Raw genomic sequence first — 288,358 nt, forward strand, 5'->3', positions numbered from 1 at the left:
AGGAAGCAAAATACCTTTCCGGACTCCTACCCTACAGTTCATATCCAGTACACTGCCTGGCCAAAAATAACAAACAAAAAGAGAGGATGTACCAATCTTTTATATTTGGAGGAACAAAGAGAAGAAATAAAAAGAGTATGAAAGGAACTGTTAATTCTTCCAGCCCTTTTGGCAGCCAAAATACATAGTAAATGTTGGGAGGGCATGCTTCAGAAGTCTTGTCTTTTTTATGGTAATATGGAATTTACTGTTAAGACTAGATTGACTGGTCTGAATTAATAAAATACAAAACCTGAACATTTATTCAAAATTCAGGCCAAACTTGAAGCTGCTTTGAGGTTCGCAAACAAAACTAAAGGCTTGTACTACCTCCCCTTTATTTTTTGTTTTTCCCAACTCTGAAACACTTCAGCACCTGGGGTCTGTCTAAGCAAAACCCAGTCATGCTGGAATGTCACAAGAAAATCCTCATGCATCCATCCAAATTTTGCACTCTTGAGAGATTCAGGTAAATGGGATAAGCTTGCAGATTCTTTCACCTTTCAGAAGCTTTCTTGTCTTCAGTAATTTTTCATTTTCTGAATATCTTTCTACTTCCTCACAGAGAGCAAATGCTAAGGATGTGCCATACATATTAACTACTAGTGAAACTAGGTTGAAAGAGAAAGCTTGTATTGATTAAGTTGCAAGGGGCTTTAAGAGAAGACAGTTCCTTTTAATCAGGGAAAGGAAGGGAGATTGTCTTTCCTTCCTGAACATCAGTATTTTAATACCGAGAGTAAACTTCCCAAGACGATGGAGAATTACTAGCCTATAGCACTCATCAGCCAATGGTATCTTTCTTGGTCTTAGAAGAGTGAAATAGGTTCGTAGTATTCTCTTTTTCCAAAGACTATTAATACAATGTCTTATAGCAAACAATCAGGCTACCACCACCTATTTACAAAGATTCCTTCCCTTGCAACAACTTTTCCTTTTTTATATGTACTCTCCCACGGGAAAAGAAAGCAAACCCATTTTTAACCCATCTTTAGTCCCCACCAGAACCAGCAGCAGGAGAAATGCATGTTTTTGCATGTACACTGAGAGTCGGGGTACTGGATGTGAGTGAATGAGAAGGAAGAAATCACAGAGAATTCTCTATTTAAATATAATACTACTGTTATACTAACATTTACATTCCCCTACATGGATCACAATTAAAATGCTGTTTTGGTTAATGAGTGGTGATGTTTAGTAATTTTACTTTTAAAAAAAGTCTAATACATGGGACTTTTGAGATCAATTGAAAGCCAGAGAGTGAGAACTTAAAATAGTGTCTTTACTTTTCTAAATGAGACTGACAGTGGCTCACAACAGTGAGATTTGTTACAGTATCTGACTGTGGAGGAGAATTTGTGACTGTGGTATGAGAAAATGTAAATATTATCCATTAAGTCACAATTTACCCTCAATGCTTTAATTTTAAAATACATCAGGAGATAAAGTAAACTAAAACATAAAATACCGGCTACCATATCTCTTTCTTGTGTGGCATAGATGATAAATGTTTCATCTTGTGTTAAGGATTTTCAGCAATGAACAGCTTTATCTCAGCTCTTGTCACCTCCTCCACCCTTTCGTTTCACCCCCCAGAATATCCTAACACCTCTGTTAATGACACAGGTCTTCTTGCATTTGCCACTCTAAACCTGTCCATGAAGGCTGTATGAACCAGAAGCCACTTTATGCTGGCTACAATTAAATTAAAGGAGTGTCAGGAAGTCTCAAAGAAATTTCCAATAATGGCAGTTCTGAGTATCTGTCACACCTCATTCCTCAAAGATCTCAGAGTCTTTTGGGGATATATAAGTTTAATATCTTATTGTACAGACAGGGATCAGTGATTTGCCCATGGTAACATCAGAATCTCTTTTGGAAGTGGACTATAATTTCAGCGTCTCACGATCATTTCCGTATCTAAATCTAAAATCACCTTATTTTTATAAAAGAAAGAATTAGCATTTCAGCTGGACCAAATTAACAGAGACTGAAAACTGCCAAATTTACGGTTCTTGGTGCAGATCTGTTATTGTTCTCTAAAACGTCACTACAATTTTGATGGTCAGAAGAGGGAAGTCAAAGCTGAAAATTAGGAGAACTGTCTTGCACCAGAAACAGGGCTGAATCACTCCAGAGAGGATTACAATAAAGTACTTGGTACTATAGCAGCTCTACCATAATGCCCAGTTTTAAGGCACATCAATGCAAAAGTTGTCATCCCAATTTACAGTAAGAGCTGTGATGTCCATAATCTGATGTGCTAATGTATGCATGCAGACAGCTAATCCTGACTTGCAGTGCTGTTAACAAGGCAAGAAAATGAGGAACTGCAGGATGCTATGGTAAAAAAAAAAGGGGGTTAATATATGTGTAGATGTCCCACCCTGACCTGGGCAAGTACTAACAGGGCAGCATATATAAAACTGTAGGACACTATATCCAACAACTGGGAGGTGCAAGCTTGGCAGAATTGACAACCAAAGTAGGAATTATTAGCACAGCCCTATCATAAATACTAATTAAATATGTATAGACAACACAACCAGTGTTAGAGGGGAAAGAGTAATCAGGGTTATGCTTCTTTGGGGAGGGAATAAGAGGAAGGACTTGGCAGTGAGCAGGTGGAGAAGAAGGGAATACAAAGTGAAGCCACTGAAAAGACCTTCTGCTTTGTTCAGGGCATAGGAGGTGATCATTCCAGTATTGACCAAGGAATCTCCAGAGGGCAGGGACCACATACTGACTTGTCATTTTTCTCCTTTCCTTATTTCACAGGTGCTAGTGCACTGGCATTTGAACATATACTGAAAGTAACAGTAGATGCTGTGTGTTTCAAAGCCAAGGACGTTGCACCCAAAAGGCTGTGCTAAATCAGTTTGCCTATCCTAAGAACACAGCATAAAGTCACAAGCCTCTTAGAGACTGAAAGATGCCAGTAAATTGGAAAGGACTCAGAGAAATGCAGCAACAAATGATTAAGGGACAGATGGACTCCTAAAAAAAATAATATTAAAAGAACTGAATAGTTGGGATAAAAGGAGGTCATGCAAGGCAAAGATTGTAAATAATAAGGATAAAATAAATTATTTAAGACTGTAAAAGGAAATATAATCCACTGTCACTGAATAATACTGAGCAGAGGAAAATTCAGTCAGCAAATCTGGAAAAAATGTTTCTTTTCTGGTCCAATAGGTTGAAGAATAACCTCCCAAGGGACATGATGGATAGTGTATGGCCTGAAAAGAATTTGAACTTAGAATCACAAAAATCAAGAAGAATAGATGACAGCAGGGGTGGAAAATCAGTCTGGAAATAGTAAGTGAATTATATGTGCTAACAGATTTCCCTATTTCTCATTTATCTTTTTTACAACTTTATTGTGGCAACAGTGGGGAAGATCATATATATATATGTTTTTTTGTTATTATTATTTGCTGTATGTATTAAGCAGAACTTCCTTAACCTGCTAGCTGAATATTCATCAAGAAATTATATTTCCCTCAGAAACATTTGTATTTTAATTATACTATTTCAAATGTTATCAAGAGTGGGATTTATCACAAATGTTTGGAGTTCAACCTGAATGTCATAGAAAGGTTAGTGATTCTTTTTCCTTGATTAGATAACCACTTGCAATACATATATTAGTATGTGAGGTTTTAAATTTCCAAATTTTGGAAAAATGTATGTATGTAGCTTTGAAATTTGCCTTTCAAGTTTGTGCCAGTTGCACAACAATCAGGTGGCAACACCAAGTGAATACACAAGAGAGCTTCACTTAATCTTAATAGAAATAAACTGATTAAATGTATTTATACACAGAAACTCTCTTGAAGTGTTTGCCTTGCTCTGATTTAATTATACAGTACTCTTATTCCTGCTGAACAAGAAAGATTGCTGCAATTTTTCAATAGACATACAATGAACCAGGATATTCAGCATTGATTTTGGAGGATATTCTGGTGTAGGCCCTGTAGCCACAGCTCAGAAAAACATTTAAATCTATGTCTTTTCAAGGCAACAAAAATCAAATATTTTCTCAGAACGAGAGACACTTTTAATTGTCACCTGAACAAAGGACTTAGGGAGGTAAATTGCTACACATGGGCAACTGCATCCTATAAATGCTTGATCCCAACATCATACCCTAATATAATTATTTCTCATCTGTATCCCACAGTTCTAAATAACCCAACCACCTTTCTGAAATGTGGTGTGTGCCTGTGCTAGACAGCAGCACACTCAACTGTAAAGCAACAAAAGATACAGGAACAGTTTTCTGTGAAACTCCAAAGGAGTATTTATGCTACATTTACTATATCAGCTAAAATGAGAGGGACAGCCTGATACTGGCCATTTTAACCAAAGGGTAACATTAGATTCTCATTTGAAATAATGAATTATTTTCTAAGCTCAGGCCTGAAATCCATTCTTCAGTTGTCATCTCTAAGATTATTATAGCCTACCCGGACAAGTGGTTCCACTATTTTGGGATCATATGTTTCATTTTAAGTGTAAAGCATATTACTAGGTGTAATATATAAATGACTTGTCAGCATTAGCCTCCCTGTTCCCTTAAATTAGCCTGTTTAAAGTATTCTTTAACTTTCCACTTAGGCAGCAAAAAGGCACTTTCTGTTCTCATCTGCCTCAGGGTGAAGTCAGAATTACTCCAGCAACTTTAACAGTTACTCCTGATTTCGGATTCAGATACTGTTTGCATACAAAGCAGTCTACTACCTCTACAACACTAAAGCAGAAGAGAAATTATTTATACTAGAATTAATAGCAATAACTCAATAATGAGGTATCTGTAGCTAGATTTGGTATACAGATCTTTCAATAAGAGTACCTCAAATACATACACTTAATAAAGTGCCTTTCCATCACTATTGGAGCAGGTAAGCAGGAAGAAGAAAAACTGTAACTAAATGACTTGGTTTTGTTTTCTCAGGTGAATGTCCACAGTAAAATCAATGAGAAATAGGATTATACGTTATCTCTACAAATCAGCCCACATATTTAAAACCCAAATTTATATTGTTTCAGAGTTTAGGACGCATGACTTGCCTAGGGATGTAGAAAGGATGAAAACCCCAAACAATGAAGTTCCATTTGGGGCTAATTAACTCTGTATAATCTGTTGTGTCTACAGAGCCTTGAGCATCAGAGCCCATCTTAGTCCAGGCCTGAAAGTAGTACAATCTTTTCAGCATGGCCCTTCATGCAAACTAAATCAGTTCAGATTTTCTAGTTGCTTCAAATGTGTCTGAAAACACAGGCAGGGCTGTACTGTGCTCAAGACTCACATTGGTCCATTTAGAGACAGATCAAATACCCATGCAGAGTGTCATTTTGCTCAGTGTAACCCATGGTAAGTGCCTCATCTTGGGAACTAGGAAGCTGGGAACTTAGCTGCCCTCAGTCGTAGACCAGTAGTTTAGGCATGAATAGTTTAGTTATTTCCCTCCTTTATTCAGTCAATTATTTTGAACAGTGAGCTGCTCTTTGCAAAGCTGGAAGTGGGGATAGGTAATTTCAGCACTGCAAGTCTGAAATGCCTGTAGGTTGGTATGCAGAAGGCAGAGAAATGAGAAGTGTATTCTACAGGAGCTATTTCATGGCCAAAGCAACATCATCTTCAAACAACAAAAACCTCATTTTTTCTCACTGTGCCATGATATTAGGGTAAGAACTGACTGACAAGGAAGAGAGCATCCAACTGAGTCATGAGCAGCACTCTCTGCATGAGTCTCACGAAAGCTGGGCTTCCAGAGACTGAGCAATACCTGTGTCATTCATCTCAATCATGACTGTGACAGCTCTTCCCTTCATTGATTATGGTTAACAATAGCTGAGCAAACCGGAGGAAAAGAATAACTGGTTCACAGCAGGCAGAAGATTGACCTTGTTTGGAAAGGGTAATAGTGAAATTGGTGGACACACAAAAAGGAGCCTGAAAAACACAGTATCTCCTTGAATAAAGCAAATACTATGCACAGAAAGGAGTCTCTCCAATGGAAAATGGCACATACTTGTCTCAAGCCTCCCTCCCCCTCCCATCAACCTGAATTGTTCATTTCTTTCTTCTACCTACGACCTAACATGCATACACCTGCATTTGTTGCTAATGTTTTATGGGTGGCAGAAAGGGTTCTCCAAACTTTCACCTTCCCAGAGCCTGTTAGATGATGAACTGATAGTTAGGGCACAACCTCACTTATACACCAACATTTGGGACATCAGCATAAGTCACATTAAAGCCCTCAGGACTGAGAAGCCAAGTAGATGAACAGATGAAATGATATAATTGTAAAAGAGCCAACCATTGTCTACTGTTCAATGCTCCTGGGTAGGATAAGATGTGTGAAACAATCAAGAAGGTTAGCTTTTCTTCCTAGGCCCACCTGAAAGAGTTACATCAGCATGCTACATAAATAAAAGCATTTGGGATTATTAGCTTGTTTTAATCACTGAAACAAGGATGTTTTTCATTTAAGAATTCCAAGGTCTGTTGCCCTGCCTGTTTCTCTACATAACCAACATGGCTAGAGCAGTCTCAAACACTATGGGAGAGGTCCATTTTCAGGAAAACATTCTGTGCTCAATGATTTGAGTTGCCAATTCATAGCCCTGCTAGTTACCTGTCCAAAAAGAGCTGGCCATGTTTTGCACTGCAGTCAGGAACAGCATTGCAAGAAGAAACTATCACCTACACAACAAAGGAGGTGTTATGGTGGGATGGTGGGAAAAGTGACACAGTGAAACTCCTATTTCCTCCAAATTGGCTTGGCTTTCAACTTGCTGATAAAAAGGTGGTTCCACACTTTAAAAGCCTTCTTTGTTCAACAGCTCCTTGTTGTGTTTCCTAGTGGGAAAGTGAGATTGGTTTGGCACCAAGGCACAGAAGTTAGATCCATCTCTGATGCACAGGTAAGGAGAGGGAGGTTCAACGAAGGTGTCAATCAAGCTGGAAAGTTCAGCCTCATAGGGAGATATAGAGAGCTTGAAAGTTCAAATGAGGTAATACCTCCAAAATCTAAAGATAAAACCATAAACAAAAACTATGCTTTGAAAGGGGAAGTAGAGGGGAACGAATACAAAAATCTTTTTCCAGCTAACATGATTTTAGAAGAAACTTCAGAAATAGCATTCATTTACAAGGAAGGAGTAAAAGAAGACCCAGCTTTCTGTGGTTTTGAGAGTTAATGGACTAAGAGAAGTGACAGGTAGAGTACAGTTTAGAAAGTTATATTTTACTTGATATTTTATTTAAAATTTTTTTGGAATGTGAAACATCTATCTATGGAATGCCCTTTTGTATAAGGGCATGCTAGTCTGCCAGATAAAGCAGCATGCAGGACAGAGAAAAATGCTTCAAAGCCTCCTAGGAGAAAATAGTTCTACCTTAATGAAGTCCATTATGGAGCTCTGCTTTCAGTATGGAAGGCACTTTCAAAACATGTCTAGCAATGTAAATGAGACTCTATCATGAAGTGTAAAAGTTGTGACAAGCCAGCTACAGATTGAAATGACAAGGTTTTGCCTACACAGACAGTTCAGAAAACATCCCAAAATGTACTGGAGACACAAGGATTTTCTGGATTTCAATCAGGGCTCAGAGAAACCAAGTGCAACTGAAAATGCATTAGCTGTACCATGAGCGTTTTAACAATGAAGCAAGAAATAAATAAAAATGTTCTTTTCTTGGCATTATCCCTTCAAATGTAAGGGATGCAACTACCTGACTAAGGCTGGAAGGTTGCTTATGTATAATAGTTGGGATGGAGGTATAAGACTTTACAGTCCTATGCTGCCCAATTCCTGCTTGATCTTTTCCTTTCTTTTTTCTTTTTTTTTTTTGTATGCTTCAGATCCCACTCTGTAAATTGAAGACAAAACTGTGATATTTATTTATGTGCTTAGTCTTGAATAGCATGGGTTTTCTTCTTCGTACAATGGAAAATTGGCTTCATCTTGATGTTTCCAGGTTAATAAAGTGGAAAGAATAAAAATGTAATAATGTTCTGAGTTTATTCAAGATGGTGCCTCCTGCTGACTTTATTAGCTCTACTGGTGCTTGGAACAGAGTGAAATCAGACTCAGCTGAGGATTTTACTTTTGACATTTTGAAGACACAATTGTTGAAACCTGTTATAAATAAAGGAAAACCAAGCTGATCTACTTTAAATGAGATGCCCATAAAGTTGATTCCTTTAGCAGCACTAGACCTAACTAGATTTGCTAAACTATCCATCACATCTGTTATGCCCATAATATTTCTAGTTCCCAGTGGGAACAATAACCAGGGAATTTAAATCCCCCATGAGAGAACTTTCAGTCAGATGCACAAAGGGCTGGCACTTTCTCACCTGGAAGGTTATACTGATGAGATTTCAAATGCATTACTGCACAGTTTGTAGATTTGGAGCAGGTTCAAACAACCAAACCTGAACTCCAGATGGTTTTTTCCATCATGATAGAACAAATGGTGTGAACATGACGTGGAAGGGGCGGATCCTCAGGTTATTTAATCTGTCCAATGTGACTGTGCACACATCATTTTTACTCTTCTTCCATCTGTAAAAAGGTGATAGTAGTTTTTTGTTGGGTTCCTGTCAAGCTTAAATGAGTGTTTTGAGACCTTTTCTACCATCATGCCCTAGCAATGCCTTGCTTCCAGAAAATGAAATGTGCTCTGTAAATCTGCTCTATAGTGCATGCAACATTGACCTCAGATACAAATGAACAAAATGAATTTGACTTTTATCTGTGGCAAAGATCCTAACTCAAGGGGTCCCCTGAAGAGCAACTTGTGTGTCTGAAGACCAAATGTAAAGAAGAAGAAGAAAACATCATATTTCTGGCTGCTGCAGACCGATTTCTTTGGTTCATCCATAAACTCTAACCCTGACAGTGCAAAGACTGACTGATTTGGGTCATTAGAACGCTATGCTTCTAGAAATCCTTTACGTGGTAATTCATCTTTGTTTTAGCTGTCTTTGCAAGCAGAACTTAACCTTATAATTTCTATGAATTCTGTCCTTCTCTCTCTCCCATATATTATACTAATCTTCCAGACCTCTAAACCCAAGTCATTTTATTGTTGATGAACAGTATTTGTATAATGTTTGTCAAGAGATTTGATCTGAAAGATCATAAATTTAATGTCATAACTTTTTCAGCCAATACTGGTGTGCAGCTCTCTCCAGTATGTAAAGAGAGGAATGGTCTGTAGATATTTTGCAGGTTAGGGGTGAAATAAGCTTGCAACTGAAAGGAATCATGACAATTACTGCTACATAAAAATCTGATTATTTATTCAGACCCCGAGCACAGCAGTTTAACTAAAATATCCTGAGTTTTTCATAAAGTGCCAAGGACTTTTATCCAATTATAAAAATTGTATAATGCTTTTTCTGTGGACCACATGGTAGCACATTCCCGCAGCACCCAAGCAGCACATAGCACAGAGACATCCATCTGGAGGAGGGAGGGGAACTCTTCTCATCATGGCTCATGGCCAGACTGCAAGGCTTCCCTCCACAGCACCATTCCCACAACTTCAGTGGGAGGTTTGAACTAAGACAAATGCCTGAACATATCTAAACTTTCTGTCAATCTCACCGTTTGACATTGAGAAGATGACAGGGAATTTAACTGGGGAAGGAAAAGGGCATGTTTCCTACAGAGTCATTTCTCCGAGCTCCCTGCACTCATTTCTTCACCCAGATCTTCCGTGTCAAAACAACCAGCTATTGCACTTATCAGTGAGCTCTGAGGCAGAGCACCCTATTGAGTAGAAGTCCCCAGAATTTTTAGAGACAGCATGCATACAAGCACTGAGAAGAGATCCTCCTACTGAGACTCTCTAAATCATTATAGTTACTATAAGAAAGCCAAGGAGAATGTGCAGCCAATAGACTGCCATGAAATCACGCCCTGCAAGTGGTAGCATGACATCCTGAGAGGGGTTTGGCCCACTAGCTCCCTCCAAAATTATGATGAGGCATGAGTCAGGAGCTATCACAAGGACCAAGGACGGAGCATGCATCTCAGGTGATGCAGCATACCAGGTACTTTCTCCAATACTCAGTATAAAGTGTTTTGTCTCCCATTTCCCTACAAAATCTTCCAGCACTATCCCAGCCAATCTTGACCCTACCAGGGCCAAAATGTGCCTCCACTCACAGCCAAGTGTTACCAAGTATGGATGCAGGCAGTTTATGCCATTGCCCTTCGGGCCAAAAAATCGTTCCTAGAAATTATATTTAGCAGTAAAAATGTAGACTGGATTCCAGCAAGCTCCCAGTCTGGCTGGCATGGTAGTGGAGGGACTGACAACATCTTTACATTAAATTTCTTTGAATTGAGCAAGTAGAGACAGAATTCATTTTTCTTCCTTTCTGTCATGTTTGAGAGATGATCTCAGCTGAGATCTTTCACTTGAATTTAGGAGATTTACTTTTGTTGTGATAAAGGGATAATCTTACTTAAAGAGTCCCTCTCCTTATTTGCTGCTCATTCTCTTTACACAGTAAGCAGAAAATATAGAGACTAAACTTGCAAGAAAATGACAGTTCTAATAATAATAACACCAACACCACCAGACAACCTGGGGGCAGGAAGGAAGTGAAATGGCTTATGTTAAATTTTGATCTATGCACTGACAAACAACAAAAGAAAACAAGAAATGGTGGAATTATCTTAAACCATGCCTCCACGTGCAATAGAAGTTAAAAGTCACTCTGAAATCTGGGTTAATCAGACATTTATTGTGTCAGGAAATATTGGATCTAAGACCTAGTGATTATGTCAATCAATTTATTTTTTTCACATACATTGGAAAATATGCCTTTCCCAGTGTGCAATATTTAATCAGACCTTCATGAGATTTTAAAGCAGGCTCCAAGGATTTTCATAACTCCATCATCTTGCAAGTTCACATGTCAAATTTACATAAATGGAGAGAAACAGACTAAAAAAGCAAGGAATGCGATGAAAAATGCTGTCATCTAAGACCTTAGGAGGAACAAAAGGAATAAGAGGAAAAGATCCTTAAAAAAAGATATGAAAAAAGATAATTAATAAAAGAAATAGGCATTAAAAAGATATTTAAAGAAGAACCCTTATCTTATGAATGGCTAACAAAAATAATAGATCTTTTAATCTGTAGATCTACTACTTCAAAGTGTAAAGGAAAATTCATTACTGTAATTTTACTAAAAGGAGGAAGCTGAGATGTCAGTTTTGGCTGGCCTAATGAGGATTCTGATTTACTCGGTGACAAAAGCACCATGTTGGCTGTGCATTAAGAATGATCCCTCTGATGTCCCAGGTTTTGCATCTATTTCCTGCTGCCTGCACATCCATGCTGCACAGAGTTCCATCTCACTGGGATGCTGTTCTTCGTGGTTGATTACAAAAGACTCCAGGTAATGTACTTTGCATAAATACATATATAGGCTATCCAGAAATTATCTATCTCATATTTTTTTTAATCCTAAACTTAGTTTCCTTCTGAATTAAGAAATTCCTCAGAGTTAAACTCCTTCTCAGGCCAAAGCTGGGGCTGCCAAGAGATATCATACTTCTGATCTGGGCAGGTTGCTTACAAGTGACCTAACATGTTCTATCTTCAATGCTGAGTCCCACAGAAGCTAGACACCCCTTTCATTGTACAGACTCTGTAGCCTTTTCAGTACTTATACCATGAATAGTTTTAGATAGACAGTATGAGATTCCCCATTGTCTCCTACAAGAAACTTTCTTCAGGTTCTGAAGTGAGCTGAGGTGAGCTCAGCTCACTTCTGATACCCACCTCATGCAACAGCACATTAGACAGCTAGAGTCAAGCCACCTCCACATTCCTCTCTCAGTTCTAAAAAACCCCATAACTTTAGACCATTTTCTTACTCACTTCTACACATAAAAATAAGACATGCACAATGACTATAAAGCATGACATGATATTCTCATGCTTTCCCTGCCATATAGGAGTTTTTCCTCCCCTTGAACAAAGAGGTTTTCTATGGTTTTCTTTGTTCAGGAACAGCAAAGAAACATGCTTCATTTGGCTCTCTCCTCCCACTAGCTCATGCTGGGATCAAATATGTATAAAGCCAAATCCAGCTCTTCACAGAATGCTCTCACTATGCTGAGTTCTTGAAAATCATTTTATGTATCTCTTCAGGGTGCTCTCAGCAACTGAGTCATCACTGAGGAAAAAAGATGGGGGGAACAAAGGAGAGCAACCAGCAAAGAGATCACAGAATATATCATAAAATACATGTTTTTTAAAAAACAGATTTGAGAGGTAATCATTGTCATGATGTACATTGGAGGACAGAGGTTGTGTTCATGAAAGAAGGTGTGAAGCAATGTGTGAATAGTAAGAAGAGGAGTGGATGAGAGCTGGCATTTTAGCAGGGCCGTATTCTGGATATTCAGAAGGCAGAACCTGAAATGTGTTGTAACTCTAAATAATCTCCCATATTCCTGCTTCCCTTATCCCTCTCTCTTGATATCTAAGCTGTAGCAGTCTTATGTCATTGACCAACATGAAGAAGTTGTTCCTGAAGGAGAAAATGACACCAGCCAGGCTGAAAGGCAATAAGAACTGAGAGGACTGTTAACAGGTTGAAAAGAAGATTTTCAGTCATGCAATATGGAAAAGCAAGGTAAGTTTGTGACTGATGCTTGAAAAATAAAACGAAATTATGTTGATGAGAAGGAAAAAGTGTGCCTACAGACCTGTGTACCTAAATAAGATGGTACATTATGAAGTAAAAAACAGCTTTTCTTCATCCTGAGCAGACTTTGATTAACAGCACAGAAAACAGAGTGAAAGGCAGATTCAGATTTTATAACTAATGATGAAAGAATCTACTATAGCGTGTCCTCAGTGACCTTCCTAAGGTGGAGAACTGGCAGAGAAGCCATCTTTCTCCCCTAGAGGAGATGAACACAGGCAAGTTGTCAATGTATTTCTTCCAATTTTAAGAAGGTAGCAAAGAGCTATTGAGTTTCCCGGTCAGTCTGGCACTTGCTCTGACCACTGGTGAAAGGAGAAAAAAAGAGTCAGTTGGACAGAAGGAGGTCTCATCTGAACATAAGTAAAACTTTTTATATTGTGAGGGTAACTGAGCAGTGGCAGAGGTTGCCCAGAGAGATTAAGAAGTGTCCATCCCTGGAGATACTGAAAAAACATCTGGACATGGTCCTGAGAAGCCTGCTGTAGGTGGCCCTGCTTCAGCAGGAAAGGTTGGACCAGTTGACCTCCAGAGGTCCCCTCCAACCTCAGTCACTCTGTGATTCTGTGAAAAAAGTTCATGAGTGTATGGAGATTTTTTACTTATGTACCAGCTTTTGTTATGTCTCATTTTGAATTTGAGCAAGTTATTTCATCCCTTAATGCTTCCCTTTCCTCATCTGTAAAGGGGGTTTAATTATACCTGCTTCTCAGGGAGGCACACTTCATAGGAGTACAATCCAATCACATGTAGAAAACCTATGTACTGTTTAAATCCCTAAGTGGAACATAAGTGATGTCCAGACCTTGTGGCTAGTCCAAGGAGCTGGAATAAATGTAACTCTCTGTTTGCAAAGTGCCTGGGATCCTGAAATCAGAAGAACTATTAACAGTGCAAAACATTCCGCCTATTCTCTGTGTGGGCTGGGGAAAGCCACGGCTACCAACACTTTGTGATTCTGAGACATTAAAATTTGCTCTGTTGTCATAATCCGTACGCTTGGGTTGTTATTTTGTGTCGTTAAAATCCGAACATGCTTCTCCGCTGCAGCTAATTAGTGATATGCACATGGGAGATGTTACAGCTCGTAGGCTAGTCTTTGCTGTGACAGAGTTGACAGTGATGGCAATGCAGCCTGCTCCAATGAGAAGGGGAACAGTGTTGTCTGGAATTATTTTCTGTCTTCATTAAAGTCTGCTCTTATTCACTATTTTCCCCTAAGCATACCTACTACCCAGATTTATTTGAAAGTATAAAATTAACTTTTTACTGGTTGGGTTTTATTAGAGAGTTTTTAATATATTTTAATATACTCGTTACCCAAATTGAAGTCTATGTGAAAGCTAACTCTACATCCATCTTTTGATGTTGCCAGGATAAAGAGCATACAAGGAATTTAGTGTTTTCCTCTGAATACCAAAGGGTTACATATTCTAAAAGATGTGGGATTTCAGTATTCAGAATATTTGGGTTACAGCAGGTTATGAGGACAGTTAAATTAGACAGTTGTAGAAATAGTTGTCAATACCTAGTGAGCCATTCTGGTAATTTTGGGGAAAAGGAAAGTGAAGGTGTGATAAAGGGTTTTTTTCTGATGATGATGCCATTACATTGTTAATAATCTGCTCCAGCCTTTCAGTCCAGCCCTATCACTTTTTCTTTCTAAACTATCAAAAATGCAATTCATATAGGTCTTTCTTGAAGAATAACGTAGTCAAACTTCAAACCTTAAGGTCTATTCCCGACACTCTAAGACAACTATAAGAGAGTCAACTGACTTCATGAGGAACACCTTTTTTTTTATTCCTGCTACTGGATTGTGCCTACATTTTCCATATTCTGGGAGGACAAATCACAAATCAATATCAAATCCATATGGACATTTATGAAATGTTCCATGTGCCAAACAGTATTGGATGTATTTTGACTCGCAGAGGTTGATATTTGCATTGCATGTAGTTTGGTATCTGTTATAAAAATGGTACACGCATTTAGCCAGAGAAGAATATTTTTATGGTCTACTATTCACATGCACTTTCTGTCCAGCCAGCCAAGTCCATTTTATCGCTTTGCTTTGGTATGCCCACTAGTAATCACATTTGGAAGCAAAATAATAAATCTGACATGCCTGTCACATGATTGATTAAGCCACATGGAGTATTCTTATCTACAGAAGAAAAATGTGTTTGACTAACTTGCCTGTTCAAAACAAGCATCCCTTATTTCAAGGGAAGTCTAATAAATACTGCCATACCCAGTGCCCCTCTCCATGTGCTGGTAGCTAGACAGAGAAGCCTTTCTCCTCCCAATCTACCAGATCCATCACAGTTCTCATACCTTGCAATATGCCATGTACTGTACTCAGAAAACTAATGGATCCTTCTGTCCTCACTGCTTCCCCCTAGAAGTCATTATAGGCTTACTCTATTGCCAGCTCATTCCACTTTCCAGCTTCTAAAAGGATTAACCTCTGTATTTGCAGGCAAAAGCAGTGTTTCCCTTAAAATCTGAGTTTCAGTTCTTGGAATATTTGACCACTGATGTCCAGAGCCTCAACACTACAAATTACACAGCAGTGATAGTGACCCAGCTGTACATCACAGCTGTAGACCATAGGTGTGTGTCACCTATGTTTAATGACTTTGCAGAAAAGCATGTTTCTCCTCATATCTTTCCTTGGTTTTGTTGCCCAGTTTCAAATGCACCCAAAGTCTTTTGGATAATTTTTATTCCATCTCTAACTATAACTCTATTGACAAAGGTTTTCTTGTCACCTGAGTATTCAAAGCTCACTGAAATCACACTCTCTACTTGCAAAATATTTGTCCACACAGCTGAGGTCTTGGATAAATGATCAAAAGCATATCACTCATTCTTATTATTCCAGTATAGCTATCTCTGTGATATGACTGAGAAAATGAGAAACTGCTGCCCTCTTAAGCTTCACAATGTACCAACTGAAGCAATACCTTATCATACCTGAATATTATCAATGATATCCAGCCACATGATATAATTAAAACCAAAACAAAACCAACAACAACATCAAAAAATCCAAGGCCTGTAACTACTAGCAGAAGGAATGATACATTTTATGTATGTATATTAATCACAAATATTAGCCTCAAAGACTTCAGAACTAATTGCTACAAGCAGTAAGAAAAGTTGATAAGGGTATAATAGCTGTTCAGGCTCCTTTTCCTTCTCAACAGCATTAGCTGAGCAGAGCATAGCATTGTACACGACACCATGGCACAGGATCAGTGCTAGCACTAGAAAACTACCTCTTGTGTGGAGAGGCTTGACAAAACACATGGCAGGATGTATGGTACAAGTACAAATTCAGGGGGCTCAGGGATTGAAAGCAAGCTTTGGACCTTTCAGTCTAGGCATAGTCATGTAGGCACAGGCAGTATGGTTTACTAAGACCAGCACAGAACTAATATATTATTTTCCTTTCAAATATAAGTTTCTGTCCACAGCTCCTACCTCCGGATGTTGAGAGATTACACATTTCTGTGACCATTCTTTACAAGAGATCTCAGAGGATATTTTTTCTTTTTCAAAGAAAAAAAACCCAACATACTGAAGAGTCTAAGGTGCATTTTGGGAAAGGGCTACCAGTGGGAGAAAGCAAGAGAAAAGAAAGCGAGGGAGGAAGGAGATATCAAAGAATATGAGCTGAAAACCAGAAAACATATATGAAGATTTATAAAGCAGCATAGGGAAAGGGAATATTTTTGTTTAAGGCTCATGCTCATCCTTTCATTCAAACAAAGATGTACCCTCACAAGTGGGTTTTTACTTTTCCATGGACTCTGTTTTTCAAGGGAGTGAAGCCAAGAGGGAATTCAAGTATATTCACGGCAGTGGGGTTTCTTCTCTCCTGGGTAGAAGTGTCATTAACCACGTTGTGGAAAACAGCAACTCATGAGCAAAAGCAGAGACAATCATCTTGTGAAAAGACAGACTTTGAGCCTGTGTCCAGGTGAAATTTTAACTCCCAGAGTCACCAGAGTTGCGGGACAAAGTGTGAAAAAGGAGGGGAACAGACAGAAGTGAGAGCAAATTTTGCCCTTTCTAAAGTCGCACAGAAAGTCTGAACATTTCACTTGTTTCAAATGAAGCAAAAATCTCTGTCCTGAAATTATAGGGAGAGAGAGGATGTTTCCCATTCCCCTTTGAATTTGGTTCATACTAGTACCTTCAAAAACAGAGCCAGGGAACAGGGGTGAACCAGGTTTACAGTGAACTGAGGTAGAAAACAGGTGAGGATGGCTTTTTCCCTAGCTCTTCCCAGCTTTGCAATGAAAGGCTTTCAGAGCTCTAATTATAAATCAAAGCTCAAGCTCTTCTGTGAATCAGCGTTTGAAGGAGCTGCAATTTTGCCCTTTAAAGCATTTCCTCAGCCAGACAGTTAGATGGAGGAAGGGTGATTTTTCCACATTTTATAAGGTGGGCAGAGAAGGACAGTCAGCTGCAGAGAATAAGGCAGCACAGATGCCCTACATTAAAGAGGCACAAACAAGCTTGTGAATGCTCAGCCAGGTGGATTTCTTTTTCTCCTCAGCCAACAGCTGTGGTAAAACACTGAAGGTAAGAACAAGTCTCATTGCTTAAAGAAAAAAAAACAAAAACAAAAACAACAAATTATGTGTCTTTTGTCCAGTTTGTGACCCAAAAATGTTGTGTGGGGAAAGGACAGAAACATGTAAGAGGTCATTCACCTGATTCAGTGGAGTCAGCAAGTTTCTGGGTGATGTAAAGCATGTTGTGCATTCTTTCCTCAATTATGCTTTTCTAGAGAGTAGGGAGCAGAGATTGTACCAAGTTCTAGAACTGAGGTGCAGTGAAGAGAAGATCCATGGAGGTTAATGAGGCATTCAGATATTAAAGTGAAAACAGAAGCTCTTAGCTATATAGAAAAAGGAGAATCCACTCTCACCTACAACAGATTGTAAAGAATTGCTTGAATTAAATGTCTATGATACTATCGAGATGACTCCATCTCCTGTTCAAAACTCAATAAAGTCTGGTCAAAACCTGTTAGTTATATGGGACCTTTTACAAGCTTTGCCACTTATGAAAATCCTCTGTATTTACATAGTCTGTTCATTATTTTCCCATAACACCATTTTTCTCTGCATTCACTTGCAAGGACTGTAGCTTTCAGATCATCGATTATGGAACAATTACCACTTTAATTATCCTAGGATTGAAGATCCCTTGTCATTCAGCTGTTTTTCTCTACCCACAGCTTACCAGAAACTTCTCATCATCATCCCTCTGTAAAGGGAGTAGACACCCCCTGGGATCAGATTTCACTGTGTCCCAGAACAGATGTCAGTCATGAGCAACTCCACAAAAGTTAAGAAAGAAAACCAGTCCAAATGAGACAGGTAATCAAACTCCATGCAATTATAATACACAAAAGTTCAAATATTGTTGACAGTAATTAGTGTGTATACTCCAATATCAGCTATGGTGTCTTGGATTCATATAAGCATCAAGGTATGCTCCTGAGTTACCACATCTGAGAAGCTTTATGAGAAACAGAGCTGTGATTGATGTCTCTGTTTTAACTTGACAATTTCACACATTTTAACCTTTTCCCTAATCACTTTCCTAGATCTCACAAACTTTCCTCATGACAGGAGCCTTGGGAAGAACTGCCCTGAAGGGGCAGGTTTCTGCCCTCAGGATGGTATAATGTCTGTTCTCACAGCTGTGCCCAACTGTAGGTGGTCTGTCCTTACAGCAAGAAAAAAAAAGGCAACAAAACCAAAAACCAAACAAATACAGAAAAACCAAAACCAACAACAAAACCAAAACAAACAATACAAAACAAACCCACAAACTTCTTTGTCTACAACATTCGTAAGGAACCTTCAGGAAAATACTTGGGAAAAAAAACCACATTGTCATTAGTACAATTTGAGGAACAGAATGATTATATGAAAATCACACTCAGTCCTGCAATAGTGACAAGCTTTGGCAGGCTTAAAAGCCTTAACTCTAATATGTCTCTCATCTGAAAATGATAATTTAACTCAAGGGGATAAGCCAATTAAAAAAAAAAAATGATTAGAGGATAGGCAATGCATGTCTCTGCTTTTTCAGGGTTTATTTTTCTCTTAAAAAAAAATTAATACCAGAGCCTTTATTTGGACTAAATTACAAAGAGGGGGAAATTAAAAATGTGATACAACAGTTAGAAAAGCTAAACAGGAAAATTGCTTGATATGCATTGCATATTGACTGTTCATGTTTCCACTGTGAGAAATCAGTCCCGTAAGCAACAGATAACACTACAGTTCAGATGGCTTCAGATGACACAGAAGTCTCTGATTTACTTAGTTGCATAAAATGCTTTTTTTTTCCAAGATATTTTGGTCTAATCAGTACCACTGGATCCCAATGAATGTCACCACATTGTGCTGGAGGACAAAAGCAAGTTGATTTCATAACAACTGCAGACAGTAAAATAAATATTAATGAAAATTTCTTCTGATTCATAGACACTTCTTTTTAGAATACATTGTTCACACTATCTGTTTCCAGTTATTTAATATATGATTTATGTGCACTTACTCTACCCTAAGGTCAGCATGGCTTGCTTGATTTGACATCTACTGATTCTTACAGATGTGTGTATGTGTGTATTCCTGTCACATGCCACATGAGAAAGGGTTTTAAGAAGAGTGGTTGAGTGGACCTCCTCCTTGTCAGTGTAAGCTGTGCTTAAAGTAATAGGACGGAAAGACAATAGCTGATTGTCCTACAGACAACAAACTTTGTAGTCTCCTCATTACCACAGTTGGCCCTTGATTTGCAGAGAAACTATAGCCAGAAGAGACTTTTTTGTTTGTTTTGAACAGGAGGAGGAGCAGGAATACCAGTACAATAATAGCTATTAAGCTTGAGAACACGATATTGCTGTAAAAACTGCTTCCTGGAGCAAGTACATCTGAAATCTGCAGATATCAGAGTATGCGATGTCAGTAGTTTCCATAAACACTTAATAACACAAAATTGTGCTTATATTCATTTTGGCATAGAAACAGTGCTTCTGCACAGGACATTCATAGTTTCAAATTGTAAGAAGCAACTGTATAAGGAGGGGCGGCCAGCAGGGAAGATTTGTTCCGAAACACTCATATCACTTTGAGAGGTCCCATTCATCCCCAGCGTCTTCTATTACACACATGTGTTCCTAAGACGGAGGTGCTCACACACACACACAAAATTCCTACTAATTGCACTAGTGCCTTCATTAGGGCTTTGCTTTCCCCTTGCTAAAGCACAGCAAATGGTCCTGTCAAATCTCCAAAGTGGGGCACAGGAACTGCCACAAGGGCAGATGCTGGGCAACACCAGCACAAGTGTCTCTTCCCTCTTTCTGCTTTCAGCATCCACCTGCTGCGGCACAACTCCCCCACAACAAATTCGGGGCTCATCACACCGAAATGGAGGCAGCCAGTCCTCTGCCATCACTTCATGTCGGGCCAGGCTGGCAAATCTCTTTCCTGTGTTTCACTACACAAGTGTATTGCATCCCCAAGCAGTGTGAAACTGGAGCTGGTTTCTTTTCACTCACGTTTAAAGGAATGATCCTTTGTTTTTACTTATTTAAAGTAATTTTTGAAATGCATTGTCCCAGTAAGTAGTGAATTCCCCCTTCAGTAATGACCTTATTATGTGACAGGAGGTTAAAAAAATTGCTTGCAGTTATTAAGGAAATTTTAATTTCCACTTTAGAAAAAGGCCAAATTATTCATTAAAATTAAGTGCCTATAACTCCTAACTAGACAAATGTTGGGCTTAAAATCATTTATTGCCCCGGTACAATATAACAGAGTAATTGTGGAAATTGTAATACATTTCTCACTCTTGAAAGTAATTACTTTACCTGGAACAAACTGGGAGAAGAAACTTTTCCCCTACCCCTTTCAGTTCTGTAGACTCCAAGGTATAGCTCTGAAATGTGAACATATTCTCTTTCATGTTGTTTACTTTGAAGAGGAATAATAAAGTCCTAGATTTACATGACAATTTTAATCTAAAACAATATAAAAGCTTTGTATAATGATACAATGCAGATTATGACACTGTTGAGAAAGAATTGCATAGATCTGTATGATTATATAGCACAAGCATACATTTATAAATGTATCCGCATATATACATCATGTAATGTTATCCTAAAAGACAGTTATATTTGTAATAGACCTCATGCAATATGATGCTGATAGACATTTATATTTATAATAGAGTGGATAAAGGCTTTTAAAATAAATCTATATGAAGAAGTAAGACAATGAAGTAACTTCTCTTCCTTTTGCACAGGTGTGAATGTCCCCCAAATGGATGAATTTCAGTGTAGCTTAAAGGAATTAATAAACACCTGCAGGAAAGCATGATGAGAGTGAATCTGCTGTATACACCTTCACTCTGAGCACCTTTCTTCTTTCTCCCCTGTATCGTCTCCGCTCAACCTTTTCCCTTGCTCCAGTCCCCAGAGGCTCCTACAGTAGGTCTTTCCATCTTTCAGCACGTGGCCCTTCTGGCAACCTGCCGTTGGTGTATAAGACTGTACAGGGCTACGTCCTTCAAGCGAGCACCCAGCAAGTTCTCCCCTGGAGTCAGACTCTCTGTAATTGCATTAGGACATTCATACTGCTGCTGGAACTGACATTTCTATATGGTGTGTTCTCCGTACAGAACAGGCATGCCCACGCTTGCAGAGATTGCTCACAGATTGCTATAAGGGCACAGAAAGAAGTGCTTTTAAACAGTCCCACCAGGAGAGGAGGTGTTGGTCTCACCCCGCTCTCTGCCTTCCCAAACGCTGTAGGGATCCTGCTCTATCACCCCTTTCAGATTCTGCATGTTCTTCCCCAGGTCTCCAGCACACCGGAAGATTTTGCTTTTGTCTTCCCACATTTCTTACTCCTCCTCAGGGAAGCCTTCAATCCTGCAAGTGTTTTAGATCATGCTTGGCAGAAATTGGAAGACTTGCTGAAAATCAGAGATAATGAGAAGAAGCAGGAATACTGACTGTGGAGAAAGAGAGCAGGCCTGGAGGCAAGCTCATTTATGCAAATCCATTGCAAAATGTTCTCTCACAGCTGGGCTGAAGTTTCCTACCTGAGATGTCCCAGCCCTAAATAAAACTAGTTTTAGTGCCTAAAGCCAAAAATAAATAAATAAATAAACAAAAGGAAAATTAGAAGATAATTATGATTTGAAGTCCATGCTGATTAATTCATCCTTTTCAATTGCTTGTCTGTTTTTCTGAGACAAAATGAAGACTCTTAACAATACCAGAAATATGAATTTTCAATATATGAAATCTCTATTTATGAGATACAGGGAAGCTCATCACGTATGTTTGATCCTCGTGTTACTTGTCAAAGCAGCTGGGAGCAACAATATATGTAAGACGTTCTAACAGTAAGCAAAAAATTAGATCCACTATGTTTCGAAGTTACTGCTTCTCTTCCTCAAATCAATTTTTTTGTTTGATTGGTTTGCTTTTTTTTTTTTTCCACTAAATACAATCCTATTCATGAATTTTAATTCTTTCTTTTTTTAAAAAATATATTATTCTCTAGGAATTATAAAATCCAGTGGATAAAATAAAACAAAACCAAACCCACAAATGCAAGTTGAACCCAAACTTAATTGAATTTAAAAAAAACCCACTGGTTTTAACTACAGATCCAGACCTACTATGAAAAGACAAGCAGGTCCTGATGTCTTTGCTCTGTTAAATGAAAGCACATGTGTCACAAAAAGAAATCTCCGAAGTCCAAATAAGTCTATGGTCCTGACCTTCCTGTCAGATGAAACAGAGGACTGAGAGTTCCTTGATGTTGGAAACCAGCTTCATGAGCAAACCAGGGAAAAGTGCTCTTGAATGCAAAACTGCAGTCAGAATAGTTGACTCGTGATTAAAGAGAAAACGACTTTTAAGCATTACACCACAGGCATTTGGCCTGGCTTTGGTTTTATTAAAGATTTTCTTTGACTAAAACAAGGATGTTTACCGAAAAAAAAAAAAAAAAAGTGTAAAAAGCAAGCTGGACAAGATTGCAAGATTGAAAGACAGGATTGAAAATAAAATGTATTGAAAAAGTGGAAAGTCACTCTAAAATCTGTAAGATGAAATTCAACCAAGTGAACAAGTGACTATGCTGACTGCACAGAGGAGAATCAGTGAGTACAGCACACCTCAAACACATATGGTAACGTTAATAGGATGCTGTTGCAGAAAGGGGAAGTCTCATACTGGACTATATTATGCAAGATCACTGGGCAGAAGAAACCACAGTCAAGATTCCAGTTCAGCTCGTACTGGTACCAAGGCACAAATGACTGTCACCGGTTCTGGATGACACATTTTGCAAAAGATAAAAAGAAACTGATATAAAGTGAAAAGCAACAAGAAAGATAAGAAGATGAACAGACATAACCTCTGAGGAAAGGCCAAAGGAAACTCAAATGTTTAGGCTAAGAAAGAGGAGGCTAAGGAGAGATATGGTAACATTCTTCCATTTTACAATTAGTTGCTATACAAAGAAAAATCAATAGCTCTCTAGAGCCAGTAAGGATAGAAAACAAATAAAGGAGAAGTCTGTAGGAATTTTATTTGGTTTAAATAAACCCTGATTCTTCCTGTCAGATATTGAAGAAAATCTAAACCAGAGTGCAGCATGGGAATAGACTCCATAGGGATTGCCACAAGAGATATTTCCCTGGAGCTTTATAAGAATAGATTGCACAAATATCCAGTAGGTACATTCACAGTGTATTTAATGTGAGGTAGAGAGCCATTTTGGTCTCTTAAGGTCTTTTTCCATTCTACATTTCCGTAATTCACTGTTCACAATAATTTGGAAGATTACTTTTAATGAGCAAATTTCAGTTTATGGATTTGTTAAAAATGATTCATTGTTTTAAACAATATATATTGTTCTTCTCCTGTCGTACGTAAATCCTACGGTATTATTTCTGTTTCCTGACAATTCAAGATTCTCAAGTATTGCACAGTAAGCTTCTGCTAGAAATATTTTTCGGCTGTGTTTGAAATTATTTTTTTCTGAGAACTGGTCAAAGAGGTGAGTGTTATTTTATATAAATATTTATATTAGGATTTTTAAATTCTGATGAATTCAAAGCACCCCTATAAATTGTTTGAAAATGGCCATAGGTGTTCATGAAACTCTTACGTTTTTCATAAATACCTGGTGCATTATTAATGAAAAAATATCAACATGATCATACTTTTAAAATGGAAAAAATGTCAGCTCTACTTCATGTAAACATAACACTTCTCATGCAAATGTTCAAGAGAAAGTACAAATTTCTACAGGCATGGCAAAAGCAGAATATTTCTTGCTCCAGATGCTTCTAATCCATTTCTCCCCGTATTAATCCAGTTTATTTCATAGCAGAAACAAAATGAAAAAAAAAAAAAAAAAAAGGAGAAAAAAACAATAAAATGACATTTCTTGGAGGAACTAAAGTTTCCCCTACTTACAGTTTTGTAATGGCATTTCAGTAAGCTGTATCGCTATTTCAAAGCCAACCCCAAGAGTGCATTACTTTCAGCATGTGGAAGAGTGTTCCCACAAAAGCATATGTACCTTTGTAACAGCACAATCGCCTATTATGATAGAAAAAAAGCACAGGTTTTCCAGGATAGCTAGATCAATAGTGGGATGAATGTTAGTATAGCTAAATCTGCCTGGGGTTTCGCTTCTTCCCAGCCCAGATCTACACAGCTGTGCTGGCATAAGCCTGAGCTGTTGATTTGGCTTCAGACATTCTGCAGTAGGCACCTGACTCACGATCTGGAAGTACCTATTTGTCTCAATAGCCTCTGAAAGAATCCCAGTACAACTGAATCAGAGTCACAGAGCAATCTTTTAAATGTACAAATGGAACTGCACTCTTTTCCTCAGTCTAAAATGAAACAGGAATTGTTTTCAGTGAAGATTCTGAGTCCCTATCTTAACAAAAACAGCAGAAAAAGTCCTAAGGCCACCAAAAGTCCCTACGACAGTGTGCCTAATGGCCATGACATCTGTGGCTGCTGATCAGTCTTCTCTAGCACCGCAAGAGAAGACAGAATTGTCCCATTGAGTCCAAGTCCATCAAGGCACATCTGTAGAGAGGCATCTCCCCATCACACCGCAACAATAGAATATTGCACACAGAAATCGCCCATTCCATTCATTTCTACTGCACAGTGTCTTAAACTAAGCCCAGATGAAACCACTGTAGGATTCTGACTACTGATACTGACAGTCTCAAAAAACCTACCTGTCTTAAAGTGGGACCCTGAAGAGAGCATTGCATGTGGTGGTTGGGTGAAATGAGTTGTTTAACACAACATGCTTAAATGTGCTGAGAATTTGTTCTAAAAACAATACGAAAGAGCCATTCAAATACAGCCCTGGAGATCAGGGGAAAGCTGCCACTCCACACCTTCACACTCTTCATTCCTCCACACCGTAAACATCTGCTCTATCAAAAGCCTGACCTGGCCATTGTGCCTGCCAGCTTGTGTGCTTTGAGATCTCTGTCAGAAATGTTTGATCCCAGGGATTTAAATCAGAAAGCCTGTCACATTTTGTGACAGGTGAAATTGACTTATTTTGAAGCCCAGTTGATTTATCAAGTTGTTGGAATGGCAAGATTGTCACTTGCTGTTATCAATGACATACAGTTCAGAGCAAAGCTGACCATCAAGTTAACTGCAGGCAAATTCACTGGCATGTCAGCTGCAATACAAACAAAACCCATCACCCCATTAATTGAGGTATTGAAACGTGATTTCTGGCTGAAGGCATGAAAAAATTCATAAAGCTCAGGCAGCTGAGAAAGGGAAGGTGAAGGAAATTGTGACAAGCTAGTTTTAGGCAGTGTTTACTGTCCCTCTCTATCACACCTTGCACAGAAGACATGAGCTATGACAGAGGACATCAGCGCTAGATAAGGTTGTGCATTCCATTTGTGTTATGCTGCCTGTATGTCTCTTCAATACTACAGATGTCAATGAAGTTCCACCAGCACAAAGCAGTGAAGAATCAGGTCAAGCAATTTCATCTGAGTTTTGTTTTGAAGCATTTAAAAGATTAACACTTTTGAAACTTTCATAATAAAAGCAACATCATTTTCATCAGCTTTCTGCATTCACAAAATAAATGATGCCCTGTACAACCAGGTGTCTGTATACAATCAACAGGGATGCATTCATTGTGTGGTCTGTTTTTTCTGAGGGAAATGTGTCCCTGTGAATACTTCATCCATAAAATACGCGAGTCAATGGAAGATTAACTCAAAATATCCCTAGTATTTTGAAATGTAAGTTAATCTGATATTTCATGTGTCAAAGAGCACAGTTGCCTTGCTGTTAGCTTATTCCAGTCCTATGTATTAGTGACTGCTTGTGAAGGTAGGATGCCTATTGCCCCCCAGGGAAAAAAAAACATGCTTTCAAAAATGACGCTACTCTGCTTCACTTTTCTCTGGCAGACATAATAAATTACCCCCTTAAAAAAGGCTAATGAGGTTTACCCATGTATGTTTTAAGGTGCTTTCAGTTCCTTGGAGAGAAAGACAAAGCTTTGTTATTGCTGAAATGAATACAGATACATGAGAGCAGACAACCAGCTAGTTAAGCAGAGAATGTTTCCCAGTTGAAGAGGCAAAAAAAAGCAACCCTCCCTCATAAAGGTCTCAAAATACTCCATTCAGCTGAGGTCTCATTATAGAAAGCTTAATAATACTGCATTGTTAGGACTGGATAACTTATCCTTCCTTTTATGCTAGAGGTAGCATTGAAAATGATGAGGATGTTCCTGAATTATACACATAATTTTCCGGGAAGACAGAGGAGCAGGGCTACACTCGAGACAGGTGCTAGACGTGTTGCTTACTGAAGCTTTACTACAATGCCAGCTCTTGATGAGCAGAGAAATATAGCCTGACGTATGAAAAGGAGATATTTAAAATTCTTGTACACTGAACTCATCCCTCAGAAAGTGTAACCATGACAAACAAAGATAAATAGATGGTCACACTTTTTCAAATATTAATAATAATAATAATAATAATAATAAAGGTACAACATTTCTGTGCTGGATTCAAAATTAAGTCAGGATTGCTCATTTTTCTTTGTTTTTTCCCCTGCTTCACTTCTTTTCAAGTGCAACCTCATAGGAAATAAAACAGTAAGTTGCTGCAATGTATTTCAGTATTTCTCTGGGTTAGATTGTGTGAATTATATGGGAGAAAATCAGTAAGATTTTCCATCTCTACTTCTTTTTAAGACATCATTTAAAAGGCAAACTGGTGCCCAGAGGCCAGTTTGTTAAGCATTCACTCCCTCCTGCTCCTGTTGTTACCTTTCATCCTCCCATCCTCTTGACATTCTCAGCTTTTATTTTTGTTTAACACCTGCGTCAGCTTGTAAAGGCCATTACCATGCTGCTGAACTCTAATCAGAATAGACACTGTCAAGGTGAGAAGAAAAACATCAGTTTCATCAAATGTGAAAAATCACAGCCTGGTTTGCTGCAAAATCACCAGGGTCTTCCTGTACTAATGCTTGCTCTCTTTCCTTGTCCAGCTAGCACAACAGCAAGTAAACAGCTTGGAAAAGAAGAATCAGTCTGAACCCAAACAAAAGAAAAAAAAAAATAAAATTATCAGCCCTCCTTTGCTAATGTGAAATACCTGACTGACATTTTCATTAGGCTGGTGGTTTTTTGTTGGTTTTGTTTTGTTGGTTGGTTTGGGGTTTTTGGGGGGGAGAAGGGGTTGTTTTGTTTTGTTGTTTCTTCTTCACACACTTGTTGTGTATTGATAAGGATCATGGCTGAAATATTGTGGCAAAACTAGTTCCTCCAGCCCCAGGATTGTCAAAGGCTAAAAGGAATCGTGCTTCAAACATTGTAGCAGGAGATGACACATTTGACACATTCAGTATAGGGTGAACTGCGATTTACATATCAACCACAAGCTAACAAGCCACAGCCCAGGCTGGCTGGCCAATACCAGAGGTGGAGGATGAGCCGGAGGGGACATAGCTCCATCTTTTGATATGCCCAGCTTGACACACAAAGGGGAAAGGCTGAAACCCTTCAACATGGCCCGAGACTTGTCGAAACTTGTCGATCTTTCACAATCAGCCCTTCCCCCAAGACTTTCCTCTACTTGGAGGGCTATAAAAAAAGCTCACCTGAAACAGCACTGATAGGGAGCCCATCACCCTGAAGACCTTCCGCCCCCCAGCCTCACCACGGAAACTGGAGTAGACACCAGAGGACACTGCGCTGCTGCACTACAAACCCCAGCATTCTCATCATGGGACACCGGAGGCCATACATCATCATACAAGTCTTGTCATCCATGCTGCAGAGCCGTAAGAGTGGCTGAATCCCTCACCTTTCCTTCTTCCTTTCTCTCAGCTCTTTCCGTCTCTCTTTTTTCTTCTATATCTCTATTTCTTTGTCTCTCCTTATGTGGTATATTACTCTCTTTCTTTTTCTCACACATCTTAGTTTTCCTTCCCTCTCTATCACTCTCTTTCTCTCTTTTCCTTTTGAACATATAAGAGTAACATCATCTTAAGTTCTGCTGTTCGATTCTTGTTAAATTTTGTGTTATAGCTACTAATGATTGCCAATACATTGCTTGTAGAAGGACTTTTTGCTGTTGTACTTTTGCCAAGCCACTATTTACTGTAACTAGTATTCCAACATGTACTTTTAGTAAAACTCATAATTGAATTGGACTCCTGGAGTGATTGTCTGTCATTCACTTCACATAACTGTGCGGAATTAACCCAGAGTTAACTCACATCTGGTCTCATCTGTTGAGCCAGGGCGCATGTCGCATTCAAAGTTAACTCATCCCTCATCTCATTTGTTGGGACGGGATAACGCTGCATGCAATTAATTACAAAAGCCACCCAGATTAATTGCAATGTGTCATTCCCAACCCCAGGAGATTCTGTAGATGCTCATCATTAGAAGAAATCCTTGTGAAGCAGGAGAGGGAAGTGAGGAGAAGTTGAAATTCATCTTGGTATGCCATCATTTGCTAGAAAGACCTGAGGCTCTGGTTTACTCCCATTAGTTATTTGAACTGCAAGTGTTTGTGATCAGCCTGTCATGGAAATATTTCTGATAATCCTCAGCTTACGTGTTGAAAAATCCTTTTCCCACTCTCCCTACCCACTCTTGAACTCATTGTTTTCTTTTTGTGAGGAAAAGTTTTATTGAACTTCGGTGCAGACCTTACAGCATCGTTGTCCCAGACTGCCAGGGCTCCCACCTTTGGGACTAGGGAGCAGAATCCCTCTCCTCTGCCTGAATACAGCCCACCTCTAATAGAAGCCAGAGATTAACTATGCATCTCAGAAGCTTTCTTCCTGTCACTAGCCTTCAGATTGTATTGAGAACTCATCTGTTTCAGACTGCTGAAGATGCAAACATTGTTCTATGGCTATGTACTGGCAAGGAGAGGAATTGTTTTTCCTCCCTGCCTGATTGTGCAGAATTTTTGTAGAACGTGTATTTTGCTCATACTTGTCAGTGCTGCTGTCACATACTTTTTAGCAAAAAGAGAAAAATTTTAGCTGTTTACAGAACTTGGGCTCTTATGCTTAGAAGAAGGAAAAAAAAAAAATAATAATAAATCACTGACTCTTTCATACCCAAGAGTCCAGAAAGAATGTATCAGTGAAGTTAAATGTAAATTTTCAAAGGAAAATGCTTCAGTACTAGATAAGCATGGTAGCTAAGACACAGACTTGTAGATACATCAGTACAAAATATTTCCCTTTCATTATGAAAAAGCAGAGATCTCCATGGTTGATTTAAGCATGGATCACGGGTTGAAAGAAGCTCATTTATGTGCAGAGACTGGTTTTGATATAACTGCTCAAAACCAACAGCAACCACACCTGCTAACATGTGCTCTTTCTATAAGCAGAGAAGAATTACAAATCTTGGAGAAATCCTTCTTTCTTTCAAGCATCGCCATCCTAAATTATAGAGGACATATGGGCAACATTGATTTTGTAGCCCAAGGGACTATTGATTGTTAAGATTTTTCCTGGGAAAGGTAGCTGTAAATGCCTCCTGTCAAGAAGGCCAGAGGAAAGGAGAGGGACAGATTCTTCCAGTTCAGCTTCCAGTTGCTATTCTCCTGAAGCATATAAGGCAGTGCTGAGACATAATCCAGGTGTGGGTCAAGAATGACACCCAGTGGACAGACCATGTGGTAGTCCCAGAGGATTTCTATGGGTGTCCAGTCTATTCATTTTTACTGATTTAATATACTTCCAGGTAATGAGCCATATTTGGATATTAAACAGTGTCCTAATCTATAAGACTGGATCATCATCATCATGTTTGTTTGTTTTTTTCCTTCTCCAAAGTTTGAATTCACAGTCAGATATTTCAGAGGATTTTTGTCCCCCTTGTCAGTTGATTTTTATACATACAGTATGAACAGCTTCCCATGAAACCCCAAAACTTTGTAAAGCTGGACTAATTTATCAGTCATATGAAGAAACTGACCTGTTCAAAGAGAATTTTCTAACCATAATAGAGTAGGTAAATTTGTATGTGGCTTTGGTAGAATGCTTACAGGGTTTTTCTTCCTCATGAGACTAAAAAAATAGCAGGAAGGAAACCAGCCATGCATTGTTTCTGGTCTTAATCAAATCCATTTTTCTCACCCAACAAGGGTTCATTTGTACCTCATCCATCAGTGAGGTACCATGCTCGTATATGTACTGTGCTCCACTATCCAAGTGGAAGAGATCTGGCAAATAGTCTCTCTGCACTAGGGCAAGGAAAAGGGACTGGGACTAGACCCAAGTGCACAACAATGGGGAAGAGAATGAGGAGAGAGATGCGAGGAAGACAGAACTAATTTCTGAGTATGAGTTCAGATAAGTGGGAAAAAGGGTCACCTCATGAGAAACACATAGGCGATACAGGAGGGGAAGCAGGGATTTCTGGAGGCAGCTTAGAACAGTAAGTCATGATAAATTGCCTGGACAGCAGAACCCCCTGGCCTCTACCCTCACATCAACTTCATTACTCCTCCTTTAGGCAGGCTTTCTTTTCACCTATATCTTCATTGCACAAAGAGAGAGTGCAAACCGCAGTCCTTAGCCTTACTTTAAAATACCACAATATGTTAAAAAGAACTCCTTAGAGAGCAGGACACACTTACTCCTAGCCTCTGGGGACTGATGCTATGCCCTTTTTACTGTCACTGCACTGCTAATCAGAACAAACATGCCATGTTCCTTGTTATGTTATGACATGTGAACCACTTAATGCCAAGAAAGGTCTAAAGGTACCAAAGTTGGTGCTTTCCTGTGCACACAGAGAAGGATTTTCTGTAGCAGCAGTGGAACTGAATTCTTCCTGTGTCACGCCCACTCCTCCCCTCAGGGTAGTAGAGTAGCAAGCTTGGTGAAAATCAGAGCAAATGCATCTCACTCCTCCTTTGTTTGTCCTTGCTGCTCAGATAGTCCCTTTTCTGAGCAAATAATGCTTTTTCATAATATTGCCTACATCTGTTTGGGTATGTCTCCTGAGTCATTAATATCTGCAACCTGCAAAGGAAGTTAACTGCAGAATTTGCCTCTGAACTCAGTGTTAATCCCAAAAGAAGAGCTCAGACCTCCTGACCTTGTTCACCTCAGCTTCGATCATCTAATATAAAATCCTGCCTATCAGGACATTTCAGCTGGGTGGTTAATCCAGGAGATCTCTCAGGTCAAAGGCTTAGATTTAGCCAAAGCCCTACTATAGCACATCTGAAACACTGTGCCCAGGTAAAGAGCTTTGGAAAACTGCAAAAAAGGATCAGAGGCAGAAGTTATACTATCATATTTTATCAAATCTTTCTCCAGGTGCCTCTAAGCAAAGATCTATTGCACAGAGCAGCACTTCGCGCCATCCAGCCAGGCCCAGAAGGACACTTACTTATAACAAGTGCTGGTGTCAGTAAACCATCAGTTCACCTAACATGATGCCCTTCCTCAGGCTGAGGGTAGTGCTTTTCTACCACCCTCTCATCTCAGCATCCCCACACTTTCTTCTCCTAAAATCAACTCTTCCAGTGTCTAGGTTTGATGTTTGTGGTGGGGTTTTTTTGTTTTTTTAATGCACTGACGTGTCTATTTAATCACCTTCCACAGCAAATTGCTATATGTGCCGTATTTTCTACACAGCTACACCTGTACTAAAGTCTTCCTCCATTATAGAGGAAAATATTCCCTCACAGACACTGTTTTTCACTGGAGCAGTAGCAAAAAAAAGCTAGCAGACTTTCAACTTTCTTATTTCAAGATTATATTTTTTAGAAGTCTACCATAAAAGTAACTAACCCAAATCATTATTCCTTACCTCTGATTCCTCACTGTATTATTTCTTCCACTGTTGTTGATAGGAAAAGGACAGCCATGCTGCTACACATGCTTCTAAACAACCAAACCTTTTGTGCTGTTACCCACCTCTTGTAGAAGGAGCAAGGATGCTAATTAATTCTGCACACCTGATAGATATCAAATTTCTATCAGTCACAGTGGGATTATGGCTGGGGCTTGTGTTTTGTAATCTATCCTCTACCTTTTTTTTTTCTTTTTTTAATTGATAAAACTCACACATTAATAGAATCTCAAATTTAAGGATTTGGGAGTTTATCATCATTAAAGGAAAACTCTCTCTTTGCCCCATATGTCTTAAGGGATTATCTGAAATTAGAGGGGATGCTTCTTCAGTGGGAAGAGAGACTAAAAGAGGAAAGAGAATATAGTGCTAGGGAAAGCTTTTCCTTTTGAAGGTTTGGCAAGCAGTGACAGAGAGCTTAGACAGACAGAACCATTACAGAAGTTCCCTTCTGCATCATATTCTGTCTTACAACATTTTAATGAGGTTTGTTTGTAGTGAGAGGTCAAAGGTCTCCTGGTCATCAGATGAAGATGAGAAAATAACACCAAGGTGTATAAACATGCCCCGCATTAGGAAGACCAGCTTATTCATGTAATGTGAGGGGAGTCCTCAGTGACATTTAAAGGCAGCAGATTCACAATGGATAAAAAAGGCATGATTTTCCAACACAACAATTAGTAAAGTTAATCTGCTTATCACGCAACTCTCAGTTCCACAGTGTTATTTCTCTCAATAAGGCAAAAAGCTTTGTAAATTTGAAGAAAAGATTTGGAAGGTGTATGCTCAAGATTATCATCTGCTGACTGTTATCCAGGAAAATATCACCAGAGACAATATCACTGTTCTCATGCTTCAGGACACAGGACTGTCTGTCTTTGAAGGTCAAGGAGAATTCCCTTTATACTGTTACAGAGTTACATGGTATTACTAAAGTGGTTTTACATGAGGACAGTTCATATATTTTCACAATGTGCAACTTGATAAGCTGTTAACTTAAAAAAATAAGTAAACGTTGTGAAGACTGGTTTTGGTTCTTTGAACATCTGCCAAATTTATTGAGGAATGCCTATATTTCACATTTTAGAGGGTTTTATAACATTTCTGAATATCAACACAAAACCTGAACATATATCTATTATTTTCTGTATTTTGCTTTGACTAGTGAATGCCCACACAAAGCTTTGGATATAAGGAGCCCATACAGTGACTCTTTCAGGTAGGCTTCCTTATCCAGTATTTTTTGGGACTGTACCTCCCCGCCTTTAAAACTTGGCTATATACATCAAAATCTACTCGTGTATCTGCATATTCTTCAGCAAACATAGTAGTGCCAGAACTCATTTAGAGCTTGGCTTTATATATATGATGAAAGACACTAGCCTTTATCCTTAATGTATAGTTACCATTATTGCTTATATATCATTACTTTCTAATAATGAAGTGTATCTTCAGAACCTCAAAGAAAACTGAGAAAGATAAAAAGCCAATGAAAAAAACAAAAACAAACAAACAAAAAAACCACAACAAAAAAACAAACAAAAAAAAAACCCAAACAAACAAAACAAAAAAAAAACCAAACCAAAACAAAACAAATGTTACATGAGCACTTCTCCCCTTTTGTTCTGTATTCTTCCCTTGTGATTATTTCTGGTTTTGGCTACATCAGTATTTGTAATACTTCAGTTCCATATCCTGTTTGCACTGTTTTTTGACAGAGCAGGAAACAGAATGTATCAAAAATGTGGAAGAGCCAACCTATTAAAGAAAATCCTATTCTGACTTGTAATAAACTTTTTCTTCTTAGTAGACATTTGCCTGAGTAGAGGACAATAGAGGTCATGTCCTTATAACTGATGAACTGATGTGCATACAGCAGCATGTATCCAGACACTTTATTGCTAATTTCTGAACTAGTATCTTCTGTATCACATATTCCTCACATAATTATTCAGATTAAAAATGGCAAGTGGGATCGTACCTCAAAGGATGAAGTGCTTCTGGGCTTGATACAGCTGATTTCTAAAGGCAGAAGACACTAAAATTTTGCTGTGAAGGAAAATTCCACTTTTAAAAAAATATTTTCTCTATTTGTTTTCTCAAACAAAACTATTTTATAACTATATTTTTGACAGCCACACAAATTTCCAGGGCTTTTGGAACTATCAAAATGCTTCAATTTGGTAGTGTCAAATTATTTTGGTTTACTGATGCTGAAATGTTTCATTTAATTATGTCAAAATACTTTATTCTGTTAATGTGAAAACATTATGAGATAATCTTCAATCTTCAGTACAATATACCATTTAAAATCTCATATAAATTCAATATGAAAAATTAATATGTATATAACAGAACTCAATCAAAATGATGCAGTCAAAATGATATGTTTTTACTTTATCAAAACAAAATATTTTGACATTAACAAAATAAAATAAGACAGCTGAAGTGATTTGTTTCAGCCCCTTTTCAATGAAAATTTCATCAAAATTGACATATTATCCAGGAACATTTTCGTGCTCATGAAACAACATGTCACAATGAAACACGGCTCTATTTACAATGTTTTTGCTGCTCTTAATTTTAGGAAAAGGAAAAAGTACATCCAAAGGACTGGCCACAATGACACAGCAGATTTTGCAGTCATACATTTTCAAGTGCCTAGAGATACTAGCAATTAAAGTGTTTCTGGCCACTTACATCTTTAATCCTCTTTCCAAAAATAAGCCAGTAGGTTTCCTAGATTGTTCCTTAGGTGAAGATGACTCTAAAAAGGTTTGTTATTCTCCATTCTTTGTTACAGTGAAAGCACTGGAATAGCTGTAAGCATTTCATGACATCTCTCTTTTCTTGTCTTTATTTTATGATTAGGGGTGATTTTCCCTCTCACACACTTACCCTTCATGCCCCTTCTTCTCCTCATTTCCATGGTACCAAAGCTTGGGCAAGCTCCCTTTTACCTTCTCTGTGAGTATTCATAGGTCTAATTACATTAAATTCAGCTTGTCTGATTTGAGAAGTCTTATCAGGAATACTTAACCTGTGCAAATAATATGCATAGACTGAAGTATCCTTTCTGAATGCTAATTAACTGTCATACAAGACTTCATACATAATCAAATGTTCAAATGCACCAGAAGCCTTACAGGCAAGGAAAGAAAGTGTTTTAGAAAAGAAAACAAACAAAAATTTTTCCTATGCTAGCAATTCAAAGCAGTTCAATAACCCTCACAAGCACATTTTCTGATTCATATTGTGACACTGCCTTCTGATTTTAACTGGGAGAGGATGGAGATCAGCCATTTTTCCACCTGGGCTGCAGAGACTGAAAGAGGACAAAGAAGAAACAAAAATAGCTAGGAAGGTCATTCAGCATTCTTCATATTCCAGGATCATATTTTTAAACTGAATCTTGCAGAAAGTAAGTGATAATTAATTTTGTTTAGCTCTTTTTTTAAGGTGACTACATTCACATCTATGTCTTCCCTTTGGTCTTTCTTTGGCTTTTTTTCTTCCAGAGCTTCTAACCTTATGTTACGAATGTCTCAGGGCATGGCTCAATCTTTTCACAGACTAGTCCTCCTAATATTCAGAGAGGAGTCCAACCAGCCAGACCCAAGTAGGAGACTGCCATGAACCTAAAGATCACTAGGAAGATCCCCACAACTAGTCTACCTGGACAGTCTGTAGGGACACTCTGACTCTGACAGTATGATTGATCTCACTGGACCTAAACATATAAGATATACATGACAAATCTGAGCCCCTTGACCAGGTGCTGCCTACAATAAAAAAAACAAAAAACAAAAAACAAAAAACAAAAAACAAAAAAACATTTAACATCTCGATGCATAAAAACCTGCAGCACCAAGAGCTATGAAGCACTCCAATCAGTGCTCCTAAAACACCCCAAGCCGTCTTCCTAAGTGTATTTGTCATTATTGTCCAGTTTCTTCCACTGTTGAGTAGGTCGCTTCTTCCACTCAACACTCCATCTCATTCCAGTGTGTCTGTACCATAAGAATTCAATTTAAGAATCTTTTGCTGTTATCAACCTTAATTTTTCCTTTCCACGGTTTCCAACTATTTCTTATCCCTTTGTCTTCTGATACAGTGAATTAGTTTTTCCTTTCAATCTTTTATATTGCGATTATGAATGCATCAGGGTGTGATCAAATCCTTTTCACCTTCCAATCTAGTCATAATTTCTTTTGTCTAAATTTATATTTTCTCGATTTTTTCAAAACTTTTCTTCTTTCTCGAGCTCATTATAGAAGAAAATGGACTGTTTTGTAAGGCTTCTTCTCCTAGCTCAGAGAATATTCTAATATCTAACACTGTTAACCGTGGAGTATAGTTATGGTACACATTTAGGTGTAGTGTGTAAAGATAAAAGAGTTTGCTATGCATGAACACCAGTATATTAAGAGAGAGTATGTTAACTGGATAAAACATACAGAAAAAGTTGACTAGTAGAAACACTGATGGGAAGAACTTGGCTGATGGCCTTATGTGAGTGACTAATACATGGATGTGTTACATGGATGACATGGAAGGACAGATGGATGAAATAAATCAACAGACGGATTGATGAACGGAGTGTAGCTGTATTGAAGGGAAAGACAAATAAAAGGAATATTAGAGAGAGTATCCTGTGGAATTTCTTCTCCCAGAATGAGCCCTGATGGATCTCTTTGGGAATCAGCTGATTAAATGCAGCTCTCTCTTAGCAGTGAAATTGGGTTCACTCTGCAGAGGTGCAAGGAAGATTAGAACAGCCTTTGAATGGAGAGAATCCGAATTGAGAACAGAAAGTACAGAAGGATATTAATGAAAGGAACACCAAGACATGATTAAATCTTAGCAGGAGATGTAGTCAGGGATATAAGCAAGGAAAAACGTAGACTAAAGTTGCAGATAAAATGAAATCCCTTTATTTATCTATTTATTTATTTATTTGCCAGTGAAACCCACAACTTAGATATAGTTTTCATTTCATGTATTTTTTCCTAAAGCCCAGTCACAATTTTTAAAGGTCAGGATTTTGCATTTTGGACCTTAATGAAATTGAAGCTTAGCAAGAACTGGGCCTTCCATGTGCAAATGTGGCAAAGTGATCTGTTTGTAGTAACACCAAGGGATGCAGTATGATGACAGGCATTCACTCCCCCTGACACTAGCATTTGTTGCTAACTGTTTCCATTAGCAGAACTAGGTAGCTCAAGAAACAAAAACTTAACTTCTCCTCTAAGCCTCTGCTTTAATTGTCCCCAGAGAGGCAGTACTTGTAACAGCACATTTATTAATCCATCTCATTTTTTTTTCAATATGCACTTGTACAATGCTTTGTGCATGCACAATGTACAAACATTTGTGGGACTCTAGCCTCCTAGGTGACAAATTCTAAACATATACTCAAGTCAGCCACATGAAATAACTAGAAGATACCACTCCTTACGATCAGAAGCCTTACCTGTACAGGGCCCTGCTAGCAGCTTTTTAGTAGTCCACTGTCTTATTTATGCTAGATATGGCACAGCTTCAGCATTTAGTAGCCAGCTACTGCTTGAATGCTCTTTGCATATAACTTTTCAGAAGAGATCAAAATAACTGATACAAACCCACAACAGATTTTCACCTACTTGAATTAAAAATTATGCATGTGTATTCTTTGGCTTGTATTCACCAGAAAACTGGTGTAATTTGAGTTGTCTAGGCACAGCAACAGAAGTTAGAGGACAAGATTCTTTCTGCTTATATAACAAATCTTTGAGGGAATAAATATACAATTGTAGAAATAGCATTTTTCAGCTTACTTTGCTGACTTTATTATCAGTTACAGTCAGATATGATTTTTGAGTCTATTAATTTCTACATCATTTTAAAATCTGGTCAGATGTGAGAAGCAACATTGCAGAATTGAACTATGGTTCTTCCCATTATGTGCTTTCAGTATGCCTTCTGAGTAATTTCCGATTCGCTTGCTGGAAACGTTATATTGTCAACAATGCAGAGAAAGCTATCTGTGTTATGTTTTTGTCTTCTAAGCAATGCAACATCAATAATGTCCATCTGACTTCTGTTTCTTCTCTATTTTTCACTATAATAGTGAGGTGGTATGCTTTTCATGCACTTGGCTGGCTTACCTTTCTAGTGGGCTGAAGAAATTAATTTTGGGCTGGAAACAAAGATATTGAGTTCACCGAGGAAGGATCCAGACAAAGTGCCTTTTCGTTTGTTTTATTTGGTTCTGTTTTCTGTTTGTTTTGGTTTTTTGTTCAATAGTCTGGTTTTGGCTTTAACCACACAGAAAGAAAAGAAAAAAATATTCTAAATGCACTTAGGTTGTATATTAAATATAATTTTTCTCAAGATAAAGGATGTTGCAGTGATTGCTCTGACAACAGATGTCATTTTCTTATTCTTCATAAAGCAGATACAACCAAGCTTTCAGCTTTGGCAAAAGTTCCTTCATGAAAATGCCCTGTTCTTCTCTCCCTCAAAAAGAAGGCTTCATCTTCAAAATCCACAGCTTAATTTCTCTTATTTGCCTCTGTCCTGCCATGACTGGACTTCTTCCTATCCTGGAAGAATAGCTAGATCCACATATTTCTGTATTTTCTCTCAAATAGCCATTTATTTCCAGTCATATTTAGTAAATCACTTGAATACATCTGTTAACCAGGAAATAGCCCATATATACCAAGCTGATTTCTCAGTTACAAAAGAAAAGTTATTGAATATTAATAATTCCCTCCACATGGCTAATCTTAAACAATGGGAACTAAAATATTACAGAATATGGTCTTTTATTTTGTGTAGAAACTTGGAAATTTCTACTAGAAAACTCCAAAGAAAAATATTTCCATCTTGGGTGGGTATTCCTGTTCCACAGAGGATCTATGGTTGAGGAGTCTTGAGTTCCCTCATGCCATCCAGCAAACTCATTCTCATTACTGTTGTGGTCTTCCTTTTTAGTAGAAGAGGCTATCCATCATTTATTATATCATTTATTACATATTGATCTAAAACCTAAATAAAGATAATTTTATAATAACTTGTGCCTTCCCTCTCAATCTTTAATTTTTGATTTTTATAAAGAATAAGTATTGTCTTCAGGGATCAAACAACACACACATACATACACACATATATAAAAAATACCAAAAAAAAAAAAATTAAAAAATCACCTAATAAAAAATGTAATTTCTCTAGTTGTTTCAAAGACTACTACTGAGGAGAAAATGCAGGTAATTTCTAGTTTTCTAGTCTTCCTGAAAATGTCATTTCCTGCCCAGCCTGGATTAATCTGAATATTACTGTGAACTGAATGCCATCAAACTGACTGCTGAGGTTGGCAGAAGCAACAGTGGCACCTGGTCAACCTCCAGTTTTAAAAATGAATGAGTACCAGAATAATTACGCTTTATGGTACCTGCTAATTTCTCATGGAAAATACCTTGATAAATTGATTGCATGTTTCAAGCAAATCTGTAATGAGAGGATTATTTGCAAAGGCCACACAGAAGTCATTATTAAAAAACAATCAGAAGGAGAAAGAAACAATGGCAGGAGGGCTCCGTGGGTAAACCTTAATGGTGGGAGTGTTTAGGGTTTGGTTTGCATTATTTTGCTGACATTCTAATTAAAATGTATTTCTCCCATTTCATTAACCTCATATTTTATCTGAATTAATTTTCACACTTTGTTAAGGAGAAAGTAATTTTCATTGCAGGCCAGGATGAGGCAGTGCCAATCTCTTTGCTTTCGTTTCTGAGACCGAAACTTGCAAAATCCTTATGTTGAGACCTGGATTCTGCTGATGCTGGATTTGAGAGTGCTGCTTGAAAGGTTAATCTGAGGCATCTGCAGGCTGTAGGGTCCAAGAGAGAAGTGGCCCAACGGTTTGTCAAATGGAACCTATAATCCTGAAGGAAACAAAGGCTTTATCCAGAGGCTTTAGCCAGACCTTTGCAGACAGAGTTGCACCTGTTAGCTGCTTTAAGATGCTGACAGCACAGAGAAGCCAATCACATTATTGAGCCCAGTCCTGTTTCAAATGTTGAAAGCCTAAAATTTTAAAAACAAACAAAAAATTCAGAAGCTAGAGAATTTGAGGTATGAAAAATGGATTAAAGAAACGAAATATATTTAATTAGCTATAATTAATTAGTATATGTTTGCACAGCATCCAGTAAATCCAAGTGCTACATAATTGCTGTAGTCACAGGGAAGGAGATCTAAATGTTTAGGAAGGCTGGGTTTAGGATAGTGATACCAGCATCTGAAGAATGCAAAATCCAAGGAGGGAGAAGAAGCATCCAAGGTATGAGTAATGTTCCTGGGAAAAAACAGTAGAAGGGCTGGAGCCTGAACCCTGCATGGCTGCCAGGCAGGCTCAAAGTTGCTTCCCTGGGCACTGCTCTCATCTTTTCCCCCTGCAGTAATGCAGCCAGATGGGCAGTTTACTCTGGGTATAAATGTAGAAGTGACATAAAGGATTTTCTGAATTCTCAATTAGTTTTTGTAGGACTCAATAAGGAAATCCTTACAAAATAATTTTGCTTTTTTTTTTTTTTTCAGAATAGTTCCATGGGTAGGGGGGTAAAGTACCTTTCATGGAAATTTTTGGAAAAAAAACACATGACCAAACCCAGAATGTTTTCACTGGGAAGAGATGTTGCAGTATCTCAAGGGTGCTGCAGATTAGTTATGTCCTGTTTGTGCCCATGAACGAGTTTTACAGGTCAGATGTCTGGCAAGACCCCTGGATGCGCAACCACTACCTCTTTTCTCTGAGGAGGAGGACTGCAGAGCATCGCAGGAAAGATGCACAACCACACACCCCCGTTCACAGGGCTGGAAGGAACCACTGGGCCCACAGATAAACTCTGGGACATGATAACCTCCCTGTACAGTTGGTCAGCTTGTGTTAGAATCTGTCCCTAAGCAAAAGGTAAGGTGACATTATCTGAATCACTTACAAAGAGGCATTCTTTCTGTCACCACCAAAATTATTCTCAGTCCAGATCCTTTTTCCTTATCTGTTTCAAAGTTGGTGTCATGATGTTTGAGGTACTAAAAGAAAAAAATAAAAAACAGACTATGAAGCCCATAGAGTGAAGGGAAAAAACGTAGCTCTTGCTGTGTGCAATAAGACTATACAATAAAACTAATTCTGTGTAACATTCTTCAAACTAACTGTTGTCTAAAATGATCTGGGATTAAAAATTGAGAGACAGCAGTGAATATAGCATATAGGTTACATTAAACCAGGCTACACAGTGAAAAATTAACACAGCTTTCACTTATGAATCTCATTAGAGGTTTTAAAGAAAATGAGAAGCAAGTACGATGAGGCACACTCCTAGCAGAGACGGAAAACATGATAAAGACACAGGGATGTGAAGCGAGACAGGACCTTCTTCTACCTAGCAAGAATTACAAAGGAGGAGCTCACATCGAGAGCAGTGAGCCAGGAACAGATAGTGACAGAAGCTGCAGTAAAAATAAGGAGAGAGAAGCCCAGGAGGGTGGCTGCAGCAGATTTTTGGAGGACAGTTTTGTATGGGACTTCTCAACAGACCACAGTGCTACTTCCCAAGCCCATGTTCCATCTGTATTACAGCAGCAAACCTACCAGGTTCTTAGATCAAAAATGGGATCAAAATCATCTGCAGCCTTTTAGCAGCTGTTCGACAGAGTCCTGATGGATGAAGTTTGGAGATATTGGAGTCTTGGCAACAAAATCAAACCAGAGGCTGAACTAAATTATGATGACCAACTCTGGTTCCATTGATGCAGGTTTTCCTCCAGTATACCTGTGAGCATACATCTTTGTTACTTTCTTACTTTTTTGTTACGGTTTTTCTCTAAAGTGAGAACAAATGTTACTTCAAAGCAAATGTCACTGCTACTTATATGAGTTCCCTTCTCACCAACAGCACTTTTTTTTCCACCAACCTATAAATACTCAGAAGAGCTAAATGTAACAAAACCTAATATCTGGCAGTTTTCTTGTATAATGCACAAGCTTCTGGCAACTAATATAGTAAAAAATTATCATCATCATTATACTGCTTAGTTTTATGATATGTTAAACTACTGATGTACTGATTCAAGAAAAACGCCCTCAGCGCATCGCTCCATGCCAAGGCAGTATTTGATTTATGGAAAAGCTGACTGACTCCACCAAGGATGTGCAGTACCATACAATAAGCTCTAATCATGACTTATAGTAGAATCTGTCTATCTACTTCTTTACTGTGGTATCTAGGGATCTCTTATGATACTAAACATGTAGCAGTTTTTCAAATAAGCATGACCTCTAACACCCTGCACACCATGTTGTATGCAAGCCTACCAGCTGCTGTACAACATCCCCTCCCCTCAAAGCTGGGAAGAATGTGTTGTAAGGTGTTATGCCAAATCACTGTTAGTCCAAATCCCTGCCTGACACTTCAACTGAAAATCCATTTAGCGATCAGCACAGTTTGCTGAACACCGATTTAATCTGCTGGCCATGGAATATGTTATTTTTATTTTTGTGGAGTTTCTTTCCAGGCTAGAAGTTCCCAGGTAGTTTCAGGAGCACAGGAAAAGTAATGAAATGTTCCACACCTGAGATGACAAAGGTTTGGCGATCTGGGACCAGATTTTCCACTTGAAAAAGGATGCCCCAGATGGCTTCTGAGCACTGAGCAGAAACATAGATCTGATAGAACGCTGATTCCTGCCTAATAAACAGCAAATGAATTTACAGGGTCATGAGATGGATTGGGAAATGCAAGTAATCCTCTTTAGACACATTTCCTCCTTTGGAGGTGGTAGAAATACAAGTTTGCAGGTTTTCAAGTTATCAGGTAATATTGATATTATGAAATTTCACCTGAAAGAGTTGCCCTCAAAACGACCACATGTAACAACTCCCCACTACTCTCTTAAAACTGAAGAGTTAACTGCAGTCAGAGACCAGAGATCTGCTTGTCATAGACTTAAGTTGCCTTTTTTTTTTTTTTAATTTTTTTTTTTTAAAAAAAGTCCTTCATATGGCTTGTTTCAGACACCTCCAAGGGACACAGCAGCCACTGCATACAGTTTGCTGAATCCTCTGTTCACATAGAGCAGATGGTCTCTCACATGTGCACAAAGCCATGGCTGCACTCAACCACATCATAACTTCTCCTCCTCTTCCTTCAGCATGCATGTCGCTAGTGACAGGATTTACACTGAGTGCTCCTTTTTAAAATGTTAGCTGATAAAAATGGGCTGCTGAGTAGCGTGGAAACACATTTTAGGGCAAAGGTGTGTCCTGTACCCAGATCTCTTAGATAGATTAGCATCTTCACAGGGGCCTTTAATTCCTTGTAGCTGTACAGACACCAAAATAAGGCCCAGGCTGCAATTCCTCTCTCCTCTGGTCTCACCAAGCATGAGATTAGCCATTCAGGTATGTTAGAAGGATTAAAAAAATGCTAACAGCGGAGCAGGGCACATAAGACTGGAACAGGATCATGATCAATGGCACAAAGTCTAGTTGCAGACCTAGCAGTATGCCCCAGGGTCAGTGCTGGCTCCAATGCTGTTTAACATCTCCATTAATTATCTGGATGATGGGGCAGAGTGTACCTTCAGCAAGTTTGCCGATTACACAAAATCACATGGCAAGACTCTTCAAGGAGAAGAACAATTGCCCAATATTCCTTCTCATAAAGGTTTCAATCAGCCAGAGGCTTTATCAGTCCCTCTTGTCAGCTGTTGAATAAGGTGAAACTTCCAACTATATCGAGTTTGTGGAGTTTCTGTATGAGGAATCACATAAGGATTGTGAATCAACAAGTCTGTATCAATCCAATCCACTCAGTCAAGTTCTTAGAAAGTGAAAAAATGAGAATAAAGCCTAAATTTCATAATCTTCCTTGGGACAGATATAGTTATTTTGAATAAGTTGCAGTCAGTACAAGGAATTATATTTTGTGTATGCTTCCATGAATAGAAGTGACTCATCAGAAGTAGAAATACACCATCCTCCAACACCTAAATTTAGATTTTGTAGGGATTTTTAAGATAATCCTACCATTCCCCAAGCAGGCATCATTTACTAGATCATACATTCAGTGATGCCTCACTCTTTCATCTTTTAGTATAAATCAGTGCAGCTCTGCAGTTCATTTTAATTTATTTCTTGGGTCCAGGCATAATTATTCTACTGTATTATTTGTCCCTTTGCTGTAGTCTAGGAAGCTTTAAATATTTCCCTCTAGCAAATATACGCAAACTCAAATAACCACCTTCTCTTCAGTATTTAAAAACCTCACCAAGCAATCTCAAATCCTGCTGGGTATAGTTTGTGGTATGTCTTCAATCCCAACTATAACAGTGTGTGTATGAGTGCACAGCATATTTATTTGCTAAATAAAGATGAGCACACACTTGCAAATATAGGTACAGGTACCTGGATGTTGAAGTATTCACATGCTTTTTATAGCTTACATGTACACATACGTGTCCAAGCAGAAGTGTATCTGTCTACAAAGCCTAGGTTAGCAAGGTGACAAAGAGTTTGGAGTACCTTTGGTTTTAATCCTTTTTAAAGCAAGTGGTCAATGATCCTTTGAATATCTGCCCCTTTTCTGATTTTACAAGGTTGTTCTTCAAACAAATATAAATAGAAGCAATAGGTGTTTTGCTTAATGAATATTTATTCAGACACATTATACAGAGCACAATGATGTCTACGTGTATATGTCCACATACCTACATATACATATATGAATACTATTGTGTCTGTAGCTACCATGTAACGACTCAGTCTTTCAACTGGAATCCTGAAAGCTCTAGAGGAAGATGAATGCATTTTATTTCAACATAAATTATTTTCCTCATTTTAATGGTAAAACGGTTGTGACTTAAAGGGCACCTAATAAGAAAGAGAAAGGCCTTGAAATACTGCTCAGACCTCCAACATTTAAGCTGTATGTGAATCTAAATCACAGCCAGTTGGACTTACAAGTAAAATGATTGCAGATTTAATCACCATAGAGGAAACACACAGAAAGCCATGGAACTGAAATGCACAGGCATCCAACTTTGTTTAAGTTGGTAACTTGCTATAGTGTCACCACATCCCAACAGCCACGGCTACCCATATGAAGATGCCATTGCACCATTTAGGAGCAGTTTTGTTCCATTTACCCATATTGAAAGTTGCTTCTTTAGGGACACCTGCAACTTCTCTTTTGCGATAATGCATGGGCATGTGTGGTTTTGAGAGCTATTTATGTAATATTTCCATTAACAAGCTGTAATTAAAGTATCTAATTAAAAAAGCAGTAATCTATTTAACAGGGGGCTTATTTTTTTAAAGAAAGCCTAGCAGAACTGTGATTAACTTCCTCTGTTAGATGAGCATTATGGCTTTTCATAAGGCTCCTAATTACTCAACCCAAAATGTTAAATAAATTAAATTAAAGACATAATTTTATTTTTCTGAAAAGAAAAAAATAACACATGCTAGAGTAAAAAGCTGTTCCAAAATATCCATTAATATAGTAGGGGTTATTTTTAATGTGTTTTGCTCTTCAACGTACACAAAAAATGATTAGTGATGTAAAATATAGTGAACAAAATCTTGTTCTTATTAAACAAACAGATAGGTGGTCGTATTTTTTATTCCCAAGCTATGCCTCCAGTTAGAGAATGGGAACAGTCCTTTTGGGCCACAGCAGTGGTCCCTCCAACCCAGCACTCTGCTCCCTGCTGGGCTAAGGTGAGAGACTATCTAGGGAGAGCACACCAGTATGGACATTTTCCTCTGTTTCCCTTGTGTTTCCTCAGAATTCACCTTTGTTGGGTCATGATGCTAGGGAATTAATCCCTGCTTCTTCTCTTTGGTGTCCATTACAGACCTTCCACTGTGTGAAGAGCTGCTTTCTTTACCTGTTTTAAACTGTTGTCCTATTAGTTTTTGTCAAGTGCTCTTTAGTTCTATTCTTGTGAGATATATTGAATAACAATTCTGCATTCACTTTGTCTATGTTCTGCATCTATAATGAATTTATCAGAAATATTAATTTTATTTTGCCTTATTTGCAGTTTTCAGTTACTTTTCCTAAACATGATCATTCTCATAAATTTCTTCACAGCTGATTGTCTGCCCTCACTCACTCACTCACTCACTCACTCACTCACTTTCCCTAAAACAAATGTCAATCAGCAAAAAGGGGGTGCAGTTTCCAGGAATGAAATTTTGACTTCTTCTCAGGCTAAAAAAATGAACTTGTATTCTATTGAGGCATTTTGGTATCTCTGGTTTTTGTAAAGTTTGACAGGAATTAGCTGCCTTAAGGGAAAGGTATTTGACACCTGCTTAAATCTCAACAGTTATGCTCTGTCCTGACATGGTGGAGCTGAGTGCTTAAATTTACAGACGCTTAAACTTGCAGCATGTTTGAGGGGGTCCTTGGGTAGAACCCTCCCAAGAGAACCAGGCACACATTGGCCTGGGCCTGTGGGTGTTGTGATTCGGATGGGGCTTTTTGGCTGCTGCAAGGCACAGTATGGCAGCAGACACAAGGGCTGAGAGCCACCAGTCTTGCCTGCCTTTCTCAGTCTGCTCCTGCTGCTTACATACAGGCAGCATGACGGAGGAGGAGGGATCAGACAAATCTGAAAGCAAATGGGGGGGAAAGGGAGAAAATTAAGAAAGAGAAGCTACAAAAGAGAGATTAGTGGAAAAAAAACAACACATCATCCTGCAGTTCAAACATGTTTGTGGACCTGCTTGGTTTGGATCCATATCTTTTGCCATGTTAGGGATTGCCTCTCTGCCAAGCCCAACAAGAACAAACAAATTAGGGCAAAGGAAGGTGGTGTTGTTTAGTTTGAACATATAGCAGCGATATGTGAAATGAATTTCTGTATACTTAATCTTAGCCAAATGAGGCTGTCAGATGTTTGTTTCTCCAACCTGCCTCAGCACTTTATACCAAGAGGAAAATGTTCCCTGAGTATAAAGCACGAGGAAGTGAAATGAAAAACCATGAACACAAATATTTATCACTCTCTTTCTCATTAACATTACTTGCTGAAAAGTCAGAAAGTGCTGCTGTGCCTCCTGCATCTCTAAAAGTTGCCTGGCTCCCTTGTTGCTCTTAGGCAGCAACCCATAGCAGCCTGCCATTTGTGGTTGTCATTTAGGAGTGCTCCAGGGAGTGAGAGAGTAGGAAGGGGTGCATGGGTTACCCTGTGACACACACCCAAACTTCCAAGGGCTGTTGCCTATGCCTCACTCCAGGAATAGGAAGGTGAGTTGCAGGTGAAATCACCAGCTCCCCAGTGTTTTCAGTGACCTTAGGCTGACCTGAAAGGATCTGGAAGTGCATCTGGCTCCTTAGCAGGTACTAACTACCTGTCAAGGAAAACAGGACAAATGACATTTAGATACAGCTCAAACTAGGCAGTCAAGGATCAGGTTTTGATGCTGAGCTTTCAGTTGCAGAATTCGGGACTGAGGGTACAAAATGAATATGTGGCAGATCCCTATTTTCAGTTTCAACACAACAGCACCCTTTAAACAGGACTGATCCACTCACTTGGACATAAAACCTTAGGCATAGTCACATTCGCCCAACATGAGCTTTCTGGCACCAAGTGAAGGGCAGGTTAATTTGTTGTTCAGCCCAGGTTTTAATCCCTGTTGTTCCCTTCAGAGAGGCATTCTGCAAATCTCCAATACACAAGGATCACAGATCTCCCACGCCAATTGAACCAGAGAACCCACATCCAAAACTTCCCAACCCTTTTCTCTGAGCATTTACTCGCCCCTTCAGGAAATCACATTTGGGGTGTAGTGCAGAAGGTATGGCTGACCCAGCACCATCCCATGCTCTGCTCCCAGACAACACTGAAACAGTCACAGCAGTGAGTGACAGCCATCTGCTGCAGGTTTCAATCCGGTCATTGCTTGCTAACCAGAAACTCTGACAAAGTCCATTCAGAAATGACTGACGTGTAGGGATGAGGCCATTTCTACAGGCAGAGCTGTCTTAGTGGAAAAACGGAAGAGCATTTGCTTGGACTGCAAGGTCTTAGCCTCCACATTCCAGTTTGCTTTTCCAGAACAAAAGAAGAATTATGTTTTGATGGTGAAAGAAAAAAAAAAAAATAATAAAAATTAAAAAGAAAAAGGAAATGTGGTTCACACATTCCTTATCTTAATGTTTGGTCTGGGTTTTTTTTTTGTGAGACAGGGCAAGATTATTCCAGTTTTCTGGGATATCACAGGCTTCAAAAAGCCCAATCTAGGCTAGAAAACCATAATACAAGAGTATCAGTTAGTTGCAATGCTGCTAGATACCTTAAAGCCAAGAGTATGTGGTACCTGCTCATGTCAGAGACAGCTCATGCAGCTCATGTACTTAAAATGCTGCTCTCTGAAATTGCTTGCAGAAGCAGCTCCCTGTTGTGTTACTAGCCTTGTCCAAGTCCCATCACCAGATGCTCAGTGTTCAGTGAGATATTACCTCCTTTAACACTACTGGGAGGAACTTAAAAGACAATGGCTTACTCCTCACCTTGTGATGGTCTCCCACTGTTGACTTCAAACAAGTTATTGTGGTTTGAACTAAGGTGATGTGATGTGAAGCCAAAAATACTTTCCCACAAGGGCATTTAGACACAGTACAATGAAAGAAATGGAGGCTAAACACCAGGAAATAACTTTATAACAATAAAAACACTGTACAGGAATAGAGTGCCTGATGAAGGTGTGAAATGTCCAACAGTGGAGACTTTTAAGCACAGATTAGGTAAGAATTTCTCATGCATAGGATAGGCATGTGAGATCCTGCATTGGGGCAGAAGGCAAAACTGTATGCCTTCCTCAGATCCTTTCCAGCCCTATTTTCTGTGATTACTCAGTTTGGCTTAGCCATATTTAACTAAGTCAGATAACAATTTTTTGCAGTGAGTTAAATGTCATATTTGACATTTGAAATTTGATTTATTACACTTGCAGGCTGTTTTGCTCTCCCTAATTCTTCCTGCACTGTTTCCTGAGTCTAAATCTTGTAGACCTGTTTATCAATCTGATTAATTAAATTCTTTCCAGGATCCCTAGGAGCTATCATTTTAAGGCCCAGCAGTGCAACATTTGATTCACTCCATGAAACTTTTTTTTTGGTAGCAAGCAGTGAAAATATGTCAACAGAGTCTCACATCTAAGAGAATAACAAGGGGAAAAATGCCCATGCAGTCAGCTGGTTCCTTCCAAAGCTCATTCACGTACTCTGTATGTGTGTGCTTGGGGAAAAGAGAAAAGGCAAGGAGGGAAGTTTTAGATGGGAGCCAAGAGTTATGTAAACCTGGAGGAAAGATGAGAAATAATGAAGCTTTTTATCTTGCCAGACAAAGTCAGGAACCCTCATAGAAGGTGAAGGTGAATTTGGAATGGGTAATTACATCACTATGTTGCTGAATGTAAATTCTTTTAAAAATATACTAATATTAAACATACAGGAAATAGGAAATGAAAACAGTTGGATACAGCAGTTGAAATGGATTTGTTAAGTTTCATTGTGGGGAAAAAAAAAAAAAGAAATAAGAAATGAGAAAAGGTTGGAAGAAGGAGAGAAAAGGAGAGCACAAGAGAGGAGAGGAGAATGTATAACAGGAAAAAAAAAAACAACCCAAACACCATCAGCAGTTGTGGAGAAAAACAGCTTTGTGATTTAAAGGGGATTTTTTTTCTTTCTTTTTCTTCATTGATTCTCTCTTTATTCTTTTGTCTTGTTAAGACACTATAGTTTCTTACATTATAAGCTCACAATGCATAGTAACCCTATTATACACAGTTTCTGACCATTACTATACAACAGAGTGTTATTTTTAAAGACAGATTTTAAGCTATCTTATTAAATGCATGTATTGTGTTTGGCATTATCTCTTCAAAGGAAATTAAACCTTATATCTGAATTTCAGCTACTTCTTTACAAAAAGATAAAAATCAATCCAATTCTGCTTCTAGAAACCCTGGCCAGATCAAAACGCGTGTTGCCATTGCAGATTTAAGCTAACTGAAAGCTCTTTGTATGAAATGGTAAGAACCAGAATTTTGTTGCCATCAGGTATTGGGGAAAAAGACATTTGTGCATTACAAGTTGTTTTTAATCCTACCTAAAACCTTGACAGAAAGGTGCACTGAACACTGAGAGTTCTGCTTGTCTAGTGTAAGGGACAAGGGGAAGAAAAGCAAGAGGAAAAGACAAGGACTCTTTTGGGGAAGAAAGGAGGAGAAACTGTCTAGCCTGCATACTGATTTTTTTTTTTTTTTTTTTTTTTTTTTGAAAAGCACTGTTTTTACAAAGCACTACATGTATAACACCAGAGAGAGTATACAAAAATGCAGGAATCAGAGCAACATCTTTTTGCCTCTTATTTTCTCTGAGCTGCCACAACATGCAGACTCTACTAAATGAAAATCCATTTCCTCTCGGATTAATGACACAGAAAACACTTTCGGCTGGAACCTAAAACCTAAACAGGACTTTATTCTAGCTGATCTCAGGAAGTAAGAATAATCATAACAAAAGCAGTAAAGCTAATAATAGCCTGCCATACTGATGCCTTGGTCTATGCGAGATCCACTTTAGTGATTCTGCTCCCATTGCTTTTCCGGATGTGGGGTGCTGCAGAGAATGACAAAAGTGTCTTTATTTGGGTATGCTGGAGGTGCCACATGTTTCATAAGCAGATGATGTCTGGAGCAAGGAAGCTTTCAGGGCAAGAACAATTCTTTTGCAATGTCTGCAGAGGGTCTGACACAGTAGGTCTGAGGCCAAAATAGCTTGGAGCTATAGGAACACTGCACAGAGTGATACATGGTGTGAGCGACAGCCACGATATTCTTCAAATACAGTTTGATCACTAAGTTTAATTAGTTTTAATGGCTGCTACCTACAGAGAACAATTTATACACCCAATCCAAATGCCTTTCATTTAGATCATTGAAAAATAATAATGGACAGATCTGAAGTAAAATACAACATCAAGTATGTGACCCGTGTGTGTTTTCTGTCACAAAGCCTGAGCTTTTCCACACAAAATTACAACTATCTCTACTGAAGACAAATTCTTGAAAAGGAAAAAGTATGGTATGCAGAAAAAAGAAAATCAAAACACTTGCCTAGCTTCATACCTAAAAATCACATCATGCTGCATTCCAATACTTCTCCTAGGACCATAGTTGAACAATTTTTTGCTATACACAGTTACCAGAGCTGTTGCAGAAAGAGACCTGTGTTTGAACCTGAGTATTGTTATAGATGAGAAATATGTACCCAGTAATCCACTTAATAATATATATGGTTGGTGGCAAAAAGGGTCAGTATGTTCCTTTCTGTTACCTAGCCAAGGGATTCCCACACATACTGTCAATAAATTCCTTTTACTCAGCTGAGTATAGAGAAGTGGTAAAAAAATCTCCATTGAAAACATTCCTTGTAATCTTAATGAAGTAAAGGGAGATTACAAAGACTGCACTCTTATCAGAATAATACAATTAAGCAAATTTTGCTTGCAGGAGTACGCTATTTTGCATTTTGAATTATTTTTAAACAAGTTTTTCTTCTGCCTAAGGTGACTACGAGTTGATAAGTAAATGGCCATTTCACATGTATAGCATGAGAATAACAACACAATGAGTATTGGAACGATTTAGACCTTTAATTTTGTCCCAGAAAATTGCTGCCTATCTTTGACAACTTGGTGGCCTAAGAGAGATGTATTTTCCATAGCTGGACAAAATATCTGCTATAAATTGTCAGTTCTTTAGAAGGTCCTGTTGCCTTCAGAAAGCATGAAATACACTTATGAAAGGACTTTATCTGATTTTTCACTGCACTGGAGCTGAAGTGTCTCCTTGCTTGTAAACTGTTGAGCAGTTAGGCTTAATTTTTAGTGATAGACATAACTGCATCTCTCCTGATTTTCTTTTATAAAAAGAATCCCTGGAAGTTAGTTAAATGAGACTAGTATAAATCTGGGACATCAGCATCTCCCTGCATAAATTAACAAGCACTGATTCCAAAAGGTTAACAATATGGCAGATGGATGTCATGATGTGTGAGCTCTGAAAAGCCGAGAATTCAAGGTTTTGTTCCAAAAGCAGTTAGAAGCCTGAGCATTTCCCCAGTCCTCTTGAGCAGGTTTTCTTGACTGATGTAAACCACCTGCTGCTTCTGTTCAAGCCAAAAATAGTCCAAGAGCAGCACTTCTGTGTCTTTTGCATTGATTCTGCTCTTTATTTCATTGAGAACCAGAAAGCATGGAAATAGAGGAAAAAATACAGAAGCATGAGATACCCATTTAAATAAATAAATGTCAGCCTGTGGAAGAAGTTAGTCTAGTGTCCAATTCCGGGTTAAGGTCAATGGTTTTCAGTGCTCATTTTATGCTGAGATTCTTCCACTTGGAGAAACACTTTTGCAATACCAGGAAAAAATGTATTTTCTATCTTCTCTGTGCAAAAGCTATTCCTGCATCCTCATGCATCTGATTTCACACCAAGCGACTTTTCTTCCTGTGGATGCCCTCCTTTCACATGGACAGCCTGAAGCAAATGCAAAGGAGTGGGAAAACCTTAAACTAAAGAAAAAAAATATATACATTTTTCTCATATTTCTGTCCTTTTTGTGTATTATATTGCTGTGGTTTTATTTGCTCATCAGGAAGAGCAAGGATGATCTCCCATGAACATGGGTAAATAATTACTGAATATACATCCAAGCTAGGCATAAATAAATGGAAATGAATGGTGTAACCATACCCTGAGTCTCCATGTATCTTGGTCTCTAGCAGTGCATGAATCTGAACAAAATTAGCACCTCTGGCCCTATGCAGAAGGGAAGTTCCCCTGGAAGAAAGAGCTAACCCTTGTCAGGCAGATTCACCTCCTGCACAGAGTAGATTTGCCAATATGTGTGAGGTTTTCTCCTTTAAGAACGCCAAACATCTTACTCCTCCTCCTCAGCATGGTGCTGTGTCTCCCTCTGATGGCATCTGGGCCACACTTCCTGGCTGATGAACAGGCTAAAATCTTGCATAAGAGGATGACTTTTTAGCTCAGCTAATGCATATATTTAGATTAGACATCCTAGGTATCAAACCTACTATTCTATCAAAATGTGATTTGCATTGTAGCCCTCTAGTGAATCAAGCCATAGGGACAATTTTTCAGAAGGGACTAGTTCTCAGCCTTGACTGAACTGAATTCACATTTGCAGCCCTATAAAGATAGAGACATAAGGGGAGATTTATCAAACAGTACTTGCTAGAAAAGCTGTAAGGACTTGAGACATTTCAAAGTGAACTTTGTCAGGCTACTCGGAACATCCAGTTGGTCTCAAGGCTGCGAAACAACTACATAAATCCCTAATTTCCATAAGTCCCTCAGGACCTGCTAGCAGACTTGAGGTTTGAAAGACTTCCTAGCTACCTATAGCTTTTGACTGCTACCCTGAGGGCCCCAAGGAAGCTTTGCAGCCACCATGTGCTGCTTTACTATCCTTTAAACACTGCATCCTGCCGAGTGAAATAAATAACTTACGCTTTTTCTATGGATAAACAACATTTAATCCAATTACTTGTATTCCTTAAACACGTGTTTATTAGAGCATAAGCAAAACAGCGCTGGGTGCACGGGGGATTCGCTCCGCCCAACACGCACACCTTTAAACAATAAGAAGTGTGCTTAAATACAGTAAGGTATTACATATTCATAATGACCCCAGGAATGCCTATACATATTCATAACCTTTCCCCGCTTCTGATTAAAATGAGTCTCAGATAACCATTTCCATAGACCCTCCCCTGTTGTGCCTGCGTAGTGCCACTTGGTGAATTTGAGGAGGGGTCTTTGGGGGTCTTTGGATGAAGGCTCCTTCAACTTCGTCACAGTGAACTTTTTACCTTTGGCTCATTATGTTGAATTGACTGGGACCCAAGCTGCCAAGTCGATTGAGACCAGAATGGTGCCCCCTTTTGCTGTAAATCTTCGTTATCTTGTCTCCTCAAGTTTACAGCTAGGTGCAGTAAAACTTCTTATCTTGGCATTCGATGGGGTTCTATTCTTCTTAACATAAAGCTCTAAACTAAGCATTTATTGTGTGACTAAGTCTTAAAGTGTTAGTTAGTAGGCACCCATAAGTTTTAGTTAACCCTTAAAATGTTAGTTCCCTCTGTCAATATAACTTCATATAGAAGTTTCATGGAGCTTAACCACCTTTTCCTTTCTCCAGGTTCAGAGTCCGTGCCTCATTTGGTTGTATCTGCAAACATTAAACATCTTAGCACGAATCACAACTGTATTTTTCACATGAGGGACTTGGCTTTGAACCACCATTTCATCACAACTGGTTGCAAAATGTTTGTCCCACACTAGCAGCTACAGGAACTCACCAACAATAATCTCAAGACTATTACTTTGCTTAAAATGCAAGTTTTTATACTCTCTCTTTGTTCAGCCCAGCTGAAAGACTGCTGAACTAGGTAAGTTTATTAAGAAAAATTAACTGTGTGCATTTGCTGGTGACCAGAAGACTTTGCCATAAAGTGTCAGACCCTAGAATAAGGGTCTCCTCAAGGTCCACTTCAATATTCTTCTATAATCAATACTTCTAAATAGGACCCAATAGGAAATTCCCATTAGTAACTCGATTTCACTATGCTGAAAGCCAAAGGTATGCTGAGGACCAAGACTCCTCTCCTCCAGTTACATAAACAAAAACTATCTGTTTAAATAGGGTTACAAAATACTGTCTTCTTGATGTATCATGGATCAGCACTTAGCAAAATGTCTCAAGGCATTAAAAGCAATAAAACAATAACAATCCTCCTGTAATAAAAACTCTCAGTGATCTAGGTTCTGAGAATAAGGATGAAGCAAACATTTCTTATTTCAGGTCTCATCACATGTATGTCCCAGAAAAATTTTAAAAACCCACAACTGTAGCAAAAGGATGTGATTAAAATCAGCAGCACTGCCACTGATTTCAGTAAAGTCACTCTTTTTTAATATTTTATGGTTTACCACTGAGCTTCAGAAAGAACACCAACATCTTAGACCTGCTGCCTCTAGGTCTGAAACCTTTCCATCATAACTGAATCCATTTTACTTCTCAGAAACAAAACAACCAAAAAATAATGTTCTAACACAAAAGACTGATATTACTAAGAGACTGGAAGGCTAGAAAAGTCTCTGCAGGAGCTGAGACTAATGCCCTTTGATTCTGATAAAGAAATTCACAGGAAACTATCTAATCATAAGTAAATGCTCATTCTGCAGAGCATTCTTTTTGTTTCTCTAAGCCACCTGTTCACGGAAGGGTGACTACCTGGTGTTAATTATTAAACAGGGCAGGGGAGAGGGGGAGGTCCAACCTTTTAATTTCTGTGCCCATACAGATTCTTCAGAGAAAGAAGACACTCCCTTAGAAAGTCATATACAAAGAGTGCTGCAAGCATGTGTGAATCTACTTTTCTTTGTTACTCTTAACGCAGACCCTAGAGAATCAGCTAATCGATCATCTTATTGAAAAACACTCAAATGGAGGATATTTTTTATATTTTTCAGGTGAGACAAGCTTGTTTTGCCCCTGCTGTGAGGGAAAGGATTCCCTTGATCTACACGTGAACCTGTCTGGCAGCTCTGTGACTGCAGGGAGTGCAGAGCCCAGCACCAGCTGGCAAGCCACATTGAGTATCTGTGGAGCTGGGACATGTACTGTGGTTAGACATGGAGTTCTGGTTGATTCAAGGCATGAGCATATCAAGCCAATATCTGCCTGCAGAATACTGTGGTCATACACTTCTTTCATCACACCCTTTAGTTTCCAGTTTGGCTTCAGCTGGTACTGTTTTCACCTGCTTGTCAGCTGAGTCCTGCAATTAGCTGTTCCCAGCAGCCTAACCACCACTGTGTTCCTGGCATATGACACTGGTCTCTGCACAACATTGGAGGCAACTTCAGATGGAAACCTGTTCCAACTGAGGTAAGATTTATCTTTTGACTTGGTATCTCCCTCAAAAAGACTGCAGGTTCTTAATGGGAGAAACTATTTTCTTGGCAAGGGTTAGCCCAGTGAGTCCTCACCTAAGAAAATGTGGTTTAGTGCTCAAGGGATAGTAACCAAGACCTGGGTTCCCTCCCTGGCAGGGCCACCAGATTGGATGCTTCTCTAGAGATATCTGAAAGTTGTCTAATGACAGCAGCATTTCTCCTGTAGAGTCTGGGTAACTTTAGATTAAAGTCCATCTTTATTTTCCCCTTCCTAAATTAAATAAGATTATTTTTATCTTATGTAAGTCAGGTACTGGCAGGTTTGACCTGTGAATGACCACAAAGCAGTGATCAAACACTGATATTTGGTAATGTAGGACATAGAAGTGATGACAGATGCATGTAATTAACTTATCCTGCAGGGCAATAATAAAATTAATTAAAGTCTTCTAGTCATTTGCTCTGAAAAATAAAAAAATACAGGAGCCTTGTATAGGATATGGCTGAGGATTTTTTCTTTTTTCTTTCTTTTTTCTTTTTTTTTTTTTTCTAGGCTATCAGTCCCTATCTGATTAACATGCTGCATTCGAGTGACAGAACACCAAACTACACATAGAAATGAAACAAAACTCTGAAAGAAGCTATGCACCTTGGCAATTGGCATTAACCATTTTAATTTGCTTAGATACAGGAAAGGTTCTGAAAGGGCTGCTCCAGGTAGCTTTTGAGTCAAAATACAGGCAAGAAGAAGACATTGGTCAGGACCAAATTATAAGACCAATTACAAATGGTATCCTTTGGGCCAAATTCCAGGAAACACTTTTAGACAGGGAGATATACAAAATTAGGCTGCCAAACTAGAGCTCTGCTTCTGTGCTTACAGCATGCCAGTATCCTCTGATTTTCAGTGGGAACACCTTGCACCAGCACCTGAGAATACATGTCCCCATTGGAAACTGCAGGAGTTCACCATTCCCTCAGTGCAAATTCATCCTGTTTGTTTCCCTGCTCTCTTTTTCATACACACACACAAAAATACATTTTAAGTACTGCACATAATTACCTCAGCTTTTGGAAATAAACTGTATGATAACACAAGGTAAAAATGGCTTCTGATGAAGGCTGTCTTTAACAGCACAGCTGGTAAGAGCAAAGAACTGTTTTGTGTGCAGAGGCCATTAAGCCACAGGAAGGTGTCCATATGAGTGGGACTGTGCAAACTTACACATTTGGAAAGAGAAATATGCACAGGATGGCTTCAAGGAAAAAGAAAAGAAAACATGCCCTGGCAATGTAATGTGAAAACTTCTATTGATCCTTCAAGCTGCATAGCCCAGGAGACCATGGTTGCTATAGTGTAAGATGGCATTGCCGCTTTCATAGGTAACAATTTAGATGAGCTCCAATCTAGATATGAACTCTTAGGTTACTGTGTATTGTCACAGCGACAGTGCCTTAACCAGTCCTCCCACTCACGCTTTAGAGACTGTACAAGAACAGGATTGCATCAGTCTGTTTTAAACCCCTGAACAGTTAATCTAACTGAGGTTTTTAGGGTTTTACCAGGTCCTTCTAATAGCTGCCATGGTAGTGTGCAGTTAACCTTTATTGCCGTGAGGGCCCTATTAAGAATGAGTTATTTTCATTCCCTTTAAGGAAGGAAGGATTATGCTTCCAGATGTGTTGATACACTTGACATATGCCCTGTGATTGCAGGGACTCTCATGCACCAAAAGAGTGCTGTTTTCACAAAGCTGTAATTTTTGTTTATACAATATATACACATGCTTGTAATGGTAATTTGTGCATGGCACTCAGAAACCAAGTGATGAAACTACAAAGAGAGAGAGAGTGATGCAGTACAACTGCACCATGCGTAACATTGCATACTGAAAACCCGTCCTCACAAGCACAGCCTATGTAAAACCAGTTTCCTTTTGCTTGTTCCAATTAGAATATCCATAAACATTTTCAGTTGTTGCTATCATCATATTAGTTTGAACACATAGAATAGCTTGATTTGTAAGTACATGCAATTATATTTGTGAATGCAGGCATCAAATTTGGTTCATTTAAACTAGTAGATGCACATTGTGTCTTACTGTTCACCATTCAGAAAGCAGCAAGGCAATTGCATAACCGTTGATGTTGCATTTGTTACCACTAATAATTACTCATCCAGAAATCCATATCAAAGCCAAAGGATTTTTTACTCTTCTCTCTTCTAAAAACTTTCCCATCCTCTTCTCTGCTAGCAGAAGAATTATAATGGCTACATCTACACTGTAGGCAGAGTCTGGGAGTGACACTAACCCCAGAGTCCTGACAGATATTTCCGTATTTCTTAAACAGAAAATATGAACAAAATAGTCTAAAGAGAACTACCTGAATGACTATTTTTACTTTTCCGCTTTCCATCTCCCAACCCTACTATTGTTGTCTCACCACATCACTTGGGAGGATATTCACATGTCAATGCAAAATCCGTGGTTGTAACATAGGGCAAAAATCCACAACCCTAATGTGCCTAAGCTGATAGCCCCGAACAGGCAAACTGGAAAAGGCTGAATAACATAATTCACAGACAGCAAGTCCTGATTATTGTATGAACAGAAAAAGATTGTTCAAAATTTATACAAATCTCATAAACATAAAGTATCTGACTGGTACGAAGAATAGGTACTTACGCAATATGCGAATGAGCTTGAAAGAGAAGGTATCATCCAGCTTACTTGCCGAGTCAACAAGAAAAAATCCACAGCTATTTATTAATTTCACCTTCTGAAATCAATGCAAAAAGCCCTCCTGGTTCATTTTATTTCAAAGTAGCTCAAATCTGAAGGATTACAGAAGTTCCATCATCTATCATAGATTGGCATGTCTCAGGGTTATGTACCTTTGCCTGCCAGCAACCACTCTGCTCAGAGCATGTAACACTGAATGTCATTCCAGGAGGGGGCTGGAGTACTTTGAAGAGTCCAAGAAAACATTCAGATGAAAAGTCAATCAGAGGTTAATGATTTTGTAGGGCCTGTTACAAGGGGTAAGGGTTTTAAACTAAAAGAGGGGAGATACAGTCTAGATATAAGGAAGAAATAGTTTATGATGACAGTGGTGAAACACTGACACAGGTTGCCCAGAGAGGTGGTAGATGCCCTGTCTCTGAAAACATTCAAGGACAGGCTGGACAGGGCTCTGAGCAACCTGATCTAGTTGAAGATGTCCCTGCTCATTGCAGGGGGGTTGGACTAGATGATCTTTAAAGGTCCTTTTCAACCCAAACCATTCTATGATTCTATGATTCTGCAACAAATCAATGGGAAGGTCATAAGCATTTGACCATTTTATGACTGACTGATCAATGGATTATAAATACTTGTCACAAATGTTCTGAGGAATATCTCTGCTGATTACAAGACAGCTGCAAATGATGTAGAAAAGTATTAGAGAACATGAGCTCACAAATGCTATTTTTGCTTCTCTTCTACCCTAGCTCCATTTAGGATTACAACATTGAGTCATATCCTTTTCTTTATTTTAAATCTTGTGACATTTTTCTGTTTTTCCTTGTAGCCTGATGTACGAAGGACAAGGTCTGCATAAATAAAAACCCAAGCAGTCAGATTCTTAACAGGTTGTTAAACACAAAGACACCCTGTTTGCTCAAGAAGTCTCTGAGACAGAAGGGCTGTGACCCTACGGTATATTAACCCTTTTCTACATCTGTCCCAGGTACCTGAAGGTGTCTATTGATGTAGATACTTAGCTAAAGAGACTTTTGGTCTGACCAACTCCAGATGCCGGTGGGAGTTTTTGTTTGCTTGGTTTCTCTGAAAACCTAGAAGATTATTTAAGTCTTGCTGAACAGATTATGGATCCTGATTTTTAACTCTGACTTTTAATAACCTCCTCATTCTGATCTGTAGCACCACCATTGTCCCTCCCTGAACAGCGTCCACACTTCCTGCTTCTTCAGTGGTGTGTTCCAGTGAGAACGGGTTAAGGTACATGCTGATAAAAGACTTGTTTTTCTGAAGCAGCACACACATTCATACATGTATTCTCCACATTTGGCTCTAGCTGTTCCTTTTTTACAGCTTACTCTTCATTTGAAATCCTAGGACAAAGATCAACTGTCCTACATACTTGCAGTATGTGCGGCTGAACACATCAGCTACACATTTGTGACCTAATCCTGAGTGAGCACCCTGGAAAAAACAGTGACACAAATATCAAATAAATATGAACATTAATAATTTGATTAAATTTCAGTTCAAAAATTTCTCACTCTTCAACAAGTCCTGAAGTGTTAATCTTAAAATGAATGTAAGTAATTTGCTGAATAGCAATAGGTTTAAAGCATATATCCCAATGTACTGCCAAGTAATGAGCATCACAGGTATTCCAGAGGATTGCCTTGCCTCCTCTCCACTCCCCCCACCCCCAGTTTGGTTGCTGAACAAAAGAAAAAGAAGAATAATCAGTCAAATTAGGAAGTTCTTCAGAGGTTTGGGTTAATTTAAAGTATAACCCTCAGAATTTTAACTTGAATATAGTACAAATAACTTTTTCACAACAGTGTGAAATGGTTTTTTTCTATTGTTGAGTAATTTTCTCTTTCTAATAGTTTGTTTAAAATGAAAGATGGTGTTTCCGTTAAAAAGGAAAATATTACTTAGAAAATGACAAAATAATGTGTCTCACATTTCTATATTTGCTTTTTAGTTAATAAATTTGACCCATATTAGCAAAGCATTTTGGTTTCTCTGAAATCTGTCTATGAGTATTTTGGCAAATTGACAATACAACAAAGCTTTTCAAGTGTTGTTGGTTTTTTGAGGTTTGGGTTATTGGTTTTTTTTATGACTCAGTGTATTTGTTCTTCATGAACACTAACACAAGAACACTTGTGCCCATAAGAAAACTAGAGTGTCAAATGAATGTGATATTTCTGTGAGAACTGCCATTACGAACAGTGTTGGGGACTGAAACAAGTAGCATGCAGTAAAAATGCAATGTAGCTGCAGTGATCATTCACAAAACAGGGACTAGCTGGTGATAAATATGCTGCTGAAACATCTGCATGGTGACCATTGATTTGATCATTTCAAACAAAGAGAAAAGCCTGTCTGTAAACACACACTAAAAAGAGCACCTAATCCATCAAATAAATTGTTTGCTGCAGATGGTCCCACCAGCTCTATCTACAGGTGTGCAAATAAAAACAGATGACCATATAAGCATGACATGGAGATCTGTTGGTTTACCTTGTCTCCCAGTTTATCTCTAGTCAGGGAACACCAGAATGCACAAGTGAGCCAGAAATGCTTATAGATATCTGATTGTTTCTGGAGAGGTTTAACTTTCATCTTTTCTGCAGAAGCTTTTCTTATCCTGACAGGTCTAGTACTTACTTGTAGCCTCAGGATCAGGATATGCAACAGGAAATGATAAAGAGCCAGGGAAACTAAAAAGAAAGTTTTTTAAGATTGCGGTTTCAAAGAAACAAAGCAAACAAAAAGCAGGCTCTGGAAATGACAGTGTATCGCTTGCTGACAATAAACCATCAAACACTACTGTCCAGTGCTAATCTTAAAGACAGAGAGCTGAGGAATCTGAGCCAAAGAACCATTTTGGGAAGCCTTTTACATGTTGTGCTTCAGGTTATCTGTGAACACAAACCCCATGCAGGTGAGAACAGAGTATAGACCTAGGGATAAACCTTATAAGGTCTTTTGTGCTAATTCACTTGCAACTTTGTGCACCTCCTCATACCGAGGTCAAATGAAAGGTAGAAAAGAAGATGGGAGAGAAAGGAATAAGCAATATGATGGAAAGATTTAAAAGCTGACCGGTTTTGTGCTGTTACCACCTGTGCATCATTATGGTTGGTACTGAATTCAGCATCTCAAGGCCCCACTCTGCTAGCTATGCTGTGAACACCCAGGAGCCACCAAAGAAATGGCTACAGGCATCAAAAATTGTAGATGCAGGCTCACTATGCATAAGCAGTAAAAGCCCAAGACCCCCACTGTAGTCAATGAAGAGCAATAGGCATGGCCACAGGGTGCTCCAGCCTACCTAAGGTCTGAAGCATGTGCCAGAGATTCATTTCTTTCTCTGTATATAGTGAACCAGAGCAACTAGGTTCCCACTTGGGACATGCCATGAGGAAAAAAGCTGCACAAAGTCTGGAACAGACTAATCAACCTGGGTGATCAGCCTTGCTGGGTCCAGAACACAAGGCACTTGCTGCCTTGCCAACATGGGAAGAGGTGCTCCAGACAGGCTGGCCATGACTGACCAGCTGAAAAAGACTTGGAAAGAATCAGGTAGTGCAACACATCTGCCAGTGAATCAAGTGTGCAGGCTGGAAACACCATTCAAGCCGGGGCATGGTCCTAAGTGCCAAACAGCCACCATGAATGAGGGCTCCTAGTTCCATCTACACCCAGCATAATACAGACACCTTTTCCTGCCCGTTGGGACAATGCCACAATTATACAGGACAGAGGATTAGATTACTTTAATTCTCTCTCCATGTAGCTACACCTTCAAAATATTCATCCTGATGCCAGCACAGCATGCTGCAGCATGGCAGGCTGCACACTGGGAGCAATTTAGACCCTGGTCCATGCATTTCTCTGACCTCTGCTAAGCTCCCAGGTGTAATTCAAGGTGATGGATTTAACTTACAAAGCCATCGCTGCTTTGAGACCTTCTCAGGTTAGAAATCCCTTACTCTCTCCCTTTCAGATGCTGATGCTGTCTCAGGGGATCGGTACTCACGTGGCGTGTCAGACCCTTGTTTTTGTTATCATTCTGTGCAAGCCATCCATTTTCTTCTTTCTCTACAGCTGCACTGAGCAAGAGTGGATCTATTCACAGGTACACCCTTTATTTAGCCTGTGACTTCTAACTGATTGTTAAGGTGCCTGAGGCACAGAATGAGTACCTACAAGTACATTCTAAAAAGACCAAAAAATGAATAAAAGAACAGTTATCTGCTGTGTTTGCAGTTAATTATACTCAAGCTTACTTGCCTCTCCCCCTCCTCAGCACCCACTCAAGGACTGAGCTCACATGTCAGACACCAGGCATTTCTGCACAGTGTGGCACTGAGGATGTTCAGCAACACATGTTCAGCAGCACATGTTCACCATTGGACTGTACTCCCTTCACCTACTACTCATCATGCTAAAATTTAACATTAGGCATCTAACAAGGCAGAGAGACACTGAAACCTTCTACTGTCTTCTTAAATATCCCTCAGCATGCTCTTTCTGTTAATCTGCTCTCTGTATGATTTTTTGTCACTTGCCAAACTAGATCCCTGCTCAGAACTTGCTCAGAGGTTTCCTATGTGCCATACCAATTTCTTTTGGCTTCCAGAGAGTTTTCCAGTGCCTCTGTCCTCAGCCTGCCCCCAGTCTCTTAGTATGAGCAAAATGAGCTGAAGGTTACAGAGAGAAACCCCAAAAGCCAAATTGTCTGCATGCACCTTTATTTGTGGGTCTGTGCTAGGACCAGACTGCTTCAGTGTTACATGAATTGATGCCTTTTGAAAGAATGAGGAGTGGATTTAAGCCAACAATTTAAATATTAAACTGATAGCTGCTTTAGAAATGAGATATAGAAAGAATGCTCTCTTTTATAGCCATTGTAAAGCCCAGCTCTCTGGATATTTTGGGTTCTTAAGAATGACAGGTCGATAGCTCCCTTTCCATGCATTCACAAGTGCAGGCAGAGCTGGCAGATGCCTTGCCTGTACATTAGGAAACAGTGTTCTAACTTTCCTGTAGATCTTACCAGAGCAATCAGTAGCCTGGAGACCTCTAACCAGCTGGTTATGCAGATGTCTAATAACTGTCATAAGGCTTCCTGCTAGAGGATAAAGGGAACTGAGAAAGATGGAGTGAGACTAATTACAAAGGAAAATTTCGAATATGTTGCTTTTAAGTTCCCTCAGCCTGGTAATTTGACTCTCTAAATTAGTGAAAGATAATGGAAAAAGCCAGAAAGTGACTGGGGGCAATCAATGAAATGGCATCAGAAATGTATCCACTGTCCATCTCCCCCATATTTTTCTTTCCACTCATCAACATTATTATGGTATTTTCAATCTTTCATGAAGTCAGTTGTCCAAAAATAGGTGAGTGGCAGTATGAAAAATAAATAGAAAGAGCTGCTGTCCTCTCAAAGGTTCCCAAAATGCTACAAATGGTAGAGAGGAAGATTACTTTGGAGTGGAGAATGCGCCAGAGTGAAAAGAGGAACACTTTATTACCACTTCAGGTTTGGAAGGGGAGGGATTACATTTGAGGATGTGTGAGGGTGCCAAGTTTTGGAGTGTGGCTGAAATACAAAAACATTTAATGGCAACCACATTCTTTTTTTATAAGGTTGAAATTACGAGCACATTGGGGTCCAAAGTGAAAATGAAGCACTTTGAAATGCACTTGATTAAAGAGAGGCGTAGAGTCAAAAAGCGACTGAAAGGGAGGGAGTGCAGTACAGTATGGCTGCTATGCCACTGTACTTAAATGGAGTTGAGGACTCCTCTGACAATGTTCAAACCAAGGACTTTAACCAAAGACTCCTACTCACAGGAGCTTGTTTTAACCACTGAACTGAACAATAGTTGAAGACACGCCTGTCTCACTCTTGTCTTTTGAAGTGAATGTAGCAGTTCTTTTGAATATTCACTGGCACAGAGACCAGAAACCACATAAATAACTAACCTCTTGACTAGAGTCAGTTTTTCACTTTGTGTCTGTGAATATTTAAGGCAGATACAAAATGGTTCTACTATGAGCTTCAAAAGGACAGCTCAATGCAGAGTACACAATAGCTAGCAGTTAGGCCACTTTCCTGAGGGATAGAAGACTTACTTGAAGTCCCTACATTCTCAGAGAAGGAGAAAGCAGCATGAACAGCACTTAGAACCCCAACACCATACTCAGACATCTTGCAAAAGGACAAAAGAACTGTTACTCCTACCTTACTTTCATGAACGACACTTATATCTACAAAATGTTTATTTGTTCAAAATTTCATCACGAAATCTGACTAGATTTGTTACTGATTTTAAATAGCAATAAGTGCCTTTAGAAAAAAATAGAGCCTTCGTATGTGTGTGTGTGTGTGTGTGTGTGTTGATGTGCATTTGTGTGTACACACCCACACATGGTTGTTCATCTACAGTTACACTGAAATTCCCAGATCCAAATTAGATCAAAAGCAGAAAAGCCAATTCAAGAACAATTATATGCCAGGTTATCTCTTCTCAGAAGATTTCAGACTGTGAGGTAAGAACTAGACACTTAAAAACTCTATCACTAAGTATAGGAAAACAAACAAACAAACAAGCAAGCACACAAAACTCCCAACAAATAAACAAACCAACCAAAACAACTGAAAAAAAAAAAAAATTCCACACAACAATACTTCCAGGAGAGAGAAGGAAAGTGCAATTAACTTCTTTCAAAAACAGTTGATCTCAGGAAACACAGAATCATAGAATTATTTTGGTTAGAAAAGACCTTGAAGATCATCAAGTCCAACAATTACATAGCGCTTCCAAGTCCACCACTAAGCCCTGTCCATAAGCACATAGCTCCTGGGATGGTGACTCAACCCTGGGCAGCCTGTGCCAATGCCCGACAACCCTTTCAGTGAAGAATTTTTTTCCTAAGATTCAACCTAAACCTCCCCTGGCACACCTTGAGGCCATTTCCTCTTGTCCTGTCACTTGCTACTTGGGAGAAGAGACCAACACCCTCCATGCTACAACCTCCTTTCAGGTAGTAGCAGAGGGCAAGAAGGTCTCCCCTCAGCCTCCTCCAGGCTAAAGAGCCCCAGCTCCCTCAGCTGCTCCTCATAAGACCTGTGCTCCAGACACTTCCCCAGCTTCATTGTCCTCCTCTGAACTCACTCCAGCACCTCAATATCTTTCTTGTAATGAGGGGCCCAAAACTGAACACAGGATTTGAGGTGAGCCCTCACCAGCAACAAGCAGAGGGGATGATCCCCTCCCTAGTCCTGCTGGCCACACTATTTCTGCTACATGCCAAGATGCTGTTGGCCTTTTTGGCCACCTGGGCACACTACTGGCTCATATTCAGCCAGCTAGCTGTCAATCAACACCCCCAGGTCCTTTTCCGCCAGGCAGTTTTCCAGCCACTCTTCCCCAAGCCCATAGTCCTCTGTGGGGTTATTGTGACCCAAGTGGTGGGACCCAGCACTTGGCCTTGTTGAACCTCATACAATTGGCCTCAGTTCACTGATCCAGCCAGTCCAGATCCCTCTGTAGAGCCTTCCTGCCTTCCAGCAGATCAACACTCCCACCCAACTTGGTGTCTGCAAACGTACTGAGGGTGCACTCAATTCCCTCATCCAGATCACTAATAAAGAGATTAAACAGAACTGGTCCCAATACTGAGCCCTGGGGAACATCACTCATGACCAGATGCCAACTGGATTTGACTCCATTCACCACAACTGTTTGGGCCCAGCCATCCAGCTAGTTCTTTACCCAGCCAAATGTATGCCCATCCAGGCCACAAGCTTCTCCAGGAGAATGCTGTGAGAAAGAGTGTCAAAGGCTTTACTGAAGTCCAAGTAGACTACATCCACAGCCTTCTCCTCATGCACTAAGTGGGTCACCCTGTCATAGAAGGAGATTAGGTTAGTCAAGCAAGACCTGCCTTTAATAAACCCATGCTGACTGGGCCTGATGGTCTGGTTGCCCTGTAAATGCCACGTGATGGCACTCAAGATGATCTGTTCTGTAATCTTTCATGGCACTGAAGTCAGATTGACAGGCCTGTAGTTCCCCAGATCCTCCTTCTGGTCCTTCTTGTAGATGGGCATCACATTCACCAACTTCCAGCCCACTGGGACCTCCTGGGTTAGCCAGGACTATGAAAAAATGATGGAAAGTGGCTTGGTGATCACCTCTGCCAGCTCCCCTAGTACTCTTAGAGGGATCCCACCTGGCCCCATAGATTTGTGCATGTCTAAGTGGTGTAGCAGGTCACTAACCATTTCCTCTTGAATTATGGGGTCTTCATTTTGCTCCCTGTCTTCTGGCTCAGAGAACAACTGGTCTTACTATTAAAGACTGAGGTAAAGAAGGCACTGAGTACCTCAACATTTGTCACTATGTTTTCCCTCACATCCAATAAAGGATGGAGATTCTCCTTAGCCCTCTTTTTGTTGCTTATATATTTATAGAAAAATTTTTTATCTCGCAAACCCACCGCTTGTGAAAGTTTAGCAGACTAAAATCCAGCCCAAAACCTTGGTGTATTGCAACCTCAGACTCCATCTCAAGTAGAAATGTCAGTCACAGCTGAACTCTCTGTATATCCTCTTCCACACGAGACCAAGGCATGCAGGCAGCTTGTGAGGTCTCCGCATTAAGACAGCTCATTTGCCAGTTATTTGACAAGCAGAATTCAGGGCCAGAGAGAAGGTATGGAGTATAGAGAGATGACAAACAACCGTGTTCCCTTTTGAAAAATTAAAATGACTTTGTGCAGTGAATTAATGCATTTTGTGACAAAGTGAGAGACATTAAATTAATTTATCTATGGGGAAGCCCAAACATAAAGTATCATGAGTCTGGCATTTTCTTCATCCTACCAGACCTTCGAAGTAACTTGCATAACCAGCCATTGTTCCTACACTTCAATGTAAATAGCACTGAGCAAACCCATTGCAAAGCTGCTCAGAACCAAATAAAAAGTTCTGTGCTCAAAACCAGAGCAGAACATAAAGTAGAGACAGATGAAAAAACGACTTATCGCCTGTGCCGGGAAGGTGCAAGGAAGACCTCTGTTTTGGCAATTCTGGGGTCCTCAGGGATGGCGGGAGAAAGAAGTATGTCTGAAGAAAGGGTAGAGGAGCAAAAGAAGGGAATTGGCTAAGCTGAAGCCATCTTTACTTATGCTTTTCTTTTCAGGACTCTGCAGATGAAAATACTTACAGGACTTGAACATATAGGAGTTAATGCTATTCGGAGCTCTGAAAAGCAGAGTTTAAAACACTTGGCAATCCTTCAGCCCTGAGCAGTTAGGCATTATGAGTCAGGACACACAAAAGTAATAAGGTTTATTAAAAAAAAAAAAAAGGCTCTTTTCCTGTTTGTTTGTTTGTTTGTTTCCTATCTATGGGATGTACAAACTTGGGTTGCATTTTCCAGTTCTCTTCTACAAATGTGAGTTGTAAGGAATAATTTGTTGAATTATTTATTCTTAACTGAGGACTGATATTCATGCAGAACCCCACCTCTACTCCCTGCCCCGCTCCTCTTTACTATACCAGCGAATATCATGACTTTAAGATTTGCTTTTTATTTTCCAGGAAACCATTCTTCCTCAACACCAAGCCAGGGGCATTTGTTCTCCTCTGTGGGTTTGCTCCAACCTGTCGCAGCTGCCTTTCCTACGTACAATTGACTTCCTATTGCCTCCATTGCTTCAAAGACTAAATCATGACACTAGGGTTAGAAGTGTGACTATTAATAGAAAATAAAAGGAATATCAGAACAACTAGTACTTCTTGGACTGTTATTTTTCTTGCTGAGCAAGAAGTTTGTGAGATTTTTTTTTTTTTTTTCTCTGCTGGTATAAATACAAAACACAACCACTGAGAAGGAATAATAATGAAAGGCTGCCTAGGTGCCTGCAAACCTCTCTTAAATTACATCACCAAGGTCCACATTCTCCATCACAAAAGATCAACATAGTGCCTTTGAATCTGTTGATGTTACATGCACTTACACTAGCTTTGGATCCAGCTGCCTAACATTGTAGACAGGATGACCAGGCAAAGAGCCACATCTGAGTACCAGGTTAATGATGGGAATAATAATTTTAATTTAAATAATAACGTCCAAACCCACTGTTCTTCACAATTTCTTCCCTACTAACGGTAACTGTAACACCTGATTTCAGCCTGGAGATGAAAGGAAAGCTCCTTTGTGGCTTCTGTTCTTCTTCCTTGTCATTGTTTTATTTATTCCCCACCTACTCCTGTTGCAAGAATTTGCTGCTCCTTTCAGGGCACGTGACGTGGAAAGAAGCCCACAAAATCTGATACAAGAGGACCTCGGGAGAAACGTGGATGAAGAAAAACAACCAATGCAGTATACGCCTGGGTATTGAATATTTTATGAGGCTGCCTGTTCAAAAGAAGAATCAGCTTGGCTTAGTTCAGCCCATGAAAGTGCTTTAATGGGTAGAGAATAATTTGTGCTGAGATTCTTGCTCTGTGATAATGTACTACTGGGAAGAGACCTGCAGTGTCTCTTTCCTTACCCATCTCCTCACACATATATAACAGTACAATAGCTGCCATTCCTACTGCAGTACTTCTGGATTACTTAATTACATGGATTTTTAGAGTAGAGATATATTAATATATGTTAAAAAAATTCATAGGTGACTGCAGTATTTCTGTCTATAGAAGAAGGAAATACTCACTATATAATTTCTTTCCGAAAGCGAGACAGTGTCCCTCATTAATCCTATCACTGTTGGCTTCTCCACAATCTCTGGTTTCCCTAAATTTGCTGGGATGTAAAAATACCCCTTGCAAGTTAATTAGCAAGATCTAGTGGGGGATGCATGGGATCTGTTTGCAACTAACTGATAGATGCAACATTATAGGGGGCACAGCAGCTAAGGGTATAATGAACCAGTTTTTCATCTCTGTGTTAAAACAAGCTTCAGGGTTTGAGGTTTTTTCTAAGTGTTATAGAAAGACTTCAGGGCTGCTGGGGAATTTTCAAGTGTAATGTTCTCATGGCTTTTCCACAAGTGTCATTGGAAATGTCTGTGCGTGTTCATTATCTCAGCATTGTAACAGGAACATCCAGTTGCTTTACCTTCTTGTCTGGTGGTCTTCTTGGAAATTTTTGTCTGACAAAAACCCTAATAGACTTCTCCTTAGAAATTTTATGACATGATCCAAAGATGAAGAAAGAACGTATTCTAAAAAAGATGGAAAGCTTTGTTCCCAGTGGTTTACAGTTATATCCTAAATCTTGTCAGTGACAAATTCCACTTACTTTTTCTCCCCAGCAGCTCTAAGCTCTAAGCCAGTCCTTACATGAGAGACAGAAAGAACTGAAAACTACCTGACTCAGGCATCATCATCAGAATTATTACCTGAGATTCAGCTGCAATGCCAAATTTCACCCTAAGTCAGACCTGAGAAAATGAGCATTGGTAGGGGACAGAGGACAGGACTCCATGCTGGGGAGTTAGCAGAAAGCAGAATTTGTTTTGTACAATTCATATTACTAGTGAGGAAAGTGAGTAGAAAAGTTGCTTTTTCAGCTGTGAAGTAGGCAGCTTTGGGGTGAGTTTCTATTCAGGAGAATGACCATGGAGCCTCTGAATATTTCAACTAGGTTGAAATGTAAACCAAGCATCTGCTTCTCCTTTCTCTGTGGTGAATAAATGCAACAACACTGTGATCTAATTGGGCTCTCTTGCCAGGAATATCAGAGAGGGCAGTGGGTGATCCTTTCATTACTTCAGATGTCTCCATTTTCCAGGAAAAAAAATGACTAAAAAACTAACAGATCATGTGTCTTACTTTGTATTTCTCCTACTCATAATAATTCTGTCTGCCTATTCATTAACTGACAGAATTAATAACAATAGTCATACAGTAGTTATTGCTGTTGAAAGAGTAGTATAATAGCTTCTTGGTAAGGGCCTCATTGTACTTTGTTTAAACAAGAAATTACTGAAAATACTGGAATTAGGAGACAAATAATGGGACTTTACTGCATTTCTATACATTTTGCCTCCATACAATATTTGTCCCAGGCAATATAAAGGTAAGATCCTCTAAGCTGATTTCTCATTTGCAGATACTTTTACTAAAGAGGAAGGAAAGGGGAAAGGAGAAAGGGGAAAGGGGAAAGGGGAAAGGAGAAAGGGGAGAGGGAGAGGAGAGGAGAGGAGAGGAGAGGAGAGGAGAGGAGAGGAGAGGAGAGGAGAGGAGAGGAGAGGAGAGGAGAGGAGAGGAGAGGAGAGGAGAGGAGAGGAGAGGAGAGGAGAGGAGAGGAGAGATGAGGGAGAGGAGAGGAGAGGAGAGGAGAGGAGAGGAGAGGAGAGGAGAGGAGAGGAGAGGAGAGGAGAGGAGAGGAGAGGAGAGGAGAGGAGAGGAGAGGAGAGGAGAGGAGAGGAGAGGAGGAGGAACATTTAGATTGATCTGAAAGACCCTGACTGCTTCACATAGTAGAGGTGGTTGAAGAATGCCAAAGGAAACAGGGCCATACCAGCTTTGGGCCTGCTGCCAAACATGAAGAGTCAAAACACATCAGTTTTCCATAATAATTTCTGTTGCTGGGAAAAGGACACAGTTCGGGTCATTAACCCTTGAAGAGACAAGACGCAAAGAAGTCTCAGAGGAACTGTTGAGAGGGGACTGGCTGAAAGTAGAAGTTAGTCAGCACACATCCTTCTTTGAAAGAGCTACATGAGGCTGACGATCAGAGCCAATGATGAAGCCCTACAGGGAAGCACGTGGACCTCAAGCAGGTGCAGGCATGCAAAGAAAGAGGTGCACTGGCAGCGGCTGTTAAAGGATAGACTGTGCAGTGTTTGTCAGCCCAGCAGTAAGAACATATGCAACTATTTTATAAACAGAGCAAGCCATTAAAAATTATAACTTCCCATGAGGATTGTCCTGGTTCTTGTATTCACCGTATGGTACCTTCTGTTTTGCAGTTTGTATCCTGGGCTTAACGAGGAAGTCACCCTAGCATGAGATAGTACTTAACAAGTCAATATAGGCAGTATAGTAATAAGAGTAATTAAAACACCTTGTGTTGGTACATATGTTTCTTGAACAAAAGCCATGTCTGAGTACCGAGGCTGCTGGTGGAACAGAGGAAAAAATCTGCCTCTTTGAGAAATGGATTTGATGGAGAATGGTATGTAGAGGCAAAAAGAGCTGTGATAAACAGATCTGATTACGTTATACACTGAGAAAGCATGAGGCTGCCAAAACTGTTAAGAGGTTTTCATGCTGCTACCACAAGCCATACTGTCACTGGGTGAGACAAACTCCTTGGACTTGGTGGCCTGCTATTTTAACCAATGACATTCTTATTTTGTGCATCTTGATTCCACATTTAAATCCATTGTTATTTGTCTCTTACACATATTTGCCTGTCTTGTCTTTGCTGACAGGAAATCTCTTCTCCTTTTTTTTCTTCCAGATGGATTTATGGTATCTCCAGCCTGGCCAAGAAGTTTATCAGCCAAGATAGTACTCACAAAAAAACAACATCCCTGCCAATCCACTGAGGAAAAAAAAAAAAAAAAACAAAACACCACACCAAACAACTACTGACAAGCCCTCTAGATCCAGACTCAGTTCAATTACATGAAAATCTGCTAGGTACTGGGTGGCATATGGATAGGGTAATGGCTTACAGAACTCTTTTCTGCAGGGGGTTGGGTTAAAGGAATAAGAGTGTGATTCACCCTGGTTTCTACTTAAAGTCACATGCAGAAGTCACAAACATATCTCAGGATGGAAAACAGCTATAGCATGTGCATCTGTTTCTCTCAGTAGCAGCACAGCAGGGAATGAAAAGACACCATCCAAACCTAAAGTTTGAAAAACCATCATCATCCCCTAGAATTTAACTTCAGCTTTGCCAGTCAGGTAGGGATACAAAAAGTAAATATACTAAAGAAAACAAAACCCAAGATCATTGTTGTTGCTCTACAAGGTTACAAGCTGCTACAGTTACAGATCTTCCCTTTGGGACGTTGAAAAGGCTACTAAAAAACTTTTCTGCCTGTATCCATCACTGGGAGACATCTCAGACCTCCTACCATGCCTGACAGATGGAAGTTCAGGTTGCCCAAACAGGATCCAGTGGAAAGTGTGACAAATCAGATTTCCCTCATTAGAAGATGCTGTAGGGATGACACAGATCAGGACTGCCTATTTGTTTCTTGGAGAGTGGCTTTCTTTGCCTTTTATATTTGTAGTACATGAAGTTGCTCCTTGGGCAATGAAAGGAAGGCAGCCTTTCTGCACTTTGAAGGACTGCTCACAGGATGTCAAGCATGGTACAGATTCAGCAGTTGACAAAAACCACACCAGCTCTGAGGTAACTGGTGGGAAAGTGGGAAGAAAAGATACTTCTTACTGCTCTGATGCAAAAAAAGCGAGTTACTAAGGAGTGTCTTGAACAAAAGGATAAATGTTTCTTGAGGATCACACTCCTTCCAGGACCTCAGAGGTAATAAGAGCAGAGCAGGAGGCAGTATGCTGAAGCTCCTAAGGGGCAGTGAACTGCTTTCCCTTCATTGTTAAGCTCACAAAACATTAGGAAACACACCAATCTTCAATTTTCAAACTCATTACAGACAACCCAGGAGAAGCAGTTTTCTGTACTACAAGTGTGCAATTCACATGTGTTCACATACAAGTATTTTAGCAAGGATTTAGTATGGATTATTTTTAAAAATTGTATGAAAAAGGTATTTTTGATATAATACTGTTGGGTAAAAAATCATCATGCATGAAATTGCAACATATACTTCCACGATCTAAGGTAAATGTGTTTTAGTGATGGGCTAGATATCAGAGTGCTGAGCGCCATGAAAAAATCAGTCCAGTAATTACCCTTTATCTATTGAATACATTTCGCCTTTCAGTTTGGTAAATTAGTAGAAAGGACAGTGTTTAGGGAACACTAAATGAATGTTTGAGCCCCTGAAAAAAAATGCACTCACTATGGCCATAATCATTCATGTGAATGTGCTGAACAAGGAATAATTATCTATTAATATACACAGTACAAATAACTTTACTGGTCTACAAACTATAGAAGACAGTGATAAAAGCAGAGGAAAAGTGCTAAAAGCCCTTAACTATGTAACAGCTTTTAGAAGCATATTGCCGTGTAGCTCAGTCAGCAAATGAACTTTTGCCTCCCCTGTCAAGAGTTCTTTGCCCTGCTTGGGTAGTAAGAAGGAATGAACTCTTTGATATCAAAGCTAAAAAAAGGAAGGAGAAAAAAAAAAAGGTTTTGGCAAGTTTAAACCTTTGTTGTTGTTTTTGTTGGGAATTATCATGGGGCTCTGATACAAGCATTATTTAGAATGAATACAACATTTTCTGGAGAAACGATTAAACAGTTCATCATATGAGCTGTATGAACATTATCCACTGTAACCATTGCTTACAGATGAGCACTATCATTAAACCATTACTCAGACTGGGTAAGCAGGTGTCTGCAGTGTGTGCCGTTGTTTCTGACCTCCAGCTGGACAACATGTGTCACTGAAGTGGTGAAAAGCTTTACTGAATCATATCTGAGATGCATGCTAACCAAGTACAAAAATACCTCCTACATCTAACTCAAATGTTCATAGATTCAGAGAGATTAAGGCCAGAAAGGGATGATAGCTCAGTTTGGCTGACCTCCTGCATAACACAGGCCATTCAATTTCACCCAGTCACCCCTTTGTTAAGCCAAATAATTCATGCTTGACTGAGGTATATATTTCAGGAAGGCATCAAGTTTTGATCTGAATGTATTGGTGGGAAGGAAACACATTTCTCTTTTTTTAATTTTTTTTCACTGATTAGTTACTATACTTTGACATTTTTCCCTAATTTCTCATTTGAATTTGTTTGGTTTGTGTTTCCACCCATTAGTTCTATAAATATACTTCCCTCTCCTAAGTGCCCTCTCAGACTCAGACTTCTCCCCACAAAGACATTGTCTTTTATAACCTCGCCTCCCTTCCTGCTTCTTAACAAGTTTAACAGATCCAGCTCTTCCCCTGCAGCATCTTCTCCAGCCCTCAAGTAGCATTTGAAGCTCATTTATATGCACTCCAAAATATGCTAGTTGTGCTATCATCCATCTCATCAAGGCCACATTTGGGAGCTAATCCTCCCACTGCTTTCCCATTCATACACCAAAGACTGCATTACTCTCCTCCTCCACAGCATCGTGCTGGGAGATGGTGTTGGACTTACTGTCCATGACCACTTCGATCTCCTCCCTATAGTGGCTGTCCTACCGGGTGCTGCTCTCCCACTTGGGCAACCTGACACCTCCTCCTATGTATATCTGACTGTGTCTTGGGCTGGGAACATTCCCAGCTGATTCAGTGGAAGTTGATCTCCCTGTATGGCTACCATGTCATCATTTTTACCACTCCACTCAGCAGTACATAGCTTGGGATTTATATATAAATAAATAAATAAATAAATAAATATTTGCTCTCATATTTGATGAAAAATGTTGAATAGGACTGAGTTTAATATTGATCTTTTTTGTACCCTCATTCAATAATGTTTCCTTGCTGACAGCTGGCATTTGAAATTGTCAGCCAGTTTTTATCTATTCAGTGCTAACTTCATGATATTGCATAGCACTTTTGGTTAAAATAATTTCATGTGATATTGAGTGAAATGTCATACAAAAGTCTATTATGTCTGTGTAGTTTCTCTCATTGGCTAAACTTATAATCTCATCAAAGAATGAAATTAGGTTTCCTTAACAAGATCTATTTTCCATGAAAAAGAATATCAACTAGTATTAATTCTATTACCACACTTAATCTTGCATCAACTGATTCCTATATCAATTTCTTCAATTTTTGCCAAGGAACCTTTTTAGGCTAACTGTACTATGCTTATCTTAGTTATCACACTTGCCCTTTCTGAACACTGGTGTTTACAAATGTCCACACTTTTGGAATTGTAGTGACATTCTTATATTCAGGAAAAAAAAAAAAAAAAGGACCAGGAAGCTCTTTGGCCAGTTTCTCTTGGATTCTTTGGTAGAAGATATTGCTGATTCTGAAGTTACTGTTACATATACTGTCTTCACCCCTCCTTAGATATCCAACACAAGAAGATGTGGGTAGTTATATCAGAGGAGATGGCCTGAAACCCTCAGTAGCAACCCTTATTGCAAGCTGACCCCACAAAATCAGTTTGGCTATTTAACAAAGTGCCATAAGAATAGTGTACATTTTTTCTGTGACTCACATAGTGGCATGTTCAGAAACACCAGGGGCAGAAACCTGTGGGACTTCTCAAACAGAGACACATTATGCTGGTAGCTAGGGTGGCAGAATGAGGCCTGTACTTGGGGGGAACTTAGGGCAATGTGAGGAGATTGCTTGACCAAAATTCCACTCAATCACAAGTGTGTGTTAGTACTCACCTCTCTCCTGCCTTTCCCCCCTTTTCAGTAACTTTCTGAGAAGTGGTAGGAACCCTCCTGGCACTGCAGTGTGAGGATAGATTAACAGAAGACATGCTTCCTAATCAATAGCTTTTGTTATGAACAATCAATAGATGGATCCAAGCTGATTCTGAGCAGTGTTTCTTCTAGGCAGAAACTGAACTTGTCTTCATCAAGATCCCAGTCCCAGCCATGACACCTCCTGGTGAACTCCATGCAGAGGCATACAACGACAACTCTCCTCCTCGGATATTTTTTAAGTAGCTCCAGTTTGTGGACTGAAATAATTTCAGATGCAAGCTGGTGTGATAATCCCTGTTCATCATGCTGTTCTACATCCCCTGCTTCTCCACTTGCATTCCAGCAACCACGAGCAGCCTGTGGGATGCCCAGAGAGCACCCTGCCAGTGCACAGGTCACACTTGCAAGTTCAGGGCTCCTGCTCTCTCTGCAAACTCTGCTCATCTTTGGATTCATAGACTTGTGGAACCTGAATTCATTAAGATATCAAGTTCTCAGATGTCTGGACAAATTAAATGGTGTCTGAATTATCTCTGTTCCCAAACTCATGCAGGAAGATGGAGGTCCAACTGAAATCTAAGTCAGAACATGAACACGGAAACAGATCGAAATTACGTACATAACACTTTCTATACCAAATAACAAGCATCCTGTCTATACAAGCATTTCCTATTAAACCCAGCACTTTACAAAGTCATCGAAGTCTTCATTAAGATGAGGAATAGCTAGGAATTTGATTTTACACATAAGGAAGTAAAAGGTATAAAGTAATTTTGGTTTGTATGATGTTACGTAAGAAATCTGAGTTCCTGAGAGTCCAGTTTTTTATTTCCTCAGCTGTGGAACACAGAACTGATATGCTTTTGTCTTTGTTCTCCTGAAGATCCTCTGCAAACTAGGGAAGCTGTGACCACACGTCCATGTTCACGTCAGTATATCAAGTTTTTCCCAAGCCTTGAGTGCTTAAATCTGATGATTGGATTTTAGCTTTTCTGAAGAGATGAACTGCTTGTCAAATTCAGGTCTATATCCAACCTGGATTTCCAATTCTCAAGTATTTGTCTGCCTGAGAGTTTAGAGCACAAATAATTCACACCATATGATGAGACAACTGCTCCTTCACCTTAACAAAACACAAAGAGAAATGAAAAGAGAAGTTGCAACTGAAAACAGGGCTGAATTATTTCTGTTCATAAAACTTGCAGTGGACCCAATTTCTTCTCCGCAAGCATGACAGGAGAACCAAATGTCTAAGTGATCAGAAAGAGATCTTTTCCCTTCCCATATTGTCTCAGGCTGCCAGAAAAGGGCAGGCTCAGGATGGAAGCAAGTTGAGTTTTGTCTACAATCTTACAACTGGGTCTCGTTGAGCACTAAATACAGACATTTGGTTTCAGCCCTTTCTTGTGACCAATAGCTGCATTTTCTTCAGTTCAATGGCCTCCTTTTCTTCTTTCATGACCCAAACAAGACATCACTGCATTATAAAAGACTGAGGTTTCTTTGTTGTTTGTTTTTTGTTTGTTTGGGGTTTTTTTGTGTGCTTCTTTGGTTAGTTTTGGTTATTGTTTGTTTGTTTAAGTGAGCTAAAGATGACATAATGTCACTTTCTGCTGTAAAATGCTCTGTGGGCAGCTAGGGATAATAGGTTTATTGCAGTTTTATTAAAATATATTGAGTGAATTGAAGATGTGCTATCTAGTCAGCTGAATGAGGCAGAGACTCCCTGTAGATATTTTGGTTGTGCATTAAGAAAGTTGTCACAAGTAATTTGGACTGGAGTGTAGAGTTATAGACTGCCAAATGTTGATTAATTAAGCCCATGTTTGGATTAGTTCTGCTATATTCTTTCATTAGGGAAAATCACTGAAAATATGGAATAAAGCAACAAGGGGAAATCCATGAAAAATTTACATGTAAGTGAGATCTCTAGCAAAGAGCAGAGGCTGGAACTGAACTGTATGTGCTCTATGATGTTCTATGGTGTCCTCGCTCCTACCTGACTGGGGCAGAAATAGGTACCAGGGAAGCTGACTTGTGTTTGTTATAACATTGACTGATTTGACTGGAGTCATTCTTGGCAGCCGAGGAATGGAGCCCTTTCCTTGTTATCTGATGTTTCAACTTCAAAGCAAACTGCCATCTTCTTTTACATGCATAATATCAACCTACAGGTGAGCAGAAATGTATGATCATAAAAGTAATTATTGCGCAATTACTGCTTATTTTATTTTCAGATTTGCTTCCATGTGTTTTTTTCCCCATAGTGTTGTGGAAGAAAATGCCATTCTTAATGAGGAGACATCCTGTGTTGGGAAATCTTTTTCTTATTTTTTTAGGGGCCTGTAATTGGCTTGTAAATGAACTTCCATGAGACTTCACTGAATTTAGCTGCATTCCAGTAATAGTGACATAGCAGATGTAAAACAAACAAAAAACAAACAAATCAACCCACAAAACTGAAACAAACAAAAAAAATTACTCTAGCATGCCAAATTAAATTAAAAGAAAAAATTCTGTGATTTTCAGAGCTGAATCAAACTGTCAGCTATATGAAATAAATAAGTCTCACTCTCTGAGCATTCCATTAAGAAAAAAAGCATCTTCCTCCAGTCCATTTAGTTTTAAGTACAGGGAGGGAGAGGTGCTAACCTGGATTATCCTAAGCAGAAATCTGACCCAACTTGACAACCCTGTGGTATAATGAGAACACTTGCCAGAGGACTGAGACGAGACTCAAATTTCAGGGAAGAAGAAAAGTGAGACAGTAGTTCAGTGTGTGTCTCAGAGAAAGTGACACTCACTGTAGATACCAAGCACACTGCCCACAGAGCTGTAAGATCTTGAAAGTGAGCATCACATTGCTGAGCCACTGCCGCCAACATAGCAGGAAGCTGGTGCTTGTACCACCTAAGTGATGTTATAATACAGAAAGTGAACTCATCACGCTTGTCATAATTCATAACATAAATCATTCTGCCTGCTTCCAAATACATTTCACAGCCATTGTGCCCCTGCTCAACCATGAGAGACACAGTCACAGCTCAAAGGAGGTTACTGGGTAAACTCCAGTATCACCAACAAGCAACCAGAAGGCGGCAGACCACCCATATTCTGGCTCACCCCATAGCATTGTCTACAGGTCTCATTGATGGGTAAGGTAACTCAGAGGTTTTGTAAAGTTTTAGCTTTGTGAGAAATTAACATGAATAACTGGACTATCTGGCTATTTTTCATTAAAATGAAGGAAAATAGGTAAGACCAGTAAGCTATTCACTCACTCAGGAAAAAAAAAAAAAAGAAATAAAAAGTTTTTTTCAGATAGTCAATTCACACAGTCAAAGACCTTACTAACTGTGGAGAATGTAAGTCCTACTTCTCTTCCTTCCAAGCTTATTTATGCTGCAGTTTAGGAGATCTGGACACTGAAAAATTAAATGATGTTTTTGACCTTAGTCTTACATAGTGTCATCTCTATATATCTAACTCCCCACCTAGACTACAGTAAGCTAATAGGACTTTTGCCTCATTAAGTCTGTTGTCAGGTGCATTGTCATCCATCAGTCTTGCATGCAGAAGAATCACACAAAGCTCAAGTGTGTTCACACAGGTTGGAAAAAGAAAACAAAACCATTTGCATCCTCACCTCTGAAAAGAGAAACCTGAGACTAAAACCTGCAAAACAAACCAACAGACCATTACTATTTTTCTTGGCTAACACAAACTCCTTCCATTTAGCAGATGTGGAAAATCAAAGTGAATGGACAGAGAATTTTTCTGATACGCTCATTTGCTCCGCTCACATATGTCACACTGCTTCTGTGCTGGCCATAACCCTCTGATATTTTTCTTGTACAAATTTGTTACAAAGATCCGTATTTATTTCTGAGGTTACTCCAGGAGAACTACCTCTAGTTGGTAAAATTATACTAGCAATTAACTAGGCTAATTCAGATCAGCCTCTACATGAAAAATATGTCATGTTTCAGAAGTAACAAAAAGTATTGCATGTCTCCTCATCGGTAGCCCATCCCTCTGGTCATCTCCATCCTTGTCATTTCCCACTTCTCTGAGTAACCCTGTTCCCATCTCTCCTTCCCCCAGCTTTTGGCTTTAGGTCATCTCATCTCATCTCATCTCATCTCATCTCATCTCATCTCATCTCATCTCAATCTCCCCCACCTCCCTCCAGCCTTGGCTCTTTTCAGTTACTTTTCATTGTAGCAAGTCAGTAGATGTGGGTTGAGGACTGTTGCTGGAGTTTATCTTATGTGTCAGGTGATGTATATGATCAACCCTTTTGGTTTAATTTAGCACCAGGTAGCAACATGGAGACCTTTCTACAGTTTCAATATTGTGTTATTAACAGTGCATCCTGCTTTACTTTCAACCTTATATGTTTTCTTAAATTACATCTTCTTACTTATGTGGGTTAAGACTTCCAGTGTCTGGTATGCCAAGTCCTTTTTCTGTTTTTCCTCTTTCCAGAAATCCCTTTTGTGCCATGTGTGTGAAGGATATTATTTATACAGCTAAGCTATACTGCATTTATCTGTCTTCTAAATAATAATAAAAAAGCTAGTGAAAATTGACAAATTGTTGTATTTGTAGAATGATATCATTTTTTTTTTTTTGCCTAATAGGTGTTGTCACTGGTGAAATCATCTGCACAGTTACATACTTACAAACTGACAGTTTCCTATAAATACTGAAATTCTGTAATTATCACTCATCAGAATTTAAAAATAGAAATACAATGAAAAAGAGCAAAACCTTAACATTTAATCCTACCCACCTCAAAATACCCACTAACCACTGTTCTTACAATGCACCCAACCACTCTGTAAGGTGACTTGATGCCACAAAGCTGCTATATTTTTGCTCAACAACAGAAACGTAGTAGGAAGCAGGTTGTTTTTAGTCAAAAACATAACCTGACAGCAGGCAACTGATTCTGAATCTAAAACTTTAGCCATATATCAGAAGAACTGAATTATTCTGAACTATTTTTTAAGATCTGTCCAAAGAGTTAATACATCTTCTGTTAACTTGTGTAACATATCATGTTGTCTAACATATCATAAATTTGGCCTACTTATCTCCTCACTGGTCCAATCGGAGCTACAGCAGCATAAGTAATTGCAAGAAAAGAGGCAAAAAGTGTGAAGAGCACAGCAAGGACAAACTGCCAGTGACTGTGAAAGAGGGAACTGCACTTCCCAAGTAACTTCTCTTCTCCCATCACAAAGAATGGCATACTCACAGCCTGAGCACATGCTTTTCAGCATGGAAAATTGCAATTCACTTTTGAAGTTATGGATCACTTGTCACCAGGGGTCGATTCAGCAAAGTGTTTAAACATGGTCAGTACAGTTACTTTTCCAGCTGATATTAGCTAGAGGTCTTCTGTTGACCAACCTTCTGTTGCATTTACATCATCCATTCAATCTGAAGAATTCTAAAGTCACAAATAATCTCATATACAGACATAGTCAGTTTTGAGGAGGAGGACAATTATTAGCTAACCTTGTTTCTAGGCTCCTCCTAGTTAAGACAACAGTACAGATCTCCAGTCCCATTAGTAAAACCCAAGACAGTCACATGGAAAAAGATCTTGATAGATGACCTCTTTTTGTAGTGTATGTGTGGGGAAAACAGTGGAAACAGATGCCTGAAATTCCGCAAAATGCCTGAGCACCATATCAGAACTCACCCATTCTTTTCAGGCAATATCAAAAAGCAACGTGAAATCACCATCTTACACTGGACCTCAGGCCTAATTAGCATTATTACCTCAGTTTGAGCCAAAAGTTTGACATTGTGAAATGTCCTGGACACAGCAGATACGGGGTTTGGCTGACCTACACAGGACTGGAAAAAGGTGATTGGTAATTTCCTTACAGCTGTTCATCCAGGAATCTCAAAGGACCTGGCTTTTTTTGTTCATTCAGAAAGCTGTTCCATTCCTCTTCTCAAGGCATTTACAAGAACCCAGACAAAATGCTTCTGGTGCTGGCAATGTACAAGAATGGGTACGGGGAAACTGAAGCGGGACACCTGCGTGTGTTTCCTAATGGCAAACGGCAATAGCTCACACACCCAATGCTATTCAGGAGGACTCATCTACAGGGCTTGCAATCTCTTGCAGTGCAAGCAGCACATTAAAATGTCTGGCTTGGAATTGGCTCTTAGGGAAAGTGATGGAAGACCCATTACTAGGATCCCTTACAACAGAGTTAACCAAACACTGAAAACCATTCTGCGGGGTCTCTCTCCTACTCCAGCCCAGGGCAAAGAAGAATTGATGAAATCTCAGATCTTTTTTATTCCATCTCTACATTTCAAACAAGGACAATGATACATAAACATAAATTTGCATTCTTTTCACATTTAAGAGCTGTGTGACCATGAACTGCATGTTGCAGCTGTATTTCCATGGATTTTGAAGTCTTCTGCTGCTGAAACAAGTGCTGGCAGTAGTCAAGGGTGGTGTTAGAGAATGCTAGCACTAGTCAAAGACAAAACCACAGTGTGGCATATAACTACAGCACTGTTGATGGTGAAGCCTGAAGTGATGAAATGATAAATAATTTATGCTTTTAGCCAGAATAAAGTTTTATTCACCTTATTTCAGTATGTTGCATTTCTGGGGGTAGCTAGGAGGGAATTAGCAGCTTTTTGTCAATCACAAGATTATGCTTCCCAACTAGGTATAGTTGAGAGGTGCTTTATGTGAGAAATTAATCAGGAGCAGGGAGGGACACAAGAGATTTTCTTCCACACAGATTAATTCTTATTACAAATAACTTAAGGCTTCACAGTTGAGATGTTCAGTCACTCGGTATCATGAACACATAGTACTCCAAAAGTCTGTCATGGAAATATGCAGAAAATTGAATATGCCAACTAGTCATTACTTTAATTTCTGATGCTGTTGTGCAGATTCTTGCTTTTTCCTGTTTTCTGTAAGTCCCAAAACATGAGGGAAATTGCTTTGCTAAATCTGAGACATGCATTCACTTTTCCATTGAACAGAAAAGTTGATTTAAGAAACTCATTAAAGGCTGAGCCAAGTCAATGTTAGAATTTGTTTTAGAGATTGTATTAAACATCTAGAAGATAATATTAACAGTCATTCTAAATGCAAATATCAAAAAGGTTAATTTTTAAAATGTCAAAACAAATATCAAACATTCTGATTTTTTCCAGAAAGAAGAAGCAATTGTTTATATTGACACAGCAAAAGTTAAGTAAAGCAAGTGGGAAAAATCTCATTTTAAAATAAAAATATTTGACGGGGGGGGTGTGGAGAATCACCCCAGAAAATGTCGCCTAACATCTATTTGATTCACTTGCAACTGTCAAGACTCAAAAAATCACAGAAATCGCATTCATTCAGACTGCCTCTTTTTTTGTCAAAAGCTGCAAATTCTACTGCCAAAGGTAGGCTAAACATGAGACTGGCACTGTCTGCCTCTGAAACCCAAGGACAAGGTATTTCACACTTAGAAGGACAAATCCTTCCTCCAGCACTCTGCACTCTCAGTATTTATGAAACAAGTAACAAACTGGGTCTGGTAAGGTTTGAGCAGTAGGAACAGGAAAGCTATACAGTTGCGGTAATTTTGCCCCAAACAATCTAATAATTATTATCACTGTAAGAAAATATACCTTATGTCAAGGATACGGATATGTGTAATTTGGGCTGCCTTGGGTGCCATGTCCAGGGTTCAGAAACTCCTATTCAGCATTCCTGTCCAGTCTTGCCCTCATAAGTTTAAGGTCACCACTTGTATTATCCAACTCATTTTAAGGAGCTGAATTGAGCACAGCAGACGGCAAAGCACTCTGCTGTGGGATGTGCTGCGCTCCAGAGCCGGCGGATGTGGGGGCACCCTGGAGGCCATGTCCTCTGACTTTCAGCTTGCGTGGGGAGGGTGGCAGCAGTTGCACAAACCTCCAAGGTCCGTGGGGATGTCCCTGGATGTAGGCTGTCAACTCACTGCACCAACCTGCTCTTCTGTACCTGGGGAAGGCTTGGCTCTCTCCTTCCTTACTAATGACAGACATTTTGGCTGACTGCTGCACATGCACGTTGACAAACCCCAAAGGGGCTGTAGGCTTTGGCCTGGAGCATTACAGAGGTGAGAGCTCCTACCAGATGGGGGTTACCATGGTGCATTTGCTATTGTTGTTCTCCTGCCTCAGCAGAAAGCACAGCAAGCTGTGGCCAGGGACACTGGCTTGCTTTTCCCAAAGTATTTACTATTCTTTGCAGCTCAGTCTGCAACGATCTTTATTTTGGCATAATTGCCTTCCAGCCCCCTGAATTCCTGTTTGCTTTTAATAGAAATTATTCTTTTCTCCCTATAACAGTTTTGTTGCTTCATTATGCCCCAGAGATTACCATATTTCACTGGTGGCTGAGTGACTCCATTATCGACAATCTGCAAAGAGCTTGGGGTCCCTTCAAGATGAAAGATGCCATCTGAATACAAGTTATGTATTTTAGTAATATGCACTAAAGTGTAAATTCTGCTTTCAAGGCACACTTAAGGTCTCCAGAAAGCTACATGGAGTTAATAAATTGTCAGTCAGCAGTGGCAATCTCATACCATGCTTATTTCAGAGTCTCCAACTTCTCCCAAGAAACTGTACTTTGTCAGACAAAAAAACCCTGCTTGCTGCAGTGCCTCACTGTTATTGTAGCGCTACTGACATCTTGCCTCTCTTGTTGCACTCAAACCTTATTATCAGTGGCATAGTTTTAACATCCCCCAACTGCAGCAGAGAAAATTTGCCCTTGTTTACAAATCAATCATTCCTTCAGAGGCGGACACCACCACTGCCACCACACAGGTCTGTGGGAAAGAAAAGCCTTGGCAAGCAGAAGCCTTCATAATATATCTAACTGATTGTAGTAATCTGAATAGCAAGCTTTGTTTCTTTGCTTCATAGGCTCTTTCTCAGTACTTGGAAGCAAAAGAACCCCTGACCTGACAAGGTGCCCAAGGGGTTTGTGCTAATAATCCCATGATAAGGCAGCACCTTTGGAGAATCCCTGAGATCCTCCTTCTCCCCCCACCTCTCTTTAGTCAGTATGTTAGTCTTGCCCTCTGTTTGGAGACCTGAGCTCCTTCCAAAGCCTGCTTAGAAGTATGGTCCACACCATTGGGATAAAAGCTGACTGCTGCCAGTCCCTGGGTAGTAAAACTCAAAGCTGCAGCAAAAAAAAATTAAAACCACTTTGTCTTCCCAAGCCAGAAGGCTGCTTGGTCAGCATACGTGGAGGTGGTTTCTTGGCTGAGTAGCAAACTTAACATCTCAGTTGCCAAGCATTACAGAGCAGAAGAAACCCCGCTGGTGGTGGCAGCAATGGAGATCCATTCTAATCTCCTGGTGTGATCTGGAGGTGGTCATTAGTGCTTGATTTAGAGTCCAGGCAAAGGCACTGGGCAGATGGTGAGTTCATTTCAGGCAGAGAGTAGTTTGCTAGAGATTTAAATGTGCAACTGTGCTCTGCACCTGGGAATGGCAAAGAGTTAGGACAATGTTTGGTTTTTTAAAATTTATTTATTTGTTGTTATTATTGAACTTAAGTGTAAGGTATTTAATCTTGACCCAAGACTCACACCTTTCTCAGTGTGGCTCATATCAAGCTACACTTTTTTGATGATGATTTTTCATCTTTTAATGAGGATTTTCAGAGCACAGAAAGAAGACAGCTCATTTTGCTTTCTTTGCATGTATTTTAACACATATTTCTCAACACAACAGCAAATTCAATGCTCCCTGCTGTAAGTACACACACACCTCCTAACTGCACATCAGTTTCTGTGTAAGTTTGGGCTGAAATGTATCCAACTGAGGTACAGAAGGCTTTTCTTTTTTTCTTTTTCCTTTTTTTTTTTTTTTTCCCAGCCAGCAGTAAGGGAACTGTAACGTACGTAGCTGAACAGCTTGACTACCTCAGGCAGGGTTAAGGGATCCTTGCAGCCCCAGCACTAATAAACGCCATCCATTGCCATGGGCATCTTTTGCTGCAGAACAACACAGACTGCAAGTCAAAAGAAACCTTTCCAGTGAGCACAGCTAATGGTCAGTTTTCAGACTGAGGGTACCCTTAGCCAAAACTTCCCTCTTCCTGAAGCTCCTTCAGCAGCACCATGACTGCTCACTGTGTTTTGCTGCGCTGCTGAGAAATTATCAAAATCCCATTGCATTTAGTGTCAGTGACTTCAGTGGTTTCAGTGCCTTTGGACTAAGTCCTTGCTTGATACTGACTCCTGTACTGGGCAGCTCAGTGAGCTTCACACTGCGTGGATACCACCAAACCACTCTGTGTCTGACTGTCCGTCCTAGCTGTTTTATGGGAATTGCCTCTAGAAAGATCCTTAATTAGCCTAAGAACCGAAGCAGGGTACGTGCTAGGGCAGCCTTCTCCAGCTGAGATAGTTTTGCAACTGTGACTGTTTGCCATCTTGTGGTGAACAATTTCTTGGCTCTTATTCAGTTTTTTCCTGCAATGCTGCACTGGTATTAAAGTATCACGCAAGTCTTCCCCATGTCATCCTCCTCCTCCTTCTTTTAAGAAATCCCCATCTGTTCTCAGGCCTTTGTTCTATGGCCCTTTTTTTGCCTCAGTGTTTTAATATTGTCCTTTAATCCTTCCTCAAGACCAAACTTAGATATAGGCCTTCTGTTCATTCACCAGGGCTGGTTAACAGGCCTTTCACCCAAGTGCATGGTCAACAGTATGAAGCACAGTGGTGCATCCATTATTGCCTCAGTGTAGGTTTATTTATACTGCTCCCAAAATAACTTTCCTTCCCAAATCTCATTTTCCTTTTCCACAACTAGGGGTATTGTACCTGCCCTGATTTAGATTACTGAAAATGTAAAGGCCTCTCTGCTAATTGAAGGAATTCCTGTAACATTTTGCTGGACTACTTTAATGTAACTCTTCTCTGAATCTTTGTTTTCCAGCTTTAGTCTTCTAGCAGTAGCCTAACAGAGATGTTTGCAGTCACAAGCTGACATTTTTATTATTACAGGCTTTTTAACAAGCTCCTGCTTAACTGTCAAGCCCAGAACCAGAAGTACATTGTACTAGTATAGCATGCAGCTGGAGAGAATATAGATGCATGTATATTAAACATGTGTGTATAGGAATTTCCTTCATCTCTGAGCTAATGGAGTCATTAAACCACTATGGTATTTCTGAAATAACTTGGAAACTAAACTTTCTTCTGTATGGGCAGGAATAATCAGCAGATAGGAATATCAGCATAATCCAGCCCTCATGTATTACAATCAGGAGAAAAGGAAGTGTGGCAGTTGCACTTTCCCCCACCCCTCGCCCCGAGAACTGATGTGGTAGTTGCATGCACATCCCCCTCTCCTTCAATGGGGTAGTTAATGGCTTGGCTTCTTTTGTGAGACCCCCGAGTCCATTGGCCAGGGTCATTAGGAGAGGAGAGGGGGCACGCAGAGAAGCCAAGAAGCCTCTGGAAGTCCACAGCCAGAGCAGGGGGGTACAGAGGAGCTGCGAAGCTTCTGGAATGTCCAGAGCCAGATCTGATTAGACTATAAAACAGGGTGCCCATCGAGGATCCCCTTTGTGTGATCTTCTCGAAGCCACGTGTCTGCTGAAGCTGAGACCCCTCCTCTTAGATGAGAACGCCATATAAGGTAACTTCCTGGGGCTGGGAATGCCTCACCTCCTGGTTTGGGTGAGTAATATCCTTGAATAATTCCTTGCCAGACAGGCAAGTGTGTTCCTTGCAGGATAAGCAAGTGTAACTCCTTGCCGAACTCAGGCAAATGTGTTCCTTGCTGGATAAGGAAGTGTAAATCCTTGCCAAACTCAGTAAAGTGTATTCCTTGCTGGATAAGCAAGTCCTTGCCGAAGTTAGGCAAGTGTAGTCCTTGCTAGAGAAGCAAGTGTAAGTCCTTGCCTGATTCAGGCAAGTGTAGTATCCTGAAGTCAGATGGCTCTGGCTTTGTTTCTTGTGAGTGTGCACATGCACACTGCGGATCATCATTATTCTCATTTGCTGCACCCCAGTTATTTCCTCAACGGATATCCAAACTTTTATCTTATGTTATCGGAGTGCTAATTAATTGTATAAACCCTGTTTTGGTTGATTCATTGCCTGGACTTTTCCAAAACAGAATGAAGTCTGTTTTGTCCCCCTAAAACCGACTTCGGGGTCCCTCCGTGACAGGAAGTTAGTCTTCCTCTTGTATTTCCAAAGTATGGACCATAATTTAAGGCAATGGGTATGTCTATACTGCTAAACAAAGCAGTTCCAAGGCCAAATAACATAGCCAGGCTGTGTGCATGTGTCTACACTTCATGGTACTTGGCCTTGGATCTTCTAGGCTGCAGAGCCCCACATGGGACCCATAAGACGCAATTATTGCCTAATTTCCTTCTTTTCCAGTTCAAAGGGTCTGAAATACTGGGAAGTCTGTGTTGCAGCTCATCGGAAGAATTAAGTGTAAAGGTATTTCTCATAGTAGAAAATAAGGTGTATGATTTGCCTGTGCAGGTGGTGGCATGAGGGCATGTACAGGGTCTGAAGGCACTGAATCTCCCGGGGCTGGACTGGAGGTCTGTGGAGGATGGAAGGATCCAAAGCTGTCAGCTTTGAAATGGTGCTTGGCAGAGCCTGTACCAGCAGACTGTGCCTGGCCATTATTGTGGAGACTGCAAACCAGCACAAGCCAAAACTGTCAGGGCACATATAATCCGCATGACCAGTACTCAAGCACTTCTTGCTAAAAAATATATACATATAATAATAAAAAAAACATGTGCTAAAGTATACTATTAAAGAAACACATTAGGAATCCCCAGCATGTTTCTTGGACTGTTATACACAGATGACTTGAGCACACAGTTACAGAGTTACAGTCTCACCCTACTCGGGCCTCTCTTCACTCCCTACTGTCTAATCATAGACAGAAAATAATACTTTTCTGTAGCTTCGTTTGCTGTGGTCTGAAAATATCCATCCATCACTCCAGGCAAATGGACATTAAGTGACCATGAGTGGCTGGACTCACTCGGAGGAGCCACCACTGCTTTAAAGTGTACAGGGCTTTTCCATTTAGGAAAAAAAAAAAAAAAAAAAAAAAAAAAAAAAAAAAAAAAAAAGAGTAATTAGAGAATGAATTCCCATGAATGAATTCCCATCCTACCACAGTTCACCTGTGTTTAGTTTTTGTGCTTCCCTTCTCTGCCCCATTTCCACCTGTTCCTTATAGAATTTGTACTGTGCATCCTCTTCCCCTTTTCCCTGTCCTAGTTCTTCACTCTTTGGCAAATGCAGTCTAAGAACAGTTATTTCACCTGATCATTCAGCTGCAGACTGTTCAACAGGATATGCAGATAAACAGTGAAAAAAACTTGCCCAGTGTTAATTACTAATCAAATGGAGAAATAAACAGCTAGAGTGGAGTTTGTTCAACACACTTGGAGCAAAGTTCCACAAATAGGAGTGAAATAAAGATGTGTAAAAAAAAGCAATAAAACTGGAGGATTGATATGAAGAAAGATAAAAATCTATAATCAGAGAAGGAATTCAAAGCACTATTTTAGAGACTACAACACTAAACAATTAATTCCATTTCAAAGGGTGGAACATGAAGCAAGATATCACCAGTGGAGAATGCAATTTTTATGCAATTCAAGATCAGTGCTCTATTGAAAGTTGATGAAATGTATAAAGAAAGAAAGATATACACCTCTTAATACAAGAAAGTTAGCTATACACTAGGAGAATCTGTTAGTTTATATTAAAAGACTAAATCCATGCAAAATGCCTGGTGACTCAGGGGCACCCAACCAATTTCTCCTGTGAATTTACACTAATTTTAAATAAAGTACTTTGAGAAACATTTAATCCTATCTTTTCAAAAGATGCTACCTCCTCCAAGAGGACAGAGGTGAAATCTTTAGCTAACTGAAATTTGTGTCACTTCATTGCAATATGTGATGCTGTGCTGATTTATACCAGCTGAAAATTTGGCATAAATTATTCTCCTTAGATCATTAGATTTTTCCCTTAAATAAATTCAATATACATCTTAAAAACAAATGAACAAAAACCTCAACAACAAAAAATCAACTGTCAGCATCTCGATACTGCAACAGACAACAGTGATTTATTTTGTTCACTAAGATTGATTACTGTCCCTTATATATAAGCATACAAGGGCAGAGACCATATCTTTTTGCATAGTGGAAAGCTATCCACTGCAACAAAGTCCTAGTCTGCTGTCATTGTACTGATATCCCTTGCACATTTACATACAGAAAAGCAATCAGAAAGGACAGGGAGAGAAAGCTGTTATGTCTTCTAGGTAAAAGTCTAGGTAAGAGAGGCTCAAGAAAGACCAACTGGCAGAAACTGCAGTAAAAAAACAAGCAAACAAAAAAATTAGCCTCATTCCTTTGCCTCTTAGGTTAATTACACACAATAATAGCATAACAGTAGCTCATTTGTTTGTTTGGGGTTTTTTGTGGTTTGGTTTGGTTTGGTTTCCTCCTTCTTTCTAAGGGACACAATGAATTTTCCAACATTTGAAGTCTTAAAATTTATTTGGATGTTTTTCTTTGGAAAAGCAGTCCTTCAAACATAGGTTATAATTTTTTGTATTCATTTAAACTGTAAAACCTATATTAAACATGCCAGACAGAATATTCTGGCCCTCAAATGCATGAACTTGTAAGTTCAATAAGATGGACTGAAAAGCATTGTCAGTATCCATCTGGCTACCTGATGTGGATGAAAGAATTGCCCTAAGTCTGCCTAATGAAAAGGAGAATCTCTGCCCAGCACCATTAAGATGAAAGGCTGCGGGTTTTGGCGTTAACGTGCTATTCATATCTTCCTTTGCTCCAACAACATTAAACAGTTAATCATGGTATAAGGTTTGTGTGATGGGACACAGGCCTGCTTTTACCATAGCAACGACATTATAGAAATCCTTTCTGATGTTATTAAGCATAGATGAAAGGAAAGCAAAACAGAAACATTAAAATACTTGGAATTCAAAAGTTATATTCTTTTTCCAGTTTGGAAAAAGCTCCTTTCTCTTTCATTTGCATCCAGTAAAGTCCTTCAGAGAGAATAATGCTTAAAAAGTCTCTGCATGGTACCAGAAGATTTTCTTGTTAGAAATAAAATCACATATTCTCACTACAAGAAAACCTTTTTATGCTCTTCATAAGCAGACAAGGCCTTCATAAGGCACAAAATGCTTAAAGTCCATTTTAAGGCCCAATTAAATGACATCAGTTTCTTAAGATCTCAGGAGAAAAGAGTTTATTAATTGTTCAATTTTGGCTCAAGAATAATGTTCAATAAGGTAATTCCTGGTCTTGAAACAAACACAACAAAACGTACGTAAGGGAAAGCTCAATGGGTCCTGCCTCTCTGGGATGATCAGTACATGCCTTTGGCATGCACATGTACAAGCCAGTGATGAATTAGGTCCCCCCTTTCACTCTCCCTCGTGCTTTTTCAACTTGAGATGATACTCTCTAAGCATGAGTGCACAACTCCTCTAGGTCCTCCTTCTCCCAGGGCAAAGCCTCCAACCTGCCTGGGATCTCATTGCACACTGCTCATGGAGCTCAGGTGACTCCAAACTTGCCTCTTGTTGTGATCTACAACACAGAAAACAAGAGAGAGATGCAGAAAGAATGAGTTCTCAAATGCCCAGTCTGTTTAAAATCTGACAAGTGGTTATTGATTGGCTTATTTAGGAGGGAATCAGTTTGCTGCACCCACGAGTATGTTTGTATCTTCAGCATTCAACAGGATGAGGTGCAGGCACCTAAAGAAAGGCCAGTGTCTCTAAAACCCTGAAACCCATGCTTTTTTCCTAAAATGTTATAGGAGGTTTATAATTTCCTGTCACTTTCCTATTAATCTAACTCCTAAGAAGTCCCTGAAATAAGCATTTCTTTCTTTTCCATTAGATACTGAGACTCCATTCATGAGAATCTCTGCCCTGAGAAGGTTCTGTGAACAACATTTTGGACTAAATAAAGTCAGTCCATTCAGCCCCCGAGACTGCAGTTTCATAGTCCAAACTTAAAGACTGAGAGGCACCTTTATGATTCTGTAGTCTGACTTTCACAAGATGTGGAATTTCATCAAGTGCTTCCTCTACAGAGCTCGTAACTTTTTTTTAATTACACATATATTAGAAAGCTTTTCATGTAAAGACTTTAAGAGATACTGATTACATCGTGGAGCTGTATAAATTCTTCCAGTGGTTAATCAAACCTTTTGGAGAAAAAAACAAAAACAAAAACAAAACACAACTGTATTTGTAGTTTGAATTTGATTAATTTTATCTTTTAGGTGTTAAATGTCCATACGTCTCTCTATGTTCGATTAAAATAATCCTCTACTGTCATGTACAGTTCACTCTCTAAAATTATGTTGACCTCCTTAATGTCACAAAAAGTAGTAAAACCAAGGCCTCACTTCAGTTTATGATTTCAGTACCTAGAGCTTCCATTTGCTTTGCTACTCACCAACAAATCAGCCAGCTAGTCTTTTGCTATGATCCACTTTTCTAAATCGGTGTCAGATCAAAAATGTGTATGATTTTTTTTTTTTTTTAATGAACAATGCTGGATCTTGTTACGGTTTTTAAAATTCCTATTTTTCACTCAAACCACAAGCCAACAAGTTAAGGTATATAAGTTTAAAAGCATCTCTTTTTTTTCTATTTTGTTTTTCTGGAAGAAAATACAATGGTAGCAGAGACCCTTTCTAAACTACTGAGATATGCTAAGATTTTAAGCATAATTTTTCCAGTTCTTCCCTACCCAAAAGAAAACAGACTGAGGAGAGAGTAATACAGATTGCTAGTAGAATTCTTCAGCAAATACAGTCTGTTCTTAGGTCTTGTTGAACTGCAAAACTTGTCAGTCATTAGCATAAACTGAGCCCAAAGAGCTTATGGGCCAGCAGATGAAAATATCAATCAATTTAAAAATAAATATACAAGTGGCCATATAAAGCTGAGAAATACCTCACCAAGACACCTTTGTCTTTAGTTGTCCAATTGCAGTTTGATAGATGTAAAGCTTAAAACAGGAGATCTGTTCCTGATAAAACCAGGTAGGGAAAATATTGGGCAATATTGTCTGTTGTTATTAAATGAAGCTTAATAAAGCTACATGACTTAGAGACTGCATGCTTCTCAGGAAAATCAGGTAGCAATAGTGTTCCTGGAAATCTTATGTTGTAGTTACTTAAATGGCTTAAGCCAGTCACTGGTGCTGAAAAAAAAAGTCCTGTGGTTATCCCTGTCCAGCTCTTGCCCTGACATGAGCACTCCATTGGCCACATCAGGGAGCTGATACAGCTGAAAACAGCTTTGCTGAAATTATTTTTCTGTGGGATCTACGAGCTGACTTGGCTGCTCCCTCAGCTGCACAAGGCCCGGGTTTTGGCACAAGGTCTGTAAGAGCAGTGTAAGCAGGCCATGAAGTCAAACCCGTAGAGAAGAAGATAATCACATTGTGAACAGAGGAAAGAGACTCTAGAAACTTACACAAATAAGTCAATAATAAACATCGTCCGGACAAGAAGGAATATGAGTTGCAAGCCAGAAGTGTCTTGCATGGACCCTTAAATTCCCTCTATTCTTTCTGATTGTTTACATGGAAGAAAAGATTATGTGAAGGTAAGTAAACTGCATGTTCATGTTGTATGAAAATATTGCCTTAGTCGGTAGTTCAAGAGGTACAGAGAAAGCAAGCAAATTAGCTCTAAGGCTAATGCTATTTTCCTTGCTCTAGGTAGAGTCCTTGCTGCATGCAAGATGAATGACTTTCTGTGATGTATACAGAGCCTTTTTCAATTTCAGAAAGATTGACTAGGAAGCTGCATTTTTGTACAGAGTAGAGAGAAGGTGTATTCTGAGAAAAGATACTGAATATATATGCGGAACTGTTGTAGAAACCCGTGATAAATTGACTAGGGACTCTTTCACCACTTATGCTTTCTGTGGCCATCACCCTAAATAGATGCATTGTTTATTCCTAAATCAATTGCATTTCAGCTCCATTTCATTCTAATCAGATAGTCAATAACCCCTGGATAGTATTTAGCATTTGGCAGCTGGGAAACCACTAGCTCTCTATTTTTGTCTTCTTAATTGCTGTTTGGAAACTTGTAGTTTCGGATTTCCTTAGCAGAGCTCTGCAGACTGTTTTCTTCTTTTCTTCTAATAGAGCATGCAATTGCCACATCAATTGCACTAGAGAGGACTAAAACAATGGTCTTATTTTTTAATCTTCCTAGAATTTCTGTAAATTGTAAAATCTGCTAGTCTGACATCATTTAATGTTTACTGTAACAAGAACAAATTAGGACAAAGTACCACAGGGATCTAGGTCCTGTGAGCTATCTTCCGTGATGACAGACAGCCCTTTAGGAAGGGTGGCTGCGAGTTTATTTTGAGTGCTGCTGCTAGGCACGTGCATTGGCAAACACGAAAAGCTGAAACTAAGGGTGTTGAAAGAACGATCCAGTAAAACACACAGTCTATGGAAAAAGTAAAAATTATTTACCTCTATATTTTGGCTCTTATGGCCCACTTTTGGTTTTAATTCACAGAAAGGCCCTTCTTAAAGAATTAGGGATGACTTCTATTACCTTTGCTCACAGGAGCAGTACTTACTCAAATGAGTGACCCAAACATGCTTGAGAGTCAGCTCCCCTTATGCTGCCCCAGTAGCAGAAAAGTCTTAGAGAGCTGGTATCTCTGAATAAATGGAGGCTGCACTCTTGCATGGAAATCCCTGCAGAATATACAGCCAATTCCCTGCTTTTGAGACGAGGCGTAAGTTGAAAACACCACAGACAGCTGCCTACATCCCACGTTTGTCAGTCTTATAGCTACACATCCACATAACTGAACAACATTTTCAGATCCTTATTAACCCTTCCCATACAACAAAAATGTCTTGATTTGCACTAAAGGACTGGGCTCATCATCTCAGCGCAACCAAGTGGATTTCAACAGAGTTGAAATCTAACACTAATCACTAACACAAGGGAGTGGAGAAAAAGTCCATGAGGGTTGTCATTTTCCACACAAAAGCTGAAGTATATTCAATGTTGTTGCAGGTGAATGATTTAGGGTCCTGGGAGGGGCATCCAGTGCTTGCACCACAAATGGCCTGCCCTTTGTGGTAGCACTCGAACTGGGCAACCAAAGGCAAGTTGGAGCAGCAAAGACATCAATGCTGAGAGGAAGTTTCTGGTGTGGACCAGAGGTGAGGGTCTTTCTTTGTCTCAGCCTAAGCCAGAAATTAGGTTTAGGGTTGAGCAGAACCCAGAACCCAGGAAAGCGATAACTGTGTCAGGGGGATGGGCAATTGGGGACCTCAGCTGCCCAAGGTCTGCACTATCCATTTCAGGCAATCATCTCTGCCCCTTTTACAACCAAGCCTCAGACATCCACTTTCATCTCCCTTCAGCACAGTTTTAGAGTCACACATGCTGCAGAACCTCTGAGAGGTGTCCATCTTTCCCCTCAGACCACAAGGAAAGGGTGAATGCCTAAATGTCGTTGACCTGGGGGAGAGGAGACTTGAAGTCCTTAAAGCAGAAGTCAGTCCAAGACCTGGGCTTTGGCTGTCATTTGAGATCCAGCAAGAATTTATTTCCCCTAGTTACAGCCTGGAAATCCAGACATGAAAAACTGTCACAGATCCTAGTCCAGCAGGACAAATGTTCAGATACACAAAGATAAATGCATCCAGACCAAGAATTCATGGGTGTTTGCTTGCAGGGTCTGCATTATTATCATGAGGACAAGGGTGTAAACTGTTGCTTCACAGTCAAGGCTGAGCACAGTTTTGCATGCTAATAGAGGTTTAGCATCTGTGCACTGTACCCTGCTCCAAAGTGCACAAGTTACACTTGGAATTTTAAATCAATAGAGGCAGAGCCCAACTGTCAAATTAATATCTTGCCTCAGCTTGAGTTGGAACATAAAACCCAGCGAATTTCCTATCTCTACTCACTTAAATTTCAAAAAACACTTGTAAAAAAAAAATAATGATAAAACCATCTGATCAGAATATACCCCAAAATGGAGCTGTATTAGAAGAGATCACTGAGGGGAGAAACAAGACCAAGGGCTCCTCAAACAGCCATGGGCTCATCTCCCTGCCCTCCGCACCGTAGCTGTCCCCTTGGGGTCACTTCCCTGCACCTTGGCCATCTCCTCTGGCTGTTGTTTACCTCAGCAGCTGGGCACAGTAGGCTGGGATGTACAGACTCCCTGGCCAACAATAATGTAAGGGTTGCATATGAGTCATTTCATATACTGGTATCATTTATTACTCAGCAGCATGTGAGAGCCCTTTAGCCCACCATCTCCATCTCCGTTCAGCATCATAGCCTCAGAGCCCACTGGAAGAACAGCACTGATGCCATGTCATTACACCTTCCTTAAAGTGTCACTGGTCCTGCAATTAAGTGACTATAACAACATGTTCATTTTGCAGTTTTTGTAAACATTAGCTATGAAGTCTATCAACTTATTTCTAATCATAGAATGTCCATCTTCATACAAGATATGAGGTAAAACTTTGCCTTCGATTTTGCAAGAAGAGCGCCTGTGAAAAAGAACCAACAGACAGACATAGATATTTTGCTATGCTAAACCTTTCCCAGTTGTACCAATATCTTACTCACATCCTGAAAGCTTGACTTTTGTTTCAGGAATTTGCCTGTTCAAGCACCTTTTTTTTTTTTTTTTTAAATTTCTCTGTGCAATAGATAACTGTAATGTGTACATTGATGGAGATATTTACATGGTCTTTTATTTAGCCAGCCTAAACAGCATGAAATAATCTATATTAGAAGAGTAGATGTGTATTGGTACCTATTCCCCAGATGCACTTAACTTCATCTATTTTAATTTTAAATTAAGCTATATTTTCTTTTACAGTAAAATTCTGGAACCATTTCAAAAAATTACTTTGGATATAATAAACAAAAACATCATCACATTAGGTGTTGTGGTTTTATATTCATTCTGTCTAAAGCCCACCTGCTCACAGAGACTATATAGGAGTCTCTGAGTTGTTGTTTTACATTCTGGCAGATTTCACTAAATGAAGAACCTCCTCCAGGGCACACATTTAGAAATTGACTAAACACTTCCAATTTGAATTCTCATTTTTCAGCTGCGTGAATAACAGCCTAAGTATGAACTTGTGACTTGCAAAGAAGAGGGTAGCTGTCTGCAAAATGTCACATGGAAGAAAAAAGATTCCTTTTTGGACAGGAGAGAATAGGGTCCAGATCAGCAGCGGTGCATCAGTTGGCCAATTAAGTGTGGAAGAGAGACAGTTCTAACAGTTCAGATGAACCAAGAAGTTGTTGAAGGCACTTAGCATCTGCAATCCATTCACATGAAGCAGCCAGGTGGTTTGTTCAGTCTTTCCTAGGAGAACAGCTGTTTATTCCATGACAAAGCACCAGAGTAGGGCCAAGATTAGTCTGAGGTATAGAAACAGATTGGCAGAAGCCAGTCATCCCATTATGCCTTGAGCTGTGGTTGCTCTCTCAGCATTTGTAGTACCTTACCTCCAGGGCTGTGTTTCTGTGGGCCCCTGAAACCACATGTCCCTATCCACTACCATTTTTCTCTAAAAAGATGGAAATGACAAGGTCTGTTACCTCCATGGCTAATGTCTACTAAGTAACATGTTATATAGTGGTTTTAAACAGGAAAACAGAATCATCTATACCTATTATATCAAGGTTTAAACAAGAGATGGACAAGCATCTCAGTGGTATAATTGGTCTTTAATAAAGTATCCCAAATCCATGATATGGATTAATGTCTCTTGAGTTGGGAGACTGGACAGACGTGTTAAAGTAACTTATTCTTTCAATGAATTATGGATACTCCTTGAACTTTCATGTGTCAAAAATACCTAACCTTGTATTTTCCTCTTGACATTTCCAACTGAGTGAAATTAGGAAGAACCTTGCTTCAAAACCAAGGAAACTTAAATTGAGTTTTAGGACTTCAGAAACACTTCAGATTTGCCTGGAGAAAGAGCCAGATTCCTGCTTATTGTATATCAAGCTATCTACATCTCCCTGTGGCAAGTAATCTTAAAAAAACATTAATATTTCAAGTTAGCAGGAGATTTTTATGAATATGCAAGAGGCCACACCAGCCTTGTTATTTGTCTGGCTATAAACAGAGCTACAGTCATGAGGTCTTATGCCTCCATCTGGGGCACAGGTACAACAATTATGCATCTGCCCAGGATCTCATCTAGCACCACAGCTCAGCCCATCCTACTGGCCAGTAGAGGTGAACACCCAAGAAATGGTAGGTTACTCCAGTTCCTAGTAAGGCCACGACCAAGCAAGGCAATAAGATGTCCTCTCACAGTGCTTATAGAAGTGCTTATATGGGGACAGACTTTTTTGGCAGGGACTGTTATGATAGTACAAGGGATAATGGTTTCAACCTGAAGGAGGGGAGATTCAGACATGAGGAAGAAATTTTTTACAATGAGGGTGGTAAAATACTGGCACAGGTTGCCCAGAGAAGTGGTAGATGCCCCATCCCTGGAAATGTCTAAGATCAGGCTGGATGGGACTTTGAGAAACCTGATGTAGCTGAAGATGTCCCTGTTTCATTGCAGGGGTTTGGACTAGATGACCTTTGAAGGTCCTTTCCAGCCCAAACTATTCTATGATTTTATTATCTGTTTCCCTTTGCCTTTTACTCTGCCATACCACTTGCACTTGTGCAGAGCAAGCTTAAAACACTGCCAATCAACTTTTCTACACACCTTGTACATTTATTTTATTCCATTGTCAACAGCTCAATGTGATCATGATTTCAGTGCAATCCACATGTACTGCACTGTATAAATCAGACCACCCTCACTTCACGTGAACTAGGAGTCCAGCAATCAGTGGAAGTCCTAGAACTGCTCCATTCGAGCATTTCTCCCTGCACTGCACACCTGTTGCCACAGAGGAATGATAAGAGGACTTATGGGCCCAATCAATCTCTCAGCAAATAGTATTGAATCAGCCCAAGAGAGTATAAATATTTACTGTGCATGGGATGCACAATAGTTGCAAGATGTCTGATTACAGCACTATTCCAAATACGTCACCTCTTTCTGATTCAGGTCACCTCCTGTTTCTCTTTCTAGCCACATGGTTATAAAAAAGACCATTTGTCTATCCCCATGGCTTCCACCAAGTAACACAAGGCAAATCAAGCAACAGCCAAAGGCTGTACATTTCATTGTCTTAGCAATGGCAAGACAGCAAAAATAACAGAGAATTTGTTACAGTATGAGTTGATCTGGCATAATATATCACAGACAGCAGGTGTCTGAAATACATGACGCAGTATCGAAAATGCATGAGAATATTAAAAAATACGAAAAGATATTACAAAATTGTACAGTTTAGATGACAAATAAAAAATATGATTTGACACACCATATATTTTCGTCTTTCCCCTCTAGGAAAATTGTAGTCTGAATGCATTACTTGTGAGAGGTAGTTGGAATACTCTGCTGCATAGTCATATGGTCTAGGAATAACAAGGGGAGGGCAAGGGACAGGAAGGGAAAAAAAAAACCAAACACGAAACAAAACAAAAACCAACCAACCAAACCAACCAACTAGGCAGGGTTTTGAGCTCACAAGTGAGAAACTTTTTGTCAAAGAGGCACCCCAGAAATCAATTTAGGCAGGTGATAAGCTCCAAAAAGACTTTATTTTAACCAGAACTATTTAGTGGAGAAATCAGCTGTCACAGTTTAAGGCAAGGCAGCAACAAACCATGGCAGACGCTCCCTGTTACACTCTTACCTCCTGCCACCCCTTCCCTTTAAATCGGAAAGATGATAGGGAAGATAAGAGAGAAGGAAGAGAGACTTAGACTTCAAGTTGGAAGGGTTTAAAGGATTTTACTAATGCTACCAATAAATAGAAAACATATACAAAATATACAAAACCAATCATGAACGCTCGATGCGGAGTTGGCGTCACTCCAGCAGCAGAGCTGGGTGTGCAGAGCTGGCGGCTCCAGCAGGTGCAGGTCAGGCCCCCGAAAGTCATGGGTGGGGTTTCAGAGAAAACCTGAAACTGGTTGCAGGGATGTAGGGCCTGAGGCCTGTAGATCACAGGCAGACAGGCAGAGTCCTCTCTAGATGTTGGCCATGGTCGAAGAGAGAGAGACCCTCGTGATCACCCTCTTATGTAGGGGGTATGACGATAATGGGATGGAATACTCAGATGGTCAATTTAAGTCACCTGTTCCATCCACCCCTCCTTAAACATGCCCCTCTCACAACAGAGTATGGGAAAACTTATCAGTCTTTCTTGGCTACCATAGTAATAAATCCAAACATGAGCTTCTTCAGCATTCCTTTGGTCTTCTTATCAGCACCAAGTACAGCATCTGTGGAAAAACATGCAGGCTAAAACTCAGAAAAGTACAGCTACCTAGAAGAACTTGGCTGTAAGAAAAATCACTAAAAGAGAACTGCTCTTGTTTTTAACAAAACCAGGACACCAACTAGAAACTGGATTTATCAAAAATTATTCAGCATTCCAGTAACATTTAATAAACTGCAGATTCGTTGTGCCAGTGGAGATATTATTACCGTACAACCACACAAGAATGATGATTCACAGTGAGCACACGTTCACCAAAACAACATGTCTCTTTCATGCAAGGGTACCCAGAAGAAATAATCGCTTGCCTGGGATGGACAAGGGTTCACTCAAGGATATATCATGAAGGAAATCACTCACTAAGGAGAAGGTGAGAGTTCTCAACCCCAGGAATTCTCCTTAGACAGTGTCTTCGATCTAAAGGGAGAGCTCCAATCACAAACCCGCTGCTCACAGAAGACCACTCCAAGGGGGTCTTCGACAGGCTCCCATTTTATAGCCTGGTCAGATCTGGCTGTGGTCATTACCAGCATGGTTCAGAAGCTTCTCCAGACCTGGGCACTTCCTTGGCTGAGGACCCTGTTTGTTGACCAAGGGTCCCACCCCTCCTGCCTCCCCCAGCCTTGACGAGGTGGAAGGGGGTCAGGGGAGAGGGGGGTAGAGTCACTGCATCTGGGGGTTGGTGGGATGACCAAGGCGCATAGGTGAGGTCAGGCACAGTGAGGCACAAAAGGTGCTAAAAAGCCATCTACTACCTTATTGAAAGCTCTGGATCACATCCCAGAGGGGTGAGTGTGCAACTGCCACACTTTCCTTGTAACAAACTGAGTCTTTCTAACTGCTTATCAGAGTCTTTGCACACCATTGGTAGGGTATAGGAGCACAGCTTTTAGGTGCACAGGTAAGTGCAGACTCCTGCTTCTGCAGGCACACAAAATGCAAAGAAGCCCAGGCTTTGGGTTACGGGGGATTAGAAGTACAGGAAGGTGGGTGGACTATGAACCACATTTCATTCTTCATCTCTCAGCTGATGGTACCTGACTAATAAACTGGTCAAATAAATCATTAATGTTTTAGTGTTTAGACTCGAAGCTTGAAAGTACTCGGGAAGCCACATCAGGAAGACAAGCTGGAGAATGTGGAAAGGACTGAAAGTCTAAAATCTTGTGTTTGCCAAAAGAAGAGCCACATCAGTGCATTCTCCAACAAAGAAACCTTGTCATTCTTCAAAGGCCCTTTAAGAGAATGAGTCTTCAGTGGCTTGGCACTAAGAAGGATCTTGTTCTGTACTGGAAACTCAAGCTTTGAAGAGGAGTTTGCATACAGTTAAAGGATTAGAAACTCAGACAGAGATTGCAGTGTATCATTATTCTTAAACATTTTTAGTTTCTGCCTCCACTTCCATCCCACATTGAAGTGACAAGCCTCTGAAAATTATGGCAGGGTCCTGTGACACATTTAAGTCACATAAAGTCTCAGAGGGGCATCAGATATGACAGCATAGTACCTCTGGGAAACCAGAGCCATCACTTCAAGCAGCTTTCTGTTCTCTCAAAGTTTGATTGCAAAATAAAAGGAATCTGATAACATATCCAAAAGTGTTTCCAAGAGAAATGCACGAGGCACATCTGTGAACTCATACACGGTCAGAGCAAGCCCTTTGAGACCTAGCCCATCTTGAAGGACAGCAGACAGTTCCCACAATTCAGAAACAATGACAGTATAGAACAATGAGTCAAGGGAACTACTTACTTTGTCTGTTTACTGGTTCTTACATTGGTGCCTTCTCGTTATGTTGCCTTAGCTCTTCTGAGACATGTCTTCAGGAGACATACACTCTTCACCAGGCACCTTCTCTGGGCAAAGCATAGGTGCTTGCCTTTCCTACAAAACAACCATGTCCCTGGGGTCAAACAAAAGAGCTATTATGACTTTTCTTTGAAGACAAGAGCACACTATTAATCGTAGTGCCCAACAGTATAATGTGAGGTGTGTCATCACTCCAAAAAGCGTGGGTGAAGAATGCCAGGTGATGATAGACGCTACTCAGCAGGAACATATCCCAGCTAACGTGCAGTATCTGGGTAAAGAGGATAGTCCTATAGGATTACTTCATCCTTCTGCAGCCATCAGAGACTATCAGTTTTCACGGTGTTTCACGGTGTGAACTACACCTTAGTTGTATTGAATCTTCTCTGGAGATTCTTCTTTTTTATTTTTTTTTTTTTTGCTTTGACTCTTGAGGAAGTCTAGGGCAAGAAAACTTCCAAAGGGCATGCTTCAGATAAGTACTTACAGTTAGGCGAAATGTGTTTTCACTGCACTCTTCTCTTTCAGAGGAGGATTCTGTCTTTTTTGAAATGTCTTCACCCAATGGCTTAAATATTACCATGGAAATTAAGTGTTGTTTACTAACACACGTTAAGTACTTGACTTCCCTTTCTTCTATGATGGGTGAATGAGCAGGACAGAGTTCCTTCACACAATTTTCAAAGGCTCGGGAGCAGAGATGATTGATTTTATTCCAAACTAAAGTTATTTCTGGGAAGCAGGAGCCAGAGGTTGCAGGGGAACCTCAACTCATTCATTTCTCTCTTTGCAGCCAGTCCCCACCTAAGGGGATCCTCACCAGAGTGATGATGGCCTCACACAACTCTCACCACTTAAGCCATAAGAACTGACTCCTAGCACTGTTTCGGTTGCTGTAAGCCTCTCTTCGCTATCTCTTTTCCCTACTTCATGCTGTAACAGCACAGGCATGAGTGAGTTTCCTGAGGTGCCAACAAGCAGCCTTGCTTCTCTGTCAGTTTCTTCTCTGTTTATACCAAGAAGATATTTGTATCCCAATAATCTGGGTGTTATGATACAATTCAACATTTAGAAGAGGTTTTTGGCTCCTTTTGAGGGGACCGTAAGTGTTTGCATATCAAATGAGGAATTATTGGCAAGGTTTTAAGATAAAATGACCAGCAGAGCCTAAAAATGCAGTCCAGGCAAGGCAATAGATGCAGTAGAAGTGACCCACAGCAGGAAAGCTTAGAAGCAGTAAAGGCAAAGGGTGCTTAGAAAAAGGAGAAAGAATAACGTCTCTTCTAAGCACTTCTCAGAGAAGATTAGCTCCTAATGAGGGGATCAGAGAAGACCTTTGAGTGTGGCCATTCAAGGCAATTTATATATTTGATTGCCCTCATAGTTACAAAGTGAAACCTTATGGATCTTTCTTCCCAAGCACGTAGTGATCATTCCTATCTCATGATACATGATCTGAACAGTAAAAAGAGATCTTAAATCCCAGCTTAGTTTTCCAGTTAAACATTATATATATATCTCAACACTATATATATATCTCTTTCTGTCTTCACTCCTCCTTACACCTCACGGTCCCTTCCTTCATCCATGAGACTCTCTCATACACACAGCTCCCTTCCAACCTACAAAACCCTTCACTCTCAAGTATGCTTCACACACTCTCCTTCCCTAAAAAAATAAAAAAATCCTGTTGAAATACACCCCTACTTTCTTCAACCACTGTGCCTTTATTCTCTTATCCACCCTCACTTGATTCTACAGTGTTTCTTTTGCATTGACTGCCTTCATCCTAGATAATTGTGCATGTTTCCTTCTTACTTTTCCTCTTTGCTCTTGACATGAGTTGCCTGGGCTATGAGGGAGATGAAGCTGAGACTCTCAGGTGAAAACGATGGGAAAAAACAGGTCTGCTCAAGAGTACATGCTTTGCTGTTCATTACAGTCACGTATCTCTCTATGAGGAGCATGGCAAGGTGGAAGTGTCCTGTGCAGCAGGATGTCCAGCCATCTGCAAGGCATAGAGGTGTGGGGAGAGCCAGTCTTGCTACACTGCCCTGCTCTGGCTGTCAGTTCTGCTGCCTGCAGATAGATACTGCAAATAGAGCACACCTCCCTCTTGTGCTTTCCTGTCCTGGGCTGTCTAGGAAAGACCCACAGAGGGTATAACACAGGGAGCCCTTTGGATTTTCTTCCAACACTTTCATAGCTACCAATAATGACCTGGAAATACCATCAAAGAACAGTTAAGACACAAGTTTCCCAAAGCTGAATGTCTTTCTCTCTATGCCTTTCACTATAGCTGTCCATAGAATCATAGAATGGTTTGAGTTGGAAGGGACCTTAAAGATCATTCCAACCTCCCCTGTCATGGGCAGTGACACCTTCCACTAGACCAGGTTGTTCAAAGTCCTATCCGGCCTGGCCTTGAACACTTCCAGGGATGGGCCATCCACAGCTTCTCTGGGGAACCTGTTCCAGTGCATAGCTATCCTCGTGGTGAGGAATTTCTTCCTTGTATCTAATATAAATCTACCCTCTTTCAGTGTAAAGCTACTACATGCCTCTGTAAAAAGTCCCCCTCCAGCTTTTTTTGTAGATTCCCTTCAGGTACTGAAAGGCTGCAATAAGGTCTCCCCAGAGCCTTCTCTTTTCCAGGCTGAATAACCCCAACTGTCTCAGCCTGTCTCCATGGGAGATGTGCTCCAGCACGCTGATCATCTTTATGGCCCTCGTCTGCACCCGGTCCAATCGTTAGGTTGCACCAGGATAAACATGTTTGCTCAGCAAAGCAGGAGGAAAACATTGAAATATCCATAAAGCATACACACCAGGTGGTTGGTTGGCAGAAGGGAAATGAAGGAGATGGGTATTTGCAGACAATGCAAAAGTTATTGTGACAGCTGCAGATTGCAAGCCTTCTGTGGTAAACTCAGAGCCCAGCCAAGAACTTAGGAAAAAGAGAGGAAAGAAAAGCCTTAGGAGAAGTCTGCCAGGACAAAAATAATCCTCTGCTGAAAGGTACTGCAAAATATTTATGGTGCAGCTATAATGGGTTTATCAACACATGGACTTAATGGACATTGTCATGCAGATACAGATAGTTCCCACTGGTGCCCTGTGCCAGTCTAAGAACAGCATTGGTAAAACAGCTGCTTTCTCTTTCCCTGCCTTGTCTGCCTTTCTTAATGACAGGGCTGAACTTCCCCCAGAAAGGGACTTTCCCATACTGCAGCCAGTCACTGAGCAGAGAACTTCTGATGGAGACATCCCCAGACAGGTCACAGCTGGTGCCAGCAGACAGAAGGGCCTACAACTTAGGTGTGCAGTGACCTGCTGGCTCAGAAAGTTGGTGCTGTAAATTCAGGCTTCCATTTGCATTGATGACTTACAATACAGATGGATATACTGACTTAGCTGGTCCCAGTGAATGCTGACAGTGGCTACCAACACAGAGGGTATTGCAGACTCAGAGGGTGCAGAGACTTGTGAGAGTGTTATCTTCTTTATTTCAACTGTTAACTTTACAAATGCTACAGAACTTCTGACTGCAAACCCTTCAACAGCTTTGACAGTAAGAACTCTCAAGGCTGTACACAGTTTAAATAGCACAGAGAAGTCCTTTGCTCCTCCAATAGCTCTGTTGGATACACTGGACTAGCAGTTGCAATGGCTTGGTCTGAATAGTAAAACCACATTTGGAGCAGATGCACTGAGTTTTAACACATCCCTAAAAACAGTCTCACTTCACCATGGCAGTTTCAAGTCCTTGTAAGTGCACAGAAAACTCACCGGTGGCAATCTTTTTTCCACCTGATGGCTTTATTCAGACATCATCACAATTGCACTCATATCAACATCTTCAGCTTAGAGCAGACAACCCATGGATTGCTACAAATGCTCGGCTTGGAAGCAGCCAGACTGCTCAGTCACACACAGCCCGCCACAATCTGGAAATGAAGCAGAAACATGTTACTCCCAGGACCATCAATCAGCAGCCATGCGTCAAATCATCCGCATCTCTGAAGTGCCTACAAGAAGGCATTTAGTTAGCAGCATATTCCTTATAACAATTAATGTCTACAATATCAACTTTGTCTTAGGAACTAACAGGCTGCAAAAACTCATCCAGATGACAAAGATGCACAGTCCCCAAAGGCAGATGATTGCCCCTGTCCATTTCTTGTCTTGATGTGTACCATTTATGGACCTCACTGCTCAAGTAAGGGGGTTTGAAGTGCTCTCGGGATCTCAAATGAAATGCTAACAAGCACACAGACGCGGTACAGCAGGAAGTTGGCACTTGCTGCAGACCATTAGACTGGCTCTAATGAGCAGGGGAGTGCACGCGGAGCAGCATCTTGTCTGCCCTGACACACTCATGCTCAGCACCCCAGACAGCCTGTATCTCCAGAAAGGAGGAAAGAAACACCACAGTGTCCTAGAAACCTTCGTAGAGGCAGCAGCAGTTGTTTGCTGGGAGCATCCTGCCTCATTGTACTCATTAAGGGGCAGGTGCAATACAGTGCAAATAGTAAAACTCAGACCTCACCACAGCACCTAAAGCTTTGTTTTCAGAGATTCCTGCCCTCTGGTCTTGACTGCCTGTGCCCCTGAGCACTGTGGTTGCATATCTCTGAGAAATCAGTGAGAGAACACCCTTGCTATTTCTCTAAACTTCCTTCTCCTTCCTTCTCCTCTCATTACAAATCCCAGCTGAAAACTTCCCTTTTCTTCTTAAATACAACCTCTTCATTGTTCTCTCCCTCTCAATACAATTTACTCCTTAAATTCTGACAGTACTTAGAGGGAGGAGGGTCTGAATGGGGAGGAGGAATGTTCTAGAAGATGAAGAAGCTGTATTAGGTCATACTGTTGTAACAAACAGTTCTCTGCATGTAGAGTGTCTTGATCCATATCTTAGCTGAAGAAGAAGAGTGGGAGAAGATCCGGGAGCAGTTTTTCTCTCTTCTGTTTTATTTTCAGTTTGTAAGGAACACATATGGTTCTGTAGCTAAGGCATCAGTGTCAGCTGAAGGAGATCTGAATGCCATTCCTTGCTTTCTTAGGATTCTTCTGCAGATGTTTTAGATTTTTGTGGGCCTTGAACTGGAAATAGCAAAGCAAATATGACAGCCTTCCTATTTTTGCAGATTTAGTCCATTAGTCCCACTCTAATCAGGGAGAGGAGAGCTGGGAACGTAATTCAAAATAAGTACATAGCTCACCTGCTGCAAAGACTACTTTTAGAATTTTAAGGTCTGTACAGTTCCTACTATTAATTACCTCAAAGTAAAGATTTTTAACCAAATCCTGTGCTTAAGGATTTGAAAGGTGAGGAAAAGGTACAAGAAATGGCAGTGCATGGGGAGAAACTAAATCGGAAAATGAAGGCTCTTGTTATGCCGAGCTCCAGTTTCTGAGATCATTTCTCAGTAAATCTGGCTGAATAACTACCAGTAAATAACTTGCCTGATGGTCTTCTCTCTGTGCTTTGTAGAGACAGCCACTAGCAGATTGTGATTGCTTCACAACGGTTTGTTATTCAAAATTACTTGATGACATTTTTGCAAGGCTGCTTTTATCGGCAGCTTGCTATTCACAAGAGAGCCATGCAGTTACACCATGATTAGTGGTAGTATTTCTATTCCCCAGTTTTAGAAGTGAAAGCCTTAGTTATCCAATACAAATACTTCCAGAAAGAGAATTTAAAATTCACTTTTCCCAGGTGCAAGAGTACAGAGGCTTCAAACCTGTTTCTGTCTGTGAATATATAATTAAAACTCTACCTTATTGCTGTTTGCTGACAAGAATCCTGAAAGGGTTGTGCATGCAGCATGTGTCAATTCATTTAAGAAGTAAAAAACCAACAGAGAATTTCTTTTGGCACCATTCAAACACCTCTAGTGTCTGCTGTTCACACCCTTCTCTATACAGAGGGATGTCAGCTCTCTGTATAGAGAGTCCCCAGTTACTATAGTAGAAAAAAAGATTCTCTGTTCAGACTCCACCGCTGTCATAAATTATCATCATTATTATTAAGGACAATCCTATTTTATAGGAGGAAACAGAGGCACCAAGAGGCTGGGTGACCAATAGTGCACAAAGTCTATGACAGAACCAATAATGGAGAAAAGTTTTCTAATGGGCAATGGACTTGGCTGAGAGCAGCTCTCTGCTCCTTGCTCTCCCTTTTGGGGATGTTCAGCTCTGTAGGGCTTTTTCTCTCTCTTACCATGTCCTTGTTAACATCTTCAGTAATAATCCTGTGTTCAGAAGGAAGGAACATAAACTGAGAGACATTCCATGCTCTCTGAAGTCATGAATGAGTCATGGTGGGGATGAGAGTGAAGGGGATCAGCTGTGTGCGCTACATGGTTGAGGATAATCCCAGCAGGGAAGTGTCATGTTCTTGAACTTCACAAGGGCTATTATAGATAGTCAGAGGTAAGAAAAAGAAATTAAAATCTATAGAAAGCACTTGACAGCAGCTCTTTTAACATCGCTGTTGATGCCTTCCAATCCTGCTAGAGCTCACTAATCTTGGAGAGTTATGGCCACCCAGTCTGTAATAAAAAAATGTTCTCCTTTGAACAGATTTTTGATATATAATTTGGCTTTAGCTTCCCTTTTCAAGTGAATGCTGTATTCACATGCAAAAATTATGCAGCTCTGAAGTCATTAATAAATTCATTTAGAAGTTCTCTTTTCTATAACACTGTAATATTACATTACTTTATCAATCACTATGTTCTTTTCATTCGGACTATTCTTCCACTCTGTCTTCTTCATGCTTTCATTTTCAATTCCCAACTTTTATGCTACACCATGTTCATCTGTCAGGATACAGAAAAAGGAGAGACTGCCAGGCACAACATAGGCTATTCTTTGTGTGAAGATTTGTGTTGTCCTCCAGGTGATTTTCTCTTGAGCTTTTAGTATTTTCATTGTCAGCTTGAAGAGTGAAAAATGTGTGTACTGGGAGTATATGCGTGTGAAAGGAAGCTGGGGGTGAAGGGTAAAAGAGAGTAATTCTTTCCTTGTTACTGAAAGCAGAATACAGACATACACTTATGACTGTATATTTAATGTTTCTAGTTATACAAGACAGTAACACAGTCTAATAGAGTTAACGTAGAACGTAGTTAGCTGCAGCATCAGTGTGCGTAGCTTTTCACCTTTCTCTCTCCCCCTCATCAATACATGTAATGACCTTTAGCCATCCAATAAAAAGTGGTTTGAGGCTGCTGATGTGTAATAGAAAGTTTCAGGTTCCAGTAAGCCTGATTCATTCCTCCCATCTGAGTAAAGGCTGGATGTTATAAAGTAAAGGTTGAATGTGATGAAACTGCTAGATGAAGCATGTCCTAGTCCTTTGAATGGAAAATGTACCACCAAAGCAGGCTCCATCAGGACCTTAGGAGAGATTTCTCTCCTCAAATCTGAGCTATCTGGCCATTATACTTCTCATCTAATCTCAAAGTTTTCCCTGTAGTCAACAGATAAAAATGGTTGCCTCCAAACGGGCATCCATCTTCATAAAATGTCTAGCAGAGAGAGGATGACTTGTGGTTGGTTAACTTCTCCCTCTCTGGGAGCCTAAAGATTACCTTAATCAAGTTATCTCAGATTCAGAGGGTATAAGATAAGACAAATCTCACTTTAACTAAGAATTTGCTCCCAGCAGTGTTCGGAGATACCCCGTTCCCCTCTCCTGCTCAGAATCTCGCTCACCAGGTAATGAGATTCAGGAACTTTTGACCCCTTTAGGCTTGCCAAGCCCAAACAGCCATTGGAGAGGAAAGCAAGTTTCAATGTGCTAAATGAATTGTCAACAGAAGCTTAATGAAGCTACACTGCCAGAGTCTATTACTGACAATTATGTTGCAGCCAGAAAGAGTCCAGCTTGCCAATCAGGGTGAGATATCAGTGTATTTATTAAATACTTCAGTGCTACTTATAATAAAAGTGCTTTTGATAGAAAAGTCATGAAAGGACAATAAACATGGGTTCCAATAAACATCAACTCCAACAACAGTATGTTTATGGAACCATTTTTATAATTATTCTGGATTACTTCAGTGTGCTTAACTGAAATGACTCATCTCATCCATGTATGCATTAGGGTAGAGACTTTCAGATTCTGCTGTTACCTATTCCCACGGCATCCCTCTTAAAAATGTTAGGAATCTGGAGGTGCTGTTATTGTACAAGTTGTATTTTGGTATCCCTTTCATTGCCAAATGGACCAAACACAGAGTTTTACATTTGAGGCATGGATGCTAACTGCCAGGGTTAAATTTTGTCACTGCACACAAATGTATTGTCTCACTTTACCAGGGTACACATTAACCATTTTTGAAATGCTTAAATATGGGAGTGGTGAAAACCCTTGAAGAGGGAGAACTGGTGCATTCTGTCTTCTGATTTGACCAGCACATGGTAACTGAAAGGCTAATCTTACCCACTGAGCCCGGAGGGGAAGGGAAGGGACAGTATTCACTAGTAGCTCAGTGAGAAAATACTGATTGCCCTGCACGCTGACTAAAACAAGGTCTTTTGGAAACTAAACAAGATGTGGCTGTATAATTCAAGACTTTATAATGCATATTCACAAGCAGGGTAAATCAAGATTGCATAAGCATTTCTGATGCTGCATTTTCTGATTTCTCAGTGTTTGAAACTTTCCTATTGTGGATCTCTGTTCTATCTGGCCACATATAAGAATGCTTTAGGATCATGAAGTCTCTCATCTCTCTTTTTCCCGCTCAAGAGTACAGAGGGAGAGAAGATTCAATTCTTTTTCTGTAGATGGATGGTGGTATGTGCAGGCTGAGTGCCAAGCTCATATCTGTGAAGACAAGTAAGACAGAACTGAACTGCTGTGCCATGAATATTGGGCCAGTGTATTAAATGAGAAGGACAGTAAAGGGTAAAATAACAATGCTGAAGACGTAAGAAGTGCAATGACTGCAAAGTCCAAACAGGATGTCAGCTGTCAGGTGCTTTTAATCTCACCTTGGTGACAGTTACCTCCAGCATGGAACGCAGGGACTGTCAAGGAAAGCAGCATGTAGATGTGCCTCTTCATTTTTTTTCCCTTTGACACTGATACTCCTTACAGATGGGTTCCTCATGACATGTCTTGGTTCCACAGGGCAGGATTGTGTCACAGTACAAGAATTTATACAGGGCAGTTTTTAAATGATCAGACCTTCAAGCTGTGTGAAATACCAGGGATCATACCACCACCATTCCTGTGCTCTCTACCTGGACAACAGACCTCTGTTAGGATGAAACTTTGTTGACCCATGTTGAAGAATTTCATACACCACAGTACGAGGTATGAAGCTCTTAGCATGAGCGCCAGGTTTGTACTCCAGCTGTTCCAAAGAAGAATCACTCTTTGACCTCAAGAAATTACATTTAAGGCAAACTGGATCAGGCCCTGAGTTTTTATTCCTTCCTCAGTTTTTTTCCACAAATATCAGCCATTGGAGAGGCATGACAGCAGCTGTATGAATAAGAAATTGATAGCACCACAACAAATTGAGGGCAAAAAGGCTACGATCTCTATTTATCAGGATGGAAGTAAAGGCTTAGTTATTCCCTGAAAACACGGGAAATAGAATGCTACTGAGATTTTCCTGGCCAGAATATGGACACAGACTGGCACTACGGGGAAGGAAAAAAAAAAAAAAAAAAAAATTAGAAAGGAATATTAGATTAGTCAACACAAATACTCTTGTGCTCTTTCCAAGGTAAAAATGCTCATCAGAGAACATTTCCAAAACCTTCTAAACAATTGTGCAGTCTAAATCCATTTTTCAGAAGAGACCTAGCTCTCAGAATCGTGTGTTTTCTTCACTTTCCATACTAACTAATTTCCTAACTGATTTAGACATCACCTATGGTGAATACAGTCACTCCAGTAGTTACAGATCCTATAGACTCACTAAAGCTAGACAGGCTCAGGAATCAGCTCACCACCAGTGAAGCTGACCTGAGTTCATAATAAGCTGCAATATTTAGAGTGAATAAAGACTTTCCAACTGGTTCAGGCAAAGCTCTGTGCTGCTCTGCTTATCCTGGGGAAAATGACCAACTCCAAGCTCAGGTATGTGTTTCCAACATCCCTTTTGAGCAGGACTTCAGCTTGCAAACCTCTCAGATTGGGGAGGGAGGGATTCCTGAAATGCAGCCATTTGAGGAGCTGTCTGTGTAGTGCAGCATATGGCAGGTCAGGTCTTGGAAGCAGCCTGGTCACACTGGTGAACTGCTGCCAGTTGGCTTGTAAGCCTGGCTTCCCATTGCCTTGGCAATTCAGCTGAGTTACTCGCTGTTGTGACTCAGTTGCCACCAAATCAGGAAACCCTATTGCCTCTCTGCAGTAGAGATGTGATTTTCTGCATCTTTAGGAGTCTCTGTCCATTTGCGTTACACCACCACTGTGGTCACTGAACATGCTGCCTTTTTCGTCCTCCTCCTGGGAACAGGGGCAGGCATGTTTAGTTCCTATAAAAGGTCACTTATTCACTGACATCATCTAAGCTGTGACTTTTCAGTAGGTTTCAAAGCAGCAAGGCTTCCTGTGTTACTGCATACTCTGGAGCAGAGCAAACCTGCAACATTGTCCTACAGAGATGCAATAGCAGTTGCATTTGCTGAGCTATTAAATAATGTGTATGTATTCCCTGGCAGCTGGTTTAGGGGAAAGTTACTGCTTTCAAAAATGTTCCTTATGGCCTATGTTTTCTTATGTAGTTAAAGATTTTGCAACTTTAGTCCTACTGTATGTTCTCTGGTTTCTAAGGAGATAACATACTTCTTTATCTGTTAGGTAACTGCATTGACAAATTTCTTAGTGGTGTCAGCTTAGCAAATTCAGGAAACTCCTTTTTTTTTTTCTTTTTAAATCAAGTTCTCTTTTTAGTTTACCTCCTTGAAATGCCTTCACTAACTAAATTCACTACTCCCCTTTGCATCTGCAGCCATTCAATATCTTTGGAATACGACCACATTCTGTCCTTTACTCCAGGTTTGTTGGCAATTAGTGAAGTGATTCATGTTTATCTCACTTTCAGCCCATTGCAGAAAAGACTAAGACTAATGGACATATCAGCTTACAGATCAGACAACAATCTTCTCTCTACCAGTAAAGCCCTCTAAGACTTATCTCTGTATCTATTTCCCATTTTAGCTCTCTTCTTTCTTCCAGACCTCCGTTGTCCCTCGCACAGAGAGCCATGTTTGCTTCTCAGGTTCAGTTTTCTGTAACTTTTTGAGCTCAGCTGGTTCTGTCTTGAAACTGTTGATAGGCAAAGAAGGAAAAGGAGTCAGGGGTGTTGGCAGAAAACTCCACATATCTGAGTTATATGTACTAGGAAGAAACTGATGCCTCACATTCAACAACTGCAAAGGGTGAAAAGAGGTGAATATGAAATACGTAATCCTTGTAATTCCTTTTGAAGGATGTAGTCTGTGGATCTGCTGTTCAATTACCTATAGGCCAGCAAGAAGATTATAAAGGGAAAGAATTCCCTCTGTGACATACAAAGGGACTTAAACCTGAAGTGCAACTGAGAAGATTTTGCAGGCTGAGCACTGTGTCTTTTCTTAAAAGAGGAAAGATGAAGTTTTCCCCTATAGATTCACAGGTTTTATTTTAATTCAGTCTCCTGAAGCGGGAAGCAGTCATCTCACTTCTACCCTCTCTTCTCTTTAATGTCAATCATGTAGCATAAACTTTTGTATATCCACTGCAAAGACACATATTATTATCATTTGCTCAAGGATTGATCTCAAGAGATGCTGGGCTGCAATAGGAGAGCAAATTATTTTTCTCATTCTCAAGGAGTGCCACCATCTCAGAGGAATATTGTGATCTCCCATTAGAGCAGGAGAAGCTTCAAATTTTGTTAGATCCAAAGCCTGGGCATAAAATAAAAATCTCAGTCCCTTTATGGGACATAAACATAGAGCTTTCCTGCTTTGTGTAGGAAGTACACTAGTTCTGACACCTGCAAATGGATAATCAGGATCATCAGCCTGCCCCTTCCATAAATAACAATTATTCTGGTGGTACAGACCTCACTGAGTCTCTGGGAATGTCCTCCCTCTCCTCCCTGCAGCTACAGGAGTAGCAGGGAGCATGTGAGCACTGGAATAAACTACAACAGTTGTCAGCTTGTATAGCTGAATTTAGTACTTCCAGAGTAAAATTAACCCTTGTGGAGTAAAAAAGAGGAGGATCTTAGCTTAGCTAAAAGACCTTGCCCATAAGCAAGTTGTTTTTATCCAGGGTAGTAGTAGGTAATCACACCTCTGTGTCACAAGCTCTTGTAGTGTGGTGAGTTGCTGTATTAGGGACAACATGTTCGCCTTTGCAGCAGAACCATCTTTTTACTTTTTAGACTCGTACTGCTGCAGCAGCTGCCAAGGGGCCCAAGCTGTCGGACAAGACTCCGGTGACTCCCTAAATACAATTTAGTACTAAGATTATAAGCAGCATTCCCTGGTCTTCAAAGAGCTCTTTGCCCTTCCGTGAATCCAAAGGTAATAGCCAGGGCTTCCAGAGTAGCATCCACAGCTGCCCCGCACACCAGCACTGGGAGGAGGAGGAAGAGTGCAGTGCTCCAGCCCTGTCTCTTCAGCTGACTCTAGCTCCTTTACTCTTTGCTGCCTCTGGGTTTGTTTTAATAACTTAGCTGTTTGAGTATCATTAAAATGGCTTTGACTGAAGCCAGTGATAAGATAGCAATCAGTATATGACCCAAAGTGACTCACTCCACAAATAATATTTGCCTGTATGGTTATGAGAATAATGAGGCCACTACTGTAAGGCTCCTAGGAGCCAGGTGACAAGGAGAGAGTGGAGGGAGAGGAATTGATTGTGAGTCTTCCTAGAAAGGTGGATGGAAAGGGCCTTTGCAGGACTGGCAGTTTAATATAGTAGCTTTCCTCTTAGGCAGTTTTGGATACTGATACACATTGCATGCTTCTAGAAAATTTTACATGAGTCACAATTTGCCTGAAGGAAAGACAAAACCAGCATATGTTGGCATTGGCAGGGGGTGTGTCTGAGTTTTATTGAAGCTCCTGATGCACACAAATTTGTTTGGTGAGTCACCATATTGTATGTTATGTTCTCAAAAGAGTCTGGATCTTGGCATAGCACAGGGTCTGCATTCTGGAAGACAAGATGCAGACAGCACATGGCTCCAGCTTAAGGATGTTTCTTTAACAAGACAAAAACTTCCCAATTAACAAAGTCTCCAACATTTCTTACTTTCTATATTTCCAAATAACATGGCATGTGGCGCTTGCAGTCACCATGGGAATAAATGTAGCTTACTTTGAACTGAAAATACTGTGGCTGACCCAGCGCACAATTCAACTGCATGAGAGCTGGGGGCAGGTCATATCCGCATACGTCTGTGCAAACCAGGGCTTCATCGGCTGGTCTGGCCCAGAATTTGTCTGTATTGATTATGGCTCTGCTTACTGTTTCTTTTCATAAATACCAAATGTAAATGTAAGAGAACAGATCAAACAGTAGAAGCATGCATTCCTGCTCTGTCTGTGAAGAGATGTCTCAGAACATCTTCATTTGAACTGTGCAGATATAATTAGTCACTCAGTGATAGGAAGTGAAATATTCCTTGTTAATAACCTGCAATGGACCTGTGGAATCTCTCTCAAGCTCCTAAGAAGTCACTTCTTCTAATCTTGCCACAAACTGCAATGAAATTAAGGGTGCTTCCTTCCTTCTGAGAGGCACCTGCCTCCTCCCAGCGCACTGTTAATTGATCCTTATCAATTACTCAGAGGTTTCACAGGCAGACTTCAGAAAAATATTATCCTGACAGAATTTCTGACCAGAAAACCCTATTTATGTTTATATAGATTTTTTGTTTGCATACTCCTCCCCTACCCCTAACACTCTCCTACCCCCTCATCATTTTAGATTTCTTTACAGACAAGTATTTGAATGTGTGGACATTTCCTGACAACCTCCAGTGCTGATGCTGCTGAATCTGTGTTTGCTGATCCTAGACTTTTTAGTATTTTGGATAGGGTCCTCAGCCCTCTCTGACTCCTTTGTATTTTCTCATCATCAGGGTGCCAGGGACAGTGATGCTACATGGTTCTTGCTTTTAACTGAAGGGGACAATTGCCTTTTTCACATTTGAGCCTCCAAGAGGGAGCTGATGTCAGCTACATACCTCCTTTTCTTTCTTTCTCTACTGAAAATTATATTCCCTCTCTCTGTGCCTGGTCTTGCCACTGGCTTCAGTTCATCCTGTCTCCTTGCTCCTTCTTACTTAGGAAAGGAGCTGCAGAAATAGCATCAAAAATATCCCACAGATAATCCAGGAGTAACCTCGTGTGTTATCTACTGGACTGTAGCTCAGGATATGTGAAGTCAGTTCCTTTTTCCCTATGTGACCTTGGATAAATTCATTCTGCTCAGATCTAAAAAGGAAGCTAAGCACTTGAAGTGTGACACAGGAAGATTTTGCAATGCTCAAAACTGTCGCTCGTCCAATGCTTCTTGTTGAGAGTTTTCTCAGTTTTTAATATTTAAATCCCCTTCTCACTCCAAGTCCTGTTTCTAACCATGGCTAGAAGTGACATGGTCTTGACAGGGCTTATGCTGATGCCACACCAGAATCCAAAAACTCAGCTGACTTCTGTATGCCTGGCTGAAGCAGCTGAATTCAAAGATGCACTGTGAAAATATTTACCAGAACAGTCTTTGCAAAAGGAAAAGGAAGAGCAATTAGCTTCCTTCCAGATGAGGGTAGGGAAGCTCTGTGGTGAACACACACTCAGCAAGGGGACTCTCTGTGAACTCCATTAGAGCCACCTCTCCCTAGCTCTAGGGCAATACCCAAAACACAGATCAAGGGAGCATCTAAGCTCTCTACACCCTGTTTATGGAAGCTGTTCCTTCTAGCATGAATAAATAAAAGATTCATCAGGCCAGAAAAGGAAGTAGCAAGGAGAATGCCTTTCCAGCTCATGGTTTTCATGGGAGGGGAGAATCCTATGTTTAAGTTCCTCTTCCAAGGGCAGTTACTGTGTTTCTGATTGTGACAAACCCATAGAACTAGTTTGAAATGCAGCTGGGATATTCCTTCATGAGTGCCCTGAAAAGTAGGATATAAGCTCCACAGAGAAGAGGAAAATAAAGATATTTCCTTGTCCTCCATGTTTCTCCATCGGCTGCCTCGCTCGACTCCTTGCTGAGGTTGGTGGTCGTTTTCAGTCTCATCCAGGGACTTCATGCTCCTCTGCGCTGGGCTAAACTTGGCCAGCAGCCAGATGCCCATGTAAACACTCTCTCACTCCTCCTCTCCAGAGGTTGCATGGAAATACCTGCTCGACTGTGGTCCTCTCCATGGTTTGCAGGGGAAATCTCTGCTCTGGCACCGGGATCACTGGAGCCTATGGTAGATCCAGCCTCATGGAGCTGCCAACACCTTCTCACAGAGCCAAAAATTGTGGCGTGGGCACTGTACTTTAAAATAGGAATTTAAATTGTCCTCTCTATTTAGTGATACCACTCTAAATAACTTGGTTACTTTATGCAAAGTGTTTTGGTCAGAATCGCCTCCTACTATGTGCATGGGTAATATCTAGCTTTGTGAATCTATGAGTTATGTCAGAGTCCTAAAGTGCACTGTAACATAAATAGTAAGAATGACTAAGTGAATTCACCTCATTTTCTTCCCCACCTGTTGTTCACAAGCAGCTTCAGAGACAAGATCACTGGAACAAACAAAGAAATGTGCATGCAAGTCAGAAAAGCATGGCATAGCAATGTGTGACATCTGTCCAACTAAATAGCAATGTATGGCATCTGTCCAACTAAAAGCAGCATTTAGTTGAAAAAATTGAATATTCTTAGCAAGCCGATCAGAGAATGATGCAGATTAAGCATTATTTACTGAGATTATTCATCAGCAAACAAACCAAGAAAAAAGGTGCTCTCTCTGTGCAGTTCAGGAACAGGAAAATAAAAAAAAAATCAAATCCTAGATGCTGTTCATGTAATGAATTATTCACTGTGACTTAACTAAATATTAGTTTGTATTTTTACAGTATTTAGTAACACAAAGTGATGTGCAAGCATTATCTTTGTCTGAAAAAAAAAAATACAAACAAACAAGCAAACAAAAACCTGAATAGGTTCAATTAAATCAGAGCTCAAAGATATGAATAAAATGCATCAGCTGATCCACATAAAATTGAAATAATTTCTACAAAACCTATATTTTTCTTATTTTTTATTTTAAACCTGGATGCAGAATGCTTCTGAAAATTATATTAATGGGCATTTTCCTGCCCATCTCCAGTGCAGATGTAAAGAGAAGTTATTGATGCAGAGTTTATGCATCCTTTGTAGGCTGTTATTAGAGTTCCCTCTGCTGCTGACTATGCAGCTCTAATTGTACCGTTCAGGTGCTGGATACTAACAGAGGCAGGTTCATCAGTACATATTACTGAGGTGAATAATACCTCAATTACAGACTGTTGGTCTCCAGAGATAGCACAGGAGTGGCAGGAATAAAAATCCTGGGACTCTGCTTCTGGACTTGTGGGTCATAGTTCTGATATTTCAAATGAAAAAGGAGTATGAGTAATGTCACATTATAATTTATCATATTTTCTCATCTAGGAGTCACGTAATTTTATTCCTCAGACTTTGCCTTCAAAAATTCTTTTGCAGCCACTAGACACATTCCTGAAAGTACAATATGACATCTGCCAGCACCTTGGCAAAGCAGCTACAGTACACAGCTGCAATATAAGAGTGGCCATTACACAAACAACTATATTTTGCAATGTATGCCAGATCCTGTACCTGATTTTTTTTTTTTTTTTTTTTTTTTTTAGGAACTAGGAGTTGTAAAACAGTCAAAGCAGAAACATCCTTTTCCTTTTCTTTTAAGCCCCAAGGTGGGATGGGGAGATTCTTCTCAGATCCATTTCTCTCTTGCTTGACCTCACTGAATTTTCTACCAGATCCTGACACTGTCTTGAGGTGGTGACTCACCCCTACCTCATCGTGCTCACCAGTGCAGCACCCACAGTGGGCTGGAAACAACCAGGTGGACCAGCAGGACGTTGAATTCCCACAAGTTTGTGTCTCATCCTGTGGCCAGCAAGCACTTGAGTATCTGGTCTGTGCAGCACTGTCAGGATTCCATGGCCATGGTCATGACCAAGAAGGCAGAGCAAACTCTGCCTGCCAGCACTTATAAATTAATCGTGTAAGGGAAGGAAAGCGAGAGAAAAGGGAAGTGACTTACTGGTGACAAACAGAAACTGATCTCAAAGTAACTCTCTCAGTCTCTCTGTGACTTGCTGAGTCCAAAGGAGTCCTTTTAATTTGTGATCAAGATAGAAAGTTCTCCCAGGAAAGAGAATCTGAGTTATTTTACTTTCACCAGCTTTCAGGAAAAAAAAAGAAAAAAAAAAAAGAAAGAAAAAAAAAAAAAAAAAAAAGAGAGAAATGACCCTGAATGAATGCAAGAATATTTTCTTGAGGAATTTCATTAGAAAAAAATGTCTTTCCTGATTCCATGCAGTCTCAGCTAGGTAAAATTCAGCCAGCCGCTGAATGCAAAGAAATACTTTCCAACCCAACTGTCTGTCACGCCTCCTCATTCTTCAGCATTTTCTTGGTCTCATCCTTAGTTGCCCCTGAGATGTTACATTTGTCTTATTTTTGTAACCACTAACTTCTGCTCAGAGTCTCAGAGTATGAGAAGTCCTTGATTACACCTTAGTGCAAATGAGGCATGAGCACAGATTGAGTCTGTCTCAGGAGAGAGAGGATGAAATGGGAACAGAGATTCAGAGCTGAAAGTCTCAGCTGCCACAAGCCTTGAGGCACCATATTGAAACTCTAGAGAGTATAAGCCAACTTGTGCTTTTTGCTTGGTGTGGAATTGAAAAGAAGATCAGAGGATGGTGTCCGCCTGAACAAATGTAGACCTCTGCAGCTGAGCCATTGACCAGAAATAGGTGCTTCTAGAGTGCCATACTTCCCAGCCTAAAGAAGGAGTATGATTTAAGTCAGGTAAAGCCAGTCTAAATGTGTCTAGTTCTCTGCATTTACACTATAACACAGCGACTTGTCCAGATGTACCTTTTTACACAGCAGGGGCACCTTGACTTAGTAAGATTAATTCAGCCCCTAGACTCTGATGGCACCAGGATTAGGTGTCCATCTTCATTAGGCACCCATACCAGGTGATACAAATATTGCTCCCTTTCCATCCCTGGGGAGCTGCTGCGTGGTGAGACTGGGGAGGTGTTCCTGGATGGTGACCCAGTGGTGGACAGAAGTGGCATAAAGTATTTGACATTGCCCTGAACTTGAGGGGGGATGGGGTGGCATGGGAAGCACCTCAACATCTGCCTCAGAGAAATAAGTGACCAAATTTTGGTCCTGGGGAATTTGTTCAGGTTATAAAGGAAGTCCACGGCAGAGACAGATAAAAACTTCTCCAGTCCCACAGAATAGTAATTTCCCATTAGTCAACATGGAGAAATAAGACTTCTTTGCTTCCATTGCTTGGTCTGTCCATGTAGACACTTAATATTTTTAGATAAAGTGTTTTTAATACATTTCAGTACTCAGTATAGGTAAACAGGTAAAGGAATAATAGTAACTTCCAGACAGGGTCACCTGGTGTTTTAGTACTAAGCAATTGTAGAAATGGACCAAAATAAGTACCTAAATCTTCATATCATAGAAATGTTTGAAAGATGGATCTATATCTTGTCACTTGAGTATCATATGACAACACAGATATCTAAAAGGCTACTGGTAGTATCCACTAGAGATAGTCCATGACAAACAACAGAGACTGACAGCCCATTGACATTGTGAGTTTCATTGAGTTAATCGGATTCCTCACAATGAGAGAAATGCCAGTACATCCATGAAGAGGAACATCACTGTCCTGCAGGCAGCTTTAGAGAGGATTTGGTTATCTGTTTCAATGAGACATTTAAAATTGCACTCATCAGTTTTCAGAAATCTCACTCATTTAAATTGTCACAGTTCAGTAGCCCTGGGATTTAAGAGCAGAAAAGGGTAAGACTCATCAGCAAAAACTCCTTACTAATTTATCAGAGAGTAGAAAAAGAACAAATTCTTAGTGAAAGAAATAAGAAAGAGGAACTTTATCTTTTCTGTCCTAGCTACTTGATGCCAAGCAAAAAGACACATTGATGTGGCTGCCGCTAACCATGGCAGGCTGACAGAAAAGAGCCAGATTATCTGCTGTTGACTTTTTGTGCTGGTGAAATCAGGGGAAGACAGGGTTAGGTAAAAGGGAAAAGGACAGCTCAAAGGAGAAAGACTTAAACTGGCTTTAATCCAGGTCACTCTGGTCATCTGTAGCCCAGTAGAGCTCTTCTGAGAGATGAAGGACAGCTTTGGGAACAAATCTGTCTGAACAGCCCACTGTATAAATATTTTTTTTCTTGGCTCTGTGGCTTCAAGCCGGTGTTATGAGACAAACTCAGCCTTGTGGACATTGCTGTCTCTGGCAGGAGAGCAGTTGTGCATCTCCCCAGCTCTCTGCAGAGTGGGGTCTCCTTCCTGTGCTGTCAGCCCTTTCTCAAGCACCTACACCCCATTTTGTCCCTCTTTCAGTTAAATGTTAAAGAACTTCTCACATTCTTTTTTCCAGACACATGAGTCTGGTAAACATCACTAGCACAGCCCAACCCCAGGCTCTGCTATGTGGAAGTGCTTTTCAAGAGATAACTCAAATTATAGTCTTATTAGAATTTTCAGGAGTATGTCAACTTGAGAATCATTTCCTTCTTACTTTCCTTTGTCTATAAGGTAATGAGAGGTGACGAGAAAGACCTGTCTCCGACTCTGCCTGGGAGGCAGGAGGGAAGAGAGGTGAAATGAGTGAGAAAAAAAATTCTCTGCTGGGTCTTAGAATTCAGCAGGTGAAGAACAACCCTACAGCCTCACATGTGAGATCATCTGTGCCCAAACCTCTGGGACATCTCAAAAGTACATATGAAGACAGGAAAGGCTCTTTCCCAGACTCGGGGAATTGCCAGCACATCACTGACCACAATCATAAGGTGTAGTGAAATATTGGGGAGTGAATGAAAGTTAACCGAGGCCACTCTCTCTAGTATCCTGTAGACAGGAGTTAGATACTACCTGGAAACAGGCACCTTTTTAACAGTATAAGGAGAAAACAGGCAGAAGGTGAGTTAGCCCAGCCTGAGCAGGCTGTAGACGGCAGACGAGCAGGTGTCAGGGCAGGAACTGGTACTGCTGCAGCCCTGCTACACCAGCCCTGCAGATAAGCAGGAGCTGTCTTCTGATTTTCTCAGAAAAGGCAATCTAACAACTTGTAGAAATGCTAAATGTACTTGCAAGGAAGAAGCCTGGGAGCAGAATGCAAATGCCTAATGTTGGTGAGACAAGTATCAAGCTGCAGGAGCACCCCTGGACAGCAACATGGCTCCTGCTCAGTATCCACCACACAAGCACTGCCAGAAATTACCTTTAGCCCTGCTGGTGGGAAGGAGCACTAAGGAAGGGATTCACATGAATAGGAGGGTACATTCTATCCCTGTCTTCTTATTCTCATTTATCTGGATCTAGTGTGCTGCTATGAATAACTTGAAATGGGAACCCACCAAGTAAGCCACCTCCAGGTTCCTGACCCTGACACTTGGGCACTTGGGCCAGTTCCACAGACCATGAGAAATCACAGCCATTCCATCTTGAAAAGGCTGGGGTGGAGGTTTTTTTGTGCTCTGAAAGCCTCTGATTTAGTTTCTAGTCACTAGCATCTTTAGGAATGAAGAACAAGTTACAGTGTCTCTGCCTGCTTCACAGGCTTTGTGCTCTTGTGCTTACTGGTTTGCATACCATTGCCCATCCCCTGAACATGCTACCTTGTAGGTGAACCGGCTAGCTAGACTGATCATGGCCAACATAATCTGTGAGAATGGTTTCATGGTGCCACAGCCTTAACCATAGATATGTTAAAAATATATATAAACCTTTACAGCTTTGCCAGGAAGAAACAAGGCAAAATACCTACAGGGTAAAGTGAAATAACCAAGTAGGTATTTGTAAGAATGTATAAGGGACTAAAAAATGTGGTAGACATGAGGAGGAAAAAAGCATGTTTCAAAGACTTGGGAAATATCTGTTCCTGTTGTGTTCTCTTCCAGCTTTTCTCAGCTGCAAGCACTAAGACTTCCCTTCTGTGTCAGTTGCCTGTTAAACAAGGAGCTAATAGCCTTCATAAATGAACAGAAAAATGAAGAAAGAAAAATCAAGGCCACCTGCATTCATGACTAAGCCTTTTTATTCAAATTCAAACTCCTTCCTTTTCAGTTAGTGAAAACTCAGCAGCCCTGATTCACGACTTTGTTACCTGGGACATATGTCCGTGGCTGTGCTGTACAACATGAAGGCAGGTGATAATTGCTCACTTTGAGCAATTCAGGTATTCAAGTTTCCCTGACTATTTCTAAGAAGCTCTGCAGTCTGGGCAGCATTACTGAAACATCAGTAATGTCAGTGAGTCTCAGTCTCTGCTGTGTAGTCCAAGCCGTATTTGTCAGTATCAGGAATGGAGTTCAGCTTTTGAGATGTTACTGAGGTTGTACAGTGCAGTAAAATGTATGATAGTTCACCTGTTTACAGCTGCAGTAACATACCATTTCTATTGCTACTAAATGCTGTCCGTATTTTCACTTATAACCGAACTTTCATATCTAGTTTGGGAAATGGCAGCTAACATTGAATTGTCTGGATTATTCCAAATCACATGCATTTTCTTTGTGTGGCTCATTTTCTCAGCTGTAAAATAGAGGGCTGCCTTATCTCACATAGAGATTTTGAGGCTACATACTCAGTAAAGAGAGTGAGGTGTTCTCAAAGACTCCAAAACTAGGGCCTGTATGATTAACCAAAACAAATAGATGAGTTCCTCACTGGCTGCAACTTGTTTGTATTAATCATTTAGGGGATACTTTTTGAAAAACTAATAGTCAGGATTGTTTCATGAACAATTCATTCACAGGGAAAAAAAAGGTTATTCATATGTAACAACTGATTCAAAAACTTTTAGTAACTCTTACTAGCCTTTACCAGTGAAGAAACCAGGGGTAAAGGAAGCTACTGAGGGCTGCAACAGGAATTCTACACCAGAGACAGTAAGAGAATTGACAAACCAACCACTGGCTTGCAGTCCAGCAGTCAGATCATCTGGATAACTCGATTTTGGTTTTGAGACTCCAAAGTTTGACTTTTAAGATAATTTATAAGATAATAAGTTTTTCCGAAAGTATCAAATCTGCAAAATGAGGTTTCACCAGTCTTTCCTCAGTCTTACCTCTGACTAACAGGTGCCATGACAATTGCACTTCTGAAAGATAGTTACAAACATTCGTCCTGGCCATGGTAGGAAATGAGCTTCTCCACTCATTGAGAGTCCCAGGTTTGGCTACCTGCATGGTGCCTGTCAGCGTCCAAGTTCTTAACTAGGAGCTTAGAAGTTCGTATAGTAATCTTATTATCTTCTGGCTCTCAAAAGAAGACCAAGATGTTTTTTGAGAAGGGAGAAAGACAAGGTCATTATAGTGGCTCAATAATGCAAGTGAGGTAGGGAAACTTAGAAGATACTGTGTTATTTGTGTTACTGTGGACCAGCTGTCACCAGAACTGAGGTGAGCTTTTGTTCTGCCATTTGAAAAGCAAACTCAGCTCTGAGTTTATACTGAAGTAATGCTTTCAAAGCACCTCTCTAGCCTTCCACAGATGCTCCCCCTGACCATGGAAACTTCTCTGTTCTGACAGGATTCTATAAGAGAATTTATTTTGATACAGTGTAAATTGTTTAACAGTCCTTTCCGTTGCTTTATTTCAAAGTAACTTATTTTTCCCTGTCCTCATGAACAATTTTTTCAGTGTCCTCTCATCAGAACTAATCTCCTATAAGCAGATTGTTCTTCCTCTCAGATTTGCAGTTATTGAGGTGCATGCATCAACTACTTCCAAGGCAAGATATTTGGAGACCTACTTTCATTTACAGAAGGACTCCTTTTTATCCTGTTCTGGTAAGCGAAAAAGAGCAGGTGTTTCTACCCATTTCAGGGTAAGGAGACCTTATTGGCAGTAAGATGCAGGTTCTCAGTTGAAATGAAATGGACCCTGTTAGATTATTTTCACTACAAGATTGTGCAGAAGGTTCAATCAGAGACTGCAACACTGTTCACACTGGTAATGAAAAGATTTTACAAGTGTATTGTCTTGTAATAGGACTCTCATGGCTGAATTTTTATGTCTCCACTGAATGCCAGTGAAGTAAAGAAAAAAAACACGTACCCACCCAGCTCCAGTGATTAAAACAAAGTTAAAGTTTAGAATAAGTTAAAAATTACATTTGAAAGAATAAATGGGCACGGAGAATCTGGGAAAGAAACACCACAGCATCAGATGAAGAATATTTTCAGATTACATTCAGATCTGAGTATTACAGTCTAAATTGAGTAAAAATCCTCTGCTAGCCCTGCGTGTTAGCCAACCAAATATTTTTAAAGTTACAAAAGATAAGAGGATTTATTTGACTAGGCAATTGAAGTATAGAGGGGATTTATGAATTAAATATTCCTTTAAATAATATCAGTGTTTCAAGAAAGGCAAGGAAATCATCAGCAGGAATCAATATGATTGTCAGACATTGAGTCAGAAACATAAAGATCTCCACTGAAGGAATAGCTAGCATTTGCTAATGTCTTTAATTAGTGCTGCTGATATATCTTTTTCCCTTGGTCTTGATGTCTTACAGTCAAGTTTAAATGGGGCTTCGACAATGCAAAATCTTCTGCAGTGGTTAGAAAAAAACTCTTTCACTAAACTTCTACAGTAAAAGATCACATATTTGCCAGCTCCAGAAAGCTGTATAGGTCCTTTTGTGAAAATATCACAGCACCTGAAGGGTTTTAGTGCATTATCCCTAAGATATCTTCAAGTCAGGAAAGCACTGTAATTTCTGTTTCACAGGTGAAGGCAGGGAGGTGAAAACAGGACTTGTGGCCAGCTCGTCTCTCCCTCACATGAAATGATATAGAGCAGACTACCAGACCTGAGAATTGAAAAAGAGCTGTCTAGATGTAGATGCAGACCAGTCAGTGCAAGTGAAGACATCTAGAGAACTTTCTTTGAGAACAAAATCAGATATTTAGGTGATTAATTCAAACAAGTGACACAAAACACTGTTCACCAGCCTAACCCTGGAAATAACGACACAACATCCATTTTCGGGTCTACAAAAGGTATCTTTAGAGTGCCTAATGAACTGAGAAACAAATTCAGAGCAGAGTACAAGCACTCCTCTGTACCTGTACCTGTACCTACCAACAGATCAGTTAGAAGAGCAAGCCCTGGGAAGCAGAGTATGTGTGGGATCACATCCCACAGGGGTACCAAACCCAGGTGTCCCACATTTTACCAGCACCTGGGCTGGAGGGCAAGAGGCAGTTTTTCAGAAAGGATGGGATTGCTCAGAGGAGGACTGCAGGATCCTTCATCTAAAGGAATACCCCTCATACAGCTCTTTAGCCCAGGAACAGGGAAAAATTCAGACAGGCCTTGTGCCCAGTATTTCATACCAACTACTAAGTGCAGATTAGGAGCCACCTGACTCTCCTCATGGGATGCCTATGCATATAAACGGCCCTCATCTTCTTCAGCCTATCAAGAACTTGCCCAGGAGGTTTGTAAAAGAGCATAGGCTGGAAGTTGAGTTATCCAAACAGCCCTCCTTCATATATAACACCTGCCTTTTCCTACATATATCAACAGGTTCCAAATATCAGACACATAGCTGGTTTGAGCTAAAGTATTTCTAAGCCAGGTAAGGACTTATCTAGCTCACATCAGTTTTAATAGAAAGCATATGCCTGGATACACCAGGACTTTGGAAAATTTTGCCCTGATTTTTCCCTAGTGTTAGACTGCCCATTCTTGATTGCAGTGGGGAAAAAACAACATAAAACAAAAAAACAAACCAAACAAACCAATAAAAACAAACACCAAAACAAAAACAAAAAGTAACCACCACACCAACACTATTCTAACTTGGAGACCTCAAGCTGATATGTATGTATATGAAGATCTCATACATCATTCTTCTTCTTTGTGACATATTTCTTTTCCTCTCTCCCTCCCCTGCATTTTCAAATATACCTACTTTGCTCAGTGTGGGCTAGCTAGTTGACTTTTAAGACAATAAGAATGAGAAATCTGATAGTGCCTTGAGTGATTGATTTTTTTTTTTCTGAAATAGAAGTGGATTTGTTAGTGGAATTTGAGATCGATATTGTATTTATTTATTCATTTCTGTCTTTGGCTGAGTATAATCTTGTAGTCCTTGGCACTTAGACCATTTGTTAAGAAGGCTGTTGAAGATGTTACAGTGGGATTTATTATGCACTTTTACAGATTTATTTGCTGTTAGATAATTTGGTGAATGTTTCATGTACTGCATACTGGATAATAGTATAAAAGGATGCCCTGCTTGTAAAATTGAACAGAGTCTTTATTAGTAGAATAATTTACAGAGACATTGCAGCCACAGTTGGCAATCTCACCCTGCATACCCTCACTGACTTTCCAACACCTTTTAAAAACTGTCCTCCCTGCTCTTTCTTCCACATTTTGTACATTGACTACTCATCTCTTCCCCCTGTGTGTACTGATCATTGGTTTCCTGGGGACAAGAGGAACCACTGCTTACATCAGTGTCCAAGGCCGTGAATGATGTGGACTGGTAACAAATAATAAATAAAAAACAGTGACAGTGAGGTAATTAAAGGTTGAGGGCCACATGGAGTCAGTTATTGCTCTCTCACCCCATCACAAATTAAAAGATACACAGAAATAACACAAGCCTTTGGCAGAGATAAAAACAGATGCAGGAGCAGCACTCCTTGCAGCTGTACTTACTTCTTCTCCTTCTCCCTCCGGCCTCTCTGCCCTTCTCCTGTCTGAGGGCACGTGGCAGCCGGAGCTCAGGGCAGCACAGCTGCCTCTGCCAACTGTCTGCTGACAGAATGATGGTAAACAGGTCACATCCAGTCAGTAGAAAGTCATCTTGTTCTACTCACATGGTAACTTCAAAAGATCTCGGGGGTGCACCTCCTTGTCCACTCAACACCAATCATAACTGATTACAAGCCAGTACTAGCAATGCCAACAGGAGTATATAAGGGCTCGCACCACAGCTGAGAACAAGCCTGGTGCAACCTAAAAGTACATTTAGGGCAAAAAGAGTGGATGACTGCAGTACAAGATGAATGCTGTTCTCTAGGCCCCGTGAAAGTACCAACACAAAGTTAGTCCAACTGCTTTTCTCCTACCTGTCAGAGGTTTAGAAACATTAAGGGTATAGGTAAGACACTCCCCTTAGGGGCTACAGGCAGTGTATTCTTGCTTTGCCACATCTGAATGAACACACAATACATAAAGCAGAGGGAACCTGACACTGTGAGCCACCACACTGCAGGGGGATTCTCCCAGGATCCTGTCTTGAGCCCCTCCCAGCTCCCTTGGCCTTTCCTCTAGTGCTATTCACTTGGCAGCACAAAGGAGAGCAGAAATGGCCAAGTGTCTTGGAGCTGCCATCCATGCTGTGTTTATTGCTAAGCATATTGCCAGAGGCTTTGGACCAAGCTCTAATTAGCTTCAAAATGCAGCCCACTTCTTCTCTTGTGGGACTTCAGTGTAGCATAGAGTCTTAAGCCAGATTTGACTGCTCAAGTCATGCCCCCAGGAGCAGTTTTAGCACTATGGTAAAGTACTACAGGGTGGGCTTCTCAGCAGAGACCAGGCTGGCAGACAGATATTCTACCAATACCAAACTCCTTGGAATCCGGTAAGTTTTATACATCAGAGAGTCTCTGATACTAGACATTTAGACATCTGTGGTGTATTGGACTACACCTGCAAAATTGGAACCCAAATCTGACACTTCCAAGCTATAAGCATGGCCTGGATTTTTCAGTGGGACATGGAGAGCATGAGACGCGCTTTTACTGAGGGAAGAACATGGATACAGAAGGGGCATGTGCCTAATGCAGCCTATTAAGTACCCACCGAGGGAGCGCGGGACATCCAAGAAGCACACTGGTAATGGAAAGATCCCATTGGTGTGTCTAGATACTGCCTGCCCACATCCACATCTCTGCCAGGTCCTTTTTAGTGGGAGTGAGCAAAGGGCAAGCTGCCCTCAGCAAGAGGGTCTGGGCTCACTTGGGAGACCTGCTAGCAGATGCCCTGAGGATCCACAGCTGCAGAAAGCAGTCTGTGTGAGGAAAACTTGGGTGTTCAAGTGGTCAGAGGAGGGACTAGGGTCCACAGAGAAAATCTGCAGTGGCTGTGAAGGAGAAGCTGATGGTGACCCTCTAGATCATTCCTACCTGCAGGGCTAGCTGCTTCTAAAGATACAAAATGCCTAAATTAGATGTATTTCAGAGTACCAGGAAAAATTCCTTGTCTTCTGCATTCATATCTCTCTTCTTCTCCTAGCTGTCTGATCACTGCACAATGACAGCACTGTTGATGAAGAACTACAGTATTGCTCTACTCTGCACACCCCAACCTTTCCCCAAGCCTTACTGCACTTCCAGTGTTGCTTTATTACAGCAGACATCATCATCTTGGGCACTGCGGAGCTACTGCTGCTCCCACAGTAACAGTGTTTGGCAGGATCTGGCCCTGCATTGCTCTCATCAGAGTGCAAATTGCTTTCCACTTTCCCTCAGTAATTCTTTAGACCTTCTCCCCCTCCTCCACAGTGTAACTCTCTTCTTTTTCCTGGCACACATATGCCGAGGTAGGCACACAATAGATAAAGCAAAAGCTAATTGCAAGACATGTAAAACACAATAGATGTGCTTGGAATCTATATATCAATACTGATGGGCATCCTTATGTGCACTGCATAGCTAAGCACCTCTGATAATAGGCTGGACTGGGAATACATTGCACAGACAATCGTGGAGCACTAGCTACAACCCTGAAACTAACAGAATAAAGGAGACAGGCTTCTGGGTTTGTTCATTATTCTTATAATCCTAAGGTAACAAAAACTCAGGGCTGTGGTGGGGATAAGACATCCTCCCACTGCCCCCTTCTACTTCCTAATTACAGTTTTGGATTAGTGCAACGAGTTGCCTAGGGTGGTTTGGCCAGGACCCAGGCTCCGAAGTCACTCATCCCTGACAACTGCCGAAGTCAGTCAGAACTACAGTAGCTGGAAAACACTGGAGCTGGGCTGGCACCCTGCCTGGAGAGCAGAGGCAGTTTCTGTGTCTATATCCCGCTCCTATGAGACTTACGGGCTCTTCCACCTTCTGTCCTTCCCCACTGCTGTGTGCCCACAACCAAGGGAAGCAAGGACTGAAGGAAAAGAATAGATGAAACAAGTGACTCTGGGGAAAGTCACCATGGAGAGTAGCATCTGCATCCCTATAGCTCCAGCTCTGCAGTTGTGAAGACTGAATAGCCCCTTGATATTCAGTCAAGTGGAAACTGGGAAAATAAGAAGGAAAAAAACAAGAATCCTACAGTATGAGCATAGTATGTGCATGTGTGTATCTCTGCACTGTAGTCATAGCTACGTGTAAACTGGCAGCTACTCTTAGAAACAGTCCAGATTTTACATTCAGATATTGTCAGAACGGCTACATCACTCAAAGGTATTACCTCTTAAACCCCCACACTCTTCTACAAAGTTGGCAAAAGTTTTTTAATTATACTTGCTCGCTACACTCAGCAACAATTTCCAGGAAAGAGAGGGAGAAGATGATAACTTGAAGGAGAAGTTGAAAAGTGGATATTTACCAGGTTGTCTTCTTTCTTTAGCTGCTCACGATTACACGTTACCCCCCAGCACCACCCCTGCAGGAGGTAAATTCAGGACTAGCATTGCTCCTAGCCAGAGCTCCCAAGTCCTTCAACATGGTCACTGCCACTTCAGTTTGAAACTCTACCTCATTTTGATCAAGACTGGTCTTCCCTCGAGCTCAGACAGTCTGGCTTCTGCCCTACAATGGCTTGAAATATACTTTAATGAGCAAAGTGATACTGCTTCTTAATGGAGTGCTGAGCAGCCCTGTCAGAAAGTCCCAACTTTACAAACAGGGAAAGAGAGCAACACTGCTGAAAAGGGACTATTAGCTGGTTTGATTAATTTCTTTTTATTGTCTAGTTCTGTCTTTTTTTCATCTCATTTGGTGCCCCAGTAAAGAAGAAAGTTTTTCTTACACTGAATGCAGACAAGTCAGACAGGAAAATAATGCTCAGACCTATACATGGTGCCCTCTGCATTAAAACAAACAGAAAGTGCTTTGAGTGTGTTTGCAAGATAAATGTTTGGACAAACAGACTGGTGATACAGAAGCTGAATGTAAGGAGCCAGACTGACCTCAGCTCTAACTACTCTAGTTTTATTGAGAATTACAGGTGCTCTGCATCTCCAACAGTCAGGTTTCAAGCACCTAGCATTTTTGTAGCTTGTGTTAGGAGCTTAAATTAAAGAAGAACAGTAGTGTAAATATATCTCCATGAAAGTGTGGACACCATAATCATATCACTGAATAATTTGTGGAGCAGAACTTGTTAACAGGGAAGGGGCTTATACTAATCACACAGCTCATATGTTTCTTCTTACAGAGCCATTATTGCCATACTCTTTCATAGGCTCACAATCACAAATTTATCCTACCTTCACACCAAAACCCTGTGAAACAAGGATGTCTTGCTCTACACAACAGATGAGGGTGGAGTAGAGACACATCTGTAGCCCATTTTGTCCTTCTCTATCCAAGTGCTGACAGTTGCTCAGCCTCCACAGTATTTGGGCCTCATAAATAGGTGCTTCCTCTGAGGACAAAGGACTAAGGTCTCTCCCTGCCTGCAGATGGGTCAGCACCCATTACAGTCCCCAACACAGAGTGAAAGAGAACAACCCTGAGAGGCCTCCCTCCTTCGTTCCAACTTACATCAAGATGCATCATGTTCAGTCCCCATTTTGGAAAACAGGTAGCTGAAACTTGGGACAAAATAGGTCAACAGTAAGCTGAGATATAAAGCAGATGAAGTAACTTATCTGGACAAATTGCCACTGTATATAGCCCAGCAAAACACTGAGGGAAGCTCCTTCCTCATCTTCACTCTACTAGCATGTATATGGATTTCCAGGCAAGATTTTTCTTTAAGTAGGACTGTTCCAATGGTGACTGGTGGTAGCAGGTTTCCATTAAATCACTTTATCATGCCATCCAAGATGGCCAGCGAAAGCACTTTTTCCTTTTCTCTGAGAGGTCATAATACACACAGGTAATGCTAACTCTCCAGGCTTTGTTTACTCCTCTCTTGCCATATGGCACAGCTTTTAATTTGTCAAGCCAAATTCTGATATCTCCATGGCACTCTCCAGGCAGCACTTTTTTTCTATAGTAACTAGCATTGAAGTCAGGCCTTGTTCATTTCCACTGAGATGTGCATTGAACCATGCCTCTGGAGGACTACAACCACACTTTCTGGATTATTTCATGAAAGGGAACACATTCCCATTTTCTTTCCCTTCACATGCAAATTGGCAGCACTTAAGAAAACTAAAAAAGAGAGATTATATGAGTGGAGGGCATCCAGCTTTGAACTCCTGGCTCCATTTACTAGTTGCTTGGTAGTCTCAGTCCATAACATCAAGGACAACACCCCATTGGATTACAAGACCACCACTTCTTCTGAATATAAGGCTACTCATTTCCTTGGACAAGAGCTTCACCTTCAGATAATAACACCAAGAGGTCACAAAAGGCAGTAGCAAGACTTTGTGAGCGCTTGGAAGACCCCTGGATGAAAGGGGCTGCAGCAGCCTTATGCTTACCCGGGAACAAGGAATATGAGGAAGAGGGGAAGACAACTCAGAAATTTCCTTTGCTAATATAATGCCAAAACAAAAAAATAATCTCCATGAATGGACTGTACCAGGGGCTTCTATCTGACAAGCCAGATGAAATATGAGAAGCTCTGAAGCAGGATGGCAAGCTTTATCAGGGAGGAAATGAGCAGAGTGTATATCTGGCTGTCACCAGGAAAGGAAGAAGGTGCCAAGCCCATATCTGCTCCCAGCACAAGGAGCCGATGAGCTGCCCTGAATAACAATAGCTCTCATCAGAGAAGGATACAAAGTGCCTAAGAAGTGATAAAAAAGCAGCCAAGCTTTTCATTTTCCTAAGTGCATCCCCTCATTATATTTTCTTTTAAAACCATCTTTTGACCAATTTTGATGCAGATGAGGAGCTGCCAGATTGACAGCCCTGGAGACTAAAGACCTTCCTCATTATCTGTAGCCTAGACAAGGGCAATAAAGCATCCCTCAAGCTCACTCTGCTCTGGAAATGTGCCTTCTGGCCAGCAGGATATAGAGTGGAGGGAAGGGAGCTTTTTCTGAATACATGCTAGGCTCCTGATCCTGCATGTAGTTACCTGCTAGCCAACTCAGCTTGTAGCCTGTACGATGTGTGGAACAGGAATGCACAGAGGATAATATTTTAATTTTATATGACAATAATAAAAGTTCTCAAGCAACCTACAGTACTTAGTGGACTGTATTTCACAAACACAGTGACAAGAGAATAAGCACTGTATCAGCTGACATTTCACACAGCGAGCTGGACTTTTAACATTGAACTAGGAGAAGTTTAGAGGGAAAAGCAGATCCCTTCCCTGTCCAGAAACAACACATTGTCAAGGAGCTGGTGGGTGACATCTTGACTCTGAAAGGAGCAGGCCATGCCTGTCTAATGTGCGTTCCAGGAGACGAGCTGCCTGTATGCAAAACAGAGATTTTCCTTTTGCAGAAACAGAGCAGTACCTTTCCTTTGAGGCATTGCCTTACCTTCCTGTAGCCCCCAGTTCACTCATTTTCTTTTAGCAGGAGAATCCAGCAGGTGCTGGGAAATCACACTTGGTACCAAGACACCTCCCATCAGCTTTGATCAGAGTGGTCACATCGTTGTGCAAGGCAGCAGCTCCTGGCGAGTTACTAACCATACTCACACTGCAACAGTGCCTCTGCCTCACATCCAACCCAGAAAAAGTCCTTCTTTCTTTCTATTAATAAAATAATGAAGTTTCTGTTTCAAAGACCTGCATAGTCAAGTTGGAATAATTAGGGACCTGAGTTCAATGGGCCTTTCTCTGCTAAAATATTACACTGTTTTTGCAGGACTTGCTTGGGGAGAGGAGGGAAAGATTGCCTGCATTAGAGTCACTAAGCCACTACTTTCTGTGGCAGTAATGGGTATTATTATTATATCTGTTGCCATAGACATTATTAATGCTATTATAGTAGTAGTATTATAGTATTATAGTAATGCTATTACATTGTATAGTAGTATTATAGTAATAATTAATGTTATAGCAGAAGCACCTGCTGAGGTCCTAGTCATCTTTGTTCATCATAGCTGGCTGTATCCGCACCTGTATATTCAGACACATTCACTAGCTCAAAAAGTAAACTATTTTTAAAATAACAAAGAATGGTTGTAATAGACTTAAAGTACTGTCTACTTTCTCACAAGATGGTGAATTGAAAAATACCTTCAAAAGGAGTGCAAGACAGAGCCAGTGACATAAATCAGACCATAAGATGTTGTTTGCATCACCTCCCCTCTAAGTGCTGTACGAACACCTGGTCTTTTTGTGTAACTTGCTTCAATGGAGACCTTGCTCTTAAGAGGGAAGTTACAATCCCTTCTTCCCCTGTAGGAATTTTACCTTGCCTGCTCTAAGTCTCTTATTGCAGTTCCCAGGAGATCTGATGCATTTTTAATGCCTTCCTCCAGGAGTGTCAAGTAAAGGGTTAGCCAGGTACTTTCTCTGAGAACAGTTTTTTTGACAGGATGTACCTTTTCCACCAAACAGAATTACTTTCCTGGTCATCATTCTTTTTTACGGTGATCTACTACTGGTTTATGAACAAAATATGTTTCCCCAGATCAACAGATATTTCAGAAGTTTTTCAGTTCAATGAGTTTACATGAAACGTTTTGTCTACCTCAATTTAGAGCTAAAGTACATTCTGCTTGTCATCCCAAATACTTCTTCGTTTTCTCTACCTTCCTGGCTCAGGCAGGTGTCAGCTGTAATGTATTTAATGCTGTTCAGCTGAAGGCTCAGGTGCAGATAGTTGAGTAGTTGCAGCTTTCTTCATGCTTACATGTGCAAGGCAGGCTCCCCTGCAGCAAAGTAATGTTGGGAGCCATTATTGCTGTAAGACCATCATTTAGGTACATTTATTCTCAGACTCTTCCATCCCAAGCATATGAGAAATTACTTTGAAATATTACAAATTATTTTAAAAGCTAATATTTTGGAGCATGCAGATCTGATGTGCATCATCAAGTTTTATATACCTAATCTATTGCTGGCTAAACTTTTTTAATCTTAGTATCTGTGGTTAGGAGAGTGAGAGACCTGCAGCAGTGCTTCCAGGTACAGGATGGAATAGGCTTGACATGACCAGCCTTGCCTCTGGTCTGGGTCACCAGAGGAGGCTCCAGCAACTCTAAAGGCTCCCAGGTGCTGTTGGGGTAGCAGTCAGGGAACCCTGAAATGCACAGGTCCCTCCATGTATCACACTTTCTGATCTTCCATAAATGTATAAGCTACGTCTTAAACAGACTGGTATGGGAGCTTGGTTGTTTTTATTTGGCTGGTTAAGTGTTTTTGGACCTGTGAATTTTGTCGGAAAGGAAGCATAGCCAAAGTTTAAAAGACTGTGTCAGGAACCAAGGATCCTACATGAACTCTGAAATTTAACTTTGCCGCTGCTCGATTCTCTGTACTTTGTGCTTATCACATTTTTCTTTACACCTTCAAAGCTAGCTATTGTTCCTTCCATATGCAGAAAAATTGTAATTATTTTCTTTGGGAGAAGACACAGTTGGGATCTCAACATTTTTTTGCTAGTGTTGATACTCCTTTGACTCAGCAAACCAGATTTCACTTCTGTTTAAGCTGTGTCTGCATCCAGAAGCTACATAATTGCTTTTATGTTCAGCACAAACCACTCAAAAAGCAACATTCTGAAGGAAAAGTTTCTCTGACAAATTCTTCTTACACCACCAAGAACTTGTAAAAGGAGCTGCTTTCAAGGTGGTAAATGTTTCTAGGAAAAATAGCTCCTGAGGCTTAGGGTTTTTTAGGATGATACCTGACTTCTTTTTCCCTGCTCCCTAGCCACAAACTATTGCTAAGTCTTCAAACTTCTGCATAATGTGTTTTGTCCTCTGGAGGTACAAGGAGCATTTTTGATGAGGGATGTAGGATGTTTATTTTTTTAATATCCTCTATATTTATACAAATCAGACCTCCCGGCTACCTTTTTTTAACAAACAAACATCTCATTAGTTTTTCAGCACAAGTATACTTTGTATGCTATGCTATATAGTTGCATTTGATAAGATTGCAAGACAGATGTTATTTTCTGATGTGGAGGCAGTTTATCTCCCTTGCTAGTTGCCATGGCATTTTAAAAAGTTCTAACAGAACAATTGGCTTCTCCATGATATCTCAGAGGGCCGGGGCAAGACAAAACAGGTTACATTTCATTAACCTGCTAAAATGTTACTGAATTGTGTGGGTGTAAACACTGATAAATTACCAGATATTAATTCATTACATAGAGCAAAAATGAAGTGTAAAGTCTTCATGGCATCACTAGTATTAACCTGGGATGAGTATATATGACAAGTTCTTGTCATTTTGATTGTGTTTCTGTGTCTCACCTGGAGCTTTTGAGCCTAAAGGCTGCATCCTGAGAGGCTGAATTAGCCTTGGGCTGTACAAACACATAAAGTTTAGTTAGGGAATGGTTACTTAATTGTCGTCCCAGAGCGAGCCTCCTGGGAACCTCTAAAAACTGTAGTCCTTGTTAGCATCTCATTACCGAGCATCTTGCTTTTATTCACTTTGCTTTGCCACAGCTTTAATACAAACCAGGAGAGGATGCACTTTGGGAGGGCTATTTAAAGCTTGCTGGGGACATACATCCAGGCACTGAGTGAGATCCTCAACTGGTGGCTCTGCTGGCTGCAGTGTGTCTCTGTCAGCAGGAGTAAGCTTGTTTGCACACAGCAAAGGCACTGGTCCTGTAAATGCTACAGCAAATCCAGATGTGATTTCTGCCTGTTCTTTGAAATTTTGTGACTTCACTGCCTAGTTTTTTGGTTGTGTGTGTGTGTTTGGTTGGTTGGTTTTGGTTTTGGTTTTTTTTTAGCTTCCTTCATTCTCATTTATTGGCTCTGTTTGCTTGTACTCATGATTTTCCTTTTCAAACCTCTTCTCTAAGCAGCTTGTGCTACTGCACTATCCAAGCTGCTTTCTTTGCTCTCTACCCAATTACATGTGCTCAGTCACTAGGGATTTATGGCATTTTGTGTATTTATAATGGCAGATGCCAAGTGAGTTCTCTCATTTACTGCAATGAAAACGTTGTTTTAAATTTCTCCTCTGAACATTTTCAACTCATTGCTTGTTTCAAGACAACCTCTGCTTGATAGTTCTGTTCTTAGCCTTACTCAGTCCAAAGTCTGCTTTTGCAAGCTGCTGCTTTTGTGGATTATGTATGAATAGGACCCAGACACAAATCTGTCCTATTAAGGCATCTCTAAAAAGTGTCAGCATTGGAAATATGCTCCCCTTTTTCTTAGCTGAGCTACAGAAGAGTATCCCTGACATTTTTTTTCTCTTCCAATTAAATGGAAACATTTCTAGTTCGTTTATCAGCTGTTGTAAATCAACATTGTTGAAGTTAGCAGGGCTGTACTGATTTATGGTCATTGGGAATTTGATACATGAACCAAGCTTAGTAGCTTCTCCATCAAATGGCCTTTGTTTGTAACTCTCTCTAGCTGTGACTTTCTTGATAGAAAATTTGGATCTACTGTTGTTCTAACAACAGAACAGCATAATCTTTTTTCTTTGCTTTGTGTCTAGTGTTATCATTTAGATATAAAGTATCACTGTCAAATAATCTCACACTTCAGTCTGACAGGTTTTTATGCCGACTTCGCAATGTTATACCTCATCTTACAACTTACAAGGCTGCAGAAAATAAGCTGTCCAAGGCCAGAGTCTTCTAGACTCATCCTCTTTGCAGTGTCCCTGTGGTGCAAATAGCCAGGGATTTGGCTGCCACAAGAAAATGTTCTTCTCCTTGTGTACATAAAACTTGCACTAGGGCAGAGTCTAATCTCAGCATTGGGAGCATTGGTGAGCCACAAAGATTTAAGGTTGCAATCAATCACTAATTTATACTGTCTTCAAAACATGAGAAGCCCTTCTAGCTCCTGGCCCCAAGGACACTCTGTGTGAGCCCCATCTCTGTGCTGGGGCATATATGTGCTTCCCTCCAAGGTTTACATATGATCCGATAAAGTGAACTTTTGAATTCAAGACAAATGTCATGAAATGTCTGGATGGGAGAGATGAGATAAAGCAGTTTTGAGCAGCCTTGACTAACTCTTATGGATCCCTTCTAGACTGGAGACTTGGCCTGGCTTTGCCTGTACACACAGACAAAATCCCACTGTACTGTCTCTAGGTTTCAGAGCCAAGGCAAAGCTTGCAGGAGTGTTGTGATGGAGAGCCAAAAAAAAAAAAAAAAAAAAAATTTTAAAAAAATCATTTTGGAGGGTTATTGAAGTTATCTCTTCTCACACACGCGGGGAGCAGAGTACAAAAACATGAAGATGTTCAGTGAAGCAACTAAAAAACAGGCACTGAGAGCTGCCACTCTGGCCCAGCTGTATGTACAGGAATTTTTATGTTATATCTCTTCTGCAGATGGAAACTTCTACTAGCAGGAGGCAGCTGGTCACTTTTCCTTATCGTTTCTGCCAGTTGCACAACTTTTGCTTTTATCTAGAAAGGAGGTGAAAATTTTACTGCAGATTAAAGGTCTGGAATGACATTTTGCTACCTGCTGTATGTTCTTAGTAATCATATTTACTTTGTTTGAACTGTTAACATTGTGCAATGAGAAATCACAGAAAGCTAGCACTGTTGCTATTGCCTGAGTTGTGGTACTGTAGTGCTCTCTATCAGACAAGATCTGTTGTCAGGGCATGCTACTTAGGTCTGCTTAGAGATATTTTTGGGCATTCGTTATTAATTTTGCAGGGCCACAGTGGTCCTTCACTCCTGGTCCATGTGCAAATTAATGATCTGTGCTGTAGTTTGTCTTTTAATTAATTACCAGAGGGGATGCTCACTGAGATGCAGATTATGAACTGAATTATTCACAAAGGCACAGAATTAAGGAGGTGCATGCACACCTCCGGTGTCAGGATGCAGTGAGCACTGTGCCACCAAGTCTGAGAAACTGGAAAAGATAATACACGGATGATCTTGCAAACCAAGAGAAGCTTGCCAACCATTACTCTAATTCACTGTTGTCAAAAGTACCAGAAGCTGTGCAGACACTAAAGGAGAAGCATTGCTTTGGACATTCTTGTGTAATGCGTTACAGGGGCACTGCTGTCATCAGGGTCAGGGTGCAAAGCTACATGGACTGAGTTCTACCACTCTCAAAATGATCTCCTTTTCCTAGATATTCATGCTGTTGAGCATTTAGAAAGAATTACAAATTACATACTTAAGAAGTAGACACTGTTTTTGTGTGTAAAGGTGTGCTGTGGCTGGGGGATGTGTAAAGACCAACAGGTAGTACGTGGATGGGCAGCCTGCCTACTGCCAGGTCACAGCCAGACCCTGGGGTCTGTAAACACCTCCCCAGCAAAGCAAAACACTTGAAGCTGGTCAGCCCAGGAACTTCTCAGAATTATTCCAGGTTAGCACGGACCTCTTAGACCCAGTGGTAACCCAACCCAGCGTGGAAGAGGGAAGAGGACGTGCACCTGTGGTGGGATAGCCATTCTGAATGGAGCTTCAGCCCTTCACCACAGTTCAGTTTTTTCAGGATGAAAGAGGTGGCTGTTCTGACCCTGCTTGTGCCCATAGCCCCTTAGGCTACCAATTCAAATGAGATCACTTCCCAACAGGCCCCTTCTAGTCACCAGATAGATCTGACAGCTCCTATTTATAACTGATCAGCATGGCCCTTCTGCCCTTCTGGAATGAGTATGTCCATGTCTTTCCTTGTGGTACATCATGGCTGATGTAAGTGAAACAGCTCAGGCCAGGTTGAGCTAACAGGGCCCAAAATCAATTCAGTTATAGAATAAACGCTAGTCAAGTTGCAAGAAGCAGACAGGTGATTTACTGACCTGACATAGGAAGGATCCTGGAGCTACCTCCACTGTCCTGACCCTAGCACTTTGCTGATGGGAGTAGAAATATTCAGAATGTATTGTCTCTCTGGGAAACCAACAGCCTTACCTGAAGGCTTTACTGCTCCATCTTTGCTGCTGAGGATACCAGGACTGCCTCTGTGGGTGGGTTTCACCTCACTTCAGCCACCCTAGTGTGAGACATGCTGGCTGACATAGGTCTGTGGTTGTCCCTTTACAGACAAAATGGTAGGGAGATGGTGTCATTTCCAAAGAGTAGCTGACCTGAGCCTGGGGCAAGTGGAATGAGTTGTTTTCTAAATGTACCTATTTCTCACTATTGACTGCAAAGGGAGCCTGGACACCCAGACTAGAATGAGTTCCTCACTGAAGCTAGGGGAGATGAAATACTACGTCAGACCAGTAGTTTCCACAAAGATGGTGAAAAATATTTGTTCCTCACTGTAGTTTTAATGTCCTAAATTGCACACTTCACCAGAATAACGTGTCAATCTGGGATTGTTTAAAAAAAAAAAAAAAAAGATACTTGCTAAGTCTTAGGACCATTGTAGCTTTTTAGCCTTCCAACAGCCCCCCATTGGAAAGGATCCACCTGTCATCAAATGAAGGTAGCTCTTACTCCTAATTTTAACTAAGATAAATTGAAGCAGAAGACAGACCTGAGCTAGACAAAGAGAAAGAAAGAAATATGAGGAAGGGGAAAAAAGAAAAATAGGAAAAGAGGATACAAGAAGTGAGAGGCAGGAGAATGAGGTAAAACAGTACCTGGGGCATATTTCAGATTCTAGGGAAAATCTAAATCCCTGTATTTTGGGGGAGGGACTGCTTACTGGTGAAACAACAAGCCCAGGAGAAAGGAGGGCCTTCAGAAAGACAAGAAGATGTTTTTCAAATGTACCCTGGAACACAAGTAGCCCCAGACTGCTGATTAAACCTGAAGTGAGCAATCCTGGACTTCTGCTGCTGCAAATCCTCTTCATTAGCAAGACACTATATTTAGGTCTCTCCTGACAGGTGGGAGGACCAGAGATTGCCAAGCAAGTTACAGTGAAATCAGAAATGACTAAATTTTTCTTGTCACACAAATTGAACTTTAGCTCAGCCTGTGGGGGAATTCAAGAAAATTGTTTTGGTTTGGTTTTGTTTTTTTTTAACTGTTCATGCAGACTTAACAAAGAAGATAGTGCTGTGGGTGATGCCACAGTTTTAAAAAAAATGCACACGAAACAGTACAAGCCTCTATTGCTTTACTTGGGAACCAAATCACATTAGTAGCAGTTCTTACAGTTATATCCTCAGAGCAAGGGGACAGAGCAGGACCTTGGCACATACAAGGCATTACTTTCAATAGATATATATATATAGATATATAGATATATATATTTTTTTTAACCAGAAAAGGAAATGATAATTTGGAAAGAGCAAGCTTTTCCTAGGCTTACAGAGGAGTAGGTTTTACTCATGCATCTTTGAAATTCCATATTTGATACAGAAGATTTAGTCCCATCAGATGAATACTACTTAGATCCCTAGGAAAAAGAAGTCTTTTCTTTAAGCCTCTGCTAGATTGCCACTACAAGCCTGCTTGCTTGCTTGTTTGTTTATTAGTTTGTTTAATTTATTAATTTTAGTAGTAGAAAACAAAATCACGTTCAGCTACCAAAGCAGTTTGGAAGATATGACTAGATTGCCTGAGACCATGAGAAAACCTGATGTTCCTTACTAGTACAGTGATGTCTTGCAGATGCTTTAAGACAAGTTTAAAACAGACAAAAATATGTTTTTTCTCAAAGTGTGTGGTATAACTGTGGAACTCATTGACACAGAACATTTATGGAGGTTAAAGGTATAAAAGGGTCGGAAAAAGGGTAGATGAATACTCAGAAGTTTGATACCCCAAACAGCTATTAAAATTAATGCTCTGAATGCTCTAGAACTGTAGCATGGAAGATGAAGGTCCTAAAGAATTTATGCTTGCCCACTTTTTTTCTTATTTTGTTTTTGTTGAACATCCACATTATACATTTCTGCCAAGGGCAGAGTATGGGTCTTGATGGTTCTTTGGTCTGTGTTTAGACAGATATTCTTGTGCTTTTGCACTTTTACCTATGTCAGAAGAGTAATACTCCCGTTAGCCCAACTAATGTTATTTAAGGTGATAGGGCTACACAAAAATAGTTATAGAAGCAGGTGTAGCATGGGCAGATCCTTAGAAAAGGTTACTCTGTATTAATGGGAGAAAAACCTTCTTCCTTGATGCTACACTGGAAAGAATAATGAGTTAGTTCTTTAAGCAGTTTCAGGTGATAAGCACCTTTGTGAGACTTACAAGAAGGCACAGTAGTTGCAAATACAAGATTTTATAAATGTAAACAAATCAAACCCCAGGTGGAAGGCATTGGCTGGTTTTTAGCTCCAGGGAGCAAAGAAGAAAGTGTTTATGAGTGAGAGGTACATGTCGTTCTTCACACTTAGGAAATACGCATTAAATTTGGAAAGAACTGAGATAAAGCCAAACACCTTGATTAATCCTATCATGCATTACTTGAATGCAAAATTCATTATAAAATGGAAATGGAAAGTATTTTGCTTTATTTTCTCTTCCATGTTGAATGCATATAGGGGTTGCTGTTCAAAAATGGCATGGATCCTATATGATACTCAGGAATTGTTTTTTCCCAGTCTTTAAGTTGAATTATATGAGTTAAATTTTAGCTGTAGATTAATGGAAAGATAAATCAATTACATATGTATGTATATTAATTTTGTGGATCATTTTACCCACTCAAGGTTGAGCTTATCAGCAGATACTTGGGAGCACTTACCTCCCTAGGAAAGGGGGCACAGTCACCCAGGCAAATACCTAGGGGGGCTTTGGATTTACTGCTGGAGTCAGGGTGACACATAATGGCTTTCACCTTACAGACTAATGAAGCAGGGACAAGATAATTGTTTGCTTTTCAGGCTCTGTTGTTTGCCTAAGGGAGAGTATTCCTGAGCAAGTATTTCCAGATGGGAGTATTTTCACTACTATTAAAAATAATGCTCCTGGATATACCATGAAAAACTGGAGAAAACTTTAGTTTTACATAACAAAGATCTCATCCCCTTGAGCTTAAATGATGTAAGCAGTAGGTCGTAGGCTGGGTCATAAGCTTTATGCTGAATTTCTGCCTAAGGGTGAGTTTTACCCATTGCTATACAGATATCATTAGTCTGTTGAAATGTTTTTTGCTGACCCTTGATCGTGAAGGTAAAGGGATAAGATATTCTTACTGACTTTTTCTATTTATTGTTTCTATCATTCTGTGAACAAAATTGCTTATTTTGCTCTAGTAACTTAGGTAAAAAAAACAATCTCTTTTGACTTTTTTTAACGTCCTTAGCAATTAAGATCATTTGTTTTCTTTCTTCTTCTACCTATAATTAAATCAGTTTAATAAGAAAACCACAGGCCAGTGGTACCAAATACATAGATTTTAACAGGAGATCCCACTGGGAATTCTGAGTTTACTGAATTTAGAAACAAGTTCCTTTAAAATAAAAGAATGCTTTAAAACCTTGGCAGTTTAAAAGACAGGCAAACAAATCAATAAGTAGACATAGTTTGTATGTTGTTTTGGAATGGCTTTTCTTGCAACAGAAAATATAAATGCATATATTGATTTACTCTGGTTGCATTTTGATGGTTCCTTGTAGCCATCAAGGAACTATCAAAAGTTTGAAAGTCACTTACAACACAAGTAGTAATTAACTACTCTGTTAGAGAACATGCTGACTCTGGAAGGAAAAAAAAAAAAAAAAAAAGCCAAACAATGGAGAAAACATATAGTGTGCTGTCCTCACTTTAGTCTGAAGCATGCTTGACTGTCTCACCAGAGCTCATGTCCCCAATGCATCCCTGAAAACAAGATCCTCTTCTCTACATCACACAGCTCCTTGGGTTTTCACTACCACCTTCCCAAGGCAGGTTGGCACAATTAACTTGTCCCTGATTTTGCCAAGCCCTGCCACTGTCTACAGCCATCATCTCCCATATTGACCCAGCCACAGTTTAATAAAATCCTTTTGCTGTTCTGAAGCTCCTTCCTTGGCCCTGCAGTAACTGTTGCACTGCTTGCCCAGCCAGCCATTCCCTGCTCCCCATCATGCATCTTTACCTGCCCATGAACTGCTCCTGCCACTTCCACCCTGTAACCCCTCCTGATCACCCAATCCATCTCACATTTGGATCAACCTGGAAGGAAGTAAACATGCCTCTAAAGTTTGAGCTGTTGGTCCATAGAATAAATTCTGTTTACCTACTATTACTTTTTGTGTAATTTAAAGTAACAGAAACATACATGGCCCACAAGGAAAAAGGCTGGGAAGAAAAGAGATGGTGTTGCTAGAGGTGTTCCTGCATTAGCTCAAAGTACATGACAAAATCCAGCACTTTCAAGCAATGAGACATGAAGATATCAAGCCATTTCTCAAGCTTGCTAGCCCTACAAGACCCTGCATAGTGTCAGGCTCCTTTGGCTCATAAACTTGAGCCAATATGACATGATAATTGGGAAGGGAGCAGACGCATGTCACACTGGATTAACCAAGTAACTGTCTTTTTTCCACCATAGCAGAATACTTCTAAGTAAAAATGTTTCTGCTTCTTGGCAACAGTGGCTCATACACAGCAACAAAGATGGCTTGCTTTGATCTTCTGTCACACTCATTGCTGTTCCAGAGGAGGAAGAGAGGGACGTGTGCTGTAATTCTGGGAAGGCATTTTAAGTTTGTAGCTGCATTCCTCCCAGGTAAAAAACATTTTGTTTCTCTTGCCCAGCAGGCTATGAATTTCCCTGTGTTCCCCTAAAAGCAATGCACCAAAATCACATGAAAATCCAACAACACAGTATTTCATAAGGGGGGAATTTTCCTGAAAACCATTCATTTTGAGAGAAACCAAGCACAATTGTTATAAAAATATCCTGTACCAGCTCCCACCTCAGCAGCAGCGGTGGTGGAGGTGTGGGGCTCATGCCAAGGCCGGGCAGCCAGCAGCTGCTTGTCTTCCCTGACTCCTTCAGGCCAGCACCCTGTGACAAAGAGGAAAATGTTCTCTCCAAAAGCTTTTGAATTGCTCAAAGACACATATAAGACACGTATATGACTGAATCACCTCCCTGTTATCCCCAGAGAGTGGTACAAGCTCTTTGGTTTGCTGTTTCTTACCTCTGAATTTTAAAATTTGTCTTTTTGGCAATGATTTTTGGAGATGCTGTGACCCCTGTGTGTTAAGAACAACTCCCAGCTCCTGGAGTGGTTCCACTTGACTCCAGAATTATGGAGTTGAGGGAGAAGGAAAGGAGGCAACACAGGGGTGATGTAATTTGGAAAGGCATGACCTAGAACCATGTGTTTGGCCAAGTGACATTGCTACTTGCCACCCTTGAGCACAACAACAGGTAGAAGTTGAGCCTCACCAGCAAGCCCGGTCCTCCTCAGTGGCTGGCAGCAGAAATCTGCTGCATCCTCCCATATTTCCATAGAAACTTCCCTGCCATCTGGAAGAGGCCCCCAAAGAGCTTTATTTCTGTGCAGTGGTCCCTTAGCATAATGTATTGAGAAAAAAAAAAACAAAACACAAACCCCAGACAAACCAAGAAATAACCAACTAAATAAACAAGAGCCAACCACAAACAAAAAAAAGGGTGATGATATCAGCGTAACTTCCATGCAGCAGCATTCTGTGGGGTGATAGCAGTGCTGGTAAGACAACCACAACTTCAGCCTGATATTCAAGCTGGGTTGCTTCTCTACATCTCTTGGCTGCAAGTTTCAAATCCACTTAAGGGACTTGAAGACTCTGTTCCCATTAATTTTCAATGCAAAGGGACCACCTAAGTTCTCCAGGCAGCTGTGGAGTTATAGCACTTGAAAAGCCTGGGTAAGGGCTCCAGGTCTTCTGAGGATAAAATTCATCTTGAGATTTGTGGCATCATGGGTGAGGCTGGAAATTGTAAGATGTAGAGCCACTGTCCTCCTGGAAAGAAAGGCAAAGGCTAAAAAAGGACAAGAAGTGATAAAGAAAAAAGCTTTTTTTGAACTCTTTTCTGAACTTATATAAGCTCTGTCAAGCTTGGGGTGGGAGGACAAGTCAATCTGCTTTTTAATCCAAGCCAGTTCTCAAACATATAGCAGAACTAATTAGAATTTTTGCAAAGGCAAGGGTTTTTCTTTCATAGATAGCTTTTTTATTTAAACACATTGAAAAGTAAATATGATATTACAGTGTCTATTTCTTATGAAGTGTTGGATGGCATTCTTGAGCAGACTGTCAGAATCATTACTGAAATGATCATCAAGAATTTTTACTTCTTGGTTCTTTCATAATCCTTGCTAGATTTTTTTTTTTTTTTAATTTTTGGTAAATGTAACACAAATAATTTCAAGAGCATATTCTAAAGAAATTGCAGTGCACTCTAAAAATAACAAAACCAAATCCAAATCTCTGTAAAATGGAAACAGTTTGCAAGTGTCCACATAATAAGTATTTCTCAATTATTAATTTCTATCAACAGCTTTCCACAAGAAAAGTTTTCTGTGTGGTAGGAAACATTTTATCACAGTACTGTGGAATAAATAGCAGTGCCGTTATAGCAACAGATGAGTGCCATTTGTTCACTTCACATATTCCTAGATTCCTAGTGCACTCACTACCATGACATCTGATGCTGTGGGAGAGACTGGGCTGAATGAAAAGGTCTGGGCTCAGCTTTTCTCTATAGTCTGTCCTCCACATCATCTGTCTAAAGCCTTATAACCTGTGAAAGACTTATAACGTTGTGCAAAGAAACATGAAAGGCAAGGTAATGAAGAGAGGAAGAAATATCCATACCCAAAATGTGATGAGAGTGAGGGCAAAGAATATTTCATAGGGATATTAATATTTCCACTTACACTGTTCTGTGTGTGACACCCAGATAACGGAGGAAGAAATACAATAGACAGAAAGGTAAGACAGATTGGCCAGAATTGAAATAGTTTTAAAAATTTACTTCTCCAAGCTTTCAGTAGGTAATATGAATTTACCATCCCTGCCAACCTCAGCTTCCTTCAGAGACCTGAACATACAACATTGCTCATCTCTAGGCAAACGGCTTCAGACAAAGAGGTGGGGCCTTTATAAAGTTATTGTTCTTGGAGGTAATTAAAACTTAAATCTCATTGAGGAGAAAAGAGGTATTGAAAACAAATGGAGGAAAAATAATATTGAAAGAACCTCTTGCCTCATCTTCAATTAGCCATGCTGTCTCTGGCAAGTTAACTACATGGTTCATTACTGATGAATAACTACCATTAAAGTAATGGACTCAAACCAGTGAGACTGGCATCACTCATCTGGGGAGCATTTAGTACCAGTCCATTTGGCAGAAACTTCCCCAACAGATAAAAAGGAGGTGAGAGAGAAGTGGTTTCTCCCCAGGCTGGGTATTGCCAGCACATAGCCTGAATGCACTCAGCCCAGTCTCATAAACCTTTATTTACAAGAAAGCACCATAAAAAATCATAACTGGCTTTTGTTTTGTTTTGTTTTAAAAAAAGCTGTAACAGTAAAAACAGATCCTTCAAACAAAAAGGAATATAAAAAGTTTGCATCATTCTCCCCATTCCAACTGAAATCCTGGGAAGGCAAGGGCTTGGAGGGATGCAGGGGCCAGATTCAGTTCACTTTTGCACCTCATTAATTTGCTCCTCTTTTAATCCTCTGAATCTGGAATATGGTTTCAGTAACAGAGGAACGAATCCGCTGAAGAAATTGAGTGTGTTTTGCTCTTCATTAACCTCACAAGTTCAGTGATCTGAAGATACAGCCTGAGCCTCCTTTCCATTGTTCCAGCTTCCAGCTGGTGTGATCTCCACCAGGCATCTGAGGTGGATCAGGCCAGGTCTTTCCTACATGAAGAGCAAGGAGGCAGGCAGCACTCTTCAGGACTGTTCCAAGAGACAGAACTTTTCTTGAAAGCATCATCCAAGATGCAGAAGGTTCATTTAAAACATTGTGAAAGAGCTTAAGTCTTCCAGCAGTAAATCCTGTGAGTTCTTGCAGAATCACACACATCCTCAGCATGTAAAAGAAATGGCAGTCAGGTCCACATATTAGTTGATTCCTTACACCATCTCTCCAGCATAAAGGGGGATCAGGCCCTGTGAATCAGGTAACTGGAGACAAAAGAGACCACGGTGGCAGTATGTACAGTTACTTTATCAGGATATATTTCTCTTTACAGATTAACCACATAAATAAGTTTGGAATGGATCTACTGCTAGGATAAATTGGCTAAAGTCTCTTGACTTTATTTTTTTAATGCTGTGTTCAGTTTTGGGCCCCTCATCGTAAGAAAGACATTGATGTACTAGAGAGAGTGCAGAGGAGGGCGACAAAGCTGGTGGATGGCCTGGAGCACAAGTCTGATGAGGAATAGCTGAGGGAACTGGGGCTGTTTATCCTGGAGAAAAGAAGGCTGAGGGGAGACCTTATCACTCTCTACAGCTACCTGAAAGGGTGTTGTAGCATGGAGGGGGTTGGTCTCTTCTCCCAAGTAGCAAGTGATAGGACAAGAGGAAATGGCCTCAAGTTACACAAGGGGAGGTTCAGATTGGATATGAGGAAAAATTTCTTCACAGGTTGTGAAGTACCAAAACATACTGCCCAGGGAAGTGGTAGAGTCACTACCCCTGGAAGTGTTTAAAAGATGCTAGATGAGGTTCTAAGGGACATGATTTAGTGTCAGAGTTACGTTAATCGCTGTACTCAATGATCTTGAGGATCTCTTCCAATCGAAATGTTTTTTGAGCATAGGTCTCCGCCTTTCTGCCCACTGCAACACAAAGATCCCTTCCTTCAGGAAACCCCATGCCCATGTTTTTTCTGCTGAGGCAAGATGAAAAGTCATCTGTTAGAGTGCCGGGCAAGGGCTTTCCACTTGCATTCCACAGAAGAAAAATAGCTGCTAACAGACAATCAACACTGAAGCAGATTCAGTACAGTGTCTGATGGACAATGGAGAAGTTATTAGCACACAGTATCATGACAACGGTTGGTGCCCGAGAATTGCATGATACTTGTCATAATGGTTCCCTGAAGCTCTGTGGAAGGGTTGACAGGGGAAGCAGCAGGATCAGAAGAGTTCCTGGCAGCTCAGACCTCAGTTTCATGATCTCAGGAAAACAAGAACAGAACTGCCCCGCATAGATAGCCCCTCTTTCTCTGTCCAGCAGTAGGCAGTGGTGTTCATGCACTGCTGTGGTACAGCCTTTTCAGTGCCTTTCCTGAGCATAAATTTTGGCTTTCTCTATACAGAGCTGTCTGTACCACTTTTACAGTTCCAGAAACAATATGATTTCTTGAAGCTGTTTGCCCTGCCACTGTCTGGCACTTTTTATTCTACCAGGAGTTAAGCCTTGACACTTCTGCTGAATTTTAAGAGAAAAATCTTTCTTTTTGTTTCACCTGAATGAGAAGGCTGTGACAGAAAGACTGCAAGAAGGGACTGGGCTTGCTGTGAAAGGAGGGGGAGTGGGAAAGGAATCTACTAATTTAAGCACTGGAGTGGGTTTTCTTATGCTCTTCCCAGTAGTGGAGGGCTTCTGTGCTCTCCTACCATCCTGACACATTTTTTCCCTGATACCGTCTGTACCAGCACATCCAGAGACAAATCTCCTCTCTCCTAAAAGGTGTTATGATTTTCCTGCTTCCCTGTCCCCAGTTCTGCCCTGACCCACAGCTCCCCAGAACCTACCCCTCTGAGTAGAGAGTCCAAGAAGTGAAAGGAGCAGCATATGCCAGTCTCAGTCCCTGCCACATCACCATCTGGTTTAGCAGAGCTGACCTGAACTTTGCATGGTATAAAGAAGTCAAAATCTCCAACAGCAGCTGCAAAGCAAGTAACCACACTAACACCATCTGTACTACACTCTGGGGTGCTTGGAGTAGTATATTAAAGGAGCCTTTTCAGTCTGCTGCTTTTGTTGTCTACATTAACATTAAAGGATAATCTTGGAACAAAGCCAGCACAAGAGCAAGCCTGAGTAAGAAAGTCTTGGGGGTAAATTACTTTCTCAGCCTCTTCTATCCAGCTCTGGACTAAGCAGCTCTCTGTCTTGACATTTCCTTTTCAATCAGCTGCTCAGAATTGGCAGGCCATTTCAGTGAGAAATGTCATGTTGTTCCCTTGCTTTCCTGGAGGTTTCAGTGCAGAAGCTTTGATTCAGCAGGTAACTTTTTGGCTGTCTGCAAGGAGTTAGAGACCATAGTGGAATTCATGGGGCAAGAATGGTAGAGTCTTTAACACACAGACACGTGATGAATGGGAATGAAGCTACTGCTGCCTCCCTCCTTCCTGAATAAAAAGATAATACAACCAAAACCACAAGATTTTCTTATGCAGATAGGGATTAGCCCTCACTTCCCTGACAGGGAAATAACCCAGTCCTCAGACATGGCTCACACCATCCTGCTCAGTGTCTCACATGGCCCAGCATCTCTGCCATGAGCAGGACATCAGGACCACAATTTACTCCTCCCATGGTGATTACGCCATATCAACTGCCCTACACAACCTCAAATTCAGCCACTATTCTCTGCCAGGGCTTAACCCAATGTCCCATGGCCCTGCCACATGTGCCCTAGTCCAGCTGCCGCTTGTGGCCCTCAGTGTCTGCCCTCGAGATACCACGTTCCTACTCGCAGTCCCTACAAACTGCCCCAGGATCTCTGTCCCACACATTCAACGTTAATCCTCTATAAATCTCACCGCATTTGCCCTGTTTTCCACAGGACTGCATCTAAAACTGTTGTGCAAGTCATATTTTCACACACATAGGTCCTCACCTGCATACCACCAGATTCCTGTGCCAGGATCCCCATTCTTCCTTAGCCTCTCAGCAGCACCACTGCCTCCCCCTGTGCCACTCCGGAGGGACTGCTCATCAGGCTGCACCCCTTCCACACATCTGCCATAGTAAATAACTTCCACTTCCTTCAAGAGCCTGTTTTCCCACCACCAGGGCTATTATATCATCCACCCAAATTATTAACACTACTTCATCTGAGATCGCTATGCCTACAACATGCCTACAACTTGCAAATAACATTATCTCAGGTTCCTCACATCCACACACATGCAGAGGACTTCTCAGCATTAGTCAGGTCAGAGCACCCCAAAGCTGTGGGGCTCAGCTGCTTAGCCCCCTCCCCTCCATGGAAATTGCACTTTCAGACAAGTGGGACACATTATTCCTGATATCACAGTCACAAATCTCCCAGTGCTGACACTCAAAATAGCCTCCATCTGCTTCATTAAAGAACAGAGCTGTGGGTCAGGCTGTTTATTAGGCACTAAAATTTAAATTGAAGCAGTTTTTGAAGAGCAAACTTTCCCAACATGTCATAAAAGTGCTTAGATACCTAAAAAACGCTGCATGGACAGATTTAGAACCCATCTCAGGTTTTGTTTGATTATTTATTTATGGTATTGTTCTTTTTAAGGCAAGAGCAGTTTATCTTGTGTGTTAGCTCCGATTGGCTGGGAGGTTAGAAACCCACCTACAAGTACATACACTAGCAAGAGTCCTCCCGCCTCTCCAAAGGGACAGTGCCTTAAAACCTATAGGCAAAAGTCATAACAGCACCAATACTTAAGACTGGCTAATATTTTTCATTGAAGAGCAGGTTTTCCTATATGCATGTTACCTGCCTAAACTGCAACTGTCTGGACAAAGAACCTCCATGTCAGATCACAGCATTAGGCTTACAGGGGCCAAAAGAGGACTGTGCATGGTTCACTACTATTGCTAAAGCCTCTGAATGACTGAAACCAAAACAGGATGGAGGGAAGTAGTGGACTTGGCAGGGTTAGTTTATAAATCCCTTTTATTTCTATTTATTTTTTATTTTGGAAATTTGTTTTCAGAGTAACAGATCGTAGTCTTTATTTTAATTAATTTTTTAGGGTTTTTGTTTCTGAGTTTGTTAATTTTTAATGTAAAGATTTTTAGCCTACTTTGTGGAACTGGTAATATGAACATCTCCATCTCAAAGCCCTGATTGAGTCAGGGTCATAGGAGATGCTATCACCACTTTCTAACAAGCTGCACCCGTTTTCTGTTCTGGAGCACAGCTACAAAACTTAGTATGGACTTCCATCAAGGCTAGAGAGGAGCCAGCTCCCCAGACTGGCCAAGTCATGAATCTACCCCAGTGCAACAGAACAGACTGACCCCTCCAAGCTTAGAGATTCCCATCAGCTGGCTCTCAGTGCCGTGCCATGTATGGTGCCACCTTTCATGGGGCTGGGACCCTCCCTGCACTCCTGGGACCCATGCCAGCTTTCCCAGGCACATGGCTTAACCCAACATGCCAAACATCCCAGGACAGCGCTGCACCTCTGCTATTTGGCTCTGCTGAGGAAACAGGGTTTATTAGCTCAAGTGCAGTACTCAGCTACCACAGCTGGACTGCTGACATGACCTATTGCTGCTCACAGACTGCACAGGGAACACAGACACCTGGCTTCAGGGTTTAAATGCCATTAAAGGATAAATGATTAAAAGCTAAATATTCCAGGCCACAGGTAATGTTCAGGTTCTCAGTTGAAGGCTTCTGCTAGCACCAGTTTTCCTTAGAAAAACAATCACCGTATTACCAAAACCAAGTTCTCAGTCATGACTCAAAGTCTTATGACAAAACGAACTCCTGGGCCTTTAGATTACTTTCCCAATATTTTATGTAGGTTTTGAAGTCACAATCATTTGCCAAAGACATGGAAGCTAGCAACAGATCTTCTTTATTTCAAATAAAATGGAAGATCATTCAAAATCACATGAGTGCAAGCAGTAAAGCTTTATAATATGTCAATATAATACAGCAAGCATCACAAGAATAGACAATACTCAACACTAAAAATGCTAAAACCATCTCCTTTAGGAGTCAATTTCTCCTCAATGTTTTTAACGTCAGTTTTCCACATTATTTTCCATTTTCAGAGACCAGCTCATACTTAAGATTCCTGAGCAGAAGTGCCTGTTTCTCTTATTTTCCTACAATATTCCTAATCTTTCTGGGTTTTGAAGGCTGGAAGATGTTACACATGCCCTATACCTTGTCCATTGTTTGTTTTTTCATTCTAACCTACAACACAATTCCTCTGCTTCCTGTCAGCCCCTATATTCTTAAGGGTTATCATGGAGGGACCCCGAAATCAGTTTATAGGTGGACAACCAGGTCCAAAACAGGCTTTTATTCTGTCTGGGAAAGTCTGGGAAAACAACCAATTAGAAATGGGGTTTATACAATCAGTTAGCACTCCGATAACATAAAATAGAGATTTGGATGTCAACCTGAGGAAATTATCAGGGTATAGCAAAAGAAGAATAATGGAGGTCCACAGTGTGCATACACATGGCTCACCAAGCCAGAGCCATCCCTGACCCCAGAACAAATACACTCACGTGTCTAGTGTGGAATTATATTAAGGATATACATTTGCCTGAGTCTGGCAAGGAATTATTAAAGAAAATACACGTGCTTATATTTAAGCATGGAATACACTTGCTGATCCAGTGAGGAAAATACTAAGTTACCACTCACCCACATGCAGAGATGAGGCAGTCCCATTTTTTGGGAGGTTACCTTAGATGGCGTCCCAGTCCCAGGAGGGCTCTCAGCAGCAGCATTTGGCCTGTGGCTCCGAGAGGACCACACAAAAGCAGCCTCAGTGGGATCCCCATTTTATAGTCTTGTCAGATCTGGCTGTGGGCATTCCAGAAGCTTCTCTGCATCCCCACTCTGGCTATGGATGCCTAGAAACTTCCCAACACAGTGGCGCCTCTTCCCCTCTCCTAGCTAACTGACAGAGGGATAAACAAAAGAAGCTATTAACCTGCCCCATTTCAGGAGAGCAGGGAGGAGGTGTTGTAGAAGAGGGGGGGGTGTATGCACCTTCCACATCGAAGGAGAGAGGGGAGGTAGAGAGGGGGGTGTGCAACTGCCACAAAGGTTTTTTTTCTCAGTGACCTGAAGGTGGGAATTCTGCTCTCAGGCAGCAACATGAGGGTTATTCCTACTCTAAAGCTTTTCTTCTCCCCTAGGATCCACATCCAGCTCCATGTGAGGAGTAAAACCCAGAGTGGCAGAAGGATGGGGCTCGACAGACTCCTCTGAGAGCCCTGTGGGGCAAATTCACTCTCTTCCTGAGATGGGCCTTTTTCCTACTTCCCCTGGCAGAATAAGCAGCTCTCTTCAAGGAGGTTCACCCCAGTTTGAAACAGACTTCTGCACTGCTAAGGGTCACCCAGGGGTTTTCTTGATTTGAGTCCAGCCACTCAGTGCTCCTACCTCCTGCCCAGGGAAAGTGACTTCTGCCCCAAAGGGCTCCCCTGGCCTTGTTTCAAGTAACAAGCAACAGACATGAACATCAGCTCAAGTCCGACCAGGTTTGGCAGCTGGTGTTAACTTGCAAAGGCACCTGCAGAGATGAGGGAATTCAGAGTCGGATATTAGAACCTTTTCAAAGCCATTTAATTAGTCCGACAATGGCTCAGTTTCTCAATGTATTTCTTTTTATGTTGTGCCCATTAGAAACCCTCAATCATTCATAGCATTATAATTTATGGCTATGGTTTTGTGTCCCAGTGAATAATTTAAGCTGCATGGACTATGAAGCTTTTATTACTAGGTTAACTCTTCGTGATTTTTCTATGGCAGTTCTTTGAAACGCAAGGCACTGATGTTGCTACTTGTGACTCACTGTCTTAGCCAGTATTTTTGATGTGAAAAAAAATCAATTATTAAATGGAACATTTTCCTCTTCAGAAGCCAGTCTTTTTAACTGTTTCCTATGCAAAGCAGACATAAAGCTGTTTACGAACAGAGATTACATTCCCTGAATCTGCTGATATTGCTAAGCAATAGTCTTGTCTGAGCACAGTAAAATTTAGATTGAGCCTCAGTTAAAAACCTATTCCAGGGAACACCTTCAGCCAATAAACTATTTTTTCAAGACGATGAAGACAGTGGAAATACTTGTCCCTTCTGAGACTGGACCAAACAAAGCCATAGACCTGGTTCTGGCAAATTTTCATAACCATTTTAGCAGTATCACTTTCTTCAGTGCTGGCAGCAAGAGAAACAAGATGATTTGCATGGTGAAGCATGAGAAGGCATTTAGCATCCTTGTACTAGCGTGCCACTATTTGATATAAACCATTTTCCATCGTATGCCACTTATGTTCTGTGCTAAATATGTGGTATAGCATAGCATGTGTGCCATCAATGAGATGCTCACATTGCTAGGAAAACCCTGACAGTAGATAATTTAATATAATTCTGTAAACTAAAAATTGTACCAGAAGCTTGCTTGCCTCCATCCATCTTCAACCTGGTGTATTTGTCACTAAAGCTTTAATTGCATCCTTTCAGAGTGCAATCATCTTCTCTTTCCCCCACTTTAGAGCCCTTTATTGGATTAAGCAGGATTTCTGGTAAACGATTGCTCTGAGATATCTATAGGGCTGAACTGCACCCTCCAAGCAGCAACTGAAATCCATAATCAAAGATTGGATAGCTGTAGGGACTGGAAAGCAGGGTCATTTCTTCTCTGGAGCTGTAATTTGAGTAAAACCCAGGGAAAGCTGACAGGAGACAAATTATAGGTTGATACCAGCATTTGCGATGGCTCCATTTGTTTCAGTGGATCTGTGCCAGCTTACGTTCTCCTGGAGTCTGACTCCCTCATCTTCACTGGTGTTACATCAGCTGGGGAGCCAGACCAAGGCAGACACCGACATTTAACATCCTTCTGCCTGGGAGTGAGCAGGATGCCCAAGGGTGCCCAGGGAGCATCTATACCAGTGTCTTCCTCTGCCAGTGCCAGCCAAACTAACACACACCATGTCATGTCCCGCATCTTAAGAGCGCACACAGGGACATTGTGACTGGGGATCAGCTGGCACACACTTAAGTCTTGTCTTAATTAAGTTTCTGGGTGTGTCTGAGTCCCTGTAGAGTTCAGGCTTTCCCTTCAGTCCCTTGAGGGGAAAAATTTAATGAGGCACTGGAATTCCTGTGTCACACAATCTGTCATTAAAGCATTGGACCTTTTACATGAAATCTATCTGGTCAGAGGCTCCTAAGGCTCAAAATCTCCATCCCATGAATCCATCCCCATAACATCACTAAAATGTAGTAGATACCTCACCTTGGTAAGGACAAACTATGAGTAGGACAGTTAGTGAACATTTTTTCGGTGATGTGTCTCACTGGTTCCTGTAGAAAGACAGGATAGCAGATCCTGTTGGGATTTTACAGCTTTAAGTTAAGCAGCCAAGCATGTAAACCAACGATGAGCTTTATTTGCAGTATAACAGAAAAAAAACCAGAACTTTTTATCAGACTAATCTTTATCCATTTTATATCTTTGCTCAAGGACTGCTTGTAGTGTATTACAGACGAATCCTTCTCTGGGGAAGGGCTGATGAGAGCCCACCCTGAGCACACAAAAGACATAAGCTCCTCAAGTGCTCAGCCCTATAGAGGGAAAACAAACGGGACTACAACAGCTGAGGAGCTTGTGTGTATTTTTGGATTTCACTGAAGTGAAGACTCTCTGGGATACAGATTAAGTTCCCTTTGTCGTTGTTCCAGCTGCCTCAAAGTGGAGATGACAAAGTTTCTTATAAACAGATTGAAAGGTCATTTGATTTCACTGTTGTCTTATTGTAATATTTGTGTCCTCAACTGAAATGTTATTGTGCATCTTCTTCAGAGATACTCCTCAGTGATTACCAATTATGACACGTTAGGTGTACATGGAGCATAAGAGATCACAGGCCAACATCTGTTCTTAATTATGGTGGCATAAATTTAATAATCCCACTGACTTCAGCAGAGACACTAATGATTTGCAGAACTATAAATGAAAACATGATTTGGCCTTTACAGTCTCTATCTTCTGAAAATTAAGAGTATTAAGAGCAATGGAAGTATTGTTAACTCTGTAAGAATGAGTACCATTTCTACATCGCTAGCATGACACTCTTTTCCTTACAGTATACTCAATGTTGTTGGATGTTAAAGGTTAACTGATCATTTGTCAGTAGAATGTTCCTTCCCTAAAAAAACAATGCTCTCCATCAGAATCCAAACTTTTGATAATGATAGCAAGATTATTCTGCCATTCTGATTGGTTTTCATTTCCATTTTATATTTATTTTTCCTATTATAACACAATGATAAAAAACTTCAGCATTATAAGAAATTTTTGTTTTCTCCAGTCTAAAGCATTAATTGATCTAGATGTCATTTAATCATTTTGGATTGTTTCTCATAAAGTTCTAACACCAATAGTCAGAAATGTTAAGGCTTCCTATGAAAAAAGCATAAGTAACAGGAGATACCATATTTGTCCAAACAGGAGGAAAAGCATCATTGAGGCCCGTAAGGTGAAGAGACTAGTGTAACCTGCTGGCACAACAACGGAGAACAGAAGCAAAAAGGAAGAATGCAAAACCTGTTGGCCCTGATGCATGACTTCCCCCTCAAAAGTCCATCCATCCTCATTCACCAAATTCATCACCTTTGCAAGACTTTACTCCAAATTAAATCACTGGAGATGCAGACCTGAGATAATTGGGTGAGCCACCACCAAGGCCTCCCCAGCTGCACTCCCAATGGGGTGGCAGGCCTCATGGCACGAGGTGAAGGGTGAGAGGAGTGAGTCTGCACTGGCATTTACTGGCTGATGTAGGGCAGCTGGATGCATCCCTCAAGAAGCTACAGACCACACATTTTTTCTGTGCTTGAAAAGGAAGGCAGGTATTAGCTGGAAGGTGGAAGCTGGAAGGCAGACAGCTGCAAGCTGTGAGCACCCAAGAATATTTTTGAGGAATATATTTAGGGGACTCAAACGCACGGAGGAAAGGGGCTCAGATGCTGCTCAGTCTATAAAGGCTCATGTCCTCCAGTCTCTAAAGAGCCTGAGGAACAAGCCCTTCAAGTTGAGGTTCAAGTAGAAAATGAATTTAGAATGAAAATTAGAGGCCTTATGCAACCTGAGTGAATGTAAAAGGACTGAAGGTAGACATCAAGTTGAAGCCTTTCATTTGGGTATAAATAACATCAAGAATGGGAGGAAGTCATGTCAAAAAAGTTATAACTTCACAGTAGTTGCTTGAAAGTCATTATACAATTCTAAATGCTATTTACTGTGTTTTATTTGAGGAGTAAATATTAGGTATTTTATGATCCTTCCTTCTCTAAACCTGACTGGGAAATATTACTGCCATGGATTTTAGTTACAATTGTGGCTTCTATAAGTCCTGAATAAAAAATAACTCTCTTCTGTACTTTACAAAGAATCCAAATGTATACGGGCAAAAAGGAAATGTAAAAGAATTTTGCCCAATGCTGCTTAGTATCTCCTTCCTTCTTATTCAAACACAGAATGATGTAAGTATCACAACAAATCTTTTCTAAGCCAGCAGGAGCTTTGTTTGGTGAAAGCTAGGGCAGAAATTTGGATCATTCCTTATTATTTCCATAACTTGTCCTGCCTATTTATCTGTCTATCTAATTGCCCCTCATCACCTGAGCACTTAATATTTGAGTATCTATTCTGACTCCTTGTTGCGAATCAGCAAAATCAGAGAGATTAGGTATGCTACATTTTTGTTTACAGGCAGTTATTTCTTAACATTGCTATTTGATATCTTGTAATCCTCAAAACCAAGGATAATCTGTTATGTTCATTCCAAGTTAAAAAAAAAAAAAAAAAAAAAAAAAGGTATATGCAGGGACTGTGGAGACAGATAATTATAGAAAGAGCACCATCTATTGTCAGGTAAAAAAAAATAATACTGTTTATAGGCATCAAGCTTCGATGATGTGGAGACAGCTGTGGGATTTGAACCTATGCCAGAAGCTAAGCAAAATGTACTCTGAATGCTTTTGGCCTCAAGATGAAATGGTCTGGGTGATACGAATGTCTTGTTATGTCTCATAAAATATGAGCCACTGTAGCTTACATGGGACTGTGAGGTGTTTATGCCATTTTTTTATAGGGGTCTGTTAGAGGTGGGTCATGAATGAAAAGTGAGTGATAACTTGGTGAATGGGGACAGTTGTGATGTTTAACGTGATATTTGGATTAAGTAGGGAGAAAAAGCATAAGAAGTCCCAGTTGTCTACAGGCAGTGCTCAGCTCTGGGCACAGTGCAGTGTGGCTCTTGCCCAAAAACAGTAACTGCACAACAATTTGGCTGAGGTGATGGGTCCTGCCCCTCTACCAGACTGAGCAGCTCAGGAGCAATCTTGCTCTGACAGAGACAGGGTGCTGCCAGGCAGCCCAAACCAAAGCTGGCTCTCTGTGCCACCCTCCATCACCGGGTGCAGACAAGCTCAGACCTTCTGCTCTTACTCTGCTTCTCAGAAGACACTGATAAAGCCCCTGGACTGGTTTGGGGTTTTGCCAGATTTATATTTGGAGATGGGAAGAAGGGAAGGAGATAATTCCTCTGTGACTGTTCAGAAAGAGTGATTCATCCCAGGCAACACAAGCTGTTATGCCAAGCATTTCATAAATCATTTATTCAGCTCTCTGCATTTTCAGTAGACAGCCTTCTTATTGATTTAATGTCTTAATAAAAATGAAGGGCAACGATTCTCCAGACCAGCTTGTGTGGCCTTTTCTTCTTGCAGATAACAGAAAAGAGAAGAGGTGCCAATGGAATGGGAATGAATAACTTCTTTCCCTTTCCTTCATAAGCTTTTCCATGTCACTGATGCTTCCTTGGGACTTTCCACACATACACAAAAAAAAATAAGGTTACACGGACTCCTCAAACCAGCAAAAAGTGCATCTCATCAATTTAGTGCAATCTGCTTACTCTGTTGCTCCACACGTGCACTTATGTCCCTTGGAAGAGAACTTTTCAACATCCAGGATATTCAGTGATACAGGGCCTAAAGGAGGGCATTAACTTTCTCCTCAAAATAGGTGAATAGGTGAATTTTTAAAAGAACATACCCCTATCTAGAAGCTTGAGCATGAGTATTGGAGTGGGGAATAAAGCAAAATACACATACTGGCCCAAACCACCAGCAAGAAGTCAGTTGTTTTATAGCAGGGGTGAGGGAAAGTGGGTCCCATGTGGGCCAGGCAGACAAAGGGACACTAACATCTACCAACTACTCTGCAGGTAGACAGGCACCAGATAGGTATGAGCAGGGAACAGATGAGAGATGTGGAGATGAGGGAAAGCAGGCAGCTGTCAGCAGAAGGTACAAGGTTGCTTGTCTGGTTCTTTGATGAGTTAAGTTAATGACTGACTCTGCAGGAGGCTGTGCTGGGTTACTGATGCAGAAGAAAGAGGAAAACATGTTTGTGTGGGCACGGGGGAGCTGACCGTTTTGTCCTGGTACCCAAAACTAAAATTTCCTCTTTTATAGTAACTAGAATCAGAGCTATGATCCTGCTACTTGATATGCAGAAGATAGAGACAGGGATAACACCACCAAAACCATAGCAGGAAATCTTACTTTTCTTGGCTGTCTCACTAGTTTTGCCTAGACACACAGCAGATGACCCCTTCTTTCACTGCTGCTAGAGGCTCCCTGCCAGTAAAAGATGGGACCAGCCCAGTGCAATACATGAAAGATAGTGCAGTGTCTGGGGAAGTGCACTTCTCAGCACTGGAGATGGCCAGAGACTGCAAACACTGCAAACACCCTCCAGCTTGGTTTGGGCTGAGGAAGAAGGGGGTAGAGGTGATGTGCTCTGTGTACTCCCTCTGATCCTAGCAGTGCACAACAGCCCACTTATGCCCTGTTCCCATGAAATAAGTAGGACTTGAGCCAAGGCACAAAGCAGGATCCCACTCTCCTTTCCTCTTCCATCCTGAATCCCCCCTCAGTTATCTGTCCCTTGTGGGGAGCACTTTGAGCACAACTGATGCAATAGAGTGCAAAAGCATTTCCTTAAGAAAATTACTAGCAAACCCAGTGTGAGTCAAAAGCAACTTTTCTACCCTTCGGCTCTCCTACCTGCAAATGCAATTAGAATGAATGAATGAATGAATGAATGAGCAAATACCTTATAAAGGACAAAAGAGCATTTGTTTCCTTTCCAGGTCTTTCAAGTTCAGTGTTACTAATTGGCTTAAAGGTCAATCCACTGTTTGTATGGTCAGTCATGGGAGAAGGAGGAGAACTCTTCTCCTTGATAATTGTTCCGTTTAAAAATATTCTCAATTTAATGGATTTTGCACTAGTGAAAGGAATAGTGGACATGGTGTTTCACATGTACACCTTCCTTGAAAGGAGTTGAGGACTAGAAGCCCATTTAAATAGAAATCCGTCCCTGTTCAGTCTATGAGTGCCAAATCACAGTGTCCTGTATCTGGCCCTTCTAAGCCCATGCTTCAGAAGATTTATGCAGCTTCAATAACTGCACTCACAGACTTTTTCACCTTAGTGGTATTGTTTTTGAAGGAAATAAATACATGAGTGCAAATCAAGGCAAGGCAAGCCAACAGTGAAAATATATGTGCTCTGGCTTCAGTCTCTAAACCACGTCAAGTACAAGAACCAAGCAAAGTGCCCTTATAAGCAGTGAAAAGTGATTTTTTTACCATTATATCAGTGTACATAATCCAAAGAAAGACATTACAGTGGAAATATTCTTCTACTTCTATATATTCAGGCTGCATGATGTCAGATCTTACATTTCCTTTGAAACATACTGAATCTAAGGTAGACTGGGATTAATCTACCTCACCTTCTGTGCAATCTAGTGAAACTTCTTTCTCTTTCACTCTTAGCGTCTTTCCTCTTTCTTGATTGTACAATAGTCTTATGGAGTCTTTTTCATCAGTAGGTAGTAAAGTGCTCAACAGTGAGGAGAGGTGTTATAGTCTGTATTCATTCATGAGTGAACTAAGACAGAGAAAATTGCTGAAGCTACCCAGCAGCAGAGGTGGGAGTAATATCGAGCCTTCCAGTCCCTTACTGGAGCCCCTCATCTACATCAGCTAATATAATAGGTTATAAAGCAATACAATGGAAGTGCTCAGACTTCTATTTCCTACCTATTGTATGTTTCACTTGTAATTGCATTATATAAACCTGACAAGGGGAACAGCAAAATAGTAATACTAAGACTAACAGCAAACTCTACAGTGGGAAAAAAGGGGAAGAAGTAAGAGTAAGGTACCACTCAATGAGAAATATCCTGATAATTCATAAATATTGGAAATAATACAGAGAAGAAAACAAAAATTTATCCCCCATCAAGTGCAGCAAGCTCCAGCTGTACAATATTCAGTTTGTTATCTGAGGTTTGTAACAAAGGTTTTTTAAGCCTCAAGCACAAATGTGATAAAATAAAGGTGAATTTTCAAAGGTGATTATTTGTTTGTTTGTTTGTTTATTTAGCTGTTTCTTTTTCTAGACAACACTGAAGAGAGCTTTCTTTCTGATGGTACTCCAGGTTGGAGTGTCAGAATTCAGGGGAAATTGTGGACAAATGGGGAAATGACAGCTGAATTCTCAGACTTATGCAGTGCCAAGAGCAGCAGCTCTGGATGTATGATTGGTTTGACTGCTATGGAAGAAAATGCTAAGTAGGTGATTTCACATTTTTAAATGAGAAGAACTAAGGAATCTGTGACTGAAAAGGGAAAATAAGTCTCATCTTTAATATCTGCATTCATCTCAGTAGCAATATGTTTCCTAAATACTTATCCTGTGAAATTCCAAGTGATATCTAACTTTGATAACAAATGATGGTGAAAGATCTTCCCAGATGACACCCATCTGGTGGTTTGCCAGATGTATATTGAGTGTATATCACATTCAGCCTCATGAGAATTTTTTATCTTTAAAAGTAGAGCAATGAGATGAAAACCAAAAATATTTTTTACTCTCATATCACTTTTTTCCTTTAAAAAAATCACATTAAAAGTTTGAAATGTAAGAAGCAAACCTGTTTTCCAAAAGGATAGCAAGTCCCGCATGGAGTTTATTCTTTGATAAATAAGTATTTACAGGTGAAAAATACCATAAGGCTTCCTGGATGTTCCACTTACTAGACTGAGTTCCAGTGGTGCTGTGTAAGAGCTGGCACCACAAAGAGCTCCATCAGCACAGTTGTGGGGCTCTTCACAACAACACCAAGAAGTCAGGGGACCCAGGCTGTTCCCCAACTTCAAGAGGTATTGTAAACGACAGGGAAAGACAAAGCTGTTACAGAGAAATACAGATGGGAAAGAGTGCTACATTAGTCCTCAGAAGACCTGTATTCATCTACTGGTGCTTCTCCAACTTTTTCTGACAGTTTGTGGAAGCAATTCAGTATGTTCAGGTCTTTTTCTGTAAAAGAGTGTCTTAAGATTTCTTTTTCTTTTCATAATCACTGTTAGGAGAATAATCTCATACAGGCAGAACTGTGTCTCCATAGCTATCTGCTGGAGAGAGCTATATCCAGTGGAGAGAGGCCCTGACATCACCAGCTCATTACTGTAGCATAAACAATAAAGATCAAGAGGACTTTGCCAAAACAGCTTCTTTTTCCAGGGCTGCCAGCACTGACTTTGCCTAAAAGGATGGGTGCCAAGCTAGCAATGACATGAGCCATCAGATCCCCTGGAAGCATAGGTGAACATGGACCAGATGCCAGCAGGGAAGGTGGATGGTGACAAGTCCTCCAGGAAACTGTAACCAACAGTGGGCTTGGCTGGTGTGAAAGGTAAGCTAAATGTGACACCCCAGCAGACCAGAGAGGTTGTGCTTTTGGAGAGGCAAGGTAACACTGTTACCATTCTCAAAGGGACCACAAAAAAGCTTACCCCCTCTCCAAAACCACAGGGCCATGTGCCTTCCCCTGTTATGAGGCACAGTACAACATGTTACAAGCCAAGAGACTTGAGAAATAGGAGAGAGTTGGTTTTCAGAAGTTGATAGATATTTCTTCCAGTGTCTAGATGCAGTGGAGCTCTTTCAGTTGCTGAACAGTGTCTGTCAGGTGGATCTTCTGCTAGTACAGTTGCCCTCTGCTCAGGTGGGTGAAATGCAGTTGGCCCTTTCTCAAGATCCAAGTCCTCAGCTTTCCAACAGCTCTGCAGCCTGAAGTGAGGAGCCCTCTACTTGCCTGGGGACAATTTCTTCTTAATTGTTCCTCATCCTTCTTTAGTAAGGAAGGTTCTAGGTTTGGTCTTCCTGCAAGTGTCTTAGCAACTTTGCTCTTCATGGGCATGAGAAATCACCTCCCTTCATGACAGGGGGAGGTGTGACATGTTACATCTGGCATCCCAAACCAGGAAGGAAAATGGACAGGAGGGATATTTCACTAACTTCTAAGTCTTCTGTGTTTTCTGTGCTTATCCAGTACCCAGTACACTCAATGGCCACTGATAGGAGCAAAGTATCGTGTTTGCAGTCTTGTAGTCTTTCCTGAAACAGGGCATGCAGCATAGCAGTCAAAAGGCTTGGACCACCTCTGGGATGGAATATGGCAGCCATCTCAGTAGCAGCAGTAATAAAGGCAAATGTTTGACGAGAGTAATAGCTCTCACACCCTTATTTCTGCGTACTTCTCTAACCTATCCCATTAGCTCTCTGTGGGACATCTTTAAACACAAATGTGCTTTCACAGTGGAGCCAGCTATTCAGAAGGAACAACATCAAGTTTGCAGAAAAGAAGATCTTAGAAACAAAATGAAGTGAAACTGATACTTACACTTGGGCCAGAGGCATTTTCCCACATTGGTGACTTGTGAATTAGAAGATAAGGGAGCCAGGGACATCATCTGTAAAGAGAAGATGCAATTTCCCAGTCAGTAAAAGCCTCTGCAACCAATGTTCTCCTGAGACCACAGTGTCAACAGAGCATCAATGAGGCCTATTTGCCCTGCGGTCCTTGAAATCCTGCCATAGACTTCTGAAGAAAGCTTCCCAGTCTTTCTAGACTTCACCCATAAGTAAATTAAGGACAAAAGTTTAGTGACCAGGTTCCGATCTCTGAACTAGTGCTCTGCTCCCATAAACTGGAGTCCAGCTTGGAATTACAGGGAACATTTTGGAGTAAGAAAGGTATTACGCTTCTCTTCCTTTTTTCTTTTTTTTTTGTTTCTTTCTTTTCCTTGAAATGTATCTCTCATTATGAAGCCTAATGGAGGTATAGAAAATAGAAGGCGAAGAGAAAGAGAGGGAGCTGCAACTAGGCTGCAAATGAATGGAAGGTTATGGACAAGGTTATAAGAATAGATTTTATGTCCAGGGCTTGGGAATTATGGCATCTCTGCACGTCTTTGGGCCTTGTGGGACTACATGTTTTCTGAAGGAATTCTAAAGAGACTGGAGACTCAAATGGGAGGGAAATGAGAGCTCTGCAGTGTGAGAGCTCAAATGTGCATGATTGTGTGCGTCTGGCATGAAAATAATTGAGTCTTTCTCCCTCCGAAAAAAGATGACGAGGAGAGCAGCCCAGGCCATGTCTTTGGGGAAATCAGCATATGCACAGAGCAGCAACTGTGGCATCTTGGGCATCTGCTATTTCCATCAGGGAACCAGCTTATTCCTTTGGAGCTGCCTGGTAATTTTCATTTTCAGACCAAAGCCTTCTGAGTGGAGGGGGTTTTGGTAGGACAAAAGAACATCCTACAAAGATTTGTTTACTCTGGACTTGGATCTGACTTTCACCCACCATCTAATGTGTTCGAATATTTCTCTCACCTCCTGTAAGCAATGCTCTCACATATAATACTTTTGCTACTCCTTTCTTCAGTAATACTGTTTATATGAGGATTGCAAGGCTCTTTACAAGTAAATGCTGGTAGCACCACATGGAAAGGCTGGAATCCAGGACAGAAGCTCCTCTTTCAAGAACATACAACTTTAGTGCAGCAAGATCAAAACTTGATACCAAATTTGTAGGTTCTCTAGGCCTGCTCCAGCATATCATTATGTGTTCAACCTGCAGCTGCAGCCTACTTTGAATTACACAGAATCACAGAGTGTCAAGGATTGGAAAGGACGTCAAAAGATTATCTAGTCCAATCCCCCTGCCGGAGCAGGAACACTTAGATGAGGCTGCACAAGAATGTGTCCAGGCAGGTTTGAATGTCTCCAGAGAAGGAGACTCCACAACCCCCCTGGGCAGCCTGTCCCAGTGTTCTGTTACCCTCACTGAGAAGAATTTTCTTCTCAATTTTAAGTGGAACCTTTTGTGTTCCAGTTTGAACCCATTACCCCTTGTCCTACCATTGGTTGTAACCGAGAAGAGCCTCGCTCCATCCTTGTGACACTCATCCTCTATATATTTGTAAACATTAATGAGGTCACCCCTCAGTGTCCTCCAAGCTAAACAGACCCAGCTCCCTCAGCCTTTCCTCATAAAAGAGATGTTCCATTCCCTTAATCATCTTTGTTGCCCTGCGCTGGTCTCTCTCCAGCAGTTCCCTGTCCTTCTTGAACTGAGGGGCATCCACCTCATTCATCAGTGGGCCTACATTGCCTCTGGTGTTAACTTTATCTGTCACGTATTTGAAAAAGCTCTTTCTGTTGTCCTTGTTCCCTCTCACCAGGTTTAATTCTAAGGAGGCCTTAGCTTTCCTAGTCACCTCCCTACACCCTTTGACAACAGCCTTATATTCTCCCCAAGTGGCCAGCCCCTTCTTCCATGATCTATAAACTCTCATCTTGCACTTGAGCTTACCCAGCAGTTCCTTGTTTACCCACGCAGGTGTCCTGGCTCCCTTCCTTGACTTCCTATGTGTAGGGATGCTCTGATCTCGAGCCTGGTAGAAGCAGTCCCTGAACACTAACCAACTATCTTGGGCCCCTTTACCTTCAAGCAGCCTTGCCCATGGGATTTCCCCCAGCAATTGCCTCAAAAGGCCAAAGTTTGCTCTGCTGAAGTCCAGGGTTGCAATTCTGCTTGCTATTCTGTTCCTGCCACATGTGATCCTAAACTCCGCCATCTCATGGTCGCTACAGCCAAGGCAGCCTTCAACCTTCACTGCTTCAACCAGACCCTCCTTGTTAGTGAGGATGAAGTCCAGCAGTGCACCTCTCCTAGTTGGCTCCTCCACCATTTTTATTAGAAAGTTATCGTCAAGGCACTGGAGGAACCTCCTGGAGTGTGGCTGGATGGCTGAGTAGTCCTTCCAGCAAACATCAGGGCACTTAAAATCACCCACAACAACCAGGGCCTGTGACTGTGAGGCTGCTCTCGGCTGTCTGTAGAAGGCTTCAACAACTTCCTCACCCTTATCTGGTGGGCCGTAATAGACAACCACAACAGTATCACCCCTGCCAGCCTGCCCCTTAATTTTCACCCACAGACTCTCAACTCGCTCCTCATCCGTGCCTGGACAATACTGAATACATTGTAGTTGCTCTCTCACGTAAAGAGCTGCTCCACCACCAGGCCTGGCTGGCCTGTATTTCCTGAAAAGGACATAGCCATCCATGACCACATTCCAGTCATGTGAGCTATCCCACCATGTCTCTGTAATTGCCACCAGGTCATAATCTCCTGTCCGAACACAGGTTTCTAACTCTTCCTGCTTATTCCCCATGCTGCGCGCATTGGTGTACAGGCACTTCAGGGAGCGAGCTGAGCACATCGATTTCACCCCAGGGGTATGGAAGGCCTCCCAGTCTTCATCAATTCTAGACTGTTGCCCCACTGAGGCAAGCCCAGCCACAACCCCATCCCTGTTCATTCTGAAGTGGTTTGAACAGGCCTGTTTTTAATGTTCTCTTTGGCATTTTCACAAATTTTTATGTTGAAATATTATTATGGCACAAAAATACCCTGGTTTCATTTCTTTTTTTTTTTCTTTTTATGGGAGAATAAAATTTTTCTTTCTGACTTAAAGAAGACAGGCAAAGAAGGCCCAAAACTGCATAAACAAAGGTCCCCAACCCAAATATGCCTGAAACTTCTCACAAATAACTATGCGAGCAACCCAGTGCTCTTTGTCATATAGACATGGTTTCAAGAGCTGCAAGAAACAACCAATAGCTCAAAGGTCTGGACTGAGCCCATTACTAGTTTAAAGATAATTTTCCAGGGTACAAATGTTGACATCAATGCAAACTCTCTAAAGATTCACCTTTTTCTTGCCAAAGACAAAGGCTGCTTGCTGCAATCAGGCTCCTGCAGCTAGATGGGGATTTAATTTTATTTTAGTAGTGTTCTGATTTTTTAAGATGCCTTGGGAATGGGTAGTTTGGAATTAAGATTTTATTAGTCTTCTCTTGCATCCCACCTTTTTTGAGCACTGCTCAAACTTAGGAGTAAGCTCCCACAGAGAGATCATGCTCCCTGCTGCTGGAAGGGCTCCAGAGTCCAAGCAAAATGCCTGCTGTCCTACAGGGAGTATCAACATAACTGGGTAGCTCGGGATTGTATCATCAGAGCAACCAGACAGAAGAAGCTCTGAGGCCTCCATCCCCCTCTCAAAGAGCCCACACTTGTTTTCAGCCTTCGTTGAGACACACCTGTGTTTTTGCAATTCACTAACCTGAACTGACCTGAATTCTCTTAGACTTGTAGTTTTATTTCATAAGCCCCTTCCTGAACAGTGACTGGAAGCTGTCTTTCTTCCTCTAACTGTACATGCCCTGTAGAGCCATGTCAGGATGGGGAATGTTTAACCAAGTCAAGCAGAAGCAGAACAGCTTGCACCGGAGGGGTTCCAGAACACCCCGGCATTTGACGGCTTATGCACATTTTTTTTTTAACTGTCTTGTAGAAAAAGATTCAGTTCCCTCCTCTGCCTCTGGAGGTTTGTGTTTGTTCCCTGCCTCCAGCATGACTGCTCTGATGATCAGCCTAGAGCAAGCTACAGGGAGCAAAGGATTCTCAAACTCCAGCCAAGCAGTGGCTCTGTTTGCATCCTCTGATGAACCCAGCTCACAACAGCTTGCAGGAACAAAACTTCTTCCTTGCCAAAGCAATTTCTTTACCAAGAAATTATCTCACCTTTAGTGTACACAGCAAATTTCAAGTACTGGTATCAAAAGATGTTTCACTATCAATCTCTACCTGGAAATCATGGCCCTAGCTGCTAATCTATGCCCCTACTGTCATTGCAGTGAAGTAGGTGTAACTCTCTGTTGGTGCAAAATTGCAACTGCAGCGCCAGGGGGGTCCAAATTGAATCAATTGTCTATATTTTGTCTTCCCTTTTACTTTATAGAAAAACAGGATTTAATACTCTACTGCACAAATCAGGCTCTTCAGGTCTGCAAAGCTCTCCAAAACAGAAATTAATGATAACACTTTCCATCCTTAGATATCAAAGTGCTCTGTGCAGGTGCGTGATTACATCGTTTCCTCTGTTTTAGCAATGGAGTAATTCTTAAATATATGTCTCTCTGATCTGTTGAAGACCAGATATCAGGTAAATGGCAGACAAGCTAAATCTCCAAATTCCTAGTTTATGCTCTGTTGACTGACATTATAAAAGCTGGGGCTGGGAGGCTAGAGAAGGGAGGGAGAGATGAGGAGAGCTGAGACTATGTCTCAGGCATTTAAATCAGAGTCTCCAAACACTCAGAAAAATGTATTCTGCCAGTGTGCCCACAAGTGCTAAATGGCAGCTGAGTGCTTTCAGGGGGTCTGGCAAACAAGGGCACAGCCATCATTTATTGGCAATTAAAAACAGAAATGCAGTATGCAAGTGAACTGCCTGCCACTTTGTAATCGAAGAGCACTTTGCAGTATTTATCAGTTCTATGACCAAGAATACATGAATTTTTAAATAATTGCTCCATTCACATCCTCACCACTGCATACTGAACTCGGCACATTTAAAAGCCATTAATTAATCATTTATTACTGATTATACTTCACAATGGCATCCCAGATTGCTCCTCTGGTGGTGGTAGTAAACATGTCATGGCAGTCCCTTGCTTCACACTCAAGAGACCGGCACATCAGCTGTCTCTAATAGCAAACTACTCACCCAGAAGTGCTCCTGTGCCTCTTTATCATGGCAGCAACTCTGCAGCTTGGGGTAGCATAAGCTCATCCACAGTATAACCCTGTTCCTCAGGATGTATAATATGACCGTGGAACGCTCAGCCAAGGCTAGAGGGAATGACTCGGCAGGGCTGCTGGGAACCTACTGCGCGACCAGATGAAAATGTGACCTCTACCAGGACTGGAGAAGAATCATGATACTTTCCTCTCTGGCCTTTCCTGGAGACACATAGTGAATTCAGCGTTCATGCTAAGGTTTTGTTGCAAAGACTGTTTTGACTTAAAATTTCCTGGACTGTTTTGAACCACTAATTATACTGTTTCCACCTCAGTCACAAATTGTCCATTCTACCAGTACGAGCCTGTTTCTAGTCTAGAAATCTCTTCTAAAGACATCTGAAATAGATTCCTGAGTCTGCCTCTTCCTTTAACTCTCTAGATCTCACATGAAAACTTCTTCCCCCCACACCTTTTTTTTTTTTTTTTTTCTACAGCACTGGTCCACTCTTACTCTGATCTAGTCTTTGTAAATTATTCACCATCCAACATCCTTTGCACCATCATTTCCTGTAATTTATGGTGTCTACTATGTTGTATTATTCAACACCAAAAAGCATTTCAGGATCCAGCTTACGATGTATCAGGGAAGATGTAATGAATTGTTTTGTATAAAAACCTTAGACAATAAAATAGAAAACTATTAATAGCTTAATGTTTTTTTTCTTGCTAATGTCTCAGTCTTTTGTGTTCATAGAAAGCTTGTCATGTTTATTACACTGAGAAGAGGGCAGGAGCTTTTAAATTTGTTTGCCTCCTCTCGGAGAAATTGCTTTTTTCTTTTCAGCTTGTTAATGGAGTGTTAACAATATCCATGTGATAAGCTGCTTCCATCAGACAGTGAAGTCCACTAAATAATTTCCAGCAAAGTCTTAATTCCAGATCAGAAGTGCAGGAGGCAAGGCTGCAGCTGCTGGCAGTTTATTCAGCTTTCATCGTAATGTCATATCAGACTAAATTATTGAAGATGACTGACAATTTACATATCCCCTCTCTGAGTCAAACAAACTGGAGTTCCCATCAGTGTGTTACAGCTCACTGCATTTATAAAACTAGACTAGCAATCCAACTTGTTTGCATATTATATAGTGAGATGAGTGTAAAATAAAGTTTTATTTGGCAGGTGTGGAAGAACAGAAGCCTTTTACAGGCAGAAAGCATAAAGTCTAGATCAGCTCCTCTTGCCTGGTGAAGGACATGTCCACAGCCTGTTAACTCTTCTGATTTTGACAACCCTATGACTGACAATATAGGAATTTGCCCAACGTTGAGGGACTCATTTTGTTGGGTTACTCTGTCTTTACACCAGAGTAAGAAAGAGGATAATTAAGTTCATTAGTTCATAATGAAAGGAACAAACAATAGTTATTAATCCCGACCAGTTTCTCTCTTGAGTAACAATGTAACTTTCTATTAATTGTACTATGAAATTCACACTGGTTATGTTTTAAATGCACAAAGTTATTCTGGAGCTAGATCAGGTACTCTCTGTGCCATGACTGTGAAAGTCAAGTGTCACTAACTTCTGCTTTATGTTCACATTCCAAAATGATTAATTTAAAGACCAGGATAAAAACAAATGCATTATTCAGAACTGAGTAATAGCTTTCACTAGACACAGTGACTGCTGGATCAGATACAGGGTTTTTTTACATACCATGTAAACATTTGAAACAAAACCGTGTCTTCAGTAAAAACTCTACTGAGAGAATAACAGAATTTCAAACTCAGCTTCTAAATGAAGATATCTATATGCAGAACCTATATCCCTACTTAGACATCCGTATTAAGTGGTTTTATTTCTCAGAAAAGCTGGTCACACTGGATCTGATTTTGTCTCATAGCTTCTGAAATCAGACTGCTTCTGACATGCCTTAAAATTCATGGCTTTCAGTGGGAGCAGTTCACATCAATATTTTTAATTGACTTACTCTTAAAGTGCAAATCTAACCAACCTAGTCTGAAAACCTCACCCTTTTTATATGACTGTTTATCAGGAACATGAGCTCAGTTTTTAGTCTCTCTGTAACAGTAATACTCATTCCACAGTGTCCTGGTTTTGTTAAAAACAAGACCAGTTTCTCTTTTAGTGATTTTTTTCCTTTCAGCTAAATTCTTCTTAGTAGCTGCACTTTTCTGAAATTGGATATATGTTTTGGTAGACATAGCAATGGAACACAAGTTCTCTGATAAGAATGCACATTGAGTATTTGCAAAGAGGAGTGAACTGAACAGGTGACTAAAACTGACCAACTAAGTATTCCATCCCACCCACATCATGCATCATATATAGGTGGGAGATCACAAGGGTCTCACTGTCTGACTATGGCTGGCATCTGGGGAGAACCCTGCCTGATGGGCCTGAGATCTGATGTCTAGTGACAGACTGAATCCAGTTTATTGTTGCCCTGCATTGAACTGTGACACACAGGGAAGTTATGACCTTTAATTCCTTAATAATATTATGCATCTGGTTTTACATGTTTTGAACTACAGTGAATTCCTTTTTATTCCCTTGATAATGTCAGCCTTGTGTCTACTGTCCCAATTGTGTATCAGCTTGGTTGGCTACATTTAGTTGACGTATGAAAGACTACTCATTATAATAAGAACACACCACCTAATATTTGCCTTACATTGATGTCACTGTTATTTCTCTTACTAAAGCCAAAGGACATTAAGTGTAATTAACTGATCAGTTAATCTTGTAAAAAAACGTTGTACATATATTGAAATGTCTTAAATGTATTAAAATGGGGTTAGGAATAGGGGGAAAAATACAAGAAAACAATATAAATTACTGCTTTCCAGAGGGATCTCAAAATTTACCATCATGTAAAATATCACACCTGGGCTCTACATTCAAAAAAGCAAGATAAACGGGCACAATAATAAAATGCATGAGAAAAAAAATAACTAAAGTCCAGCACAGGAATGCATCAGCAATGTGCATTAAAAAATTTATAATTTCTTACTGTTAAAACTTTCCTTACCAAATTTCAAGAACTGGGAACAGATTAATCCAGTGTTACCCCCAGTAGAGCAGTAAGTAAGGAAATTACAGGATAATGAAATCCACAGTTAAAAGTAAACACAAGCCCAGATAGGTATAATGTTTGCACTTTTAATCTATGGGACTGCCCGGTATTATTGATTATGTAGTACTAGGCTGGGAAAATGAAATTAGGCAGCAAATTGAAGAATCAGTTGGTGGGTACCCTGAGCAGTCCAAGCCCTCTTACTGAAAAGCATCCCAATAGGACATTTTTCCTAGGTAGTTTCTCCTCTTCATAAAGCTGGTAGTTCTCCAGATTTATAAGGCAAAGTTCTGCTGGACAGAAAAGAGCCAGGACACAATGGTTTATTCAGCCATTTGTTTGGGCAGTTGGTTTGCGGTTGATTAAAACCTGACAGTTTATCCATTTTTCCTAACTAGATAGGCCAGTCTAATAAAAGCTATTACCTGTTTTGCCATCTTGGCCTCTCTTGTACCTGCACGCCATCCCTTACTGTCCCTCTGATGTGCATTACTGTCTTCTCCATTGCAATGCCTTTCATGAACTGGGACATATCCCTGCTTCTGGGAAGGATTTTGCAACCAGGACTGCCACGCACTAGGAGCTTTTGTGCTTTTCTCAGCCTGTAACTACCTCTTTTCCTTCCCGATGTGCTCCAAAGAATAGGAACACAGGGAAATGTTGTCAGTATGCATTTGGTGAGGTTGAGAGAGGTTATGGAGTTTCTGTCTGATCAGAACATGAGTCCTCCTGCAGTGGCATTCTTTGCCTTCTCTGCCTTGGCAGCCACCACAATCCCCATATCCTCTACAGAAAACAAATGTTATGGAGATTTCTGGAGAAGTCAAGACTTGGATAAACCATCATGTCTTTCCTGATAAACTTAGCCAACTCCTTCACACGCAGCACACAAAGAGTCTATCAGCTCAAGCATAAATGCAGATTTCACTCAAACTGGTTTTAAAGCAGAATCATAAATGCTGAGGAGTGTCACAATGCCACAGGTTAAGCCTTTACTACTTTGCACACTCCATGTCTGTGAGGTCAGGAAATAATATTTTTTACCAGAAATTTTGTGTGCATCCCGTTGGTCAACATAAGGCTCAGAAGATGTTTGGTCTTTAGTAAATACAGTCTATTGGTTTCTATTCTGAAAGGCAAAAAGAGAGGGGGCAGAGAAAGGCTTCCAAATTGTTGCTGTTAATCTTCTCAGTGGCTCCAGATATGAGTGATTGTGAAGAGAAACCAGAGGCAGTGAATGCTTCTCAACTGTCATACATACAGAGAAATGCTGGGAATTACCTATTCAATCTACTTCTATTATTATACTCAGAAAGTGAAGCAATACTTCAGTCCACAGAAAATCACGACTTTGTGATATTGTGCAAACAATATTGGCACAAATATGTGCAATTTTATGATGATGGCCCTCACTGTGAAAGTTGTCAGTATTAACAATTTTCTAGTATAAGTCCATCTAGAATTTTACATTGTCCTAATTTCTATCACTGAAATGAGCCTAGAAATTGGTACAAATAGCAAAGAACATCCTAATTCAAGGAATCCAAATGGCAAAAGTTTCACTGTATTATCTTAGGTTCTCCAATACAGCTGCAGGAGAAAAATGAAGCAAATGCCAACATATCAGCATCTAGTGTGCTTCCTGAGTGAAAAGGAAAGAACACTGATATAGTTAAAAAGGAGTAATATTGCAGCTGGTTAGAACAACAAAATTATCGTGACAAGACGTGGCACTTCCACTGGGAGCTGGCTGGGGGCTGACAGGTTTTCAAGGAGGTATCTAGTTTAAGGTCACATGTTACAAGCTGTCATTAGAGAATCACTGAATCATAGAATGGTTTGGGTTGGAAGGAACCTTAAAGATCACCCAGTTTCAACCCCGCTGTCACAGGCAGGGACACCTTCCACTAGACCAGGTTGCTCAAAGCCCCATCCAACCTGGCCTTGAACACTTCCAGGGATGGGGCATCCACAGCTTCCGTGGGCAGCCTGCTCCATTGCCTCACCACCCTCCTGGTGAAGTATTATAGGTGGAGGAGATGTCAAGAAACCAAAGGACTTGGCAACCTATATACTGGACAATCTTTTGGCACCATGCAGAGAGCACTCTGATGCTACCTGAAGTGACACAAGCTTACTTGTCTGGAGTCAGTGAAAGACATCAACAAAGATTTCAGCCCACGGATCCAACTAAATGACCACTGCACCAACACATCCAGAGCAGGCAGACAGATTTAGCTGTACCTTGTCTGTAGGAGGTCCTCATTTCATAAAGAAAGAATTGTTCTTTACATCTGAAATATCTAACAAGCTTTATAGCAATTGCACCAAAGATTTCCAAAAGCATACTGGTTCTGGACAATATAGGCTGATTTCTGCAAAAATCTGGATACCATGGATTTAAGTGATAGTGTTTAACCAGCAGCAGCAAGCTGTTTATTTTATTTTTATGAAAACATAGCATTACATGCTATTTCTGGGTAATACAAAAAGCCCTTGACAAGCTACATGAAGTAGAAAAGAGCACAGTAACATATTAATTTAAAAAATGGTAGTGGTAAGCAAGTTGCTGGAAGCTGGTAATGCGGTCCGCTTTTCCTTTCAGTCAGACACTTTAAGATGTACCTGTTATTCCTCTTCACTAAGAAAGCAGTATGCAGAAGGCAGTCATCTTCCCCAGCCAGCACCCTCCAGTACTACTCTTCCTCGAAATAAAAAAGCCTCTTTCTTTCCTGATAAGAGAAGTAGCCTTGGACTCAGTTTAATAGGAATCAACACTTGTATGCCTTACTACATTTTTCTAATTCAGTTCCCTCTTTCCTCCATGAAAAGAAACAACAACAACAACAACAAAGGAAAACATAAAATATACCACTTCAAGTCAATTCTGTGTGAAATCTTTAGGATTTTCTGATAGATAGCATTGTCAAACCCACCTGTTAGTATATCAGTAATGCCTAGTCATACATTAATTTATTTACTTGGAAGAATGAACCTGTACCTTAGGCATGAGCTCAGGAGACTCAAATTCAATCCCCCCTTTTTGCTACAGCATTCTTACTTCGATCTTGATCAAGTTACTGAATTTCCTTGTGTCTCATTTCCCCATTCATAAATTATGGCTCCCCTATATCACCAAAGGATATCCTTATGAAGACAAAAATTCCTTCATCTGTCCAGCTTGTCTGCCAGAGAGGAAACTGAAAAAAATGGGGAAAAAGTCGTACCAAATAAATACTAAATAGAAACTTCAAGAGCTTGAATATGGGCCAAAATAATATCATGTGACATAGAAAAACCTAGAAAAAATAAAATCAAACTCCAGACCTTATTGAGTCTAAACCCAGGCTTGATTTTACAAAGATATTCGTGTTGGGACAAGGGTAGACTTGCACAGCTGTGAGTCAATATCTGCATGGGAAAAGGCACTAAGGAGATGTGGAAATGATCACATCTGTTACAGGAGACCTACAAGAAACTGGCAAGACAATAATGAAAAATATTGGTTGTTTAAGTGAGGACACAGAAAGACCAGTAGTTATGGGACAAAATGATATCTACAAGAGAGAGTAAGATAAGATAAGTTTAAATGAGGAAAAGCAGGGAAAATCACAATAATAGCAAAAAGATCTTGTCACTGAGTTTCCTGATATGTGACACATGAAGTTCCAAAATAACAAATCCAATTTTGCAGGTGGAAGTTCTACTCAGTTAGAGATGGTGGGAAGAAGAGGAGTGTTCTGGGTGAAAAGCCAGGTGTTTAGGAAACGTAGTGCTGTCAAGGAGCCTAATGAAGGCTCAAGCTGAGGCACCATAGCATCTCCTCTCCTGTCAATCATGATGTCTGGTTACTACATCTCTCCTGCTGCACTCCAAACTCTTCTCCTGGCAGAGGGAAGTAGTGTATTGCAAATCTCCTTCAGACAAGCTTTCACCAGGAGCTGAAGGCTTGCCATGGAGCAAATATCATACATGAGAATGAGACAGTAAGTCAGCTGAACTGCAGTTCCCTTGGGACACTCTGTGGCTCACTCAACTACAGATTTCTTTGCAGAAAAATTTCAACCTGGTCCTTTTTTTTTTTTTCAACAGAAATTAAACTTTCTGTGGAAGGGCAACACTTCTGCCATGGGTAGAAAATCCAGTTTTCTGATGGAAAAAAATGTATTTTAACAGTATCAATCACAGCTCTTTGTTTCTTTTGGGTTCTTCTTAATTTCCCATCCCCTTATCATGTTTTAGCAGAATTCCTATAGTGTCTGTGTTGTGTCTTTAGCCATTAATTTTGCAGCTCAGCAAATATGGTGGCTTATCTTGATTTTACACTAGGGCAAATCAAGTGCAGTGCTGCAGAACGCAGTCAAGATGCTTCCACTAGCACAAGGGATTTCCCCTTGCATTTGTTCTTCATCACTTTCTTTCAGAACTGGACCTCCATATGGTAGATGCACTGATAGACATGCTTGAGCTAAATAAAGGTCTTTGAATAGGGTCAGCAGTTCCCACTCCAGCCTGAACACACTGTGACCGTGTAATAAGCTGGCATGGAACAACTTCTAGGTCTCACTTCTGAGCCAGCTATGACACAGAGATTCAGCTTTCGGTGCAATGTTTTCATCCCATTATTTCATCACAACTAATTAGAACTAAGTAGAACTACAAACAATGTCTGTCTTAAAAACCTGCTTCCTTAGATTCCTCCTCTCATTTTTCTGCTAAAACAATACTTCAGCTATGGATGTGGTATGTCTAATGGAGATGTTCTCTCCAGGTCTGAGGTCAGTCTAATCTCATGTCTCTTCTTACAACTGCTTCTCTGGTTTACCCATGCTTCATCTGTACAAGCAGTACAAGCCTCAGAGATCCTGAGGAAAACAAGCCCTCCTAAAGGAGCTCAGGGAGAGACTCACCACCCATGGGCTCTGCATTCACTTTCTTCTTTCAGCTTAGTGCTCAAACTTCCAAGGACCTACAAATTTTTCCCATCCAGAGGCTGCCCATATAGAGGCTGTTGCTGGGAACATTGATCACTGTTCTATCTCTCTGCTGAGTCCTACCATCAACCACATATCCTCCTCTCTTATTTTTCCCTTCCTATCCCTGAGGTGTCCCATGTTGCCTAGGGCAGGACTCTGCTTGAAGCCAGCATTCCTCTGGGTCCCTGCCTTAGTGCAGGTCGTATCCATATCCGTAAAACTCTGTTGAGGTGTTTTAGCATGAAAACTATCACACTTTTGTAATAAGTTTGACTTCAAGGGAGAGCCCTTAAAGTTCTTTTTTAGAAAATAAATACCAACTCAATGTTGATAAACAAAACACACAACTCTCAGTAGGTGCAGTCTGTCTCAGGGATGGTAGTACTGGCCTGTATCACAATTCTTACTTAAGTATGAGCTAACATCAGATGGATTTTCTTCTGTAAGTACCTAATGTACTAAAGTGGATTCTCCATTCCACTGTGTTGCAATAACTCTGCAGAGTAAATATAGCATAAAACCAGTGTGAAAGAACAGGAAAAAAAGGCTCGGCAGTCTGGATTCTGGTCCTATGGCTCCCTGTTTGCATTGAAACTGAGATTTATTTTGGCATAGTTTATATCGAGTCTGTTTCAGTTCATGGTGTGAATGTTTCAGCAAACTATTGAATAAATATCAAATATATATATATGATTATTTATTTTCTTCCCTTCATACAAATCCTTATAACTGTTCATAGACACGCTAGCAGCTCGCATCTCAGGTTATTCACTTGTTTGTAAGTTAATGGCTAAATGTGGCTGAAAAGTTTACATTTTGGGGCCCTGTCAATGACTGTTTGACAGGCCAGTGCATTCTCCTTTCTTGCCTATTTCTATTTGTCTCTCCTACTCAGAGGGTTTCAGTGCTACAGGTTTCCACACTCTGCATTAGCAACCCACAGGTTTCTCTGAAGGTTGCTGGTAATTCTGCCATCATCTTTCAGCTCTTCTCTTTTGCTTCCCTCAGCAGTGGTGATTTCTGACAGTGATTGTAACTAGAAACCACTCTTGGGCAGTGTGAAGTTGCAGGGGTTTTGTTCTTTTGTTTTGCTGCTCTGAAAAACCAACATGCTGATTTCAGTAAAAGAAGCTCACCTACTTCACTGTGATATAACAGAATTATGTAAAACTGCAGTTCGTATATATTAATGTATATATGTATGAGATCAAAGGTATGTAATGCATTCATATACACATATAATTATTTGGATGTGTGTGTGTCACCCTCTATCTTCAGCCACACATGCCTACAGTTCTATTTGTGGGTATTTAAGACAGCAGCAGGTAGACTGGGTTCTGTGATTTGGGTCAGTTCAATAAACTTAGTTTGAAACTTAGTGTGATTTCCTTCTACATTTAGTTTCCTTTTTCACACCCCAGGTGGATCTTGAGCCAGCTTGCTCTTGCCTGTTTGGGTGAAATATAGCAGTTGGTTTTCCCAGGAGCAGCAACCAGCAAAGGTGTGGGACTCCAGCACCAGTCTGCAGGACCCCAAAGCACATGGGTGGGAAGGGAACTCTCACTCAGGAGACATGGGCTATGCCTAGCACAGAATCACAGAATGGTTGGGGTTGGAAGGGACCTCTGGAGATCATCTAGTCCAACCCATCTGCTGAAGCACCGAGCATCACAAGGGCTACAACATTTGAGACTACATTTGGCTCTGCAATCTCAGATGGATGTTTCCCTTTAAATATGTGACCTAATGGTGCTGGCCACTTTCTGGGCTAAGGGCCCAGGCTGAAGAGTTAAAGGACATCTGCAACAACACCAAAGGCACTAAATTCTCTATGAAGTAGTTGAGCTTGAAAGGTGCTACCTGTCTCCTTCCAGAAAACCACTTCCAGCCTGCTGCACCCCAATAGCACCCCAGCGTGTTGCATTGGGGCACTTGTATTTTCCAAAAATTGATTTTCCACTCAATTCCAGTTTTCCAGGTGAAGGTAGATGTCTCCAGAGCCCTTTTAAGGATGTCCTGAAGGAAATGGTAGAGGCAATTTATCTTTGAATTTCACAGGTGTGACCGAAAAGAGAGTGGAAGCTGTGACCTAAAAGCCTAGGATCTGCCTCCTACAGATAGGACTCTTGTCTGAAGCTGATGCCATATATGACAAAATTTTGTGGTAAGAGAAGCAAGTATAAGGGGGGCACATTGCATGAACACTGAGTACCAGAATAATAGATTGCAACCAGGTACACAGTGTACAATAAAAGTATTGCACTAAATACAAACACTGCAGAAAAGCAAACAGACTGAAGCTACTAAAAAAACCTACAGTACTGACCATAGCTGGACATCACATGTGAATCCACTGCAGATGGAGAGCGGAAGGAGAGAGTGAAGAAGAAATGGTGAGCTGAGAAATTAATGATTCTCCAAAACACACTTCAAATCCAACCCTGCACACCGAGCTGAAATCCCACTCTGAAATGGATGTAACTATAAATGAGTTTACTTTGAACACATGGTTCTTGGCAGATGTCCTGTCATCCTTGGCTCATGAGGAGTTTCCTTTACGGATCTGTAAGTGTATTTGATGTGCAGGTATCAACTTGTTTTTTGGGGTATTCAGCCTCTTCACAAATAAAAGTGTTTGGTGATGACTGCAGGAAGGGGCTATAGGTTCCATGGCTCAAGGTGTTCAGCTGTAAGTGGTGGTTCTAAAGTAACACAATCTAACAGATTTTGTTTGACTTCAGTCCTTCCCAGCTGGTCTCAAAGCACCTGGGCTCTGTGTTTGCATCTGTAGTGCTTTCTGAAACAACTTTTGGGATTTGTGTGCTGTCATTCTCTGTTGGCTTCTTGAAAAATTTCTGTGAATCACAATGGCTAAGTTTGTCTTGGTGGTTTTTTTTGGTACAAATTGTTTGCTTGCTTCCACTGGGCAGCGATGAAGACATAGAAGGTGCTCTGGGACTGTGAACAAATCCCCACTTCGATGCACAGACTGTATTTAGATCCACGTTTTTGGCTCAACTGCCTACCTCAAATCCATGTAGGGATTCTCACATGCAAGGTGATGTTCTGTTTTGACCAAATTAAAGAGACAGAGGAGAGCATAAAATGAAAGTGCAAATCCCAGTCTCCTCAACTGCCCACAAACCTCATGAATACTTGAATCAGATCTTTTTATGTAGCTCCTTCCATAGACACCAGGCCTGGATACAAGCTGCCCTCTGTAGCATTGTGCAGTGAAGAGTAATGAAGTACACTATGGAAAGGCCTGTCTCTTGGAGCATCCAAAAATCTTGACTAAGAGCTGGGTGCTTTCTCAAGTGCATAGAGCAACTCCTGCTTCCCAGTCACCCCCAGGAGCTTCAAGATTCCTGATGTCTCTGGGAGAAGTCTGGTTCCCTACTATGACAGGACACAGCAAGACTGAGTCTGTCCACTTTGTTCAGCATCTGAGGGGTTACCCAAGCAGCCCTGTCTTGTCTGAGCCCTCCACAGCATGACCACCTCCACAGGTACTACCTCTGTGACTCAAGAACAAACTCCTGGGAGGATTTGAAGCAATACCTCTTCATATCAGATTAGACTGCAAAGCACTGGTTTGGAGTAGTCAAGCACTGATCCCCGTATGGCACCTACCATCCGAATGTTTCCTTAATTGCATTTACTACTGAGGGCATATAAGAGTCAGGGACCTTGATGCTATCCATAGCACTGCAGATGAAATGTCCCTTCAAAGAGAAGTTATTATGTAGCTAAGTCAGGGAATGATCCAAGCATTGTCTAGTGACAGGTGAGTCTTGGCGTAATGCTTGCTGTACACAAAGCGGAAGAAGAAAAGGTTGGGAGCTCTGTGGAAACAGGCTTTTATCTTGAATCATGGATGATTACTTTTACTTTATCTTGTACAGCTCAAGTAGTCACAGAGTATCTGTCCTTTATCAATGTCTGACCTTGCCTGAGTGGCTTTCTGCAATAGAGTCCCACTGGGCAGCTGCATGCTGCAAAGACAAATAGTTGTCTTGGGATTTTTGTCTTTCTTTAATTTCATTCAGTCACTACTTGTGCTTGTGTTATTGACTAGTGTCAAATGGGCTAGCAGAATGCCCCCTATTAAGTATACAATCAAATACATACCAGGGGACTACTCATCTTATGTGTAATCCTTTGAATAACCCACAATGGGATTCTGAATCAATGGACTTGTGCACACAAATGAAAGGAGATGTGACATTTTTTTGCTCATCCCAAAAGGGCATTAATGTTTTCCAAAAGCAGCAGCCAGCATTTTCCAAAACATGCAGTGATTTAGGGCAGCAGGATTTTTAGTACGCTCCTTTAAAAGTAGCCTAATTTTTAAAGAACACTCAGCACCTGCCAGCTAAAAATTCATTCTCTTTTATGAGATTACCTATTTTAGACTACGAAATAGAGATCTTTAATGACGTCTAAGTATTTTAAATTTTTGTGTAGAGGTTTCAACAAACTAAGGACACCAGTGTTTGCTCATGTGTTGATCACAATCAGAAACATCAGGAAGTAGCTTCCTTCCAAGAAAAAGCATTTGTAGGCACTATTTTCTTCCTTACCTCTTAAACAAGTGCCATTGACATTTTTGGGAGCAGCACAATAACAGACTAAATGGATCATTAGATAAGGCAATTGTTTGGTCAGTAGGTAAACAGGCAGATGTTTGTGGAGAGTCGGCGAAATCTAACTCTGTAATGGTTTCACATAATATCTGTACAGCCCATTCACTTCCAGTTTCCTTTTTAGTTTTGCAAATACAAGATCATGTTGAAAATGACTTTTCAGACCCTCAAGAAATATTTTCTTATGCACCTCATAGCACTGTCTTTGCAAATGCAAAGTGCTATATGCCATGCTACATTTATGCACTTCAGGTTTGATAGATGAGAGACGCTAATGGAATATAAACTATCAAATTAAAAACTTTCATATTAGGGATGCCAGCAGTGTTTGCTGTACCTAAGAATGTGAGATGGTGCTTGTAGTTTTTCTCTGCTTTATAATATGATGCAATATGCACATTCTCATGTCACCTTTTACAGAAAGGCAAATGTACAACTTTAATGAGAAGGCATTCCAGAATCACAAGAAACTGCATCATTTTTACATTGAGCAGGTTCATTATGCAGCCTGGAGAAACTGCCAGATGATTATACTTTGTACACAAACCTTAAGCCTGATTCTCTCCCTCCCATCTGTCTCAACTTTACTCTGATCACACATCATTCATTCCGGTGCCAACATCCCGTCCCTGTCCTACAATGGGACAGAGCATGGCTGGGAAACTGGAACAACCTCTCAAGTCCAGTGTTATCACTCCTGTATGTGACAGGGACTGCAGAGGACTCAGGGAAAGACAAAGTGTGCTGAATGGATCTGAGTCAGACCCTCAACCCATGAAAACCACCACAGGATTCAGCACTTCTCAATTGAACCTGTGCAACAGCATCCCATCTGGTGGGGAACCTGGGCAGAAGCAGGCTGGGATAAGAATTGGGCTGGGACACAGGGTCTGTGTCTGACATCTCAAAGCTGCAATCTCAGAAGGCACTGATTTTCACCCCTTTTGGAAGGAGATAGTCATGGAGAAGTGGGTAGGTGAGCAGCTGGATCCCCTCCACCTGGACTGTTTGCCTGCATTCACTCTTTTCCCCTTCCACGCTCTGCACAGTTCGATAACCAGATTGCAGTCTGTTTGCTGCTTAACACTGGAAGGCAAAGGAAGTTAAATTATAGGAGGGAATCTCTTTCAATAAGCAATTTGTAAAGGATTTTGAGGACAGAGCAGTCTCCAGTGTGGGATGTTGGTTCTGTAAATGGTTCCCCAGATTAGATGATCAGGGATGCCAAAATGGGACAGGTGGGTAACTGTGCCAGCAGTGCAGCTGGGCACTTGTTCCTCCAGCTGCTGCTGGTGAGGGTAATGCAGTTCAGTGCAGCTAACTGCAAGATTAATAGAACTGTTCAAATATTTAATCCTATAAAGGTATTACACGAAATGCTCACTGTAGCCTGCAAGTTTTTCAACTTGCCAGCAATATGTGTATGTGTATGTGTGCGTGCTTCAGCATGGGGTCAGGGTAGGGAAAGGAAACAATAAATCCCGCATAGTTACTTATGAATAAACATCATCACAGCTTCATATTTCTTACATGGGTCTGGGGGACACCTGCAAGGTTTTGGCAGTATAGGGAAGGCAGTAGGTCAGACCTGGGTGCTCTGGCTGGGTTTTCAAAGAGATATTGGCTGATCACAGGGCTGTTCATCTGTCTTGTACAAGTTACAAGGAGAGATCAGCTGTAGATGTGAGCAGTGGGAAGGCTGGGAAAGAGAGAAAGATCTCTCTGTCTCCCTGAATTTTTAAATTTCTGGTGTGGAAATATGTCCTCTGTCCAAAAAGATTTTAGTCAGTGTAGGAGGCAGGTGCAGGAGCAGACAAATGCTCTGTCGTCACCACAGATCACAGTTTCTCACTCCTCACCCCATGACAAACCTGCTTTCTTGTCCAAAGCACTCTCAGCAAACTGAATAATTTCTTAACTCTCTCCCCTGCTTGTGATGCCCTGAAAAGACTTCTCCCGATAGCTACAACAGGCTGTGCCTGTGCAAGAGTCCCAGACGTGTGCCCGAGCTGGCACTGGGCAGAGTGGCCATGATATGCACTGAGGCAGACTGATATGCACAGACCGCAGACACCACCTGATTGCAGCAGCAATGCCTCAGCAACACTCCACAATGCCACCACCTTGCTGCCAGCAGCATCCATGCTTTCTTACAGCCAGCACAGGTACCAGCCAAAAGCCAGGGCTCTCCTACACTGAAACAGAGAAGGCTTAGCTTCAGGAGGCCAAGCAACCAACCTGTCTGCAAGAGAAGAGCATAGTTTTTTCATGAGATGGGTGGTTTTACATCTTTTCTGTCAGCTGTGTTATGCTGCTTTGGGTGAAGGCTGGCTGGATGACATGGAAAGGTCAGGGCTCCCTCTGAAGCAACTACCCAGTTGCCTCCAAAGAGACGGCAGATTTGAGCTCATAAGAAGAGGAAGATGCTGGAAGGGGGAAGGTTGGACCAAGTGATGGGTTTGGAGCTGCACTTTGAGCAAGGTCAAGAGAAATAGAGGGCTAAAGACACAATAAGTCAGGGAACACTTATTTCTAGAGCCCCTTATTTATCTTTTGCCTTAACTTAATTTCCTCCATTTCTTAGAAAGTTAATCCTAAAGTCAGCATCCTAAAACAACTTGGCTTTTTGAGCTTAACAACCTTTTTGGAAGAGCTTATTCTAAGTATAAGGCATAGGCATGGACAGATCAGCCTCCACTCAGTCTGGCTTGAGGTCCCATCAGAGTGGACAAGCAGGACAATGTCACCTAAGGCAAAAAATTTTCACTCATACTTTGACTGAGGGCAAAATCATTGTCAATCCCGTTGACATAAAATGAAATACTCCCACTAACTTTGCTAGCAATGTGGTAAGGAAGAACAAGCAGATGTACTTACTTAGCTTGTCCAGGTCAAGTATTATGTCAAGATCCCCCAGGTCACTTCCAACAAAGTGTTTTCTTCTTGATGCATATGAAGAACCTAAAGGCAAGAAATGGAGACTGCCAAATCTACCTCCAGGCACACTGTTGCACCTTATACAACAGTGGCTGGACCAAAACCCCTAGCCCATTTCACATGAGGGGACCGTCTGGCCAACAGACTGCCATGGCTTTCTGATCACCACTGAGGTATCAGCTGTGGAATTATTATTTGCAAAGTGGCCTGCTCTTGTTTTGGAACTTGCTTCATTGCTTTTCCCATTACCGACACACCACAATTTATTGCATTTATTCTGACTCATCATGTGCAACAAAGTAGAGATTTAAGATGGCACCATTTAGCTGTCCTAAGCCATCATTTTCATGCTGTGTATAGCAAAGGCCTCCAAGAGACATGAAATTGTTTCTGGTGGCAAGAAGTAGCTGAGACATAAGGGAAAGTGTTTTCATCCTGAATGAGTCTGGCGAGCATTCTAGTTCTCCTAATGGCTCCATTTAATAGATAAAGCCACAGACAAACACAGAGACAGCACAAGACAGTGATTTATTCAATAAATATATCCCTTCCTCTCCCCTGAACTTACAACCGGGAAAACTTCTTTACAGGTTTATTCGACCTGTTGTGGTTTTTTCTCACAAATTACTTGGTTCTAGCTCAGTCCAGCTTGGTAGAGACTGCACAGTCAGGCCCCTTGCATAGGACTTTCATAAACACAAGGCCAAATTTCTCTTTTTCCCTACAGAAAAATTTCTGGCCAAATGTAAAAGACAGTAACATCAGGTAATGTTAACAGGCAGAAGGAATTATTAGGTTGGCACAAAAGTAATTGCGGTTTTAGACCATGAATCGTTATAACTAAGCTCAAACACATCTTTATTAATCAAAATAGGAACCATTACAATCAACACATTTTTCCAAGGAAAAATCAGGTTTTTTTATTCCTGTAGCATAAAAGTCTGTGCTTTGGGATTCAATGAATTCTTGGAAAGCATTTTCTGCATCCTGCTGGTTTTGGAAGCATTTTCCCTGCAAAAAGTTGTTGAGATGGTTGAAGAAGTGACAATTGTTTGGCAAGAGGTCAAGTGAATATGGTGGAGACACAAAACTTTGTAGCCCAATTTGTTCAACTTTTGAAGCATCAGTTGTGTCACATGTGGTTGAGCGTTGTCACGGAGAAGAATTGGACCCTTTCTGTTGACCAATGCCGGCTACAGGTGTTGCAGATTTTGGTGCATCTCGCTGATTTGCTGAACATACTTCTCAGATGGAATGGTTTCACCAGGATTCAGAAAGCTATAGTGGATCAGACTGGTAGCAGACCACGAAAGAGTGACCATGACCTTTTTTGGTGCAAGTTGGCTTTGGGAAGTGCTTTGAAGGTTCTTCTTGGTCCAACCACTGAGCTGATCATTTATAGTTGTTGTATAAAATCCACTTTTTGTCGCACGTCACAATCTGATCAAGAAATGGTTCATGGTTGTTGCACAGAATAAGAGAAGACAACACTTCAAAACAACATTTTTTTTATTTTCAGTGAGTTCATGAGGCAACTACTCATCGAGATTTTTCACCTTTCTAATTTGCTTCAAATGCTGAATGACTACAGAATGGTCAACCTCGATTTCTTCAGCAACTTCCCATGTAGTTGTCAGAAGATCATCTTCAATGATTGCTCTCCATTGGCTGTTGTCAGCTTCCAATGGCCGGCCACTATGCTCCTCATCTTCAAGGCTCCGTCTCCTTTACAAAACTTCTTGAACCACCACTGCACTGTATGTTTGTTAGCAATTCTTGGGCCAAATGCATTGTTGATGTTGCAAGTTGTCTCCACTACTTTATGACCCATTGTGAACTTGAATAAGAAAATTACTCAGATTTGTTTTTTGTCTAACATTATTTCCATAGTCTAAAAGAAATATGAAACAAACAGCAAGTCATAAGTCAGTAGGCAAAAAAAGATACAACAACAATAACAACAACAACGACAACAAAACAAAACAAACAAACAAACAAAACAAAACAAAACAAATGAAAAAAAAAAAACCCAAACACCAGAACCAAACCAACCCAACCAACAACAAAAAAAAAAAAAACAAGAAAAATGCATTAAAATGATGTATAACATAACCATATTTATTTAAGAATGTATTCCAATATCAAACGACAAATTTCAACAATGGAAAAAACACAATTCCTTTTGCTTTTCCAGCATGCAAATACATTTCTTCTTCTCTCAAAATCTCCTTTCCCCACAATATTTTATGGTGGATAGCCACACAGAGTCAGTAGGGAGGAGAGCTGGGTGAGGCTCTCCTCCACTCCCCAGCACTTTCCTGGGAGATGGGGATGAGGGGCAGAATTGAAGAATAAGTCAGGTTGCAAGGAACTGCAGGATACTGTCTGCTCTAATCCCTGCTCCCAGCAGGGCAACTTGACCACTTGAATTTTGAATTTCTCCAGTAGTGAAGATCCACAGACTCTCTGGGTCCCATTTCAGTGCTGCACCATCTTCCTGGAGGATTTGTTTTTCATTATGAAGAATTTTTCTTGCTGTAGCTTGTATCCTTTGCTTCCTTTCCTAACATTGTGCACCTCTGAGAAGAGCCTGGCTTCATCTTCCCTATAACCTCCTTAAGTCAGGTGAAAAGACCAGTAAAATGCCCCTTTGCCTTCTCCAGGCTGAACAAATCCATTCTCTCTGCCTTTTTTCTTACATCCTGCCAAGAGGGTCTTGCTCCATTTTGCTGATGTCTTTCTTGTACTGGGGCCACAAAACTGGACACAGGTGGTTCTTACCACCAGTCTCCTGATGAGGAGAGATGCTGGTGAGGTAGCAGCTCTGGAGCCGCACATGAAAAGCAGCTCAGTAATCTAAATAAGATCTGAAACCACAACCCTTTGCATAGCTATGAGCAGCTACTGCTACACGAGCAAAGCTTCCTGAAGATACTGTAGACACCCCTGAAGCCTAAGGGAAACAAGGTAATTCAGGATGGATATGGGAAAGAAAATAACACCCAAGGGCTCATGCAGAACAAAAAGGGGTATTACAGTTGGGTGTGGAATTACCTTTCGGAAAACACATTAGTTATCCTGTTTAGGTGAGTACAATAAATCAGTATAAAGCCAAATAGTCAGGCAATCAGAAAGCTGCAGAGACCTCGGAGGATGCTGAACAATGACAGGCGACAGCTCTTTAAATAATAACAGTGTTTTTCCTATGGGAGTCCCAGTTCATATCATTGCTGTGCACAGCATGTGAAGATAAAGGTCCTTGTGCCCCACAGATGGCTCCAATTTCCCAAATAATTGATAGCTGGAGCTCTCCTCAGTGGATCAGGTGGAGGAATGAAAAAGGAGTGTGACAGTGGCTATATTTTTCATTCAGCAGTAACCTGATTTGGTTTGCACCCGGTGTAGGCTGGCAGCGGCTGCACTGAGGCAACTGCCCTGAGAAGGAAAGTAGGGACTGACAGCTCAGTTGGGTTCTGAACTTCCCTGCAAACTGCCCAGACCTGCGCCTAAGAAAAGTTATGTAAATAGCTCAGGCAAAATGACTGTGAAATAGAGAAAATCTTGATTTACTTCAAGGGAAGTAGTGTATGGACTCCCCATGCTGTATTTCACACCCACAGTCAAGCTGTCTTTATAAGGAATGAGAGGAGATGTAGAAGGAGGTGTGGGGTGAAAACAGACTTAACACTAATGTACAAGAAGATCGTTTTTTCTCCCACAGTAAAGAAATGTAGCAGATTTCAAATCACTGAAAAAGATGAGAATGAATCCCACTGTTCTCTTCAGCCTTACCTGCAGATTATGATGGGCTTGGCAGAGGATGAGTGAGGGGTAGGTGGAAGGTATTCACATCTTGGAACTATGAATCCAAACCTAAAAAGAGTGTAATGACAAAACCTAGTCTCAGAAGTGGGGTATCTTTGGTTTGGTGTTGCAGAAGCATGGGGTCAGCACTGTGTTGCATGAGGCAATGCATACTGTGATAAGCAGGATATTCTTTGCTACAACAACTGACAAACTGAAGATGAGATTTCCATTGCTGTTTTTATTGTTTTCTTCTATGGCACACTCCATTTATTTCTAGTGAAAGTGGAAAATATGGTAGATGGATCTATCATAAAGCTAGTGCCAGAGAACTTGTTTGTTTTTTAACTGCCCAGATATCTCAGTAGTGGTCCACAGGGGTTTACAGGCAAACAGATGCAAAGAGGTGAGGCAAGCAATAGGGTGGAGGAAAACAGCTCGGGGCTAGACTTCCCTGGAGTTAAAGTGACTTGCACAAAGCCATCTGGACCTCTGTGTCATAGCCAGAGCCAGAGGGTAGGAGCTCTCAGCCACTAGTTGTTTTTCTTAATCACAAGACCCAGGTTCTTCCTAAGCTAGTAACAGGCTAAACAGGTGCTTTCTGGTTTTTTCAACCCATACATAATAAGTGATAGATGGGTCACATCTTCCCTGGGATGATGTTGCAGGATGGAAAAAGTGAGGAGTCTGTCCCACCACCCTCTACCCATGCCAGGTCTCAACCTCTCAAGTGGGTGACCTGATGAAGAGGGAACAAGATGAGGAGTCTGTGGGTGAATGTCTCAGATACAGTCTGCAGAATGTGAAGAGGGGGTTGCTTGAACTGCAAATTTGGTGCGTAAGACAGGACAGCTTGACCTTCAAAACAGATACACTGTCTGACTGGTAAGGCTGTCACTGCAGTTCAGACAGCTTGCAGGGGTTCACTGGGCCATGCTTTCAAAGGAGGCAAAAGCTACAGGAATTGTTTGTCTGAATATTTCACACTGCAACTGTGCATGCGATTAAATACACAGATATGCGAGTAACCCTTGGCTCCAGCAGTCATGCCTGCACATTTAAATATGCAAAAAAGTATGGGTCTGTGCAATGGTGTTGCAAGGAGAAGAAAGCTAATTGATTTTATCAGCACCAGGGCTGGGTAAACAGCAATTCCCAATTTCCTTCCACTGCCTCCAACACTTCCAGTTGCCTATTGTCCAACTGTAAACCATTCAACAGTTGCTAAATCTATATCTTGGCCAAACTAGGTTATTCTAGTCTATTTTTGTGTTGGACAGGCAAGGTATGTAGGGACGAAATGTAATACTTTTTATTAGATCATATTATTCTTCTCTTCCACTTTCTGAAAATGATAGTACCTTTATACTGAATTGTCTTTTGTTGCTCTCTTCAGATCTCACACACTTCAGAGCCTTTCTTGCTCAATGAATCCCTGGAAAACATCACCTCCTTCCAGTTACAATAGCACTTTTGTTACTGGAACAATGTAGCAGCTGGGTGCTGAGGTTGAGATCATGATACTTCGCTTCTGGAAGAAGTGAGTGTTTATTAACCAGCCTGAGGAGGAACTTGCACATGCAGGAGGTTACACCAGCAGCAGGTCTTGTACCACTGCTGGACGCAAAGACTGACAGGGAGCACCAGCCCACAGTTGTGCCTATGTGTGCTATAAAACACCCAGCAGAGCAACCTCAATTTGCCACAAAAAAAATAGCAATAAAATCTGGTAGAGAGATTTCTGCAGAATTTGGAGGGATAATGAGAAGAAAGGCATGTTCCTCTGACCCTTTATGACCTTTACAGCTATGGCACTGCTGTATATGTTTAATCCCCAGAAAACTGAGAGGATGGTCTGACCCTCCACTCATTCACAAAAAAAACCCCACCAAGACTGACCCAAAGATTCTCCTGGGTTTCCATTTCTCTGTTCTCTTCTAGAAACAGCAAAAACAGAAAGTGTTTTGTTTGTTTGCTTGTTGAAACCATTTTCACAACATTCTTTTCATGGCTCGAGCCATTGCAAAGCATCCTCAAAGGGCTCCTGGGGAAGGCAACAGGCACTGAGGCTTGGGGGCACAGAGAGAAGGAGCAGAGTTACAGTAGGAACCCAGGGAGTAGAAGCAAAACATGTTGTGAGGGTTGTTCTGATGAGCAGTGGGACAGGTATGCTCAAGAGTGAAAGAGGCAGAAAAAATCATCTGACACAGAGGTGAAAGAGAGGCTTCAGGTGAAGAGGCTCCAGGAATGGGTGTGATTAGGTTGGATGAAGGTGAAGATGAGATGCAATAGACTCAGGATAGTGGAGACCACATGTAGGTCACTACAGGAAATCAGTGCAGTAGGTGGAAAAAAGCTCTTTCTCCTTGGGTCTAAATTGAGGCTGAATTTGTAACACAGAACAAGCAATGCAACCAGGGACCGATGGAGCTGGTGTTAATACAGGCTGAGTCTTTCTAGATGTCCTTGCCCTGTTTTGGAACTTTCAGCTATCACCAGCCCCCAAAGAATATCTTCTAAATTTCCACTTTCTGTACATGTAGGAAGTTAACTACAGGAAAAGAGGATCACAGACTGATTTCTGTCTATGACAGCTTATAGATAAGTATCACAAAGCAAGTTATTTGTTTGTTTGTTTTTTAAACTTGGGCTTTCTTTTTATTATTGCTCTAGGTTGGAGGGAATGTCTTTGTCCCCTGTTATCCAGGCTAGCTTGTCCATCTGTAGAGAGCAGCATTGACAGCTGCAGCTCCTCTCATGTCATCCCAGCTTCAGCCCTGACTCACTGCCTGGCCAGCAGCTACATAAAGGTGTTGATCCTCTTTTCCAAAATGTCTCTGCAGGTCAGACACTTCAAGCAGGCAGTGAGAGGTATATGCAAATACCAGAAGACAGTGCTCTTCATGGCTTTGGAGGGAACAGGACACTGATAATGTTGTCTGCCTGCTTACTCCCTCCAAAATCCCCTGGTTGAAAGACAGCCATGGCAGGTGTGTGCAGATGGGTGAGGGAAAGCCACAAAGTGCTTAGAGAGAAAATACTTGAGGAAAAAAAAAAAAAAAAAAGTGGAAAGATTAGATCTGCAGTGAGGAAGGGAAAAGATATCTTAGAACATACTTTTTCAGTGGTTTTACATGGCACAGTTATTGGGAAAATCAGCCAAAGGCTGAAAACCAAAGTCCTTCAATTGCTGCTCAGGAGCTGTCTGGAGTGAGGGGCCTTGATGCCCCAGAAAATGTGGTCACATCACTAACCCATTTCAACAGGATATAACCGGCCTTACACTCGCTCCTGGTCACAGGTGGCTGCTCCAGGACTATGGGACAAGCGACTTTCCAGTGCTGCCCTGCCAGCCTTCAGGCCTCCTGGGGGGTGTTCAAGCAGCACCTGAGAGGACACCACGACCAGACTTTTTCCTCTGTGCTTCACAGCTGCAGTCCACAGGGTGCCTGGGTTGCAACAGAGGTGGAGATAGAGAAGCAGGACTGGAAGTCTGCATTGTCTGCCCAGATCTGAAACATCCCAAAATCAAAGGCTTTCCTTCACAGTATGCCACAGATATCCCCTTCATGTGTTTTTGCATCTAGGCAATAGCGAAACTTCTACAAAGTTAAGGAGGTGGGAAATAATTCCTGCAGCCTCTGGCAGGCTGAAACCCTTAAAAAAATTTCCTTTCTTCTGCTGGGACTGCAGTGAATGAGGCTGCAGCATGGAAACAAAAGGCCCAAAAGCCAGAGGGGATTCCCCCCCTGGTACACATGCCTCAAGGGTCTGCACCAGAGTCATGTCCCACCTCTGACACCTGTGTCCTTGCTGGTTGCCCAAATGTCCCTTTGTAGAGGACTTTTTTTGTCAAGGTAGGAGTGGTGAGTGGCTGGATGGACAGAGGAAGGACAAGTAAATGAAATTGATTCTTAGTCCAGGAGTTCACTGCTGTGACGCTGTCCTGCTCTGTGGTCTTAGGAAAATACATTGAGTTCTCCAAAGACTGTTGTTATCAGCTCTGCCCTGAAGGACCTGGCTGGGTGCTCCAGATAACAAAACTTTAGCTGGGTATGGCAGTGCTGAGCGCTATAAAACCCACACCTGCAAGTTCTCTCCACCTCAGTGTCCTCACGCATGCATGGGAATAGCAGCATCTCCCACAGTGGAAGAGTGCTCAGACATCTCTTGACAAGAAAGATTGTTTATTAAAACTATATTGACAATAACTAAAAAAAAAAAAAAAAAACAAAAACCAGAGAACAAAAGATCTCTTCAAATTCAGCATGTTATAGGCTGAAACAGAGTAATCTTTTTCTTTTTTTTTTTCCCCCCAAGAGCCGAGCAACATGACAATGCAAATTTGAAGTAGTGGAAAACTATTTGACTGTGTATAGAACTGTTCTTTCATGTAGTGTGCAGGGATAGTCCCCAGAGAGCCTTGCCACGTCACCTTGGATTATAAAGGATATGAGCTTAGCTCTGCTGGATCAACAAGCAGGGCAAAAAATGGAAGTCTCAATCAGGCTTGCTGAAGGAGGGAAAAAAAATCCTGATATCTATTATGTGCTGCTCCTCGAGTGGAGACAGAGGAGCAGGAAGAAAAAATAGGACAGTGGAGGAATGCAGGACAGTGAACATCAAGAAGAAATTCAAATCAGCGGGACAGATGACCCTCTGAGGCTGGCTGACTTGGGGGACAAATGTTTTCTTACAGTGCTTTTCTGCAGCTAACACAGGTTTCGTGATTTACATGCTGGTGGATCTGGGCTGCAGTTCCAGCCAGCAGAGAAGAACACTCACTGCTGGCATAACAACAGCTTAACAATATAAGTAACTCAGCTGGAAATATTAATTCTGTAATGCTTATAAATAAATAAATAAATAAATAAGGCTATACATACAGAGCCAGACAGAATATTTTTGATGAAGCATTTTTATTGAAGTGCAGTTTGACGGGAACATTAGCTGTAGCTAGGAGTCTCCTCAGGAAGATCTCTGAGAAACAGGTTTGACCCTCCCATCAGACCAGGAAATAGACCCTAGCAGAAAAACAAAAACATCTCTGTAAGCTTTTTCAGTCTGAAAAGAAATGCTCCTACAGAGTTCTGTTATCGTAGGAAAAGTATTCACACAGATTTGTTTTCACTCAAAAATAAAGAACATTATTTTTGTGACCTTGAAGGTGACCTCAGAACAGCATTTTCCGTCTCCAGCTGCCTTAACATACAGGTCCAAAGGCATCTTCAAGCTAGTGTCTCATATTCCTAAGACAGACAATCGAGTTACCAGCAAAGCTCCAGCCCTCAGTAGTTGAGATGCCTGTGGAGATAACTGAGTTGTAGTAAATGATGGGAATAAGAACCAGACACAGTTACATGAAACAGTAACAATTTCCAAAGACAGAAAACATACAGGACATGTAAGAAACAGAAATTTGGGGCTGAACTTGAGGACAGACTTTGTTCACAGCTGACAAGTGCTTACAGCATTAACAACAAAACCCAGCCACCAGATCTTGGAAACCCTACTGCAGGTTGGTCCCAAGCAGTGTTCACTTTGTTCTCCTCCTGACACTTGCACAGGCTTTCCCACAATTCCTCAGCCCCGTCTTTTGAGACAGTTGCACATACCCCTTCATCCTGACTGTTTCTCCTTTTTCTTGACTGTTTGCTATGGAGCCCTCCTTTCTGCTCTGTATCCCATAATTTCCCCTGAGTTTAACACAAACATTTAGAACAACCCCAAGAAACCACTGCAGCAGATAGACAGGATGAGATTAATGAAAGGGCAAGAGTAATACTAGACCTGTGTTATACTCTCATGTACTTCCAATAACAGGACTGAAATCACCATTGCTTTTCTTAGAAAGTCTGGAAAATTCAAAGCATTTCAGGTTTCATTTCAGTGTGTACATTTAAGGTTACTTTGGAGTGGAAAACCTTTTTCCTCTTATTTTATAGTGGAATAGTCTTAATTATTACAGTCAATCATGAAGGCTGTATGACCACGTGGTGTGTAGAGATCACATGCATAAAGGCCTAGAGGTTTCCTTGCTGATAACTACTCCTAAAGTTCTCTTTTTAATGGCTTGGACCCTGACTCCAATAGGCATAAATAAAATGGGTCCAACTTTTGCCAGCATTGTATTTTGCTAAAAACATGGGATTTGCATCATCTTCTTTCATCTGGTCCTATGGAGTTTCTGCAACGAATGAGCACCACAGGGTCCAAAGGTTGCAGTCATGACAATGTCTCTGGCAGACTGGTCTCCACTTCCCACATGAAAAAGAGGTTTAAACCATGGTAAATAAGTGCTGCTAGAAGGCAGGGACCTAAATGCTCCAAAGGACTGTCAAAACCCACTTAGTAATGCCAGCAGCACAATTCTAGTAGACATAAGTATATGAGGAGGAAACAATAAACTGCTCAGTAATTGAAGTCAGGTTGCATACTGACTTCATTGTCACAGGTTTTGCCCATAGGTTTTCCTGTAATGCACTTTTCTTCAAAAGGTGCTAATAACCTCTTGCTTGCTACTAGGCAGAGGCTGCCATTATTACTGCTCAAGTATCATAAATGTCCAAATACCTATCTGGAAAGAAGGATGGCAATAACTGCAAACACTCATGTTTGAAAAATACAGCCCCTGATGTCTACTGAAGTAGCACTCACACAGATGCAACTTCCAGCAGAAGGATGGAGCTACAAACAGGGAATTCTACCTCCAAAACATAGAGGAGCATCCCCAGCAAGAGGAGGTTGCCCTGTGCTTCAGACACAGCCTCACCAGTGAGCCTGCCAGTGCGAGAAGTCCTCAGGATATGTCCAGCACCAGTAGTCCCCACTGTGCCACAGGCCTTGCTGCTCAGCTAGCTCTTCTACGCTCCCTCTCTGCAAAAAAGGGTAAAACACAGCCTGTTTAAAGCCACTGCACTATTGCTATCTCAACTATTTAGCTTAATTTTTTCTTTTTAATCCTCTTAACTATGTTCACTAATTCATAAGCCTATTTGCGTAGATACATTTTTTTCATCAGCATTCCCCCCCCGCTAATCTATCCAAGTTCTCTAAAATACCATCTTATTCTATTTAAATAACACTCTTCATTCCTAATGACTTCTATCTCCTCTGCTTTAGTTCTGTAACATTAGTATTATTATTAGCTCCAGGAGTCTCTTGCCATTCCTTTCTAACAGTATTTCCCCTGTAAACACCTCTGAAGACTGAGCCCTTCAGCTTGAGAGAGGCTGTTGAAAACATTTCTACACAGGATCCAAACTACTTTCAGCCCAGGCACCCCATTAAAAACATTATTTTTATTTGTGTGTACAGTAGTGGGGCCAACGCTGAGGATAAAAGCCCCCCAAGGTAAGCACTGACCACTGTGCTGAGATGGACAGGTTCAAGAGAGCACCTGGGGGTGCCCAAGGAAGTAGGGAAGCCATGGCCTGAGGCCGGTAAGCAGAGTTCTCCCCTCACCCATAGCTACTTTCCTCAAAAATCAAAGCAGAGAAATACTACAGGAGAGTTTGATAGACTACAGCAGGGGTTCCCGTCCAGAATGCTCTTCCTGTGCACAGTCAGCTCTGCACGTGACAGTAACTCTGGGCAGTGTCACTGTAGGAGTGAGAAAGAAGCAATGCCTGTTCACAGAGATGAGTAAGGTACTTCCATGGCAATGCAATGAATGAGTGATGAGAGCAGTATCACCAGCACAGCAGAGGTAGGAGAACATGAAAAGTGATGGACAGAGGAGGGAGGATTGTGGAAAGTGAGCTAAAAAGACTTATAGTTCTCTTTCCTCTTTGGGAGGCAATATTTGCATATAACCTCAGTAAAGCCGGACGGAAATAGAGCATGTTCCTGGAGACACCTTTTGAAGAAAATAATAGAAATTCATTTTTAGAAAACAGATTTCAGGACATATTCTGTTCCTCAAGTAGTACTTTTCATTTGAAGTGAAACATATAATTTTGCTCACACCACAGTTAAGAAAAAACAAATAGTTGGCTTCAGCACCTCTACTACTCTTTTCTTTTGTATTGTTGTATCGAACTAACAATGAGAAGAAAAGAAAACAAAAACAAACAAAACAAACAAACAAACAAACAAAACAAACAAACAAACAAACAAAAGAAAATTAAGGAGGGAACATAATTAGCTGCAGCCCCCAAACAGTACATCTCATTAGATGCCAAAACACCACATTTTAATCTGTCTGCATTTGCTGTAGGAGCCTCAAGAGTCCATGAAAGTCTGAGCCAAGACTTCAGGCTCCAGAGGCTGCCATGCCCCCATTGGCATCTAAGGGAGGAGGTTTACCTGCTGCCACAGAGATGTGCCCTCCAGCAGCAGAAGCCTGTGTGCCACCACATTTGTGCCCCAAACACAGCCCCTCTCTGGGCCTCAAAGTTGCAATCACAGAAATATCAGAGGTTGCCCCAAAATCACCACCCATAATGTTCAGCTCAAGGAAGTTGTCAGAAAACCACCTCTGGATTTCAGTCCCGTGGCCCAGGTCACTGTCTAACACCAAGTGATCCCTCTGTGGTGCAATAGTAGGGCACTGTGGTGCCTGAAAAAAACATTGGGACCTGCAGAGCCCCAGCAGCACATCTGGCAGCTGCCATGGAGCCAGGCTGCCTGGAGGAAGCTGGCACAGCAACTTGTTTCAGAAACGCTGCAGGATTGCTGCTGCTGGAAAATGCCATGGATAACAAAATGTAATTGTGCAGAATTTCCCTGAGGAGACTGTCAAAGCTGGGACATTTTATCCCATTCAGGATTTTTTTTTTTTAAGTAAAATTAATTTGAACAGTTTGTTTTACTAATTATTGCAAAATTCTGTTTAGCCTGTTCTGCTAACAGAGGCCAGAATATGTATCAGAAATATAAACACACTGACATAGGAAGGGGTATAGATAAGAAAGTAAGCCGTGTGTTAGACCAGAGTCTATACCAAGCCACCACCCCAGTGTATCATTACAGATAGAGATCCATCGTTGGCATGGAGGTATTTCAAATGACACACACATTCTGAGTTTTCTTATTCTGAGTTTTCTTATCTGCTATAACTAAAGGTCCCTTGGCAATTTTCCATGGAAAAAAATATTATCTACACCAGCTCTCCACACAGGGAGTCACAATCTGCCAAGCTACATTCCCCAGCCAGTTCACTGGATAGTCTATTCTGTTTTGCTTGGACAATTGAGCAGCATTTGCTGCTCAATTGCTACTCAATTACTCAATTTGCAATTATATCTGATTTGGGCTAATTGTGAAGCACCTGCAGGACAGGATGCTAGGAAGGATGCTATATACACAGCTTGCAGATAACTATACATTGCCAAAGAGATGCCTGGTGGGATCTCTGTCTGGATACACAGTTTCTAGGGAGAGTTTCAGAGAATGAAAGAAGCTGCTGAAATGGGAGATATTTATTACTCTCTGAATGTGCTTTGTGTGTATTTGTACAGCTAACAAGATCAGAGCCTGCTTTGTTTGCTGAACTGATCCTTCGTATTCTCCCAGTACAATTTAGGCTACCATTTGTTTCACTTACGCACCACAAGCACTCATAAATATTAGTGCGAATAAGCTCTAAACCTCCAGACTCATTTGTTGTGATATCTACTTTCAAACAGAGATCACGTCCAAGAGCAAGAAAACCATATGGCTTTTCTTTTAATTGATCAGGTAGAAGCAAACATAGTTAAATCTTAAGCCCTGGTACTGAATCCCCAATGTCCCTGGGCTCATCCCCCTACAAGGGGATGAGAAGAGCTACTGGTGAAATCTCATATTTTCCACAACCACATTGCTGATGCTGCTTGGCACAATCATGTTAACGTACCAGAGCAGAGGCATACCTTGTGGTTCCACTCACTAGTGTTTCCCATCCTGGAAGCCCAGGAGAGCCCACAAAATAATATACTGCTTTCCCAAAGGAGCATAGAGAAGTGAGGTAGGAATCCCATCTCATTTTCACTCCCAAAGGACCACATTATTAAGTTCTGTCTCTATGATGGCATTGCTCCAGGCTGGTTTCCAGCCAGCCTCTAGTTTTATTGTCAGCTTGCTGGTTGTTATGGAATTGATTGAATCTGTCAAGGTCTCCTTGAAATGGGAGGGCAGGACTTAACTGGACAAGTACAGATCACTTTTCAGATGCTTATCCTCTCTTACAGGAGAAATGCTGATTGCCTGTGGATGTGTTTTGAGAAGGAGTTGCAGAGGGACGGCACCTCAGTATATCCTGGAGTAAGTAATTGCAGTGCTTGAGAGACATCTCAGGGCCCCTGTATATGTGCAAGTCAGTCTCCACATGGGCAGTAAGCCCGATATACCTAGAACCTGTTGGTATCGTAATTACAAAGTACCTTTTTTGTGTGCTTCAATCTACAGTGCAAGGTTTTAACAAAGCTTATAAAAAAGTAAAGTTTATACTGCAACTGCCCACACCAGTTACTCACAGGTAGGTGGTGTCAAGTAATAAAATCCAAATGAAAACAGGCTCTGCAAGCCACAGAAGTTTGAGACTTACAGTTCCCTATACCTGAATGGGTATTAGACCACCCTGTGGATAGGTAGCTTTGATACATACCTCGTGACTGCCCACCACCCCCTCTCCAAGGCTGCTTAAAGCTTCCACTGGGTTTTGTAGGCTTCATCAGCCTACGAAAGTGAAATGGGCAGCCAGGTCTCCAAGGACACACATCTCTTTTTCTGAAAACGAGCTGCACCCAACCCTTGTAAAGATGTGTTTTGTGGTTTCTCTTCATTTCTCCACTTCTCAGGCAGTGTTTAATGGAAACTACAACAAAAAATGATCTGCTTCGTTGCTTTTCAATTAGATAAAAACTCCCATTAGTGATGCAATTAAGGCACCGTTTTCAAGACTGTTGTCTAACAGCCTCCTTGACATTTCACAGAGCTCATTTGTTTTGCTTTGTTTTTTTTTCCTTTTCACAAAAACAGATGCAAAATATGATTCATTTGCAGAAATGCAGACAAAGCAGAAAGACTCAAAAGAGTGGGAGCAGGGTGAGGCGGGTATGCTTCAAGACTGAACAAGGAAGAAAATGAGTAAAAAACAAATGCTTATGCTATATTGTAGAAGTCCTAGCCAGGAGGAATAAGGCAGAGCAGAGGAAAACACCAAAATTCCCCTGTGATCCTACAGGGCTGTTTGTTGCTGGAAAACAGCAAGCTGTACAGAACAGTGAAAATACAACAACATAGTAGGTCAGGATTTTGCTCAATAAACCTGTATTATCATTCCATTTCTTAAATAGAATAAAAAGTTAAACTACTTTAAAATGTGGCAAAATATTTCATATTTTCCTTTAAATATAAAATAAAAACCCCACAACAACCACAGCCTAAGTTAATTTGTTTAGCTTTTTTTAAAAAAAAAAATATGAAGCATTTATCTTTACTATTGAATAAACATCTTTAAGAATGAAATATCAAATTTTATGAAGAACATTTGGAAACTAAATCAAATCCAGGGCTTGAAAAATGAGATGTCTCAGAAGGCACTTACAAATCACTTTCCATGGAGCTGCAGAGGTGGGACAGGAGGGCAGGACCTATCTGAGCAGCAGTGTCAACAAGGAGAAGGGAAAAACAAACTCATTTGTCTGTAGTGTACAGCACTTGTGGCAACATGGCTTACAAAGCATGGCCCTTTCTCTTCAGGTCTATCCAGACATTTTATGTGTTTATGCTGTCCTTGTCCCCTGCCCCTCATCTTTCTGATTGTCATCGTCTTCTGATTTTCTTCTTCATGCAGATGTTTGAAAAGTGTTTATTCTAGTAATTCAGAAGAAATTATTTTGCATAAAGTCTAGCTGACAGCTGATACTTGCATCCCTCTGGGAAAGAAAAAAAAAAGAAGAGCCAGGGTTCAGCACCTGCTACCTTTGAACTTCTCCAGCATTACAGCTTCATTAGGCCAAAAGCAGCAAACACAAAAATCCTATTATGAAAATACTTTGAGAGCCTGAGACCAGGGTTGTCAGAGATGTTAGTGCATGTAACACACAGCCATAAACATGTTAAAAGGTCAGACAGATCTCATTCGTTTTCTGACCCATTATCCAGGGGCTACTAGGAAACATTTATTTCTGTGAAAGCAAAAGCATTCCCCTCTTGGTTTTTCACTCATACCCTGCTGGTCCTATGCAAAAGATTCCTTCCCCTAGAAATGCTAATATTTTCTGCCTTTAAAATCCTTCCTAAAAATATTCACATTTCTGCAAATCCTGAATAGGCTTAGACCCATCCACAATGTGTCACAAGGGGCTGAGATCTCAGTTGAGATCTCAGTGCAGCTTAGTCTTATGCCTTGCTCTAGTAAATATTTCAGTACAAAATAGACATTGAATCTCAGCTAAACTGTGTTGCAAGCCTGATGAGAAGTCCAAGGAAGCAAATAGCCCTGTGTAAAAGCCTACGTGCTCTGTTTACTGCCTTATTCATTGTCCATCACTGCAATATCCACGTTCAGATAATACTGCAGAGATGCTGGTTTTAGTTCCCTGGGTCATGTATAACAGATCTACACTTTCTCCTCTCTCTTCCTTCTCCAATAATGCAACATTATTATATGTTTCTTTGATTACCAGAAATAGCTAAGGGTCTCAGTTAAAATCCTCTGGCAATAAGAGCAGGTGAGAAATTAGGCAGCTGGAAGCATCTTTCTGTTACATTTTTGTTTAGTTCTTGAGTGACAGTGCTAGGAATGCTACAGATGAAACAATAAAATAAGTCATGCTTAGTTCACCCCCCCTAAACCCTCCCTGTATGGTACTCCCGAACAAAAAAACCCCAGCTTCTATTGAAAGAGGACCCTCCTTTTTAAATACATTTCCTTTCAGAGCAGGGTTGAGGCAGTGCAAGGACCTCAGTGAAGCCAGTGGCAGATGTTTACATCTGCAAGCTGCTCCTCCAGCTTCATCTCACCTCTTCTCCCCAGCAACCCTGAGTGTTAGTCCTCTCTTCTGTGTTGACACACAAGCCCTTAGTCAACAGCCACAACCATCCTCCTCCATTACCCTAGTAGAGGGGCAGAGGGAAGCTGTGGGAGAGGTGACTGGAAGCATTCCTGCCTTATGGATGTTTTATACCTGTGCAAAGGGAAAGGTCTGATGGACTTCTTAAGTGCTGTACAGTAAGTTATTGAACGGTTTGCCTGAGGGGTCTTGCCAAGCTTCACTTTATCTAGCTGCCTAGATCCAGATTAAAGATGCATGGCTCTGCCAACTGCTGCTTTTCAATTTATATGCTCGCACTGTATGCTTATTTATTTATTTTCGGGATATTGATTTTGTCAGGAGGCAAAGTAAGGGTTGTAGGAAAAACTAAAAAGTCTAAAAGTCAACAGTGTTAGAATTTTAAGGGGCTAAGGAGATTTGTTTCTAAAATAAAATAATTGCAAAGTACACCAGTTCTATCTAGGCTACAAAGTCCCAAGTTTGCTGCAATTCAAGGTCAATGACAAAGTATAGTTGACTTAGTTGGGATCAAGTCTGGAGCAAGATGCAGCTGCCACTGAGTGATAACCTGGCAGGTATGGGAGTAGGTTATCAGAGTACCTGGTCGTGAGCTGCATCTCCAGCATACCTGCAGGCAAGAGCAGTGTCAGTGTGCTAATCCAGATTAGTTTCTCTGAAGTGAAACACTGTTGGAGTTATCACAGATTTGTACCTGGTACTGCAATGTGACCCCATAGGTACCCAGGACTGCAGTCAGGCCAGTGCTTCCTGATGGTGCAGCTAGCAGATGCAGATTGCTGTCAGGATGGCTCCAGCCATACAGCGTGAGCCATTTTTGAGAGGTCCCATGGCGATATGACAAGGAGTGATATGAGTAAAATAGCTTGGTTCTTTTGACATGTCTTAAGGGAGAAGAAGACAAAGAGCATAATTTTACCAATCCTGACAACCATCACCATTTTACCTACTAGCACTAATTGTACAATTACTTCCTAATCTATCAAGAGAAAAAAAAAGTACTTACACTTAGCAGATAGTTTGAATTAAGGGTTGGCTTTTTTTTTTCTTTTAAACCTTTAAAACTATATTTGCTTGAGGTACTTTAAATGTTTTATTGCTTGTACTACAGTACATAACAAAGTAATTGTGTAATTAAGAGATAATGTCAATGCAATAGACCATTGTTGACAAGATAATAGCCTCCTGCTGCTATAGAAATGCCAAGGCAAAGCTAAAGAATATGCAGGAAAAACATACATGCAGAAAATTAGATGGGATTGTTTGTTTTTAAACTGAACTGGCAAGTTCTGATTGGAACTAACCATAATTTCATATTATGGGTGACCATGGCTTTCCCAGCTGGGAAGTGCTAGCCATAGGCTTCCTGAGACGCACAAACTGAACCAGAAAGCAGGGTCTAGTGTTTTAATACTGCTGGCAACCATGTGACTCATGTTCACACTAAATTGAAACCAAACAGCCAACAGTGAGAGGAAAGCCAGGGTACTATTTTGCCCCCCAGTTCTGAAGCAGACAAGATGGATTGTCAGTCCTTCCTCAACAAGTCAGCAGATGGCCCAGTGGTCACTCCTTGCCCAGCAATACAGGATACTGAGACAACCCTGTGGATACTCAGGGCTGGGATTTGGTAGGGAGATTGCTCAACATGACCAAGGAAAGAATATAGGTACTCCTCAATGGGGACCATGTCCCTTATAGTACTCAGGACAAGGCTGCGCCAGCGTGTCACTACCAGTCATGTGATTTCCAGCATTTGTTATGGTTATTTATGTAAGAAGATTGTTTTCATCTTTTTTAAATGTACTTTGTGTACCCAGACGCAGATAAATGAGCTCTTTGAGTTGTGTCTGTGTCTCATACACAAAGTCCATAAAAAACCCTCACATTCAACGAATTAAAAGGCTGGAAAGTTGCAAACTCAAAGATAACAATAAAAGGAGATCTGTGCAAGCTTATTTCAGTCCTGTGTGGGTAAATCAGGTCTTATAGTCTTTAACTTCACACCCACATACGTCACCTCTGAGCACCTTCACCACCTGGAGTGCACAGTGGATCTGCTCCCTCTAGAAGCAGCTGTTTGGTATTTCATTTTATCTTCATTTTTCTATGTACAGCCCTAGGCCTTATTTATGTGCGCTACGAAGACCTAATCTGAAGACAATATTAATCATAAGTTCTTCAAAGCATTCATCACTGCAGTGTTTGAGTGGTTTGCAAAAAAGTAATTAATTGATACACACAACAAATCTTGAGAAATGGTGTAGTATTGTTACTTCCCATGGAGATGGGGAACTGAAACTGTGAGATATTACATCTGAAATGTCCAGCAGGGCTGAGTGTTTCATTTGATAGTCCTGATTTGGTAGAGGATGTGAGGTTTTGTGGAACTTTAATTGCTTTTAGTCTGGTTGTTGATTTCTCTCCTCTGATTTACAAAGCACACTCCACAGCTTGCATCGTGCATCGACAGGATAGGGAAAATACAGAGTCAGTATCTCACTGTCTTACATCACACAGGAGCCCTGTGGCTGCAGCACAGACAGAACCCATTTTTTCAGGCAGCATCACACTGATCCAACCACAACAATCCCGTCAACTGTCTTCTCCAGGCTCCTACTGCATTTGCTGTGAACATTTCCTCCCAACGTCTGCAACAGAGAAAGATGGATGACATGTAAGCTGTGCTTTACGTTACCTGCAGATGCACTTAAAACCTCTGTTCTCCTGATTATCCAGACTGGGTTCTTTTTCTGGAGAATAGAGTGGTTTCCTTCTTTGTTATGTGCCAGGGTTTCCTTACTGGAGAAATCATGAGAAGGGGTTGATACATGTTCAAGTCTCTCCCTAACCTGCATTCTGTAGCCAGATCCACAATCTCAGAGGCCATCTGAGGACTGAAAATGTAGCCAAGAGTACCCCACAGAGCAGAACTAATCATGTTCACTGAATGAGACAGAAATCCTGTTGAAAAGTGTCGTAGGCCATCTCACAACTAAAGAATCAATCATAATGCACGGAGGGACCTAATTAGGGTTGTAAATCATAGCAACCCTGAATTATTTGGGTTTTTCAGCCACAGCATCCATAAGTCTCCATAGGATTTGGGGGAATAACTCAGACTCAGAGAGAACAATTAATGGGAGTTAGAGCCAGAAAACATGTACCAAGTTTGGGAAGCAAGCACAGGTCCCTGGGCTAGTGGTGATTGGTAGCCAGTAAAGGGATGCAGGAGTTTAATGAAGGGACAAGTGATCCCAGCCCCTGTCAGTGTCACACAGGGACAGACAGATGTTTCCAATGTGAGTTATTCCTGCATGCAGACCAGGCCCAGTAATGGCAACCCACAGCAAAATAAAGCTCTCTCCAGACCAGGGACCAGTAGATGATGCTGTGAGGCTCAGTAACTGTGTCTTCTCCCTTTGAGTGAGTCCCTTGCTAGCTAGCAGACCTCATATAGGGAGAGGAGCAGGTGATTCCACATACTGCAAATGGTATCAACTGTCACTGGGATGCATTGGGATGCACTCCTGGAGGCATACAGATATATGTCAAACTCCCTTTCTACCACCTTCTGCTGCAGACCAGTATCTCTGCAGTCCTTCATGGGAAACACCTCTTTTAATTACTCTCCATCTGCCTGATTTTAAGCTGCTTGGCTTTATAGCATCACTAGTGCCTATGTCATAAGCTATATGTATCCAGATAACCTGTCCTCAAAGACTGCGTTGATCTCCTATTGGTATGGTGAAAGAGGTTCATTCATCTCACTTTCTCCTTGGCACACACTGACTCCTGCAATTCTGTTTCTGCTTAATGAGAAAAAACGCTTTTCACTCCAACAAATGACTGAACGTTTCATTCACATCAGTTCACAAAAAGGGGGGCTCATATGTGCAACCAGGGCAAGAACATTTGTGTGATCACAAAACCACACAAAAATAAACCCATAATAGAGCAAACAAGTGATTTAGCTGTCTTTCCATTTCTCTTTTCTTCTTTTTTTTTTTAAACAATTGTCAAAATTACATTGTCTTTTTGATGGCTAAACTGCACCAGGTCTTCCAGAAGACAGAAACTGTAAAAAAAGCTGGGCTAGCTTTTCTGCCAAATCCTGCTACATGAAACACTCACATGTTCAAACTCTGGGTAGATCATCATAAAGCCTGTCCAGGCTTCAACAGTGTTTTCTTTTCTTTTGTTTTCTTTTATTTTCTTTAAGAAACTCAGTACTCTCAATCAACAATCCTCAAGCTTCTTAGGTCACATATTCCTCCACTAGCTCTGTAATCACATTCGCTGTTTTCCTGCTTGAAAATAGATAAACCCAGGCTGTCCCATTCAATGACTTTCACAGCAAAAATGGTACAGGCAGCTGAGAAATTTAACATCAAAGGTGCTGCAGCCAGTGTTCTTACAGGGCAGTCAAGATGCAGCCCTGATTAACCAATGAGAAAAAACTAATCTAGAAGTAGATAGCATTCAGGACTACCTCTGTTAATAAGTGTCATCATGCTGGTGTTATGGATGATACTTCCTGCTTCATTATTTCATATTTAGATAGGATTTGTAGAGGGTCTATTAAAGCTGTAATGAATTAAGTGCCACTTCAGCTAAATTTTTAAGAGTGGGCTTTAGTAAGATTTAATAATACATTTAAGGGCTTTATTAAGTAGGGATGTCCATAACTGCACACCTAAGTTAGTGTTGAATCAGAAACATAATCACATTTTTAAAGGACATAATTATTATTACCTTACAAGTAGAAAAGACTTTCAGATTCCAATCTTGGAAATGACAGATTCATTGCCCTGTCTTCATATCTATTTACAGGTTTGTGATTTCACAAGTGTCTGTCAGAACACGTACTTAAAAGATATTCACTTTAGGGAAAGAAAGTTCTTTTTGGAGAAACCATCTGAACAAAGGCAATTTTGCAGGGTGCAGCAACATCCAGTGAAAGGTGAAGAGGTGCATGGACACTGGCTTGCAGACGAGGTGAGCTGATGAGGGAAACTTCTGATTCGTACGGCAGTGGCTCACTGCCATGTAGTTACAACAACTGCATATCTACCAGTCTTTGCAAAGGCAAATAAGCAAATGTTAGACCAACAGGTTGCACTGGGCTTCTCAGGTGGCTTGGAGCCATTCTTCTCCAACTATTCACAGCTCTTGTTCCCACTGAAAACTAGGGTGGAAGTTCACTGGCACTTAATTCAGGCACCATCTCAAAGATCTCAATGATGTGCTTTCATCTTGCTTATTGACCCACTCGTCACAGCCAACTACACTGCTTTGTATCTGCAATCAGAAATCCGCTCGGTGAGAACTATTCCCAAACCTATTCCAATCTTCCAAGGAAGATAACATCATATATTTCTGTAGTTTCTTGTTATGAAATGTAATTTAAAAACAAGGCAGCAGGTGTAATACCCAGTGAGTGGCCACTACTTTCCCTCCTCCCCAGCTCCCATCTTATGGTGTGTGAGTTTCCCCATGGATGAGAGACACGTGCCAAGACAGGATTTTTTAGTCCAATATGCCTGTGTTATTAGTCAAGCCCTGTGTCATGACCAGCATAATTGTGTTTGCTTGATAAATTTGAGGAATAAGTGCAATGGTCTCCATCAGCTGCAAATGAGTCAAGGCCTTTGGTTAGTTTAGTAATTAACCTTGGGAATTGTTCCAGTCACTCAAATATACACAGTACAGCGTGAGTAGATGCATAGCCAGTACTGGCTAAATATGCAAGCAGAGATCTTTTGAAGTGTATAATTTCCCCAGTTATAACATGAAACTTTGGTGCATGTTTTAGACTTATTTAGCTGTATGTATTATTAACCCCTCCAGACTTCTCTAGCTTCCCTTATGAAGAGCGTGCCACAGCAGACCCTGACCATCAGCTTTCAGTTCCTCTCACACACACTCCTTTCTCTTTCAGAAGATTTCCAGGGCAAACTAAAGCAGCAATGCATGCAGACATTCAGTCGATGAGCTACATGAAGGCCATTTGCATGGGGAGGCAGAGAGTCTGCAGAGACACCTGGGGTCCCTGGGCCATTGGAAGGGTGAGGGTCTCTGCCCAACTCTCCCCCTCTTCAAGGGCTCCCACTGTTGGCTGGGTAATATTTGTGTTTTGCTCATTTACACCTACTGAATCTGAAGGCACAGGTGAAGTGTGGGAACTTTTTGTGAACCCAAGCAGAATGATTTTTCTAATAAGTTATGGCCTGACCTTCAAAGCCTGGTTAAGGAGGTCAGCACTTATAGCAGACATCTCATAGAAACCAATGCCTGGAACTGACCTTTTCTTTCAATCAAGTCTACTGCCTTCCTTCCTGATCAAACTAAATGACTGATTCTGACACCCTTTGTAACCAGTTAAATTTATGTAGGAGCTGGCATAGTATAAGGTTGTGCTTATAACAATAACAGTGCAAAAATTAACAAAATTTTTAGCATCCATCTGTTACTATTCCATAGCTCCAATCTTCTTATTCTTAAAATTGGATCTTCCCACAAGGTGATCTATATTCTATAGGCAAACACTGTCTTATGTGTCTTATGCAATAAGCCAACACATCTTTTATGGGTTATTTCACTGCAACTCAAACCAAGGCACAAATTAACAGTACTTTCTGATTGCCTGACCATTTCTTTCAATGAAAATGGGAGGAATAGAAAAACTATCATTAACCAACACAGGGTAATTCTTCATGCAAATTAGGTATGAATTTAATTTTCACATCTGAATGCCTCTCTCAGTTTGTACTTGTACCACAACAATATCTGTATGTTGACCAGTATCACCTCTTGACACTAAAGTCACTGAAAAACCTGTCATTTATTTTATTCAAACCAAAAAGACGTTCAATCTTTCCATTTATTTGTAAACCATTGAGACAGTTCAATCTCTTTGTTCACTTTTCTTGCAACCTAATACACACTGATGTGTATATTCTACTTTCGATGCTCTCTGAATTACATCTTCTGCTGTTTCATTAAGGGGACCTTGATGCGATAAACAAGCTGATTGCCATGGCAACCCTGCCAGCCTGACTCTGCCTGGGGCTGCTGCCAGAACATTTCCACTCTCCTCTCAGATCTGACATGTCAAAGCCCAGGCTAATGTTCCCTTTCCATTTCAGGAGATTATTTCTCCATTATAGGTGGCATCTTTAGGCAGCCAAGCATCTGTTACCTAAAAGCGTGATGCTTTCCAAGTCAAAACAAGGTTTGGGGACAGCGAGGAGCTGGGATCATCTGCACTCATAGGCTGAAGAGTGAAATGTTTTGACAAGCACACACTGGAAACTGAGAAGAAAATGCTATTTGAGACCAGTCAGAATGTGGTTTGCCAGTTCTCATAAAACCAATGCTTTACTACTTGAAAGTCCAGGTCATGGAGTACAGTGATGGCAGGAAGACGATTTTTTTTCCCCTAGTCTCTCTAGCTCTCATAGTTCTGAGACATGTGACAATATGACCATTGGGACATACAAACTGCTCAATAACCAGAGTAAAAAACATCAAATATCCCCAGAAGTTTTGAGCTTTGTGACTGTAAACCAGAATCAGGATTTGGGGCATAATTTTTTTTAAAAGCTTTGGAGCCAACAACACTGAAAGCCACCCCAGAGAGCTCAAGCTGACAGTCGTTGCACGGTATTCAGTAGCTGAAGATGCAAGACAAGGTCTATAGACCTAGCTGACAGCTAGGCTACACAGAATCAGGTTGAGTATTGACAGCACAGTGCTGGGTGTCCACAGGCCTCTTTAAATAAAAGTTTCTTGCAGTGCTGCTGCAGGATCCCTAAAGCCTACATTTTACTTATCTCCAGCCATACTGGAGGAAGGCCTATGGAAATATGTTGGTGCTGATTCCACTTCACCCCTAGGTGTGTTCATCTGAGGTTTCATTGGAGGCTTTAAAATTCGGAGGGTCCCAAAGGAAATGTTATAACTGTTCAGTGTGATTTCCTGCAAGACAGCACACAGGCACAGATTGGGTTTGATGAAGGAATTGCTGAGTACTGGTAACATCTACTTAGGAAAGACCTTTTTTAAGGAGTCTTTTATCTGTTCATTCACTTTTGTTTTTCTCCTGCTTCTTTGCTCCTGGCATCAAACAGAGACTGGAAATACTAAAATGCCACAAGAAAAGCTGTTCTTGTATTTTCTGGCCAGATTTGGGAAAGGAAGCTCTGAGTATCTCTCGAGAAAGTCTGTTTGGGTACTTCTGTTGTTGGCTTGGCATTATGGACAAGTGAGCAGAGCCAAGGATACACTACATAGCAAATAAATCATACAATGAATGTTGCCGTTCCTGTACTTATGAATTGACCAGGGGCAGACTGGAAAACTCTCAGATGTATCTCTTACTCACAGTCATCCATGAAATTTTCTAGTGAATAATTAGCAGTTGGCAGTTCGTTCCATTTGTGAGTGGTGCACTGTTAAATTCTCATTTTCCAATTCATGCCCTAACCTCCATATTCACATAAAGTAGGGAAAAGGTGAAAATGAGGAGCTTCTAAGAAGGGTAGAGCATGTTTTGAAGCTAAATTCATGACATTTATAAGGCACTTTGGAGGTATGCAGTAAAAAGTGTTTGGGAAACATAAGGAAACATCACCGTGAGAAATAATTTTCTATAAACAAAGTAAAATTCATTTTACCTGCAAGAATGCATTGGCTTCTCCAGAGGTGCAATCTTAGTGTCTGAAGCCAGGACCTCCAACACTAATCCAAAGGATTTATTACACTATTATTAAGATAAAAATGCTTCACTGTGTTTTATTGCTGGCATCAAGTCACTCAGAGGGCAAAGACATTTGTGGCCAAGGTAAGCTCATTTCCAAGCATGGCTCCAGTAGTATTAACTCCAAACCTGCTCCATGGGAGATGGTGTTACTGACACCTTCTTTCAGCCCTATGCAGAAACCCTCATCCCCTCTGTCCTAGGAGTCACAATTATGCCATACTTCACATTTTATTTCACATTTGTATTCTGTACGCACCTTCTTTTCCCAAGTTACTTGGAAAGTACTAAAGGGAGGCACACCAGCCACCCCCCTCTCCCTTCTTTCCCTTTGCTGCTAGTGAGAGTTAGTGAATTGACCCAATCATCCAACTGTCTGGTTTTGATTTTCTGATTAATACAATTATTAATCAGCAATAAAGTGTCTTATCACCCTTTTCTCCCCATTCCTGCAGATCTACTTCCGGCATGCTCTTTATTTGGTCTTCCTCTGTCATTTCATATTTAGCCACATCACTGATCCAAGACAATAGCCAAATATCTATTTTTTTTCTCCTAGTCTTCAATGGATTCTTGACTGGCCAGTCATTCCAGCAGGTATGTATAAATGAGTTTAAAGACGGCAAGGAATTTTTCTATTTTCTCTGGGTCAATGTCTCATTTCATTAACAATTTTCACAGGTTTTGCATGTTCACAAGAAGACAGATTTCACATATCTCTGTTCCAGTCACATCTTCTTGGTAGTCATAATGCAGTCCCCAAAATCTTTCTGCAAAATAGAGTCAGCACAAGCAACACCAGTGAAATTATCTCCTCCTTATCCACTGCACAACATACTGCTTTTTAATAGCAATCAGAGGCAGTAAGAGGAGGGTTTCTGTCCCAGAAATCTTACAGAGGAATCCAAAGCCAGAATTAGACACAAAAATGGAGGGAAATAGGAAATACCTGTGCCAGAGAAGTGATAAAAGCTCATGGGTTCTCCATGCGCACAGCTTCGCTTGCCACAATATATGCAGCAGAGCAGAAACACTTCTTAGTGGAACCCAATTTCTTCTCAGTCTTCCCAGCAAGCCTGACACTAGGACTCACATTTGGGGCAGTACTTACCTTAGCTTAACTGGGTAAGCTAATTAACCCATTTAGTCTCCCTAAAGAGATCACATAGAGAGAGAGGTTTCTCCTACAGGCATTGCAGAGCCTTCTAACACAACGTGTCTCTGGCGAGATTAGCAGACAAATTAAGTCCTTATACTAAGTGTCCATAGAGATGCAAGTATTCTTCCTCTCTCCCCTAGTGTATATCTTTGTGGTGTGACTTTCTGCCTGGATTTCTGTCCATCATTTTAGTCCCTTGCAGTTTTGAGAAGCAAAGAAGTTGCTGTGATTGCCTGACTGGGCTAAATCTGAATGGGTGACCTTCAAGGTGAAATCCTTTGTTCGCAACTATTAATCAGGCCCTTGAACCATCCAGTGTTATGGACAATGATCTTTTTCCATGGCCATGCCTTACAAAACCTCATTTACAAAATTACTCTCAGAAAGAGCCTGATGGAAGGTTCAATAAAGAAATCTGTCACAGCCTGACTTCTGGGCCACAGCACGTGGAATACGAAATCAGATTCATTCGTTTCCAAGCTTTTACCAGGTTCCCTGCTACTCTCTTTAACAGGAAAAATTATGACACTATTATGTAAAAAATATTTTTAAAATCAGTGTTGATTAATAAAAGTAATTTCAAGAAGCTGAACCAAAGAGTATTCAATTTTAAATTCATTTCCTCTGCCTAATTGTCTGAGAATATCTGAGTGATGGTATGAGAATATGAATGCATTGCCCATTCAGTCCTGGATGAGCCTGTCTTCTTTGATGGCAAAAGTTCCTCAGCTGTCACCAACCCACCTAAGTTTTACAAGTGCTCAAGAGCATCTGACAGGGACAATAAGAATTTTGTTGCTCCTATTCTGCCAGCAGGCAGTGTTAAAACTCACTTTTTAGGTGAAGCACTAGTGCAGGTATAATTTTAAAACAGCACATGAGGAAAAAATGAATAAGCACATCTGATAACCTCACAAATTATGCTCAGCTCACTGCCAAGGACCACTGTGCCAGGTACAGTAATTATTTCTATTGGAAAGTAACTACCTGGAAATACTCATTGTGTTTTTTAGCTTTTCTGGATATTAAACAACATTGCCTCAAAAAGAAAAGGTACTGAAGCATACTCTATGGACAACAACTGTTTACCAGCAGAATCCTCAGCATTAAAACTGTCTAGAAAAGGACTCCAAGTGCCAAAAATCGAGGTTTTGGACTTCCTGATCAAAGGCTCAGCTACTTTTTTATTCTAGTGCATTTGGGATCGGAAGCACCTTCAAAGTCAAGGTCATTTTGTCATGCTCCTATCTCTAGAAATAACTTCAGGATTGTCTTTTTTTTTTTTTTTTTTCCCCAGGAAAACCTCAAAATGCTCTATAGACATCAAAACACTGGGACGATTTGACCACCTGAGTGATACCCTTCAGGAAAGGAATGCATTAGCTATTTAATAATGTATCAGAACAGTATATAAGACTATAAGATGGGAAGCGAAAATTCAGTGAGAAAGGAGAGAAAAAAAATAGGCACGTTTGAGGGAAGTAGAGATATAGAAAAAGGCCTGAACTCCAGTCTAGAGTAAACTTTGAATTTACCATTCTCCTCTTTTGTGCCACAGTTTTTATCTATAAAACATAAATGATGGTATTATTTGCTCATATTTACACAATAATGTGAGATCTACTGTCTGTAATCGTGAAGTCTTAGCAAGATCAAAATCAGCTAAAATAATGATGGTGAAATTGCTTGCACCTTTTTGCCAAATGTATTCTGAAAAGCACATGCGCCCAGTGTAAGTGGTACCATTTCCTCACAGAAAACCTTTTGATTAATATCTACCATCTTTTTCTAAATGGAAAATTGACCAAGATTGCAGATCTAGCAAGTTAGACGCATTTCCAGCAGAGTGCTCATGACCACGGATCTTCAGGAGTGGGCCTTATTTCTCAAGTTCTGTGATGGACAAAACTATCTATCATCTATCTATCTATCTATCTATCTATCTATCTATCTATCCATCCATCCATCCATCCATCCATATCTCTATCTATCTATCTATCTATCTATCTATCTATCTATCTAATATATATATCACATTTAAAAAAAAAAAAAAAAAAAAGATTGTTTGCAGCCCTTAAGTTTTCCTAGCAGTTGAGGGTTTCTTGTGCTGTATGGGATCATGCCTGACTGCTTGGTCAGTGTGTCTACAGAAATAAGACCATTTCTCCTGTGCACAGCATGGCCCTTGGCATGGCACTTCACCCACCAGCCATGGGCAATATGTTCCTTTCAGCACGGGTGGGCAGTTTTTCGTCAGGTTGGAAAATGAAGATTGTCACCTACCAACTTTCTGTCACCTGCAGTATGGGTGTAGGCCAAGCACTTTGGACATCAAAAGCTCTGCTATACTTTGGTCATCACTCCTCAGTCTTCTCTTCAGATAAGAAATAACCTGAGCGGTTCCCCTGGCTGCCATAATATGAAATATGGAGGATGGAAAACACCAGAAAGGGTCAGTGAGATGCAGAGATCAGAGGAGAAGGAGGGCTCGAGGATTCGTGCAATTGTCAGTGGCATGACAGTGAGTCACATTCGTGATGAACGAGATGTCACGCAATGAGGTGGAGAACATACTGCAGCACAGTAGCCACATTGTTGTGATTGTCCATGCGTGTGTGCAATCTTAATCCGTGATAAATGAGAGGCAGCTTATTCCCCATGGTAAGAGGGGCACATGCTTTCATACACACAAAGGGAAAAGAGGATACACACTGGCAGCTGCTGTGAGGTTTCTGATGTGCAGCAACATGTAAGGGGTTTGTGTGCCCGCACCTTTAATCTCTGATGTTCAAAAGGAGAAACAGTGTTTTGCTTTGCAATTCATATCCTTTGGAAGACTCTACAAAAGCCTCTTGAAAATTTTCATATGTGAAACTGAAAACCTAAACCTTTTGGTTTTACCCAGCATTCTTGACCCTCAGGATAACAAGCTGCTCAACAGAGAAAAAAAAAAAGTGAAGCAGGAGGAAAGGTGGGTTTAAAGGAGACATGAAAGTGGCTGAAAGGGAAGAGGCCACCCTGCTACCGGGAAGTTTAACTCAGCTGTAGAGAAACTCAAGGACAGAACAGATAAAGCCACGGCCAGGATCATAGGGTAAGGGGGAAGAAGGAACAGAAATAGGTGACGGTGTTTAGAGAGAGAAAAAACTGAATTCAGGCAATGCAGCTGGGCCTCTACAGGAGCAATTACCTAATCAAAAATTATTCTAAAAAATAAACCAAGATTTGGGTTTTTTAAACTCCTACCAGCCAGTCTCTACCCCCACTTCTGTGTAATAAAGCAGAGCACACTTCCAGCTGTGCCACCCCAGCTGTGCATGGGATGCTGCCGTGGAGCTGACATGATTAAAGCTTACTCCCAGACGACACCACTTATCTATACTGCAATGCCACTTATGTGGTTACTGAAAGGCAGAAAGAGACAACTGCGAAGCTGAACATTGTGGAAAGAAAGGATCACTATTCTGACAATATTCAATAGGGACTATTTTCACAGGCTCTTGCATTATTTTTCTAAAGATTGTAAACAGTGAAGCAAAATATGGCTACTTTCTGGGACTTCTACAAATGTGCATAAATCAAAAAACACTGAAGTTATTGTTGAGCAACTTTTATTAATTTCTGTTCCAAGGGTCTGGTGGTACTGAGATTCCCATGGATAACTGCACAATCCAAACTGCAGTCGTCATCTATGGTGAAGAGCTCTAGTAATAATAAAAACAATATGCCTGATGTGGCATGATTGTGCCAGAGTAGTAGTTCAGGTTTTGCTTAGATTAGAAGGTTTTCACAGGTGCAAACTTAAGAGATTTGCTTGCACCACAATAAAACCTTGATAAAGATACCCTGCAGAGGTGCAAAAAGAGGTTTACGCTGAGTGTAGCTCACATGGTAATTTAATAGTCCAATTGCCAATGTTTACTCTCCATACTGTGCTAGTTTTGCTCATTCTTTCAAGGTGTTATCCATATCTAAGACAAGAGATATAAGAGATATAATAGATGGAAGGGTTTGCCTCTTACAACTCCCTTTAAAGCTTGATCAGTAACAACACTAGGCTTAAGACAGTGAAAGATGTCCTGGTGGTTCAGATCCTGGCAAAAAATTACCTAAAGCCATCAGGTCTTTCAATCATTTATAATATTGAAAAGCTTCCCAATTGAGATTTCCAGGCCTGTTCCCTGCCTGTGGGTGGTACTTTTATTTTATTCTTCATTAAAACTCTTTGAATAAACTATTCAGCACCTTCTAAGACTGAAATAAAAATAGACAGTCCTTAGGATGCATTTGCAGAAAAGCCTAAACTGCAGCATTAAAGAAAATGGTATTGAAAATCAGCTACTGGCATGGATCCCTCCTTCTGGGAGCAAAACAATGTGGAATCCAAAAGGACTGTGAGTCCGAACTGTGAAGCTTTTTGCAAACAGCTAAGCCAGAAAGAAAACATCCTGAAACCTAGTCCAGCCTTCCACATCACAGAGGCATTAGGGCTTTCCTAATTCATTTCTCTTTGGCCTGATCTTAAGAAAACATCTAGTCTGGACTGCAACATTTTGGTGACAGAGGCGCAAGACTTTCCCATAGTAACTGTGCTTAATAATGCCTGTGCTTAATAACCACTACATGCGGAAATGTTTGCTCTGATTTTAGATCAAACTTTTGGGGATACCCACCCCACTGCTGCCAGATGCCTCCTGGTGAAGGCACTGAGGAAACACACCCATACCTGCAGTGTCCCCACACCAGCAAGAGCAGGCAACAAGGATTAAAAGCTACAAATGAGCTGGTTTTGCTGGTTTTGTTAAAGCTGAATTTACTTTCAGCAGCACAAAAGTCCTATCCTCACTATAGCAATATCAGTGTCTTTCAGTCTTGGCCAAATGCCTGCAGAAACATTGCAGAATCATTATATTTCATCTCCTCACATTCTCTGCTTAAGATGAAGTAAGAAGTGATATTTTTCATTTACTTTCTAGCACACGTTGAGCTGCATGCTGTTAAACTGCCGCCTTGTGCTGGCACAGAGGTGGTTCTGCACTCCCTGTGCTCCCTGCATGCAGTCTTCAAACCTCTCAGAAATCCTCTGGGATAAAAGTAGCTTTCCAACAAAGTTTATTGCTTTTAATTATTGATTGTTTAAAAGAGTCATAAAATATGACTCAAAAATCTGGTCATGTTATGCAACCTGAGCAAACAAAGCTGTAAATCTGAGACTGCCATGTTCAGAGCTATGACAGGTTCCAATAAAAGGACATTGAATATCTGAGGTAATTACTCCTCTTGGAGATGTGAGGCTAAGAAGAAAAGCCTTGTGTCTGCATTTCCCCCTGTTTCATTTAGGAAAGGGGAAATATGAGAGAGTCCATTGTGCAACTGCTGGGATACATTAGGACTTACTTAGCTTTCCCCTGAGGCTTCAAGTGCCTGTGTCAGGTCCAAGATACTAAAAGAGATGTCTCTTTGAAGGTAAATAATTTGTTTCTATGGAGTCTATAAAAGACCAAGATACTTTTCAGCACATACCTACCACAAAGATTTCAATGTGCACATTTAGGGCATCAGATGGAATTAGGGAGAATTTCCCTCCATGTATGTAGCATTAGGTTGTGAGGCTACCCAGTATGTTAGAGCTGAGTCTGGTATCTTTGAATCCCATAGGAATTGTCTCTGATTCCATCAGGTTGACATTTCAAACCTATGTTGTTTTCCCCCTAGGATCTGATACAAGTCCTAGAGTAGTAGGTAGTGAGTTTGATGACATTTGTTTTCTTGCAAAATGCACCATCTCCCCGGTAGAAATATGGCTTTGCCATACAAATCCCAGTCAAGAAAAATGAGTGAAAACAATTAGCAGTGCAGCTCATTTGTGGTACTGAGGGTCAGCTCATCATTTACAAACAGTGAATCTAATAATGTCTTGCATTGTCGTTCTGAGTAATTTAGTCCCAGTAAGCTGCATTTACATTTGAAACACTTCTTGAGCAGGACTCCACAGAAATCATAGAACATTATTTTACAGTTCATTTTCCTGGCCTGCTTTCTTCCTCCACCTCCCCAGCCCAGTGTTATTTTTCTGTAAACACATAAATCAGCATCATCTATATTCATTAGGTTACCCAACTTGTTCAGTGCAAAATTACCTGGTTTGCATGATTTTTTCCCCTTTCTGATTAATATAAATGACTTAAGTTAATTATGTTTCTCTTCATAGAAAAATGTATTTGTCAAACTGTAAAAGCATCAATAAAACTAAACGTCGATTTTACAAGGGGACAGATGTGCAAACAAGATCTACATGGCTGCATACCATCCCCAAGTCTCATTTCAGAGGTGGCTACAACCTCTTGTTTCTGCCAAGGAGGCCTTACCCTCAATTAGTTGATAACAGCAGTTTGACCTGAGATTGATAAGGTCAGCAGAAAATAATTAACCTGCTCAGATCTACGCCATTAGCCTGGAGCAAACATGAGCCCTTTCTCTGCCTTGCTTTAGATTCATGAGAGCTTTCACCTGGAAATCTCCCAGAATCCTGCACAGGTTTGATGCATCTACAAGGTCAACTTTATTTCTTTGTTCCTCATGGTCCTAGAACTGAAAGGTTTCTGAGGATGCCAGTTTCCTCAGCTACAACTGCCTGCTCAGTTTTTACTCTCAGGTTCTACCCCATAGCACAAAAAAAAAAAAAAAATCATTACAGGTAAACAGCACTTGAGCTTCTCTTCCTTTTTTTCTAGGCCATTCTCATCCAGCTGTTTTTTCGCATCTTTCTGAGGCCTAAACTTCAAATAAAATTAAATATATATATATTTTATATATATACAGAGGAAAAGGCTAAAAATAGACCAAAAAGGGAGATTTTTCCCCTACAGACTGAAGAGCAGAGAAACTGACTTCTGCAGGAATAAACCAGACACGCTCGAGTGTCCCTGTGTCAAGCCAAGGATAACTCCTCTCTCTTGTGTCCAGATGTCACAAGAGAGCTGGCAGCTCGGTAACCTGCAAAGATGGCCCATCCTTCTCTCCAAATGCCCATCAATTGCAACAAACGGAGAAGAAAATGCTGTTTGTGTTGCTGTTCCTATATTCTTAATACCCAAAAAGCAGAGGAAACTAGGTAAGTTGTTTGTAGAATAATATGGACAGCTACTTCAAAATCCTGTTCTGTAACCCTTTCCCAGGGGAAGCTTCCCCTGAGCTGTAGTTGCATCCCAACAAGAGTTATGTCCTCATGCAGCAGGATCCAGTATAAGCCTGAGACTGCAGAACCAAGCCCAAAGCCACTTTTTTTTCATTTATTTTAAAAGTGTGTGCAAGGCTGCACCTCAACCTCTTCCTGGCACTGAGCAGCACAAAGTTGTGTGACCAGCTGTGAAACTGTTTCTCCAGCCTGGGGAGCAGCGTCTCCGTAAGAAGTACCAATATATCTGCCCATTTATATCCTCGTTTGAGACAGGAAACTTCTGAGGAACCTTTTAAGAGTGGGGACACACAAAAGAGCATTTATTCATCTAGGCATTTTTCTAGCCACCAAACCCTGTCAAGCCAGGCTGATTATTAAGTCTGAGGATTGGGACAGGTTTTATTAGTTTCAAGTCAGCTCTCCCACCCTTGTTTTATTCTATCTGGCCAAAGCAGCTTTAAATCTGAGCAGGCCAATGTGTCTGACATTGGATTTACCCAGCCTGAAGCCAAAGTAATTATTGAAATCTATTAAGGGTGGAAAAAAATGTATTGGCGTCTGATTGACTTCATTCCCGTTCAAGTAAAAAGACTGTTGACCTGGAATTGGAAATCAGTTTTGCCTTCCAGCAAAACAAGGCCTGGCATGACCTGTCAGCTGGGGTCTTAGGCAAGGGACTTTTGCTCAAGAAGCCCCTATTGTGACCTCTAAGTGTCCCTGAAAAAGTAAATATGGAAGATAACAAAACTCATACATCTGATAACAAATCTAGCATGACGGCTTCTTGCACAGATATAGGCTTTCCTTTCTTACCATGAAGGAACACTCCTCTGTCTCTGATTGAAGAGCTATTCATCAAAGCCATTCAGTGTTTACTGCACACAGCTCCTTGCCTTGATAAAGCCAGCTGCTCTAAAAATAACATGATAGAACTGGTTGATTTTCTTATTCTTAATTCTAGTCCCATTTCTTTGTCCTGTCATAAGCAAATCCAGTGACACGGTCTGCCATGATTAAATTGCACATAAATCTGCCACTTCTGCCACAGTCAAAGTAGAGGTCCAACATGCCCAACAATTCTTTCACTTCATCTGTAAAGCTCCAGTACTAGATGTGCCAGACTTGCTGCACTTGTGGCAGAAATCAGCTCCATGCCTCCAGAGCAATCAACCCTCCTGTCTTTTTGGATAGCTGCTATTACAGAATGGTGCACATAAGAAATCGAGGACATCTCTGACTGTGCTGGTAAGCTGGGGTACGATTTGTAGAAAAAGCAATCTAGTTTCCAAATCAGCATTCTCCAAAGCATGAGCTTAGAGCGAGAACTGTCCAGCTGGTAAGGGGAGAGTTTCTGGGTTGGAGCTAGAAAACAGAACACTGAACTGAGACACTACAAATAAGGATTTGAAACCAGATGTTGCAGCTTTTTACCCATAGTCCTTGTAGACACTTATCTCTGCAGCTCCTAAAGCATGTTTTGAAGAAAGGGAAATATTATTACAGGATTTTTATAGTGGAGGGATTCTGAGGCACAGGAAGACAGGATGTATTGGGAACTGGGAATGGTACACCAAATTCTCCTCAACTTTAACCTGAAGAAATCTTCCCAAGAGTGACTTGTCCAACCACACAAAGAAAGGCAACAGGATCCAGCAGTCCCTGGTCCATGCCCAGAGATGTCTCCATGGGACCACACTCGAACTCTGTGTGGTGTCTAACACAACCCAAACACTGTGTCTTAGCATCCCTCCAGCTTCTGATATAATTTATATTAATCTCACAGTGTTGTAGATACTTGCAATGCACCAGATGGGCCGTTGTTTAATTAATAGCACTGCTTTCATTCAGTCTGAACTTGATTAAATGAAAACTCCATCTGCAGGGAACCAAAACCTGCAGGCAGGATACAGGAGAGCGATGCTGCTGTCAGCTTTGGCAGTTTTAAGAGAAGAGGCTGTATGGGGTAAAGTTAAATTTCCAATCATTTTGGGGGAGGAATAAGGAACCTTCTCTCTCTAGGTTGGCATTAAAAACCTGGTGTTAAAATAGCCTAGGAAAGAAAAAGAAAAAGAGTGGGTGACTGGTGTTGGGGTGAGAAAAATCAGCAGGCAGGATGAGGAGGGAAACAGTAATCCACGTCCCTCCTGATGGTATGCAATCCAGGGAATACTGAGGGACAAATAAGTCCAGAAAACATATTGGTACCTCCCACATCTGGAGTTGATTGCTGAGTGAACACAATCCTGAGAACAACTTATGGTTCCCTTGTACCCATGGGGCCTTGGACATGCTCCTTGCAACCACTGCAGACCCGCCGTGAGGTTAGGCTCTGTTGGCCAAGCGGCACACCCTGCCATCCATCTTGGACACCCCCATTCTTGGGAAGCAGCACAGCACAACCCTGCTTACTTTTGCACTCAGAAAATTAACCTGTGGCCAACACAGCTGCAGGAGGAGCAAAAACCCAGCAGGGCATGAACACCCGAGATCAAGAGAGAGAGAGAGAAGGAGGAGGGTTGCCAGAGAAGGAGCGGACACCAGGTCAACCTGAAGCTGTTGATCTGAGAGCACCACAGCTGCTACAGTGTCTGTCAGCTACTCCAGGGCTGGGCTGAGGACGCATGGCACCTTTTTAGTCATATATGCACTAGACACTGTGCAGGGCATGGAAATGGTTCAGACCTCTGTGTAGCACAGTATTGTGCAGCTAAATATGCCAGGAGCAATTTAGTTGCCTACACATTTATTGCCTTTGGGCAATAATGCCCTTGGATACCTGAGACATCCACATGACATACCTGCCAGTCCCACAGAATGTCTTTAGTGTGCATCAAGCAGTTCTAGGGAAAATGAATTGCACCCATCTGTGGGTTTTAGGGGCAGGTTTCCCATGCTGCAAAAACCACACAGCTTAGACATCTTTCCATCTGTTTCTAGCATCTATCTTCTTTGTTGCAACTTTGTTGCAACAAAAACAGGTGAACTCTGGATCTTGATTTCAGAGGGCCAGAAATAAATAGCTCTGTAAAGTGTTCACTGTTTCACCCTCTGGCAATCGATTTGCATTGCAAATCACAGCATACTGCTGCTGCCAGCCCTTGGAGAGACTCCTTCAGTCCAAATTACAGGGGTCTGCATATTGAGGCTGATAAAGGCTTGTGCCCGAGCCTTCCTGACAATCCAAGGTAAGGGTTGCGGTAACTTTGAGCTGTTCCATTAGGAGTTTGGACTTCAGTGTATACAGGTGCACATCATCCTCTTCCATGGAGAAGTGAGAAATTATCTCAGAGCAATAAGGGCCCCAAACCCATAAACAAGGACTGAAGAAGATCATTGCACTTGCAACAAAGACTGTGACCACAGATGGTAAACCCTGCACCTCCAGGACTGATCCCATTCAGGTATGGTAAATTAAACCACTGCTAAAAGGGACAGAAAGTCCTGGATCCTTTGTCCATTCTCAGGCCATAGAGGAAGGCTTGTAACACATGTAAAACACAAAAACTCATAATCCTGAAAAGTCTGAGATAACGCTTCACTCAACTTGCTCACTGTCTCTATATATTCTAGCAGCTCCAGGCTGTCACCAAAATGGCAGTTAACAAAAAAAAAAAAAAAGACTATGTTACAATTTTTAAAATCAAATTAAGTTTTAGGTGTCTAAATAGACTCACTATCAGACTGATGTAGTGACAAGAAAGTTAGCATAAATGCAATGTGAAAATCAGGAGATCTGGTCCAGGAAGCTAGACTACTTGTAGCATTTTCCAGAATGTGCTCTGCTTCTGTATTCCCAAAACCTTATTTTATAAACCAAACAACTCTGGCTAGAAGATGATAAACATGGCAGATATCTATACCTAAGTTATGCTTCCCAGGCAAAACAGGTAACTTAATCTACAAACCCAAATGTTATACTGGGAACTTTCAGACTAGCTTTGTTCCTCTCCTAAGTGTGTGTATGGATTTCCAAAGGATTTGAAGCTCGTATGCTCCTAGAGTTGTCCCCTGGGCTTCCCAGCTGGCATAATTCCCAACCCTCCTTCTGCTTGTTTTCTTTCCCCCTCCTGTGGAATTTTATTTCAAATCATTAATTACTGTCATCTTACATTATCTTTGACTCATTACTTCCAGATGGTTCTATTATTATTTTTTTCCCAGCTACACACAGAAGTGTTGTGGCCATCACTGAAATGGAGCTTGCAAACAGCAAACAGTCACCCATCTATACAAAGACTCTAAAGAAAGGACATACCAGTTTAAATCCACTTCTTAATTTCATCTCCTGAAAGGATGTTCCTTTTTTCTGTCTGTTCTGTGTTCCAGCATCTCCCAGTTTTTCTCTGACTGACCTTATATGTTCTAAATGTCTGATTTCAGTATCTTCTTTGCTTAACTTCTACAGTAACAGATTTCCTCATAAGGTGCTCGCTGCTATTTAGACTGACTGTTCTTTTGTTTACTCTTCACATAGTCTTGTTCTTTTCTCTTCCTAAAAGGTGGGTAACTATCATTACCCCCATTTTACAGATGGGTTGTGGAAGGAAGAGACATCAAGCTAGCAGACACAGGAGCAGATATCATAGCTCCTGTCCTCCAAAAGTGATATTCAGACACAACTCTGCCACCTCCCAGCACCAGCCATGTTATTACAGCTGCAAAGTGCCATGCATGAACCACAACCCTCTAACGTATCTTATACATTAGGCTCCTGACTCGCTTTCCCCGGCAACTGGAACTGTGTCTTGCCCTTGGCCTCACCACTGTGGCTGCTCTCCCACACCACAGTCTCACACACCACTTGTGTGCTGTGGGAACACTCCATTTTGCATGATCCCTGGTGGCAGATATATTCGCATCACAGGACTCCATCTCATAAGTAAGAAGATGCAGTAGATGTTCACCTTATTTCTAGCTATGCTTCTACTCAGCTGTGAATGTAGGACATGTCCTGAGCCCCATTTATTCCCATCTCATCCACAGTCTTCCTGGAGCACTTCTGTGGGCTAGAATTGGTCTGCACAGAGATATGGAGAGACTTTCCATCTTGCAAGGCTGATGCAGTTTCTACAAGATCTGACTGAAAAAATACATCAGCATTAAAGGGCTTGCTTTATCCTAGCCCAGAGGGCTTCTTGCCCTCAACATCTCCTGTGGCACCTCTACCTTTTTCTGAAAATAATGAGTGAGATTATTAAGCCAAAGATGTGATACAACTACATCACAATAGAAATGCATGAGCAAACCAACACCCCTTGCAGTGCCACTCTACAAAGCTCTCCAAGGAGGAGAACAGGTTCAGAGTCCTGCTGCATGAGACTTATCTTCTTATGTGATACTTCAGGGCACAAAAGTCACCCTTAGCCATACATGGAAGGAGAAGTAATAATCAAAATCAAACTTTCCATGGGACTTGCAGCAGCTGCACCTCATTGGAAATCCCTCCATGCACCTTGAGTTTTGTTCTCTCACAAGCAAATTAGTGGTTAAACAAAATCCGTGAAAGCAAACGTTTTCCCAGTTTTACCCTGGGTATGCTTGTGTTGATGAATCATTCATAAACTAGTCAAAACATTCAATATTCATAAACAGGGATTGAAGACAGGAAAACCAACTGAAGGAAACATTCCCAAGCTCCACTCATCTTGCAGCCTCATCATATTTGTAAATTGCTGCTTGCTCCAGGTTTTCCTAGTTTTTCAAAGGTGGTTGTCTCCCATGCACATCTTTTCTGCAGGCTTTAATAAACACTGAAATACTAACATTAGTATTTCAGTCATCATCATTCTCAAGCTCATTAAGTTTCAGATACTGGGTTCAGCTGAGATGAATGAGACAGTTCATGTGTCTTGCAGGCATCAGATTATTTGTTGGCTCAGGAAGACATTACTATATTGGTTACATCCTCCTTATACTTTGAAGATTTTTCTCCCAATGGCACAGGCAAGAGACTAAAATTTCGTGTTTATATATCATGTATCTTAATGGAAAATTAGATTCTTGGACAGAAGAAGCAAGCATCAGGGAAAAGTACTGACTTGCTCCAAACATGCACAATTCAACTCATGTTTATAAATCTTTGCCAGTTAGGACAGATAAATAATTTCCAAAATGTAGTTTGTTCACAAATGCCTCACTTTGATTCCCAGTCACTCATGATGTGTGAATAGTCATACGGCATAATTTTTGTTCTTGGACTCACTGACTGAATCTTATACGTGAGATATGCCTTCAGCCAGGAGAACAGTGAACGACAAATAACAAATAACTCATTTCCAGAACGTATTATTGAAACATTTACAATTTGCAAACATTTTCATAAATTCCCAGCAGCCACTAGGATATTGGCAAATAATGAGTTGCAGTGCCTCCACAAATAGTCATGAATCTCACTGAGGAGGACAGAATCATACAAGTTTTCTCATTATTCAACAAGCTGTATCACACAATAACTCTGGAACAATCCATTAAATTCCAGAGGCAGGTTGATAGTTGCTGATAACAATGTGAACAACAGTCTGGGTTAAATTATCAGATGCTGGTTCAACTGGCAGAGATTGAGCCTGGTTCCCTGTGTCTGGGAAATTAACTAGCAAAGCCAAAGTCAAACACTGCTAGGTCAAACCAAGAGCACCTCACACTCATGAGAGAAAAGGAAGTAGCAAGGCTCTTTTGAGATAAGCCCACACAAACTGGGTGTAGAAACCACTGGAAGTGTACTCCATGTGCACTATGATAGCAGCCGATTGTTTTTCAGAGACATTCGTTATTCTGTGGAAACACAGAATATATATTTTACTTCTTAGCCCTCCTACATAGGTGAAAAGAGTCCCTAACACACTTGCCTGCTGAGCAACATCAACACAGGAAATACGGACCGATAGGAAATAAGGAAGTCTGAACAGCAGCAAGGAACAGATGTACAACAGAAATGAAAAAGAAAAAAAAAAGGAAGAAAAAAAAGAAAGAAAAATTTCACTTACAGAAATCTTACATAAATGATTGTAAAAGTATTAATGTATTATTACAAAAACATACACACACCAAATCATATTCCCACATCTATCCCACAAGAGGTAGAGGCAGCAGAATGCTCCACATGTTCAGGTAACACTTCCAGAAATTCACCAGAGGCTGATACAACAGAAGTGTTTATTTAATAACAGAAGCACTCAACCAAGCAAGCTAGGCAGGGTAATTAGCACAGAAACAGCTGCAGTCACAAGGGGGAAGGTAGATTCATGGAAGAATGTGATGCTGTGGCTGTAGTGCTCTCCATGGGACCCCAGGAAGTGGCGAGATAAGAATTATGGCTTATGAATGTAGAAAATACTGTGGCTAAGTCCTTATTAGTTGGTACCACTCAGTAACAAAGAGACTGAAGAACATCAGTGGTCACTTTCCTAAAGTAAGTGGAGCAGGTGAGTGGACTAACATCACCATTCCACATTTGGGTCACTAAATATAGGAATGGGATGGAGAAAGTGGCCTGTTCCTCCAAACACTCTGCCTCAGCTCTGCTGTACAAATGGCACAGAAAAGGGAGTGCAATGCTGACTTCTCTTCGGGAGATAAAATAGAGGACGTGGGCTGCCTGTGCAGATGAAGGTGAAAGCAGGGAAGCCTAGAGCGTAACTCACACCGGCTGAGAGAATGCTGCTGCCTTTCCCAGTACACTACATAATCCTCCATTTGCTGAAGCGTCTCCACCAAGCTGGCCTTCCGGGAACACAGAGGTGATCTTGGAAATGCTCCAGGCTTTCCTCTTTCCCATCACCTCTAGCAAACACAACTCTGCTCCAGACCCATCTGTCTTTATATTAGTGGAGAAATAAGAGGTATCACAGTATCACAGTATGTTTGAGATTGGAAGGGACCTCAAAAGATCATCTAGTCCAATCCCCCTCCTGGAGCAGGAACGCCTAGGTGAGGTCGCACAGGAACATGTCCAGGGGGGTTTTGAATGTCTCCAGAGAAGGAGACTCCACAACCCCCCTGGGCAGCCTGTTCCAGTGCTCTGTCACCCTTACTGAGAAGAAGTTTTTTCTCAAATTTAAGTGGAACCTCTTGTGTTCCAGCTTGATCCCATTACCCCTTGTCCTATCATTGTTTGCCACCGAGAAGAGCCTGGCTCCATCCTCGTGGCACTCACCCTTTACGTATTTATAAACATTAATAAGGTCACCCCTCAGTCTCCTCTTCTCCAAACTAAAGAGACCCAGCTCCCTCAGCCTTTCCTCATAAGGGAGGTGCTCCACTCCCTTAATCATCTTTGTTGCCCTACGCTGGACCCTCTCCAGCAGTTCCCTGAGGTACCTCAAGACACGTCTGTACATGTCTGTACATTTTCCAGGTTTGCTAAAGGGACTCATTCACCTTATGAACACTTGAACTGCAACTGTCTGAGGTGCCTCCAATGCCCAGCAACTGTGATCTGCAAGTTCAAGAGGTCCTTTCCTTCTTGTAGGTTTAGCCATAGTGCCTGAATAACCAATATATCAGCAGCAGGTTTTGGGCCAGATACTTGCTTGCTCTAAGTTGAAATGAAGCTTTTTAAACCAATGTCACTCCCCAGGTTACACCAGGTGGGGATGTGACCCCATAGCCTCATTAATTGTTTCTGTTTTGTCCAGGAAGTGCATCTATTATACTGGGATGGGGGAGTATTAAAAACACTGTCACAGAGGGACCCCAAAGTCAGTTTTAGGTGGGAAAACAAGTTCCAAAACAGACTTTATTCTGGCTGGAAAAGTACAGCCAATTAACTGAACAAAACAGGGTTTATACAATTCGTTAGCACTCCAATAACATAAGATAAAGGTTCACTATACAGCAACATAAACCTACCCTTTATTACCTACCAAATACAAGACACTCTACCTGATGCTCCCTGTGCTTCGGTAGCCCATAGAGCCTGGTAACCTGTTGCACACATCATAGATCACTCTCTTCCTAGGGAAGAACACAACCAGATGACTATACTTGCATTTCTGTCCTAGGCTGACTTGATAAATTTCAAATAGGAGCACCTACACAGACTATTTGAGTTCTGAACCTCGATGAGTATAACATGGACTTCTCTTCCCAGTGATTGAAATGCAGGCATTTACTCCACCTTGCAGGTGTCAGCAAAGTCTTTTACCTTGCACTCAGACAACAAAAGGCAATGGCCTTCACTTTTTTCTTTGTTGTTCATGAGATAGCTTCCTCTCTGGGTATTGTGAGTAGCAGGAGGTAGACACCTGCCAATAAAAATGTTAAAAGGATATTGTCAATGGCACACTTCATCCTCAGCTCTCCATCAGTTTGAACACAGAAACTATGTTCAAATTACAGTCCTACTATTTGCAAGGTGAGAACACAAGGTCTGCACCCTGCACACAGAGGGCTGAAAAAACTCAAGCTGCTCTTTTCATCTGAAAACATCATAGAATACAAACTATTTAGTCTTCTCATGACGGTTTTTCTTTGCAAAGTACCATCTTGAGCATCCTCAGCCAACAACAGGCCGCATCCTGCTCCCCTGCTCCCAGTTGTCAGTGTTCATCTTCTCATCGGCTTCTTCAGTGGAAACATTTGCTAGTAGTATATAGCACCTTCTGAAGTTGTATATATTTATTCCTAGAGAAAGAGTAGGGTAATCTCCATCATTGCATATGTAATTTAACAGTCTTTGAGGTTTCTTGTGCTTTCTAGATTAATGGTAAACGGGTCATTTCCATCACAGCCTGTTGTGCAGTAAGGCCATCCACATCCATTTTCACAGCTTCATAGACTTGGACACATAGAGAGGAAAATACTTATTCATGAAAGGAAGGTCAAAAGCCGTATTCAGTGTAATACTGTGGAACAGGGCTCTTATGTGGCAGGCTCTGACTCTGAAGTAGCCAACACACACAAGGACTTGGATTCCTCCTAGGAACAGAGACCCAGTTTAGGGCCATGACACTACCTGCTACCTCACTCCCTCAAAGGGATACCATTGGAAAAAGAAAAGAACAGAGTGCAGCAAATGAAACAGGAGCCAAAGGATACGTGCATGCATTCTCCAAAAAGAGCAGCATCTGATCACATACAGTCTTCTATAAGTATGCTCAGAGGCAGCAACCCCTTTTCCTTCTTGATAGCAATTGCTATCATCACTATGAGATGGTGGCAATAAGACTAGTGAGTCTCTGATGATTCCCAAGCAACCTGTCAGTTTAGATACAGCTCCTCAGAAGGAAAGCCTGGGAGTCCCTGATTTAAGCACAGCTAAGGAAAGCAAAATTTACTGTGCAGTAAAGTAGAAAAGGTATAGCTCAAACATTTTGTGCTCTGGCTCAGTTATATAGACACCCCTCTTTTTCAAGTTATGCTGAACAGTTGCTTCTGTGTTGACATTCGGGAAATAAAGCTGTTCTTTTCATGAGTCCTGACTTTGCAAAGTTGTGATGTTGCCGTGTTTCTAGTATTTCAGTTTACACCCCTGAATAGCAGCCAGTCCTGCTATTCCCAGTTGCTTCCAACCCAGCTGCCAGGAGGTCTGACTCCGTTTTGGGGACATGCAGAATTTCTCAACTGCCAGACCAAGTTATCAAATGCTACAGTGAAGCCTGAGGTGGTTGAAGTGGCCTGTGAGGTAGCAGCTTTAGGATATGAAACATTACTAAAAGTAATCATACTTTTCTTAGCGTCTACATTGTTCAGATCCTGTGAGTCTTGGAGAGGTGCAGTCATGACCTTCTTCACATATAAGTCAAGTCTTGTATGGCTCTTGAGAACAAATTGTGATCCCTAACACAAATGCATTCTTCACCTTCTTGCTGCTGTACACCCAAGCCTGCACAGCTAATGGACCTCATGGACATGGGCAGGATCCTGTCAGAATCACCCATGTTCCTGTGGGGTTTAGTATGTTAGCATGCACAGCCTTTTTTAATCTTTATTTTATTTTTTTAGATTCCCCTCCTTAAAAAAGTGACTCAGCACATCACCATGCTTCAGGCATGAGTTAGTAAACTGTTCATCTCTACTTTTGCTTCTTCCTTTTTTTCCCTGACCATCATCTTCCTCTAAAGGGAATTTAGGCCAGTCTCTGTTCTCTTGTCAGCCAAAGGTGCTGCAAAATGTGGTGTTGTTTACTATCAGGCAATACCTTCCCTCTATTCAATTAGGCCTGTTTCTCTTACCTGTCTGAGCTTTTGTGATATTCTGTCTTCAGGAAATCACTAGTACAAAGCACAGGCATAATTGTAGTAAAAAGCAGAAAGAATTTGAACAAGTTATTTGGACTGCAGCAAAGGATGCAGATCTTGAAAACAAGCATCTGACCAGACATCTAGGGATTTTAACTGCTTTGCATCCTGCTTTCTATCAGAGCACAGCTACACTTCATTAAAACTAAAAAGGTGAACTAGAAAAATACAGCATCCTGACTTTCTACAATGACAAACAGAATAAATGACGTTAGCAATTAAGTTAATTTTATCTCTAAGTCAAGCACTTTCATTTCCTGTGTAAATCAGATCTCCTCCAGCAGTGAGACAATGCTCTCCTGAAGTCTACCATGCTGTTATTACTAATACTGACATTGTAGTTACTAATCAATCTCAGAGAATTTTCACCATACCCAGTTCATCTACAAAAATACCTCCATCAAGGAAAAAGCATGTTAGAAGGATTGTACCATCAAAGCAAACACTGCCAGCTTATTTCCTGACATCGTTGTGGTTTTAGGTAGCAGCAGGTAGGTTTTACAGTATCCTGATTGGTGCGGCACAATTGTCTTTTCACTCATGTTGTAAATGGGCACTAGAAGAATTTGGATGGAGCACACCAGCCTGACCACTGTGTCGGCTGGTGATTCCTGCCTCACACTACCCACAGAGCATTTCACAGACAAAATAAAGCAGTAGCGATAAAGAAAATGCAAGGGTTGGCTGGGCTGGATATATCTGAGACAGAGAGAATAAGAATGTTCTGTGTTTCAACTAAACCACAGTGGAGCAGGGACTTCCCACAGTATTTCTTCAATGAAGTCGCTAGTACTCACTGCTGGGCACTGAGAACATAAGTGCAAAAAATTGCTATCTCATTTCCCCTGTTCCTGTGCCTGTCACTGTCCTGGATTCTCAAAGACAGAAACAAAAACAGGACAGTAGCCTAGTAAAGCATGCCATGTAGAAAGGAGTATTTTTCTCCAATACAGTGCATGTTGCACCACGTTCATTGCACTGCGCTTTCATACTTTTTTTTCAGCAAACACCACCTTGGGAGAGGGACCCATGCAGAGGATACATGTAGATCCAAGTCTGACCAGGATTTTGGGGCAGTGAGTCCAGTTCACACTAGTTTTGCTGGGCCAAGCTCTTTTCCTGGCCTTTATGTTTGTTCTACCAATTTGTCTACAGTATCCATAAGCCTCTTCTTCTCATGCTTGCTATTTCCATTTCTGAGCATCTCATGCTATAGATATTCCTCCTTAACCCATGGAAAAAGGCAATGAACACTACCCACTTTACTGGAAGGCAACAGAGGTACGGAGAGTAGGAGTACTTCCTTTAAAGTTGGACATCAACAGATTAAACAGGGTAGATACTTCCACATGATCTAGACATCCTCATCTTCTTTTCTGGGAAAAAAATACCTCAAATGTTTGGCTGATTTTTCCAATTCTATCAAATTATCTAACATAATATCTTCCTATAAATCCTGTCTTATTGTGTGGGTGTCTGATAGATGTTTACCAGTTGAGACATTGCCCCTAGTGATGACACCCAATGATACCAAATAGCCTTCATGCAGTCTGTGAATAAGCCAGGTCCTCTTGATTTCCACAACAGCTCTAGCACAACCACAGGAACAAGCAGGACCTTACACTTTTTCTAGACTTTCTCAGGTTAATTCTTCATTCCTTTGCATCAGGACTGCTCTTTTACAGCAATACAAAGTGGCACAGACCCACATACACAGTATATGTGGTTCTGGGAGAAAGACAATCTTGCCCTGACTTAAAAAGGATGTAAGTTGAACCTAGAGAAAATAAAGGGTGAAAATATACAATATGGAATTTGGAGTGGAGGTTGATAGGACCATGTTCCCACTCATTTTATACACTGAGAAAGAAAATGCAGAATTACTTTGTGCTTGCTTCATACATTGACCAGAACATCATGAGCAACCACTGTGAACAACGATAAATTTTATTGTCTCCACTCTGACCAGTCACTTGTAAAGCTGTGGACTCATTGTGAAAGAACCGTTAGATCAAGCTGCTAAAATGTGAGACAGTTTATGGACAATTCAGAGTCTATTTAGGCAATGAATATTCATGATCTATCCAGACAATTTCACATTCATGCTTAGACAATGCAGATTTATGCTCACACACAATGATTTGTGAATATTTATAGGCAAGCACCTGGACAGTATTTGACACAGCCATGAATATTCATGATTACATCTGAAAGAAAGAGAAATGCTCTACCTGAAGTTTGAACTACAGACAGAAAAAGCTAATCTTCAATATCTATAGTACCTTAATGACAACATATAGCAGCCAAAAATAGCATAAAGATAAGAACTAGCAGTAGGGATCAAATCACGCGAAGGACCAATAAAAAGCCTGAAAGCTCTTCTGAGCTGCTAAAAAAACTTTCCATTGGATTAGTCTTCTGTCAGAAATTAGGTTACTGGTGCGGCACCTTTTCTGTTTGAAAAATATCCTTTTACGGGGTGAGAAGGGAGGGTTTGAGGTGGTTTTTTTTTTGCCTAAAAACCTTTTTTTTTTTTTTTCCAGACAAAAAGACTAAAATGTTTGTTGTGAGAAAAATACACACTTTTGTGATTGGACCTGCCTGCCCACATATGTGTCTCCACATTTAAGGGGTCTTCATGCCAAGCTAGCCTGTACCTTCAAGGTTCATGTTTAAGTCCATGCTGCTCCAATTGAGATTCACTGTTCTAGGTCCTCATGGAGAGGTTCTCAAAGCCAGCTGAGATGAGACCAGATCATTGCCTGAGGCATGTGTGACTCCCGAGAGCCTTGGTGTAGCTTGAGACAAGAGAATCACAGATTAAGGATCAGTTTTTCTGATAAGGAGACTGCAAAGCAGAAATACGGCTGTGGACTCCAGGAAAGAAAAGGTGGCAGCAGAGAGGGTCAGGTGAGGGGAAAGGCAGCTGCTAGATTCACAGTGTTTACTGACTTGAATTTTCCTCTTGGAGGTGAGAGGAGCTTGACATTGGAGCTTCCTTTAAGGTATGGAAGAGACTTTAGCTGAGAGTTTACAGAGGCAAGGGGAAAACAGAGCTCTGATCATCTAGCAGGTGTAATAGCAACTCTGCTGACAAGCCTTTCATGTAAATTCCCAGTGTTAATGCCAACTTCTAAATAAGTCTGTATCCAAACTCTAAAACTAATCTTGATCTCCCCATTTAAAAGATCACCGAAATCTTCCTCTCTGTGTTATTTCCACTGCTCTTTAACTCTCTCTCTGTGTTGTGGTCTAACACAGCAGGCAGCCAAACGCCACACAGCTGCTTGCTCACCTCCCGCAGTGGGATGTGGAAGAGAATCAGGAAAAAAAGTGGAACTCATGGGTTAAGATAAAGACAGTTTAATAGCACAGAAAGGGAAAACAACAGCAACAATAATAATAGTATATACAAAACAAGCGATGTGTAATGCAGTTTCTCACCACCAGTGGACCAATGCCTAGCCCATCCCCAAGCAGTGATTGCCACCTCCTTGCCAAGTCTTCACAATTCATACACTAAGCGTGATATTATATGGTATGGAATATCCCTTTGTTCAGTTTAGGTCCACTGTCCTGTCTGTGTCACGCCCCAGCTTCTTGTGCACCTTCTCACTGGAAAAGCATGGTAAGCTGAAAAGTCCTTGACTAAGTACCAGTTAGCAACAGTTAAAACATCAGTTAAAACTCTATCCCAGCCAAAACCAGGACACTATGATAGTACATAAGTGCAGGAGGAATTAAACCTCCCCATGTTCACTGGGAGAAAACAAAGTCATAATAGACAGTTTCAGAGGCTCACTAGCAGCCAGAGCACAAAGCTTAGGCTGTGTCCATTCACATTAGACCATGTTTTGTTTCATCCTGCCTTAGTGAAGGACTGCACACAAGATGTGGGGCAGCAAAAATACAATAAATGCCATCACCCTTACCTCGGTGCTACCCAACAAGTGTTTTCTACAGCTTGATGTTGTCTGGACTAAGCTGCATAGCAGACTCTTTGACCTAAATTCATTGAGACAGATGAAAATTATAGCAGTTGAAAATAAAAGCATCCCCAGTCCAGTAAAAAAGCTCAGTTATTCCTGTTTCTTCAAATTATCTCTGCATCTGGCACTTTTCTGCTGAGACTGCCTTCCTATGAGAGGAAAATACTTTCTGCTAGGACACTCAGATATCATGCAGCAGTCATATGTCAGTGTTTGGCCCCAGTATCTGTGCCAGGTAAGGATGATTTGCCTTGGCTCCCCTCGGCTCCTTCCTGAGGTTTTGACTCTCACGCTTCCTGTTCACTCTACCGTTGCCTCCACTTACAAAGAAACGATACAACCTGAAGAACTACCCCTTATAAATATCTGTTCTCAGCTCACATTGAGCAAACGGCCTTTATAAGACATATTCTGATGGATGTTATCCCTGTGGTGGGCTGTGGATGGCTCTGAAGCCTAAGAATGGACAAGTGAACAGTTCTGCCTTTCTCAGCTCCAAAATGAGTTCCCCTCATCAGCAGCTAGAAATGGAGCAGCTGTTGGTCCTCTCCAGCTCTGGTGGGAATGATTCTCTCCAGAAGACACAGCACAAGCATTGCCTACACATGGCATTGATATAGCAGGGGGTGTAAAGGAAGGTTGGATCACCTGTGCTAGATTTTACTCAGAGTAAAAGGTGTGAACTCTAAAGGATTAAATGACTGACAGTGAATCAAGTGAACAATTATCATTTCAAAGCCTCCTGATTATTTAAAGGCAGTCTCATGACTACAGAGGGTTGGTCTCAAAAAATTTGATTGAACAACAACAGAAATAACAGGCAATTTGTTGAATACTACCTTTTCTGCCCTGTTTCTCCAGTTTTCACCTATGTTGTACTTTCTGTCAACAGAAACAGAAGAATTTCTGCATCAAAGAACAAAGCCTTTTGATCAGTCTCTAGGAACCGGCACCTGAAACTTCAGAGGAAAAGTAATGTCCTTCCTGTACTTCTTAATTTCTGAATACCTATTGGATATGTTATTTGTTGATTCTCTTTCAGATAAAAAGATACTTCCCAAACCCCTTTTTAAGTTTTAAAATGAAGAATAAAAATACACAAACAACAATATAGAAAAAGTAGAACTACAGTGACATTTGGTTACCAATACTCCCATCCTTTCTTTGAATTCATATGAAGATTTTTAGTATCTCAGAGCTGGCACTGACTCTGCACATCAGTATAGCATCTGCTGCAGTGAAGCTCCAGATAAGGAAAGAAGTTGCTCATTAATAAATTATTAAAGAACAGTGGATGCTACCTCTGACAGAGTTAAAGTCTGGCAGATAGACTATTTTTCACAGATATCTCACCTTTCCTTTGAACTCTATTGCCTACCTATCCCATGCAGTTAATTCCCTAGGTCTGTTAAATACTGTGGAGTAGAAGTATACACTTGTTTTTGCTTCAATAAATGCTGCCCTATGGTTTTACTATGTGCTTTCAGTGCTTCTTGCCATCAAACTTACAATGGGAGGCCTCATATTGCTTCTGTCAAGACATATTCTTCAGTAAAGCCCTTCACTTGAAACCTTGTAAACACTGTTTCCTCATGGTCACTTCGAGTCAAGTCTTCAGCCAGACATACAGTCCAAGGCTTGCTGGAAACCCTTTGTTGAGATGCTGTGTTTGACTGTGCAATGCTGTGTGCTAATAGCCTCTGAAACATACAACAAAGAACCGCAAGCAGTGAACACTGCTATACTTAAATGCTAAGAGTCCATCCATGGTGGCTGTTTCTTTTTTGTTGTTGTTCTTCCTCTGTGTATCTGAAATGCAAAGAATTAGCAACAACAATATCTTTAGAAATAAGTGCAAGGAAGGAGAAGGGTAGATTCTCATGCATGATCTTATCTTTCCAACCTACAAACCATGACAACGTACAAGATTGCATTGATCTCTGGGGATTCCTGAAGACTAAAGGAAGAGCCAGTCATTGCCCATTACTTTCATCTTTAATAGGAAAACCTGTAGAAATAAGTGTCAGCTTGCAACATTATTCTGTTCGCAGCAGCTGCCAGCTGTCACAATAGCAGCTGCATTCACCTCTGGCAGATAAGTTAGGGAGAGACAGAAACACCCTCACTTAAAGCAGGATACACAATCGCAGGGAGGTGCCAGATGCCTCATCACTGGAAACATTCAAGGCCAGGCTGGACAGGGCTCTGAGAAAACTTGAAGATGTCCCTGATTATTGAAAGGATGTTGGACTAAATGAGTTCTGAAGGTCCCTTCCAATCCAAACTATTCTATGATTCTATTATTCTATCCTTTCACAGCCTGCAGCACCCGCACCTGCTGCCTCCAAAAGCAGCAGCAACTCCAGCCTGTCTTGGATCAAGAGTAGCTGGGACTATCACCTACCTCCAGCTACTGATCTCCTTGCCTGGATCTCCACAATCACATTTTGTTTCAATTCCGACATGGCCCTGCAGGAATAGCAACTGAGCACACCACCTGAAGTGGGAGAAGCTTTAGAGCATTTATCTTCCTATGACACCTGAAACAAAGCAAGCTCAAAGGCATATATTAATGAATTTGTTCTCACTACAGCTGGTCTGGAAACATTTCAGTTCAGTCAGCTTTTCATTGGAAAATGTTGATTTGTCAAAACCACTATTCTTCTTGGGACAGGCTTGAATTCAACAAAGTACTGGTCTGGAAACATTTTTGAAATCTAGAATTAGAGTGGCTGGGAGGCAAAGATGAGGAAGGATGGAGAAGGCACAATTATCATCCTATTGATTTCACAAGGCCAGGCTCATTCTGTGAGTAAAAGTCTTTGTCCCAGGATGCTGACAGTGCTCATTAGGGGGACAGCAGTGGCAGTGATGGTGGTATTAGAACACCATGAATAAACAGAATTCAGCCTCCAGCTCTGCCAACATGCTCTGCAAGCATTAAATTCATGCACACACCAGGAGGGAGATAAAGTACCACATTTACTCACAGACTCTTAATAAAAATGCCATTCAGGGTTTAATTAACATACTTTTTTTTGCAAAATCATCCCACAGCTGCAGCAAAATCTGGTTTTCTACAGCCTTCCAGGGTCAAATTGTGCAGTAGCTTGCACGCAGGTGCATCTGCAGGGTGGTTCATTCAGGCGAAGCCAGTATTTACACCAGCACAAAGCAGAGCAGACTCTATCCCCTAAAGTTCATCAGATATCCTTTCCCTCCCATGACTGGGTTTTTCTTTTTGGCTTGTCAGCAGCAGAGGAAAACAATAAAAGCCTCGCATTGCTCCAGCCAGATGGCAATTCTATTTCCTCCCATCTAGCTGACTGCGTGGTAAGCTGTGCTTGTGTATGCACGTGTGTGCCTGTATCTGTGTCTCCTCTCCTCTTGCTTCTGCCATACTTCTGCCTGCCCCCAGCACTCTCATACAGAGAAATGGTGTTGAAGAGGATTTTGGAGGCTGCAAGTACAATGGGACCCAGCCTCTGCCCAGAAGCAGGATCCACTAGGAGCTCAGGAGGACCACAACTGCACATCTATTATTTTCAAGTTGTCTCTGCTGAGATCCTCAGCTGGGACAGACCTCGGACTCTTCAGCTCCATGATCTTCTCTGCCTGGAAGAACAACGGGAATTCAGGGAAGGGAAAATGGGGTGCTCACAAGAGGAAACAAGATGCAGGTTTATCATTTTATCTGTGTTGTCTGTGTGCCATTGGAATACATTAACTCCTTCATTTATCATGGCACTGTCATTAGAAATCTCAATTATTTCTGAATGCCACACTGACAAAATGTTTAATTAGCTGCTTTGTTGCGTTAATCACTTCTCAGATACAAGGAAGAGCTAAAGGCACCAAGTGTGGGGCCCCATTATTTTTTATAGAAAAATGTGGAGGGTGAAGGAAGCTGTAATAAATGTCCTCATCATTACAGATATAAAGGTCAGACATTAACACAGCATTCATATATCTTAAGCCTTTCACAGGGAGCACATACCTGCCAGCTACAGCCTTCTCTGCTAGTGACAGGAGAACGAAGTGAGCTGCCTGGAGACCAACACACAGAAACATCTTGGGGTTTCTCTCTCCCCTCCGAGAGTGATGCACCTCCTGCACACCAGGGGATAAGTAAGCTGAGCAGTTAAGTGGTTCAGATATTACTACCAGTAACATTTTATGGCTAGGTTCTCCCAGGCTTTTCATTAAATCTGACTGCATCTGCAGGTGCCATTTTACTTTACAGTATAAAATCAATTGAGCATGGGCCTGATGATATTAGGAGTCAGAAGGACTGGGTTATCTTTTTTGCCTTGAAGTCACTCAATCTACCAGTGAAAAGCCAGCAACCACGGAGAAGCATGACTAATATTCCCACATGTCCCAGAACAGTCACAGCAAGAACAGTGTGTGGATGCCCCAGCAGCTCCTGCAGAGGCAGAGCACCACAACAGAGATGAGTTTGCTTCAGTACCCTAATTCCCAGACCCTTCCCCCTGGTTTCCATCAAGAGGCAGCAGGCATTGCAAACAGCATAGATTTGTATGTCCATTTATATTATACCTGTTTATTGAGAAAAAGACACAAGGTCACTTCTTATCATGGAAACACATGCCTCTGTATGGAATGAGGTTATAATTTTGTATAAATCACAGCTATTGAGTGACTTCAGATTATGACAGATTACCTCAGTGAAAGATCATCTGGCCTACCAGTTTGGTTGGACATTTGTTATTCAAGGCTCAGAAAGAAAGACAGAGAACATTCTTTCCAACACTTAAAATCAATCAGCATGCTCATTTTGGATCACCTGAGCTTCCTGGTAGTCACTGCAAAAGAACATGGGAGGAGGAGATGGTGGCAACAATGGCCAAGTTTTGGATCACAACCTTGTGAGAAAACTCACTTGTATTTCTCCTCATTCAGCCTAAGAGGCACAAAACTGCATCTCCCCTTTACTTGTGCCCAGTCCTTGCCAGGTGTCTCCTCTGTTCTCACAGAGAGGAGAGGGAACCAGAGTCCACAGCCTCTTTCTGAGACACTTATCTACAAAAGAGGTGTCCCAAGTGCCAGACCCTTCCTCAGTGCTGTTGATGTATTCATCCAATACATGCATTTTTAGATAAAAAATTTATGTGACTAAGGTGATGGTGTTACTAATTCAGCAGTGGCTAGTAAAGAACTGTCTGGTTTTCTTTCCAGCCCTGGTCACCCACACAACATCTCTGTGGCATTTGTAAATGACTTACATTCACATTCCATGCAAAATCTTTCCTAGTGCCAACAACACTCCTTCCACTGAGGCACTAAGGCCTAACAAACTGCGAAAGGATTTCTGGGTGGAAATGGTGTGTTCAGCTCAAGATTCTGCTGGGTATCTGAGAAAACATCTTCTGCAATGTTCTTCACTTTCAGTCTTCCTGGATAATTGCTTTCACAAAGTCCTCAAGTCCATAGGTCTGGGTAGTATATTCACTTCAGGAGTGGTCTTCATAACAGTTTGCATACAAGAAAAAAGAAAGATTAGATGGTTTAGCTGGAGCCACACAAAAAATAAGAAGCAGTTAACTCTGTCATTGTTGCAGAAGGAAAAAAAATGCAAAATGGAGAAAGAATATACATGGGGAAAATGGTTATATTTTGACTTCTTAATCATCTCTACATTCCCTTCTTTAAAGCGCTTTCCCACACACAACCTCAGAGCAAAGCCATCAAAAGCATCTGACTTCTGCAGCAGACATATTTAATGGAGGGAGATGTTCTGGCTCACAGACTCCAATTAGTTCTAATGTTAAGCTTGCCCATGAAACATACAGTCTCCCTTGTTTTCCACAACCACATCGATAAACATTATTGTACAGGGATATAAATATAACTCATTATTTTGTTGACACTCAATGGCTTATCTATATATAATGTCATCCTGTCATTATTGATGCTTTTTTAATGGTACAGTATCATTAAGCAGTAATGTTTTACTTCTATTAATATCATTTGGGTTGGTTCCCAATAACTATGCCAGAGTGACTACAGCATTATCCACACGACGTAGATGAGTACATAATACATTTATCAGAACATCATCCATAATGTCCAGCATCCTCCACGACCAGAAAATCACAAAGTTCTTCCAACTCTAGCTGCTCACTTCAGGAGACATGGAGCTCTGGAGACAAATGTCTTGTCCCGAAGCTTGCCTGTTTGTCTCCCAAAATCCATGATGTGAAAATGTAGTCACAGATTACCACTGTCCAGTGGTCTGGTGGTCTGCTGTACCACAGTCAGGTGTACACAGGAACTAGCTGAATGGCTGACAAGATGCCACTGTGCAGAGGATTTTCCCCCCATGGTCTGGGAACATGGCAGAAGTTGAGCATCTCTCCAGCAGTATCTTGGTTGCAACATTCTCTCCACAGCCTTTGAAAAGTTTCAGCATTTCTCCAGAGGTATCTTGGTTGCAACATTCTCTCCACGGCCTTTGAAATGTTTCCTTAACTTCTTCCTGACTCCTCTTTCCTTTTTGTATCTTGATGAGTTCACATTTTCTTTTGAAAAAAATTGCATTTAGCAAATCTCTGTTTTGCCTCATGTTGTTGTGCTAATGTTCAACAAAAGTCAAAAAAAGTGGACAGGCAACATAATTGGCCCATGTCCTGTCATGAGTCAGATTGCAGAGGACCAGCTTCTAAGGACAAGACACCTTCCTGCCTTTAAGTGGCCTGACACTTAGTTTTCTTGGTTCCAACTCTATTCTTTGCCAATTCAGTCAGAGAAGAATTAGAGATTGCTCCAAAGGCCTGAGAAAAATGCACTTTCTTGTAAGTCCTCCACTAAATGCAGGAGCTGAAGGAAGAACCTCCACCTGGGCTTGAATTTCTAGGAACAAATCTTTGTACCTGTCTGCTTACAAGGAGCCAGCTGTGCATTGGGGTCTGTGCAGGAGCTCTAGTGGACAACGTGAACAGGAAGCCCACCCTGTTGCAAGCAGAGCATTCACTTGAAGACATGTTTCTAAGTGTCCAACAAAAGACAAACTGAAAGGCTGAGAGCAAAAGATAATCTCCCCCACGATATCACTTCAAATTACGGGAACACAGATTAAATGCAATTCTCTGCTAACCATTAGCTATTTAATTACATGCTCTGGGCAGTGTACATAGAGGTTGATTGCTGATATCACTTACCCCACTAGGCCTGTGAGTCATTGCTGACCTATAACAGCCTAAATGAAAATATTTTCAGGCTTCTTTTACTTTTTTCCAGGGGAAATAAAGGCACCAAGAAAGAGCAAGTGCATTTTTGTGTACATGGGACTGATGAGAAAGGGCTCAAAGCAATCTCTTCTCCCAATGCCCATCCCTGGCCAAGCAGTGCTGAGAAACAAGCACCAGCCACCAGACAGGCATGTTGGTATTGTGGGCTTAACCCTCCAGACCCCAGCTACTAGGCTGAAGCTCCACAGTCTCTGCCTGTGAGCAAAGGCTACTTCACAGTGACTTTTAAACCCACCAGCTCTAATGGCTCTGCCAAATCTGACAGGTCACTGCGATTACTGCAGCTAATAATTATTATACATGGAGTTCTCCAGTAATTCTCTCACAGCTCTTCTCTAGGTGAGTATGTTTGCACAGTATTTGTGCTCAGAAGCTGAAGAAGGTGCTGTCCAGTCATTTAAGTCTACCATTTCTCAGTGCAGTGGTGGGTACAGATAATAAAATAGCCTCCATTTTTAAATAGAGCTTCTTTTTAATGGAAACGTCATACCTTTGTATGCTGTGTCATGTTTCTTTTAAACTGCATGGGAGATAATAGTCTGCTCATCCTACCAGCTGACAGAATTGCTCTTCAGCTAAAGGTGTAGAAAGCTGCGCTTTGACATCACAGGTCACCGTTTTAAAACTTGTTGCTCTGCAAGACAGCATGGGATGGCATTGAATAAATCATTTTCTGTGCCTGAAAAACAGCTGTCCAAGTTGATGTAAACTAAAAGCTACAAGAATTAAATAAAATGGCCAAAAAGCAGAGCTGATATTTCCAAAACCAGTGGCTCTTCCTATAACAAAGCATGTTCCTGTTGATGACAAGCTGCACACAAGTGCAGGTTCAGTGGAGTCAGGAGAGAATCAGGAGAGCCTAAAACAGCTCAGCGTGGCTGTGGAAGAAAAAGATTGCACAAGACCGGAGAGGATGCTGTCACATGCCTCCTGAACAGTGTTCCTGCAGGGACTGGGACCCTTCACTGCCACTGGAGGGTTCTTCACTCCTACTAATATAGTCTAGTTTTGCTTGACCTCATTTTTCTGAAACCAGTCTGAAATCAATACTCCCCAGCCAGGACAGAGGCTTCTGATCATGGGAAAATCAGATGGTTCCCTTGTCTGTTCTATCTCTTCAGAGCCTTTTATAAACATTAAGCTGGGAAATGAAATGATCAAGTGATCCAACACAAAGAGTGGTCATTACCTTTGCAGTTTTTTGAGGTGGCACAGCCCTGAAAGGATTGAACGGTTAACAACAGATTTGGCCTTGTGTGGTTTTCATTTCAGTAACATCATAACAAATGGCTTTGTAACACCCAAACAATAATTTGCATCCTGGCTTGAAGCAGAAGATTTAGGAGCTTCTTCTCCTTCAGCTGCCATTGTAGCCATCTGATTGGCACATCATATAATTTATTTACTTTACTGATAGAACCTAATTGGGTATAATTGCTGAAGCATCTTAAATAATTCTAAATACAGGAATTGATTTGGGGATTAAATGGAATATGATAATTGCGTAATTGAACAAAGTAACTCCAGTCCTCACCCAGCTAAGTGGATTTTGTGATTGTGGCTGATTGCATCAGAATATAAATCAGCCTGATTTGCATGGCTGATATCAGCTCCCCCTCCTCCTCTCTGGAGCTGGCTTTAAGTAGGTCACATCCAGCAGAGCAGAGAGAGGGAGGAGAGACCTTGGAGAGAAGCCCCTTGGATTTGGTGCTAGATGATGGAGCACTCTGTGGTCTCTGCTCAGCAGGAACTGATGCTCCTCTGGGGGCAGGTGCTTTTCCCAAGGGTTTTGGGTGTTCTGTCACTGGTCAGGCACTGTTCAAGCCTCACCTGGACCTGGGGGAATTTATGATGCTGCTTTTCTAATCCTTAAATCTCTTGATAGTTTTGACCATGTTTTCCTGGGGTATTTGTCTTGAGATCACTCTGCCAAGGTAATTTTTAACAGAAGTGATGGAATTTAACCAACTTGACCCCAAGGGAAGTTAACAGTTAGTAAAGCACTTCATGAAAGAGTCTCTGTCTCTCTGATGTGCTTCTAGTCCCAGCTGAGTTAATCCGCAACTTGGATCTGTTACCCTTCTTGTTTTGTTGGAGGACTCCTATTTTCCAATGGGAGTTGGCCAAAAAGCTGACTGAGGCTGGAGTAGGGCTTTTCAGGAGGATTAGCTCTGTGGACATATGCCAGTCTAATTAGGAAGGCTGTAATTTGTGCAGTCCTTAAAAGTGACTCAACATGAGCTGCTGGTACTTTGTGGATTTTTTAAATTCAGGGAAAACACACTTAGTTCTAGGATAGGTGCTTTACATTGTTGACATCATCATTTACATTTTATAAGTAATAACATATGCACACTAACATTAATTCTATTTGGAAAAGCAATATCATTCCCAACTCTTTTTCATTTTGGTTTTGTGTCTGTGTGTAAGTTTGGCTCCAGCTACTGGTTCACTATCTTTTCATGGCAGTTTATGTCTATAACATTCCACATCAATGTTTATAACCATATTACCGTATGACTGCACTGGCTGTTAATCGTTTGTTAGCATCATAAAATCAAGCATATCAGTTGTGTACCTGTGTTAGAACGAACATGAGGAATAGAATGTCATCTCTATAAATAAGTTGTTTCTAATATTAAGAATGACACTAAATTCTATTAACTTTATTAATTATGGGCATGCATATCACTTTGTTCTCAATGAAGTAAGACAAAATTTAGAGGAAGATGGAAGTTTCTTCTGTTGGATCAATCAGTCTGAACTTGTCATCATTCATTCCTAAGTCTTTTTGAAGGGAAAATTGTCCTTCTTTTCCCTTCAAACCAGTATATTGATTGCTTCAGTGAAATGAAGACGTTAATCAAAGGAAATGAAAAGAAGTCTGAGGCTCTGAAGTACTCCTGGCTTTCTCTTTGAAACATTTCTGTTCTCCTTTGTGTTCATACATGACTTCAATCTGGACGTGCCAAAGCTGTATTAGGAGAAAAAGAACACCTTCCTGGGACCACCAGACCTGGTTTCAAATGTCAGGAAGGACCTGTTGCCCTTCACTCTGCGGGATCTTCCACTCCATAGGGCAGGGTATTAAGTCCCTATGCTGCTCCCTGCTGTTCGAAGCTGGAAGTCAGCAAAGTGCAATAGTACACGCCTGCAAAATTAATAGATTATGAAATCTCAGCCAGGCTAAAAACAGGAACATCAGTGTGTGCACAAATTAGAAAGAAAAGGGGGAAAATAATAAAAAAAAAATAAAATAAAATAAAATAAAATAAATAAAATAAAATAAAATAAAATAAAATAAAAAATAAAATAAAATAAAATAATAAAAAAGACAAAAACCAGACAAACATTTTGGTGCAGCTATTAGCTATTTTTAGGCTGCATTGTAGTTTGGACTTTGAAACAAGGTTTTGAAAAAGAAGAGGAAATGATGGCTAATTGAAGATCTCATGGTATGCTGAGCTACAAGGAGTAATGATGTCAGCAGGGATTTTCACCATGTTTACCTTTGTCAAGGGTGCTCGTAACCTACCTGTAGTTACAGCATAAGCAAAGAATGAACTGCATGGTAGGTCCCCAAAAAGCAAGCTCAGGCTTCAACTCACACTTCAGAAACTGATAACTTGTAGTAGGGATTGCTGTCAGCAAGGATCAGTAATTTCCATTTGGTGAGGGCATCAATCATTTCCTTTCAGCCATTGCTAAACCTAGAGACCATCTTGGAATTTGCAGAAAGTCTCTTCCTGCTAGGCAGGCTACCTCTCAATGTTTCTTAACATCTTGGAACATATCCATACATATGCATGCAATGGAGTGTAATGTTTCTATTGCAAATTTTTACTTGCTGAATTCCATAGCTAACCTTTTTGACTAAAGGTCTTTCAGAACTTTTTTTTTTTTCCTTTGGAGTGTTTTTGTTGGAGGATAAAATTTATCTTACTTCTCTCAGTTCAAAATTCATTCAGTGAAGGTATCAGCAACTGAGGTATCATTTTTAGGTTTAATTAAGGGTGGGGATTGGAGAGGGAGACAGAAGGGTAAATAAGCCCAAAAACATAGGTTTATTGTCAGATTTTCTGTGGTGCCTACTGTTATCCATCGAACATAATTAATTACACATTTTATTTATTGTAAGACACTATAGAGCAGTTAGGATCATGAGTTTTATACTTTCAGCTCACATAAAAGGACAGAAAAATAAGGTTCAAGGGATTCCAGTTTTCTTTTTGTTAGCCTGTGGTACACATAACCATTGTTAGTAAGAGCTTAAGGATTACTAAATTTCACCTGACTGTACCGATGCTACTGTTATATCCAAGACTGTAGTTAGTGTAGAAATTAAGTCTATAGTTTGAAAATGTAAGAGCAATTACTTTGGTTTATTGATGGGTCTTCTTGATTCCAATGGATTAGGATGAACATTTTTGCCTGAAGGGCCTAAGTGATGCTTTGCAATTTTCATTCTTATTCTGAAATTATAAATCCTGGGCTAAGGACTGAAGCTCTGAAAACTATAAAACAAGGAGTCCAGTTTCATGTTTCATCCTCTTCAGAACATGCACTGAGAGTAAGGGCTGATGTTTGCAAAGGCTAACGGTTTTCATCTTTCTATTGTTCTCTGCTGTTAAGTAAACCTTCAATGCATGTTACACCTTCATTTAAAATGTATTGATGTTCAGATGATTAATATGAACAAACCAAAAAAATTTCTTTTATGGATGAAATGTCCTAAACTTCAGCCTGTTGGACTCTAAGACCCAGTGAGTAAATAGCATTTCTTAACCTTTTACCTAACACCAAGTTGAAACAGTATGTAGCCAAAGTGAAAATTGATGTAGCTTCCTTCCTATCTTGTAACATGCTCCTGGTCTTGCTGGAGCATTGCTAAGTCCCTGCATTGCTCAGATAAAGGCTTTGCTAAGGCATTAAACACTACAGACTTTCAAGAAGCTTTAATGATAGATGAACTGTTTATACGAGCTTAAATATCTTAATACCTTAAAGTGGAGTTTAAACCTACAAAAGCACAAGATGCAGGATGATTGATGGTGCATACAAAAGGTTGTACTAACTTTTTTGAATAATATAACTTGCTTTTATCACTTTATGGAACAAGTAAGCAATTGTATAGTTTTGTGTTGATCTGTGAGATGCAGTTTTGAGCTAACACCTTAATGGAGGCATTTGTGTATTGCCATCTCAAAAGACTAAGCATACTCATATCATGCTAGCTGTCATTATTGAGGTTTGTGAGGCTACAACATGCATTCAGATTAAAGCTTTAGAAACCTGGACTTAAAAAGGCTTGTTTATGATCGCAGATTGGGTCATTGTTGCAATTAGAGTACTGCAAATGAATGACTGAAGACATATTATTGCTCCATCTGTAAGGATCCCTGGGCTACTATGAAGGCATCTGAGAGCTAAACACAGCTCAGAAATAGATGGCAACTTCTTTCATGCTTACAGATTTCCAGGGCAGTTCCAGCCCCCTTGTGGCAGTTACACTTCAACCCCCTCCCCAGCTCTGAGAACTGCTATGACAGTTGTACATACCCCTCTCCTTCAATGGGGCAGTTAATGGCTCTTTTGTGGGATCCGGAGTTGGTTGAACAGGGTTGTTAGAAGAGGAGGAGGGGCCCAGAGAAGCTGAGAAGCTTCTGGAATGCCCACAGCTAGATCTGATCAGACTATAAACCTGGGTTCCTGCTGAAGATTCCCTTTGTGTGATCTTCTCGGAGCAGCAGGTCTGCTGAGCCGGAGTCCACCCCTTAGACTGGGACGCCGTCTAAGGAAACTTCCCGGGATTGGAAGTGCCTCACCTCCTTGTTTGGGTGAGTGATAATTTAAGACCTTGCCAAGCAACCAAGTGTAAGTCCTTGCCGGATCAGGCAAGTGTAGTCCTTGCCTAGCCAGGAAAGTGTAGTATCCTGGAGTCAGAGGGCTCTGGCTTTGTTTCTTTTGAGAGCGTGCATGCATGCTGTGGATCCTCATTATTGTCATTTGCTGCACCCCAGCATTCTCCTCAACTGATATCTGAACCTTTTTCTTAGGTTATCGGAGGGCTAACTAATTGTATAAACTCTTTTTTGTTCAGTTCATTGGCTGTACATTTCCAGCCAGAATAAAGTCTGTTTTGGAACTTGTTTTGCTGCCTAAAACTGATTTTGGGGTCTCCCCATGACACCTGTGTTTGAGCATTTTTAGTCTCAGACAATGTCATAAGCAATTAATTTACAGTCCTGCAACAAGGACCACAGCATCTTATGCATGAAAGTTGTAAAGCAAGTCCTGAGAGCTTGGGCTGGAGGTTTCTATGCACTGGACTTCGACAATATTTCCTACACACAAGTCTTGTTGGGGAGATACCTTCTTTTAATAAATAGAAGTGATCTTCAGAGTTTTAAGAATTATACTGCTTTTAGCACCAGGAGCTGTCGAGACTGAAAACACCACTCCAGTCTTCAGTCACTGATGTCTAAAGTCTGGCCACTGTATTTTTGAAGGAAATGTTTAACCATGTGTTTTCTCTGTCCACACAAGCACTCGGGTAAACATTGTGCATATACGTAAGTGAAGCTAACATTAATTTATGGCGTTCTTGTTCCTTGATGGCTTTTATATCATTCATTTAGGTCTTGCCCTAAGGAATATTTAGAGGCCACTGAACCCAGAGTGGATGCCTCCCCTTTCCCACCCAGTAGAAACATGTCTCTAAGCTCCAGCAGGGTCAAGAATTGGAAATAATGCTCAGATTGCCACTGGGATAGCCATTGGTGGGAAAGTGCTCATTCTGCATCAATATCTGTTCTCGTGACAACTTCCCTAAGTCTCAAGCTGAGAAGAGCACCTAATGAGGAGAGATCAGGCTTTGAGATTTTGTGACAACTCATTTTCTTAACAAAGACAGCAACAAAAATGGGAAACAACACAGCCCTAATCTCATCCTCTGACAGCTTTAAGGCTGTAATGACAACAGACAAGTGCAGAAAATGTTCCCCTTTGCTTCTGAAACTGAAGCCTTGTGTCCCTGATATGGAGAACTGGTGGTAAGCAAGAAGAAAGACAATATTAGTTCAAAAACCATCACTGGCCTAAGCCCTTCATGAAGAAGGTCACTAGAGCTTCTTCATTATGTATAGCCTAAGCATAGGTTTAGCACTCAAACAGAAAAGCTAGAGTCCCTGCCTTCAGATGTATGTTCCCCATTCCATGTGTCCCAGCTGATCCACAAGTGTTTTTCTGCCAAGAGCACTTGCCAGGTCAGGGAAGACGATGAAGCCACAAGTAGCTGCATCAGCATAGATAAGATCCAATATGTCTTGCATTTTTGTAGCCTGTGCATGTAATATTAACAGAGAAAGAGGCTCACAAAGAGCACACTAAAGTAGGCAAGTTAAATATCTACAGCAGATGGTGTTAGGCAGGATGATAAAAGACAAAGAAGCTAACATATTTGGTAAAATGTTTGGCAGATAGACAGGTTTTGTGAGGAAAAGGAGTGTGCAAATTAGAGCCTGATTTGTAAGCATACTTAACCCTGGAAAGCAGGGGAGTGTTCAAGAGAAAGGATTTTATCTGGGAGGAGAAGGCTGAAATAACAGTGTGATAGCACATGCATGAAGGGACTCAGGGTAACAAAGAGCTTGTCTGGGATTTATGAGGAAGCAGTTTTGCACCAGGCTTTTATTTATTTTTTTTGCACATCTTCAGGATAAGACCATTTATACAACAAGAAGAGACTTTATATGTATATATATAGAAAAATACTTATATATATATTCAGATATGTGTACACACGCAGTTTATAATAAATAATTCAATACAGTATTCTGAAAGCTTCTTGCATGGAGAGTGGACTTTATTCCAGGCTATCCAAGACAACAAACAATGGGTCAAGCCCAAGTGAGCACAAGGAAGTACTGAGGTAATACAGGTCAGTATGAGAGGTGGAAGACCCCTGCAAATCTGGCAGCCTGACCTTTCTGTAGGCTGCACAAAGGGGAGATATAATGAGAGTCCTAGCAGAGGATAATGAGATATTTGAGGATGTTTACATGCAGTTCTCCCAGAATGCTAAGAATTATATGGAAAAAAGGGCTTGCTGAGCACCTTAACCAGCAACGGGAGAGACTGTCTTTGAGGGCTGATCAGAGACAAGATGAAAATTCTCAGCCTGAAAGAGGAGACAAGCTCATGTTTGATGCAAGAGGGAGGGGGTACCATTGCTGCCCTGTCATTCCCTGGTGACTTCCAGTGTCTAGACCCTGCTCTTTTCTCTTCTTTCACACACAGAGTGACATTTTTATCAGATTTGATTTTTGTTCTTGCTACTTATCAGCACTCTGACCTGTGAGCAGGATTTCTTGCAGTTCTGATGATTTGAACTGTTATTGCACATTTCTCCAGCTCAGATTCTGTATTTAAGCCTACATGCATACATGATTCCATACAGGAGGAAAGCACAGAGAGACAATAAAAAAACGTGTATTCCCTCATCTGAAGTTGCTGGGGCATGACATGTCTCCCAACATGCATGAGAATCTAATTCATGTCAACTCCTAAAATACAAAAAAAAAATTTCCCAGTCCCATTCACTGTGTTTTGCAAACACATTCAGACAGTCCATACTGCTGCATCGTTTCTTACTATTATTTGCTGTTTGCTGACCCATGTAGTTTTGGTGGGAAGTCATGCAAATTTGGGTGGTTACTGAGTGTAGCTTTGAGGTTTGGGGTCTTTTCACAGGAACTAATAGCACAAGGACTCATTTGGCCTGAAAGCTCCATCCAAATAATCTAAGATGGCCTCTTATTTACCACCAACCAGAGCACATATTCAGATTCACTGTTCTTTGGATAGATTCAACACTGAAAGATAAACCTCTTGCCTAGATTTTACAGTCTACAATGGAGCAGAATTCACCATATGCCATTTTCATAATTCTAATTTTTAATTACTCTTATGGTAATAAACCTGCTTAATATTCCCAGGATAAAACAGACCAGTTTTAATTCCCAGTCGTTGACTCTTTTTGTTTTGTGGACTGAACACCCAACTGATGGTGGACCAGATCATAAGTGTGCATCTATTTGAGCCACCTTTATGGTCAGGATGACAAACGGGCCCTTTCAGTGTGGTTCAGCTCAGAGATAGACACTTGCGTGGACATCTGAACTGCAGAGACTGAAAATTAAATGAATGGCATGATCAGACTGCTCGAGCCAAACTTTAATCTTCTCTCTTGAAAACTGAAGCAGCTTAAACTCCTAGGGCTCTTTTCTCTAATCATCTCTTCAGCTCTTCTCAGAACCCTTTCCCAACTTTTATCCCTATGTTATCTGAATACCTTTCTTACAAATCACATTGTTCACAGCATGCACACTCTCAAAATTTATGCAATCTGGTTCCTCTCCTTCTGGGCAACATTGGTACCTCACTAAGAGACAGTTTTTAAAGTTACGGCTAAAAAAAAAATAACATGACTGTAGCAAATGCAATTGTGGTGAGAGGTCTTGGCATGACTGAAGAAATAACATGGAAGCCAGCAAGGAACCTGAGCCAGGCTCCATGTGCTCAGAGCAATTATTGTTGTACTGTATGTGATACATTCTGCATCAACAGATTTTTATGCCAAAAAAAAACAAACAAACAAAAGAACCCAAACAAACAAACAAAAAAATGGGGGGGAAGGGAAAGAGGGTTGGGCTAGCACTTGTTCAGCTTTCCTTCCAACTGCCCCCTCTTCTGTGCCGCTTTCAGCACAATGGTCTGGCTGCAAATGAAAAAAGGCAGTGAAGATCAAAGGGAAACAGTAAGACTTCAAACATCTAGGTTTGCAGAGATAACACAATTATTCTTTCATTTTAAAAAATTAAATCTCACTTCCAAGAAAACACCATGCGCATCCCCCATGGGCTCCCCATCTGCTCCACTGGAGGAGCACAGGATCACTGTCCATACCAATCTCAACAGCAGGGGTGAAGGATGGAGCACCAGCCATCTGGAGCATTCCCCTGGGACCTGGCTTGTATCAGTTAATTATAAGATGTAGCAGGTTTCCTCTTCAAAGCACTTTACAAATATTTATTAATTAGACCACACTGCTCCCCGCTTAGGGACAGAACTGATGCAGTCTCTGTATGTACAGAAGAAAGTAACAGATGTAGATTAGCTGACTTTCTCAAGACCTTCTGAGGAGTCAGTAACAGGGCATGTGTTTGCTCTAGTCCTGTGTTTGCTCATGTCCAAAAAGTCCATTCAACCTACATGTTATAGTCCCTACTCCTCAATAAAGGGGACAGACAGGTTTTGCTCTACTGCATGAACAATACAAAACATGTTGCAGTAACCCCAAACCTGACTTTATGCTACAAACACAGCAACGGCAGCAAACCTGCATGTGCAGTAGCGAATATAATTTTAGTTAATCGAGCAGAAATGGTGCCATTTGCCTCACAGAGAAGTAAGAAAAGACCCTCAAGTCCTGAAGGCATCTATCAATATCTAGTACAGGGTAGTGTCGTGGTTAAACCTGAGCCACCAATATAACCACAATAGCTGTTGCTCACTCCCTTCACACACAAACCTGAATACGGGAGAGAATCAAAAGAGGAGGGAGAAACTTGTGGATTTAGATAAACACACATGAATAAAATAACAAAATAACACTAACACGCTACTACTACTACTAATATATATAAAATGAAAACACCATATAAAATAAAAGATACCCAATGCTATTCCTCAGAACTCCATCTGCACTGAGCACCCAGTCCCAGGAAGCAGCACCCTGGTCTCGAACAGCCAACGCCAGAGAGAGAAGAGAGGAAAAGGCAGAAAGGCCCAGAGGCCTCTGCAAATAGCAGGATGGCAAGAGGCTGAACTAAAGAAACTCCTGAACAGAACACCCCAAAATGGAGCAGAACCAGAACGGGGCTCTAACCCCATCTGTCCCAACCCCGTTCAATCCCGACTCTCCCTAAATATGAAGCATGACACTAGTACCATGGAATATTCTTATTGATCAGCCTGGATGTCAGTCAAGGTCTGACCCATCTATGCCCCCTTCCCAGCTGCCTTGCAGAGAACTCCAGAAGACATTGGCTCCCAGACAACAACAATTAAAAAAATTAACTCTATCCCTGGGCATTATCTACTTGTTCTCAAACTAAATCCAGACAATGACCATGCTAGCTACAAAAAAGAAAGGTTTCTAACTGCATGAAGAAAATTCACATGCTTTCAGTCAAACCAGCACAGGCTGTTTCCACATAAGCAGCACCACAAGTAGGGGTTACCAAGGAGTGGCTGGAGGACTTGGTGAGTGTATCAAGGCAATAGCTCTCTGAAGTGCCCTGGTCAGCAGGGTGAATCTCCATCTCGTTTATATTCTACTTAGCAGCAACAGAGTGGTGTCATTCACCACTGAGTGCATCTCTGGGGAGGGAGCAAGACCTACAGGAACCCGGGAAGAATTATAATGAAGGGTTTGAAAAGAAAACCTGTTGGCCTGAAGTCTTTGGAGGCAATATAATGGCTGGAGACCAGATTCTCAGGAAAGTAAATCAGATTGCACAAGCACATGCTGACTGACAGTCTGTAGATACATGTAAGAGTCCTACATCTGCATTAAAATGCAGCTGCCTCAGCCAATTTGCTGTACAAACAGCATTATGCACTGGCACATTTTCAGAGGAAGAACTAAGGATAACAATTTAAAAAAAAAAAACTATAGGTGAAATTTTAAGTAAGAAGAGGATACGATTAATCAGCTTGCAGCTTGAAAATAACCTGATTTATGTACAATATTAATAAAAAGTGAAATTTCATACTCAGCCAGTCACAGTTTCATTTTGCTATTGCACCTGTCAGATGGCAGCACCAGTGTCACAGCAGTTTCTGGTCATCTCCTCAGTCGTCTTTTCCACCCTGAGAAGGCATCATCCTTGCAACCAGACCTCAACTCCGCAACCCCCCTTGGAAGGCTTTTATTCATGAACTCACCCTGCACCTCCCTAGGTTGGCAGCACCAGTTGGATCACCCCTCTGATGGTGATGCAACAAGAAGCAGCAACAGGTGTGATCCTAGTGGTGCCTCAGAAGGGCTCCGCTTCGAGGCAGGAGCACAAACATGGGCATGAGAGTAGGACCAGTAGGACCAGAGGTCCAAAGAGTCTCCCCTCCTTTCCACTCAATGAAATGTCACAGGTGATTTGAGACGTAAAAGAAGCTGCACTATCATCATGATGTTTTCAAAGCTGTGCCCATTCTCTCAACTGATCCCTGACTTTGGCACAGATCATGAGCAATGAGGTTGCACCTCAAAGAGAAGATTTTTCACTGACACATGAGACAGTATTGGGTGATCAGCTGCCTCTGAAACAATCAGACAAAAATGACTGAAATGTAATTCTGAAAAAAAAAATCCCAAAATATTTTGAACATACACAGTATGGACAACCTGCGGTAACTAGCAGAAGGCTCATCAACTGAACTATCTATTAGGCTGAATTAATCGAATTATACAATAAAACAAGATTTATCCCTACCATCCAGACTCAGTTTTTTTACACTAGTATTATTAAGAAGGGAAAATCTGAATTTCTTTGTGTCCTTTGTTCAGTCATGGTTGTAATACAGAAAAAAACACAGTCCCTAGATTTAAATAGTGTGTGTCTGTGCATGTGTTATTTTTTTTTTAATTATACTAAGTAGCTTTTAGATCCATTCAGAATCTCTCCCCACACAATGGCTTTTTCTGAGGCACCTGCCTGTTTCCTCTCAAGAGCTGTACCAAAAGAAATGTCAGACTCACCCCATTATTGCATTTACCAAAAAAAAATTTAAAAAAATTTAAAAAAATGCATACACCATCCAAGACCATCCTTCTGATCCTAAGAAAACCTCACACTCAAATGTTTTCCCTGAATCTTTAATGGCAAGGTCAAGTAATAATACTCTAAAATAACCATGTCACTGCAGAAAACTGACTTGCTCCACTAACGTGCTATATATACAAGAGAGTGAAAGGCAGCTGCTTAGGCTATAAAGAGCAGCAGCCCGCAGACGAATTGTGTGCTTGTGATCCTCTCAAATCCATTGGAGGAAAGGAAGGCAGAGTCACCCTGTGCTGCACTCTCTGAACTATTTGAACAGCTGAAGTATCTCCTTCAGTGCAGTGTGGGTCTCCATTCCCTTTCCCCCACACCATTGTCACGCCCTTGGTATTAAAATCACTGCAACAGTTAGTAAATCAAAATTGTTATATTCAAGTTAATGCTTTGCAACTTGTGGATCTTGGCATAATAGCTCTAAAACATTGCCTGGCAGAGCACACAGTTCAAAGGTTGATTTCATTTAAGAGAACATTTCATATTTTATTTTACATTTTCCATTAAACTATGTTTTCAGTTCAGCTCACAAGTGTCTTTGCTTTAATAACAACAATACTAAATGATCAGTTGATGTTCTCCCCACAAAGGTCTTCCTCTACAGAGGAAGTCTGTTTCAAATATCCTTATGCCAATCACACATGTGGTCAGACTCTCTGCAAAGCCACAGTTGTTTGAAGGGACATCATCATGTAAACACAAACATATTGGCACAGGTTTCAGTGTTAGCCACTAAGTGAAACAGTTAATTTCCCTTCACAAAGAGTCCCACTAAAGCTTCTACTAAAGCAAAAGCTTTAGTTTGCTTTGTGCCATTTTAACCTTCATGCCCTCAATAAAATTACTTGTGGTTTACATCTATATAAGCTATAGTGGAATTCCAGAGTAAGATGCTTGGACTGATGTTTATTCGAAAATCTCTGAAGTGTAAATCACTTGTACCTGTTTCTTTAGCCTTGACACTACACACAGATTTCCTGCAATTAACTGCAATTGTTTGCACACAAAGCTGCCACCATAATACAAGCTTCTGTAAAATCATAGTCAGTGTTCAACCTTGAAATATGCCACTTTTGAAAATATATAGATGCTATTACTAGGTGGAAAAGCCAGCTTTTTTGAAATATTAGGTTTAATAACCACTCCTTGTAACAGATTTTTTTTGCTTCTCACAAGGGAGAAGAATTTGACTGACTGCAGTGATGGCCAAGAGTAGGTTTCTTAGCTGGCACACATCAAATTATCTCTCCCAAGTTTGGTTTGGAGATGAGCCAAATTGTAACAGAGGTGTCCTTCTTGTTTTTCTTTTTTTTTATTATTATTGTTTTTCCCTCATCCTGTAGAACTTGCTGCCTTTGCAATGAAAACACAACCTTCCTGAAGCTCCTTAGTTAAAAACCATAAAAGGATACCTTATGATTAAGACTTGGACTGAGATCTCCTATTCCCTTTTGCTTTGCCTCATGTCCTTTTGCCCAGGACATTAGCAGCCTAACTTGGAAGAGTTCCATGATCAAAGTGTTGAATAAATCTTGAGGGTGCCAGTTTGAGGAACTCAAAAACCAGAAGCCAGTTACCCAAGAATCACAATTGTAAAAACAATGAGACTTATGAATCAATGCTGGTCTCTTTTTGTCTCCCTTCTGAATTGTGAGAATTAGCATGTGGCTGTATCAGACTTTCAAGCTTACTGTTACAACCTGAGAATTTCAGACCTTAAATTTTGTTTTATTTTATTTTTGAGGAGAGCAGAGGCTCTCATGTAATGGCTTCTTTCCAGGAGCTGTGGCTTGGAGAGACACCCTGCTGATCACAAGACCCACAGTAAGCTCACCAGTGATTTAAAAATTAATCCATGAAGCAACCCAGTTCCTGTAAAAATATCATTAATTAATAAGGTAGCAGGTGGTGAGTTCCAAGGGTTTTATTAGTATTAATTCAAACTGGAAATTAGAAATAAAAATGAAGAGTCAAAATAACTACAAATCCATAAGAGAGGTTTTTATTAATTCTTTCAGTTCAGTGCCATGGAAGATTAATGAGTTCTGCTCATCTCATACAGAACCTTCCAAAATATGTATCTCAGAGCTAGGCTGGGTAGAAACAGCTAACAGAAAAAAGGGAAAAACCTCAACTCAAACTCAAAGAAAATTTAAAATTAGACTAATGCTGCTTCAAATGTGCACCTGTATTTTTATATGCATATCCAGAGATTATCATTAAAATTGTAGAAAGAAGATTCCTGTCACCACGATTCAGTATCATTGTGGGTTATGTATGTGTAGAGGAAACACTTGGGAAGTTCAGCCCAAAGTTCACCAATAGCATCCTCTCTTTTCTTGAATTTCTTGAATTTAAAATGTTTTATTGCACTTTTTTTCAAAAAGTGCAATTTATCTGCAGGTAAGAGTTACCTAAGGATTTGTTTCAAGTACTAGTATTTTAAAGAAGTGGAAGCTGACTGAAATATGTGTGTGCAAATACAGCATTTTCTTTCTTTACTTTAGATGTGTCCAGAGCAGCTCACTGTAATTTGTAAAGCAAACTGTCCTTTGTCCACAGTTCACCATCTTTGTCAGATTTAGGATACAGTAGGCAACTTCTGCAAAATCCACCTGTTCAAGACTCAGGTTCAACACAGTACAAACATCTGAAACTTGATTTATGTTAGATATTCATAAATTGGTGGTCTCAACCCTACACAGAGAATTTCAGCTAGATACATGGAAAGGCATGACATCCCTGAGAATACCTTGTCATGTGCTTAAAGCCAGAGTCAGCTCGGCAGCCAGGTGTGGTTGTCAAGCTTGCTGTAAAGCACAAAGAAGGCTTTGGATGTTCTTTCCAACCAAATTTCAAAACTCTCTTGGTGAAAATGAGAAAATTCTTTGCACTTTTGCTTTCCCCAATGAGCACATCTCTAAGAAACAGAAGATACCTAATGGGATTCACAAACCAGGAAATTATTTAAGTCTGAAACAGCTGAGACAGAGTGAAGATGGAGTAAACAGGAAGACAAAGTCTGGTGTTTTGCAATGTTGACAGCTGTTCACAAGAAGAACTTGGGTGACCTCAGGCAAAAAAAATACCTGAGAACTCATCCTATGACAGGAAGATTATTTATTTAATACCATGCAGCAAACCTCTTGGCATCAAATGATGCTGTCCTCATCTCCATAGGCAACAGTTTTTCCATAATGAAGTGAAGATATGAACAGATAAAGAGCCCTTGTTTACATTTCTGCTCAAGCCTCCTGCCATGTACTAATTCAGTCCCTTTCTCACCATACTTCTCTTATTTGTGATGCCATCTCAGTGATTTGATCATGCACACTTCTTGCAACTGCCCTATGTCATTGTTACCCAACCTCTGTGTGTATGTCCTCTAAGCAGCAGCTGTTTCCTTGGTCAAATTTGCTCTTTCGGTGATACCTCCTAGAAGATAACCAGCACTCCTCCAGGAGCCAGCAAAGTGACCAGGAAGTCCCAATGCTTGTGTCCTTGTCCTCTCACTTTTTTGTACTTCTTTCTATCTCTCCAGCTCCATAACTAGACTTTCAGCTCCAGTTGCCATTACTTCTGTACAGAACTAAGAGTAGCCTCCAACCTTTCATAAAAATAACTAATAAAAACTGAGACACATAACGGGGACAGGCAAAAGGCAGGAAATTATTCCAGAATCATCCTCAGTGAAGCTTCTACACTTCCCTTGAAAACATCTAACACCCATGAAAATCAATCAGTACACTAATCATAACGTAGCCCTGACAAAGTCTGGCAACTTCTGTTTTACCTGATGAACAGATTAGATTATTTGAGAAGCTCACTCACAAACACTTCATTGTTAAATATCCCTTAATGTTTTCATCAAGATGCAGGTCCCAGTCCCCCTTCTCTAGCAAGGACTGGAAAGCAGTGCTGGGGTCACAAGTTTTCAGACTCCCCTTGCATTGTAACATGTGCTTCAGAGGATTCACTAATTCACTGTCAAGTATTATGAAAAATAAGTTGAACAAAAATCTTTTCAAATCAATTCCAAATATAATAAATCAGCTTCATGTATAGTTTTCCTTATGGGTCACTGTATTTTTTTCTGTATATATTTGGTTAACTAGTTCACGAATGTATCAATCTACCTTGGGATTTTGGGTCATTAGTGCAGTTTAATGAGGCTCTTCTGTGTACAAAACTAACATTCAAGCCTGCAACAATATGTATTTAAATCAAACCTCCAGTGCTGTTATGTTTTTAACAAATATTCAGCAAGTCCCACACCGAGATAAAGAAGATGAAATTACAGATCCCTTGCCACATTCAGCTGCACTTAGAAAATTCCTGTTGAATGTTCATGTATTTTCTGTCTTTCCTATTGGCTTGTTTCGACTTTCTTTCCTTTTTCCTGCCATGGCAGATGAAGTGGATGTAACAAATTCTGTCCTTCACTGGCAGAAGACTTTGCACCCAGGAGAACAGCTGACCTTGAGAACCATAAAGAGAAGCTGGTGCTCCTGACTGTCACTAGTCTCCTGCTGAAGGCAAGGATCTGCGAATAGATGTTGGCAAAGCAGGTGTCTCTTCTCCCCACACAGAGAATTAAAGCTGATGATGACATCCTTCTGCTCCAATACATTCCTTTAACCCAGAGGGCGGAGGTCCATGCTGTGTAACTGAAATGTTCCAAACCTTCTGATGGTTTGTTTATACCCAGTGTTGTATTGCTACATGATGGAAATCTTGTTTTCAGCTAGAATATCACATATATACATTCATGCACACGTGCACACGTACTTGCAAAGAACATTCTTGTCATTTCAAATTCACCAAAAGCAAGCAAAGGCAAGAAATGTTAGAATTGAAGATACATATGCAATGCTTATGTGTGACTTCAATATAGTCCCTAGCTGGCTAATTTAATTTGATTTTTTCAGCTCCCTGAGGAGTTCTCTTATGCTACTTCATTTTTAATTTTTATGCTAGAATCTTCCCTTAAAAAAAAAATAAATTCAAAGATTTGCAGAGAATGAAGACAACTATTGCAAACACAAAAAGGTTGTTGAACGTTGCACAAGCAACCTAAAGTAGTCTTTACTCATGTGGTTATTTTCTGGCTCCCTGATATGTTATCTGAGGGTCTGGTTGGCAGAACTATACAAAAGCAGCTGCAGACAACAGTGGCACCACACTGCAAACAGAGCTTGTATCACATTACTAGTTGTTCTCAGTATTACATATGGGCATCCAAAACTAGCAGCCCATTTCGACTCTCTTATTCCCTCAGCTTCCTTGCTCCAAAGAATGGAAAACAGCACCCCAGTTCAGTCTACCACATCATCTGAAGACGAAATAAAGCGAGAAGTGTTCAGATACATCAGTGACATCAACTCAGGAAAAAAAAAAAAAGTGGAAATGATTCATGCAGTTCTCAAAGCAGGGTTTGATTAGCTCCCAGTAATAAGGAAAGGGGATGTATCTTCACCAGTGGTGGTAAAACAAAATATTGAACAGCTGCTCATTAAATGGACTCTGTGTATCCTGAGCCCTGAAAGGAAGCATAAAACATAAAAGATAATGTAATTAAAGACTATCAGAGCACAGGTGCACAAAGCACTAAAGGAAGTTGCCTGGGCAGTGTTAATTCAGGCATGGCTTCCATTTTGAATGCCTGCTTTTGTGACCCTGTTAATATTCTCCGATCATAGGTATGACTGTGCATAGGCACACATTTGTGTGCGTAGCTCTTATTTGCAAACGTAGTGCTAATGCCATCTTCATAATGACATTGGTTGACATGGTCCTAATGACAGGCAAATGATGAACTGAGTTAAGACACAGTTTCATAGCTTCCACATCCAAGTGGGGCAATTATGCTCATTCATCAAATAAAAGAGACCAAAGAGTTTTACTTAAATGAATGTGATTATGTGCAATTGCAGTCCTCCCCTCTCTATCCTTGACTAGGGGCTTTGTGGTTTTTGTTGCTGCAGCTTAGATGGCTGCTAGCTAAACCAGTTCATATGCTGCTTGGTACGTTTCAAAGAGGAGCAGCACAGTCCCATGAGACTGGAAGCCAGAGGCTCAGACTTCAAATCTTCTACACACACACTCCAGAATCACCTTTTCCAAAGCCAAAATTCAGCTTCCCTACTTGCTGCTATCTAACCAGATTATCATTCCTCCAGACACTAAATTAAATCATAAAGCACTTCCCACTGCAGCATGAGGCTCATGCTAGTTCACTGTCACGGCTGCATAATGCAAACGATTTCCTCTTCTCCGGCTCACTGACTCTCATTGCAGGCAGCGAGAAATCGAGGCTGTCTGAACGTCAAAGTGAATTTACACGGCTGTAACACATAGCTGAGATCCATGATGCCTCTCAGGGTTGTTTCTCTAATTAGTTGGTGGAGAGATCAGAAGAAATTACTTGAAAGAGAGCACAGCAGCAAGGGCAGGTAAGGGACTATGTCACGAAAGGAGGGAAGATGATGCAGGGAGAAATGCAAATAAGGTTTTTTGGATGCCATGCTTCAGTTAGATGCTAAATACACAATTGCAAGTCATTGGGCTGTTTTATTAGGTAAGGATTTTTTATTTTACCTTTAGGGAGCCCCAGACTTTGATATAACAGGGAAAGTATGTTTTCAAATAACAGGTAAAAGGAGATCTCATTGCATGGAGTATCACAGATTTGCAGTTATCCAGCTTGTACCCACGGATAGCCACTTTCCAACATGGTAAATATTGTGGGGACTAATGCAGGCATACACTTTGTGTAGTCATTTAAGTCAGGTAGCAAGCTACCAGCTCAGAGCATCAGCACCTGATTCACACTGTTCCCTGTTGCAAATCACTGCACGACATATTAAGTCGTTCAACTAGGTCATTCATCGAAGCCTAACTATCAAGTCTGCAGGAAAGTGAGGAAAACTCATTACTCCTGACTCCACATTTAACGAATACAGAAAGATTTTGAGATTTCCTTGCTGAGAGTAGGGTCCATATTTACGGACATTAAAGCTGATATGTTGGTGACAAAGCAGGTGGGAGGAAAATTGTACTCTGGCAGCTGGCTTGCCAGCCCCAGGGCCCTCCTCTTCCCTTGCACAGCTTCTGCAGCTGCTGTTTCTGTCACAAACTGAAGAGAAGGTTGGGCTTGCACCCCATTTTTCAAACTCCTTTTACTATCATCCCGGTTCCTACTTATCTGCTCTGGTTCTCTGAAGAAGTGAGAGTGTTATGAGTTATATACCTAGTACTAAATAGAGGCTGCCTTTGGGGATAAACAATGGTTTAACACATGAAGTAGGTCCCATATTCCCTGGTCGACACTTTTCAGTTTAAGCTGGCAAGCCCAGAGGAGGTAGCAGCAGCCAGCGGTGCTGTAGGACCATTTATTGACATTTCAATGCATCTGGCGTGCACCAGTAATGCACTCTAGGGATGGGGGATGTTTAGAACCAAAGTTTAAAACTAAAACCATAATGACAATAAAAGACAGTGGGCAAAAGGAGAAATAGGAAGAAATGCTGAGGAAAAAGGTCAGGGGCACCTACTAAATCTGCTTTCCTATCAGAGAAATTGCAATGTGAACACCTGTTCCGAGATGTTAACTCGTCTATGTTGCACCAGTGAGAAGGGCGCCTGTAGAGTTAAAGGGTTGTTGGGACCAGCTGGGTTTCCTTCCTGACACCCTGCACATCTGGCCACTCACAACAGCTCACTGCAATGCACATTAACTCTCTGATGCTTTCTTCTTCTGCCCTTTTTTGCACCATGGGGAGTAGCTCACCAGGAACACAAGTGAGAAGTGCCTCTTACTGAAATGAAATACAAAATGATCCCACGAAAGCCCAGCCCACAGCTGATGAAAGCACCTTGTGCTGACATCAGCTGCTGCAGAGGGAAATGTCGACGGGACTATTACCAGCGATTTCATTTAGCTGATGGCAACCTTGACCTTTGCTGTGCCCACAGGCAATTTGTTTTCCTGGCTGCTGGAAAGCTGGTAAGTCCCAAGAGACATTACAAAAGTGATGCACGCCCTGACCCTGTGTCATCATCATTTGCTATCAGAGGGCTCTTTCCTGAAGGCTGTAGCTGCCAGCAGTTGTGGCACAGCTTCCCACTGCCTCCATATGGTGACTCGTGATATGGTGCGTGGTGGGGGTTGCTCCTATTGGACCATCTCACTACTGAGCAAGAAGCAGGGGCACAGCAAGCAGCAAGTTTCACAGATCTCCACTGTTCCCTTGCTGTTAGATAACGCAACTTTTCTTTAAGCTCTGGATACAATTGCAGTAATAAACAGTGAAACATCACTTCTACATAGCAGCTTAGAGACACTTGCAGCAGACAAAGTGATAGCCACAGGAAATAAATTTCAGTTCCCTGGAGCAATCTTTTCAAAATCAATCTGAATACCCATTCAAGTCACACGCATCCAAGACATCCACGCAAATGTCCTTGCAGATAATCAAATCCAGTTCAAGATCCAGGGCAACACACAGTCCAGAGGACAGCTTCTGAAACCCTGTTGCTTTGACTATTGAAATCTTCATGTACCTAAGAATCAAAGCATAAAAATACACATAGACAAAAATCAACACCTTGACCTGAACTGACCACCCATGTAATCTGGGGACCTCAGAGAGCTTTCACTATCTGGGCAAACAGATAGACAAACACCTCCCTTCTGCTGTTCCCAGATAGCTGGAAGTATCTTCACTGTAGTCACCCAGTGAGAGGATTACATAGATGTGGTTCAGTGGGAAGATCTTGCATCTGATGAAAAATACAACTCCTGGCAGACCAGATGAACAGGCATGAGCCAATGATGTGGCAGAGGAAAGGGAGAGGTCCTAGTTGTCCCATGTTGTTCACTCAGAAAGAGGCTCCCACCCATGCACCACTCCAGCAACACCAGAAATCCATGAATTAACTGCAGTGGAACACAGGAAATTATCCTAGATAAGGAGCATCATGGACTGAAACAAGGGCTCTGTGGCTCCTGGCAAGGTGCAGAGCAGGGAGGGTAATAGGAGTATGACGAGACATCGGGAAACAGGGGCACATGGCCGCACCACTCAACTCCATGGCTGTCATCCACCATAAGACTGCCATGGTCTGTAGAGGAAAGACTTTGCCTCTTGGTAAAAAAACCCTTTACCAGAAGACCTCTCACTGTTGTCCAAGAAGGATCATTACAATGGAGCCAGCTTACAGCTCACAGGCATTAGGTCTTCAGGATCATCATGCTACAGAGTGTTTCTGGAAAGCAGAGGCTTCTCCCTGACCCAGTTGCCACCATCAGCCCCAGTCTCATGTTCATGTCAGCATGCAAAGATTGCGTGAGAATAGTCACGTTAAAAGTTTGCCTAACAGAAGAGATCTAAGAGTGAAGTAAGGTGAGTTTGATCAAGGTCAACTTTTTCTTCTGTCTTCCCATGAAAGATACATAGGGTTTATTTGTTCCATCTTTGGAAATCTTCATATTCTGTATTTATTATAAGAAAATTTCCCTTCCTCAATTCCTTCTGCCTACACAAATGTCACTAAAGACAACAGCAACTGAATAAATAAAACTTTTACTGGGTTTTTGAGAATCCAAGCTCCTACATTAGCACTGTCTCAAGTTTTCTACAGCAGTCACAGATCTTCCTTAGGAGACTAATTCAGATGCCTCAAGCAGCAGAGGAAACTATTGTTATATTTAAATTTATTATAGATATGACATATAATGAACGTAGCCTTTCCATCCTCTGGGTTGCCACAGAGAAATTATTGCTTTTTTTTTCCCAATAGCTGCATTTAGAGGAGAGGATAACTAGACTACCATTCAGATATCTGTTTTTATTTCCAGCTATGTCTTCACTGTTTCACTTTTCCAGGTCTCTTCATCTTTGGGGGGATGTAGGCAATCAGCTTTGTAAAGCGGAAGTCATCTTGCTATGCGCACAGGCAACAGCTAGTACAAAGGGACTGGGATCCCAACTGCAATCTCTGATTCTAATATAAACATAATCAATTCAGTGTCAGTATATTTTACTATTGATATTGTTTCATGAAAGAAAACAGTCACTCCTTTTGGGTTCTTGGTATGTCTTGGGTCTCTGAACCATCAAAGATTTCATGACAATCCTCATTATCTTGAAAAAAAAAAAGAAAATTATAGACTCCTTTGCCTCTGAGTCCAGTGACCATGGTCAGCACCTACCCTCAGAAGAACTGCCAGGTTTGCACTCAAGTCCAGATTTGTCCAGAATTATGTTCAGGCAGGAATTATACAAAAATTATATGAGAGGTTGGCCCTTTCAGTGGCATAAATCAGGAACTTTAGGTCTACTTAAAGGCACTACATCATTTATAGCTGTTGAAGAGAAGGGTCCTTCATACTCAGCTCTAGCTTCTAAACTATGGACATGGAACAAAGCTGTAGAAGCAGCAGGTCTGCCTGGGCAGGCAGAAGCACCAATAGCCACAACCGCAGTTAGAGAAATGTTTGGTTAAACTTCAAGTCTCCTAAAGAAAGTCTGAGTTCCTAAAGTCTCTTTCAAAGGCATTCTTCAGGTTCATCAGTTTTGGTTGCAGACTGCTTAGCTGCCAGATCTATGTCAATCAGACCTTCCATGCTAAGTCAGCCTTCATCCCACTTACTGAGGAGAAATACAATTCTGATGGAACTACTTTATAGTGTTTTTGCTTTTGGGAGCAGGACTGCAGCAATATATGAACAGCAAATGCTGCAAACACTTCCTTTCTGTTCTGCTGATGCCCGTCAGTCCATGTTGTGCAGTGACCATTACTACATCTGAGTCTACTCAGCACCCTCCCAACTCATGAGCTGGATTAGCCTCTATGTCAGGCCATGCTCCTTTTCTTTGTGACCAAGGTAGCTTTTGACATGAGGTCTCCAGAGAAAAATATATAGAACCTTCCCTTGCCATTCTCACATCATCCCACTGTTGTATTGCATTCAGAGAGGACAGAGGAGAATCCTTTCACAGGAACTCAACTAGATTTACACATCCTAAGAACTATTAAAAGGCACTCTAGATTTACACATCTAAGAAGAATCACAGGCCATTTCCTAAGAGACAGAATTTCATCTTCTGGAGCAGCTGGAGAGAAAAAAAAAAAAAAAAAAAAAAAAGGTGAAAGGGTGGAAGAAAACGTTGAAAAGGTTTAGCCTGAAAAATGAGCTTGTTTAGGGTTATTTGTTCACATGCCACCTCTCATTCCCTCTGGCAGTGGGGTCCCTCCTAGTGAACAGGTCTCACAGCTTCCTCTGACAGGGGTCAGCAGGACTTTTCTGTTGCCCAAACCTTTCCTCATGGACCCTTCTCCCTGCAGCAACAAGGGAGATAACACCACCTCCCTCCACACAGCTTTGTAAGAGGACATTAAAATTTCTCAGGCAGAGCTGAGGTGGACTCACTGTTTTCCCCTTGGGATTGGGAGCTGGAAGCTGTCCAGAATGGAGTAGTCTTTTGTCATTAAGCTATCTCACTCATTGCACAGTAGATCCAGACAAATCAAGCAGCTTCTGCATTTACAGAGGACACTGCTTCACCTCTTATGTCTGCTATAAAAGTGAATTCTCTGTGGCCTTTTTTTGCTCAGACATCATCTAGGGAAAACATGATTGCTTTAAACAGGGGTACAGATAATGGAAAAGTGTTACATCATTTTCTCCTATTTACATTCTTTTACAGAAAGAAGTGAAAGAGGTGTTTTTTGGGAGGGTGGATGTGTCACATTTTCTCGGACCTTTAGCAAATGTCAAGGCTAATCTTAGTGATGTTTAAAAAAAATCCAGTCTACTACCCCTTGCTGATGATGGCCTTTTCACCTGGGGAGAGTAGAGCAAGTGGAACAGGCATCTGTATTGATCCACTCTGTGATTAAGTACTTGAGTGCTACAGAATACAGAAACAGAAAATAGGGCTGCTGTTTAATTGTTTCTAACAGTGGTGCCTCTTGGGATGAGGAAAAGGGTAAGGAGTGACAGGTGAGAAAAGATATATTAAATGAAAAAATAATGCCTGCCAGGATGAGAGTCACAAACTTTGGACCTAAGCTGGAACCAACAAGACATAAATTCAAGCCCAGAGAAATGAACTCCTGAGCTATTCTGATAAGAAACATTTATTACCTTCCCATCAGGGAGATTTTTTAAAATGTGTTGTATTCAAGACCGCCTGTTGCTTGACAAGCCCTGCAGTGGCAATGATGCCTGTACCACCCCTTTCAAAGGATCCTGAGGGTCTCCCTGCATCACAGTGTGCCCTGCGGTACATGACCAAGGCACAGCTCAGTCTCCAACATCAAGGCAAAGAAATGACACTGGGGAAGGCAATTTCTATATTTCTATGCGTGAATGGAGCCATATATATTTACAAAATAGCCGAGGCACAGCATAACAACATAGTAACTCCTGCAGCAAGTGTGGCAAGAGTATGTGTCTTCAAGCCTCAGGAGAAGAACATGAGCAGGCTCAGATACTCATCTAACATTGAAGTGCATCAGGCTTCCACTGAAGCTAACAGAAGCCTGCTATCAATATTATTGTGTTTTTCACCGGTGGAGAGGAGCATACCTGCTAGAGGTCCTTTAAAAAAAAAAAAAAAAAAAAAAAGAAATAGATAAAATATAAAAAAAAACCGCCATCAGGTTTCTGATACTTAGAGTTTGGCTCTCTCAGTGGTGATTTCAGTGCAACCCACATGAGAAAAGAAAATCTCCTTTATCTGGCAGCCTAAGAGCCAGCGATTCTCCACAAACACTTTATTCTTCCCTGAGAACAAGATTGTCACGCAAACACAACTGCCTCCTGGAGGCTCCCAGAGCTGAGAGGGGATAAGTATTCAGCAAATAAGTACACATCTATAACAAATCTGCATCTATTAAAGATGAAGGCAGGCTGCTGGCTGTCCACATAATCCAGTATTCATGCCTACACAAACCATTGTCATATTCCTGGCACTTCTATGCAATCTCAGAACCACGTACAACTAAATCTGTATAAAATCAGATAATCCTTTCCAAAGGAAAAACATAGAAATTGAATGCAGCTTGGTGGGAGAAGGGAAAAGAAGGTTGCAGAAAAAAAATGAACAGAAAACAAATGTAAGCATATTCAAACAACTGTGGCATTTTTGTGGACTTGTAGTAGGAAAATAGGAAGAACTAACACCATCTTATTTACAGTGTCTAGCCATCTATGGTAACTTGAACTGCCTGTCACCATTTCTTCTTGCTCAGTTAAATGCTGCTTCATATCCCCATCAGACCTACATCAAAGTGGGACTTCTCTCTGTACTGATTTCTTCAATATTTTGACCCGCTTGCTCCTGGGGACACTTAGTTATGTTTATCTGCCCACTGTGCAGGGCAGCTCCCACTTAGGTAAGGAGATTCCCTCAGTGATCCAGTGCTTTGCCCTGACACAAACAGCTACGACCATGTGGACGCCTACAGCTTAGCTTCTTATTTTCTCAATGTCTGATCAATCTGCAAGTTGTTTCTTCAGGAAAGGGGCATAGGATACTTTAATTGGGCCTCAGAGATTTATATTTGATATATCATTTCACTGAGAGCTTCAGACTTTCCTGAGCCAGCAGCAGGTGCAAAAATGGCTATTCTAAGTCAGGCCAAAGATGAAAATGCTCCAGTGTCTTGTCTCTAATAACTATCAATAACTAAAACCAAGGTGAACAGCATAAGAAGAGGATGAAAACAGAGTGACCCTTTCCCAGTTATATTCTCCTACCTTCTGGCAATCTGCTGTTCAGAAGTTTTCTGTAACATTATCCTCTGTGCTTAAAAATAGCCTATGACAAATTCTTCTATAACTTTTTCTAACAGCATTTGATCATTTGACTGTATGCTGTGCATGCAATGTAGTAGCTGGTTAGACAGACAGTGGTAGATGCAGCAAGAGGCTGTGTCTGTACTTGAAATTTTGTTCTGTGTGAGCAGTGCATGACACATGCTGTGTTGGCATTGGGCATTTTGGAGGTGAGCAGTTACCAGACAACATCTAAGTGAGGTAGAAACTGAAATTCAGATGAAGTACCCAGACTGCAGACACATTCAATTAATTTCATTAGACAAGGGATCTCCCCCAGGCTAAAAGGCTTCAAAGTGGCAGAGGAGATAAATTATCCTTCCAATTCAGACTCATGGCCATTCACCACCTGGGAAAATGCTTGGATTATTATTAATTTCCGCCTCCCCCCTCCACCCAGTAGCAGTGGAAAATATCTGTAAATAGATTCAGGAAGAGGGGACATTTCCAGGATATAAACTTGAGCTTTCCCTTGATTGCTTTCAAACTTGACTCTTGCAACATTCTCAGTTTCTCAATTTCCCCTTCCCTGTCCAAGCCTATCAGTTTTTTTTACTGTTTCTGAGGACTTGTTTAAAAAGAATGCCAGACATAATACAACCTCATCGTTTCCTCCACTAGATAGATTACTTTTTGGGGGGGCAGAATACAGTGATTTTCACTGACCTTACAAAGAGACAGAGATAAATAGCCTGTAAGGGGAGAGGTTAGCATTCTGTCATAAGATGACATCAAAGAGCTCGGTAAAGCACAAATCGATCTTAAGTTAGTAGGATAGCATAGATGTGGAATGACAATCAATAGCTGCAGGAAAGTATTGTTCCATTTTCCAAGACACAGAAAAATTCACCTGCACAGATGTACAAGCTATTTCCAAACATATTTCTTCTGCAGATGGTTCAAGATCAAAACATTGGGAAGGAAAAAACAAGAGAGGGAGGTATTTTTTCAGAAGCTTCATAAACTTCTTCCCATATATTTCATGATGAGACAGATCTTGGGGAAAAAGAAGGTGAAATTCTCATCCTATTCTGGCCCACCAACCTAAGATAAAAGGCCAGGCTAGAGCTAAGTGGCCTCACATGTTTACACCTACACCCAGCAGTGCACCAGGCAGCAAGAGACCGTTCCTTGTAAGAGGCATGTGAAGAAAGAAATAAAGAACAGGAGATGGAGAGAGGGCTGCATCCTTGGCCTCTGTAGGACTGCAATGACCACAGCAAGTGCTGGAGCCCAGAACACAGCCTGAAATGGCAATTGTGTCTTACAAAACTGCTGATATTTCACTACAGAGGAGCCCTGCTCCCAAATCAGTAGAGGACAAGAAGGCAAAGTATTGACGTTAGGGTTCATACTGTAGTGTAGAAACCCCCAAGGTGCTGGTCAGGACTGGAATACCCTAGTGCTGCTCAGCATCATACAAAGAACTGTATGGGAGAGTTTTGCTGTTAAACATCTTGCAAATTAGGCAGGTACAGAGGAAGAGAAGGGCGTCTGTATAGACCAAGTGCTCTGGGGACAGCAGATGTGTTCCACCTTTCCCCTCCCTTGCTGCATAAATCTAAAGAGTGTCCAGATACTGGAGAGGTGAGAAGGCTGGACACACACACATTTCTGATGTTTGCCTCACCGGGTGTTTAAAGAGTCCAATCAGACAGAGAGCTTACTTAGAGGTAGAGCTACCGCAAGCCCTGCCTTAGGTAAGCAAAACCAAAGCAGCCACCGTCCCTTCCCTTCAGCACTGGTGATAAGTCACTTACCTGCTGGGCAGGAGCTGCTCCATGTTGCTGGGCTGCAGGAGGTGAGCAGGGCAGACAGCCCTTGGGCTGGCTGAGCCACCCATCCTGCCCACTCAGCACCTGGGAGGAGATTAGCAATGTCCCTAGCTTCCCTAGGGGAACTGACACAAAACGCAAGAGTTTGGCTTGCACTCTCCCTAATCCCATGTCTCCCTTCTTCTCAAGGCCACATGTGTATGATCTCCAGGGAACCTTGGAACAGAGATCAATTTTGCACTAGTCACATTTGTGTCATATCAGTGTCTTACAGAAAATACAGAATGTTAGGGATTGGAAGGGAACTCAAAAGATCATCTAGTCCAATCCCCTGCTGGAGCAGGAACAGCCAGATGAGGTTACACAGGAATGTGTCCAGGCGATTTTTGAATGTCTCCAGAGTAGGAGACTCCACAATGCCCCTGGGCAGCCTGTTCCAGTGTTCTGTCACCATCACCGAGAATAAGTTTCTTCTCAAATTTAAGTGGAACATCTTGTGTTCCAGTTTGCACCTGTTACTCCTTGTCTTACTATTTATTGTCACTGAGAAGAGCCTGGCTCCATCCTCGTGACACTCACCCTTTATATATTTATAAACATTAATGAGGTCACCCCTCAGTCTCCTTTTCCCCCAGCTGAAGAGACCCAGGTCCCTCAGCCTTTCCTCATACGTTCCTCTCCCTTAATCATCTTTGTTGCCCTGCACTGGACTCTCTCCAGCAGTTCCCTGTCCTTCTTGAACTGAGGGGCCCAGAACTGGACACAATATTCCACGTGTGGTCTCACCAGGGCAGAGTAGAGGGGCAGGCGAACCTCTCTTGACCTACTAACCACCCCCCTTCTAATACATTCCAGGATGCCATTGGCCTTCCTGGCCACAAGGTCACAGTGCTGGCTCATGGTCATCCTGCTGTCCATCAGGACCCCCAGGTCCCTTTCCCCTACACTACTCTCTAATAGGTCATTCCCCAACTTATACTGAGACCTGGGGTTGTTCCTACGCAGATGAGCTAAATTGCTGCTGAGGACATGGGAAAGCAAAGCAGTTTCACCCTCCATTATTTGGTCAGCCCTGTACCACTGTTTTAGACTGTGCCTGAAAGGAAGTCTAACACATAGGCGGGCTTCAGAAACTGAATTGTTTGGCTGCAGATGAAAGTGTAAAGACCAGGACAGAAGGAAGAGGAGCAGAGCTGAAGTAAGGATGAATGACAGGAGGGAACAGGAATCAGTTTCCCAAGTCACACCGAGACTGCACAGAAGCAAAGGATGCCACAGCATCAGAGGTGACCATCTTTCCCATTAACTGACTTCGCTCACATTTCTGCTCCCCGGAGAGGCAGAACCAGGTCTTCACCTGCCAGAATTACTGCCGCTGTTGGTGTGGTCTCCCCACAGGAGGTAGGGAGAGGTGACAGCAGTAGCAGCCGCATTCTGCCAACAGATTTGTTGTCTCCATCCCTACCTCCCACTGGGCATCCATGTATACCCACACATACACGCACGCACACACTTGCACAAATTACAAGGATAAGCTGCCATACATTAATAGCACTATTAGTAATATGTAATGGAATTGTCAAAGCTACCGAATGCTGACATAATAGGTAATTCTTCATCATTAACAAAAACTGCCAGAACAGCTACCAGCATCCAAATGTTTAATTTTCAGACTGCGGAAGCAAAAAGCTCTCCCTGGGGCTGCTCGACAGGGAGGTGACCCTGTGGCTGGCATCTCTCAGAGGTATTGAGGAAGTGTCATTGGCAGAGACAATGGCAAGCTGATATTGATCAGATCAGAGCTAATCACCAGACCTCAAAATGAGACTTTGCTAACCTATGAAGAAATTATGCCTGCAATAAAAATGAAAAATTATCATTTCATTGTCACATCTGTGGCCCCTCGTCCCAGTGAGAACAGCAGCATGGCAGCACTGGAACACCTGCAGTGTCTTGAATTCTCTATGCACTTCCAAGGCTGTGCTCCCTGAAGTTATTGTTAATATTGCAACTGCAATTCGGGCCCTGGCCAGGACCTCTTTCTGCTCATTTCATGAACAGCATCTCAAACATTATGCTGGAGACTCATCCAGAAGCCTCAGCAACAAAACCTCAGGCTGCTTCTGCCTGAGCTCACACAAGAGGCTGCTCCCAGGCTGCAGCCTGGTAGTCCAGTCCATGGGGCACCTGATGTGCAGGGTGGCTCCCTGTTGCAGTGTGTCCTGTGGCAAACGCTGTGGTGAAGCCTGTCAAAAGGATGTCTGTTTGACCATCAAGCATGCGGATTATCCTCACTGAAGATGGATCTGATGTACCCAACAGTGTCAGATTTGGGGCAGGAGTGCTGTCAGGCAACAGCTGTCAGATGGTATCAGAGTCAAAAAAGGACCTCTTAGAAAGATAGGCAGCAATCTCAGTGAATGCAGGTATATGGCTCTGAAAATTGAGATAATCAGTCAACACAAATGGCTGGAGCCCCTTAGCTGCCCAACAGATAGTCACAAAATTGTTTCCAGTGCCCAGCTGGTGCTGTGTTATCACCATGATACATCACAGGATTGTCTCTCTTTCTTGTCTGAAAAACCTCTAGGAGTTAGGTTATCCAGTGGCATGTAATACACAACAGGATGCACTTTCTCCAGTGTTTCCCAATGAACAGCGGTCCAGCACAACAGCATGACTCCCTTCTCTGTCCTGTCCTCCTCCAGCCTCTCTAACAGCTGTACCACCACTGCAAACATTTCTCGTGTGAAATCAGAAATCAGTCCCTGAGCCTTTGCTCCTCTCTTCCTGAGCTGCTTTCTGTCTGTGATCTTCTCAGACACCTTCTTACCCTCAGCCACGCAGCCTGAGACAAAGCACAAGGAAAGTGCCGTGTTTCTTCCAGTGTCTTCTCCTCTTTCCTCAGATTGTTTGGCAAGTTCATTCTTTCTCTCTTTGGGGCTCCACTTCACACCTTCTAATGATTTTTTTTTCCTCATCCTACCCCTCTCTGCTTGCTTTCTTCTCACTTTCTATGCTTTTTTCCTCTCCTTTGCCCTCATTTTGCAACCTTTCTATCTTCCTCTTCACCCCACTTCCTTCTCTTCCTTCTCATTTTTCACCTGGGGAGACAGTGGATCTCTTCTACCCTGTTTAAATCTCTCCTGGATATGCACCAGGAAGACAGGAAGCAAGGAAAGTAACACCTCTGCTTAGCAGGGTTTTTCTGGTATGGATTTTTTTTTCTTCTTTTTTCAGTTCCTTCCTCTCACTCTCAGATAAATAGAACTGCTCATATTAATACAAGCAGGGGTAGAATTAAACTAAGAATGAAAAGGGCAAATATATTTACCTGACTTTTTGTAAATGCAGCTGATAGCATCACAGGGTCTGCAGGATGGATTTCCAGCACCTTCTGGAGAAGACTGAGAGAGAAGATTTAAAAAAAAAAAGAAGAGACAAGGTTGTACTTAGCAGAAGGAAATCACTAAATTATAGAGTTGGCTAAAAACTTGCTATGAAAACCATTATACAGAAAAATAATAGACATTTGTCCAGAGAAATGTCCTTTTCTTTATATTTTAAGGATGTTATTAAAAACAAAAACATCTAAAACTAAACCAAAAAGCACTATGATACGACAATACCACCACCAAAAAAAAAACCCTGACAATTTCCAGAAGAGGAGAAGTAAAAATAAAAAGGAGAAAGTGCTTGTTTTTGTAAACCAAAGCATTTTCAGTTTATCGGAAAACAGTAAATTTAATGGCAGACACTAAAATGCTGGGGACTTTTTGTATTGTATGTAACAAGCACTTAACAGTTTTGACTCAGATGCTGTCCTTTAACTACCTACAGGACCTGCTTTTGCTCCTGAGACCATGCGGGCACCTGCAGGAAGGGTACATCCAGTGGGTAGCCTCAAAAGCATGCTCTCATATGCTCACCTGCCTGCCTCTGGGTGCCCATGGCTTTTTGTTGAGCTGATAAGAAATGGGATCAAAACCTACATGCAAGGAAAAGGAGGAGAACCTGACATTTCACATCTTCCATGCAGCAGATGAGGGAGGCAGGAGGGCAACCCACAGGGCAGGTGAGTGGCCTGGATGTGCTTGGGGAGGGTAAGCAATAGCGAGGAAGAATGGGAGCTCCTAGTGGCCAGTGACACCACAGGTCATGGGTGATGAGGTACTGCCAGGTTGTTGGGATGGGAAAGTACAGTCTGGCCAGGAAAAGTCCAGCAGAATGAAAACAGATGGAGAATTGCACATGGCCTGATTCGGAAGGTAAAAAAAAAAATATACTTCAAGTGAAGCAAAGACAAGACAAAGGCTAAGATCAAGAGACAATGTTTCTGCACCCCATCTCACCAAGGAGAAGCTGAGGCTTGGTTTTCTTGTGTTTACAGATTAACAGAGGCAGCAAAAGGGTGGATCGTGGCTGGCAGCAGGCAACAATACTCATCTGGCACAACAAACATTGGAAAAGGAGTAGAACAGGGACAGACAGTATGCTGGGTTGTTCAAATGTTTGGGGCATTTGTTTCAGTGAAGGAAGATGCTGGTGGAGCAACTTTTCTAGGCCTGATTGCAATCAGCAGGTAGCTACTAGTTAAAAATCTCAGCTGGGAAGTCATTTGGGTGCAGTCATTCTGACTCGCTGGCTCCCTCTGCTCTTTGAAAGAGGCAATATTAGCAGGAACACAAGGAAAATGCAGACTCTCCCTCTCAGACTCCAACAAACTCAGCAACATGGCAGATAAGGTCTCCTGAGAAGGGAATTTGAACAGAGAAGAGCAAAAAATAAGGCCATGTTAAAGTACAATGGCAACCTATCCTATTGTGATAGAAAGATAGGAAGCAGAATAGGAAACCATTATAAGCTGCATCAAGAGCTCCTTAGGGACCTGATAATCAAAAAGAAATTACAGAAAAAGTGAAAACTAGACCACAAAGCTAAGGGCCAGCATAAAAGAGTGGCATAGAAATCAGAAATGCTAAAGAACAAAATTAATTACGATTAGTAACGGGCATAAAGCTGCAAGTAAAAGTGCTAGAGTATCAGCAGAAGCAGAAAAAGAGAACATACAAGCTATTATTTAATGGGAAAATAGGAAACAATGGCTGATATAGAGAAGGATGAAGTAGCCAAATCCATCTCTGCTTCAGGCTTTATAACATACTTCAAAAATTAATTTGAACAAGGGGACAGAAATGCAAGCCAGAAAGAAAAAAAAATCTTGAGATAAAGGAGATAGGGTCAAATTATCAGGGCCTTCTGAAATCCACCCTCAAGCACTGAAGGCACCAGCTGTAGAAATCTCTGATCTGTTTAGAAATCATCCCTGAAATTCATGGTATGGGAAAGATCCACGGAGACACAGGGAGGGCAAATATAAAATCTTTATTTAAAATAAGGGAAAAGGAGAACATGTAAAAAATTAGACTAGTCAGTCTCCCTGGAAAAAAGACTAGCACAGTCCTTTACCTGATCAATATATAAAAACCCAAAAGAAAACCAGTTGATAAAAAACAGCTCAACATAATGAATTTATCAAGAAGAAAAAGTCATTTCAGTTGCTCATTTCAACTGAGAAGATGTTAAATCAGTTGTGCATTGCAAAGAAAATTAATTTTCCTCTTTGAAAAGGTAACTAGCTTTATGGGTAAGAAGGAAGCAGTTTAAATATATGTTTCAGCAAAGCTCTCGATATTGTCCCTCATGGCCATAAGCAAACCCAGGAAGTACAGTCTAGCTTAGCAGTACTTCAGCTTTTTGGACCCTTGAGCACAACTGGACATAAATTTGGTTGCAAATACTGTATGGCCTTAGCATCATACTCCAAATAGGAAAACACTCATAAGGAAGAATGCTTCCTTGGGTCAACTGCAAACCACGTGCTATGGCTATGCACCTCATCAATTCACAGATGATAGTGTGGGAGTCACTGGCTTACATGAAATTGCCTATCAGTGCAACTAGGTAGGAAAAAAAAAGACAAAGTGTCAGTGATTAACTAACAGTCTGAGACTTCATCTGGAACCCAAAAGAATCTGTCCCAGTCCTGGATCTGTTCCAGTTCTTCATCAGTAACTTGAGCAACAGAAGACAGTGTGGATTAAAAAACCTGCAGATCACTACGACTTAAAAGTATATTTGTAGAACAGGACCTGAATTCAAAATAATCTCAATAAATTGGAGAAATGATCTGAAAGCAACAAACCACAATTCAATAAAGCCGTCAACAAAATATGAAACTAGGAAAAAAGAAAGCAAATGCTGAGACACCAGACAGGGAATAACTGTTATGTTAGAAGTGTGTATTTCAGGATACAGTGAAATACAACTTAAGTTAAATCTGCCACACTATCCCACCCAAGTGAGGGCTGGGTTGGTGTCTCGTATCCAGGGCTATGCACCAGATGTGAAGATCGAAGCAGATGAAAATGTAGAAGACAGCTGTAAGAAAGACAAAAGCTAAGGAAGTATGGCATGGAGATGGTGAAGCATTATTTCACCTGGAAAATGGGAAAAGTATTTTTAGAAGAAGTTGTTAGAAAAAGGTTTCCAATTGAAATTGACCTTTTTACCTTTTAGGGGGTTTGATGTTTAAAAAATAAATTTAAAAAATACACATTCTTTCATCATATGTGCTTTAGAGCTTAGTGGAGAGTTGGATTCATTCCTCTATTATTTTCCCTTCACTCTACTGAGGAAAAAAACAGGATGATGAAAATGAAAAGAGCAGGTGAACAGGAGAGAGAAAAGTCAAAAAGTTAGAACTAAAAACTTGCTGTCTTGTCAGTTTTCAAAGACAGCCATTAAACAATAAAAGACAAAAATCAAAATAATAAATGTTATTTCCCCTTTCTTTAAAAATATATATATATATATATATAAAATAAAAAAAAATAAAATAAAGAAATGGAAATACTTCATACTATTTTCTGTGAAACCATAACTGGATATTTTTCACCAACTCTGGATGTTTTAGCCCTTCAGCTGTCTCAAGAGCTGAGACCTCTGCCACCAAAGACAAGTGCAGATATGACAGGACCCTCTCCATGACACTTTCCTCTCTGCTTCCTCCCAGTGCAGGTGCAGTCTGAGACTTTATTGGCAGTACCACAGTAGTGATTTTTTTTCTGTTTTTCTGTATTGGTTGGGCCACCCTATTAACAATATAGTTCCTCATCAGAGCTAATCCATCATCTTTGATCATCCTCCTAGTTTACATTTCTCATGTCTTTTATTCACATCTCACTATCCTCATTATTATACACATTTCCAAACTTCCATCTCCCAAAGGGCAGAGAGGGAGTAACAGGGAAGTTGGAATTTAACAAGATTTGGCACTAAGCTTTGATTTACTGAATCACAAGCCAGGGGGAAGGAACAGAGAAAGGAAAGGGCAGGAGAGGAGTAGTGCACAACAATTATTTGCAAAGACCTTATGTGCCACCAAAACCTTGACTGATAATGACCGACTACTTTCTGCAATGCTGATGGTGAGGTGAAACCTCTTCAGCCTTCTGGCTCTACAACTTCCACCAGCACATGGAGTCAGGCAGGTGGCTGAGATGGAGTCCAGCCAGCAGCTCCAGGGCTGTCACCCTCCCCATATGCAGATACAGACACCCCCTGGGAAGGTGTCCCCCTGGGTTCAGCAAGGCTGGGCTATTGCCCATCCCACCACTACCACTCTCTGAGGGCAGAGATTCACAGGCATAGCTCAGCTTGCCCTCTCCCTACTCAGCTGTTTGGGAAAATTACTGAGCTCCTTCCATGTTCCCCCTCTGCCTAACAAAGCAGCTCCACTCGTCAGAGAGAGCAAGGTCAGCTCAAGGGGAGGAAGCCCTGGTGCACCCCAACACCAACTGCATGACTGCAGCAGCAAAATGGGGATGCACTAGGGATGCTTGGATGGGGCCAGAGAGGGTAGCAGCTCTCCACCACCCTCCCTCTGCCCAGCAAGGTTCCTGCTGGCCTTGAACAGCTAAACATGGTGGTTTTGATACAAGTCCAGCCTCCAAAAGTGTGCAGCAATGTTTAAGGCCCCATGCAAACCTCCTGCTCCTCCCCTGACAGGAGATGCTGCTCCCCACAAAACCTTATCTCCAGTCACCCCTTCCACAGATTAAGGATACAAAAACTGAGTTGCCTGCTCCAGCTAAATGAACAGCAAAACGCCCAATATTTTGCAACTGTCAGGAGAGAGGGGGCAGCTACCGGGAGCCAGCTGCGGGGTCACAGAGGGAGACATTGATGTTGCTCCCTGTTTGCACAGCTATCTGCCACCTAAAAATAATAACGGCTCCACCTGCAGGAGCCCTCTAGCTGTTGACACCTGCAGATACACAAACGCTTCGCTAAAGACAGACAGACACATTTCTCAATTTTCATATCATTTCCCAAGACACTGGAGGTATAGGGAGCCAGTCTGCACAGTCGGAGAAGGCAGAAGTCAGCATAAATTTATCAGAAGCTTTGAGGTCCTCTGTGCAAATATACTAACCATATGCAAAACAGAAAGATTAGACTGAGCACGGGAAGAGATGGCATTAACACCACTTGTGTTGTCCCTGTTTACTGGATAAACAAATACTTCTGTAGATAAACAAAAGACTGTGAGCTTAGCATTTTTCACACTGTCAGATTTAGAGATGAACAGAACAGTGAGAAGTGTTTCTTAGAATAAACTGGACTGGTTTGGGCTTTTGGCACTGGAAATGACAGAGATTTGTGTCAGTGGGACTCCAGAGTACATTAATCCTTTATAAATGTTTTTTTAAATAATACATGTGCCCTGAAAGAACACGGGAGGACTGCCTTATTAAACTGAGATCTAAATTTAAAGGCATATTTGGGAAAAGACATCATTTATTAAACTGTTGCAAACACCTTCCAGTCTTGCAAGAAGCTCACAGCACAGACCCCCCCTTCCTGCCCTCCTGGATCATCGCCAGCCCCAGTGAAGCCCGCACTACCCTGCCAAAGCAAAAGGGCAGGGAGCTGCATGGCCCCAGGGCACTGGGATGGTCTTCCCATGGCCACTGCCAGATTAGACCAGTGTCCCCAGCACAGGGAGTCCCTGCCAAGCCAAGCCGCTCTGCCCACAGGCTTGGTGCAGAGCCCAGCAGCAAGGGAGACAATGAGCAGCAACCTGTGAAGTCCTCTCTTCCCTCAACAGAAAACAAATACATAATGAAATGTATATTAAGACATCCCTGTGACTTTTGCCACGGCTTTTATGTGCATTAGCTTTGGCTTCTGAACTTCTGAGGTGGCATACTCTGTAAAATACACCTGTTGAAAGCACCTGGACAATTTTCATGCTTAAGGCAAAGTTCCCAGAAAGTGTTTTACTCTCTCAGGGACCTGTTGACCTACCTTCAGAAGTAGAGTGTATGTCCAGAAGCTGAGTTCTCCAGACAGACCCTGCCATCCATCCCAGGCCTCAGATAGATGCTGGGCTGGTCTCTTGTAGTTAATTCCAAACCCAAAGTTTGGTCCTGACAGCACTGTGCTGCCCAGATGAGTTCCTTGATGCCTGACTTCATGACTTCCAGGGTACATATATGAACACCTGGAGTTGTGTCTGTGCACCTCAGGTCTGATCTGCAACAATGTCTGCTTTTCCTGTATGGAGTCTTCCTCTCCCTCTCTTTGGTTGCAGGGTGCTTTAGCAGTGGGCAAGTGAGAATGAGGACAACCTGTAAACACCTTTGATCCACTTGTGCTTTACAGAAGCTCTAGACCAGCAAAGATTAAGATCTGGTACCTCTGGGAACTGATCTAGATGGAGACATAGCCACCAATAAGCCACAGTGCTGATTCTCCTTTAGTTCTGGCATGATCAGCAGGAACACCAGCCTCCTATTCAAGGGTGCACTGGGGGATCCCCAAGTGGTTTGGCTTTAACCTCACTGTACTGGAGGAAGCACAATCCCCATTTTATTCTCCAAAGGAGAGCAGAGCAATTAGCACCCAACCTCCTGCCATGAGGCCATGACATGGTGGGGAGCAGAGCATCAGAGATGTGAACTCTGCAGAGATGCAGACCTGAGCCCCTTTCTCCTCCCCTTGAACCAACACAGGGTCCACCTGGCCTGGGGCTTGCTGACAGCACCAGCCGTCCCAGTTTACCTGCTCAGTGACAGCAGCTTTGACAGCATTTATTATCAGGTGAACAATAATGCCCAAAAAAATCATCAAAAAATAGAGACAGAAAAAGAGAAATTTCTCACATGGCTGAGGTCTAACACCAAGCAGGGCTGCAATAAATTGGAAATTTTCTTCACACAGCAGAGATCAATAAATGTAATTATTTGGACTTAAACCTCATGAATTCTGAAGAGCTTCTCGGATTACTTGGAGAATAAGTGCTATTTTATATGATGTCAAAGCTGATCAGAATAACAAAGCTCACAGCAAAGACCCCATCAGTGGGAATGAAACCTTACAGTATCTCGCTGTGCCTCGCTCTTCTTAAAGGAACATTACTAGGGCAGAAATCACGTTAAAAGAATTGATGCCTCATGTCTTGAGCTATTAACAAAGTCAGCTGGGCTTGTAAAGCTCTCATCACTCCAGTCTCCATCTCTGATCTTAAACTTGACACATTCTTCAAATTTCATTTGTTTTCCTTGGTGGAACCAGCTGTCCAGGCTTATGCTTGCTTTAAGATGGATGGTGAAGTTAGACAGGACTGGATGTCAGTGATGGGGCCCAAATCCAAACCGTATTTCCATAGTCCTGTGTTCTGGGATTTGAGAGAAAATAAGATTGGCATCCAAGTCACCCTTGATATTGAAAAATGAAAACGTGAACAGCAAGCTAAGTCAGACAGAAAACCCACCCTGGTTTGGCCTGTTTCCAGGACGTTTACGTACACTGGTGTGAATCAGGGGTAATTCCACTAAAGTCAAGGTACTACTCTGCTGGAAAACTGGCATTAGAGGAGAATTTCTCAGGCCCTAAGGTTGAATCACTTTTACATCCCATTAATCCTTCCCTGTTTTCCAGCAGTGCACAACGTGGCTGCACTGAGCTCACAGCAGTACAGGACAAAGTCTGAAATAAATTCACTTCCAGCAGCAGCCTACCAGCCCAGAAGTCTATGCATTTTAACCAAGGCTATGTGAGGGAGCTGAAATGCCATCGAAAATGCCTGAGTGTCCAGGTTGCATTTGCCTTGGTTGCAGTAAAAGGAATTTTGACAAATTTAGGTGGTGCATAACCTTGTCTAAGCAGAAAAAAACAGGTCAGACTCTCCTGTTGAGCTGTCCATTCCTTGCTCCCAAACCCACGTGTCTGTCTCTGTGCACCACTCCTGGGCTCTGGCACCCGCAACCTGCCTGAACACAATCTGATGGTCACTGTTAGGTCTCTAGTGTAGGTTTACGTATATTCCAAGTTACCATTTGAAACACTCAAGCAGAGGCAGACCCCAGATCCCTGGCTTTTATAGTTCCTGCAAGACAGGCTTCGTGCCACGCTATGTGTAGAAAAGACTGTTCTTTTCCACTTAACTAAAACGTGGGGGGAAATCGCATCCCAGTCCTTTGACTAGAGCCTGAAGAAGCTGCCACTCTACGTATTTGAAAGCTCCATGTGCAATGAAAGGGGCTGGTCATTATACATATAGAGCTGTAATTATCTCAGCAAGTCTTCCTGAAAGAAATACAGATTATCTTTGTTTTTGTCAACCTGGTTCAGAGCAGTTCCCAAACTAAAATAAGCAGCAAAGTCCAGAAAACAACTTTTTAAACTGTTAGAACAGCATGATTAGCTTGACTCAGCCACACTGCCAGGGTGCAAGGACAGAGCCAATAGGCAAAGAGCAGGTCCCTGTGAGACGATGAAAAAGGATGAAAACCCCTGCAATTCCCCACACTTGAGGAAAAAAGCAGGAAAAATCTTCAAAGCAAGAATAAACTTGAAGGAGAAGTAAACTAAGCAGTGTTCTTCCTTTGCATTTCCAGCCACTGCGGGACAAGCTGCTACTGGAGGTGAACCCATATTGGGATGTGAATCCTGACACTATACAGTGCCGTTGAGAGATTTTACAGAAGCAGGAATTAAAACTGAGCGGGACCAAGTCAGGTAGAGGAAAGGGAATTGATTTACTTTGTGCCAGAGCCTTTATTTACCCCAAGAAGTCCAAAGAAGATAAAATATTGAAGTAGCTGACAGTCACCGAAACTTCCTTTCCTTGGGGCTGGACATATCTGTGCATCTGTGGTTTACTTCTTGGAGATGGCTCTCAAGACATCACCCACTGTTTGTAAAGTACCGAGGCTGTACCCAGACTGCCAGTGCACAGAGACCTAGCGGGCAGCTCCGGACAGTGAGCTCTGTGAAGTGCCCGTTGTTCTCTGACACTCAGATGTGGGACACCTGGCACTATATTCCATTCACCTCAGGTTTCTCATCCAAGAAGTGGAGCAGGAAATGCCTTATGGGGCTAACAGAAAGACCACTGTTGCCCTTGTCCCTGGGCACACACACAACATGGACACTCTCAGCACAGGTGAGGACAGCCCCTCCATGGAGAGATACCAGGATCAGGGATTTTAGAAACAAAGCAAAACAAAAAACAAACAAACCAATAATACTAGAAGAAGTGTTAAAGCAAACTCAGGAAAGACCAGTGTCTAAGTAGATAATATTTATCCATAAACCACTCTGGCAAAACCACACTGTGCCTGGTGTCTCTGCTGGTTGCACTAATTGCTCTTGTAAGTCAAGAGCTTATCACCTACAACTGCATCTGATAAGACAAACAGCCTGTATGGCTTGGTTACAAAAGGGCTCAGGAAGCAGGAAAACAAATAGGATAAGGCTAAATTAGTAGAGAGGAAAAGGTTGCTGGTTTTGTTTGTTTTTAAAACAGGAGCCAAAAATGTCACAGGTGACCAAACAAGGAACCTCCAACCTTCTGCATTGCACCAATTTTACCACACTGATCATATTCCCTCAGGGCATGGGCAAATGTTTCCTGCAATCAGACAAATGGGAAAGATGATAGATGACCTGACTGCTCAAAGTGAACACGTTCCATGCTTGGCAGCCCCAGGGAAGATGCAAAGCAAGGGCCTGACTTCACCAGTCTAACAGAGATGGGAGTCAGGTCTAAGAGCTGACAAAAACAGTAATATCAACATCCTGATAAAATGAAAAAATACCAGCTTCTACCTGTTGTTAGGAGTTATATGTAGTTAGATATCCACAAGGATGTCCAGCTGTGTGAAAGGGATCAGCTTTCCAAAAACCTTGGAGATGGTGGAAGGAAAGAAAAAAAAAAAAAAAAAGCCACACAGTTATTTGTTTAGGTTTTGGGATTTTGTTGGGTTTGTTTTTTGTTTTTCTTTTCCTTTTAGTTTTTTTCAAGTAAATTGAGTTTTTCAGCAAATAATGATGGAGGATCTTTGGGGGATAGATGTCAGAAGTATCTCTGTATGTGTGTGTCACGCTCTCGTTTCTATTATTCTTCTTCTATTATACATCTTCTGTTTCAACCTGTCTGCATTACAAACAGATATTGCTTTCTGTTCTGCGGAGATCATTACATTTCTAATTGTAAACCTCAACAAATTTTTCTTCCCTCATGCCCTCTCAAGAACAGCTTACAATAGAAACTTTGGTGTCAGATTGTCATTCAGATTATGGGAAAAGAAATACAGCTATGGAAATGACCTAGAATCTTTTTCCCCTTCACTCTCTTCCTTCAGGTACAGCTAAGAGCCAAGAAAGAGGTTGCATTAAAAGCCCCGAGTAACTGGGAACAGGGTGAGCATAGCAATGGTAGATAGAGATAGATGCTCTCATCAAGTGTGATGCAGTTCTAAATCCAGATGACTTTATATCCAGCTAATTTTCTCTTCCAGCCCATTACAGGCTGATTCTCCTCCAGTTTGGAGCTCAGAAGGAGAAATGTTCTTCCATAGGGGAACTGCTCTTTCCTGCCATGATGAAACCATGCTGAACATATCTGCTTCATCATGCCACCCCTGTCTGTGTTGTACCACATAGTATAAACTGAGACTTTTTGCATCTGGGAGCAATAACTGCCATTTTGTCTTCTGTCTCTGCAAAGCTTGGCCAAAGTGACCTTGGTCACAGACAGGGTCTCCTGGATGCTCTTGCTCTGCCAACAGCTGTATTTCATCATCCTAAGAAATTGCAATAACCATTAATAATAGCGATGGATATTTGACATTCCTCCTTCTACTGGTTCCACCACCTTATGCTTGAAGTCTCTGAGGCTGTGAGTGGAAAAATGGAGGAAGAGTGGAGCCTGGAGTGGATAATAGGGGAGTTGGCCCAAGCGGAGGGACAGCAAAGAAATTTTCCTGGGTAGAAAGAAGGAAAAGATTAAGTGGAAACAAAGGTATAAGAAGGATTTCCACTTCTGCAAAAGAAAATTTAAAAAATTTTAAAAAAATATATATATTAAAATATTAAATTTGGGTTTAAATGCCTGGTTGTATGCAATCACCATCAATAACTGAGGCAAAAGGGCTTTCTGTCTAGCTGTGGTAGAAGAGCCGTGGAAATACTTGAAGACCTTTTTTATATATAGCTGAAATGTAGCACAAGGACTGAATTAAGTAAGTGAGGAAAGCATTATGTAACAATGGAGAATTTTCTGATGGGAAAACAAATATGAGAGTTTCATCAAGAAACGAGACAGGAGAAGTGAGGAAATCTCTCTACATCACTAGCCAGCTTAGAAATCTCCTGCAGTACCTTTTGTATTGATAATTTCTCATTAAAAGTTCTGTCTGCTTAAAAGATAAGGAGCCTTGAGCTGCGCACTGTGTCCACTGTCTCTTCAAGTCAGTCTGAAGACCAAGCTGCAACCTGTCATGCTGTACTTATCACGTGTCTATAGCAGGGTGACACACATGATGAGCAGTTTCAGAACACTGAAGAAGGATGGAGCCTGATCTCAAGATCTCATCCTCTGAGAAAATATCTACAGAGGTTAATAAAAGAACAACAATTTACAATTTAGGTTTAAGGCTCATTCTACACTAGGCCAGTTTTCCTCGCTTTAGCAATATAAAGAAGACTTCACATGGTAAAATGTGCCATTTATTATTATTTTATGTCTTCTTTACATTTTCAAGATAGCATAAAGAATCTTTGTATAATACATATAAAAATCAATCTCCGATGTACAGATCTGAGTAAACAACCCAGGAGAAATAAGCATCTAAAAGAATGCTACAAGTGGAAAGAGAAATGCTGCCATACAGCCAATGTTTTCACACACCTTTGGCTTTTTCTGCTGGAATTTTCTGGCAAAGCCAAGACACTACCTCTCTGCTCAGCATCTGCACTGTATGTCACTCTCTCCGGGATCAGCGCTCAGAGAGCTCAAGCCCTGAGCAGGGGAATGATCTGCACTATGCGTGCAACCTGCTGTGGGCAGTGGGCTCCTGTTGTGATCAAAAACTTGCTCTCAGGACAAAAGGACCCTAACATGAGCATGCAGGGTGACATCTGCTTGTACACCCTGGGAGACAAGCTCTGGGCAGCACTCGGAGCCTGTTGGAGGAGGCAGGCCTGCAGAGCCTCACCTCCGGCTGCTGGGAAGTCTGAATGGACCCTGTTCATTTTCCCATGTGAAACATTGGGGAAACATTTTTCTGTCCAATTACCCATGCAGATCTGGTGATTAGGAGGCATTCTTTTACACAGCTGACAACCCTGGGCATCGTGGGATCCCCTTTGTAATGTGAGTCTCTCCTAACTTCTCCCCCGACACCTTGCCCCATCCTTCCATCCCAGAAAGAACACACTGGCAATATGTAGCCAAGCCATGCTCTATCCTCACAAAGATGGCACTTACTTCATGGCTCTGCAAGCAGTGCAGAGTGAGGTTTAACACTGATTTATGAGACTATCACACCACAGCCCAGATTCCCATCACCTACTTTGTATATCTATGTAACCAAGCCCTATCTCTGAGCATTTTTCAGCATATGTTGCTGTACTAGATGCAGTTGTCAGCAAAGGATCCTTGATACTAAACAAAAAAAAAAAATTACTGGGTTCTCTAATGCAGTGATTCATCTTTTTTTCAGGTTTCATCTGTTATTGTTATTATTATTTTTATAATTTGTTAAGCACTTACAGCATATTTCCTCAGACACAAGACTAAATTATGGTCCTAATCTCTGAGAGGCTGTAATTTAAGTGGACAGATTTTTCCCACAAACTGCTGTCAGCTCATCATAACTTCTGCAATATTTACAGTATGTCTTACAGGCCTACCCCCTATATTTTCAGCTTTCGTTATTTTCATGGATGTTTCTTCTCCTTCTGTTTGCAATGAGATAAATGACACTTAGAAACCTAACAGGTCTTAAGAAAAATACAAACACACAAAAACAAACAAACAAAAACTTTAGTCTTTTTTTATTAATCATATGATTTCCCAGCCAATCTCAGGA

This window comes from Nesoenas mayeri (genome assembly GCF_963082525.1).
Source record: "Nesoenas mayeri genome assembly, chromosome: 3".
In the NCBI taxonomy this organism is placed as follows: Eukaryota; Metazoa; Chordata; class Aves; order Columbiformes; family Columbidae; genus Nesoenas; species Nesoenas mayeri.